The 277,705-nt window shown below is 37.3% G+C and overlaps 35 protein-coding genes, 2 long non-coding RNA genes, 1 other non-coding gene and 5 pseudogenes across 58 annotated transcripts; 25 read left to right on the top strand and 18 right to left on the bottom strand.

The window, feature by feature from the left end:
• The first annotated feature begins 6,011 nt into the window (after positions 1–6,011).
• LOC121765212 (poly(A) polymerase I-like) lies at positions 6,012–10,922 on the top strand. 4 transcript variants are annotated; one of them, XM_042161257.1, is made up of 14 exons: positions 6,012–6,192; positions 6,261–6,318; positions 6,435–6,566; positions 7,181–7,278; positions 8,034–8,117; positions 8,481–8,614; positions 8,694–8,766; positions 8,858–8,903; positions 9,080–9,189; positions 9,340–9,447; positions 9,585–9,644; positions 9,834–9,895; positions 9,977–10,289; positions 10,485–10,922. In XM_042161257.1, exons 1-14 carry the CDS (start codon positions 6,112–6,114, stop codon positions 10,689–10,691), a joined length of 1,566 nt encoding a protein of 521 aa, XP_042017191.1. In that variant the 5' UTR covers positions 6,012–6,111; the 3' UTR covers positions 10,692–10,922. The 4 variants fall into 4 exon arrangements, with proteins under 4 accessions (XP_042017191.1, XP_042017190.1, XP_042017189.1 ...); XM_042161256.1 differs by having other exon boundaries at positions 6,429–6,566; XM_042161255.1 differs by having other exon boundaries at positions 6,261–6,327.
• A 135-nt stretch (positions 10,923–11,057) lies between these two features.
• Positions 11,058–12,843, bottom strand: LOC121765214 (mitochondrial phosphate carrier protein 3, mitochondrial-like). The gene is made up of 5 exons (XM_042161258.1): positions 12,464–12,843; positions 11,934–12,339; positions 11,658–11,872; positions 11,436–11,560; positions 11,058–11,349 (listed from the first exon to the last, which is right to left on the bottom strand). Exons 1-5 carry the CDS (start codon positions 12,743–12,745, stop codon positions 11,310–11,312), a joined length of 1,068 nt encoding a protein of 355 aa, XP_042017192.1. The 5' UTR covers positions 12,746–12,843; the 3' UTR covers positions 11,058–11,309.
• Positions 12,844–14,036: 1,193 nt separating this feature from the next.
• On the top strand, positions 14,037–24,486 carry LOC121765807 (protein transport protein Sec24-like CEF). Of its 3 annotated transcripts, none has more exons than XM_042162051.1 (26): positions 14,037–14,155; positions 14,246–14,321; positions 14,423–15,406; positions 15,774–15,986; positions 16,174–16,248; positions 16,408–16,506; positions 17,131–17,242; positions 17,803–17,930; positions 18,713–18,832; positions 19,687–19,767; positions 20,029–20,106; positions 20,201–20,293; positions 20,399–20,453; positions 20,725–20,801; positions 21,089–21,160; positions 21,286–21,369; positions 21,582–21,701; positions 21,789–21,857; positions 22,213–22,290; positions 22,379–22,517; positions 22,741–22,902; positions 23,248–23,393; positions 23,486–23,665; positions 23,778–23,866; positions 23,957–23,988; positions 24,137–24,486. In XM_042162051.1, the coding sequence occupies exons 3-26, from the start codon at positions 14,504–14,506 to the stop codon at positions 24,241–24,243; spliced, it is 3,312 nt and encodes a 1,103-aa protein (XP_042017985.1). In that variant the 5' UTR covers positions 14,037–14,155; positions 14,246–14,321; positions 14,423–14,503; the 3' UTR covers positions 24,244–24,486. The 3 variants fall into 3 exon arrangements, with proteins under 3 accessions (XP_042017985.1, XP_042017983.1, XP_042017984.1); XM_042162049.1 differs by having other exon boundaries at positions 24,134–24,486; XM_042162050.1 differs by having other exon boundaries at positions 14,043–14,155; positions 14,254–14,321; positions 24,134–24,486.
• Positions 24,487–25,944: 1,458 nt separating this feature from the next.
• LOC121763636 (potassium transporter 10-like) lies at positions 25,945–29,903 on the top strand. 2 transcript variants are annotated; one of them, XM_042159697.1, is made up of 10 exons: positions 25,945–26,600; positions 26,746–26,971; positions 27,043–27,297; positions 27,380–27,430; positions 27,509–27,559; positions 27,651–27,911; positions 27,998–28,050; positions 28,116–28,236; positions 28,316–28,570; positions 28,647–29,903. In XM_042159697.1, exons 1-10 carry the CDS (start codon positions 26,574–26,576, stop codon positions 29,705–29,707), a joined length of 2,361 nt encoding a protein of 786 aa, XP_042015631.1. In that variant the 5' UTR covers positions 25,945–26,573; the 3' UTR covers positions 29,708–29,903. The 2 variants fall into 2 exon arrangements, with proteins under 2 accessions (XP_042015631.1, XP_042015632.1); XM_042159698.1 differs by having other exon boundaries at positions 25,945–26,604.
• A 94-nt stretch (positions 29,904–29,997) lies between these two features.
• LOC121763637 (dihydropyrimidine dehydrogenase (NADP(+)), chloroplastic-like) lies at positions 29,998–32,855 on the bottom strand. The gene is made up of 7 exons (XM_042159699.1): positions 32,376–32,855; positions 31,713–31,976; positions 31,467–31,637; positions 30,983–31,095; positions 30,697–30,883; positions 30,494–30,603; positions 29,998–30,390 (listed from the first exon to the last, which is right to left on the bottom strand). Exons 1-7 carry the CDS (start codon positions 32,637–32,639, stop codon positions 30,234–30,236), a joined length of 1,266 nt encoding a protein of 421 aa, XP_042015633.1. The 5' UTR covers positions 32,640–32,855; the 3' UTR covers positions 29,998–30,233.
• A 9,792-nt stretch (positions 32,856–42,647) lies between these two features.
• LOC121763667 (glucuronoxylan 4-O-methyltransferase 1-like) lies at positions 42,648–44,432 on the bottom strand. Its single transcript, XM_042159728.1, has 2 exons — positions 43,927–44,432; positions 42,648–43,149 (listed from the first exon to the last, which is right to left on the bottom strand). The coding sequence occupies exons 1-2, from the start codon at positions 44,412–44,414 to the stop codon at positions 42,804–42,806; spliced, it is 834 nt and encodes a 277-aa protein (XP_042015662.1). The 5' UTR covers positions 44,415–44,432; the 3' UTR covers positions 42,648–42,803.
• Positions 44,433–48,835: 4,403 nt separating this feature from the next.
• Positions 48,836–49,969, top strand: LOC121764586. The gene is made up of 4 exons (XM_042160599.1): positions 48,836–49,095; positions 49,186–49,268; positions 49,579–49,634; positions 49,730–49,969. The coding sequence occupies exons 1-4, from the start codon at positions 48,924–48,926 to the stop codon at positions 49,806–49,808; spliced, it is 390 nt and encodes a 129-aa protein (XP_042016533.1). The 5' UTR covers positions 48,836–48,923; the 3' UTR covers positions 49,809–49,969.
• A 177-nt stretch (positions 49,970–50,146) lies between these two features.
• Positions 50,147–53,148, bottom strand: LOC121764805 (loganic acid O-methyltransferase-like). 2 transcript variants are annotated; one of them, XM_042160831.1, is made up of 4 exons: positions 53,117–53,148; positions 51,727–52,867; positions 50,679–51,633; positions 50,147–50,491 (listed from the first exon to the last, which is right to left on the bottom strand). In XM_042160831.1, exons 2-3 carry the CDS (start codon positions 51,793–51,795, stop codon positions 50,680–50,682), a joined length of 1,023 nt encoding a protein of 340 aa, XP_042016765.1. In that variant the 5' UTR covers positions 51,796–52,867; positions 53,117–53,148; the 3' UTR covers positions 50,147–50,491; position 50,679. The 2 variants fall into 2 exon arrangements, with proteins under 2 accessions (XP_042016765.1, XP_042016764.1); XM_042160830.1 differs by having other exon boundaries at positions 50,147–51,633.
• A 430-nt stretch (positions 53,149–53,578) lies between these two features.
• On the bottom strand, positions 53,579–63,208 carry LOC121764430 (loganic acid O-methyltransferase-like). Its single transcript, XM_042160445.1, has 4 exons — positions 63,191–63,208; positions 61,813–61,893; positions 60,761–61,091; positions 53,579–54,602 (listed from the first exon to the last, which is right to left on the bottom strand). The coding sequence occupies exons 1-4, from the start codon at positions 63,206–63,208 to the stop codon at positions 53,656–53,658; spliced, it is 1,377 nt and encodes a 458-aa protein (XP_042016379.1). The 3' UTR covers positions 53,579–53,655.
• Positions 63,209–63,222: 14 nt separating this feature from the next.
• Positions 63,223–65,876, bottom strand: LOC121763901 (E3 SUMO-protein ligase MMS21-like). The gene is made up of 7 exons (XM_042159995.1): positions 65,730–65,876; positions 65,572–65,643; positions 64,723–64,833; positions 64,506–64,616; positions 64,162–64,301; positions 63,745–63,830; positions 63,223–63,652 (listed from the first exon to the last, which is right to left on the bottom strand). Exons 1-7 carry the CDS (start codon positions 65,820–65,822, stop codon positions 63,513–63,515), a joined length of 753 nt encoding a protein of 250 aa, XP_042015929.1. The 5' UTR covers positions 65,823–65,876; the 3' UTR covers positions 63,223–63,512.
• A 4,437-nt stretch (positions 65,877–70,313) lies between these two features.
• Positions 70,314–72,995, top strand: LOC121765903 (annotated as a pseudogene).
• Positions 72,996–73,813: 818 nt separating this feature from the next.
• Positions 73,814–75,195, bottom strand: LOC121764429 (purple acid phosphatase 7-like). The gene is made up of 7 exons (XM_042160444.1): positions 75,040–75,195; positions 74,818–74,974; positions 74,630–74,737; positions 74,424–74,551; positions 74,219–74,347; positions 74,079–74,146; positions 73,814–74,015 (listed from the first exon to the last, which is right to left on the bottom strand). Exons 1-7 carry the CDS (start codon positions 75,190–75,192, stop codon positions 73,814–73,816), a joined length of 945 nt encoding a protein of 314 aa, XP_042016378.1. The 5' UTR covers positions 75,193–75,195.
• A 2,730-nt stretch (positions 75,196–77,925) lies between these two features.
• On the top strand, positions 77,926–80,789 carry LOC121765819 (purple acid phosphatase 17-like). The gene is made up of 7 exons (XM_042162067.1): positions 77,926–78,684; positions 78,764–78,920; positions 79,191–79,298; positions 79,452–79,579; positions 79,988–80,116; positions 80,236–80,303; positions 80,533–80,789. The coding sequence occupies exons 1-7, from the start codon at positions 78,502–78,504 to the stop codon at positions 80,747–80,749; spliced, it is 990 nt and encodes a 329-aa protein (XP_042018001.1). The 5' UTR covers positions 77,926–78,501; the 3' UTR covers positions 80,750–80,789.
• Positions 80,790–85,311: 4,522 nt separating this feature from the next.
• On the top strand, positions 85,312–91,597 carry LOC121764812 (monoacylglycerol lipase-like). Its single transcript, XM_042160839.1, has 7 exons — positions 85,312–86,496; positions 88,570–88,608; positions 88,725–88,795; positions 90,317–90,381; positions 90,481–90,570; positions 90,665–90,757; positions 90,930–91,597. The coding sequence occupies exons 1-7, from the start codon at positions 85,880–85,882 to the stop codon at positions 91,329–91,331; spliced, it is 1,377 nt and encodes a 458-aa protein (XP_042016773.1). The 5' UTR covers positions 85,312–85,879; the 3' UTR covers positions 91,332–91,597.
• A 4,445-nt stretch (positions 91,598–96,042) lies between these two features.
• LOC121764814 (type IV inositol polyphosphate 5-phosphatase 9-like) lies at positions 96,043–98,035 on the top strand. Of its 2 annotated transcripts, none has more exons than XM_042160842.1 (7): positions 96,043–96,200; positions 96,282–96,389; positions 96,477–96,819; positions 97,041–97,225; positions 97,297–97,405; positions 97,479–97,630; positions 97,714–98,035. In XM_042160842.1, exons 1-7 carry the CDS (start codon positions 96,130–96,132, stop codon positions 97,850–97,852), a joined length of 1,107 nt encoding a protein of 368 aa, XP_042016776.1. In that variant the 5' UTR covers positions 96,043–96,129; the 3' UTR covers positions 97,853–98,035. The 2 variants fall into 2 exon arrangements, with proteins under 2 accessions (XP_042016776.1, XP_042016777.1); XM_042160843.1 differs by having other exon boundaries at positions 96,063–96,200; positions 96,293–96,389.
• Positions 98,036–99,040: 1,005 nt separating this feature from the next.
• LOC121764813 (cyclin-dependent kinase D-3-like) lies at positions 99,041–102,355 on the top strand. Its single transcript, XM_042160840.1, has 8 exons — positions 99,041–99,343; positions 99,499–99,797; positions 99,869–99,977; positions 100,115–100,240; positions 100,369–100,604; positions 100,666–100,980; positions 101,917–102,049; positions 102,134–102,355. The coding sequence occupies exons 1-7, from the start codon at positions 99,242–99,244 to the stop codon at positions 101,984–101,986; spliced, it is 1,257 nt and encodes a 418-aa protein (XP_042016774.1). The 5' UTR covers positions 99,041–99,241; the 3' UTR covers positions 101,987–102,049; positions 102,134–102,355.
• Positions 102,356–109,297: 6,942 nt separating this feature from the next.
• Positions 109,298–111,685, top strand: LOC121764428 (annotated as a pseudogene).
• Positions 111,686–113,773: 2,088 nt separating this feature from the next.
• Positions 113,774–115,110, top strand: LOC121765981. Its single transcript, XM_042162295.1, has 2 exons — positions 113,774–114,004; positions 114,478–115,110. The coding sequence occupies exons 1-2, from the start codon at positions 113,843–113,845 to the stop codon at positions 115,012–115,014; spliced, it is 699 nt and encodes a 232-aa protein (XP_042018229.1). The 5' UTR covers positions 113,774–113,842; the 3' UTR covers positions 115,015–115,110.
• An 87-nt stretch (positions 115,111–115,197) lies between these two features.
• LOC121765980 (guanine nucleotide-binding protein subunit beta-like protein) lies at positions 115,198–117,313 on the bottom strand. The gene is made up of 2 exons (XM_042162294.1): positions 116,346–117,313; positions 115,198–115,499 (listed from the first exon to the last, which is right to left on the bottom strand). Exons 1-2 carry the CDS (start codon positions 117,231–117,233, stop codon positions 115,395–115,397), a joined length of 993 nt encoding a protein of 330 aa, XP_042018228.1. The 5' UTR covers positions 117,234–117,313; the 3' UTR covers positions 115,198–115,394.
• A 6,519-nt stretch (positions 117,314–123,832) lies between these two features.
• On the top strand, positions 123,833–129,019 carry LOC121763672 (exonuclease 1-like). Its single transcript, XM_042159733.1, has 12 exons — positions 123,833–123,984; positions 124,077–124,113; positions 124,227–124,401; positions 124,489–124,567; positions 125,157–125,201; positions 125,446–125,595; positions 125,676–125,790; positions 125,873–125,973; positions 126,206–126,303; positions 126,395–126,487; positions 126,625–126,845; positions 126,964–129,019. Exons 1-12 carry the CDS (start codon positions 123,907–123,909, stop codon positions 127,398–127,400), a joined length of 1,629 nt encoding a protein of 542 aa, XP_042015667.1. The 5' UTR covers positions 123,833–123,906; the 3' UTR covers positions 127,401–129,019.
• Positions 129,020–130,753: 1,734 nt separating this feature from the next.
• On the bottom strand, positions 130,754–132,564 carry LOC121763296. Its single transcript, XM_042159291.1, has 2 exons — positions 132,449–132,564; positions 130,754–132,206 (listed from the first exon to the last, which is right to left on the bottom strand). Exon 2 carries the CDS (start codon positions 132,193–132,195, stop codon positions 131,200–131,202), a length of 996 nt encoding a protein of 331 aa, XP_042015225.1. The 5' UTR covers positions 132,196–132,206; positions 132,449–132,564; the 3' UTR covers positions 130,754–131,199.
• Positions 132,565–138,853: 6,289 nt separating this feature from the next.
• On the top strand, positions 138,854–141,719 carry LOC121763235 (L-Ala-D/L-amino acid epimerase-like). Of its 2 annotated transcripts, XM_042159191.1 has the most exons (7): positions 138,855–139,516; positions 140,045–140,155; positions 140,378–140,594; positions 140,686–141,019; positions 141,103–141,164; positions 141,281–141,353; positions 141,541–141,719. In XM_042159191.1, coding segments are annotated over exons 1-7 (1,218 nt in total). In that variant the 5' UTR covers positions 138,855–139,096; the 3' UTR covers positions 141,542–141,719. The 2 variants fall into 2 exon arrangements, with proteins under 2 accessions (XP_042015124.1, XP_042015125.1); XM_042159190.1 differs by lacking the exon at positions 141,541–141,719 and having other exon boundaries at positions 138,854–139,516; positions 141,281–141,523.
• A 260-nt stretch (positions 141,720–141,979) lies between these two features.
• Positions 141,980–147,651, bottom strand: LOC121764585 (kinesin-like protein NACK1). Its single transcript, XM_042160598.1, has 15 exons — positions 147,572–147,651; positions 146,484–146,884; positions 146,296–146,385; positions 146,102–146,202; positions 145,758–145,874; positions 145,578–145,659; positions 145,426–145,493; positions 145,271–145,330; positions 145,058–145,182; positions 144,388–144,586; positions 144,159–144,269; positions 143,986–144,072; positions 142,950–143,894; positions 142,541–142,866; positions 141,980–142,441 (listed from the first exon to the last, which is right to left on the bottom strand). The coding sequence occupies exons 2-15, from the start codon at positions 146,728–146,730 to the stop codon at positions 142,099–142,101; spliced, it is 2,901 nt and encodes a 966-aa protein (XP_042016532.1). The 5' UTR covers positions 146,731–146,884; positions 147,572–147,651; the 3' UTR covers positions 141,980–142,098.
• Positions 147,652–149,195: 1,544 nt separating this feature from the next.
• Positions 149,196–153,269, top strand: LOC121765785 (DEAD-box ATP-dependent RNA helicase 10-like). Its single transcript, XM_042162013.1, has 11 exons — positions 149,196–149,630; positions 149,724–149,786; positions 150,255–150,329; positions 150,612–150,731; positions 150,876–150,917; positions 151,000–151,074; positions 151,369–151,515; positions 151,592–151,729; positions 152,134–152,245; positions 152,320–152,408; positions 152,954–153,269. The coding sequence occupies exons 1-11, from the start codon at positions 149,268–149,270 to the stop codon at positions 153,089–153,091; spliced, it is 1,362 nt and encodes a 453-aa protein (XP_042017947.1). The 5' UTR covers positions 149,196–149,267; the 3' UTR covers positions 153,092–153,269.
• A 4,184-nt stretch (positions 153,270–157,453) lies between these two features.
• LOC121764754 lies at positions 157,454–159,335 on the bottom strand. Its single transcript, XR_006042619.1, has 2 exons — positions 158,744–159,335; positions 157,454–157,628 (listed from the first exon to the last, which is right to left on the bottom strand). It is a non-coding gene; the product is annotated as an uncharacterized LOC121764754 (long non-coding RNA).
• Positions 159,336–161,729: 2,394 nt separating this feature from the next.
• LOC121765695 lies at positions 161,730–165,247 on the top strand (annotated as a pseudogene).
• Positions 165,248–166,696: 1,449 nt separating this feature from the next.
• LOC121765593 (probable serine/threonine-protein kinase DDB_G0291350) lies at positions 166,697–170,857 on the top strand. 2 transcript variants are annotated; one of them, XR_006042847.1, is made up of 7 exons: positions 166,697–167,066; positions 167,753–167,895; positions 168,731–168,874; positions 169,250–169,435; positions 169,848–169,972; positions 170,044–170,327; positions 170,724–170,857. XR_006042847.1 is itself a non-coding variant. In XM_042161795.1 (6 exons), the coding sequence occupies exons 1-6, from the start codon at positions 166,856–166,858 to the stop codon at positions 170,267–170,269; spliced, it is 1,035 nt and encodes a 344-aa protein (XP_042017729.1). In that variant the 5' UTR covers positions 166,697–166,855; the 3' UTR covers positions 170,270–170,573. The 2 variants fall into 2 exon arrangements, 1 of the variants encoding a protein (XP_042017729.1); XM_042161795.1 differs by lacking the exon at positions 170,724–170,857 and having other exon boundaries at positions 170,044–170,573.
• A 7-nt stretch (positions 170,858–170,864) lies between these two features.
• On the top strand, positions 170,865–172,621 carry LOC121765594 (annotated as a pseudogene).
• Positions 172,622–177,653: 5,032 nt separating this feature from the next.
• On the top strand, positions 177,654–184,080 carry LOC121765337. 3 transcript variants are annotated; one of them, XM_042161448.1, is made up of 14 exons: positions 177,656–178,266; positions 179,504–179,594; positions 179,741–179,825; positions 180,040–180,124; positions 180,504–180,573; positions 180,925–180,994; positions 181,528–181,573; positions 181,670–181,916; positions 182,005–182,210; positions 182,326–182,400; positions 183,086–183,155; positions 183,267–183,347; positions 183,580–183,659; positions 183,742–184,080. In XM_042161448.1, the coding sequence occupies exons 1-14, from the start codon at positions 178,151–178,153 to the stop codon at positions 183,818–183,820; spliced, it is 1,401 nt and encodes a 466-aa protein (XP_042017382.1). In that variant the 5' UTR covers positions 177,656–178,150; the 3' UTR covers positions 183,821–184,080. The 3 variants fall into 3 exon arrangements, 2 of the variants coding, with proteins under 2 accessions (XP_042017383.1, XP_042017382.1); XR_006042824.1 differs by lacking the exon at positions 183,742–184,080 and having other exon boundaries at positions 177,654–178,266; positions 183,086–183,183; positions 183,580–183,639; XM_042161449.1 differs by lacking the exons at positions 183,580–183,659; positions 183,742–184,080 and having other exon boundaries at positions 177,654–178,266; positions 183,086–183,183; positions 183,267–183,348.
• A 1,319-nt stretch (positions 184,081–185,399) lies between these two features.
• LOC121765487 (protein DENND6A-like) lies at positions 185,400–190,727 on the top strand. 3 transcript variants are annotated; one of them, XR_006042837.1, is made up of 5 exons: positions 185,400–185,669; positions 186,092–187,777; positions 188,069–188,261; positions 189,274–189,559; positions 190,510–190,727. XR_006042837.1 is itself a non-coding variant. In XM_042161664.1 (4 exons), exons 2-4 carry the CDS (start codon positions 186,207–186,209, stop codon positions 189,421–189,423), a joined length of 1,914 nt encoding a protein of 637 aa, XP_042017598.1. In that variant the 5' UTR covers positions 185,400–185,669; positions 186,092–186,206; the 3' UTR covers positions 189,424–190,446. The 3 variants fall into 3 exon arrangements, 1 of the variants encoding a protein (XP_042017598.1); XR_006042836.1 differs by lacking the exon at positions 190,510–190,727 and adding an exon at positions 189,648–190,446; XM_042161664.1 differs by lacking the exon at positions 190,510–190,727 and having other exon boundaries at positions 189,274–190,446.
• A 1,399-nt stretch (positions 190,728–192,126) lies between these two features.
• LOC121765281 (transcription factor MYBS1-like) lies at positions 192,127–193,422 on the top strand. Its single transcript, XM_042161366.1, has 2 exons — positions 192,127–192,781; positions 192,847–193,422. The coding sequence occupies exons 1-2, from the start codon at positions 192,369–192,371 to the stop codon at positions 193,316–193,318; spliced, it is 885 nt and encodes a 294-aa protein (XP_042017300.1). The 5' UTR covers positions 192,127–192,368; the 3' UTR covers positions 193,319–193,422.
• A 188-nt stretch (positions 193,423–193,610) lies between these two features.
• LOC121765280 (dnaJ homolog subfamily C member 2-like) lies at positions 193,611–196,526 on the bottom strand. Its single transcript, XM_042161365.1, has 2 exons — positions 196,379–196,526; positions 193,611–196,089 (listed from the first exon to the last, which is right to left on the bottom strand). Exon 2 carries the CDS (start codon positions 196,085–196,087, stop codon positions 193,844–193,846), a length of 2,244 nt encoding a protein of 747 aa, XP_042017299.1. The 5' UTR covers positions 196,088–196,089; positions 196,379–196,526; the 3' UTR covers positions 193,611–193,843.
• Positions 196,527–197,688: 1,162 nt separating this feature from the next.
• Positions 197,689–204,691, bottom strand: LOC121763818. Of its 2 annotated transcripts, none has more exons than XM_042159902.1 (9): positions 204,419–204,691; positions 203,115–203,288; positions 202,203–202,593; positions 201,412–201,665; positions 200,960–201,028; positions 200,786–200,842; positions 199,312–199,364; positions 199,143–199,218; positions 197,689–198,929 (listed from the first exon to the last, which is right to left on the bottom strand). In XM_042159902.1, the coding sequence occupies exons 1-9, from the start codon at positions 204,457–204,459 to the stop codon at positions 197,975–197,977; spliced, it is 2,070 nt and encodes a 689-aa protein (XP_042015836.1). In that variant the 5' UTR covers positions 204,460–204,691; the 3' UTR covers positions 197,689–197,974. The 2 variants fall into 2 exon arrangements, with proteins under 2 accessions (XP_042015836.1, XP_042015837.1); XM_042159903.1 differs by lacking the exon at positions 204,419–204,691 and adding an exon at positions 203,713–203,791.
• Positions 204,692–211,825: 7,134 nt separating this feature from the next.
• Positions 211,826–213,499, top strand: LOC121763923 (annotated as a pseudogene).
• Positions 213,500–219,673: 6,174 nt separating this feature from the next.
• Positions 219,674–221,330, top strand: LOC121765546 (protein ASPARTIC PROTEASE IN GUARD CELL 1-like). Its single transcript, XM_042161738.1, has 2 exons — positions 219,674–220,353; positions 220,443–221,330. The coding sequence occupies exons 1-2, from the start codon at positions 219,694–219,696 to the stop codon at positions 221,223–221,225; spliced, it is 1,443 nt and encodes a 480-aa protein (XP_042017672.1). The 5' UTR covers positions 219,674–219,693; the 3' UTR covers positions 221,226–221,330.
• Positions 221,331–222,649: 1,319 nt separating this feature from the next.
• Positions 222,650–235,095, bottom strand: LOC121765349 (probable ubiquitin-like-specific protease 2B). Of its 4 annotated transcripts, none has more exons than XM_042161461.1 (18): positions 234,938–235,095; positions 233,996–234,138; positions 233,539–233,729; positions 233,378–233,456; positions 233,191–233,237; positions 232,309–232,497; positions 231,922–232,003; positions 230,109–230,226; positions 228,845–228,910; positions 227,579–227,710; positions 226,977–227,177; positions 226,812–226,867; positions 226,620–226,710; positions 226,261–226,351; positions 225,109–225,228; positions 223,889–224,317; positions 223,327–223,528; positions 222,650–223,221 (listed from the first exon to the last, which is right to left on the bottom strand). In XM_042161461.1, exons 1-18 carry the CDS (start codon positions 235,066–235,068, stop codon positions 222,836–222,838), a joined length of 2,754 nt encoding a protein of 917 aa, XP_042017395.1. In that variant the 5' UTR covers positions 235,069–235,095; the 3' UTR covers positions 222,650–222,835. The 4 variants fall into 4 exon arrangements, with proteins under 4 accessions (XP_042017395.1, XP_042017397.1, XP_042017396.1 ...); XM_042161463.1 differs by having other exon boundaries at positions 223,327–223,513; XM_042161462.1 differs by having other exon boundaries at positions 233,378–233,447.
• A 1,917-nt stretch (positions 235,096–237,012) lies between these two features.
• On the top strand, positions 237,013–237,861 carry LOC121764949 (mavicyanin-like). The gene is made up of 2 exons (XM_042160982.1): positions 237,013–237,213; positions 237,420–237,861. Exons 1-2 carry the CDS (start codon positions 237,039–237,041, stop codon positions 237,803–237,805), a joined length of 561 nt encoding a protein of 186 aa, XP_042016916.1. The 5' UTR covers positions 237,013–237,038; the 3' UTR covers positions 237,806–237,861.
• Positions 237,862–238,162: 301 nt separating this feature from the next.
• Positions 238,163–240,412, bottom strand: LOC121765970 (peptidyl-tRNA hydrolase, mitochondrial-like). 3 transcript variants are annotated; one of them, XM_042162272.1, is made up of 8 exons: positions 240,149–240,412; positions 239,984–240,068; positions 239,673–239,740; positions 239,534–239,584; positions 239,381–239,454; positions 238,771–238,829; positions 238,601–238,677; positions 238,163–238,537 (listed from the first exon to the last, which is right to left on the bottom strand). In XM_042162272.1, the coding sequence occupies exons 1-8, from the start codon at positions 240,380–240,382 to the stop codon at positions 238,385–238,387; spliced, it is 801 nt and encodes a 266-aa protein (XP_042018206.1). In that variant the 5' UTR covers positions 240,383–240,412; the 3' UTR covers positions 238,163–238,384. The 3 variants fall into 3 exon arrangements, with proteins under 3 accessions (XP_042018206.1, XP_042018207.1, XP_042018205.1); XM_042162273.1 differs by having other exon boundaries at positions 238,163–238,498; XM_042162271.1 differs by having other exon boundaries at positions 238,163–238,677.
• Positions 240,413–240,553: 141 nt separating this feature from the next.
• On the bottom strand, positions 240,554–240,625 carry TRNAD-GUC. The gene has a single exon. It is a non-coding gene; the product is annotated as a tRNA-Asp (tRNA).
• A 2,895-nt stretch (positions 240,626–243,520) lies between these two features.
• Positions 243,521–244,212, top strand: LOC121764426 (non-specific lipid transfer protein GPI-anchored 10-like; the record flags this gene model as incomplete). The annotated part of the gene is made up of 2 exons (XM_042160442.1): positions 243,521–243,893; positions 243,960–244,212. Coding segments are annotated over 2 exons (582 nt in total), but the record flags the coding sequence as incomplete, so codon positions are not given.
• A 136-nt stretch (positions 244,213–244,348) lies between these two features.
• LOC121763239 lies at positions 244,349–246,116 on the bottom strand. Its single transcript, XM_042159194.1, has 2 exons — positions 245,654–246,116; positions 244,349–244,661 (listed from the first exon to the last, which is right to left on the bottom strand). The coding sequence occupies exons 1-2, from the start codon at positions 246,029–246,031 to the stop codon at positions 244,488–244,490; spliced, it is 552 nt and encodes a 183-aa protein (XP_042015128.1). The 5' UTR covers positions 246,032–246,116; the 3' UTR covers positions 244,349–244,487.
• Positions 246,117–265,154: 19,038 nt separating this feature from the next.
• LOC121763938 lies at positions 265,155–266,074 on the top strand. Its single transcript, XR_006042525.1, has 2 exons — positions 265,155–265,290; positions 265,440–266,074. It is a non-coding gene; the product is annotated as an uncharacterized LOC121763938 (long non-coding RNA).
• Positions 266,075–273,810: 7,736 nt separating this feature from the next.
• LOC121764757 (putative germin-like protein 2-1) lies at positions 273,811–275,264 on the bottom strand. The gene is made up of 2 exons (XM_042160778.1): positions 274,512–275,264; positions 273,811–274,364 (listed from the first exon to the last, which is right to left on the bottom strand). The coding sequence occupies exons 1-2, from the start codon at positions 274,675–274,677 to the stop codon at positions 273,811–273,813; spliced, it is 720 nt and encodes a 239-aa protein (XP_042016712.1). The 5' UTR covers positions 274,678–275,264.
• Between the last annotated feature and the right edge of the window lie 2,441 nt (positions 275,265–277,705).

The following is a 277,705-nucleotide window of genomic DNA, read 5'->3' as shown; positions in this document are numbered from 1 at the left end:
TTTACATTGCATGCTTAAAGAACCTTTATTGAAACAATGTTTCCGAAAATAAACAAATTAAACCAAATAAAACATGATATTATCAACTACTTTACATAAAAATGGAAGTGGAGTCATTGTCCATTGACGAAGGGGAGCTTCAAGATTTTTGCCACTTATGATGGAGACACCATTATAAAGAAAAGAGACGAATGAACTGCGATAAAAAGTAGTAGTGTTATTACTGTTCTACATATGTCAAATCACACACACACACACACACACATACACATGCAAGAAGAAGGAAGAACACACACACACACATATATATATATATGTATATATGTATGTGGCGTTATTACATAACTAACACAACCCAGAAGGACCTGGAGAAACATGAATAGTGTTGATTGAAAAGAAAAGAAAAGGCACAACTTGTGGCTCCTATCTTGCCATTTAATTCAACAAGTAATAAGAAATTAATTTATGGTTTAATTGGTGATGAATAAACAGTGAAAATTCACTATTTAAGTTTAGCTAGCTAGGTAGTTGCTCTTGTATATATGGACGATCGAGAGCGACGATGAGCCCACTTTTGATTAAGATGAGACATTGAAATTTTAAGAACAAAAGTAAAATGAAAATAATTGTGGAAGACACATGAGGAAGAATCTTGAACGTCTTTGTGATTTTATGCATTAATTCAATCACATGCACAATTTTTTTTTTAATTTAGCAGTATTCATTTACTTTCTCTTCGCATCTTTGTACTATAGTGGTAAATTAATGGCACAAATTAGCACATTTAGATAGTAAAAAATAATACTTGACCACCAACTTTGAACCAAAGAGGCATATATATAAACATGTTTATCTATATGTTTCTCTTATCTCTGTCTTCAACATTGTCTAGCTATCGCCAGCGTCGATATCGAAGTTATACTCTTGTCTCCCTGTAGTCGTTCATTTATTTCACTCCATCGATGAAATTCCGGTCATATGCACCATGCAAACCCTCTTTTTAACGGTTCAAACCACGCAAATTAACCAATCAAGCGTGACCATCCTCGTCATTATGAGCCCTAGGTTTAGTATGCGTGGTTTGAATTCTTTCTTCTATACTTTCATCTTACTCTAAGTGACTTATTTTCCTTTTGAGAAGTCACATTATGGATGACATACTTCTTAAAATAGAAACATCATTGTCTCTACTTTATTTTCTCTCCACTTAACTCATAAAGCAACACTGCATAAAATTATGTCCCGAATAAGAAAATGTTCTACTTAGAGTGAGACAAAAGGGTATATGAATGTTGATTAAGAAATTGTCTAGTCATGCATCCCATGAAAAAACATTTTAAATTCCTTCGCCCCATTAAAAATGAAACTTTTTTTCCTTTTTGGGTTGTCCTATTAAAAAGAAACTATTTTTCTGAAATGCAAATACCATCATCTCTACTTTTTCCTTCCCCCTTATTTTATTCTGTCTTCCTTAACTCACAAAACAACTCTAAATAAAATCACGTGTCGAAAAATAAACGTTTCATATTTAATGTGACGGAGGGAGTATTTTTTACGTTGGAGTTGTATAGCCTTTGTGAAATCAACTCTTGTTTACATGAGTAAATTTACTAACAATGAATTATCTTGCTCTTAAATAGTACTACTACAACTTCATGATTTATTAATGGGATTAATTAATTTCAAGGCCTGGGCTATTATAAATCGACACACATCGACAAAATCAATGGGAGAAAACGAATAGAAAAGAAAAAAAGAGTACTGTATGTGTTGGTGTGTGTAACGTAGCTTTCAAATTGAATGGAATTCTTTTGTAAAGTGTAAAACACATGTATGAGAACTGTCATTGCGTAACCATTTAATTGTGTTTCATTGAAACATCGAAGTCATGCGCCTAGCTTAACCTAGCTAGATCCATAGATTTCTAGGGTTTCTTTTATATATTGGCCCTTTTTTTGGCACACTAGATTTCACAATTATTCCAATGTTTGTATGCCAATATACTCCTTATTTTGTGTGACATAATTAAATAATTTATATGATTCGAAAACGACGAATTGTACTGAATCACCAGCAATACAACGACTGAATGACGATTTTGAGCTTAACATAACGTTTTTAATTCCTATTTACAGTTTGATTGAATTTGCATTGTGTTGTTGTGTGTTTATGTTACATAACTCCATTTCCACAATTTGATGTTAATGACATTTATTTAGTTTTGAAGTAGTTAATGATGATCGATAATTTTGTTAGGATCGTCGACTGCAACATTAGTTTGATATTGTCCGCTTTGGGTCAAGCCCGCACGGATTTGTTTTTGGGTCACTCCCAAAAGGCCTCAAACTAATTGGGGTTGGACAGGAATTATATACACCTTCCAACTTCCCTTACTCATCCGATGTGGGACGGGTTTGTAACCCAACAAACCTCCCCTCAAACCGAGACCACATCGGGAACGCAGTTGACACGAACATGGGTCGTTCCAGCCCTGGCCCCTGGGTCATCCTGGGCCCGACTCTAACCCGAGTCCTTCAGGGCCCGACCTTAACCGGGGCTCATCCAGGCACAACCCATAGCCACCTGGGCTCTGATACCACTTGCTAGTATCGTCGACTGTAACATTAGTTTGATATTGTCCGCTTTGGGTCAAGCCCGCACGGATTTGTTTTTAGGTCACTCTCAAAAGGCCTCAAACTAATTTGGGTTGGACAGGAATTATATACACCTTCCAACTTTCCTCATTCATCCGATGTGGGACGGGTTTGTAACTCAACAAATTTCACTAATGTATTACTATTGTTTTATTACTAAGTGTGCACAATATATGAACGGCGTATAGGGAGTGTTCGGTTTGCAAGATTGTATCCGAGATTAAATATGTAGTGTGTTTGGTTCATGAGATTCAATATCATAACTCAATCTTAGATGGATAATCATGGAATAATTAGTCACAGCTAACCCCCTATGAGTAAAATAATCTCACAACTCTATCATAGATTGTACCTTGTTACTATCTTGTCTAGGAAACCAAAGATCACCTTAGAGGATACGGGTGAGCATAATTAATTATCGCTAGCTAAATAGTTATACAAATACATGACGCACGCACTATCAAACGCTCATTAAAACGACTTTACATTGTATGTAGCGATACGACATTCTATTATCTATGTCAAATAATTTCATTAGTTGTACTTTCTCCTATCCGGGGTCTCATTTTCTTAATTTCATCTCATTTTTTCTTGTTTTCTCCATTCCATCTCATTCTTTCTCGCTACCTTAGTTGTCTGATAGTGGCACGTAGGTACGTCATCAAGCCATGTGCCATATATCAACATCAAATTATATTGATTAGTGGTAAACTAATATAAATTGATAATTCTATGAGTAATTTACAGCCTAATTTTAAAGTTGCTATCCAAAATCATAATTTGGCGACATTTTAGGACTTTACAAGAAAATTATCCAGTAGTTAACGTGTATGTGTGTGTGTCTATATAATGGCGGATTCAGCTTCGTCGACCCATGAGGGTAAAAATATTGCATTAATCTGTCTTTGTATTCGCCGCGGACCCACAGTGTGGCCCATCATTCTCTGTTTTGGGGTTCACTTTCATTTTTCGTCCTTTATTCACTATGGCCACCGAATCTGCCTCCCGACATTGACAACAACCTTTTTCATTATCTAACTATTCTAACCCGGGATTCACGAGTTTCGTTTTGAGTGGTAAAGTAGTGTAGTAGGCCGTATATATTAAATGCAATGAGATTGGGGGTGTGGTTCAAATTTAAAGAGATTAATTGAAACAAATTAAGAGCCATACTATATCAATCCATATTCTAATGGACGTAGCAGTTTTTGTTGCAACCTAAACGACATTTCTCTGATGAAAAATCACCATATATACACGCCATCCCTAATTTATAGGACCCATCTTTTCTCAATTACATGCGATCGGAATATCAGTCTGGTAGCCAAAAATTACACATCGATTACATCGATTTAGTATACAATCAATTTTTAGTTTTGGGCAATGAATGTGTGAATTGGGTAATCGACGTGTAATTTCGATTGTAAATATCTCTGTGACAAAATCGTCCATTTACCCTATATTTTAAGTTTAATCAAGATTTTTAATCCACAAATTCGATTTAGCTAGCGAACAAAAACATATGCTCCACTACATAATTTGTAAACGTGAGATTTGATAAAATTTGATTTGTAAATCTATCTCTTCACGCGTAAATCTTAATTGTTAGAGTGAATCACAATCACGCATGACATTGTCATCTCAAATCATATATGTCAGTTTCAAAAAATAAAATAAAAATCAGAAAATGTGTCGGTTTCGATGTGTCACAAAATTGAGGATAGCAATGTTTCCGTGCTGCAAAGTACCACCGTCGATCCACATTGTACAAGTTCACATCAACCCTATATAGAAACTAGGTCAACAAAAGTGTCCCTATTGCATTAACTCAATGTTTATCTTTTCTCTGTTTTCTTACAAGCCAAGGAGAACTCACAATCACTCTTAATGCAATATCAATGTTTGAAGAATGGTTAAAATGACTAACAATATTGAGAATGATGTATCAGTGTTTAAAGCAAAATAAAAGGACATAGATTAAACATCAAATTAGAGAATCTATTTCGAAATATTAGTAGATCGAGAGAGAACTTATTTTGTGTAACGTCAGTATTAGTCACAGTTAACTCCTTCCCTAGGCTATTATCTCATGGGCTACCGCTCTAAGTCGTCGGGCTCTCAATGAAAATACTAATATTACATGCTGTACTATCAAATAAGTAAATTCAAAAGACTAATCTTTAAAATAAATGAGAGTACTTATTTGGTATATAAACCCATACCTGTTACTTTACATAATAGATGCGGGACAAATTTTCTCGCACTGAAGTTTATAACAAAATGTATGAGAAATATTCCAATTGAAAGTGATAAATATTTATATGTTTCTTATTCAAGGAGAGAGGTGACACACCATTCTAGTACCTTGCCTTAAATATATCTTATAAATTATAAATAAAAGTTGCATATACCATCGATTTTTTCAATGTAAAAAAGGAGATTGACACATTTAGAAATTTGAATTATTCACCATGCATATTTTCATATTTATCTCAACGTTTTCAAAAATTCACAATTATATCCCTATAGAAAATATCGAGCTCTCAAATGATTATGTTTTACTTCAAAATTCACATGTGACATTTCTTAATTATTCACCATGCATACTTTTATATTAGAATCTCACGCGTAAGTTATCAACTGTAAATGATATAAAGTATTTTTGCAAGAACTCCACGTCATATTTGCCGACATATATACGAGAAATTAAATTCACCTGCATGCTACATTATCGCCTGGATGCCAAAGTATTTTTGTTGTGACACAAACGTAAATTTTTTTGTAATTATGCTAGTACTTCAATAATTATCCTATCAGTTTCTTGTCATGAATGATATAAATTTTTGGAGTCCGAATAAATGAAATGAAATGAAAGAACAAGTTGAGCTGCACGGATTTTGAAATTAATTGTCGTTATTTTTTGCAGAACTGCACGAGTCAGTGATTTTTACTCAACGTTAAATGCTCCTTCTCAATTTTCATTTATTATATTTCTCTCAATAAATAAATTTTTTTATTACATGATCCACCACTTTCTAACCACACTAGTATTACGTTAAGGTGAGACCCCTTTCACGCTCATAATGCATCAATATTTCCATTAAAATTTGCGTGATGGGTTTATTGCAAAATAAAAGAATTTTTTTAAATTGGAATAAGTGCAAAATAATCATTGATAGGAGTGGTATTTTAAATGGGCCCATTTTGGCCCTCTTCTTATTGGGCCAATTGAAGCCCATTTTCGTGACACCGCAAAAGTAAGTGATCCAATCTTGCTAAAAAAGGAAAAATTTTAAATCGCTGATCCAAAAAGCGTTCAGCAACTTGAAACGCGCTTTAGTTGAGATGATTGGTCTAATCTCATCTCCTTAAACCCCAGTAATTTTAAGGTCTATATCCTTTCCATGTCAAAAATTTGAAGTGATAAACCCTAATTTCCCATGTGATTCAGCTTCCAATGGCCATCTCAACCGGCCTCGGCATATCTCGACTTCCATCGCTATCTCTCCGTTATCCTCTCCGCCACTGCGCTCTTCAGGTTTGCTCATCTGTTTTCATTTTTTGATTTTGACTCTTAGTTTATTTTCTTCATTTAACTATTTTTAGGTTAGGCTTGGCTTTGCTGCTTCGGTTGAAGCATTTGACGATACGGAGAACGACAAAGGCACTGAAAGTATTCAATCTTTAGTTATCTAATTTGGGGATTCTGGTTTGGTAGTTTAATTTCTTCCATTTTTTGAAATTTTCATTTGTTTTTTCGGTGGTGGGATGAAGATGCAGCATTTGATAATTTGAGTGGCGGTAATGGACGTCGTCAGGATTGGAAGAAGTTGAAGTCTGAAGACCTTGGAGTTAGTACTTCAAAAATTTCGAGGCCCACAAGAGTGGTTCTTAATGGTCTTAGGAAAAGAGGTACTCGATTCACTCTTTATGTATTGCATTTTGCTATTATTGCCGTATTTTTGGGGGGAATGCTATAACAGTTATCTGCAACAATGTCTGTGTTTTTATATGTCTGTTAGTTTCTTTGTGGGCCAAGAAACCATTGTGTAGTTTTCTTGCTAACTGTGGATGCCATTAATTTTTTTTCCAAAAAGTAGCACACATGCAAACCTTAGCTCCAATACCCTCATGTCCTACTGTGACGGCCAACTTCGTGCATATGAGCTTATCAAATGAAATTATTGGTGTTGTCATATACTGATATTCTCCCATTGAGTCAGTTTGGGCAGTTTAAGTACTAGCAACATGAATCCTACTGGTCTGCCCCTTAGTGGCTTTTCAATAAATAATTGTTCATAAAGGGGTTCATTTCTGTTCTGATATCATGTTTTTGCTTATATAATTGCTATCCTTGCTTGAACTTACTATCAACGTCTCACTAAATATTGTACTAGCTTTCTGATTCATAGATCTACCATGCCCCTACAACTTAACTTAATATTGATTCCATGAGATTTCCTGCCTTTTTATTTGAAGCTTTTTTAATCTCTCAAATTTTGGCCACACTCTTTTTTCTTCTGCAGGCTTTGAAGTATATCTTGTTGGAGGATGTGTAAGGGATCTAATATTGAAACGAGTTCCTAAAGATTTTGATGTAATAACTTCAGCTGAACTTAAAGACGTAAGTCTACATTATACCCCCATTTGTTCTAAAGGTATTAAATTTGCAGTTTGGATACCAGTCTGTTGCAACATTACCCACCAAGCTAAATAATTGTTGCCCGTTGCAGTTTGTTATGGTTTACAGCATTGTTGATAGTTAAGAAAAAGAATCCTGGGGGAAAAATATGTTAAAAAACCCTAATTTCCACTGAATTTTAAAGTTTAGCATACCTTGGTATAGCTTGCTAATCAGTTAAATTAATTATTTGTTCAATGTGTTTGCATAAACTATGAACATAGAATGCTTGTGGAGGTAGTTATACTGTTACAAGTAATTACTATTAAGAATACAATCATATCTGATTAGTTTAGAAATCATTCATTTAAACTAAATATAATGTACATTTAATAAGAATAAATACCTTGATACCATATATAAATATGATATATGCAGATATTATTACATGGCTATGATGACATGCTTAGGCAGTGTAATGAGGTTCGTTGATTAATTGCATACATAGACTGTAATAAATTTCCATATTCATGTTTTAATATAATATTTGAACATGCAAACTTTTGGATGTTATTATATTTATATATTATAATATAAATATAATATAAGTGTCCGGTGGACCTCGACATCGAGCTAGGAAAACCCCATGCTCAGAACTTCAAAAGTTACACTCACAAGAGCATCTTTGCTTCTGTATACACCACAATAAGAATCTAAGAATCTCGGCATCACACATCACTGATTATTATAATTTACAGGTGATGAGGACATTTTCTCGATGTGAGATGATTGGGAGGCGGTTTCCTATCTGTCATGTGCACATTGATGATACTATTGTGGAGGTTTGTTAGCTTTATGTCATATTCAAACTTCAAAGATCTCTAGATGATTAGATTCTTATTGTTGTATGTATTGCACTTTAGACCCTAATACTAAGTTTGTATTAGTTTCCGTCTGTCTCTCGGATTAGTTATGGTTTCATAAGTGACGGCTTGATTTCTCTTATGCATGTTCTCTAACGTCTGGAATTTCCTTTTGGTTTGCTGTTGATTAAACACTAGTCATTCCTTTGTTCCCTTCCTTGACTTCTTGTGTCATTTCATTTGTCCACTCCTTGCTTCCTTTTGGTTCATCTTTATTTGCCGAAGTTCAACTGATATGTTGGATTTTGGATACCACTTTGATAAGGTTCTGAAATGTTTTAGGTTTCAAGCTTTAGCACCCGTGCAACAAGGTTTGGGAGGTTCTTGAGTTTGGAACCTGTGAAGCCTGTTGGCTGTGATGAGCAAGACTATATTCGCTGGAGAAACTGCCTTCAGCGTGATTTCACGATAAATGGGTCTCACTTGACCCCATAAGCTTGATATTCATTTTCTTTTTAACTGGTCAAATCTTGATTTGCTTTTTCCTTTTTTCAGATTGATGTTTGACCCTTATGCAAAGTTGATATATGACTACACTGGTGGAGTAAATGACATCCGGAAAGCTAAAGTGAGCATGTATCTCTAAGCAATTAGAACCATTAAATAAATTATTTTTTACTGCTAAATGACACATTTATAGATTTATTTTTTATATGAAGATCCGGACCATCAAACCTGCGAATCTTTCCTTGACCGAGGATTGTGGTAAGTTGTATTTGTTACTTCCTTGCCAGTAACTCTACTTCAAATGGATTATTCCTTTGTTTTTATGTCAGTGATTGCATCCGGTGTCTTTATTTCTGACATAGGCAGTTATTGCCATTTGCCACTGTACTGGTTAATTTATTGCTTACTAATTGTTTCTCCTTTTATTTTTAAAGCACGTATTCTTCGTGGTGTCAGAATTGCGGCTCGGTTGGATTTTAGATTTTCAAGGGAGACTGCTCTAGCAGTGAGAAAGTTATCTGCTACAGTTTTAAGGCTCGATCGGGTATCCAGAAGGCTTTTATCCATTAGGGTTTAGGGTTTAGGGTATCCAAAAGGCTTTTATCTGCTACAGTTTTATCCATTCATGAATATGTTCAACTGTTCTGGATGATGTACTGAGTGTTCTTTTTGCTTCAATCAACTATGGTTTTAGGGAAGGCTTCTCATGGAAGTCAACTACATGCTGGCTTATGGTTCTGCAGAAGCCTCGTTAAGATCGTTGTGGAAGCTTGGTCTTTTGGAAATACTTCTGCCTATTCAGGTAGGCGCCAGCAAACATTCATCTCCTTTTTACATCCTAGTTAAAGAATATCAATAGATTAGGCGTAATATTACTTCAAGACATGCTATGTATTCCTGCCATTTTATGGAAATAAAAGAAGTAGCTTTGTTTTGCAGGCGGCCTATTTTGTCAGAACTGGTTTTTGCAGACGTGACAAGCGCTCTAACATGCTTTTGGTAATTATGGCAGTACTCTGCAGTCTTGTTATTTACTTGATTGATGCTTTGTTCAATGTTTGATTGTTTTCACAGAATTATGAGGTGCTGAGGCATTAGATTTCTCAGATATCTTATCTGTTGTGTTTTCATTAACTTGGAGGTTAAATGTCTTTCAGTATGAAAAGTATCTGACCCTTTATTTTGCAGTCTTTATTCTCCAACCTTGATAAACTTCTTGCCCCTGACAGACCATGTCACAGTAGCTTATGGTAAGATCCCATTTCTGAGAAAAAGACAAATGTGGCCACATAGTTTGATATCTGATGCCATCAGAATCTTGTGGTTATTAGGTTTGCTATTCTAGCATTTCATGAAGCACTCTCCGCACAACCAAGGGACCCTCTTGTGGTTGCTGCATTCAGCCTTGCAGTCCACAACGGCGGAGACCTATCAGAAGCTTTAAGCATTGCAAGACGTATCAGTAAACAACATGAAATAAGTTTTGATGAACTATTGGAACCAAAATACATGAAATCCAGAGAGTTGTTGGGTGAGGTTAAAGATTTAGCAGCTTCTGTTCAAAGTTCCCTTCGCCATATGACAGACGATTACTTTGTCTCCCAGGCAATGGCCAAATATCCAAAAGCTCCGTATTCAGATTTAGTAAGCACTCGGTCCTTATAATTTTTGTGTCCTTTTGTTTTTTCCCCTTTCAGTGAAAGCTACAGTAGACAATTTTCTGTGCTCAACCATGCATTCACAGCGCCCCTCTTAATCTTGTTTCTTCAATTTCATCGTTATTTCTCTTAATCTGGAAAATGGTGTAAATCCTTATTACCTTTGTTTTTGTTTCTGTAGGTATTTTTCCCAGTGGCACTTTACTTGAAGGCTTGCAAGATGTTTGAATGTGTTGGAGGTGGGGCGGAGCAGGGATTTGTACCCAAAAATGGTAGTAAGATCGACTATGAGTTGTTAGCTATGGGAAGTCTAAAGGAAGTTAGACACACATTTGCAAGAGTAGTATTTGATACCATATACCCAATTGATAAGTACATAGATGATTAGCCTAGACCCAAAAATGAGTGCAGAGAAAGCAACAGTAGCACATCAAATAGCCCGACAAAACAAGGAAGTCGCTGAAATTCTGCATTTGAGGATTGTGACGCTACAAAAGGCTATCCTGATCCTGGTTTGGGTGTTCATTAACTGGGTTCCGAGTTCCCTTTATGTATTATTCTTGTTACTTGTAACTCAATTCTTTGCTTCAAAGCATATAAAAGTATTATATTCACCACAGCATGAATTGTTTGTTTTCAATTTTCTAGAATGTTGGTTTGGTTGTATTGTCACGCACGCCCAGAATCAGTCGTCTCTCTCGTGTTTTGAAATGTTGCTTGGGATCTGTCTTGTAATCTTTTTGATCGAGTTTTTGTAGACATGGTTAAGAACAGAGAATTGTAACTCAATACATTAATACTGACAGAAAATTGGCGATTTGTGGTCTTACAGAAGCTGCAAGAATCATGTTTGCCAGCTTGTAAGTGCCAAAATTATTCAGAATCTATCTATCTATCCATCTACTACTACTCGGTTGCTTTAAGAAAGACTGGTAGTGCCTCCGGAAAATAACAAGTCAAGATGAAAAAAATTGTTTTTTTTAGTTCCATCTAACTTAAATTGCCCTCACTTTTTTGCAGGAGCTGGACTGCCACCAGTAGTAGGCCTGAAATGAGAAACCATGTATCCTTTATCGGATGTTTTGAGATAAAAAGGGTATCACTATGGGGAAGGATGGATAGGGAGACTTACAGTCCAACAAAGACTTTGAACGCGTCATAGATGCCCCACTGCGCCCCTGTGAGAGTACCGATCATGACAATACGGAGAGGGAGGCCTCGTGTGCACAGACCCATTATCCCGAGTTTATTCACAGCCTGCAGGCAGGGAATTGAATACCATGCTCAAAACTATTGCAACAGAAGTAATATATGATGATGTGGTTTGGATGGGATAATGAAAGTGGCGTCTCACATCGCCTACTGTTGCTCCTTTGGCATTGTTGAGGAAGGAGACCAAGTTATCAGCAGGGTGTGAAACGATAGCACATAATACTCCTGCAATGTATCCACCTGCGAAGCTGACTCCGAGCTGCAACTTCTTGCTGCACTGGTCCTTGGGCAGTGGAATGGCGTTCTTGTAGATGGCCTCAACGATGTTCTCGAAGGTGGAGAACTTCATCATCGTATCTGCAGTTTGATCGATCAAATGGGAGAGGCTCGACATGTCTAATGATGATGAGACACTTACATGGAATCTGGCGACCCCACAGTGGAACAAGCCCCTTGTAAAGGCCCGAGGCTCCTTCAGCGCGGATGAACTTGGGGAGGCCATCGGAGAGGCCGTTGGCGAAGCCAGGCTGAGTCTGGACGCGGACCTTGACAGCCTCAAAGGGGCAGAGGGCAATGTCGGCGATGACTTCAGCTGAGGCAGAGCCTGCGAGGAATATGAAGGTCTTATACTTGGCAGCGTTTTCCGGGCCAGCAATGTCAGAGTAGTACTTCTTGAAGAATTCGTAGAAGCCGAACTTGCAGGCTCCCTGCGCGCTGTATCCGAGCAGTGTCGGCACCCATCCCCTGAAGAAGCCTTTGACTCCTTGCTCCTTTAGTAGAACTCCAAAGCCTGAGCCTATGCTCTTGTATTTTGCAGGATTTATCTGCAAATGAAATGTCATTAGAGATAACTCCATCTGCCTCATCTAAAGTGACTCGTTTTCCTTTTTAGGACGTCTCACTTAAAATGGCACGTTTTCACAAAATAAGATCGATTGGATGATGGACCTGCATGTTGCACTTGACGAGATCGAGTGGGGTGACGGCCATGTGAGTGAGGCCGCAGCTGAAAATGCCACCGGCTGTGCACGCAGCGTAGTATTGGGGCGAGAACATGGCTATCCTTTTGTCACTGGGCGCCCGGATCATGAAGCCCAGGCTCTTCTCTGGGGTTGGCGCTTTCTTGGTCTCCGCCGAACTTGGCGGTGTCGGCGTGTGTGTGTGCGTGTGCGTGTGGTAGAGGAAACTGGGGATCCATGGTTGCTGAGATGGGATATCTGGGAACACCATTTTTGATTAATCGTAGAGAATTAAGAATGTTAATTGAGGAAAATGTTGGTTAATATATGCATGGATTGGTGGTAATAAATGGTTGCAATATCAAGGGTGATAACTGTTTATCTCCTCCATTTGCGCCTTCGCTCACTAATTCTACCATTCTAACTAATTTACCCTATAATTTGGACTGCTATTTTTGACTTTGAGCTACAAACCGAAAACTAAATTATAATCCTAGAAGTATGATTATTCCGTTATTACATAATAACGGAATGGGTAAACTAAAATGAGCTTTATAATAGAATAAACTAAAAATCATGGTTCGGATCATAAAATTTTACGATGAAATCATAGCTTATTGTATGCTTGAAAATAATTATACACTCATTTAAGTACTCCAAATTCAAGCCTTGTGTTAACATAATCAGATCAATAGTCTCATAACAATTTACATTAAATCTAGTACATATTTAATTATTTAATCAAAAATTGATTCATAATCTATTAATTAAATAATTTTATAATCCTGTTATTCCTTTAAAAGAGAGAATTTGGAAAAGAAACAAATTTAACATAAAATTGTTAAAGTTAGGAAGTAATAAAATGAAAAAAGTGATTTGAATATTGTAGGTAGAAAATGAGGCCCACATACTAAAATGATTAAAAAAATAAACTATTTTCGATTGAGAGAGTATTATTTATAAAATTATGATAATATAATACTCCATTTTTTAAGAAAAAATGTGGTATTTATATAATTTCAAATAAATTTTCAGTCAATGAAAGAGTGTTGCATATACACCGGCATATTTCCTGCTGTGACTTTGGTTATAATTAATTATTGTTCACTATAGTCCATCATCTCACTTTCTATTGGGTCAACACTAGATCTCGAATTTCACGTGAAAAAAATTGTTTAAGCTTGGCTATGCAAATATCTGAAGACAAAAACAAATAAAATACCACTATTGTCTATTGTGAAATATGATTAATTATTTATTACACATTTTGTTATAAAAAATTTGACCAATACAACGCGTCGTTGAGAATAATTAAGAAAATATCTTACAAATCCAATTACTCGTATTACGCAATTTTGGTTTAAAAAGGGAAAGAAGACTTAAATTATTACTACTACTATTTGATTGCAGTTAATACGTAAATCCATATTATTCAAATTTTATTTATAAAATATATTTCGAGGTCAGAGGGCTTTCCTCCACCAATCAGAGACACGCACGTCATCATTTAGTTGAAATACATAGTAGTCATCAATTTCGTTGAAATATTTCTTCATGTATCAGGAAAATATATTACCGCTGTCGCATTTCCGTTGTCTGTCCGTAACGCCGCGGCGATTAATCAATATTCAATCCAAACCCTTCTCCGGCGAAGAGACAACTGCTGCAGTTCACTACTACGGTACCTACTTGATGGAAGCTAATTGCATTGTTTTTTTCAGTTGGATTTTTAGTTGATGCTGCATTCAATCATTCTGTTTTTTTTTTTTAGTTTGGCAGATCGATTTTTTGGGGGAGAAGCTGTTGTTTCTGTTTGCAACGGCTAGAATTTCGGTTTCCTGTCGCAGGTTTGGCTATTTTGGTGGTACATTGTTTGATTTTATTGTGAATTGCTGTGGAGATTGTTTCTTAATTTAGCTAACTTTTGTCGGTTGTTTTTGGTGTGTAGAGCTGGATTGGATTCAGATTCAGTTGGTGTGAGATAGTGTCGTTTTGTTACTGATTAGAGTTTTAGGATATTGCTGAATTGATGGCAACTCCGAGAGGGCCGAGACCGGGGGCTTTTCCTCCCAATCATAACCCTAATGCACTTGCTAATAACCTACAAAACCTACAGATTAATCTGTCTAATCGCCAGGAATTGAGTAATGCCAGTAGTGGTGGTCAACAGCCACCGCCTTTTGCTACTGGCCAACCATGCCCGCCCCCATCTGACGCGTTTCAGAGGGGTTTTGCACCTCCTGTGGCTCCTGGTCAAAGCACATTGCCTCCAGATGCAATGCCTGCTAGACCAGCTGGCCCTACACCGGTATCTCAGCCTCTTCCTTTTGCTTCAAGACCTCCCCCACCTGGGGTGTTACCGATGGGTTCAGCACCTCCTGTGGCTCCTGGACAAAGTACATTGCGTCCGGATGCGATGCCTGCTAGACCAACTGGCCCTACACTAGAATCTCAGCCTCCTTCTTTTGCTTCAAGACCTCCCCCATCTGGGGTGTTGCCATCTTCCATTGGAGGACCTGCTGCTCCTCGTCCCGGACCATTAGGTCCTCCAACTCCTCTCCAAATGTTCTCCAATGGACCGGCTGGTAACGGACCACCTGCATTTGCCCCTGGGATGATGCAAAGTGGGTCAAGGCCTCCTCCTCCAGTGAGTAATCTGCAAAGGCCTCCTCCCCCCACTATGCTGTCATCTCAGGCGCCTTCTCAGCCTCTAAAAACTCGTCCTGGGTTCGGTGGTCCACCCACTTTTGTATCGTCTTCTGTAGGTCAACCAGGTCCCCCGTTTTCAACCCTCCCGCGGGGTCCTATGTTTCCAGGTTCATCAAACATGCCACCTCCTCCAGGTCCATTGACTCCACCACCAGTTCAGGGAACAGTTCAATCTTCAGGCCATCTTCATGGCATGCAGTCGTGGCCGCAGCAACTGCCACAGGTGACCTTTTGAATTATACATTGGTTGTATTTTGATACTCTTGTCCTTTCAAGAAGATTTATTATTTATCATTCTTTCAATATTCTTTATTTTATGTATTATAGCCTGAAGAGTCATACTTTGGTAAACTGATGCTAATTAAATGTGTTGTATGAGCACTTATGTGACTTAATAAAGCTTTTGACAATATATTGTCTCAATGTGACCATTATATCAGTTCTTTATTGTAGGATAAAACTAAAGAAAGGTTTACCATATATAATGTGGTTGTCTATATCAACTAAATTATAGTATTATACTACATACAATGTACATTAAATTATTAAATATTGCTTAAGTTGTCCCTTAAATTAAGTCTTTTTTGTAGGTGGGTCTATCTAGTCCTACCCATGGTGCTATGCAACTGCAGCAGCTAATGTCTGGGATGCCACCAGGCCCACCACCATTTCCAAATCAATCTATGGCCATGGGTCAAACAGATCCATCACAAATTGATGCCAATCACATACCACCCTATAGCTCAAGTTCTGCTGTTATACAGCATGAGACTCATATGGATAATCACGCAAATCCTCCTCCGGTATGTTTTAGTTGTTATCTATGCATACCTAGCAATTTCTTGTTAAATTCTTCTATACTTTTTAGGTCTAGTATTACTGTCCAATCTAGCAATTTGACATCTCTTGATTTAAGTGATAATACTTATTTGTTTACCCATGATATAATTAGTTTTATCTAATTCTATTTTTGATCCTTTCTTTGTCAAGCCCGCAACAAGTACTTACATAGTCAAAGACAATGGGAATTGCAGCCCACGTTACATGAGATGTACTTTAAATCAGGTATTGAAAATGACTTATTAGTTGTTTATCTTATCATTAGTTTCTTCACTACTAGTTTCCCTAAAAATAAGTTTTCTTCATGACTAGTTGTTATAGTTGGTCCTCTATCCTTGTTATTATATTGCACATAAAAAGTTTCCTGTGTTTTCTGCTTATTAGGTTCCATGTACTGTAGATATTCTGTCCAAGTCTAAAATGCAGTTGGCTTTATTGGTCCAGCCCCTAGCTCTTCCACATCCGTCTGAGGAGCCCATCCATGTAAGAAAAATTCTTACTCTATCTAATAATATTTGGCGCTTCATTCTTTTTTTCTTTGTAGTGGATGGTGGCAAAAAGACTAGTTTTCTTGTGTGAGTTGCAACAATCGCATCATGTAATGAACAAAGTATGTTTTACAACTGGCCTGCCATAGGAAACCATCATTAGACATTAACTTTCACCAATATAGCTTTTAACTTATCATCTTACTGAGCTTCCAAAGAGTAACCTTCTCAAAATCTCATATAAAAGGGGCCCAGTAAGATGGTCATTCACACGTTCCATGTGGCCCTTGTGGTTTTAGACTGGAGATCTAAGAACAAATGCATTCACCCTTCCTGCCAACTCCTTTATGTCAATGGCGCTTAAAAACATCCATCTAGTAAACTGAAACTCTTATATTTACCATCCACATCTAGATTTGTACATACCAGTTGGTTTGGAAGTGTGTTGATTATTATCCTCATTGTTTTCAGGCTTATTGATGCTTGAAATTTTCTTTAATCTACCAAACTTCTATCCCCCAAATTTAGTGGTTGTTGGTCTACTTGTAGTAGAACTTCTTGCGCAATTTTCTTGTCCCTACTTATATCCAGAGCTTACCCACTGATTAAGCTTTGCTAGGTTGTTGATTTTGGTGAAAGTGGTCCTGTTAGATGTTCCCGTTGCAAGGGTTACATCAATCCTTTCATGAAGTTTATCGATCAAGGGAAACGCTTCATTTGTAACTTATGTGGTAAGAAACATGGTTGTTGAATGTTTGTTTGATACTCCCTCCTCCCCATAAAAATATGTGCAATTGAAATGGCACGAGAATTCATGCATAATTGGTAAAGTAAGAGAGATGAGAAGAAGGGTAGTTAAAGCAGTGTTAGTGGATACTGGATAGTGGGACCCACATTATTATTATTATTATTATATAATGAGCTGTAATGATGGGCCTTAATGGTATAAGTTGTAAATAAATTGATATATATGGATAATGAGTTGGAGACAACTTTCCATAAATGGAAATGCCCATACTTTTATTGGACGAGCGGAAATGGAAAGTTCACATATTTTATGGGACGAATGGGAGTACTAAGTATGCTATCTTGCTATTTACTCAAAAAAGTAAATTTTCTATTTTGATCGACCCTTATCCTTATGCTATTTTGTTCTATTCTCCATTGTAGGGTTGCATGTAATTAATTGCTGACTGCAGTTATTGACATTTTCACCTTATCATTTGTGAATGGCTGAAATGCGAACTTATAATACTTGGATCTACACTGTTACAATATCTTTTTTTGGCAGGATTCACTGGTGAAGTTCCACATGAGTATCAATGCAACTTGGGTCCAGATGGTCGTCGGAGAGATGCTGACGAAAGACCTGAATTATGCAGGGGAACTGTTGAATTCATTGCTCCTGAGGAATACATGGTTAGGCATATGAGACCTGTACTGTTTTTTAGCAAGATATTTGATATGGATGTGATAATAAAATGTACTCCTACTTAACTAGTTATACATTGGCCATAGAATCATTGGTGTCACCCTTGACAGAGAAATTGTTCTGGACTAAATAAGTAACAATTGGGACACACTGGTGCTGAGAGAGCATTTCTGATCTTGATAATATTCCTGTCAACTACCTTCTGCTTGTGCTACATCAGCAATAGGGCTAGTGTGTAGATCAATTAGTTCTTGGAAAATTGCGAAAATCATTTGGAAGGTCCTTCTCATGGTAGAAGTCATTTTGGAAAAGTATTTCCATTATAATACCTGATGCTTAAAATAACCATTTTGTTGTTCTGTGTGAATATGAATATCCAAGTCAAAAGCTCCTTCAGATGCGCCTGAGTTTTTTGCACATCTTTCTCAAGTTGTAATGAAGCATTAATTTTGGTCATCAAAGAGCTACTTATTTCCATAATGAGATGTGATATGGCAGTGGGCTGGATGTTGTTTCTCAAGTAGAGCACTTTTGAAGAACATGCATATATTAGTTAAAACTTAAAACTATAGAATTTACATTGCCTGGCGGCCTGGCCACCATTTCCATTGCAACTTCAAAATTGTGACATTTTGAACCCTGTAATGCTCCATCTACTTGGTTTTGTGACAGTTACTTCATCATTTATTTAACTTTGCTGAGATCCTGAAAACCACTTCTCTTGAGCCACAAATTTTTTTTGCCATTTGCATTTTTCCGACATATTCAGGTGCGAGATCCAATGCCTGCAGTGTTTTTCTTCCTTGTTGACGTATCAATGCATGCCATACAGACTGGTGCTACTGCAGCGGCTTGCAGTGCAATTAGCCAAGTTATACCCAATCTTCCTGTAAGTTCACTCTTGGACATTCTCTATCTGGCATCTAACATTTGATGAGTCTAATTATGTGTTGTTTCATTCTAACTTGGCATAAGTTTTGCGTTTACGGTTTTATCTGAAATTCATGAAACTGGTATTTACAATTCTAAATGGGAAAAGGAATAGTACTATAGAAATCGGCTGCCCCAACAAAATTACCATGATGCTGTGATCTTGTCTTTTGGATTTATTATGAACTCTGAAACCTCAAATTTTTTTCATGAATTCTGGAATCTCTAAAGTTTTCATTTGATTAATTTTGTTTTGTTTTTCGTTGTCATGAAGGATGTATAAGAAAGTACCAAGACACAAATATTGAATAGTTGTTGCATTACTGATTAAAACTAACATTTAAAGTAACATTGTGCTTCTAAATGTGAAAGTAACTTAAATTTAGCTTAGAACGTCAAATTTTTTTTAACACATTGGCCAAGGGAACAAGGCTCACCCAGTTTGGTGCCTATGTGCTGTTTTAGCCTCCAAGCTGTCTTAATACCTTGCAAATTCTGCAACAGCCTTTTTGCTAGGGACTATTTGGTTAGTTGCTGTTGGTAGTTATCCAAATGTTCCCTTTAGAAATTGAAGTGGTTGCAAGGGAATGACCATGTGAAACTTACAAACTCCCAAGAGCTTTAGGACAATTAAATAGTTTCTTTGCCATCTCACTACATAACTAGTTAACCATCCCAAGATATTGTGGTGGCTAAGATAGAACTTTATTTTGCACTGAGATATAAGAAGACTACTTGGGTTTGTTACATTTTGGCTTCCCTAAGAAAGAGAATAACGAGCATGGTTTGGCATTAATTAGCCTTTTCTTGCAGGAGGGTCCTCGAACCATGGTGGCCATTGCTACATTTGACTCCACAATCCACTTTTACAAATTAAAATGTGCACAACAGCAGGTTTGTTAAGAGTTACCAGCCTTTACCTATCAGTTGAATATACTACTTTTTTTCTTAAAAACCTTCATGCCTTTTTACCTTGGAGGTTTGCTTTATACATAATTGGCAAGTGTTATATGGTCTATCACTTTTCCGGTTTTGAAATCCCCTAGGCTTACTAATTTGGTTTAACCATTGAGCCAGATAAGTGGTTTTATCACTATTGAGTTAATGGCTTCTGCTAAATATGCTAACAGTTTTATCTGTTCTGTTTCCGTGCAGCCATCTATACTCATAGTTCCTGATGTACAAGATGTATATACTCCTCTTACAAGTGATATCGTTGTTCAACTTGATGAGGTTGGTTCCTTTTCAAATTTGTGTGGATTACATGTGGCCAAAAAAGCTGTCCGCACTCCGCTCTCAGCTTCTTATTATCTCTCTTTAAATTCAGTGCCGTGAACATTTGGAGATATTGTTGGATAGCATACCAGGAATGTTTCAGGATAATAGAACTACTGATTCAGCATTTGGGGCTGCAGCGAAGGTATGAGATGGTTATAAATCGTAATTCAGTTTTTGTATGTGGCAAATGATTTCTGTTCAGAAGTGTGGCCACAAAAATGAACCTTGTTGTTTTGTCTTACCATAGGCTGCTTTCCTGGCAATTAAAAGTACTGGAGGCAAACTTCTTGTTTTCCAATCAAGTAAGCTTATATTCGTGAATACAAACATTAGGTGAAGATGTGTGAAATATTGTCTTGTACTCATGTTCTACTTTACTATTGCTTTTATATTGTTAGACTCTTGTATGCATTTTATTATTGTTAATACATAGACATGCGTGTGTCTGTATTTTCATTATTGCATTACTAGTGTTCTGCTCAATTTCTCGTGTCTTGGTTCATTTGAGGGTTCCAATATGTTGTATCAGTAATTTTTTAACTTCGGTTAATATAATTGTTCATTATGCTGCAGTCTTGCCATCAATTGGTATTGGATCCCTTTTTGCAAGAGACGCTGAAGGCAGAAGTAATACACCAGCTGGAGAAAAGGTAATGCCGTAATAAAGTTTTCATTAGCACTCTGTTCTCTCAAGATTCATGTACTGATACATACATCTGCACTTGCGCAGACATCTACACATTAATGTTCACAAGTTTTAGCATTCTGTATCTTGTTTTAGGCAACTCAACTGCTGCTTAATTCATAAGAACATGCATTGGTGTTTTGTTCATATCTGTCGGTTGGCTTTCTATCTGTCTGGGTGCATCGCAAAGTACATATGTGGTGCATCCACTTGCTAATTGATTAATGACTTGCATTCCTCTTCCAATATCAGGAACCTCACAAGTTACTCCAGCCAGTGGACAAAACTCTCCAAACCATGGCCGATGAATTTGCAGAGTACCAGGTAACTTTTAATTATTTGTCAACAACAAAAACGATGTCAGCAAAATACTACCATAGATTTTGTTTGGCAATTGTAACCAATTACATCTTTGTCCTTATCATGCATTTAACACTTAACATTTTCAGGTCTGTGTTGACTTGTTCATCACAACTCAAACATATGTAGATGTTGCTTCTCTCTCTGTTGTTCCAAGAACCACAGGAGGGCAGGTATGTTACTAGATATTTAGATTAAAAACATATTGTATTTGTATAAAAGTACCTTGAGTATCATTCTATAGATAACAATCATATAATCTATAACTCCAGTATAAAACTCATAGGTCCTCACAACCATTTTGTTTGCAATACTGATGATTGAGATGCATTTCTTCAGAAGTTACAGAGATGAAAATATTTAATGGATATTTTTACTTCTCCAGGTGTACTACTATTATCCTTTCTCGGCTCTTTCTGACCTTGCTAAGCTTTCTAATGATCTTCGGTGGAATGTCACAAGGCCTCAAGGATTTGAAGCAGTAATGCGTTTGAGATGCAGTGAGGTTAGTTTCTAGTCAGTTTGAACTTTGATTTACATATTTGTCATACAAAAGTTTCTGAGGAAACGCAAATTTGTATTTTCCGAGTAGGGTATTCAAGTTCAGGAATATTCTGGAAATTACAACAATCGCAACCCAGCTGATGTGGATTTTCCTGCTGTATGTCTCTCTCTCAACATGTAGATAAATTGTGTATATAATATCCATCTCTCTTTCTTTACATCTTTCTTTACTGGTCCTGGTGGTGATTAACAAGTAAGATCAGAAATTCGTTGCATGTCCTGGCTTATCCAACTGAAAATTGAAAAAACATAATATCAACATTCCATCTCCATCTCAATTTCCAGTGTCTGCTTATTCATTCTTCGCATATTGGATGGGATAGGCATGATAAATTGACAATTCTATCATGTATATTTTAGAGGATTGTTTTTTAAGTACATAGAGATTCTGTTTGCTGCTACAGTGTCTCACAAATACTCAACGATTTCGACTCATCAATTTATTTTTGCAGATTGACTGTGACAAAACTATAATGGTGTCCCTAAAATACAATGACAAATTGCGGGAAGAATCAGGGTGTTCTTTTCAGGTATTTTAATCCCCCCTTAGATTTCTCTTTTTGTTCTTGGTTGGAAAAGCTAGGCTCATCTAATCACTATATCATTTTGATTTTTAAGTGTGCTCTTCTTTACACCACCATTTATGGCCAAAGGCGAATTAGAGTTTCAACTTTGTTTCTGCCATGCACCAACAACCTCACTAGTCTGTTCGTAGCTCCCGACTTGGACACCCTATTTTCTTGCATCTTGAAACAAGGTAATTTATTTATTTCTTTATTTATTTCTTTTGTGTTTGCAAGAATCTCGTGTTCTGCTTGTTTGTCTCTTGAGTATCAACTAAGTGCCTGCTCTTTCCTTTCATCCTTCCGTATGGTACATTAAACTACTATGCACTTTGTAAATCTTTGGTTCTCATAGATTATACACAACCATCAATATAGTTTGCTGACTTTTCTATTCTTATTCTTCTAATATGACAGCGGCCAAGGAAATGACTTCAGCTCCTCTGTCTCGAGTTAAAGATAAAGCAACAAAAGTTTGTATCAATATTTTGCATTCCTACAGCATGTTTTGCGCTACCAAATCATCTTCTGCACTACTTATGCCAGAAGCACTTAAATTTCTGCCGCTTTATACCCTAGGTAAGATTCCTGTCATCCGGGACTACAACTAGCATATATTTATCCTAAAATTCTCAGATACGTCTGAGAAAAGGAAGATACTAAAAGAAGATATACTGCTAATTATGGATAATAGTTTATAAAATATAGATAAATGTTATGAATTTGAAGAAGAGAATATGAATGAGGATACCACTGAATACATACCAATCGACGACGGCATAAACATGTGGACAGAATCACTTATTTTTGTTGCTTGCTTAAATTTGACCATATATATGCTATCAAAGTCTTCTCTTCTGACTCCTTTCCCAGCCATTTTGTGTGAGAGTGCGATGTATAATATATTTATTGTGTCTTTTCCAGCTTTACTCAAAAGCCATGGATTGAGCTCTGATGGAAGAATTGATGAGAGATCGTTTTGGTTAAATTATGTTTCACCTCTACCCACTCCCTCTGTCATTCCATTGATTTACCCTAGGATGATAGTCATTCATGACCTTGATGAAAAGGTTTGTATTTACCTTATTTTGTATCATTATGTTTTCACATATATATATGTATGTATAATTTGTTACACTTCTTATTAATGATTGAATGTCAGGAATTGGAGGATTCTATTATTCCTGCTATTATCCCACTCTCCAGCATTCACATATCTGATGAGGGAATATATCTTCTTGAGAATGGGATAGACTGTTTAGTATATGTTGGCGCTTCCGTTCAGCAAAATGTTTTGACACGGCTTTTTGGTATATCATCAGTTGAAGAAATCTCAAACCAGGTATTCTTTACATGCTTGATAGTTGAATATACATTTTTGCATATGTACATTATTATACTGTTAAAATCCCCATTTATTTGCTAGAAATTTATGTCTCTTTTCCCATTTTCAGTTCATGTTACAGCAATATGATAATCAGTTGTCGAAGAAGCTAAATGATGTTCTAAACGAAATCAGGCGTCAGAGGTGTTCCTACCTCCGGTACGAACATATCTTATCCTTGTCTGAGGGAATTGATGCGTTATTTCATTTTGATGCACTTTTTTCACTTTTCTTCTCTCCGACTTGCAGATTGAAGTTCTGCAAAAAGGGAGATTCATCAGGTTAGCGAACGCAATCCCTGCTCCCGAAATGCTCGGCTTCCTTCGTTCAATGACCCTTTTTCTTACCAGAAAACAACACTGCTTATATTTTGGAATTATAAGACGCTTCATCTTTGGAGATTTATATGTTTGTTTTATTTCTTAGCAGAGGCGATGTTTTTGTCGAACATGGTGGAAGATCGTATGCCAAGCGGAGCTGCATATGCGGACTTTGTAGCACTTATTCGCAGCGAAATCCGAAAGAAAAAAGCTTGAAAGTTCTCATCACCTCGGAGTAGAAACACACTGCCGGAAACTGACAAACTATAAAATTTCATTGGTAGAGTCCTTTTTTGGCTGAAAAGAAAATATTCTTTGACTTTTATATAGAGGAGAATGATATAGTTACATATAACTGAGATGAGTATGTTTTGCTGATCTCAACGTCATCCATTTTTTACTGTATAGAGATGCCATTTTTGGTAATTTAATGCTGAAGGTGATTCATATAGCCGTAAATTAAAATTTCAATCTAATTTATATGCGTATAGTCTAATTGATTTGAGTTGGATGTGAGAGAGAGATTGTACAATAAAAGGAAGAGGAATTAGTTATAGTCGAAATGCATGTAGCTCTTATATCTTGTCTTTTAACATCAATTTTTAAGTTGATAATATTAAATTTCAATTGTGGGAAAACCTAAACCAAATTTTTCCTCGATTAATATGATGCTAAATTAAAGTCTCCATCATCACAATGTATCAGTCTACCATTTATAATCTCATTTAAACTCTGTATGAGTTTTAAGAAATTATTTGTCTTTGTGAAAAAAATGTGAAAATGAGTTAGTGGAACATAGACTTTATTTTTATATATTGATTTTATAATAGAATGTAAATGTAATAATTTGCGTGTTCACTTACTTAAAATAGAAAAAAGGTAAATAAGACTTTAAATTGTGGACCCCCAAAATCGGACATTTTTTCACAGATGTAGAGAGTATTAAATTTTGTTTTAAGGTTTTGCCAACAATATAACAAAATTTTTGTTCTTAATATTTAAATGGTACGAATAAAACAATGCCGATCATAAATTAAAAGTGGAAATTCACAATAAACTCAAAGCAAGTGAAATGAATAGAGAAAGAAAACAAAAAAAGGGAAAGAATATAAAGCAAACAAAGCAATCCACGGCATAGATATAGTAGTAATAAATTCTAAATGTAGATAATTTTTTATTTAAATAATCATACTATAGATATAGTAATAAATCCTAAATGTAGATAATTCTTATCAAGAAAATATGCTACACAATTCGAGTTGCTAGTATATTTGAAGGTAGTTAATTGCTACTTTATTCTCCAATAAATATTCGAAACTTATCTCAAATTGTGCAAAATTGCACTACCTCTTGTTCATTAATTTCGTTCCTAATCCTAATTAAATAGTACTACTAATGAACCTAATGAGTAATGACTACGCATCTTCTTCTAAGTCAAAATTTAGTGATTATAGTGAAAATAATAATTCAATTTTCGTCAAACAATTCTTGTATCCCAACATTTTATAGATTTAATGAAATTTAATTTTTAGAATATAAATTAGGTAAAGTACTAGACAGTAATTATTGAATTTTTCCCTCAAATCAATTTTGTCACTTTTAAATAAAAACTATTTGCCGTTCTAATAAAAGCGTGTGACATTGAAGCCCAAATATGTGTATCTACAAGAATAAAAACCAGATATGCACTATCTGGTTACATTTAATGTTCTTCTTTAGTCAACCTTACACTATTGTCATGCATGCACATATAGACACAACAAAAACAATACTAAAAAAACTAAACATAACGCATACATAAATATATATATTCGTCTATATCTTCCTCCCTCCCTCCCTTTAAAAAGCATAAGCATTTTAGCTCAATAAGCAAACATTTGATGTCAGATCAAAAATTCAAAATAGTTGGATGAAGAAAGTTGGCTGAATTGTTTTATGGGCTTTTCTCTTTTGCAATAAAGTTCCAATCTTTATTGTCTATGTGATTAATGGATGCTATGGTGATAAGTTTGCTGAACCCTTTTTTTGTTTTCTTGATTCTATAGTAACTTGTTCTGGGAGTTTCTCTACAAGAATTCTTTCCCATTTTAAAGATTTTATTTTTGCAAGAAATTCCAGATGTGTGTGCATATGCAAGCATAGATTTCCTTTTTATTGTCGATGATTATTGATTATGCATTGCTAAAGTTATTGTATAATAGTTAACTGCTGGGAAAATCAGAGTAGATATAGTGTTAATTTACTTCATTGCTGATTTGTTAGAGACATGAGATTGATATATGTAGTCAATTTAATTTTCTGCCTCAATTAGTACTAAATTTTGGCTCACCTTAGGATCATAGGTTTCATCTCTAGGTATAGAAATTTCGAGTATGCCTATATCCAATCAAATATCTACTGGAGTTGATAAAGGATCTCACCTTAATATACTTGCATATATAGCTGAATGATGAGCATATAAATTTCTTGTTCGTTCTTGAAAATCGTCAGGAAATTACATGATACAGTGTTTCTTATGTTACATATTTGAATGAATCATAAGATAAATGGGAAGGAGCTACCTTCAAGTAACTGTAAGTACGAATTATACGACATATTTTCATATGTGATACTAAGTCTGTTTCCCTTTCTTGTTGTGATTTGTATTTGTTTCTTATGATTTGTGATTTGTATTAGTATTGGAATTTAACTATCTATCTGTTTATCGTGGATATGCAGAAAGAAACATGGATGCAGACATTCATTTTATCGTTTCAGAGCCTTGGTATAATATATGGCCGGTTGAGCACGGCTCCCCTGTATGTATTTGAAACAATTGACGCAGGAGACATTTCCTCGCCAGAAGAGATACACGAACTCTTCTCATTTATTTTCTGGACCCTCACCCTCATTCCCTTGCTGAAGTATTCTTTCATCGTATTGAAGGCTGATGACGATGGAGAAGGTAACGGTCTTGATCTCTTGTTTAGAGTCGGGATAGCGTTTTTGAAACTCAGACTTCATTGATCCTTGCAGGTGGTCCATTTTCGTTATATTCATTGCTCTGTAGGCATGCTAAAGTGGGGTTGATTCCATCCAATAGCGGTTCGAGCAAGATGTTGTATCATGAAGAAGACGAGATCTCTTCGTCACCATCTCAAGAAAAAACAGAAAACAAAGCTAGAAAGGCTATAGAGAAGTATAAAAGCTGCCACTATTTGCTGTTATTCCTTGCTCTGCTCGGTGCTTGCATGATATTAAGCGATGCAGTTCTTCGACCAGCAATTTCTGGTTGGCCTTTGTTCGATAAAGTCATTGAAATAATACTACTGATAAGACTGGAAAGCTAATCTTGAATCGTGTTCAAGTGCAGTGTTATCAGCAACGTCTAGTCTTGGACGTTCGTTGGCGGAAATATCAAAAGGTAAAGAGTTTGGTGCATACAAACGAAGAAGCAAGAAATTAATATTTTGAACTAAAAGTTGTTAGCTGTTTTCACCAGTTTTCTATTCAGACAAATCGAAGGACCATGTGACCAATGCCTTCAAGAAATGTAAGTCGTTGCATGGTTCGATTCGAACATTAGTAGCCTCAACTTTGTAAGATATCCATCCAACATCCTGATTTTCTCCGTATGTATCCAGATTTGCCCGCTCCTGTGGCATGTGCCATATTGGTTGGCCTTTTCACGTTGCAGCATCACGGAACGAAGAGAATTGGGTGCTTCTTTGCCCCAATCATCATCACATGGCTTCTCTTCATCAGCGGGTTCGGCCTCTATAATATTATTCATTATGATGCCCAGATCCTCCGTGCTGTCTCCCCAGTGTACATGCTAAGGTTCTTGAGGAAATTTAATCTCCGACACGGGAAACTCCTAAGCAGCACTGTCTTATGCATTGCAGGTTTGATCAGTCTACTGAAACACCATTCTATTTCCATTCGACAATCCATTTTGAAGTAATTATTCCTTCTGATCACGTGTTATCAGGGTCGGAGGCGATGTTTGCTGACCTAGGCCACTTTTCCAAGAAATCTATCAAGGTAGGTGTAACTTGGATACATACTGGTCTCTTGTAGTTGAACAACGAATTCTTCCACTAATGCAGGTTACGTTCATCTGCTTCGTATATCCTGTCCTTTTGTTAACATATGCTGGACAAGCTGCATTTATCTCGAAGAATCTTCATGCTGATGGTGCATTTCATCTAAGTGAATCCATACCTAATAGTAAGATTTCTTTTTCCTCATATCTCCTTCTGTGATAGCTGGATCGTCGGTTCTTATTATTGAAACGATCGTTTTTCAGGGGATCTTGAGCATATATTTGCTGTGTTGTCGCTGTTTGCTTCGGCTGTCGGAAGCCAAGCTACCATTACAGCTGGTTTCTCAATCATACACCAGTGTCAGGCGCTCGACTGTTTCCCCAGAGTAAAAGTTGTTCACACGTCGAATAAAATCTTCGGGCAAGTCTATGTTGCCGACGCAAACTGGCTGTTTATGGTTTTGAGCATAGCATTCACCATTGGCTTGCATGATACATCAAAGCTTGCAAGAGCAACAGGTATGGGCTCTTGTAGCATTTTTGCATGATACTCGACCTTTTTCTTACTCGTTGTTGTTGTCGTTTCTGATGGCAGGGTTGTCTGTTACTACGTGCTTGTTGGTAACGACTTGCTTGATGTCGCTCGTGATTGCTCTGTACTGGGAGAAGCATCTGTTTGCATCAGTATCTTTTCTGCTCTTCTTTGGCTCCGTTGAGGCGATATATCTTACGTCAACATTGACGAGTTTCTTTCGTGGCGCGTGGTGCTTGTTCATCCTATTCGTATTCTTTATGACGATCATGGCCGCCTGGCACTACGGCACTCTCAAGAAGTATGAATCCGATGTAGAGAACAAGGTATCGATCGAGTGGCTAACGGATTACAGTCCTCGTCTCGGTGTTTCCAGGGTGCCGGGTATTGGCTTTGTCTACTCCGATGTCGACACGGGAATCCCTGCCTTCTTCACTCATTTCATCTCAAATATTGCTGCATTTCATCAAGTTGTGGTGTTTGTGACCTTCAAGGCTTCTCCCGTGCCGTACGTCCACGAGAGCAGGCGGTATCTCATAGGCCGAGTCGGCCCGACAGAGTACAAAATGTACCGCTGCATAGTGCGATATGGATACCACGACAATGTCAGGGACACGGATGACTTCGAGGATGATATAATCCGCTCGATCGGAGAGTTTATCATGAGGGAGGAATACGACCACGAAGCATTAAATTCGCCCGAAGGTAGGATGATCGTTCTAGGTACCCCGTCGAACGACGGGGACGGTCTGATCACCGTCGCAGATATGAGCTCGAGTGAATGCTCTTCGACCGTGGGAGTAGGCGAATCTCAACGTGTTCTCCTGGATGCTCCATCGAGCAGCGGGAACAGGAAACGGGTTCGATTCATGCTGCCCCCGGAGAGCCCTGAAATGCGAGTGTCGGTTTCGCAGGAGCTCGGGGCAATGATCGACGCTCGGGAAAGCGGGACTGCGTATTTCTTGGGGCAGTCCCATTTGATGGCGAGGCAGGGCTCAAATTTGTTCAAGAGGCTGCTGGTAATGACTTATGTTTTTCTTGATAAGAACTGTAGGGAGCCTCCAGTTGCACTCAACATTCCTAATGCTGCTCTCTTGGAAGTTGGAACAGTTTATAAAATATGATACTCTTGTTTTCTCGAAATCCACATGGGCCGGGGCGACCGACTCCACCGGCAGTTCATGACGGTTCAAACCTCAATTTTGTGAAGCTGTCGCTGGCCTCACGGTGCGCCAGCTTTGCCCTAATCCTTTGCGATTGGGGTTCACTTACCGCCTCTGACGCCGTTGACAACCTTCTTTACTATATCTGATCTGAGTTCTATTTTTTGGATCCACAATTGATTTTCATATCCAAATGATAACCACCAACTTGACTTCATGTAACAACTTATCTAAATAAAATACAATAAGGATTTCGAATGTCTTTATCTTTATGTAACAATTCAAATGTTTGAAAACACCAAATCCAATTTCAATGTCCCATTTGGTTGATGTATAGTAGTATGATTTGGAATTGTATTGCAGTAGCATGAAGGCTAAATACAAGACACAACAAAACAAGGAGATTAAAAAACAACTTGAGCTCTCCATTGTTGAATTTTGTGTTGGTACAGATTTGAACAGAGAGATCACATTTGAACAAGAGTCATCAGTTTGATACCATACTCTCCGATTCTTTCACGAAGCCATCACCCGTCCAATCTCTATCAGATTGCAACCCCTTCTTAGTGGCCTTCCTTTCGCGAATCGCCTCTTGCTGCCTTGCCACCAGATCCATGTGGGTCGTGAAATAGTCAAGAGAAGCCCTGATTGTGCGCATAAAGGAGCAAAAGTGAAGAACATCGTCACAGACAAATACCAAGGCTCCTGCATCTATGTGAAGCTGTTGAGAAAGTTTGAAGTTCATACCCCCTGAAATCTTCGATGGATGAAAAGTTGTGCTTTTTCATGAATTCCTGCAGCTCAGAACAAAGCGTCTTCACGAGACTGTATCCATGCATCATCACGCCCGTGCAGACCTTGAAAAAAATCATGAATCGTTTTAGCAGCTGATCTGCTTTCTCTTTATTCCTAGCACCTGATCTCAAATCATAAATCAATTATTGACAAACCTGAACTGTATTGGCTCCAAGAAGTATGAACTCGGCTGCATCATTCCCCGTCTCAACTCCTCCAATAGCAGAAAGCGAGACATCTTTATCAGCAAATTCCTTCTTCATCATCTGTGCAATACTCATCACTTTTGCAAGTGCAATGGGATGGACTGCCTTGGCTGAATAGCCTCCGGGAGTCGAATATCTAAAGTTCACATACAAATTACAATGCGATAATTCAGAAGACGTGGGGAGAGTTTACACTCAGAAAAGGTTGAAACATGTAAAAAAGAGTAGATTTTACCCCTCCACACAAGGCTCAGGGCGCAAGGTGTCAAGATTAATCCCCATGACGCTCATGATTGTGTTGATCGCAGCAACCCCTTCGCATCCGGCTTGCAGAGACACTCTAGCTGGCTGTACAAAGAAAGAAGATTGCAGCAAAAAACGAAGGAAAGTTAACATCACATTACATTATTTAGTTAAGCATAATCTTCCAATGTCAGGAACATGATTCAAGAAATCGCGACACAGATAACCAGCAATTATATATGCAGATTTAGATAACAATCACAATGCTGATACTAGAGCTCATGTATGCAGATCACCCAAAAAATGTTAAAAATTAAGTCTACCAAGAAACTAAAGCTTTTGTTCTTAAATATATTGAGCAACAGGTTCCCAAGAATAAACATTGTGCATATTTGTTTGTTTTCAACAAACCAGCAGAGATCGTTTTCTAAGAAGTACAAAACTGGCCATAATTTGCAGTAGCGAAAACACAAAACCTGCGTGATGTCCGTGATGTTTGGAGTCATCTTTGCCCAAACAGGGACAGTTGCTTTGGCATTAATCCATCCACAAACTTCTTCCAAAAGCGCGCAATCTTGGCCAACAGCCGCACCCATTTTACGCTCTGGCATTCCATGAGGACACGAAAAGTTGATTTCAAAAGCATCCTGCGAAAAGAAACATCACGTTTGAGACCATCAACTTGCTAACAAGATCAAACTGACAGATAAGCAGTGGCTTACAATTCCAGTTTGCTCAACTCGGTCAATGAGCTCCTCCCACGCAGCTTTGTTGTACTCTTCCATGATCGAAGCAATAAGTATCCTGTCCGGATACTCTTCCTTCAACTGCTTGAATTCCTTCAACATAGTCTCTAGAGGCCGGTCGCTTATCAGCTCAATATTTTGCCACCCTATGATTTGCCCTTTAGGAGATCCATTCGCTCCAGCCCGTAATCTAGCATACCGAGGGGTTACATTCACAACTTTTGAAGAATCCAGTGACACCTATACACACATGTCCATGTTCAGGCCTTTTTTCCATCTTCACCAATTCACGATCTACCAGAAACACACATTTTACACACAATATTGGTGCAAATCTAATGATTGACGCAGCAGCCGCGTAGTACTTTTAGAGAACGAAATCTAGATGACCCACTTTCAATCAATTCCAACTACCATCCATAATTGTACACAAAAAATCGAGAAATTGCACTGTCCACTACGAAATAATCCAGATTCAGCTATTTCAACTTGTTATCCCAATCTAATACGAGTACTATCACTTCTCAAAAAAATCATTTACACAGCTCACAAAATCAGCAAAAAAATGAATTTTCACATCACACTTAAAATCGAAAAGCAAAATTTATCAATTAGTAAAACAGAGCTAAAAAACGGTACCGTTTTGGCGATAACAGCGCCCCAGCCTTCGTTGAAGGCGCGCTTCATGACAGTGTAGTTGGTTCCAGGCGGACCCGACCCGATGACGAAGGGATTCGGCATTTTGAGCCCGTTTACCGTCACGCTGAGATCAGGCTCCGCAGCAGCCTCGCTCTGCGCGGATACTCTGAACCCGAACCGGTTCGGAGCGAGCACGGCCCTGCGAGTGACCGCAAAGTACGCCGCTGGAGTGCTGATGTGAGCAGAAAATCTGAGAGATTCCATTTTTGTTTTGGTTGGAATAGTGAAGATGGAGAGATGGCGATCAAGATGAATATCCTGGAATCGGAGTTGCGATTATAGAAAGTTAATTGCTTTGGACTGTATTGAATTGAATAATGTTAAGAGATTAATTTGTGAGAATTTTGATGTGAAGATTACGTGTTGATAATGATTAATGATTTTGTGATAATGTCAACAGCGGAGCTGAAACAGCTTACAACTCACATGATGCTTCTGTTTTCGATTTTTTATGTATATATATATATATATATAGTATTACGTAAAATCTTCGATAAGAGATTATAGGAGACGAGGAGGCGCCCGTTAATCAAATGTTTAACTAAGAGACAGTACATGTAACCCTCCATCTCTTAACCATCTCATTTCTTACTTATTCATTCATTTTTATTTTTATTTCCAACAAATTCAATTAATAAAAACATACTTCATTAAATAAAATAAAATTACAACTTAAAATTCTAAAAAAAATAAAAAACCACATTAATAAAATCCTAAAAAAATAAAAAATACATAATTTAAAATCTTCCGCTCATCCTCTCTAAATTCAAAATCTCAAAACTCAAAGAAGCAGAAGAAAGAGTTGTCTAATGGCGATCATGTGCGTCTACTAGTTGCCAAATTTAGCCCAAATGTACTCCATTAGATCCTCCTGGAGTTGGGCGTGGGCGGTAGAATCACGTGTCCTTGCCCGAACAGACAACCAATCTTGCATAGGCGGATGCACCCCCACTGCAAGGCGGACTACTTGCGGTAGAGCTTCCCGGGATTTCAGAGTCGAACCAATTTCCGCCTCAGGTCCTTCGTCGGCGATAATCATGTTATGCAAGATTATGCACGTATACATGATGTCGATCATATTCTCCATAAACCACGTACAAGTCGGGACTTTGATAATGTTGAAGCGAGCTTGGATAGTACCTTGCGAGCGGCCTCTTGCTTCTGCGCAAAAAGAGCCTATTTTTCGTTCACCGGCCTGTTGAACGTCTTCACGAAGGTTGGCCACTTCGGATAGATGCCGTCGGCAAGATAGTACCTCATTTTATACTGCCAGTTGTTAGCGATGAAGTTGATGGCCGGCGCTTTACCATTCAAAACTTCGGTGAAGAGGTCGGATTGGTTGAGCACGTTGACATCATTGTTCGATCCCGGGACCTCGAAATACGCATGCCAAATCCATAGCCGATAGTCGACAACGGCCTCGAGTATAACGGTGGGGTGGGTGCCTTTGTGGCCGCTCGTGTATGACCCCCTCCACGCCACAGGGCAATTCTTCCATTGCCAATGCATGCAATCGACGCTGCCAAGCATCCCAGGGAATCCTTGCACTTCTTCGTGAAATCGGAGCAGAAACTGACAGTCTGCCGTGCTTGGCTTCCGGAGAAATTCGTCGGTGAAGGCTGCCCGGACGCCTTTGCAGAAGTTTATCAAACACATTCACCCAGTGCTTTCCCTAATGTGCAGGTATTCGTCGAACACATCCACCGTTTGTCCAGTAGCAAGCTGACGGATTGCTGCAGTACATTTCTGCAGCGTCGTGTGAGTGGGACAGCCAACGGCGTCGAACCCTGTTGGAAATATTGCAGCCTTTACACGGGCAACCCTTGCTATTACAAAGAACACAAAAACTGGAAGGTAAATGAAACAAAGTAAATACAATAAAAAGGATCAAGATGCAAACTATAGTCTTCTTCAAGTCGAGTCGAGGTGACCCTCTCTCCGCAAGATGAAATACGCCCCGGCTAGTGCTCACGGATTGGCGTAATGTCCCCAAAGATGAAACGACTTTCCTCCTATCGAGTTGAAGCACCTCAAACTCGTAGGCTCCGGCGAACTTGAATTGGAGGCGAGAACCGAGCAATGCAATGCTCCTAAGATACACTAGAATGCTTGAGCTAGAGAGAATAGAGAATGATTGTTGGTTGTGTCTTCTTCTCCTCAAAACAAGCCTATTTATAGGCTAGGAAACACAAGTGAAAGGTCTTGTAATTAGGGCACCTTATAAAGGTTACACCATGTGAAAAGCCAAAGGCCTAGCCTTTTGAAATTATCACATGTGTTTTCCTACAATCCCCCACATTGGTTAGAGCGCTGCAAGCTCAAACCAACACTAGACATGTATGCATGTATGCAGACTCTTTTGCTCAGTTCTCAGGAAACGATACTGTATTTGGAGAGGTAACTTGTGGTTTTGAACCTTCCATAGTCAACACTATCGGACATACCGGCGGACTAGTGGACGCGATGCCTTGAACTATTCCTCCTTGGTGTATGCCTAGTCAATAGCATTAACACAATATTGTCTCAACTCCATCAGTTCTCACGTTTGTGTCCGTTTCGGCCGTGGAACACCTCTTTGGAATTCATAAGTGACTTACTCACACGAAGCGGCCTCACTTCTCACTTATATAGGTGATTCTTTCATGAGTATCCTGCCATACTGCATCTCCTTGAGATTTCAAGAATCATTAAAAGTCAAAAGACTTAACCTCTTACCACCTGCAGGTTACAACACTCAAAGCTTTCTAAAGAATGGGCGAAGATTAAAATCTTCTGAGTGTTACAGCTAGATTTGTATAGCTTCGTTTTCCCATTGAACCAATCCCATGGGATCTCCAATCGTATGGTTGGGTTACCACTATACTCATCTTTTAAAATGTGGTTTTCAGTCCCATTCCTTTTAGCAATTTATGCATTTGATCACGGTTTAAACCTTTTGTTAACGGATCCGCTAAGTTATCCACTGACCTTACATAGTCAACTGTGATAACACCACTTGTGATCAATTGTCTGACGGTATTATGTCGCCGACGAATATGTCGAGACTTACCATTGTATAAGCCACTGTGTGCTCTACCTATAGCTGCTTGGCTATCACAGTGTATCACTACTGTCGGCACTGGCTTCTTCCAACATGGAATATCTTCTAGGAAGTTTCTAAGCCACTCGGCTTCTTCCCCTGCTTTATCCAAAGCGATAAACTCAGATTCCATGGTGGAACGAGCAATACACGTCTGTTTCGTTGATTTCCACGAGACAGCACCACCCCCCACAGTGAACACATACCCACTTGTAGAAAATGAGTCTTTTGAATCAGAGATCCAATTTGCATCACAGTACCCTTCAAGTACTTGGGGATATTTTGTGTAATGCAACCCAAAGTTAAGAGTATACTTCAAGTATCTCAAAACTCTACTCAGAGCTTTCCAATGTTCCTTACTTGTGTTGCTCGTAAATCGGCTCAACTCGTTTACTGGACAAGCAAGATCAGGTCGAGTACAGTTTGTGATAAACATCAAACTTTCTATGACCTTTGCATACTCTTCTTGAGCAACAGAATCACCCATATTCTTGCTCAGATGGACATTGAGCTCCAAAGGAGTCTTTGCTGGCTTACAATCAAACGAGTTGAATTTCTTAAGCATTTTCTCAACATAATGAGATTGCGTTAAGGCAATTCCCTCATTAGTCCTCAATATTTTGATTCCAAGAATCACATCAGCTAGACCCATATCTTTCATATCGAAATTTCTTTTCAACATGTTTTTTGTCTCGTTAATAATGACACTATTGCTGCCCATTATCAACATATCATCAACATACAGACACACAATAACAAAACCGTTATCTGTGTTCTTAATGTAAACACACTTATCGCACTCATTGATAGTGAATCCATTTGCCAACATCACGTTGTCAAATTTCAAATGCCATTGTAATGGTGCTTGCTTCAACCCATATAATGACTTTACCAGTTTGCATACTTTACGCTCTTGCCCAGGCACAACAAACCCTTCGGGTTGTTCCATATATATTTCTTCTTCCAGATCACCATTCAGAAACGCAGTTTTCACATCCATTTGGTGAATCTCAAGATTGTGCAAAGCAGCAATCGCAAGAAGCACTCGAATGGAAGTGATTCTCGTAACAGGTGAATAGGTATCAAAAAAGTCATGCCCTTCTTTCAGCTTAAAGCCTTGGACAACTAGGCGAGCTTTGTACTTATCTATAGTACCATCGGGCTTATATTTCCTTTTCAGAATCCACTTGCACCCTAAAGGCTTACAGCCTTCAGGCAAGTCTACTAACACCCAAGTGTTATTTCTCATGATGGATTCAATTTCACCGTTGATAGCTTCTTGACACCACGCCGCGTCTGGGCCAGACAGAGCTTCCGCCAATGACTTTGGTTCGTCATCCAACATAAAAGTTATGAAGTCAGGACCAAATGTTTTAGCAACTTTAACTCTTTTACCACGTCTTGGTTCAACATCCTCAGGACTTGACCTCGTCCTTTTTGGAGGATTAGAACTAGTGGATTCATCCATCATTCTTTCACTAGAACTATCCTCTTGCCTCTTGCAAGGGTATACATTCTCAAAGAATATAGCATTCCTTGACTCAATCGTTGTTCCTTCAGCCACGCCAGGCACAGCTGACCTATGGACTAGGAAACGATAGGCACTACTATTAAGTGCATGGCCAATAAAGATGCAATCGACTGTTTTAGGCCCTATTGCAACTTGTTTCGGAGGTGGCACTTCTACCTTCGCTAAACACCCCCACACTTTGAGGTATGAATATGAAGGTTTCTTCCCTTTCCACAACTCATAAGGAGTCACATCCCTATTTTTTAGTGGAATTTTATTCAGGATATGATTCGCTGTTAACACAGCCTCCCCCCACATGTTCTGGGATAAACCAGAATTAATCAACAGAGCATTCATCATCTCTTTAAGTGTTTGATTTTTTCGTTCAGCAACTCCATTTGACTGGGGAGAATATGGAGCCGTTGTTTGGTGAATTATACCACTTGCATGGCATAATTCTGCAAACGGGGCTACATACTCACCACCTCTATCACTTCGAACACACTTAATTCGACAATTAAGTTGATTTTCGGCTTCATTTTTGAAGTCTTTAAACGCTTCAATTGCCTCATCTTTACTTCTTAATAAGTAAAGGTAACAATACCTTGTGCAATCATCTATAAATGTGATGAAGTACTTTTTACCCCCTCTAGTTTGCACAAATTTTAAATCACATACGTCTGTATGGATTAACTCTAGAGGTTTTGTGCTCCGTTCTACCGAGCGAAACGGTAGCTTGGTCATTTTTGCTTCAACACAGACTTCACATTTTTCTTGTGAGTTAAACTTATCTACTTTTAGTAAATTAAGATTTACTAATCTTTTTATAGCATTTAGATTTACATGTCCCAATCTTTTATGCCATAAATCAGAGCACTCAAGCAAATAGGAGGATGCATCATCTTCCTTATTTCTTAATCCTTTTCCACGGTGAATGACCGTAACATTCAGCTCAAAAAGCCCATTCACTAGGTGACCTTCACCTATGAACTTTTCATACTTGGTCAATATAACATTTTCACACTCAAATTCTAGTGAAAATCCATGATTTACTAGAAGTGAGCCTGACACCAAATTATTTCGGATGTCTGGGACATGCAGCACATCCTTGAGGGTAAGAACCTTTCCGGATCCTAATTTTAGGAACACATTACCCACACCAACCACCTCGGAAGAGGCTTGGTTTCTCATACGTACTTTTCTACCTCCAACAGATTTGTAAGTAGAAAAAACGCTTCTCTCGGAGCACACATGACATGTGGCACCCGTATCAACAAACCATTCATTTGGATTATTACCATGGTCCACGTCGGAGACCACTGCGATCACCTCGTGATCTTTGTTGTTTATAACAACACGTTCAAATAGTTTGTACAGTATTGTTTCCAACAATAAGTACACAATTATATTGAACCAAATGTGCATTGGTATATTCATCAACCCATGCATCCCAATTACTACTACCAAATCTAAATTGGTCTTGCTTGTCAAATGACAAACGATAAACATCATTCTCAAGAGAATAGATCTCAAGGAATTAACCACTCCATAGTGCATCGACATTGCGACCGTTCGTTGCTTTATTCCAGCTTTGAATTTCATGTTTCCTCCAGTATCGGTCGACATGATTTCAACAAGAGTACAATATTTCGTCTTGCGATTGTTGGAAATATTGCAGCCTTTACACGGGCAACCCTTGCTATTACAAAGAACACAAAAACTGGAAGGTAAATGAAACAAAGTAAATACAATAAAAAGAATCAAGATGCAAACTATAGTCTTCTTCAAGTCGAGTCGAGGTGACCCTCTCTCCGCAAGACGAAATACGCCCCGGCTAGTGCTCACGGATTGGCGTAATGTCCCCAAAGATGAAACGACTTTCCTCCTATCGAGTTGAAGCACCTCAAACTCGTAGGCTCCGGCGAACTTGAATTGGAGGCGAGAACCGAGCAATGCAATGCTCCTAAGATACACTAGAATGCTTGAGCTAGAGAGAATAGAGAATGATTGTTGGTTGTGTCTTCTTCTCCTCAAAACAAGCCTATTTATAGGCTAGGAAACACAAGTGAAAGGTCTTGTAATTAGGGCACCTCATAAAGGTTACACCATGTGAAAAGCCAAAGGCCTAGCCTTTTGAAATTATCACATGTGTTTTCCTACAAACCCTTCTTGGAAGAACTCTTCCCGGGCTGCCAATGTATTTGCGATGTGCATAAATAGCCGTTTCCGCATGGGGAAACGGCGACGGAAGTAGGTCTCTCCCCATACCGGGTTGTCACAAAAGTAGTCACGTACCAACCTTGCGGCGGCTTCCTCCCGGTTACGATGGATGTAAGTCCGGTATCGCCTTTGAGGCGCCGCGGCTTCCTCCTCCTCCCGGCATCGATCTTCTGCTAGCGATTCTTCCATTATTCGACGCATTTGCTCAAATGGACCCGTGAATGGATTAAATTTGGGAGAAGAATAATGTTTTGAGATTAAGAATGTAGAGTGTTTGAGTGAGAATAGATAGTTTTTTTTGTGGATTAATTTGTGGGAATGATATGATATTTATAGACGTGATTGGGGGCTAAAAAAAATTCAAAAAAAATAAAAAAATTATAAAAAACGGCTATAAACGGCTATTATAATTTTGGGATTTTTTTTTTATTTTTTGAATTTTTTCTGAATTTAAAAAAAATAATAAAAAATACATTTTCAACGGAAATAAATGACGCCCACTCGCGGGCCAGCTAGTGGGCGTCACGGACGAACCGCAGCTCCCCACGTCGCCAACGCGTGTGGCGAGACAGCTCGCCAAATGTCTCTCCGCGACGAGTTACGGGACGGGATGGGGACGGACTGGGGACGAGGCGGAGCCCGCAACGCTGTCTCGCTGCTGGCTCCGTCTTTTTCTTTTTTTTTCCTTCTTTTTTGCTTTTTTTTTAAACTTTTTGCTCTTGCACTATACAGAAAATATTTGGTGATCTTCAGTTATACTTCTGAATTTATTGGTAGTATAATTGTATTCTATTTATGATTAGATCGAAGTTCGGTTTCCAAATCTTTAATTCAATAATAATAATTATATTAGCTGTAATAAATGTGTACATAATAATGAGATGCTTTTAGGCAAAAAAAGTGAGTAAATTTTATGCATCAAACCAGCAAGACAATTCCCAATGTGAAAAAGAGCAAGCAGACAAATAAAGGATCAAAGGCCAAAATATATATGGATTAGCGCAGAATTTTAGAGCTGCTACGCATGACGTGTTCATTTCCAAACAAAACGCTTATGGAAAGTGATGTGGATCCAAACCCTTATTGAACATACTAATATCGCTGATAATTTTTTATACGAATTGAATCCGCACAAAATAAAATATGACCCAAGAACATGATGATTATGGGCTAGATTAGGTTATCTAAGAAATAAGATTATGGGATATTATTTACATTAATTAAAAATATGACTCCATATGTCTATCAAAAATAGTCTCATTTGTGGATGACACAGATTTTAATGAGAAATTGGTAAAATAAGAAGGATAAACTTTCTATTTTTAGAAATGAGACTATTTTATGTGGACATCTCAAAATGACAAAATGAGTCTTTTTCGTGGACGGTGGGAATATTCGGTGGGGAGTTCCTACGAAAGCCCACCCCTGATGAGTGTCAGATACTGCAGGATATGCACGGTTCGATTCACGGGTTCTCAGGAATGTTAGGAAGCATCGATTGCATGCATTGGGAGTGGAGGAACTGCCCGGTGGCCTGGAAAGGCTAGTTCACAACTGGATTCAAAAGCAAACATCCATCGATGATTCTGGAAGCCGTTGCTGACTACTGTTTGCGGATCTGGCATGCGTATTTCGGTGTGGCAGGTTCGAACAACGACATCAATGTTCTTCAGTCATCGCCGCTCTTCAACGATGAGTGCCGGGGGAGGGTCCAGAAATCAGCTTCGTTGCCAACGGCACGCAGTACAGTAGGGGATACTATTTGGCAGATGGGATATATCCTCGGTGGCCCGTATTCGTCAAGACAATTCGCCAACCGGTTGGATCGAAGAAACAATATTTTGCGCGCAAACAAGAGAGTGCTAGGAAGGATGTTGAGTGGGCTTTTGGTGTCCTCCAATCGCGGTGGGCCATTATACGGTGCTCGGCACGAGTTTGGCACGAAGATGATGTCGCGAATATTATGTTAGCATGTATCATATTGCATAATATGATAATAGAAGATGAAGGATTTGCGGCAGAGCGCTGGGCACCGGAAGAGGGCAAGTACAAGTCACGGTGTTGCCTCTGCGCCGATCCAGATGGGCGTACCACAGAGCAATAAATATTTGATCCAACGTTTCACTGATATGCGCAGGACCACAGCACATACCACACTCCAGACCGATTTGATTGAAGAGGTTTGGACACGTAGGGGAGGCGGCGCAGTGTGAACACCTTTGTGATTTTCAATAGATTAAATTTTCGTTGTATAATTTTTCATGTACTTTAATACGACAAAAATTTAGTGTTTAATTTTAATTTCTTCACGTATAGCCGTTTTCTTCTAAGTACGTATAGTCCGATAAATTTAATTATAATTGAATTAACATAAATGAAAAAAAAGCTTGGGGCTATTGAAAGTGTCCACTATAGTGGCGGAAATAAATTTTTGGGGCTGTGGACAAAAAAGGAGGCGGAGCTATTGGAATGTCCGCCTTATAGTGGACACTCTTATTGAACATACTAATATGGCTGATAATTTTTTATACGAATTGAATCCTCACAGAATAAAATATGACCCAATAAAAACATGATGATTATGGGCTAGATTAGGTTATTGATAAGAAATAAAATTATGGGATATTATTTACATTAATTAAAAATATGACTCCAAATGTCTACCAAAAATAGTCTCATTTGTGGATGACACAGATTTTAATGAGAAATTGGTAAAATAAGAGGGATAAAGTTTCTATTTTTAGAAATGAGACTATTTTATGTGGATATCTCAAAATGACAAAATGAGTCTTTTTCGTGGACGGTGGGAGTATATTTTAATTTTATTATTTATATTTAAATCGTAATAGAGTTTTAATTATGTTAGTAACAAGTTTTGATCATGTAATATCATTTGTCTGGTTGTTATCGTGTCGTGTCAAGCTAATTTGTATAGTGACTTATTTACTAATATTAACGGTAAGGCTAAGGCTGACAATTTTCGGATGACACGATAATCCGCACGAGTCTAAGCCAGCAACGAGCCACGTTGTTGGTGCCCTTATACTCCATTCGATCCGAAGTAGAAGTGTTAATACCCAAATTACAGTGTAGAAGTTGTGAAGTCTAATCCGACTTCAATCTACCTAATAGCGAGTTGTAAATGTCGTGAGTTGAAACTGTAAACCCCGAACAGCGAAGTGCTAAAATACATGCATTAATGTCGCAAATTAATAAAAAAATAAAAAATTATTAAATTAATGAAAACGATGCCATATCAAATTTACCTAAACGATAACCTTTTGAAGAACGTCGAAAAATCCGGTTTCCACACTACTACTATTTTCACCGAAAAATGATTTAAGTAATACTAGTATTTTTTTATTTTTAATTAAAACTTTTAATTAACTAGATACAAATTAAATGAACTAGAATTTATACGCAATTCAACCACGTTATGCGTATCTTATGCTTTATTCATCTCCCATTATATATCAAAATTTATCAACAAATTCAATTCTTTCTACATAGACCCACAAAACCCAAAAAAAAATAAAAGAAAGAAAAAAAAATGATAAAATCAAGCGGCTGTTCGAACTAAAGGACAAAACGGTGTATTGGGATGATCCCTGTGGGTGGGTACAAGAAAATGCCTCAACCTCCCCTGTTGTTTCCTCATATACCCCTCACAAAGAAACTCCCGCGAAAATTGATCCTCCACTTCTCTATTCACATCATGCACAAACACATGCGTCTCCGCTCCACCGCCGCGGTTCCTAGCCATCATCCCGGCCGTGTAGATGGCCGACATCCTCCCCGGCGCCTCATCGTAGTACCCTGTGGGCGCGTCGACCATGATCACGTCCCACTCCACGCCGTAGACAATGCTGGGCAGCCCCTTGAGCGCCAACTGGCACATCGAGTACCTGAAAGACGTATGGACTGGATTAAGATATGTGGCTTTAATTAATTATACTTGAACTTTAAATAATTCATCGAGTACCTAAAAAATATATGGACTGAATTGAGATATATGGCTTTAATTAATTATAATTGAAGTTTAATTAATTAGCATAGACAAAAGGATGCATGCTCATAACCCAAAACCTATGATGAAAAGGATGTAAGGTCATAGCCCAAAGCCTATAATGTTGTTATTTGTTAATATATACTCCGTCCCTTTATCTTCCATTATGTGTCTCATTTCCATTTTAGACTAATGGACCATCTTAGATTAATTCATTTTCATTCATATTTTATTATAAAACTAGTAGTTTATAAAAATAGGACTCACATTCTACTAATTTTTTCAAACACACTTTCTATTACATTTCTTAAAACATGTGTCTGGTCGGAACGGGCTACGTATTGAGGGACGGAGGGAGTACTCTAATATAGAGAAATAGAGTACTTAGACCGTTTAGAACTTCATAATTATTCTTTTGTCAAAAAAAAATAATATGTATGTTTAATTAAAGACTTCATAATTTTCTCCAATTGATTTGTGTAGCTGGAATTGTTTAGTATTGAATTCACATGCATGAATCATGATTCATCAATCATAGAAAACAAGCCAAGCAATTGGTAAGTTCCCTAACTCTTGTGTTTAGATGGTCAACATACAATATCTGTTACTCTAAATATAGATGTTTTTTATGTTTGTAATTTCCGCTGCAGACGACAAGAATGTGTATAGAAAGTACCTCGGATCGGCAACGGCCGTGCACTCGCGCCCCCTCCCCGCCTCCATGAGCCCGCGCGCCTCGCTGACCCTGCTCCCGTACGCCACGTGGTACGACTCCAGCATGGGGAATCTCCGCCGGATCTGCTCGATCCACGCCGCGTCCTCCTCCAGGAACACCGTCCGTCCCCCGTGGTTGAGCGAGTGCCACATGAGGCTGTCGTGGCCGAGCCCGAACACCAGGAAGTTGCACGGCGACGCCCGGTCGAGGACCCTCGCCGTCACCGATATCTCCTTCAGCGTCTGCTGCGGGGTGATGCTCGACGTCGTGTAGTGGACCAGCGCCTCCGCCACCGACGTCGGGAGCTTCCCCTGCGAGCAGCCCGCGCCGCCTTTCCTCGACGGGGATGTTGATGATGATGGCAGGGTTGGTTTGAGAATGAAGAGGAGGAGAGATGATATGGTCACTATAATGAGGAGAAGCTTCAGATTTAGAGCTCTTACCCTCATTTTACAAGGAAACTAAATTTGAACAAGGCTAATAATTAAGCCTACAAAATGTGTGGTGTAGATATATATGATTATGGTGAAAAGGGCAGCACAACTACTGGAAATATTTTGTGTGAAGCAATATGGTTTGCTGGTGGATCAGATGTAAGAAAGCCACCCTTCAGTAGGTGATGCGTTACATGGATCACAACTGAAATTAGTTAAAAGGAAGATTGAACCGAATGTAACGTTATGATTCTTTTTTTGTGTGTGTGTGTGTGTGTGTGTGTTAAAATGAGAAGTGATTTTAGACATTGAGTTAAGTCAATACCAAGCAATTTGTTTTGGCTTTCTTTAAGAAATGATTTTTCTTCTCCAACCTTCCATGTGTGAAAAGTTATATTAGAAATTTTTATCAAGATTGTAAGTGTCCCTATTCTAATAGCATCGTGGTTTGGAATCCTTTTTGGCTTGTTTTGTAGTATCTCTATTCTCATAGCATATACTTCTAGGTTTTAAAGTATAAATTTTAGGGTAAATTGCTAAATAAATCATGAGAGATAATGAAAGTCTGGTAAAGCTCACGTTTTTTAAAACTTGAAAAATTAAATCACAAAAGATGTATTTTTTTCAATTATCTCATCCTTCCATTTTCTATCATATTGTGCGTTGATGTGACAACCGGTTTAAAACATGTTGTTTCGAACTTAATTAAACGGTGTCATTGTGTCCAATGTTGTTTCAAACAAGTTGTCATATCAGTGCGTGATCGTCGAAAAAGTGCAGGATGATATAATTGCAAAAATTTCATCTGTCAAAATTTATTTTTCAGATTTTGAACTAAAATTTGACAATTTTTTTTAGAATTTTACAATTTAATTCTAAATAACTTAACATATGATAATTATTCATGACAACTAAACTCGGTTCATGAAGATTATTGGTATTTGAACCGAAAGTGGAGATATGCGCAGCGCTCGAAGAAGGAAGTGGGTGGAATTTGATTCATAGGATTAGGAAGTAAAAGGCTATATAAATAACTTGGAAAATAGATCACCAATCGTTGCTTAGAGAAATATGCAAAATATATGAACTTTACGATAAAGATGTAGGCTATAGTATTATAAATGCCAGTATCTTTGATTATTTCACTTTAGAAAAGGTGATGTAACGTGTGTGATTATTCACTCTTTTTCACTTTTAATGACTAATTCTATGTTCCATGTGGTGTACTTTTCTTAAGTAGCACACGTATGAATTTTGTGCAATTTCAGTTATTTTATAATTTAGGGATTTAAAATGAATTAAGAGTATTTAAATAAATTGAAAATTTAAAGGCAGCGTTTGAGTAGACTCGAACCCAACATATCAATCACATCGGAGGTGCTCAATCGAGTTATAAAATCTTGATTATTTTAACAGTAATATTAGGGCATAATTATGTGTGAATAATTTAGCCTGTAAGCAGAATATTACTGGTGAGAAAACGACGACCACAATATTAATAATGACGCTGACATTGCATGATTATAATGGCGAGGACATTTTTCAGTACAATATCAATAACATGTTTATTAGTATTATTGAATGTTTGTTGACAATTTTTCGTAAAAATTGACCAAATAATTTGTGATATAATCCAATGACTCCCCATTTATTCTTTTTGATAAAGAAGATAATTCATGACACTACAGCAAAATGTCTAGCAGTGACATAATTTTTAGCATCGCGATGAGAAATGTAACAAATTCGCTACACCATCTACAATATTTTGTGACACATAAACGTAAGAAATTGTTACACTAAAACATGTAACAAATTTTGTAACTATATGACAGATTAAAATTGTTCATCTTGAAAATTTAAATCTCCTTAAAAAAATTTAGAACCTTATCCTCTAAATAATTTATGTAATTAATATGGGAGAGTAGGTGGTGCAATTGTATCAAGTATACTACCTCTTTTTTTCTTGTGTGTGACGTGCTAGTCGTCTTGGTACACAGGGACGGATCTAGCTTATTGATAGATGGGGCAAATGCCCATGCTCATATTTAACTACATATATATAAATATAACTTGATATAGCATTTTTTGTATTAATCTTCCATTAATTGCCCCTTCTTGAATGTTTAAATTATTTTCATATATATTTTTGCCTCTCTTACTACAAATTTCTGGCTCCGTCCATGTTGGTACATGACACCTTGATAATTACGCATGCACTGTTTCTCATCGAAAAAAATTAAACTCTCCTATTTAAACTCACTAGGTTAAGACTTCCAAGCTACAAGAAAGATACAATAGTCAAATATAAGTATCTTGTTCGGTTTAGCTCAATGGTGGATTTAGGGTGATGCCCGACCCCTGATCGCCCGAAGAGCTTAATTATCCCATATCATATATCGAGCAAAAAAATACCATGATACCTCTATTTGTAGAAATAACATCAGACAAATAGCAATTTAGTTAGTAGAAAAAGTATAAAATGCAGAATATATAGTTTGGATTTTTTAATATTCCGATTCGATAATTTATATAATAAAATAAAATAAAATGTATTGAGGTTCTTTTTTCTTGGTAAAGAAATATAAGGAATTTTCAGTAGAAAAACTAGAACTATTTTTATATACTCAATTATCCAATAAAGTCTCCCCTCAGCTTAAAGCCCAAAGTTGTATTTGGTAGGCCCCAATGTTATTCCTGGCATTTTTCGGCCCAAAACAATATCTGATAGCGCAATTTGAATTTACCCGTATTTTAGCGTTTTAAAATTTTAAAACCGGAAATAAAACGAATAGAAAGGTCTCATTTACACGAAATCCCAAGCCTACAAACTTTGTGAAGCTTATCCAATTTGTGACTCTGTACCCAATTGTTAAATATAGGTCGAAAAAGATAAATAAGATAAACTCGAGTGGTCAAATTAATATTTAGACTAAAGTCCCAATTTGGTCCTTATTATTTCTTTTTTTTATTTTTGTCCAAAACATTATCTTTTGAATTATTCGGTCCCTCATATTTGAAATCGGATCACATTTAGTCCGAAATGAACGGTTCCGTTAAAATGTAACAGTCAACGAAATTTAAATCAATTTTGACCGGATTAAGAGTTATAATTATGTTTTATGAAAGGCTAATAATATCTAATTAACCTAAAACTTAAAATTTTAAAATATAAAATAATTGAAAATATAAAACATGAAAATAAAAAATAAAATCAAAATGAAAGGTGAAATGCCAATCGACGCAGCGTCCATAGCTCCGCCACCGCGACGACGGGGAGGGGATGGCGGGGGCCAGTGTCTGGGAGCAAGACGGCGGCGATTGGGGAGTGACGACTGCGGCCACCACAGTGAAGCGTGTTTGAGAGGAATGGCAAAGATGACTTACCATTTTGTTCTTGTTTAGGTGTTGTATACATCATCAAAATCATCCATCCCATAACTTACAATTTCATCACCTACATCACCTATTCTTGTTTGTGTGCTGTTATTATCATTTTGCATATTTGGGTATTGTATTTAAAGGCCTTGGCTCACATTCTCTTCATTCCTGATAAGCAAAGCAACGGCGCTCGTCCTATTTCCGGTGACTTTTTCTACCTCTTCGAAGCTTTAGTAAATTGGTTTATGCGATTCATCTCGGAATGCGTAGCTTTGATCCGTTTTTAATGGTTGTGTTTACGTATGAAAATGAAATGATTATAAGAAATGGGGAATGATTGCTTTTGATTCATTTCAACTTCAATTTGATTGTTTTTCTCTCCTTTTCATTTTGTAGGGATTTGTGTTTGAGCTGAGCGCAACTGAAACTTGGGGATTGACGGATTCTGCCCTTTTTTCCTGATTCGAATCAACGAAATTTTTTTTGCTGAAAAATGTTCCTTTTTTTGGTTTATCTTTTTATGGAAAAGGGATTGATTTGATCCTTCCTTTTTGCCTCTCGATTCCTCGTTTGATTTCAATTGAATTATGGTCTTGAAAGTAGCTCCAACAGCTTCACTGCGGTGGCCGCAACCGTCACTCCCCCAGTCGCTGCCGTCTTGCTCCCAGACACTAGCCTCCGCCATCCCCTCCCCGTCGTCGCGGCGGCGGAGCTATGGACGCTGCGTCGATTGGCATTTCACCTTTCATTTTGATTTTATTTTTTTATTTCCATGTTTTATATTTTCAATTATTTTATATTTTAAATTTTTAAGTTTTAGGTTAATTAGATATTAGCCCTTAATAAAACATAATTATAACTCTTAATTCGGTCAAAATTGATTTAAATTTTGTTGACTATTACCTTTTAACGGAACGTCCATTTCGGACTAAATGTGATCTGATTTCAAATGTGAGGGACTGAATAATTTAAAAAATAATGTTTTTGGCCAAAATAAAAAAAACACAATATATTAAGGATCAAATTGAGAATATTTATATCTCACTTCCATTCATAAACATAACCGACTCAACGCACCGAAAAAGCATCGAAGATCGTCGAGAAGTTTGGCTAATACAACACGACGAATTGAATACCAGAGAAGAAATGGCATTGCAGTGGATGATTATGGCGTACCTGGTGGCAGCGGAGGCCGTGCTGGCCGTTGTCCTAACTTTGCCCTCGCCCAAAGCCATACGATCTCGGATTGTGGCGGCCGTCTCGCTAATTCTCAAGCCAGCACTGTTTATCATACCATTTGCCGGATTCCAGCTTCTCGGTATGCTTCTCTTCCCCTTCACCCCGATTGATTGTCGATTTTCGTGATCGAATTCAATTGCGTGTTTATTTTCATTGCAATTTTTGGTAGATATATACTGGAAGAATGAGCATCGGTTGATGTGCACTGGAGAGGTCTGCACCGCCGCGGAGAGGAATCGCTATGAGAAATCGGTATATTGTTTTTGTCGCTGAATTTTTTTGATTGTGCGCTGGATGATCAGTGTTTTTATCAGGAAATTACGGAATTAGTAATTTATTTATGTGAGATTAAGCCGTTGTTATTTGATAATATCTCTCACTTTTCGTCTTCGAATGAATCTATGCTCGTTCTGGAAATTACATTTTGAATACGCTTATTGATGTTCATGTATGTTGATGACTATAGACTATAGTCCTCTGTTGAATCAGGAATTAATTTAAATATGGATGTGGCCAAAAACTCGATGTGTGTAACTGTGTGTTTGTCAATGACTGATTACAGATGTACAAGTCTCAGAGGAATGGAGTGCTGTGCGTTGCGTCCTGCCTCCTTTACTGGTAAACTCCCAACTTCATGGCTCTGAGTTTGTTCGCTTGAGTCTTGCATAGTATTATTGTTACATTTACATCTTGCCTTTGAATTTTTGGTGCAGGTGCATCTTCCGCGTTTGCTGTTATAATAAACAGATTGAACACTTTGAGGGAGTCGAGAAGAGGAACAAGGATCACTAGTACATATCTTTCTCCATCCATTTTTTTTTTCAAATGCCCTTAGATACAAGGCTGCAAATGTCTCTATGCTAGTTTTTCATATATTTGCGTCTGTTGTTTAGTTCTATAGTTTGTCTGACTCGTGGATTCTGCAAATAAATATAGTTGTTATGTTATGCTCATTTATACGTACAGTTTACTTTGCTCTTGGCGTGTAGGTTTCATCTTACTCTCTCTCATGAATTGTGGATTCTGCAAATGCATATAGTTGTTAAGTTATGGTCATTTAGGTGTACAGTTTGTTTTGCTCATGTCGGATAGGTTCCAACTTCCATCTTACTCCGGTATGGATTTAGGAAACTATAGAATAGACATCAGACAGTGCAACACTTTTTGCAGTAAAGAAACTGCACCAAATAGGATTATGAGTTTCTTATTCCCTCGATTTGAAAATGAATTGAATACACATTAGGTAAATGACTTAGCTTCACCTAATCAGAAAATCAAAGCCACAAAATAACAGCAGCTCAAATAGGATTATGAGTTTCTTATTCCCCTGATTTGAAAATGAATTGAATACACATTAGGTGTACAGTTTGTTTTGCTCGTGTCGGATAGGTTCCAACTTCCATCTTACTCCGGTATGGATTTAGGAAACTATAGAATAGACAGCAGACACTGCAACACTTTTTGCAGTAAAAAAACTGCACCAAATAGGATTGTGAGTTTCTTATTCCCCCGATTTGAAAATGAATTGAATACACATTAGGTAAATGACTTAGCTTCACCTAATCAGAAAATCAAAGCCACAAAATAACAGCAGCTCAGATCAAAACTAGTAAGTAGTGCAGAAGATGAACCAAAAGCTGATTCAACATGAACCGAGAATACCTCATTTGCGCTTGAGCACAACAAGCAGTTGAGTAGACTTATTATACCCAGATTCAAAAAAGTGCGACATTTCTTGAGCTTTGTCTGAAACCTTAGCGAACATTTTCTCAACAACAGAATCTCCAAAGTGAGCTGAGAAGACCCCTTCCAGTGCAGCTCTCATGTGCATTATGGAACTAGCTACATCAATGGGTCCATCAACCTTGGACCTTGGATCTGTCAGCTCCATTTTCTCGATGCTAAAACACCCATTACTTTCGATCACCCTCTTCATCTCTCCCATTTCTGGAGCATAGACAAGCAAGTTGAACTTGTCTATTTTATCTTTATCAACAACTCCCTCATTAGCTAACTCCATTAGGCTGTATCCAAAGTAACTGAACAGGAAACCAGTAGGGTGGTTGGAATGGGAGACTCCGTCAGGAGTTCCCGGCACGACCAGAACCAAAAATCCTCCTTTTACAATCTCCTCAGCTCTCGCACTCATAAAACATGATAAATCCTTTTCGTACTGATCAGAGTAGGCCTTGACGACCTCTTCGGGTGCGCCGGGGTAGTGGATTCTGCCCTCGTTAGGCACCCCTTGTGGCTGCTTGGAGAGCCACTGGAGAGCGTAGGAGGAGTGTGCCACGGTGATGGATCTGCGGGGGAAGAGGCGGCCGTGGAACGACCCCGTAACTGCGGCGGCGTAGTACTGCCTCTCCAGTGGGAGGGAGGCAAAGAGGGTGTTGAAATCATTGCCGTGGTGGTCGTTGAAGAATACTTGGAATTCTAGGGTTTTGGAAGGCCATTTCTTCTGCACTGCCTCTATTAGATTTTGAACTGTGAAGAATGTGTTTGGCCCGACGGAACACCCTAAATCTGCTATTGCCACTTTGGTTGGGATTGACTCAGCATCTAGGCTCTCGGCCACTGCTTCTTCTATCATTTCCTTCACTGCATCCGACGCTTGTCTCTGTGCCAGAAATAGAGTGTAATGAGATCAGAGATTCGATATTACTGATTTAGTGCAAATGATATGAAAATTAGTGGCGAAATAAATATTTACCTGGTATTTGGAGTTTTTGGTGTAGCTGTATTCAGAATCACCACCTTTCATTGGAAAAGTTTCCCCCATTTCTGCACTTCTCTTTACTTTGACAATATCTAAACTGTAAGATTATGATATATCTTTCATATGATGAGTAATTAAGAATCAGAGGCAGTTAGTAATGAAGTAGTAGTTATTGTGTGAAGGAACCAAAAGTTAGACTTGTCTGCTTAACATATCTTCCAACTTTGGCAGGTCAGATTCAGTATATCATCAATAGATAATAGACCAGATTTGAAGGTTGCACCATAATTATATAGAAAATAGTAGAATGACATATGCCATGAGGCCCATGACATATAAGTATGTACTTGTAAACAATACTACAATACCTCAGAGCCAATCAACCCAGTTTAATAATATGACTTTTGCATTTGTTTATCTGTCATTAGTCAGTTCTAACTTCTAAATTCATTTATCTAACTCATACAATTGAGCTCCAATCAGCAGCATATCTATTATTCTTTACGTCCCACTTAAGATTTCCATTTTTTATATATGGAAATAAATCTATCTTCTCTCTCCTCATTAAAATGCGCAATCACAATTTCCACTCTACTTTATCACACTTAACAGGGGTCCTTTATCACACTTAACAGGGGTTCCACTCTACTTTAACACACACTTAAAAGGGGTGGATCCTCTGTTGTTCCACAACACACAGCAAATTATGTTGTTCCCAAAACGCATAAAACAAAGAATGAGACAACATATCATACTCATCTCTTTTCCTCTTAATAGTTTATTTATTGTGGTTATGATTTTCCCTTTAAATACTAAATCAATTAAATTTATATATTGGCATACTGCCACATCCCAAGGAAGATGACCCCTTCCTTGGGCGGCATGAGATTTTATGCAGCTTTATTTTGTGTGTTAAGTGAAGAGAGTAAAGTAAGAAAGAGAGAATAAAGTAGAGATAAAAGTGTGTCAAATTTTAGTAATGGGTCTTCTTGGTTGGGACTAACCAAAAAGGAAAGTGAGTCTTCTTTGATGAGACGGAGGGAGTAGTTGCTAATTATGCTCATTTAGACGTATAGTTTGTTTTGCTTGTGTCAAATAGCTTCCATCTTACTCTCTCCCTCATGAATTGTGGATTCTGCAAATAAATATAGATCTTAGTTATGCTCATTTAGACGTACAGATTGTTTTGCTCGTGTTGTATAGGTTCCATCTTACTCTCTCTCTCATGAATTGTGAATTCTGCAGATAAATGTAGTTGTTAAGTTATGCATTTAGACGTACAGTTTTTTTTGCTCATGTAGTATAGGTTCCATCTTACTCTCACTCATGAATTGTGGATTCTGCAAATAAATATAGTTTGTAAGTTATGCTCACTTAGACGTACGTATTGTTTTGCTCGTGTCGTATAGGTTCCATCTTACTCTCTCTCTCTCTCTCTCTCTCTTGAATTGTGGATTCTGCAAATAAATATAGTTGTTATGTTATGCTCATTTAGACGTACTTTTGTTTTGCTCGTGTCGTATAGGTTCCATCTTACTCTATCTCTGTGTCATGAATTGTGATTCTGCAGATAAATAGAGTTGTTGAGTTATGCTCATTTGTTTTGGTCGTGTCGTATAGGTTCCATCTTACTCCGGTACGGAAGTAGGAAACCTCAGAGACTAAGACAGCAGATATGCAACATATTTTTTGACTAGATGAAGGAAACTGCACCAAATAGAATTATGAGTTTCTTGTTCAATGAATTGATTACACATTAGGTAAATGAATTAATTAGCTTTACCTAATCAGAAAATGAAAGCCACAAAATAACAACAGCTCAAATCAAAACTAGGAATTGGTAATATAAAACAACAGCTGAATCCTTATTAATAGGGCAGAAGGTGAACCAAAAGTTGATTACACAAGAACAGAGAATACCCTCTATTTACGCTTGAGTACAACAAGCAGTTGAGTAGACTTACTATACCCAGATTCGAAAAAGTGCGACATATCTTGAGCTTTGTCTGACATCTTGGCGAACATTTTGTCAACAACAGAATCTCCAAAATGAGCTGAGAAGACCCCCTCCATTCCAGCTCTCATGTGCATTATCAGTTTAGCTACATCAATGGGTCCATCCATCTTGGACAGCTCCATTTTCTCAATGCTAAAACACCCATTGTTTTCTATCACCCTCTTCATCTCCCCCATCGTCGGAGTATAGATTGGCAAGTTAAACTTGTCTATTTTATCTTTATCCACAACTCCCTCATTAGCCAACTCCATTAGGCTATATCCAAAGTAATTGAACAGGACACCAGCAGGGTGGTCGGAATGGGAGATTCCGTCAGGGGTTCCCGGCATGACCACAACCAATACTCCTCCTTTCACAATCTCCTCAGCTCTCGCGCTCATGAAACATGACAAATCCTTTTCGTATTGATCCGAGTAGGCCTTGACCACATCTGTGCCCGCGCCGGAGTAGTGGATTCTGCCCTCGTTATGCACCCCTTGAGGCTTCTTGGAGAGCCACTGGAGAGCGTATGAAGAATGCGCCACGGTAATGGAGCTGCGGGGGAAGAGGCGGCCGTGGAACGACCCCGGCACTGCAGCAGCGTGGTATCGCCTCTCCAGTGGGAGGGAGGAGAAGAGGGTGTTGAAATCGTTTCCGAGGTGGTCATTGAAGAATACTTGGAATTCCAGTAGTGTTTCGGATGGCCATTTCTTCTGCACTGCTTCTATCAGGTTTTGAACGGTGAAGAACGTGTTTGGCCCAACCGAACACCCCAAATCTGCTATCGCCACTTTGGTCGACCTTGGTTCTGCGTCTAGGGGCTCCCGATCACTGCTTCTTCTATCATTTCCTTCACTGCATCCGATGCTAGTTTCTGCGGTGCAATTGTAATGAGATCAGAGGAATCCTCAGTACTAATTAAGTGTAAAATGATGTGAAAATCTGTGGTGATACAGCTATTTACCTGGTAATTGGAGTTTTTGGTGTAGCTGTATTCAGAATCACCACCTTTCATTGGAAAAGTTTCCCCCATTTCTGCACTCTTCTCTCTACTTTGACAAGATCTAAAATGTAAGATTATGATATACTAGTAAAGAAGTAGTTATTGTGTGAAGGAACCAAAAAAGTCAGACTTGTCTGCTTAACATATCTTCTAACTTTGAATGGTCAAGTTCATTATATCATCTTCACGTAATAGATAATTGAACAGATCTCAAGACTGCAGCATAATTATTTAGAAAATACTTAAGACGTATGCCATGACAATATAAAGTACACCAATCACTGCAGCATTATTATTTTAAAAATATGCATTGTTTTATTAATTTTGTTATTTTAGTTTGTCAAGTAAACTCATATAGTAGAGCTTCATGCAGCAGCATATCTACTAATATAATTTCCATGGACCGGAAGCCTTGCAACAAAATGGGGCCTTGTTCATGATCATGTGTTGCCGAACATCCGACGACCTCTTGGTTTCGCTCTCTCCGTGTATATATCCCGAGTTTCACAAGTGATCTTTACAATTTTTACTAGTAACGACTCGCCTTCTTGGAACTCCCTTTGCGTCAAAAGCTTGAAGAGTAGCCACCCATCACCATATATTCTTTCTTACAACATATATAACTCCATTTTAAAAGCTTACGAAGATATAATTATATTTGCTTCTGCTTCAAGGTAATCCAGGTGAACCTGTCCCACTATATGCAAGATTATTAAAATTGATGAATTCAAGTTTCCTATCGAAATTCAAGGAAAAAGATGCTCCAACTTGTTATTGTATTCCAAACTACATACTAAATATTTTATAGGGATACACAAACTTTCAACATTTTCTAGTTTTGCCCTTAAAACTTTTTTTAAAAAAATTTTGGATCTAAATGCCTTCTGATCTTTAAATTTCTTTAAATAGAAGCTGACTTGTTCGTCGGAAGTGCAAAAAATCGTCGAGTATTAGAATAAAAATCACTTTTCATGTATTGCGTATGTTGTTTTAGGTCTGTGACTTGTGGATTCTGCAAATAAATATAGTTAAGTTGTGCAGAATTAGACGCAAAGTTTGTTTTCCCAAACACTGCTTCTATCATTTCCTTCACTGCTTCCGACGCTGGAATTGTAATGGGATCAGAGATTCGATATTACTAATTTTGTGAAAATTTATATCATGATATATTAGTTACCTGCTACTTGGGAGTTTTTGGTATAACTCACCACCTTTCATTGGAAATGTTTCCCTCATTTCTGCACTCGTCTCTAATATCATAAATTATTCTGTGTACTTAACATATTATCTATCTTTTAATCTTCATGTTGAAAAAAAATGTCTACGAGGAACGGAGAGACAACATAGTATAGTTATTTTGAAAATAAGACATGTGTCATGATGCCATCACTGCAGCATTATTATTTTAAAAATATGCCATGATAAATATTAAGAAAAAGAAATTCCAACACTTCCATGTACTTTTTAATTGAAAGATACTCAACTTACCCCAGTTTTAAGAATGTGACTTACGCATTTGTTTTATCTGTCATCTATCTATACATATATAAAAGGCGGATTTTAGCCTTAATCTTAAATACTTATTAGTTTTTGGGCATAAATTTAAATATTTAAAACTTTTGGGCAAATCAAAATATTTGTAGTAACTGTAATTAATATGAAATAAATGTCATTAAATAATTTAGGCATAGCAGTTACAAATATTTAATTTTTAGTTTAAATATTAGGAGTATGAATTTTGGGTCACTAATTAAATCATAATATAACTTTTTCTAGGCGTTTCTTCTATAAAGTATCCACGGTTTTTTTTAAACTATAGCCAACTTTGACTAAATAATGATTAATGATATGATTAATGATTTAGGCGTTTTTTCAAAATCAGTTAGGCGTTTCTTGGGGTTGCTAATTAAATTATAAATGAGCATGCGGTAGTGGGGTCGTCGACGACGGTCGATGATGTGGTGGGATTTATGTGTAGCAACATTTTACTGCCAGCTGACGCATGCCCAATTTACATTTTTGGTTTAATCTTTTTCGGTATTTTTATTATTATTAGGTTGATTAATTTTATACTAGATTTATTCTATGTCTGAGATTAAATGTGTAATATGTAAATTGTTGTAAACTACAAAAGTTAATCTTATCTTCTAGAAGATTATTGATAGAGACAACATTTATATGTATTGTAATATGTAAGGTTTTAGTTTATCATTAAGGTTGATTTTAAGTTTAAAGTTAATGTAGTGTATAAAAAAGTTTACTAAAAATAATGAGTAATTATCCATTGTGTTTAATTTTTTATTGTGATAGATTTTTATCTTCCAACTCCATGATTTAATGTTTAAACATTATATTCTGTGATTTGTTTCAAATTTATTATGTTTCAATGTTGTATAGATTTTTAATTCTCTCCGTCCCTAAAAAAATATGCACTTTGGGGTCGGCACGAGTTTAATGTAAAATTGGTAAAGTAAGAGAGATGTAGGGAGAAAAAGTAAATAAAGTATTGTTAGTGGAGAATGAGTTTCACCTCATTAAAGAGAAGACTTTCCAAAATTGGAAAGTGCATATTCTTGTGGGACAGACTAAAAATGAAAGAGTGCATATTCTTGAGAGACGGATGGAGTATAACTAAAACTGTTACTCACATTGTTCATTGTTAATACTAATTCTAATTTTATTTAAAATTAGAAATTAATGCTTTAAAAATATATTTATTTGTTCGTAGCACATGGGTGATACTAGTTTGTCATAAACAACAAGTAAAAACGATTGTATAACAAATACTCCTCAAGAAGACAACCTAGCATTTGAAGATCAGATTGTTTTCTTATTTCTTTGAATTTTATCTAAGTTTAATTAAGGAAAGATGATTGTGGAAGATAACAAGTCCTAGGGTTGAGTATTCAGTTTTCGATTTTTTTTTCAAACTGAACTGAAAAATCAATTTTTTGTGAAAATAAAAATTGAATCGAACCAAATTAAATGTGAATTATAAGAACTGATCCCAAACCAAAAAATCGAATTGCATAGATATATCCAACAAAATACACACAAAAAAAACAACCTGAAAAACCAAAATTGCACAATATATAAAAAACTGTTTAAAAATAAAAAATTATTTTTCAATAATTATCACAAGAATATGGAGTAGTATTGTATCCTATCGACTAAAATAAGAAAGTGAAATTGTTTTGTTTTTGTTAAAAGAGGAAATCAATCACTTGTAGTGGGATAACCCAAAATGGAAAGTTGACCACTTAGGGTTGGATGTAAGGAGTATTAAAAGGTAATTTGATTTTTTTAATTATTTTCGGTTTTATATATCCGAAAACGGAACCGAAAAACCAAAATATGTGTTCGGTTCGGATCAGATACTCAGGCATTTTTCTCATCCCACACAAGTACTTGCCATAATCAAAACGTCTTAGCATGATTAGTGTGTGACTAGAATTACACATTAAATTCACATCACATAGATAAGATCGATAATCATAAAATTTCAAGTTTAATTCAAATCTAAGTCACACAATGTGTGCAAAGATTGGATAAGCCAATTACTACAATTTAGAAAGATGCACAATCATATTCGCATTTACAAACTAATATGCCACCAACTCCATCGGAAGCACAAAATCCTTCCCCTTTGAATTCAGCCAAGCAATTTTCTTCACAATCTGCAAAGCTACAACCTCTGTTGTCAAGTATAGTTGTGCAGTTTTTTTGCCCATTCACTGCAAAAACTGCACCAAACACAACTGCAAAAAACAAATTTTAAATTTTTTCCCAATAAAAAATACTACTATGTTTAAAATTCTGAAAATATATCTATATATATATATATACCTGATAAGACAAGGAAGAGAACTAGAAATAATTTAGCCATTCTACTTAATTCAACCTTTCTTGTTTTTGTATACTAATATTATATTGCTCGCCTCTAATAGTATATTGTAATGGTGTGTCATTGTCTCATTTATATAGGGCCTGTAACGAAGCGATATCCAAAATAGGAAAAGATATCACATTTGTCATCACAATAAATTCTAATTACTCACTATTTTATTTCAAATATTGTTTCCATGTATAGTAGAGTAGCGCCAATTAAGGAAGTACTAATACACCAAAGTCAGATTTGGCTGCTTAATCAACTGTATGTTTCTATATTGGGTGGGGTATGAGTTTCAAATTCATCTCTTTATTGAAGATTTGAAGTTACATGTACATTAATATTATTTTAGAAATGGCATGTGCCGACCTGAATCCTAGCTTATTACAAATCAAATTAATTATATGACATTAATTAGGCAATCAAATTAATTATGAGGAAGAAGAAGAATAAGAAGAATAATTTTTATTTTACTTATCCAATTTATGTAGGCTAATACCAATAAGACAACAAAAATAATACTAATAATAATCACTTTAAATGCCAAACCTTTTTCTTACCATCAATTGTATTATGAATTATAACCAAGAGTCACATTTGACCGTGACCCATGGGCTCTAGACAATTTTTAAAAATTCAGAGGTATTTTTTTTTTTTTTTAATTGCAAATTTTAAATATTAGTATTATTAAATTAGCTAGTGAGAATTTGAAAATTTGTTATCGTTGCAAAAAAAAGGTCTAGTTTGATGTAAGTAGATAAACTTTTTTACTAAAAAAATGAGTACAGTTTGACGTTATTCAAATCTCGCCCAGCTAACATTCAGTTATGTATAATCAATTTAATATTAAAGATATAGTTGAAAAACTTTGGAGTCTTGGTAGTTTTATAATGTTTTCCTAAGTGTTGCATTTCATCGAAAGTGGTCAAAGTAAGAAGTAAATTAAGGAATACCTAATCCAGAATAGTCGAATAAATCAAAGTATAATTACTGTATAAACAAGAGCTTCACATATCTACTACTCCATTCATTAATTCACTATCAATTATTTTGGTAGTGGATGTTTTAATAAAATGGAAGAAATAAAGTGATAGAAGTGATATTGTTGGTAAAAATATATAATCTAATTTATTTGAAAGACAAACTTATTAAAAAATAAAAAAAATAGAGAGGAGTAGTATTATATTAGTTGGTCAAACTTTAACCAATACATAAAATTTGAATAAAAAATAGGAAGTATCAATTTTCTCAATTGTACCATCTTTATAGAAAACATCTCCTGCTGAATCTCAAAATACGGTTATTTCATTAGTAAGATTATGCATAATTAGAAGTATTATACGCTCATGGAAGTAGTCAGAATTTTGTGACATTGAAACATGGTTGGAGCATCACTAAAAAACGTTGTTTTATACGGATGGAACAGCTAATATTAAATAAAGCTCTGTAATTTAAAACTTTAAACTTTATGAATTAAGCATAATTCAATCAAACTTTGTGATTTAAATAACTATTATTTGAATATAAGAAGTGACTAATTTTCATAGATACTCAAAATGAAAAATCTGACCACTGATTGTGAATAAGAGGAATAGTTCATATTGGATCAACACTCTCATTTATTTTATTTTTTTACTATTTTAATAAATAAACTAAATTATTAAATTTATATTCTATTACAAAATTAATACAGTGGAACTATATTTCATTAACAATTTTACTCACATTTTTTATATACATTAATAAAATTCTGCATAAGTCAAAACATGATAGTACTAAAATTTTAAAATCTATATCATGTCAAAACGAGACATTATATCGCATATCACAAAGTATTATTCATGAAGAAATCATAACAAAATAAAAATAAAACCACATAAAATACATAGTAAATAGTAATAGTACTACTATTTACTATGTATCGCGAAAACTCCCTCCATTGCGGATCTCATGTGAGTCACCACATTGGCAGCATTCGACTTAGGGTTCGTCAGCTCCATTTTTCTCTATCACTTCCTCTATCTTACTCTTCTCCACAACCCCCTGCACATATAATACTATTATATAAAACAAATAGAAATAATTTATATATTTTTAAAATGCATTATCAACTCAGGCACATCGATTGGTCCTTCATCACTTCCCCTTGGCACTGTTAGCTCCATTTTCTCAATGGTGAAACACCCATTCTTCTCTATCATTTTCCTCATCTCCCCTACCGATGGAACGTAGATGGGCAAGTTGAAGCCGTCTATTTTAGCTTTTTCGACAACTCCCTCGTTAGCTAAGTCCATCAGGGTTTGTCCGAGATAACTGAAGAGGAAGCCCGTGGGGTAGTTTGCACTAGGAACTCCCTCGCGGGTTGCAGGGAGGAGGAGAAGCAGCACTCCTCCTCTCACTAGCTCTACCACTCTGGAGGCTAGGAAACCTTCAAAATCTTTTTTGAATTGATCCGAGTAGGCCCTTACCACCTAATACAAATGCAAGTGGAAAAGGTTAGTGGAATGTGTCGTGACCTACTTTTATATATTATAGTTTTATAATAAAATATGAGTAAATTGAGTTAATGAGATATGGCTTTGCTTAGTAAAAGTGAAATGAGACAAGTACTAACGATACCCATAGATTACAAGACGAGCTAAGCCCAATATGACAAATAGGGCTCACTTTAATTGGTGCCTACAATAAATGTGACTCCAATTGTGGGATGAATGGAGTATGAACTAATAAACCCCACTTTACACTAGTGCATTTTCACTATATTTTCTCCGTTATCTCATATTTTATCAATTTTGTATTAAAATATGTGCCCCACCAATATATTTTGAATCTAGAAAAATAAGATATTTAAAAGGAGATGGATAAATATTTCTTTTATGCGGATTCTTAGCTAACTTCATGCATAAAATAAATAAATATATCTGTATCGATCACCACCTCATCCTGAGGCTGCTTGGAAAGCCAGTGGAGGGCGTGCGAGGAGTGAGCCACGGTGATGGAGTTACGGGGGGAAGAGTCGGCCGTGGAACAACCCAGCCACTCCGGCGAAGAGGGTGTTGAAATCGTTGCCGGAGTGGTGGTTGAAGAATACATGGAATTCCAGGGTTTTGGAAGGCCATTTCTTCTGCACTGCTTCCATCAGATTTTCAACTGTGAAGAATGTGTTTGGCCCCCCAAATCTGCTATACCAACTGTGCTCCACACTGATTCTCTCTCAAGATTCTCAATCACAGCTTCTTCTATCATTCCTTTCACTGAATCCCATGCTTTTTTCTGTACCCAAATTTGTAATGCTTATATGATAGTACACATAGGCAGAAATCAATTACTAAAGATTCTCAAATTCTTGTTTCATCTCATGCTTTTTCAAAATTTATAAATTAAATCACAAAAGATGAAAATTTAGCAATTATCTCACTCGTCTATTTTCTGGCAAAAACGAGAGATGATGTGGCAGCCGGTCTTGAATACGTGAATCACATGATTGTATACTAAATCAGATGTTGTCGTTTTGTCCACGTATTCAAGATCGGCTGCCACATCATCTCCCAAAAAATGGAAAATTGGCAGGTAGGATAGTTGCAAAATTTCATCTTTTTTTGTTTAGTTTTCCTGTTGTAAAAAGTACGGGACGAACAAGAATTTGACAATCTTTCGTGATTTATTTAACAATTTGTCCTTATAATACTATGTTGAATATCAAAATGTTGGCGTTTACAAAAATATCTACTCTTCAACTATCAATTTAACCTTTTAAAGGCCAAAAAAGCAACAAAAAATTTGCATACAATTTCAGTTTGATTTAATTTAATTTATTAACTTGTGTTATAAATAGGCAAGAATTGATTATGCACGAGTAAAAATGAAATAGTATGATTGAAAATCCAAAATCTGGGGTGAATCTGGGAGTTTTTGGCATAACTGTGTTCACCATCCCCACCTTTCATTGGAAAGGTTTCACCTATTGCCTCTCTCTTCTTTGGGAATTTCTGTAATAGTATGAAATTTTGGTATTTGATAACATTATGAGTTGTGGAGTTTTATCAACCATGAAGTCAGACTTGGGCAGTTATCCGCCTTTTTCTTTAATTGAGAATCTGTTGTCTTTTATTTCAATTACAAGCTGCCAGCTTGTAATTGAATTTGATGTGTATAAACTAGTCAAGAGTTTGGTAATTGGTCCCAAGGGCGTGAAAGCTATCATTATTGACTAATTAAACATAAATTGATTCGGTTGTGACAAAATACAATAGTTGAGTTGAGAGATTGATATATAAATTCGATTTATTAAGTTACCAAATACACTGAAACTCCGATTGACAAATACAGTGATGCCACATTATTACTCCTTACTCATGCAGAAAACTCAACTTACAAACAATCCCAATTAATCATTTGCGCTTCAACACTACATCAAAGTCCAAAAAATGCATAAGTTCTTTCAGCAATATTACATCAAAGATCATAAACGTGTGACATTATTTTTAAAGAATAGAAGTTGCAAACGATGTTATAACAATGTTCATGGACTAAAAATGTAGTTCACTCTATAATCAGTTAGCTGAGTCACCTCATTAGCCAGCTCCATTAATACAATGAAACAAAATCTAATACTTACGCATAATTAATCATTGTATTGTTGCATCTTTTAGATAGTAAGGTACTTTAATAAAGCACAAAAATTTACAAATAAATTCCTACAAAATAGAAACATGCTACTATTAAGTCATTTGATTTAGATATCATCTCATGAATCTTGACCCATTGGAACATTTAACATGTTCTTGTGAATACTACGTTAGCAGTAGAAGGCACGAAGGGGAGAAATCTTTGTGGATTGATGATGTCTCCATGTCTCAAAACGGCTGCCATTGATGCAAACTTTTAACAGATTAATCTTGTTCCAGCTGAGTGAAATCTTCGATCACACCAGCTGTGGCACGTTGTGCATTAAGTGATCGCACTTCATCAATTTCCATCAGTAAAAAGGGGTCGCAATCCACTCTGTCTGCGACCAATTTTTTCGGGCAACCTGAAAGGAGAACATCATCAAGCTCACAAACTATCCAATAGCACTATACTCATAACAGGGTAAATTTCATCAAGAAGAGGTGGCAAATATACCTGTCACCGGGCAACGGATCTGTGCGGTTCTCGTCCTTAAATGTTGCATGATAGCCTTCTTCTCGTATATGTGCTTGCAATCCATGCTATGAAAATTGCAAAATATACAGGAAAAGAATCAGTATGGATGCTCAAAGAAAGTATCCAGTTTGTGCTGAATAAACTTTCTTATTAGTAGGGTAACCATTAAGAAAATAGGTTTATAACATTTTGAGAAGAGAGAAACAAAGGCTTGCAACATTTGTCTCATCAAGAATATCAAAAAGTTATGCCGGAATAATATTTGAGAGAGAATTCTAGAGCCAACTTGACTAACGGAGAAGCATCATTAGGCACAAGCACATAGTTTAGAGAGTATATGCTGAAAGCATCTTGTCGTCAAATGGAGAAATGAAGTGATCAAACGATTAATATTACCTTCTAACAGGTTCTGCTAGTTCAGTGATAGGTTTTCCAGTCAGTGGACAGGTAGCATTTAGAATATTGCACTCTGTGCTGGTCATTATTATGTCCTCTTGCTCTTCACCTGGCATAGGTTGTCCTTCGTGATGAACTTTCTGCAGAAAACAACAAAACCCATCTAAATGGAATGTGCATTAAATCTAAGTTGAAATATCTTGGCAAATCTAAGCATGTTTCAGAGGCAAGATTATTGATTCAGTGAGTGGGGGAGATGCAAACGAGGATTTTGAAGCAAATGCTTAATTTCACTGCCGACACTACAATTAGTGATGGTAGATATTCAGGTCATGTAAACATACCCAGATAGCTTCACGGAACTGCCGTAACCATAACTGGCTCTGTGAGACAGATGACACATCAGCCTTTGATCTTTTGATTTTCTTATCGAAGAGCTTACTGAAGTTAGTTAGCTGGAGCGCCAAAAACAGGTCAAACAACACAAAATCAGCTATAACTTACAGCTAAGATCAAAATTAAAATTAATACCCTCGCGAAGGACTCCATAAGTAATGATACCTCAGCTGCAGGCTGGTAATCTTTTCCTATAGATTGGATGCTGCTCGAAAGATGAATACACTCATCTGCAGCTTTCACTAAGTTAACAACTCCATCTTCAAGCTGCTTCACCTGCAGTGCCAAATTGACAATACATACTACTGTATTTGATAATTTGGATCACATATTACACTTGCTAACATATGATGGTTTCCTCTTCCAAACAAAACACGTGATGGCTTCATGCAATACAAAAAATTCAGACATAATGGGGTAAAATTTGACGAGTTTATGTAGGGATGCTAAAAATTCATCATCACAACCAAATGGCATTTTTCTTATACCAAAGTAGGCTCATAAGCAAAGTAGACTAGACCATTACTAGAAAACATCTTACCCACTTAACCATACACAATATAATTCTCTACCACTGATTAAACAAGCATTCTTGAAAACTCATACCAACATGAATATACAAAGAACACAAAAAAAGCGACTAGTACCGAAAGAAGAAAATCATGGGAGCTCAATAACACAAGACAAATACAAACTTAACTCTAGAAAATTATGAATAATATTATTTTATCCTTTAAAAGGGACAACTTGTCATAACTTTTATTACTGGAGCATAACTTTTCTCACAAAACGAGCTAATCCATCAACAATTGGCTTGAATTGAGCAAGAATGAGCACTTATGTCATGAATTTTCGTGATGTTATACTTCAATTTTAATACTCCATAATCAAACCCACGAAAGAGAGCATGAAATGCTATTAATCCCTTGTAAATGTTCGGTAGTCAATTTACGACTGGAAATCCCAAAAATTCTTAAATACTTCGACATTATAGTAGGGTTTAAGCGAAAATACCATGTCAAATTCGTTGTCCCTCTCGAAATCGACTCCAACTTCTTTCATCATAACTGTAGCCCTTCTAATATCCTAAAGCAATTGAATAAGAGCATAGATGAATAAAACGGATTCGAGAAGTGAAATTGCTAGGATATACCAAAACTGAGCGAACTTACAGCAATAAGAGTCTGGTTCTCGGCGGCAAGCGTTGTTGCCGCCGACGCAATTCTTCCCTGTACACCGCTGCGCGGAGCAGAGGCGGACGCCATTGCAAATTTTCAGTGTCTTCCGATTTTTTTTTGCCTCGATTTGTTGGAGGGAAAAGAAAAGATGGAATCATAAAAAAAAACAAATTTATTTAAAACTTTTGAAAATTTTGATTATGAAATTGGGCTGGTTTGATAAATGGATAATTGGTTGGGCTGAATAAGAATTAATATTGGGCCTGTACTGGCTATATTAAGGGATTACTTTGTGAAGGTGGGATATTTGCCTCAAAAGTATTTTGTGATTTGAGAAATAAGAAATTCAATATGTCATAAAATCAAATTTTAATTCCATATTATTATAAATATTGAAATATTTATATATTAACTGTATCATATTATGAATGAAAAAGTAAAAAAAAATCAATTTAAATATTGGACCACTCCCCTTATTAGTTAATTTGTTTTGGAATAAGACCTGATTAGGACTTAAGGGCATCCGCAATGGGCGGACGATGGCACGCCCCATGGCGCGCATCGTCCGCGGCATCCATCGTCCGCACCCATTGCGGGTGCGCGCCATAGGGCGCGGACGATAGTCGCGCCCTATACTTCGGTCGCGGAGGATAGCGCAGACGATGGCCATCGTCCGCGCCATCGTCCACCCCATTGCGGCTGTCGCGGACGATGGCCGCGGACGATGGCCATCGTCCGCGTCATCGTCCGCCCCATTGTGGAGGTCGCGGACGATCAACCGCGGACGATGGCACGCGGTTTCGTTTTTTTATAAATACCGTTCATTTGTAACATTTCATTTCACTCGATTTCATTTTCAAAACTTACAATTACATAATTACTACGAAATTGATTCAAGCCCCAATAGTCCTACGTTTAGCGCAGGGGCGCATTAGCCGGGTACAGAACCCGGCGATTATCGTTCGTTCGACACCAGCACCCATTACGATCCCGATTTCAGTACGGAATCGTATGGGTTGTCTGACATGGAGCCGTCTCCGCACCGCCCAACCGCAGCGGCCGATCCCGACCCCGCCGCGACCTCTTCCGCCCCAGCCAGAAAGAAGCGGAACCGGCAGCGAGCGCAGAAGTTGCCGCCTTCCGGTGATTGCGATGAGTACGCCCCCGGCCGTACGAACTACAACGACGACGAAACTCTCACCTTGGCCCGGTGTTGGGTAGATATATCTGAAGACCCGATTTTCACGAACAACCAGAGGCAGGTCGCGTACTGGGAGCGCATCGCCGGCCTCTACAATGAGGTCAAGCCGCCGACCGCGTACAAGCGCAAACGTGAGCAACTCCGCAAGCACTGGGATCAAGTGAAGAAGCAAGTGAACTTGTACGCGGCGGAGTTCGAGAAGTTCACGCGGGCACAGGGGAGCGGCGAGAGCTTGAGCGACGTGCGCGCTAAAGCGTTGTTGTCGTACCGGTCGATGTACGGCGACTTCAAGCACGAGGCCATCTGGGCGCTCTTGAGGGACAAGCAGAAGTTCCAAGGTGGAATTCTGCACACTGGTGCGCCGAAGAGGACGAAGACCACTGAAGCTGGTGATTACACGAGCAGCGGCAGCGGCAACCACCCGATTGACCTCAACCGGACGTACGTGGATGAAGGGAGTTCCGACACACCGGTGTCCTTCCGGCATCCTCCCGGCGTCAAGGCTGCGAAGGCCAAGGGGAAGGCGACCGCGACCTCATCGTCGACCGCTGCAACCCAAGCTCCGGTCCCGGTAGAGCTCCCGACCCAGACGGCCACCGCGTTTGAGTCGTTAGCAACAGCGTCGATGGCAAGGACGATGTTGCAGACGCACAGGGCCCTCAAGAAGTGTACCGACCCCGACGAAGCCGAATATCTCCGGGCGTTACTCGATGAGCTGCGTCGGAAGTTGGGAATTGGTCCGACTTAGTTTTTTTTTTATTAGTTCAATGATGTAACTTTTTTTATTAAAACTTCACCATTTGTTATTTAGACCATTTTTTATTTACTCGTTACTTGTTATTTGAAAACAGTTAAATTAATTAAACAAAACAATAAAATGATGATGTGGCGCGCCATAGGGCGTACCTTAGGGCGCCGGCGCCCCACTGTAGGTGGGGAGGTAGGAGGATAAAACTGTTGACGTGGCGCGTCATAGGGCGCGCCTTAGGGCGCCCCATTGCTAATGCTCTTGTTGGTCTCTTATTCACGTATCATATACATTTATTAATAAATGATATAAGAGTATACTTAATGCTGGAGTTAAATGTATTGTCAGAGGTATCATGGTAAGGATAATTCTTTTCGGATATTAACAAATAAGAACTATTCATATGCCATGCCGTATTGAGATATCATATGTGGATTATTTATAAAAATGAATAGGTTCATTTTAACATGTACGACTTGCATGTGAATTGTGAAACATATCATTATCATCATAAATAAATAAAACAAAAAACATATTATAGGGATATTCTGGTAACATTGTTTTGAATCGAGCGAAGCAAAGATAAATCAATTTAATTATACTACATTTTGTCAGTCATCTAGCCTACGTATTTAATTCTGTACAACATTTTCCTCTCCCTTTTGGAAATTCTTGCGGATTGACTTGATTTTGGGGGTGATCAATTTCTTGTCTGGTAGTTGCTGCAGCTATTCAGGATGGAATCCCCTGCTGTGGCTTAAAATGACAAAATTTGTGAACCAAACGCAATAGCTATACTAACTTTTTTAAATTTAATTCACATCATTTTAAACACTATTTTATTCTATTAAAAGGTAAAACACAGTTAAAGTTAAAAAGACGTTAGCATATTAGAGTATTTTTCTATATATGTTGATTTTAACATTTATTCTTATTCATATTTTTTTAATTGATGTTTTAGCAATTACTCCTACTGAATTTAAATGTAAAATTCATAGCTAACTTTTGTTTTTCCTATTCACATCTATTTAAATGCCTCTTAGTATTTTAAATTCTAACATACTTTCCACTTGGAAATATTTGTATATGCTTTTTTTAATAATTATGTACTTTTTAATAAATTTTTAAGATTAATGATTTCAGACGAGCTAGACTTAGTGTTAAAATTTAATTAAATTATTTTGTACCTAATCCTTTTATTTGAGGAATGATGGTCATAATTAGTTATTATTATTAGTAGTTTTACTTATAAATAGAATTCCTATATTTTTATTTAATTTTATAGGTATTTTGAGTGTTTAAAGAAAAAGATGTGCCAACATACTTAACGATCATGATTCAATTATATATATAGGAAATTTGTATAGACTTGTATTCAAATTCAACATGCAAATATTGTCCAAATATTCCACCGAATCTCAGCCCCACGATTTTGTCATCTAACGGTTATATTAATGTCATGTGTCATTTAACAATGTAGATTTTTCGTCAATTAATGTAGCTCGGATAATAATATAGCATTATAGTCTAATAATGTAGATTTTCATTCTAATAATATACACCGACTAATAATGTATAGTTTTCGTTAATTAACTTAGCTCGGCTATTTTGATCACAATCATTCAAGCCAAGGATCCAATGGCTATGATTTGTTTGAAGCTTAATACTAAAGAGCTGTGAGAACCCTAAAACACTACAATCCGTATATAAGTGAAAGTTCTTATAATAATCAATTAATTATTATTCTTAAAATAAAAGGACTATGCAAAAATAATTAAAAGTAAACTATATACTCCTATCAATGGGGAGTGTTATATTGCTAACTCAATACTTAATTGCTAACTATAATTTTATAATAGTCATTAGATATTCAAATATAGGGCCTAAATCATCAGCCCCGGAATGTCAATATGATAAAAAAAAGTCAATAAATGTATTAATGTCAATTTACAACAAATTAATTGTAACTATCTTTTGAAAAATATCTCATAACTTTAAAACGCATATATCTTTCTCGATTTAAATTATTTTTTCGCACAACATATATCAAATTAAAGACAACTTCATCAGGATTCTAACGAGATCTCACTTGCATATGTTCCGATGTCAAAATTTAAAAAAAAAAATCGAAAATTTTCATAAATTTCGTTAACAACTTTATATCAATACACAACACATATTATATCAATACAATGTTTATACAATGTTAATATGAAATTGTATTGACATTGTCATGTCTTTGTGTTGATGTATTTCATACACGGTATTGACATTGTTTTTTTAAACCCTAAATTTAATAGTTGCTATTATCTTTTTAATATTAAAAAAATGAAAAACGATAAATTACACGTAGCTGATTGTAGACCACAAGATTTCTAAAATTCTATGGACTTAAATTAATTGTAATTTGCAATTAAATGATGAGTTAACAATTGATCACTCCTTTAATCCACAGTTACAAATATCAATTAAAACATCAACTAAAAAAATAGTAATAAGAGTAACTGTTAAAGTCAACATATATAATAAAATACTCTAATATGCTAACGTCTTTTTACCTGTGTTTTACCTTTTAATAGAATAAAATAGTATTTAAATGATGTAAATTAAACATAAAAAAAATTAGTATAGCTGTTGCGTTTGGTTCACAAATTTTGGCATTTTAAGCACCGCTCCTTTCGGGCTTCTGTTTGCAGTATCTCCCCCAATTGGGCTTCCCGGTCCTGCCCGACAAGACCCGATGTCAGGGTCGGGCTGAGGCCTGTGCTCTCCAACGCTTGGATTCAGGTAATGATCGGTCGTTTTCATATGCACTGTAAATTTTGATATGGTGAGGCACGATTTAGGGCTGGGATTTGATTAATTTAGGGTGGGCGAGTTAGTATGATTTTCACTTTTATTGGATGAATAATATGAATTGTTTTGAGAAGTAGATTAAAAAAGTTTCAATTTTTTTGTTCATGATAAGGCAATAGCTGATTTGGTATACATTTTTCCCGTCTTCTTTCTTCTCTCTCTCTTTTTTTATGGTTTAGGAATGGGGGAGAGGGGTTTGGATCATTTGATCAGTGTAATTAAGTTGAAATGAGTGAACTTTTTTCTTTTTACATTGGTTCAGAGTGATGTCTTATGGGGAAATTTATGTTTTACCTATATGGTAGACCTATTTGTAAGATCAGAAAACGAGCTTGAAAAATTTACGGGCCGAGCTGAATAGATTTACAAGTGATGCTTTTATCTGGCCTTCTGTATTGGATAATTATATGGATGTAGTTACAGTAGAAGTTTATCTATCTACTGTTAAATCTGGCTTTGTATGAGAACTTGGGGAATTGGGTGTTGTGTTTTAGCTCACCTTTATGTAATAATGCTAAATTGTTTATGGTATCCTCTAACTATAGTAAGAGTAATGTGCAGTCTTGTTATTCTTTTTGCTTGGTTGAGGAACTAGTGTACTCTATGACAAAGTAAAATTTTCGAATTGGGATGGTGAACTGCAGCGAACACCACTTGTTTCCAAATTCAAGATGGGAAACAAAAAAGTGAGCTATTTGAGCAGGAGGAGCACTGCAACCAGAGCATCTATGCAACCTTCCGACTCTAGCAGTTCGGAAGCTCCTATTGCTCCTCTACAGATAGAGTCCCCCATAGGGAAGTTTCTCTCTCAGATATTAGCAAGTCACCCGCATCTTGTTCCTGCTGCAGTAGAACAGCAACTTGAACAACTGCAAACCGACCGTGAGGCAGAGAGAGAAGGAAGAGCCATCTGCGTCTGGAACTGATCTTGTTTTATACAAGTAACAGGATTAACTGATACGACTTAAAATGCTGTCCAGTAAATGATAGAGCCATATCTCTGTGGAGATGTTACCATTTTTAGACGATGCATAATTGTTTATAGTCTAACCAAGCATGAAGAATATGGATTTCTAAGCTATCAAATACTCCCTCCGTCCCATTAAATATGAAACATTTGTGAATCGGCACAGGATTTTGTGTAGTGTTGTTTTGTGAGTTAATGAAGAGAGAGTAAAGTAAAGTAGAGAGAGTTGTTTCCATTTTAGGAAACGTTTCATTTTTAATGGGACAATCCAAAAAGAAAAACGTTTCATTTTTAATGGGAGTAGTTTTTCATGTGTGGAAATTATTGTTACTATGGTATTATCCTTAAGTAAAGACTGAAGTGGAATGTCTATTATGGCATCGCTTCCTTTCGACTGTAGGAGAATTGCGGAGGTTAAAGCTAATGAAAGAAAGAAGGCCCTGGAAGAGATCTTGTATGCATTGGTGGTGCAGAAATTCATGGATGCCAGCGTATCCCTGATTCCTACTATAATTCCATCAACGCCTGGTGGTCCTGCTCATGTTGATAAGTGGCCCGGCGAAGATGATAAATTGGAGCACCTGCACTCTCCTGAGGCGTACGAAATGATTCAGAACCACTTGTCTCTACTTCTGTAGCTCAAATAAGCAGAATTAGGGTTGGGCAGGTTTATGCCGCCTCTGTAATGTATGGATATTTCCTTAAACGTATAGACCAAAGGTTTCAGTTGGAGAAGAGTATGAAAGTCCTTCCCCAGAGTATTGACAATGTTGGCGAACAAGTTGCATTGGAGGGAACAAGACCAAGTGATAGCAACATTAATAAGTCTCGCAGGAAAGCTCAACCTCACCCAGAAATGTCATCATTTCCTGAGGCGCTGGTGTTGGTATTGGTGTTGACGGGTTAAAGCCATCCAGATTGCGAACTTATGTCATGTCATTTGATGGAGAGTCGCTTCAAAAATATGCAACCATCAGATCTAAGGAGGATATTAGCATCATTGAGAAACATGCAGAATCATTATTTGGTAGGCCTGAGATCGCAATCACACCTGAAGGAACCATTCATCCCCAAAAGGATGAAGCCATCAAAATTAGCTTTGGCGGCCTGAGGAGACTTGTTTTGGAAGCTGTGACTTTTGGTTCTTTCCTTTGGGATGTTGAGAGCTATGTGGATTCAAGGTACCATTTTGTTGCAAACTAAGCCTTGTGATGGTGATGCGGCTGATGGTATCGGAAATGGCTTTACTTTGAGTGGAGATGCTGCTGCCTTGCTCTACTTGACTTGTACATAGTAACCTTGCTCCAAATTGATTGAATGTTTGTGGATTCAAAATCCTATTCTCAGCTAGTTCTTTCACATCTCCTGTCACATGCAGAAATGGAGATTGTAATAAGTAGTATGGTTGCTATGTTTCTTGATTGCTTTGTATTTATCAAACTTATGATTATGGAATTGATTGTCTCAATTATTATGTTTCCATTCATATATCTACTCTTATGCATTGTGAGTGTGACAGCAAGTGAATATAACTGAGAGTTGTCTCATTGCAAAATGGAGAGCTAAATATTCTCCAAGGAGTATTATTTTTGCTGTTACTACAGGTGATGGCATGGATACAGGGAAAGTTATCCGTACATCGTCACTGAGATGAGCCTTCAGTTTTAACTCGGCTTACTTTTTAGCTTGAAACTACGCAGTGTTTTGCCAGAAGCGTCATAGAAAGCTACATTTGCTTCGGTTCTTGTAAGTTGAACTGAGACGAACCCTTGCCCATCATAGTAGAATTTCAAGTTTTTCTTGTATCTATTGTAATTACTAGTATTACCCCACAGCCAACAAGCTCACTTGGTTGTCGTTTCCGACCCGGTGTTGAATCTGAACAAGTGTGGCTGAAACATATGCTTGGCTTAGGCACCGCCAAATTATCATCAAAGGTAGCATAAGCAGAGGAATCGAATATCTGTGTGTTTCAGTCATGATGCTGATAAAAGCTTCTTGTGATTTGTCAGCTATATATGCTTCATGTGAAGGATATTAATCACTGGTCCATGCACTATTCTTGCATTTTTCTTTTTTAATGCTTTGGGTCATCAAATTTTGTTTTTATGTACTTTTTCTGTGAATTTCCCTCCCATTTTCTGTTGGTGGAAACATCTGCAATCACATTTTGATATTTGCAAAGAAATTTTTTTTGCCACTTCTGCCAAACAAGACAACAATGTCACATGACATTCACCACAACACATCTATTTTTCAGAAGGTGAAATCTGTTTCAGCACTAGATAAACAGCTTCTTTCTGTTTTTACTTTTCGAGTTTAAAACGATGAATAGTTCTCCCAGAAACGTCGTAAAATTCTAACTTAGCCTTATCACGAGCAATCTCCACAGACAAGAAGCCTTGGCCATCATGATAGAAGTGCATGCTGCTGTCATTGTGCAATCCATAATGGATTTTGTTCTTCCATGCCTTCGAACCACCCCCACTTGTTAGGAACTGCATCGACCTGCATCGTGACAACCATGTCAAAGACGAGAGGGCGTATAAGTAAGAAGTTTCTAAGACATACCCGCGCTCGTTGCTGAGGTGCTGCAAGCAGTGGTCATGCCCATTGATGTACATATCCACCTTGTGAGCCTATAACAAGTTTCAAAAATTAAATTCTAATCTTTGAACATATTTTGTGTGATTGATTGTTAAAGAAAGCACCTCAAGAATTGGTAGAAAGTGATCTATCATTTCTTGAGTGTCACCATGATAACCAATGCTTCTTATTGTGTGGTGTCCAACCACAATTTTCCAAGGTGCCTTGGAATGCTCCAGTGACACATTCATATTCTAAAATTGACATCAACCAAATAAATAAGTTTATTATACATTCCAAGAAAAAAACATCAAGAACTGCCATACTCACTTTTAAGGTGGAAGACATATATCTGTCTCTTGGCAACACATTTCTCCAATCAAACACTTGCTTCTTAGGATTGTCGAAGTACTTCTGTACGAACGGAGTCGTGTCAACAAAGAAGATATCCGCGGATCCTAACACACGAACGAGCTATAAGTACTTTGTAAGGCCAAGATTATGAACCAGAGAGAACCAGCCAGCACTATCTATACCTGCTTCAAGTATGAAGTTTCTCTTACAATTCCATCTTTTGTCACGCTTCTTAAGTGCTGGACTCAACTGAGCCTCGACGTTCCCCTGATAATCGTGGTTCCCCAACACTGTTCTTCGATGCAACGACATTGGTCATAAATACGAAGCAATAGGCCTTAATGCAGCAGATCAAGACAGAATTTTTTACCTGAGAACCATGGCTTTCTAAGGCTTTTAGCAGTGTAGATGTTCGAAAACGATGTTTTAAAAGCTCGATCGTCTTCACCCTTCAATCCATCGTCGTAGAAGTTATCACCGGTTGACACCACAAAATCAATTCCCAGTTTCTTCCCAACATATCCCATCTGCAAAAATAATCAAAATTTAGTTACTATAGACTAAAAAAATTCAAGAATGATATAAAATGGACCTGAGTAGCAACTATAGATTGGTTAAAGTTCCCATTTCTTCCCCAATCTCCGACCGCCAAAAACGAAATTGAATCGTCGTATCTCTTGCTACGATGCTTGATTCTGGAAAGTTCCACTGCATTGTTTGGAAGTCTCAGAGAGAAGCAAGGCATCAACAATAGATGCCATATGAATAAGAAGTTGTAAAACAAATGAGCCATTATGGCATGACTAGTTTATTATTGATGCATTTGTGCAATAATTAATTAAGGGTATATATAGGCACCAAAAGCACATTAAAATGGATGCATTTAGACAAAAAAGTCATAAAGATTCAAACTTTTTTACAATGCAAGCAAACTGAATGAAATACTCGTGATGAAACAATGCATGCATTAATTCATTATGTAATCAGAAAAAATAATCATTACTTTAGTCATCAATTCTGTTTGTCATCAAGTTAAATTTGGGGTGTGGATGAATATATGATTAAAGAAGAGATTACTTCATTTTGCACGCTTGTATGAGGCACTACTCATTAAAAAATAAGAATAGATTAAATATGTGTGCGTGTGCGTGTGTTGGCATAGCGATAGAGTGGTATAAGAACATATTAAGTATGTGTGCGTGTGTAGGTAATGTGGTTAATGCCTGTGACACCTTGGCACGGCCTTTAAGATTTATGTTTATTTGAAAAAAATGACCGATTAAGTATTTAGTAGTAAATGTTACTACTATTAATTTCCTCTTGTTGAAATTATTCTGCTAATTATGTTACGTCCACGGCCGAAGTGATGATACTTCTCTTTAATTTCATCTTATTATTTTGTGTTGTCGATTAGAGATTTAGAGTTCATTTTACCCAAACAGGATTATGTTTTCAGTTTTAAATTTCAATTTTAATATTCTATAATTAATTGATTGTTTCAAATTTGACATTGATTACTGTTTTTTAGTTTCTGATCGTTAATATTAAATGACTATTAGAGCATTAGCAGTGGTGCGGATGTCCCGGCGGACATCCCCGCGGACATTCCAAAAACACCTCCTGCCACGTCATACGGACACCCCACTGCACAGTGGCGAACATCCCCAAGGACATCCCGACGGACTTCCCACCATAAAAATTTACAAATTAAACAATTTACGGAATTAAATTTTGACACAAATACGGGGAAAATGAAACCACTTTATTTAAAAAAAACATACTTAATTAAAAAAAATACATAATTATTAAAAAAAAATTACATTGTTAAAAAATTACATTGTAAATGAAATGAAGTTCAACGATACGTATTTATAGAATTATTAAAAAAAGAAATTAATGCAATAATCGGGACGTCTGTGGGAGTCAACGCAATGGCGGACGTCCGCACGGACGTCGCGGAACGCCACGGAACTCCGGTGTCCGCATCGGATGTCCGTATTCGTGCTTCCCTTGCACAATGACGGACGTCCCGCACAGACTTCCAGCACGCCGGTCAGAATTCCGCCGGGACGGGCGCCATTGTTAATGCTCTTAGTACTAGTTATTTTCTGATTGATAAATAATTCACTAAATTGTTGTGGTATAAAGGAATTTTTATCCCAAAAAATTGAAAACTACCCCAAAACCTACTTTCCACTTTCCGCTTTGACGTCTGTGTTCGGAGTATGATTTGTTATTTCTAATTCTAACATATATCCTCTCAATATCATCAATTCATCACACAGTAAAACACAAACTTATAAGATATTTCTCGTTCAACTAATAGATCAAAGTCTTGAGCATTTTTAGGAACTTTTTTTTGTTCGATGAAAAAATGAAATAAATGCCATAATTTACAAAATCAGAAATCAAATTATAGTGTAAAGTTATATTCTCTTTGTCCCAACTAAGTTTAATTGTATTCCCTTTTGGGATGCCCAACAAAATTAAGTCATTTTATTTTAACAATAAACAAAACATCTAATCAGTGTTACTTTATTCCATCACTCATATCCATTCAACATAATTTTTTAATTTATGTATCCAAAAGAAATGGTTTAGGGTTTAAGGTCATTATTTTGATTGACAAAATGGCTTGGGATATTTGGTAAATCTTTTTTCTTCTTTACCAATTGAAGACTAAATTTTGAGTAAATTTGCAGCCTATCTGCATGAAAGCTGCGTGCAATATACAATGGAGTTGTGTACAATTTTAATTTGAGTCGTGATAGGAATGTACCACAATAATTGGATAATTAACCCATACTGCTCACATGATATAATCACAATATAACAAATTAAATCTGCATTTTTCTCAGTTTAGCACATGTCACATTTTTTCTCAGTTTAGCACATTTCATTCTCTTATAAGAATATAATGCACTATATAATAAAACAGCTATCTATAAGAAAGCAAAAATCCTAATTAATAAGCATAATCTAGTCCATATATGATTCCTCCAAATCAATAAACTCTATCTATAATCTTTCAAGAACTATTGTTTAAATTTTGGTTTAATGAACTCAAGTTTCCGAGTCCATGCTTTAGTAGTATCACACATTTATAAGAAGACAACCAAAGTAAATCACTCATCTATCTATGTTAAATAAAAATTTTCAATAATTCGATCATAACAGAATTCAAACACATAAATATTATTGAAAAGGCTAATGTAGGGAGAGTAAAAATAGGATGTATGCATTGAATTGGATTGAATTGAATTGCTATCCTTGAACAAAATAATAATCCGAATATCCGGAGAATCTTTCCCCGAATTTTGGCAGCATCCAATTGGAGATACCTTCCGCATATTCGCATAACTCTGTCCAATCCAATTCCCGCATTACTCCTAAAACCAATCAAACATTATTTATTTATCCAAAACACACTCTAATTAATAAACAAATAAAACACGATTCTAGTTTATTTTCCTTCAAGATTCCCTTTTGCTTAGAGATTTAACAATAAGCTTTGCTAATCCAATTTTCTCGGGGCTATCTATAGTGGAAGAGTTGTCAGCCCCCGGGGCGGACGAGGAGATGGGGGCGGTAGGCGGCGGATGGGCATGCGCCGACTCCAGGGCGATTTTTTTTAATTCAATTTAATTCACCTATAAATACACCTCATTCCATTCATTATTTTCACATCATTCCAACACTTCATCACTCAAAATTTCTCTCACTAGAATTTATGGTCAGAAATGGACAATTTGTGGAGAGACACTTGGAATGCTCTTATTCAACAGGTGCAACATCAGGCCGCCCAAGAAGATGCGGCCCTTTTGCAATACAACAAATATTTGGCCTCAATTACCTCGTTTTCTAATTATTTACATTGCGAAAACAAAATTTTGGGGCTATGGACAAAAACTGGGGTGGGCTATTGGGGTGTCCGTCTTATCATCGTGGACACCCTAACTAGTATATAAATTCCGAGTGAAGAGAAAACTACCAAAAAGTTACCCTCACTTAATCACTTTCCATATCTCCTCTGTTTTTAAAGAAACACACATCCATGGGGAGTTGCAACAATACCATGGCTGTGTTAATCATGGTGAGTTTATTAATTGTGTGCAGAGTTTCAGCGGATTTGGAGAGATTTGAGCAGACAACAAAACGTGACGGAACGCTCAGATTTCTTGTGGTCGGAGATTGGGGAAGAAGGGGCGAATTCAACCAATCACAGGTTGCTTTTCAGGTATGCAATGTTTTTTTCCTTTTTCTTTTTATAAACATTTTTTAATTAATTTATCTCATGGGGTGTTAAATTTCTGTAGATGGGAAGAATTGGTGAAGAAATGGACATAGATTTTGTGGTGTCAACTGGTGATAATTTCTACGATAATGGATTGAAAGGCGTCGAAGATCCAAACTTTGTTGATTCTTTTACAAATGTTTACACTCCCAAGAGCCTCCAAAAGCAGTGGTTTAGTGGTAATAATTATTACAACTGCAATTTCTATTATTTTACTACTTGAAATTGCGAAATAAATATACACGTTCATGTGATTGGTGATGTTTTTAAATTGATTGGCACATTTTCACAAGTATCACTGAAAATAAGACTATGGGGGGCGATTTAAAAATTTTCATCTTTGGTGATAAGTTTTGATTAGTGTAGAACTATATTTCATGATTTATTTGATAATTTGGCCTTTTTTTATTTTATAGTTTAATAAGAGTAATTGTTTAATTTGTATGCAGTTTTGGGGAACCATGATTATAGAGGCGATGCTGTGGCCCAACTGAGCCCATTGCTTAGAAAAATCGACTCAAGATGGCTTTGCTTGAGGTCTTTTATTGTTAATGCAGGTACATTTTCGTATCTATATCATTATTTCTCGAACATAGTTGAGATGTTTCGTTGGCACCGGAATTAAGAGATACTGGTGTGTAGTAAATCAAGTGAGAATGAAAATAAAATCATTTAACTTGATACATGTTTTCTTCATTTATTTTGGACAGAGGTGGCAGAATTGTTGTTTGTGGACACATCTCCATTTGTGGAAGAGTATTTCACAAATCCAGGTGATCATGTCTATGATTGGCGTGGCGTGTACTCTCCTAAAACCTATACTTCCCACTTACTAAAAGTAAGTTTCATCTTATCTTATCTTATCAACTTTATGTGCTACACCTCATACCACTAAATTATGTATCGATCATAGAATTTTACTCCCTATTATAATGAAATTAGGCATCGCCACAAATCTCAATTGTTGTTGGTGTCATTTTAGCAACAAAGTAAACAAAAGTAGTTAAGAGATTGGTGTATTAAATCGCAACACGTTTAGGATGATGCATTTATTGAATCTAGCTTAATTAAACTTATCCAATTATGGCACACGCAACTCTTAAAAATAGACACGTTTATTGAATCTAGCCCAACATTAGTAAATTTGAAGGCTGGCCTAAAAATGGGGTGAACCTTTAATTGGCTAAATTAGGTGGAGTAATTAAAATGCCCAATGCTAATTTTTATTTGTTGGTGAAAAAAATAGGATCTTGAATTAGCATTGAAGAATTCGAAAGCAAGATGGAAAATTGTGGTGGGTCATCATGCCATTCGAAGTGTGAGCCACCATGGCGACACTCAAGAGCTTGTGGATCAGCTTCTTCCTATTCTTGAGGTAAAAAAAAATAGAAAAAGAATCATAATTGGGTAAATTATTTGCTATTAGTGATTAATGACACACTTGCTTAATTAATTAACCTATCGATGACTCTTAACTTTGGGATTAATCTACAGGCCAACGATGTTGATCTTTATATGAACGGACATGATCATTGTCTTCAGCGCATTAGCCACACCAAAAGGTAACACTCATCATTTCATTTCATTTTAATCATAAATGTTAATCTATATTTAGTTAAAGAAAAATCATTTGTTTCATATAATGTTTTAGTTAGCAAATGTGTGTAACAGGACTCTTGTATCATACCTTGGTTTAAGACCAAATAAGCTAGTATTTCTCTTTTTATACTGATTTTTCGTTATTATTCTTGTTTAGTTTATAACTATGTGTTGCATTGGATTTTGTTGCAGTCCGATCCAATTTTTGACAAGTGGGGCCGGGTCGAAAACATGGAGGGGGGATGTGAATACAACCAACGAGCAAGGTTTGGAATTCTTTTACGACGGGCAAGGATTCATGTCCGTTGAACTATCACCGAGTGATGTTGCAGTTGTATTTTACGACGTTTTTGGTGCGATTTTGCATAGGTGGACTATGTTCAAATCCGTACTCCATTCGATTGTATAAATATCTAATTCAGTTTCTAATTCACTCTTTTTTTCATAAAGTGAATCGCTCTTTTTAACCGTGACTGTTTATTATTTGTCCATAAATTTTGTGCTAGGACAATATTTATAAGCTCTGAAATGTGACAAAAAAGCTTTGTACGATATAACCACAAAAGTTTGAAGTTTGTCTATCCAATTGATGAATTGGGCTCCTCCAACAAACACAAACACACACTATGGTTGATGTGAAATTGGCCCACGTTTCATGTTAAAAGGGAAAATTTATTGCGCACGATTAATTTCATGGTCTACCGTCTACTACACTGCCGACCACTTTCCCATTTTATTAAAAAATGTTTAATTAAATAAATTTTATTCTGAAGTTAACTACTCCATATTCTAATTAATAAGTAATTTGTTGGAAGTAACTTAGTATTTGTTAATTAATATATCCTGCCGACCACACCAAAGTGTTTCCTAACATCAAGACTACTGACCATATAATATTGTCTAGCCGTCTTTCGCAAACCACCACTTGCCATTTTGCCACTTAAGAGCATTTGCAGCAGTGCTCTTAGCTAAGAGCATTCACCGTGCCGTCAGCACGGCGCATACCCTGCTCGCTACCGTACACTTGCTGACAGCACGACCCGGCTCGATAGCAAGAGCACCGCCATGCCGAAGAGTACGCTTACGTGGCATCTCCTGATTGACTCGTTTTTTATTCTGTTAAATATATTATTATTTTTAAAATTTCATAAAAAATCGAAAATAATTCGAAAAAAAGAAGGAAAAAATTCCAGATTCCAAAAAATATAGCCGTTTTTTTATACCATTTTTTCAATTTTTTTATTTAAAAAAATATCTCATAATCATCTATAAATACTCACATTCATCATTCATTCTTGACATCAAAGTATCTCTCATTCATACTTCAATTTTTTTTTTCATTATGAATTTACTTATGTATTTTTTAATTTTTAGGATTTTAATTCTGTAATTTTTAATTTCGTAGTAATTTGTAATAGTATTTCGGGTATTTTTAATGTATTTTAATATTGTGGAAATATTTTTAATAATTGAAGTATTTAAATTGAATAATAGAATGGTGGGACCCTTGAGCATGCTCTTGGTGTTGTGCTCTTGCGAAAGAGTATGGAGTAAAAAATGAATAAATGTGGGTCCGGATCCACGTCCATGTTCTTGCGGAAAAGCATGGATGTGGATGCTCTAATCGAATTACTAGTATTATAGATTAAATAGAAAAGTTCATTAAAAATAGTTTATTGGAAAAGAATTTATTTCTAAGTTGTTTATACAATATTTTGAGATAATCCCTCCGTCCAATTTAAGTAATCAACTTTTCAATTTGAGTTATGAGTTATCATACTTACGTGATTGGTTTTCATTTTTAGTAAAATAAATAATATTTTATTTATTCTCATATTTTATTTTCTCAGCTTAATTTAATAAAGTATCATTTTTATATATCTTGAGTCGAAATAAAGTTGATCATTTGCAGCGGAACGGAGATAGAAAAAAAAGAGAGACATCACTTCTTAAATAAGGAGTGGAGTTTATGGATTCCTTTCCTTTATTTTGTGGATGGGAATCTGGACTTGGACGGCGCCAATTAAAAGAAGTGTTAAAGAATAAGATTGCACATTTGCACTACACGATTGTGAGTACTCTAAAGTCACTCATCAATAAATTTTTCACCCATAAGTGGGAGTAATAGATTATAGGATGAGGATCACGATTCTTCTTATACTACTACTAGTATTTATCTAATCTCATTTTCATTGTCTTTTCATATAGACGGCTTCTAATTTTCATCACCATTTCTTCTCCCTCTTACTTTCATTATTTCTTATTCTTATCCTTTGTTGTTTTAAAATGAATCGTCGATCAATGCTAGATTTATTAAAAGAATCTTTAGTTCCATATCCAAGCAGCTACGAATATATATGACCAAACCGTATGGTGTGAATGGGAAATTTGTAGTTATATTTATGACTTATTTATTTCCAAAAATAAATTGTAATGATTCCAAATTGTGATAAAATCTCCTCTTTTTTATGGCTATCTTGATTATGATGCTACTTTTATAGATGCGTCCTAAATCACACTTTTTTGAGTGGCGAAAAAAATGGAGGTCTATCATGGAGGCCCATAGTCCATTATAAAAATGAGCATCAATTCTTTTTGGACTGTTAATACAAAGGGACAGGTTTTTTTAAAAATATTCCATTACTTACAAACTCAAAATAATCAATATTATTAAAATGCAATTGATAAACAAATTTATGGAACTATCCGTTCATGCTTTAAGCAATTAAACTGGTTTGATCACGGAGCTAACCGGAATCATATAGTGCATAAATAAAAAAAGACATTTTAGAACACAAATCTTATACTTCATCTCTTTACATTAAAGGCCAACAAGTCTACATTTTACAAATAAGTTCAAATAATCACGTAATTAATTCTCATTTCCAACTTAGTTAATGAAGGGGTTGGCTGCAAAAGCGTACATGAAATTGATCACATAATATCTTGAACTATTTAGTAGATTATTTAGACAAAATCTATTCGCGTAATTCTCACATGTATCATGCTCATAACTTGAATTTAATCATGCTTTAGCGTAATTGAAACCTAAAACATGCTTACTACGGAATTAGCCAATTTACCTCGTTGATTCTCCAAAGAATCGAAGATGGCTAGTGCCTTCTCCACGTAAAGATTTTGAGTACTAAACCACAGATTTTCTGACTGGTTCCTGGACTGTACGCTGATATCAGTGTGTGCTGATTTCACCAGAGTACTAGGACTTAAATAAAGAAAACGGAAACTGCTCACAGAGGAAGCTGAAAATCGTCCCTCTTGGATAAAGAGAGGGGAACGAAAATTTTAATGAAAATAATGTGTATTTTCTGTCTCCTTCATTCTCCTATTTATATTAAGTCACATATTGGGCCCAGACAATGATCTATGGAAGAATTTGGATATGGCCTCCCCCAATTAGCTTCTTACTAATTAAATTGAACCCACAATTTAATATAAGCTTATATTGGAATATTACGAGCAACTACTACAGAAGTAATATTGCAATGTCCATCTAAATCTGAAATTACAAGTATTCCGAGTTTCCATTTGTTTGTCGTTCATTTCTCGTGCTTAAGATAGAAACGTCCATTAATTAATTAATGTCTGCTATGAACTTAATAAATTAACATATTATTAACTTCAAGAGTGGACTTAGCAAGAAACTCTTATTTATTATTCATAGAGTGATCAAACTCCAACTAGCTAGGTTCCGAATAATAAAACCTTGTTTCGAGATCCTCTTGTGGATGTTATCAAACGAGACTCACCTCGCGCACGATTCAATATAATAGCAATCCTAGCACCGCTAGATATTAATCACCACTACCCAATATACCAGGATTCTTGGGTTGCGAAAAACTCACATCATTTGGTAAGTCAAAGTAGTGCATAATCAATATCGTATGCTCAATACTAACGTACATTGATTAATAAATTAATTATCAAGACCTCGTCTTTTAGTAGATAGCATAAAGACTTGTCTAGCTGTTAGATCCAATTCAATGATATACCACACCAATGTCATCTTATTTCAGTAAGGCTTAGAAATATGCGGACTGGCATTGCAACCTTTCCCGATAGGTAGTCTAGGCCCATCTAGGTTGTGAAATTCTTATTTTTTGTTGTTCAGAACTGACCGTGTTACCTTAAAGTGGACGACGCTCACAACCGGTCTACTAAAACAAAGACTTAGACTTTGTTACGTTGCTTATACATTTAAATATGCAATAAGCATTCATTAAATTTAAAACATAACAACACTATGATAAAAATAATATGTTGCATCTATTGGAAAATAAAATATAGAGTTTTACAGTATTCAATGTATTCAATCACATGAAAAGTGATTTCTAGTATACAAACTCTAACCGTTAATACTCTAAAGTCACCAAAGTATTGTTGGACAACTAAGAGAAAAAAAACGGTTCAATGCGTCGAACAATTCACATCTAAAATTTGATCATATTTTTATAACAATACCCTTATAAAATAAATTAAATTATTTTTCACATCACTTTCCCGTAGTTCACATCACTTTCCCGTAGTTCATATCTCTCCTAAATTCATATATCTAAAAGAAATGTTTCATAAATAATAGCATCACATTTTCTAAAATTATATTCACTCCGTCCCAATAAATATAAATATTTGTTTTTCCACTAGATTTTATGCAGGGTTATGTTGTAAGTTAATAAAAAGGGAATAAAATTAAGAGATGAGGAAAAATAGAGATGATGTTGTTTACATTTTAAGAAACATTTCATTTTTAATGTGACAATCTAAAAAGAAAATTATTTCATTTTAAATGTGACAAAGGAAATAGTATATTTTATTTGTCCACGGAATAATATTTACATTCGCCATTTTAGATAGTCAACGGTTAAAATTTTCAACGATTAAAATGTTTTGTTTTCAAGTTTGAGTAATTAATACTAGCAATTAATCCGAAAGTTTATGTGTGGTTGAATATTAGTGTGAGGTTAGTTAGCTAGATAATCACTATTCTCTTTTATTTATCAACATGTCTAGACAGTTCCACAGAAATGTACATACAGTATCAGACAATAATGCCCCTAACTATTAATCAAATTTCAATCATGCCCACTCAACCCTCACCACGAGATGATATGACGCACCATCTCCTCAACCCCATAAATCCACTATTCATACGCCACGTGTCCTACAAAAATCCACCCTTCTCCTTTTTCCAATAAAAATAATTAAAAATAAATACCGACCGCCGCATAATTCGTACACGTGGCAGACCGTGGGCCATTGACCGGTATGCTGACCCACATTTCTCTCCCACCTATTTATTCCGCTTCCCAATTTTTTTCGGCCCCAAAAACAGAAATCAATTTACATTTTGATTTCTCCTCTCCATTCATATCCGAATCAATCTCATTTTTTTTCCTCTGCATTTTATCACAGGAGGAATTCGGTTTTTGTGTTTAAATCCGTTGTTTTTACGTCCGCTACCGTTAGAATCTGAAAATTCGTTAAATATCGCGGCAATTTCTCCCCAATTTTCTGATAGTATATGATTTGCTCAGCATTTCCGAAACCTAGAATTTCAATTCCGAATGATCGTGTTTCCCGATCAAGTACCACCGCAATTTTAAATCCGAGATTAAAATTCAACAAAGCTCCATTAATCACGAAAAAGTGTTACCTCAAACGGCCAGAGGTGATTGTGGTTGAAACCAGGATGGTGACAACAGTAACTGACGGAGCCACCGTAATGCTGACCTCGGGCGCGAGCGGGAGAATCAACGCGCTGCTGTCTCTGCGCGCGCTGAGGAGCGTGCTGCGGCTGATCAGCGCGTTTTTCCTGATCCTCCTCCTGCCGTTCCGCGGGAGGAAGCGCTGCGCCGTGGTGGGGGCCTCGCCGGAGTCTCCGGAGAAAGGCGGCGGGAGGGAGGAAAAGGCGGTGGCTACGACGGGTAAGGTGGTGAGGGTGCCGGCGGCGATGGTGCCGATGAAGAGCGCGGCGGCGGTTGTGGACAAGGATGTGGCGGCGCGGAGGGCGCTGGCGATTAAGAGGGTGGAGGAGGATAATGGAGGCGGCGATACGGCGAGGGATTATTCGTTGTTCGTTACGTCGAGAAGTGACACCATTTTTACTCAATCATGGACGCCCATCATGGTTCAAGTCAGGTATATTTAATTGCTGAAATTCTATGTGAATTGTACTTTATATAATGATTTGATTTACGTTTTGCTTGCGTACAGTCATTAATTGTGAATTGTGTTTCTATTTATGCATCATTAAAATTAACCAAATTTAGTTAATAACATATTAATTCTTTATTAAAAACATACTAATAAATGTAATTTAACAATTCAATCAACATAGTGTAATGGGGCACGTTTAGATAGTGAAAGAATATGTTGTTTGTTTCCTTTTCTTTTCTGATACTATTATCAATTCTACTGGATATACTTCATTTTAACGTCTTTGTCTTCCCTGTCTTGGATATTTTTCTTTTTGTCTTGTCTCTTTGAAGTGTGGTCGCATTTGAAGCTGCTAGAAAAAATATCAGCTAATCATGGACCCATTTCAGTTTCACTGTCTATTTTGGAAGCTTAATAACTTAAAGTTACATGACTGTAAAAAAGCATTGATGGCAAATTGGCAATATCAGTTGGTAGTTAAATTTTAACGAACAAAGGAGTGAAAATTGATGCTTATATGGAATAAAATGTTGCAAAATGCACATTTTAGATAGAGCGAAGGCAAAACGATAAACATGTAAACTGATTGAAATAAACAACTCAAATATAAGGGCTCATGTGCCAGGGCCTAACTAATTAAGAAACTAAAATATCAAACTTAATAATTACAAATAACCAACAACTTATTAGTATAAGGAAATAATCTTCTGTTCCAGGTGCCGTTCTTGCGCTGCCGCCTGCTACCATTTTACTAGTTGAATATTATTGCTAGAAGTGAATACAGAATAGGCTTCATTTGTTTTGGTAACTGCAGCATTAAATTTAAGTCCGCCACATATTTTGTCCACACAAAACAGGGTTGATTCTAAAGTCATCGCAAATATCAATGCGTAAAGGTCGTTACTGAAAACAAGAATATTCCCCGAAAAATATTGATACAGACATACTTAAACTGATGTTCATGTTTTTACTTTTTAGACACCTACTAACCGACATGATCCAAGATCCCTAGAGTTTGCATGATTCAAACAGCTTTCATGAGGCTGTCTCTTGTTTCTTCCGCAAGATATTGTACAGCATACTGAAACAGAAATATTTGTATGTATTTAAACACCTATTCCCTAACATATCACAAGGTTGCATAATCTTGAACAGCTTTTACGATGATGTTTCTTGTTTTCTTCATCCAAGTAATTTCATTTGTTTGGAATAATTCCTGGGATTTCACTTTGGGAGCAATTGTTATTGGCATTATGACGTTATCCTGCTTCTAAGAGTCGAGGAAAACAACAAGCTGGTCACAACCCTCCCGTGCTGTTAACATAGTTTTCACTTCCACTGATTTTGGTGGTGTTAATTAATTGATTGTTCTACACGTCTTTTCATGACCGAGTCGTCCTAGTCTATCATTTTTATAAAACGTAACAAGATTGGAAATGTTAACAATGAATTTCCAACATACATTGCACTGTAATTGCATTTGTACTCCTCAGGTCCTAGTTGACTGGTAGAAAGTGATGCTAATATCAAACTGGAAGTTGGACTCCAGTCTTACATCATTGTACTTGTCATGCATTTTTGAATTATTTGGCTCTAATATCTACTTAAAATTGTGAAGATCTTGTAGTTTTAACAGCTTTAGAAAAGTAACATTTGTGTTGTAGATAACTCGAGTTCCCAATGTAATTAGCATCATAGTGTAAGTCTGCACCAATAGAGTATTCAAATTACATATCATATTTCCTCTATTTAGTAATTTGAGGAAAACAAATCGAATGAGCACCACAATTCAGTGCTCTATTAATTGGAGCATGTTGAGGATAGCCAGGGATACATGATTCACGCCATGACTACTAAATGAATTCAAGGGGTAATTGCATGTAATGGTGCACAATTCTAATACTAATAACTTCATGATAAAACTTGCACCTTGTTGGTGCAATACCTTTCTGCCTTTAATCGTGGTTCCATCTGTCACACACATTCTCTTGAATTTGTATCCCTAACATTTTTCTTGGTTTCCAGAATATTTCATGTCTGTTTTCTGATGTGCAGGGGACTGGTTGTTCTCTTGCATGGTCTAAATGAACACAGGTCTGAGCTTTACTCTAGAAGCATAGTAATGGGTCTGATGCAATATTATTTCATTTTGATTTGTCGTTTGTCATCTTCCTTATATGTGTTAAATGTTTGTATGTATTTTCAAACAGTGGAAGATATGATGCTTTCGCCAAGAAACTGAATGCAAATGGTTTCAAAGTTTATGGAATGGACTGGATTGGTGAGTTGAAATTACTGAATTGATTTGATATGATGCAGAAATAATTTCATTGTGAGTAGCACTAAAAAAATTTCTATTTTAATTTGGATTATGAAAAGGAAGAGCAGAGTAATGATTACTATTTTCTATATTTCATACTTTCTGCTATACCATGTGTTTCTACTTCATGCTCATTATTTTTTGGCTATCCAACAAAGGCGCGAGAAGAACATAACAGCAGAGGTAGATGTTGTACTACCTTTAATATGATCTGGTATCTAACTGTGCTAGTAAAATTGATATCTCTTGAGAGCTGTCTCAAATGTGGTGTAACAAGAAACACCATTTTTGGTATGACAAAGGATGCATCTTGCATGTGCCCCTTATACTCAAATAGTTCAGCCAATCTCCTCGAACTCTGTTTTAAATATAACATGTTCATTCTGGGCACTTTCTTCCCAATGTAAGAAAGTAAAACTTGTCGAATAGGGGAAGGGAGACCTTTTCTCTACCTTTTGTAGCCATTGAGGACCTGGTCAAATTGGGTATTTCCTGGTCAGCTATGGACCTTTGTGCATTAACTTAGAGCATATGTGTGTGTTTGTGTTTTGAGTGTTTGTTTATGTGCGTGTGAGATAGAGAGAGCAATGAAGATCGTGAACACAATTATCATCCTCGCTGTTTTACAAATAGAACATTCTGCATATTTTCTGTGAAGATACATGCGATCATTTCAACACTAGGTGGAGTTTAATCTTTTTCCTGAATTTCACAATTTTCACAGTCCTTTTCAACAAGTATTCTTTGCCTTCTTCAACTACTGGATGATCACAGTGAAAGCCCTGTTTGTTTTACTGTTTTATAGTCTAGAATCTAGAAGTAATAGAATTCAACCATGCATATATATTTGGATGATGCAGGGTATGAATAGTTTTCAATGTGGATGCAATTGGTGCCTAAAAGTAACATGCAAAGGCTCCTTCATGAGTAAGCTTGTTATTTGAGTCTTTACATCTACCTTAAATGTAACAATTGGTGGAAGAAGTCGCGCTTCTGACATTTGGACAAGGAAAACTTTACAAGAAAAGGAAAAGCGAAATGAATATCTGCTTAAACATACATAGCTATTACTTATTACCGCACTGGCCAATGCATGTAGCAATGTAACAACTGCTCCTATTAAGTGAATTTATCCAAGTCTGGGAATTGCAATTTACTGGAAGAAATAGGCCAGTCTTTGTTGATGAATAAAATTACCATTACCCAAAAACCACCTTCATGGTAACTCAGTCCACAGCCTTCAGACTTTGGTCTTATGTGTTGTTTGGTTTTTGCTGTGATTCGTTGGCGTAAATGTGTTGAGGTTACTTCCGTTCTTTCATTTATTTGAACAACAATTCATTGACTATTGAGTGAGGCACTTGTATGTGGATAGCTTGCAGCAAATTTTCTGTGTGCGCTCATTTTGCTTGTTTTAAAATACAAGTACTGTATACGTGATAGATCTATGCCTCATTAGCTCAATCCTAAACCTTATTGCAGGACATGGCGGCAGTGATGGATTGCACGCCTATGTTCATTCTCTGGATGATGCAGTTAGTGATATGGTATGATATTCACTTGTACACAAATATCTACTCTGTTTTGCAAATACGTACATCACGTAATAGATTTTACTGATTTTCCCCATCTTCTATGGTCAACAGAAATCGTTCCTCAGCAAGGTTTTAACTGATAATCCAGGACTTCCATGCTTCTGCTTTGGACATTCAACTGGTGGAGCTATAATCTTGAAGGTAATATTTGGATATGATATTGATATTTTATACTGTCAATAGTTATGAATCTCTAAATATTACACCTAATCGACGAATGTTACTACACATGCAGTCATTACTTGATCCAAAAGTGAAACAGCGCGTAGCAGGCATTGTATTGACTTCGCCTGCCATAGGAGTTCAGCCATCGCATCCAATTTTTGCTGTAAGTTCAACTGTTTGACATTTACTCATCGATGAATCAAAGACAACGAATTATCAAACCTAATTCCTAACAGACCTATTCTTGGCCAAATGTGACCACATGTTCCTTCACATATATTTCTGGAAAACTTTATATGTAGCTTTGGCATGAAGCATGTCCTCCATGGTTTCAGGTGCTTGCTCCTGTGTTTTCCTTCTTGTTTCCTCGTTTCCAATTAAGGGCAGCAAACAAGAGGGGCATTGCAGTCTCAAGAGATCCGGAAGCATTAGTGGCAAAGTATTCAGATCCACTAGTATTCACTGGAGCCATTAGAGTAAGAACGGGCTATGAAATTCTCAGGATAACGGCATACTTGCAGCAGAACTTAAGCAGGTTGACAGTGCCGTTTCTTGTCCTCCACGGCAGTGATGATTCAGTAACCGATCCTGAAGCAACCATGAAGCTGTACAAGGAAGCTTCATCGAGCGACAAAAACATTGTGCTGTATGAAGGGCTCCTGCATGATCTACTTTTCGAACGAGAGAAGGAAGAGATCATGGAGAACGTAGTTTCATGGCTAAAAAGCAGAGTGTGAGAGTAGGGATGGAGAAGTGGGCATCGATATGCAAAGAGGCACTTGGGAGTCAAGAAGGCGATGAAACAAACACCGGTCTTGATGAATAACATCCCTCCTCCATATATAAAGCCTTGTTAAATTATGTGTAGAGGAGCAGAGCAATCTTTGCTCCTATTTTTTCCTGGGTATGAATCCCAGGGAATGTAAACTGGATTTATCTTGTATTAGAAAGGTATAGACTAATCGATGTTTTAAATTACAAATTTTATATTTTGTTAGCTGAATTTGCAAAGCCCATGCATGCCTTGCAAGAAGCCAACTCCTCTAAGTTTGTGCATGTGATTTTAGAATAAAGGTTCTGAATAGGATTTTTTTTTTGTATTCTATTAAAGGGAAACACGAAGAGAATACGTACAAAAAAATTTCTCATTCATGGAATTTTTTGCTCTAAAATCACTCCAAATTCAGATTTTGTCGTCTATATAAAGTTCATAGTTTAAAACCGAAAATTGTCTGTCCATCGTTGGGTTCCTTTTTGTACTCCCACGTCCCATCTCAAGTGATTGACGGCATGCGTTAGGGAAAAACAATAATAAATAGTTAAGTGGAGAAAAAGTAGAGTAAAGTAAGTGAATAATATAGATACTAACTCTCTTCTCCATTATTCTTTCTCTTACTTTATTTTAACTATTTATTGTCGTCTTTGCAAAGCAAATGTCAAAAAGAAATCAATTACTTGAGCTGCCACGGAGGGAATATTTTGAAATGGAACTGTGAACATCACTACAAAGCAATAACTGTCTATTCTTTAAAGGGTTGGTTACTGTTTGTATATATTCACAACCCCGCGGTTCCAGAACCATGAACATAACTGCAAAATCGACTATATATAGCTTATGGTTTAAAACCGAAATTGTGTATCCTTTGCTCGACTGTATTTGGAATCGGAACCGGTAGTTTCGGAACTGTGAACATCTACAAAGTAATAACGTTTTGTTCTTTGACAGGCTGGTTATTGTTTGTATATATTCAGAACCGACGATTCTAGAGTCGTGAACATAATGGCAAAACAATAATAAAATGTAGTAGGCACAGCCCAAATTCTAAGAAAACTTATCTTAATATGTAAAAGGAAATGGCCATTGGGATTACTATAATAACAACGGTAGATATGGGTAATGGTAATTGGCTATGGCAAAAGATATCTAATAACACTGCTATTAGTAGAAACCTTAAAAAACTAAATTTAAATTTAAGTTCTATCACTACAATACACTACACTCATCGATGGAACGCACACAATGACTCTATATTACAAATTATGCAATGCCACGTTACTACAATATATAGGACCTTGATCATAGTAATAATATTTTGTTTATAAATACTTTAGAATTCGGCTACATTATTAATATTATCTGAACCATTAAATGGTCCTCACATTGTCATCCCAACCACATATTTTATAACCACTTGACATTTCATATTGTGTTTTATAAAACAGATATTTCATGTTGTGTTCTATTTTAATTTTTACATTTTTTTAACTTAAAATTTATCGATGGTTAGGTAAGCAATGACGTGAAGGCCTTGGCTTGCACCTCTGTTCTTCTAAATGTTGGATTATGTAGTGATTATGTTAATGCTTATTAAAATAATTATAATGTGACATGTTATTTTAATGTGTGTTTTATTTGTTGATAATATTATCCATTATTGGAGTACCAAAGAAAAAATTATGTATATTATATTATAAATTTTTTCATAAAAGAAAGGGATTATGAAACAAAACTTTAAGGGGGGAATTCTCTTATCCTTTATCTGATGATGAATTTACAATTAAAGAGAATGCACTATACTAATATTTTAGTTGGTAGAGAATTATAGTACTCCATATTATTGTTAGGTCACACATTTTTTTGATATAGCTTGTTAGTAAAAGCGAATTATTAACATTCTAAGTTACAACTCATACACATCAGAGAAAAATTGAGTCTTTCGACTTTTTGATAGAGGAGGAAACGTTTGATCAACTAAGTGCAATATTTGAATATAGAAAATTGAAATTTGTTCAGTTAGTAATAGATTGGTGTGATCAGTTGTTAACTCCGATAACCCATCAATGAAGTGTATGTCAACACGATAACATTGAAATGTCAACATAAACTTAGTTGATATTTTAATACACTGTATTGACATTGATATTTAAAATGTCAACACAATATATTAAAATGTCAGCACAAATTTGTACTCCCCTGTCCCAAGGAAGATGACCCCTTCCTTGGGCGAAACGAGATTTTAAGTAGCTTTATTTTGTGTGTTAAGTGGAGAGAGTAAAGTAAGAGAGAAAGAATAAAGTAGAGATAAAAGTGTTTACATTTTTAGTAATGAGTGATCTTGATTGGGACAAATCAAAAAGGAAAGTGAGTCATCTTTAATGGGACGGAGGGAGTATTTGACTTTTTAATGTGATCGTATTGACATTTTTAATGCACTGCGTTGATGAGTGAACAAGTTAGCAATTTAAAAAAATTAACATTATAACGCACTCCCAGCTACTCCATAATGTATAACATGACTATATGAGTGTGATATTTCCTTTCTTTACACGTATATATTTTTAAGACACTAGATATTTGCATGGTCAATGTGAAATTGATGTCTGCATAAGGATATGCACAGGTTTATTCAAAATTTTAATTTTAATAAATATCTTCTTATGCCCTTAAATTATCCGTCATTCCTTCTTCTTCTTTGACGGAGTACTAGTTATATATTGGAGGTGGGCTAAATTATGAAAATTGATTGGTTGAAATCAAGAAAATATTGAAATTTTTGGAAATCCCAAAGTTGATAGCTTGTACCCCATTCGCTTAATGAAATTGTTAGAATGTAACATGCACCGAAAAGAACACATATATACATAGGGAGATGATCAAAGTATAACTAATATTAAGTGTATAACTAGAGAACAAATCTCAATCATTAGATCAAAATGATCTAGTTCACTATATAAGCGATTTAATTCACTATAAGGGTGATTTAATTCACTATAGGAAGGAGTGAACCAAAACACCATTATAGTGAAATATTTACTTCGTTTCACTATAAGACTGATTTAGTTCACTACAGGAAGGAGTGAACTAAATCACTCTTATAGTGAACTAAATTCGTATTCTCTAATTATACATTTAAGTGGTGGTTTCTCTATATCACTACTCTACGTACATATATCTTATTCCATTATTTAAACCTTTTTATTACTTAATATATATTGACTTAACATATGTCGTTATATTCAACTTTATTAAAGTATTTTAAACACGGTCCCCTCTTCATAAACCATCCTATCAAATCGCCTTTTTTGGTCTTACTTCTGTTTTCTAATTTTAAAAAATCATGAACTTTCTCCAAACTTTCTGATCTGTGTGGTGATTGATCAATACAAATAAAGAAAATATTTTCTTAACCAATAGGAAAATTTATTTAGTAAACCAATACATCAACTGTTTCACTAGTGGTGGTGGTGATTGGTTTGATTTGAATTTTAATGCAAATTTTAACGTCAAAAGTTAAATTGATCCCACTATCATAATGTCTAAAGTAATAATATTAAATATTTCTGCACTTTTATGGTTACCGGCCAGCCAATCAGATTGCAATAACTACATCAAATGACAATAATGCTCTCTGCTGCATGAAAATCAAACAGAGTAATCTGATTTGCTGAATACTTGCCAGATTGTCGATTGCTGATTGGTTGTTCATTTTTAACAAGCACAATAACATTCCAAAAAAATTACTATACACTATAATCATTTTTTAAATGGGAAACGGAGGCATAAAATATGGATTGTAATAATATAATTCAAATCCGACAAACTTCACCAGTTGGTACCTAAGACAAGAGAAAGTCAAGAATGATATTTATCAAAAGTTAAAGCTCATAATTATCTTAGGAGGAAAAGTAAGTACATGCTTGGTACGAAAAATAAAATGGAACGAAGATTTATATAAAAAAATGTAGGAAATGAATGACAATTTGGATGAGTTTTTTTGTTTGGAAGGTACTAGAAACACCAATGCAAATGAATGGAAGCAAAATTCATAGAGAGAGTAGTATTGTACGTGTAGGAAAAGATGACTAAAAGTCTAATATCTTATGCATACGCACTATAAGAATGGCGATGGTTTCAGATGGAATGATGATTCTTGCAAAAATACCGTACCAATCAAAGGAATGGAATGGAATGAAATGAAATGATGGTAGAGAAATGATCATTTCATTCTCATCTCAATCCCGTCATGACATAAGGTGTTTGGTATGGCGGAATGTATAGGGGAAGGAATAGAATGAATGTTGAATGAAATGAAGATAGAATAATTTCCATGGACAAGGAAGAAAATGACCATACATAATCTAGTAGGAATGGGGAAAGAGTTCGTACCAAACAAATAAATGAAATAAAGGTAGAATCACCGACGCATTCCCATCTCCATTCCATCGTACCAAGCAACTTTAACTCCAAGTCTCTAATCTAGGTTATTGAGATCTTTGATGCAAGTTAGTCCTTCTCGAATTTTCTTCTACATCACTTTCACTAATAATATATCTTCTATTGCTATAACAACATTAACTTATCCTTTCTGTAGGAGCCCACTGACACAAAAAAATGCCTCTTCCAACAACCCAAATATATCCCTTTCCATCTCTATAAAGAATACTTCTGCACAACACAAATACCCCATCACAGAAGTAGGAGAATGCAGCTTGTCTCTACTTAAAAAAAACACAGCTTTCCCGTTGTCGAACACCATGGTCGCAGAGGCAAGTACCATCCTCACAAAAAGAGTGATAGATGATACTTGTATTCAACAACCTTTCAAGTAGGTTCAACTTCTACTTGCTCAAGGCTAGCTATAACCATTATGCTTCTTATTAGTTCTAACTGTCTCATCTTTGAAAAGACTCTTTGTAGGCTCTTGGAATGTAGGAGGCATCCCACCTCCCCACAACTTCAACCTTGAGAACTTTCTCCACACTCAAGACTCCATGGAAGATATATATGTGTTGGGGTAATCTTTCACTTTACATCAACATGTGAAGGAAGTTACATAAACTATGGTTTATTTTTTTTTTAAACTAATAATAACTCATGGCAGATTTCAAGAAATTGTACCCCTCAATGCTGGAAACATATTGGCAGCAGCAGAACACAGTAACATTTCTATCAAGTGGAACTCTCTAATCAAAGCTGCCCTCAACAAGAGAACACCAACAGAAGATGCATTCCACAAGACAGAAATAGGAGAGTCGCAAAGGGTTTATCCGTTAACAACACAGAGCTCCATCAAGCCCCGTGATACGGATTATAAATGCATAATAAGTAAACAAATGGTGGGAATATATCTCACCATATGGGCAAGAACTGAGATAAGCCAGTACATCAGCAGCCCGAGTGTCTCGTGTGTCGGATGTGGCATCTTGGGACGCCTTGGAAACAAGGTAGAATGTTCATGAAATCTCTTAAAATGATAACTTGAGAACTTATTAGTTGGTAGCATAAAACATACCAGTTGCTGGCAACTGATATGGTTTGTGCCACCAAGTGATATGTTTTGTACTTCCAACTAATAAGTTCTTAAGTTCTCATTTTTAGATAGTTCTCAACTCAACCATTCGTAGGTATAATATAAGTAACTGAAGCTATATATGTGACATGACAGGGTTCAGTCTCCATAAGATTTTGTTTGCATGAAACAAGCTTCTGCTTTGTATGTAGCCATTTGGCTTCAGGTGGTAAAGAAGGCGACGAGAGACACCGGAACGCAGATGCAGCAAATATATTATTGCGCACCCTATTCCCGCCCGAGCCCCTCCAGCATTTGCCCAGAAAAATTCTAGACCATGAGTATGTAGTACATCAGATTAACTCCATGCAAATTCGAAAACATTACTTTAACATCGATCCTCGATTCACAGCAGGGTGATTTGGCTAGGAGACTTAAACTACCGGATTCGACTCCCTGAGGAAACAACAAGGTCATTGGTGAAGAACAAAGAATGGAACCTGTTGTTACAAAATGATCAGGTAAAGAAAAATAAAACCACAGGGATTGATTGTATGCATATCCTAACAATTCAGTTGTGCAAAAATGAAATAGCTGAGAGCTGAGATGAGCAAAGGGCATGTTTTTGAGGAATGGAATGAGGGAATAATTGAGTTTCCACCAACATACAAATATGAGCAGAACTTGGATGACTATTACGGATCCGGTCACAAAGGGAAGGTGAAGAGAATGAGAGCTCCGGCATGGTGATTGTCGTTTCGTTTCGCCCTTTAAATTTTCTACTTAGAGAAGTGTTTGCAAGATGTGATAGAGGGAAAAGTTTTTGCAGGTGTGATAGAATAATTTGGTTTGGGAAAGGGCTGAAGCAGATCCAATACAACAGAGTTGAATCAAGATTGTCTGATCATAGACCTGTTTATGGAAGGTTTATTGCATATGTAGAAGTGTCTACACTCCCAGGAATATAAGTGTGGTCTGAATGACTAATTCTTATGTTTTGTAGCCACCTAGATTATACTTAAATTATGATGTAAAAAGTAGAGAAAGTGCTTTAGTATATCATCTACAAACAAACTTTTGAATTGTTTGAAAGTTCAAGTTGAGCTTTTCCAGAAATGATAAATGAAAGAGTACAAAGTTGTCAATCTTAATGTTATCCTTCGATTCCATTATAAGTCGAGACGTTTCTTTTAAACACGTGATTTAGGAAAATAATTTAATAGTTAAAATAGAGAGTACTAAGTACTAAATAGGATTATCATTTTTTATTTTCAAAACCGAGTGTTTACAACAAGTGTTTTGCTTATGACGTGACGGAAGGAGTATTTCTTATTAGAATCTCAAATATTACTCGATTCAATCAAGTTGATTATCAAATTTTATGTCATACACAGACTGCAACTAAGAATCTTTTTATCCATTTTGATCTGTCCTGGCTGTTCATAAAAAAGTGGATGCATGTTGTATTATCTTTTTCTGCATATTTTAAATTTTTCAAAATCTGTGTCGAAACTCTTAATCGCTGACCGAACTCAACCGAGACTCTAATATCGAAGCTAGTGAGTATTAAAAATTGATCTTGGACGATTTGGTTTCGTTCAATTTTGGTAGTTAAACTTATTTTCTTCTCAATTGAATCAATGCAATAGTCTGTCAATTGTAACGATGGTGCTATCGAAATTCCATATCGAGAATCATCATCAAACCTTATTCGCAGCCGAAATTTGTTTTGCAAAAGTGCAAGAACCCAATTAAAGAAATTGAAAGTTTAAGAGCATCAGCAATGGCGCCCGTCCCGACGGAATTCCGACCGGCGTGCTGGAATACCGTGGCGGACGTCCGTCATTGTGCATGGTATGCACGGACACGTAATTCCACCGAGGACACCGTAGTTCCGCGGCGTTATGCGGAATTCCGTCACGACGGGCGTGTGGACGTCCGCCGTTGCGTTGACTCCCGCGGACGTCCGGGCAGAATTCCCGTTTATTGCATTGAATTTTTTTAATTGTGGGAAGTCCTTGAGGATGCCCGCCACTGTGCAGTGGGAATTTCATGACGTGACAGTACAGTGGGAAGTCTGTATGACGTGACAGGAGGTGTTTTTGGGAATCCGCCGAAAATTCTGCGCCATTGCTGATGCTCTAAGGACAGACCCACACGAAGCCTACACACAGTCACGCATTACGCTCCCTCCCCAATCGCAATTGCATTTGCATACACTGACACGATTGCAGCTCAGCTTCATCGCATGATGAGAACTCGCATTCATTCTGATACATCGAAAACCCCACGAATTTGACTACCAAGTTCCTGAATCTCGAAGAGGGAGGACGGAAATACGGAGAAAAGGGGAGGACATGGATCAGTTGTTGCCGAAGAAAGTAGCCGATCGCTATCTTAAGCGCGAAGTCCTTGGTGAAGGTACATACGGTGTCGTTTACAAAGCCATCGATACTCAGGTACAATCCCTACTGAAGTTCTATCCTGCCAATTTCGAAATTTCTCTTAATCTGTCGACTATTTCTTATTCTAGGGTTTGGGGAATTGAATCATCGGGCAGCTTTAATCCTATTCTCGGTGGGGATTTTAACTTTGGTTGCAATTAACTGTGCAGACTGGGCAAGTAGTTGCTATCAAGAAAATTCGATTGGGGAAGCAGAAGGAAGGTGTCAATTTCACAGCTTTAAGGGAAATTAAGTTGCTCAAAGAGCTTAAGGATCCTAATATCATCGAGTTGATTGATGCATTCCCACACAAGGGGAACTTGAACCTTGTGTTTGAGTTCATGGAGACAGATCTTGAAGCTGTTATTCGTGATAGAAACATTGTTCTCTCCCCAGCTGACATCAAGTCTTACATCCAGATGACACTGAAGGGGCTTTCTTTTGTCCATAGAAAGTGGGTCCTGCACAGGTTAGTTTTTTTTTAAAGCTACTCAAGTTCAAGTTTTCGCTCGTTTGGGTTTCTTATATTAGTTTGAACAGGGACATGAAACCGAACAACCTGCTAATTGAACCTGGTGGGCAACTTAAACTTGCAGATTTTGGGTTAGCTCGTATATTTGGGAGCCCTGATCGAAAGTTCACACATCAGGTATACATAATACATATAAACTTGTCACGTGCAATAATTGTTTTGAAGTGTATCGTTTGTCTTACTCCAACCTATGGGTTAATTGATTATACAAGGTTAATGGCAAAATCGTATTGAACTTTAAAGTATCATGTTAGGTTTTTGCTAGATGGTACAGAGCTCCTGAGCTTCTGTTTGGTGCCAAACAATATGGTCCAGGGGTGGATGTATGGGCTGCTGCATGTATATTTGCTGAGCTGCTTTTACGTCGACCTTTTCTGCAGGTGAAATTCAATATTCTTATACCATCTTCTCATTCATTTTTACTAATCGAGAAATTCTGGAAGGCAAAGTAACTTCTGTAGTCTTCATTGGTGGTTGAGTTATGGGCCTCAAACTAGATTTTCTGCAGGGAAACAGTGATATTGATCAACTGGGAAAGATCTTTGCGACTTTTGGGACGCCAAAGCCATCACAATGGTCTGATATGGTCTATCTTCCAGATTATGTGGAATATCAGCATGTGCCTGGTCAACCACTTCGTACACTGTTTCCCATGGCTAGTGATGATTGTTTGGACCTTTTAGGGAAGATGTTCATGTATGATCCTAAAGCAAGAATCTCAGCACAACAGGCTCTGGAGCATAGGTATTCTTATTCAACTCTATTAAAGTTAATTGAAAAACTTTGAAATTATCTTTTCTTTTAGGTATTTTTCTTCCATACCTCCACCTACAGAACCTGCTTTGCTTCCAAGACCTCCACCGAAGAAGGAACCCTTCAATCCAAATGTCTCGGAATTTAATCCTCTGGTGGGACCAACAGTGTTGTCTCCTCCCAGAAAACAAAGAAGAGTCATGCCTCATCGTGAGGGCTTTCATGCAAATGCTCACAATGTGATCAAGATGGATGACCATGGCAATGAGACAAGGCAAGCAGCTGGGGAGAGAAGTGAGCAAGCTCCAATGTCTTTGGATTTTTCAGTTTTTGGCATGAGGCCACCAAATAGACCAACTATTAACAGGTAGGCTCTTTATATACACTTGATGATTATAATGTAGGTTCCTTGAATTTTAAGTTGCTTATTTGTATGTTTACGATTAAGGAGCAGCTGAGGGACATGCTCAAAAGTCATACAAACTGTTTGTTTGAAACTACAAATTGAGAAATTTAGTGAAATTAGGGATCTCCAGACATGGCATTAAATCATCATAAATATGCATTTGAGGATTGTGTAATCATAGTTTCTGGATTTGCTCGTGCCCCTTGGCCACTTTGTTATGTGTGACTGACTTCATGGTTATCTGGATTCTGGAGAACCAGGGATTCCATGGAACTTGACCTGGTTTGTGAGGAGAGCATAATAGGGCTTTCCTTTTATGTTAGTTAAGGACTGGCCTCTTATTTTTCATTTTCTATTGGGCCCTCTTCTATGAAGACAAATAATACATCCGTCCCTTATAAGTGTGCGCACACTTTCTGGCACAAGTTTTAGTAATTATAGCTAAGCGTGTGAAAAAGGGACCCACAGTTGTTGTAAGTTAAGTCAGAGCTTAGTATCTGTTATAGATTTACCAAGGACTCATAAGGTTAACTCATGCTAAATGTCCCTTTTGTATGTGAAAACAAGCCTGTATCATGGTTTAATTGAAACATTTTGTTTTCTAAATGTAAAGTTCAACTCCGGCCTGGATAAATGAGTTAACTGCATCTTCTTCTGTTTAAAATTTGGATTTGAGAAGAGAGGAGATTGGGTTCTGATCTGTTTTTGTTAGTATTTCATGAAAAGACAGGAAGGGTTGATATTCTGGTGGTCCCTCAGCAGAGAAGTGCAGTTGGTTTCAGATTTTATTGGAGTGGGGTTGTAAAATGGAATAGGAATTAGTTGAGGCCCAAGAACTGATTAATCATCAAATGTTTTCTCTCATGTAATGTTTGGAACTGACATCTTTCCTTTCAGTGCTGACAGATCACATCTAAAGAAGAAACTTGATCTTCAATTTCAACTACCCGAAGAAGAAGAAGAATGACATGTAGACAAGCACGTATGTATCACCTGATTTCAGCACAACGTATAAAGCTTCCTACCTGAGGTATGCACCCCCCCCCACCCCACCATGAATTGCGATTGCATCTTTTAGTTCATTGGTGTTCTTATATTTTTCCCGTCAAATCAGCATTTCCCTCGTAGGCCTGGGAATCGATTATGTCCGAGGGAGTAGGCATGGCTGATAGGAGTTAACAAATGACTGTGTAGCTCTGTACTCTTTAACCGATCACATCATACGTAAGACAGATCATAGTGACAGTATTTTTGCTTTTCTATCCTTCTCCTAATTGATTGATGGTTGGCCTAAGTTCAACATACAAATTATCTATCTATTCTTGTATTTGTGAGAGATTTGGATGTTTTGCGGCAATTTGCATCTATTCTTTTAAAGAAAATGGGATATGATGATCAAAATCAACTATTCTATATTCATATACTCTCTCCGTCCCACAATAGGAGTCACTCTTATTATGGGCACGAGTTTTAAGAATAGTGAGTTGAAAAAGTTAGTGGAATATGGAGCCTATTTTTTTTATATTGGCTGTATAATAAGATGTAAATGAAGTGAGTTAGTAGAATGTGAGACTTACTTACTATTTATGGTAAAAAGGGAAATGTGACTCTTATCGTGTGACAGACCGAAATAGCAAAATGCAACTCTTATTGTGGGACAGATGGATGTAGTACTTACTAAAAAAGTGATAATATTATACAGTATGTATCTATTTTTATAAATATGATCCATGGTTTCTGGTGTGGTGGTCTCTCAGCCCTTTTTATATTTGAAAGTAGAAAATATAATATCCCCTCCATCATCACCTAAAAGTGAGCTATCCATTCTTGATGGTGGAATTAAAAATTTTATGATACGCCTCAAAGAAAAGTTGGGTTTAATTGTTGATAAGGTGACATTGTAAAATATACTAGAATTTCACATTGGTATAGGGATACAAAACAACAAAAGTGGGGTTTAATAATCATGGTTTAATGTAATTTCATATATATACAGTTCAGGTTCAAGATATATAGAATAATTGTGAAGTAGAATATATATACCCGGTGGGAAAGCCACCTAAATTGTAAACCAATGGACATTCTGGTAGGGGTGTGCATTCGGGTTTCGGTTCGGTTTTTTGTCAAAACCGAACCAAAACCGAAAAACCGAATTTAGTTCAAAATCCAAACCGAACCGAACCCGAAAAACCGAAAAACCGAAACCGAACTTAAAAAACCGAAAAACCCGAACAAAACCGAAAAAACCGAAAAAATAAATATAATATTAATATATATATGTGTGTAATTTATTTTATTTTATATATACTAATAGAATATTTATATATAATATAAAATTAATAATACATATAATATATATAATATAGTAGAATTTATTAAAATAATATACTATATATTATATATAATATAATATATTAAATTAATAGAATATATATATAATTCGGTTATTCGGTTTTTCGGTTTTTTTCTTCGCCCGAACCGAACCGAACCGAAAAACCGAAATTTTTGTATTTTCAAAACCGAACCGAACCGAAAAACCGAAATAACCGAACCGAATTTCAAAATTTCGGTTTGGTTCGGTTCGGTTATTCGGTTTCCGGTTTTTTGCTTACCCCTACATTCTGGGTGTTAATTTTAACTTTCAAAAATAAATTACATTTAGACAAAAAAAATCATTTACAAATACGCCAAATTCATTTTTTATCTTTTTATGCGATTCGGAATGCTAATCACTGCCTACTGTTAAACAGTTAGCATCTGATTACTCTACCACACTAATTAAGTTGATTCGATTTAACTAATCTTAACATCGTTTAAAAAATCGGAATGGTAAATCATCAAGTTTAAAAAATTTGCAATCATTCCATCTTTTTTATTTTGGGTGAAATATATATTGATGTGTCGACCGAAATATCTGCCTGAAATAAACAACAAAATTTGATCAAACTTCACGATTTATTTGATAATAATTTGCCATTATATTACTCGACTACTATTTCTTTAGCTACCACTTTCTTACATATTCATACATAGAGATTACAGACTATATCAATGTGACATTTTCGAGAATTGACCTGATCACAAAAATCACTCACTGGTTTTCTAATATCTGTAGTTGAAATCATCATTTCTAATCAATTTAATTACTACCGATTAACAACCATGCAACCTAAACATAATCAATGGAATACTATTTTTAAGATGGCATTAGCAGAAGTGAGAATCCTCCCTAAACTCGGGAGGATCATCTAATTCATCTCCAACTCCAATTTCTAACATATTAATTAATAAAATGTAAATTATAAAATCGTCCCTAAATAATTAATTTTAAATAGACAAAATCTTGGTTATATATATTACTACAATATCTACTCGAAAATACTATTTATTACCATGAATCACGTTTAATTTATCTTCTTATATTCGAAATCTGCAAATGCAGTTATGGATACATAAATATAGACATTTGATTTGACAACTAGACAACTGAACGAGCAATAGTAAATTAACTTTATTCTTAAAAACAATAGTTTGGTGGATGATAATACAAAAGGATGACAACAACATTGCACATATATTACCTACACGGTGTAAAAAGAGACTTTTAGAGCACTAGCAATGGGCCGATCGCAAGGGCTAAAAGAGACTTTTAGAGCACTAACAACGGGGGCCGATCGCAAGGCCCTTGTGATCGGCCCCCCATCAGCTTTCATAGGCCTCCATTGTGGGGAGGGGGCCTATCTCCCATCCCCTTCGGCTCTGTCCCAAAGCATATAGATCGGCCAAGCCGATATCCCTTTTTTCTTTTTAAATTTAATTCAATTTTTAATTCACTAACTATACCTCATTCTCCATCAATTCACATTCATCCATTTCAAATCTCAATTCCAATCTTACTTCTCTCCACGGTGATATGAATACATCAATTCACATTTTATCTATCTTTATCTTGTTTTTTAATATAATGTAGGATGTTTTATTTAATTTATAATAAAATTTGTTTTTTTGACGTATACTACGTTGTCTTTAATTTACACCAACAATTAAAGTGAAACATATAAAAATAGTGATGATTTGTAAATGAGATGGGCTCTGACATAGGCTCTGGGATAGGCTCTCATTGAAGGGAGATAGGCTCTAAGATGAGTCTGCTGACGTGGCAGAAAAAAAATGGAGATAAGCTCTGAGATGGGCTCCAAAGATAGGCTAAGGCCATCCGCAATGCTGTCTCTTATCCGTCTCTTAATCGTCTCATCCCTTAACTATTCATGTGCCCCACTGTACTTTCACTTCATCTCTTAACTAAGAGACAAAACCTGCAACCATGCATCTCTTATCCGTCTCTTAATCATCTCTTAACTTACTATTCATTCAATTTCATTTTTTATTTTTTTTCCAACAAATTCAATTAATAAAAAACACACTTCATTAAATAAAATAAAAATACAACTTAAAATCCTTAAAAAAATTTACATAATTAAATTCGTGGTAAAATTAAAAAATATAATTTAAAATACAATTTTATAGAAATTAAAAAAACTACTCCGCAGGCAAATCATCTCCCGAAGGCGGTGACGGTGCACTCAAGCTACCTGGAGGCGGAATACCAATTTGTCTTGCCATATACTCAATTCCGGCAAGATTGGCTTGGTATTGTGGAGGCGTCATGCGGGAAGTGTCCGCCATCGTGGCGGTCAAGTACATGGACAATAGGGTGTTCGAGCCCGAGCCCGCCTGGCTTGATTCGCCTCGGCCCTTCCTCCTTCTAGCCGCCTTCGCCGCCTTGGTCCCTTGCGGCCGACGGCGCACACGGGAGGACCCCTCGACTTCGTCTGTCGTGCCCTCAACCTCCTGCGATGCAGCCTCTTGTGCGGCGCTGCCCGAACCGCCCCCACTAGACGAGTATTGGCCACCCGTCGTGTGCTTCGTGCGCTTCGAGGTCGAGCCCGAGCCCGAGCTGGACCGCCTGCCCACCTTTCCTCGTCTTTGACGGCCTCCCAGACATCGACATGTCTGAATTCTTTGCCGGTGTCGTCGAAGTAGACTCGCAAAGCCGATCTCAGAATGTAGGCTCCCGTGGCTCCGCTTTGGTAATGAGCCGCTTCGTTCTTGTAGATGCCGCAGAATTATTTGACCTCCATGTCGACTAGGTCAAAGTGAGCGCGGAGCATCTTCAATGTGCGGCGGTGGGACCCTCTTGGCTTGATCTTGTTGTAGGTTTTGATGACCTTTTCCCAAAAGCACTTTCGGGATTGTTGATTCCCGACGATGGGATCGTATGAGACACTGATCCAGGCGTTGTACACAGCCATCGTGTCCTTTCGGCTGTACGGATGCCGACCTACATCCTCATCCTCTTTGGCCGCCTCCGCCTCTTCCTCCACGGCGTCGAATGCCATGGAGCTTCCACCGCCTCGTCCTCCTTCCGGATGGGGTTCATCCGGATAATCCTCCCGAATTTGGGATAATCCCTGCGAATACCTCGGGCGGTGGGACGAGCGTATGCATCCACATCAAAATGGGGTGGTTGGTACTCCCCCGGCGTCGACAAGCCCTGGGTGCCCGGCGTAGACGAACCGAAACCACCCAACACGTTGTACATGCCCCCCCAGTCGCCAAAGGCATTGATGTCAAACCCGCCGGAGCCGCCACCGCCAGAGTTTCAGTCGCCGGACATTTTGTGATGAGGGTTAGATGAAAATTGGAGAGGAAATTGAGATAATTTGGAGGATTTGATGTGTGTTTGTGTGTGAAATGAGGATGAAATAGGAGTATTTATAGAGTAAAAAAATAAAATAAAAAAAGGAAAACGGTCGTAAAATGGTAATATTACCGTTTTTGATTTTTTATATATATATATATATATATATATATAGGGATGTATTCATTTCCTTTTCTTATATTTCCTCCTTTTTCCTTCTTAATATCAGCCATTAGATTAGAGAAATGGACGGTCAAGATCAACATTGGGTAATTAATCTCGTGTTGCATTATTTGTCCTATTTTGTGCATTATGAGGGTACAATAGTAATCTAATAATGGCTGGAAACCGCTACGAATAATGCACCACATGGTCACGAGTAATGCATATAATTGACTATATAATGCACAATATGTTAACTGCAATGCATACGAAAAAGATGTACCATATTATGATGTTTGGACACACGTTTCTTGTTTCCCCTAAGGGTTTAATAAGCTTAGGGGCTAGGGTATAGTACGTAGACACGTATGTAATCTTCATATGGTAACGAGTAATGGATATAATTGACTATATAATGCACAATTTGTGAACTGCAATGCATACGAACAAGATGTGCTGTGTTATGATGTTTGACACACGTTTCTTGTTTCCCCTAAGGGTTTAATAAGCTTAGGGGCTAGGGTATAGTACGTACGCATTAATAACAAATTATAAAACGATACGAATAATTCACCAAATTGTCACGAGTAATGGATGTTATTAACTATATAATGCACAATATGTGAACTGCAATGCATACGAATAAGATGTACCATGTTATGATGTTTGACACACGTTTCTTGTTTCCCCTAAGGGTTTAATAAGCTTAGGGGCTAGGGTATAGTACGTAGACATTACTAAATGCACGTATGTAATTTTCAATCCGTTGATTAACCCATATACACAATACCTCTAATAATGCTTAATATACTGAGATAATGACAATTAACAGCTACATAATGCACTACCTAAACCAAATAATGCACATACGTATATTCCAATAACAACAATTTGTTAGTAATCTAATAATGGCTGGAAACCGCTACGAATAATGCACCACATGGTCACGAGTAATGCATATAATTGACTATATAATGCACAATATGTTAACTGCAATGCATACGAAAAAGATGTACCATGTTATGATGTTTGGACACACGTTTCTTGTTTCCCCTAAGGGTTTAATAAGCTTAGGGGCTAGGGTATAGTACGTAGACACGTATGTAATCTTCACATGGTAACGAGTAATGGATATAATTGACTATAAAATGCACAATTTGTGAACTGCAATGCATACGAACAAGATGTGTTGTGTTATGATGTTTGACACACGTTTCTTGTTTCCCCTAAGGGTTTAATAAGCTTAGGGGCTAGGGTATAGTACATAGACATTACTAATGCGTACTATACCCTAGCCCCTAAGCTTATTAAACCCTTAGGGGAAACAAGAAACGTGTGTCAAACATCATAACACAGCACATCTTGTTCGTATGCATTGCAGTTCACAAATTGTGCATTATATAGTCAATTATATCCATTACTCGTTACCATGTGAAGATTACATACGTGTCTACGTACTATACCCTAGCCCCTAAGCTTATTAAACCCTTAGGGGAAACAAGAAACGTGTGTCCAAACATCATAACATGGTACATCTTATTCGTATGCATTGCAGTTTACATATTGTGCATTATATAGTCAATTATATGCATTACTCGTGACCATGTGGTGCATTATTCGCAGATACCAAAATGTGGCAGTTACTTTTCCATCAAATGTCAATAATAACCCTGTAATGCATACAACCACCTTCTATAATGCAACACGGAACCAGTTTTATAGAATCAATCTGATCCGTTGATGCCTTAGATCTAACGCGTAATGTTAAGAAGGAAAAAGGATCTAAGATGTGAAAAGGAGAATAACGCTCCCCTATGAATACATCCCTATATATATATATATATATATATATATATATATATATATATATATATATATATTAATTAAATTCGAATTTTTAAAAAAATGATTTATTGCGTCAACGTGACGAAGCCCACTCGCGGGCCGGCGAGTGGGCGTCACGCATGGCGCCGGAGCGCGCCACGTCGCGCAAGCGCGTGACGAGACAGCCTGCGAGATGTCTCGGTGGGACGGGCGTCTCGGCGAGACGGGGCGCTGCAACGCGTCTCGCCGCCGTCTCGTCTCGGCGGGACGAGATACGAGCCACCCGCGAGACGCGTTGCGGGTGGCCTAATGCTCTTATATAGAATCTTAGTAAGTCGAATCTGAGATACGATGCTACTGTATATTCTACAAATCAATTATAAGGGATCACGAAGAGAGTAAGTAAGTTGTACGTATATAATCATATACAACTAAGAATTTAGTGGGTCGCCATGTTAAAAGAAAAAAATTAGAGAAGTGATTTATGAAATATTGATTGGTTGTATGTCCAAATCAATGAACTTTCATTCGTATATAAACAGACACACATACATATATATAACACTACTATTGATTTCAAACTCTCCATGAATGACGAAGATAATTTTAGCACAGAGAAAGTAAAGATGAACGATCTCATTTTCGCTGCGAGCTTCAGCAGCTACGATCGCCGCCGCTTTGGATGCTTCGCTCTCACTATCTCTCTCATCGTTGCGCTTACCGTTTTCTCCACTTCCAAGCCTACTTTGCATCCATTAACACTCAGTTTGCACCCTCTCTTTTCCCTCATGATCATTTCAAGGAAAAAAACTCAAATACTGACGAACGAGGAACAGATCTGGCGCGCGGCGGCGGCGCAGAGGAGAATCTGACGGAATTCGCGCAGCTCCTGCGACGAGATGGCGGGGGTGCACGGAGCGGGGCTGACGAACATGGTGTTTGATACGAGTATATCTTCGGAAATATCTCTCATATCTTTATTATTATATTATCTTTTCCATAGTTATCTTATTCACCAAGTTAGGTTATTCATAGGAGTATTATAAATAGGACCTATTGATATTCTCATAATTCAATCAATGAAATCATAATTATTGTCTTTTATCTTTATTTAGTTTTTCCGTTTATAATTTCCGATTGTCGACAGGGCACAGTTTCTCTGCGACTTTCTTTATCTTTTTCACTTGATAAGGGTCTTTCCCTTATCAATTGGTGCTTTCATTCAGTTCTCATCCTCCAAATTACCTCCATCATGTCATCCACTTATGCTGCCTATTACCATCACCAATTCGACTACCGTCAGCCGCAATTCGCCCACCACCCATCGCAACCCATATATCAGCCACCACACCATCCGATTGGATCATTAGATCTGCAACAATCCTATCCACAGGATAGGCACTTCCACCCACAATATCATCCCTACTGGGCCCAACAGCCCACTAGCTGGGACCCGCCATGGGTGCGCACGCAGCAGAGTTCTTCGACCTATGATCAGTCGCCGCCTCACAACCCGTACCTCGCCTATGGTGAAGCGACATACCGGGGTTCTGACCCCAATAATCCTGACCTCATGGCTCGATCATTCTCCCCTGCCCAACTAGCTGCCGTAAACGATTACAACGAGAAGTTACGTGTGTATAGATTGGACCAAGCCGCCCTGCTCGCCCGTGTGACCGCTTGGTTTGAGGAGAACACTGATGATGAGAATATAACTGAGGAGAACATTGATAACACTTTCACGATGGTATTGAGTGCGGATGTTCCTAAAGACATTCACGATGTTCCCCACAACATCACCGATGTTGCCATCAACACTGCTGTCGGGGTAGATGTGAGCGATGAAATTGAACAGAGTGAAGGATCTCAAGACGAGGCATGTGAGATGTCGCTTGCAGAGTCAAGGCCGTGGCCGCTGAACCCCGCTCTACAGACAACTCCACCCTTCCTCAACCAGCAGCCTGTTGCTGCCTCCGATGGGCATCCACCGAGCCTCTACTCAGCACCTAGCAACCCTAAATTCAGTTATGACTCCCTAGAACTAATTGCTGATGTTACTGGTGCATCAAAAAAACCTTGCCCAATAACTACAATTGATCAACTACTTGACCGAGATCACGTTGGAGCGGAAGGGGTATTTTTAGATGATGAAGAGAAGGTTGGAATTTTGACAGTAGCGCTAGAGTGCATGCCAACTGGACCGGATTACTGGGCGACAACCTACATTTCTGATGTCAATGCACTTATGATTTATTGTCCACGACGACTGAGATGCTCAACTGTTTGGTGTGCATTTGATCCAGGAGGGAATAGCCCGCCAAAGCGTATGTTCGCGATGCTTTTCATTGTGTTGTGGGTCCCACCTTGAGGACAAGGTGGATTTTAACCGTGGGGGAGTTGATACGAGTATATCTTCGGAAATATCTCTCATATCTTTATTATTATATTATCTTTTCCATAGTTATCTTATTCACCAAGTTAGGTTATTCATAGGAGTATTATAAATAGGACCTATTGATATTCTCATAATTCAATCAATGAAATCATAATTATTGTCTTTTATCTTTATTTAGTTTTTCCGTTTATAATTTCCGATTGTCGACAGGGCACGGTTTCTCTGCGACTTTCTTTATCTTTTTCACTTGATAAGGGTCTTTCCCTTATCAGTGTTCCTGCCGGAGAAGGCGGTGGTGGTGCAGATAGTGCCGCTGGGAGCCATTGATACGTTAGCGAAGCTCGATTTTGGGAAGCCCGGCGGGGATGAGGCTGAGGTATCTGGATTATAAGATTGGGGTGAAGGAGAGCTCGCTGATTCGGCGATATCCGGCCGATCATGCGGTGATTAGAGATCCGATGTCGATACACCGGCAAGGATGGGGAAAGCTCAGGGAGGTTTATTTGGATAATCAGAATGTCACCATTGATTTACGGAGGTTTCGAGCTACTTTGGCTAAGGCGCTTAAGCTTTTGCGTCATTGATTTTTTTTCTTAAAATTCATTCTTTGTATATGTATTTTTTGGAATAAATGTAATTTAGATTTATGGTTAAAATTTGATTTATTTTTTAAATTTGTTGTGATAGATTTACAAGTTACATGCATGCAAAATGAATCTTCTAGCAACCTACTGTACGTAATTGATTTCATTGTTGAGAATTTTGGGTTGAGAAACATGTTTTCATGGGTAATCCTAGTCAGATTATTTAAATAATACGCTTCCGTCTATGATTAAATGTCTCATATTTGACTGACACGCGTTTTAAAAAAATTGTTTGACTTTATAATGTAAAGTGGGTAAAAAAAAGTTAGTAGAATGATATATTGGTTTTATAATAAAATATGAGTGGAATGAGTTAGTGGAACGTAGGGTCCACTTACCAAATACATCGGAGTCCACCAGGCTGCGGTGGCCGGCCACGAATACGGTGGCGGATTTGTCAATGGTTGTTGGCTCCATGGACTGTGATAGTGATGAGGTCATGAAGTCTGGTTACCACTTATCACTCAGGGATAGAACGAGAAATACAAATTAGCCGGTGCTGAAATTTATTAAAATAATAATATTATTATAATATATATATCTATATATATATTATATTTATTTGTTATTCCGATAAATTTGTAATAGATCATACCAAGCCAAAAATTTATACTCCTATTTTGTTTAAAATATGAAAACAAGCTATCATAAAATGTAGAGAAATCAAAAATTAAGTTCAATGAGGTATTAGATTGAAATACATTTATAAAAAGAGGTATTAGAATAAAAACTAATTTAATTGTTGTAATTTTGTTATTTGGGTTTTAATTTGATGTTGTGCATTTTAAATAGTAAGTTAGTCGAATAATTTTTTTAAATTTGATGTTATATTTTAGTAACATAAATTAGATGAATCCAACTAAATATAATAAGGCATTAATTAAATAGTCATTTAATTATTTTAATAAAATAAAATAATTAATCCCAAAACCAAACTCAGTTCATTAACTTTTCAACTAGTAGTCTAGTAATGAGTTAATGAACCTAATCATTTACTCCATTTAAATTGGGTCATTTGGCCAAATTAATAAAAAAGTCAAAACCCATTTAAAAACAAAAGGTAAAAACGGTGCCGTTCTTCTTCTTCTTCCCACCTGCAATTTTTCCATTTCGCTGATGCAGTTTTGTTCTCTCTCTAATCACAAAATACAACAAAAATATTAAGTCTTGAATATAAATGGGTCTGGCGCCGGCCAAGCCACCGATGCAGCGGTGGCTTGGCCAACGCTATCTCCGTCCCTGTTTATCACCCCATAATTGCGTTGGTTTTGTATTGATTAGTACTCCCTCCATCCCAGAATATATGGGTATACTTGGGAATAATATCGGATTTTAAAAGAAGTTATTTTGTATTTTAGATGAAGAGAGAAAATAATATATTTATATTAAGGTGAGATAGAGAACTTTTCTCGAGAAAAGAAAAATGATACTCCAATTTTTTATGAAACAAAGTAAAAAAGAAATTATAACGTCTATTATGAAATAGAGGAAGTAAAACATTTTTGGAGTGATTGTACCATTATTATAGAATTTAAGAACATAAAATTGTTTCAAAATATTTAAGGAGACTTACCCATGCTCAAAATATACTGGTACTAACAGAAATTAATCGGCGAACAGGCCAGGCCTATTCTCGTGTAGAGACTTTTAAGAAATTAGTGTGGTCCAGTTATTGGGCCCATTTATTTGAATTGGTGTGAAATACTCCATAATCTTAAACTCCCTTAAATATAAAAAGTTATTTGATGTTTTTGTTTTCTTTTTCTTAATTATTTTCAGTTATATATCAATATAAAATTTTATAACTTATTGCTGATTCAATAATTTGGTTTTGAAACTAAAACTTCATTTAATTAACTTAATTTACGGAAACAGAATTATAAATATAAAAAAGAAGATAAATACTATAATTATGAAATGAATTCCACATAATAGTGTATTATAATGGAAATAAAATTAGAATTTCGAAATTGAATTTTTGGACACATAAATAATGACGAGTGTTTCTTTGGACTGCAATTGGCGAGCCCTAAAATGATGCCTTAATTGGCATTTAAGAAATGGTTCCCACTTCCCACCTCACAAAGCAAATAAGAAATGGAGGAGAATCAGCTTGATTCGGTGCTGGTGCCGTTAGGGTTGGCCATATTTGTGGGGTACCATCTTTGGCTTCTGTTCAGCATCATCCGCAACCCTACAACAACTGTCATCGGCATCAATTCTCAGACCCGCCATAAATGGGTCTTCTGCTTGATGGCTGTTAGTATTCTTCCTCTTCCCTTTCATTTCCTCTATTCTATATTTGCTACTACAAAAAAACCTAAACTTAAAAGGTTGATGATATGCAACTATTCTCTGCTATATATGAATTCATAAGCATACGGAGGTCTTTTAGAGTTTGGGAAAGGATGAGAAAAAGGGAAAGTTGGGGAGGAGGGAGGGACTAATTAGGAATTACTACTTCACATTAGTCATGAAAAGATTTGCAAAATGATCACATACTATATAAAGTGATCAAGTCACATGTTTAAGCATTCCAGTCTGTTGTGTTGTGATGGTGTTTTATTTTTTGGTCATTTACAAAGAATTTTAAAACTAAGAATTTGGTGAACGATTAGAAATTTGGTTGCAAATTACCCTTAATTTATATGCTTACAAGCTACGATAATAGACAGCATCCAGTGTTTGGTCATTCTTAGTTTCTTACCACCTTATGTTTGATAATTTGATAGGATCCACTCAAAAATGGAGTCTTGGCAGTTCAAACGATACGGAACAACATAATGGCGTCGACGCTCTTGGCAACCACGGCCATCACCCTGAGCTCGCTGATAAGCGTATACGTCAGCAACAAGTCCAGCTCGCCCTCGTCCAAACTGATCTACGGGAACAAGTCCACCGTCATGTCCTCTATCAAGTTCTTCGCTATCTTGCTCTGCTTCCTCATGGCATTCCTCTGCAACGTGCAGTCCATAAGGTACTATGCACATGTCAGCTTCCTCGCCACCGTGCCCGCGTCCCAGGGCAGAAGGGACGCAATTGAGTACGTGGCGAGGAACTTGAACAGGGGGAGCTTCTTCTGGTCGCTGGGACTGAGGGCTTTCTACTTGTCCTTCCCTCTCTTCCTCTGGGTGTTCGGGCCAATACCAATGTTCGTTTGCTGCTTCATTATGTCGTTCGTTCTCTATTTCTTGGACACTACCACTACCTTCACTAGAGATCTGCACTCTCATTCTATCAAGCAGGAAGCCATTGTTGAAGATCTGTAGCCTGTTCTTGTTCATGGCACATGAACCTTTTTCTTTCTAGACTGGTGTATAAATTCAGAATTTAATAAAACTATTAGTAGTATTTTCTCATTTTAAGCTGTTAATGCCCATTTTCATTGAAGCAGTCTGTTGAAAATGACAAAATGTCAAAATACTTTACCATGTAGGTTGCAAACTAAATAATTTACTCAATGAAGAAATGCAATATAATGGAACTCATGTGAATCTTTCAGAGCACATATTATAAAAACTCAAACATGAGTAGACAGAGAAAAAAATTCAGACATAATTATGTGTATATGAAACTAGAATTGGCAAAATCCCAAATGATCAAAAAAACATAGTGAAAATATTTCCACATAATTATGAGTATCTCATTCCTAGTATCGGCCGCCGATACCCCAAACTCGGATGACACCATCGGTGTAACCACTGAAAAGGGTGCTTCCATCAGCTTTCCAGCCAAGACTGGTGCAGTATATGACCTACAGCAAACGATTACAAATGAGCTTAATTTACAGTCAAAACAATAAATTCATACATTTAATTGACACAACATTTCATGTGGCACATTAAACTACTACACAAATTCAAGCCATATTATTGCCTGTCAACTCTTATACATTGGTTCAAATCAAAGAGCTTCAAAAATCCTAAAGATAAACAAGAAAAGTTCCAACACTTTTCCTGAATGAAACTATAATCATTTGAAAAGTATACACAATAAGCTTGTGGAACATAGTACAAAGGCTTGGCAAAAAACTAAGACACTCTTAACAAAAGGTAGGTTGGATTTGAGGGGGATAAATAAGAACTGAGTGCCTATGGTTGCATGAATACTTGGGGAGTGTATTAGTACATAAATGGTTACACCTTTCCCATTATCCTCGAATTCCAATAGAACCATAAATTCATATGTTTGACGAGACAAATTCTATGATGTAAAAAAGATTGTTTCTAATCTCAGCACAGCATGATTAAATGATCAGGCAGACAAATTGAACAGAACACAAAAATATGATATAACAAGGGATTATACCCTTCATATAAAATTAGCCATCTGTATAAGAACTGAAACTGCTCAAAATTCCATTGTGATGTTCTAAAATACTCTACTAGCCAAATATTAACAACATGATAATCAGCCAACCAACGAATCATCATCAGAAGTACAATGTTAATTATCAAAAAAATATCTCAATCACGCCGCAAATTATCAAAAAACGTGTGAATCTTTGATTATCTAGCCAAATCTCATAAATACAGGCAAACGTATAGATATCAATAATCATGAACAAACGATCACAAAGAAATAAAAACTGCAAATTTACCTTATTTTTGCATGGTTGCCCAGCATCATCTCTGGCCAGCTCACTCTCATGCTTCAAATCCACCTTCAGATCCGCAACAACACTCTTGCTCTCCAAATCCCAAATTTTGATACCCGATTCCGTCGCAGCGCAGAGCCAATACCTATTAGGGCTAAATGTCAGAGCATTAACAATCGAGCCAGCCTCCAACGAGTACAGCATCTTCCCCTCCGACAGATCCCAAAGCAGAATCACACCGTCCTTCCCCCCACTCGCGCACAGAGATCCATCCGGAGACACCACCACCGTGTTCACGTAGCCGGTGTGTCCAGTCAGCGTCGCGCGGAGCTTGCAATTGGTCAAATTCCAGACCTTGACAGACTTATCCCAAGACCCCGAGACGACGGTGGGCTGGCTGTTGTCGGGGGAGAATCGGACGCAGGAGACCCAATCGGAGTGGGATTCGCCCTCCTGGATGGTGTACTTGCACTCCCCGAGGGTGTTCCAGAGCTTGATCGTGCGGTCGCGCGAGGCGGAGACGATCTGGCGGTTGTCCGCGGAGAAGGCGACGGAGAGGACGTCCTTGGCGTGGCCAACGAAGCGGCGGGCGGTTTCGCCGGTCTGGAGGTCCCAGAGGCGGAGCTCGGCGTCCCAGGAGGCGGAGAGGGCGAATTGGCCGTCGGAGGAGAGGACGACGTCCTGGATGAAGTGAGAGTGGCCGGTGAAGCGGCGGGTGGCGACGCCGAAGGAGGAGTCGTCCTTGGTGAGGGTCCAGAGGATTAGGGAATTGTCGCGGGAGGAGGTGACGATGGTGTCGGAGTTGTCGATTGGGGCGGCGATGGCCGTCACCCAGTCGGTGTGGCCGCGCATTGTGCCGCGGAGGACGAGCTGTTCCTGCCCCGTTGCCATGGCTGCTGCTGCTAGGGTTTGGCGAAGGGTTTTGAGAGGGACGAGAAGAGGCAGCCGATGCCAATGGCCGCGGAATTTATATGTTGGGAAAAAATTAGGGTTTTCAAAATCGGTGACGTATTTATAATAACAATTGGAAGACAAAAATGTTAAATTGAAAATACACCCCTCTTATTCCGAATTTTACCGTAAAACCATATAAATTCCATTGAATTGAAAATACACCCCCTAAATCCTAAATATTGGTTTCTCGATTGTAAGTTACTACTACTGCTACTTACGCTATTCATAATGTTTTCCACTCTAGTTCAATATGATTTTTAAAAAGTAAATAAGTAAAAGTGAAAATTGGTAAAAAAAAGTTAATTAAATCTAATAAACATTAATAAAATGAATTAGTGTAGTGTAAAGTTGATTTATAAAAAATAGTTAAAGCAAACTTTAACTTTAATGGAGGTACTATTTTATCACTCTTTCTCATTTACATGTCAATTTACATGTATCCTTTAAATTACTTCGATATTGTTTTCATTTGATTAGGTTAATGATCATATGCGGATGTTTATAAAGAGGACAATATAAAATAAAATCATGAAACTGAATCAAATTATGGTCAATTTTGTCATTTTAAAATTAATTGAAGAAAAACCATTACATTTGGATTTTATTACAGTTTTGCCAGACAAATATGGTCACCTAAGTGCAATATAATATAATGTTAGGGGTTTTGTACAAACAATATAAATTTTTGTATAGATACACATCATCGTTTAACTAGTTGCATATATATGATTTTTTACTCTCGCATAATATACTAAATATGCATTTATCCTCGCACTTCCCACAACATATGAAATCATTTTCATCAATCATATCCTCCCAATTCTTGCACATCTTAACCCAGAAAAAAATCAAATACTATTATGAATTTAGACAATTCCAACTTCCAAGTCTATCATTCAATCCCAATCCAAAATTACACACAAATTCTTGAATTATTGCATACTAAATGGAATCCATCTAAACAATCCAAACACGGTACTTTTGAAATTCTTATTTTTTATTCAGATAGTCCAATATAAGTCCACATTTAAGGTGATAGAAGAGAAACCCTTAAGATGATGGCAACGACAAATAGTGAAATCGAAGATTTGGATCAATATTTATAAGTGACCGAAAATAGATTCAATGAGTGAGGTACAAATGATGGATGTTGTTGGAATATTACGAACGAAGATGATAAACGCAAGAAACTTCCAATTCAAGAAGATGAACACTCTTGTTTTTAAGAAACCGAGAAAGTGGAAAACTCTTATTGATCAAGCTTGTGAATGTACAACTGATTTTTTACACACACACAAAGAGTAAAGAATCTATCTACTTATACTAAGACTTAGGTGAAAGAGTTCTTCACATGAGTCGGTTGAGGTAGTTGATAACCGATTGCAACGGCTAACTCCTCAATTCTTGATCTAGTGAGCTGCACCCTCAGCGTAGATCCGCCGCCTCACCGCATGCACACGTACACCCATGCACAAGCCATGAACAGCCAACTCGTTTTAACAATCTCCACCTTGGCTGTCTATGGCTTCATCTTCCTCAAAACTTCACAGTATACAAGTTTATCAACCTGCAACAATACTCGAACTTTTCCTTGCTCAATGGCTTGGTGAGCATGTCCGCGGGGTTATGCGTTTTATCTATCTTTATCACTCTACCGCGCCACTCTCAACTTCATCTCTAATGAAATGGAGTCGAACGTCGATGTGCTTGCTACGTTCATGAAACATCTGATGTCTAGCTAAGCAAATCGCCCCACTATTGTCACAATGAATAGCCACTGAGTTCTGGTCTATCCCAAATTCTGACACCAAACCAAGCAGCCACTTACTTTCCTTCACAGCCGAGGTAAGTGCCATATACTCGGCCTCTGTTGTTGATAAAGCCACGACGCTCTGAAGGCTCGATTTCCAGCAAACACCCGAGCCAAACAAAGTAAAAACATAACCTGTCTGAGATCTTCTAGTATCAACATTAGCTGCGTAATCAGAGTCACAATGTCCAACTAGAGGATCTCCCTCAGCTCTACCTTCTAAAGTGAACAAAATTCCCAAATGTTTTGCTCCATTGATATATCTCATCATCCATTTCAACGTGCTCCAATGTTGCTTGCCATAGTCCACCATGTATCTACTTGTAGAACTTATGGCATGAGCAATATCTGGGCGCGTACAAATCATCATGTACATCATACTCCCAACAATATTGGAGTAAGGAATGAGCTGCATCACCTTCTTTTCTGCCTCATCTTTGGGTTTCTGGTATTTTGATAACTTGAAATGAACTGCTAGAGGAGTAGCGGCACTTTTCATATTGTCTGCTTTGAACTTCTTTAGAAATCTATTGATGTAATATGCCTGAAACAACCACAGCTTTCCCTTTCTTCTATTTCTAATTATGTCCATCCCAAGTATCCTCTTCGCAGCTCCAAGGTCTTTCATTTCAAAGCGTGAACTAAGCTTGCTCTTCACCTTTCTGATCTCAGCCACATCCTTCCCAGAAATCAGCATATCATCTACATACAATAGAAGATATATTAGCTCCTTGTTGTTATGCCTTTTCACAAAAACGCAACTGTCATATTGTGATCTAACAAAGCCAAGCTGTGACAAATTCTCTCCAAACTTCAAGTACCATTGTCTACTGCTCTGCTTCAGACCATACAAGCTCTTTTTGAGCATGCACACCTTTCCTTCTGATCCAGGGACTTCAAACCCTTGTGGTTGGACCATGTAGATTGTTTCTTCCAAGTCTCCATTCAAGAAGGCTGTCTTCACATCGAGTTGCTCTATCTCCCAATCTTTATGAGCTGCTATAGCCAACAAGACTCTGATGGAGTTGTGCTTGACAACAGGTGAGAAGACCTCATTAAAAGCAATACCTTCTTGTTGGTTGAATCCCTTGGCTACCAACCCTGCCTTGAATCTTATATTATATGCCTGAGCTGCCTCAATTTTCTTCTTGTAAACTGATTTGCAGCCTATCACTTTCCTGAATTCAGCCTGATCAACGAGCACCCATGTCTTATTCTTGAGGAGAGAGTCAATTTCCTCCTTCATGGCTCGAATCCACTACCTTGATTCTGGACCAGAAACAGCTTCTGCATAAGAGGTAGGCTCTGAGTATTCCAGTTGCTCAGCTATGTGAAGAGCATAGAATAACATATCAGTATCTCTGAATCTTGCTGGAAGCCTAATATTAGTTCTTCTTGTCCTATCCCTTGCCAATTGATATCCAGTGAGACCTCACTGATCATCAGAGACAGCATCAGAAGCAGCTTCCCTTTCTGACTGATCAGTGATAGGCTCATTGATAGTATCAGTGATGGGATCAGTGATCTCAGTTTGAACTTCATCAGAATATGAATCCAATAATTCAACTCCAGTAGTAGCATCTTCACCACCATTCTCCACCTCAAAGTGAGGATCACCATCCCTAGTACTAGAGACTGACTCACCAGAAGTCTTTTCTTGCAAAGGCATTTTGTTTTCAATGAAGGCTACATCCATACTCACCAATATCTTTTGTTTATCTGGCTCAAGGCACCAGAGCCTAAATCCCTTCACATTTTTCTGGTATCCAAGCATGATACACCTGAGAGCTCTAGCATTTAACTTCCCTTGCTTTTGATGTGCAAAGGCCAAACAGTAAAAAGGCTTAAGTCTGCTATAATCTGGCTTTCCACCGTGCCATCTCTCATCTGGGATTGCTCCACCTATTCCAGATGCCAGACATATGTTGATCAAATGAGCAGCAGTGCATACTGCTTCTGCCCAGAAGCTCTTACCTGCACCAGATGAACTCAACATGCATCTAACCCTTTCAAGCAGAGTTCGGTTCATCCTCTCAGCAACCCCATTTTGTTGGGAGTTTGCTGGGACGGTCTTGTGCCTCTTGATCCCCTTCTCTTGGCAGAAAAGATCAAATTTCTTAGACAAATACTCCAGTCCATTATCTGTTCTCAAGACCTTTGGTGTGGCAGATTTCTCATTGCTAACCTCTATGCACCAATCTCTAAAGGCTTTAAATGCAGCAGACTTCTCCTTCAATATAAACACCCCGACCTTTCTTGTCCAATCATCAATGATTGATATGTAATATTTCCCTCCACCTAAGCTCTTCACTGGTGCAGGGCCCCAAATATCCGAGTGAATATAATCTAGAGGAGATGATGAGCTATGTTTACCTGCTGGAAAACTTTGTTTCTTGGATTTTCCCAGCAAGCAATCCTCACACACTTCCATATTTTCTGCTGGATTAGCCTCTATAAGCCCCAATCTGACCAACATTTTCAGACTGCCTTCTGTCGGATGTCCCAATCTCTGATGCCATATCTTCAAATCTGGTGTGGAGACTGAGTGTGATTCACCCTCAATGACTGCAGCTTGTAGGTAATATAGGCTACCATTTCTCTTAGCAATCATCTCGACCTGAGAGTCCTTGCAAATATGCATTATTCCATGCTGTGACATAAAGGAGTACCCCTTCTTTTCCATAGTTCCCAGAGATATTAAATTCCTTTTCACCTCAGGAATATACCTGACATTAGACAGCACCTTGATAGATCCATCATCTACCCTTAACATGATGCTTCCAATTCCTCTGATGTAGCAAGTTTGATTGTTTCCAAGAAGCACAGTCCCATGTGCCTCCCTCATGTCGTGAAACCACTCTCTTGTAGGACACATATGGAATGAGCAGCCTGAGTCCAATATCCAGGACCCTCTCTCGCACTTATCAGTCACATTCATCACTTCACGGACCTCATCAACTTCACCATTCACAACATTAGAGTGGGAATTACCTCAATTTGCTTGCCTCTTATTCCATGCATGGCAATCGCGCTTCAAATGGCCAGGCTTCTTGCACCAGTAGCAAGAACGAGCCTCCTTTGCACAAGAGATTTCAGCCTTCAAATTCTCAAATCTCTTCTTAAAATGTTTCTTGCTGAACTTCTTGATGTTGAGGGACTGTGGCGGTTGTAGCTGATCAATCCTTTTAACTGCCCCTTTTTGCAATTCCTTGGCCATTAGAGCAGCATGAACCTCAGCATGCGTGATCTGCTTGTCTCTCCCATATAGAATGGCATCCCTCATTTGATCATATGAATCGGGCAGTGCATCAAGGACTAAGATGGCCTTATCTTCATCAGCTATCTTGATATCTACTGCCTCTAGATTATCGATCGACTTGGAGAAATCTTCCAGCTGCTCAAGAATTGGTTTATCCTCCAAGAAACAATAGGAATACAACCTCCCTTTCATATAGAGACGATTAGCTAAGGATTTGGCCAGATATACCTCATCAAGTTTCTTCAAAATTCCTGCAGCGGTTGTCTTGGCTTTCACCTCTCTCAATACTCTATCTCCGAGGCACAAGACCACAACACTATGCACCTTGAGAAGCATTTCATCGTGCTTGGCCTTTGCCTTTTCATCGAGAGCAGGAGCTTTACCCTTCGCATCTTCATCGGCTGGGGTTAGAGCAGCGACTAAACCCTGCTGCACAAGAATGGCCCGCATCTTCATTTTCCAAAGGCTGTAGTCATTCTTCCCCGTAAACTTTTCAGCATCGAGACGTGTTGCCATTGCTATCCTTCAAGATCGTTGGGTTCGATTCATCTTCCCACAGACGGCGCCAATTGTTGGAATATTACGAACGAAGATGATAAATGCAAGAAACTTCCAATTCAAGAAGATGAACACTCTTGTTTTTGAGAAACCGAGAAAGTGGAAAACTCTTATTGATCAAGCTTGTGAATGTACAACTGATTTTTTAAACACACATAAAGAGTAAAGAATCTATCTACTTATACTAAGACTTAGGTGAAAGAGTTCTTCACATGAGTCGGTTGAGGTAGTTGATAACCGATTGCAACGGCTAACTCCTCAATTCTTGATCCAGTGAGCTGCACCCTCAGCGTAGATCCGCAGCCTCGCCGCATGCACACGTACACCCATGCACAAGCCATGAACAACCAACTCCTTTTAACAGATGTGTATCACAAAGCATTGTCCAAATATAAGGCGAGGATGACCGAGACTCAATGACAAAAGCATAGTCGACCAATTTGGGCTCAAAGTATGATTCATGTGATTTGTAATTTTTTATTTGCAATTATTTAGTAATTTTTTTATTTTAAATATGTAATTTTCTTTTTCAATTATGTTATAATTCAAAACTTGGGTCGTGTATTTTACTTTAAAAAATAAGGAATAAAAAAGTTTAGTGAATAGTATAGAGTTGGACAACTTTTTGACGTAAATTATGAGTATTTGTGGTAAGATATGAACAATTGATCCAACTGAAGGCGGGTATTATACAACCCGCCAAATTTGAAATTGTTTTCGCGGTTTGCATACCATTACATCTCGCCTCACCCGCGTGACAGACCAATAGAAATCAACATATCCTACCACGTGGTTAAATGTGATTGGCAAACAAAATGAAAGCGTCACAGACCTATTTGCGTCTCCACAGCAAGTGAAAACATAAAATCCCTCTTTTCTCTGCATTCAACATTTCTCTGATCCATTTTTCAGCAGATAAGCTGATTCAACAAATTCATTTCATATCATACTAAACTGATCAATAAATCCCGACAAAGCGAGAAATGGGCATAAACAATCTCCTGAAATTCATGAAGCCCTATGTTGAATCCGTCCACATCAAGAAATATGCTGGGAAACGGGTAATGTCTGGCTTCATCTCAATCCATTTAACTATTGTTTTGCATTTTGATAAAATTATCAGTCTTTTTTTTACTTTTGGTTTGTGATTTAGGTGGGTATTGATGCATATTCGTGGCTTCACAAAGGAGGTAGCTTTGCAGTTTCTACATTGTTCCCTTTATTTTCAATTAATCTGCTTAATTGTTTCCCTTTAAGGGATTGGATGGAGTAAATTAGTAATGAGTTTTTGGGGATTTTGTAGCGTATTCATGTAGTATGGAGGTATGCCTGGACATGGAAGGGGATAAGAAAAACCGGTTCTTGCAGTATTTTATGCATCGGATAAGCATGCTTCGACACTACAAGATTACGCCGGTGGTTGTTTTTGATGGGGGCAGCATCCCGTGTAAGGCCGCTACTGAAGATGGGAGGCATAGGCATGTCTAATGAATTTGTTAATGATTCTGCCATTTTTCTTTACTTAATTTAAGTTGAATTTATCTCTTTTGAATTTGTCGATTTAGGAAGAGAAAGGCTAATCGAGATCTGGCTATGGAAAAGCTGAAGGAGGGTGATACTGATGCAGCCTCCGAGCTTTTCCAGGTACTAAACTTCTTGAATATATAGCACTAAAATCACTAGTGGGAAGATGCAATGCATTTTTTTTTCTCATTCTACTTAGGTAGCTTGTGGTGTTGGTGAGAAAGTTATGGTTCTTGCAATGCTGTCTACATCTGAACTCATTGAGGTTGTTAATTCTTTAGAAATGTTAAATGCTTACAGCTACATCGTAGGTTCAGAAAGTTGGGATTTATTGTTAGTGTTTGTGGATTTCTAGTTTGACATATAAAAGGTTTCAAGATTTAAGTCATTTACTATGGAGACATAATCTCTCATTTTTAGGTACTTGATGTGGATATTTTAATCAAACAGCATATAATGCTGAGCTTCTGAATGTAGTCTCTTATTAGTATACAGACTTAAAAACATAATTTTGATTTATGGGATATATGGATAATTTTTCGCTGGAAAACTTGAGCACCATTGTTTCCATCTCTGTATAATATAACATCCATCAGTTTACATATGCCTTGTATAACCTTTTTTTGTCTCCATGAGATGGAAGCTTACCTTTCGTATAAATCATAACAAATTAAAGGCTCCTTTCTCAAATCACTTAATTCATATGCAGAGAGCTGTGAGCATAACCCCTCAGATGGCGCACCAACTGATCCAGGTACCACTTTCATATGCAGAGAGCTTCCATTTTTTTTTACCAAAATGTGGAAATAAACAGGCAGTTGAAAAATATCTAGGACCCAACAGCCAAAATACTGCACTCTGGTTAATGAATAGATTTAAAATTTCTTTGTTTGTCTGTTTCATTTTTAAACCTTTGTGGCTAGCAGAATGGTTTTCAAAGTTATCTATGAAATCAAGACCTTTACTTACAAGTTACTACCAAAAATTGTTAATTTCAGATTTTAAGATCAGAGAATGTTGAATTTGTTGTAGCTCCATATGAGGCAGATGCCCAATTGGCATATCTCACAAGTCTTGAAACTGAAAAAGGCGGCATTGTAGCAATAATTTCAGAGGACAGCGATTTGCTGGCCTACAATTGCCCAGCTGTAAGTTACAGAACTAAGTTGTTGGTTTTTGAGGTCTGTGTGTCATTTGTAATCTCACTCTTCTTCCATGGATCGGGCAGGTAGTATTTAAGATGGACCGATATGGCAAGGGTGAAGAGATAATCCTAAAAAATGCTATTAATGTTGCTGGGCGTAAACCATCCTTCATGAATTTCGATAGAGAATTGTTCACAGGTTGTTCAGACTTTCCAGAACTGGACTTGGTTCACCATCCATTCAATACTAAATATGATTTTGTTTTTTCCAAAATTTTCAGGTATGTGTATATTGGCTGGTTGTGATTTCCTTCCATCCGTGCCTGGAATAGGAATTGTCAAAGCTTACAACTTGGTAGCCAAGTATCGAAATTTAGACCGTGTAAGAAAAATCTCACTTGAACAGTTCAGGATCTCCAAACCATATCAAGTTCTATTCAAATCAATCATGTACTAAAATTCTACAGAGCGTAATACTGGTTAATTCTGTATCTACATTAGAAAACTCAACAGTAGAGGGTTGGCTCTGTGTGTGACAAAGCTAAGCTTGACTTTAATCACATTAAAATACAAGCAATGGTGATAAAACTGATGAATGCTTGAAATTTTTGCAGGTTCTGTCAGTGCTGAAGCTTGAAAAAGGAAAAGTAGTTCCTGAAGATTATCCCACAGCTTTCAGACAAGCGTTGGCTGTTTTCCAACACGCTCGAGTGTATGATACCGAACACGCCTCACCACATACTTTTCTGCTGAGTTGTCAAATAGCATATAACTCCTGCTTCTATGTATACCATTCTTGGCAGTTACGATGCAGCTTCAAAGAAACTCAAGCCTCTCAATCCTCTGACGCCTGAGCTGTTGCAGGGTGACCATGGTGACCTCGATTTCTTGGGGCCGTATCCTTTTATCTCTCGATTCTTTGTGCTGGAATAATGTGTCTTTGCATTTTCTTAAAGTTGAGTTATGCAGCAAACCTTGAAAAGGTGTAGTTATTTCAGTCTGGTTGTTATTCTCTTTCCTTCACTCGAGATAGAGACTTGTACCCTTCCATAGCAGTCGCGATTGCAGAAGGTAACCTGGACCCTTGTACAATGGAGCCGTTTAACCACTTTCCTCAACCTGGATATAAGCACAGTCTCAGTTTCGCAGATTCTGCAAGCCAACTCTCAACTCAAGAAGAAGCTACTGGCTCGATGCAAGAAGGATGTTTCACTGTAGTTTCGTGCCACAAAACTGTCAAAAAGAGAATTAGAGGTCAGTGTTCCTCACCTTTTAAGCATTCAACTCTGCATTATTGTTTTCTTGAAGAAATGGTGTCCCGGTCTTGAAACATTCGAGCTCAAAGTTGCTGATAGCTTCATCGACCTAATAGGTGATATGCCACTTGATGCAACGAAAAGTTCATCAGAAGGGAAGCAAATGACAGTTATCAGCGAGGAAGTACTGAACGAAAGTGAAACATCAGCCCTCAAAAAGCTCGGTTTCCCTTCCAGAAACGAAGCGTTGGCACAAAAAGAACCAGTACCGCTTAGATCCACTCTAAACATGCCATCCAACAACCCCTTCAAGAAACGGAAAAGAGACGATGAAGTGCAGCTGAATGAGGCCATGTCTATTGTAGAACAAGCTTCTGAAGTGACTGAGGTTGAGAAGCCAGAAATTTTTTCTGCAACTCAGAAATCAGAAGAAAGCATAGATTCTAAAGTAATCAAGCCAAAAGGCAAAAGAATAGCTGAAAAGCTATCAAAACAAAGTAATCCCAAACATGTCATAACATCTAAGGTGGAGTACCTTGTCCCTAATACTTAATACAAAGTAATCACTTGTTTAATTTAATAGTTTTTTTTCTATACATTCTTTAAAAAGTAGCAAATCACTTGATTCCTACCAAAAGGGCCATATCATCTTAATTGTGTATATATGCTCAACATTTGTATTAAGTATTAGGGACAAGGTACTCCACCTTCGTGCAAATCATCACATACTCGAGCTCGACTTTCATGAAGGACAGATATACCAGGCCGATCTTTTTGTGATTTCGTATCTTTTGTTATTTTGGTCCATCTCATAAAAATAATACTAACTTCTATTTTAGAAAACCTTTTCTCTCTAATGAGATCCGCCTCATTATCTACTAATAATACTCCAATTATTTTTTTTTCTACCCCTCTCGTACTTCACTAATTGTACATTAAAATCCATAGTGTTCTAAAAATAGTCTATTTTTATGGGTTGGATTGAATGGAGTATAAAATCACTTTTTTCGCAAGTTTGACATAGTTTTGCAGAGTGAGCATTTTTGGATATTTATTACTACTACTACTTATAGTAAAATGTATTTTATCCCTTGTCAGATGTTTTTATTCAGTGTGTTTTTTACATGGGATTTGATCCAATTTCGGTTTATTGTAAAACTTGACGTAGGTGTTGAATGATAGTAGTCCTCATCCATAAAATTAATAATTTTATTTTTAGATAAGTGAAATTTATGTTAAATCTGATTTCCATTAGATAAATGAAGATAAATCGTAATCCTAAATACCATGCATTAACCTTAATTTGGATTTTGGATCCTAGCAAAATCCAATTTATGAAATATTATAGCCAAACCTAATTTTTACTTAGTGTCGACAGAAAACGCTACATCGTCGCCCCGATCTACAAATTTGTTTTTAGAAAAAAAAAAAAAAAGATGTCATTTTTAGATTTTTATTACTTATTTCGTAAATTGACAATTTTATCCCTTGTTAAAGTAAAGAAGTTTTCAATCATTCAATCTTCCAAAATTGATTCACTAATGTAAAATCGTGTGGTATCTATTGCTTTTGAATTTACGAATGTTATAGGAAATAAAATCCAACAACATGAAATATGAAATAGATATAGAAACGATCTATCAACATGCAGGAAAGAAGAAATTGTACATGAATAAAACAGTAGAAGATTAGGTAGGTTTAACTTTTAAGAGATGGATCAAAATCATAAACATGATCCAAACTTTGTTAATATGGTGACATTAAACTCAAACAAAACTAAACCTTGCCATATTATTAATCCAGGACCAAATATCGAGTACCACAAAATGATTGAATCATGCACCGCAGCCACCACCACATGCGGCGGCGCAACCGCTCCCTCCGTAGATATCTGCGGCGTCGGCTTCTTTTTGTTGAACACCTTGTGCACATTTCCATACAACGAGAGACATCATCGAAGCTGAAGCCAAAACTAACCACACCAACCTAAATATGCCTTCAACATCATCTTCACCTATCAACCTTTTCATATGTATCACCATCGATCACTGTGTGTGTTTGTGTGTAATGTGTTTTGTGTGCGTTTTTTTTTTGTTTTTGGGATGAAATCAAACAAATCCTTTCGTTTCCACTTGTAAGAATAGTATCAGATTAAATTTGACTTGTGTAACACTATAAGTGATCATCGACTCCCCACTTCCCCCAAGGGCCATTTGCCTTTCATATTCAATTTTTTTGGTTATACAAATTGTTACATACAAATAGTAATGTTTAATAACAACTTCGTGTATCTTTGTTGTTAATTTAATAGGAAAAAGCAAGGTATTAGATCAAGTTATTTGCATCATTCTCCAAGTGCACTCTCATTTTTAGGTCACACACACACATAAATACATAATCTATGTCATGTAGTATATATCATGTGTGAGAGTTTTTCTTGTAGTCATATATGAATTAGATTACACTTCACATACTACTATAATTTAACATAATTTGTGTATTATGTTAACATATTGATTTCCCTTTGAACTTGATCCACTTATACAATACTATATGCAATATATTGTAAATGAAATGTTTCTAAAAGGGGATCTATGACTAATTAGTGCATTTTTTTTCTTGATATACAATATTGCCTTTTTATTCTGAAAAGGCAAGAACCAAACAAAGGGTAAAATATCACATTGAAATGTTGGACATTAAGACTTGTAACCATTAATATCCACAAATTTATGTTTGAGTGTGATTTCCATTAAAATCCCACTGCTACAGTACTACCACAATATCTATCCACGTAAATACAGTAGTTAATATTTAATGGGTAGAAAACAATTACTAGCAACTATTTAAAATGCGGTAGAGAATAGCCCATTTTCTGCGTCTCATGTAGTATCATTTTTATTTTTTCACATATTATTTGTATAATTTGCTTTAATTTTAATTTTATATGCTTAGGGTGTGTTCGGTTTGCAAAATTATCTCATAATTAAATTTTTAACATATGTTTGGTTTATGAGATGACATCTCATGACTTAATCTTAAATGAATAGTCATGTGATAATTAGTCATAGTCAACCCCTTCCTACTAAATAATCTCACGACTTAATCCTAGATTCTATTTTGCCACTATTTTATATAGGAAATCGAACACCACCTTAATTTAAACTTAATTTGTGTACTTATTATCAATAGTTTATTGTGTCAAAAGTAAGATATGTACAAATAATTAATTATGACGCATTATATATAATACTATTTTATACTTTATAACAAATGTATGGGAGATGATCCAAATAAAAATGCATCTAAATCCAGAAATACAGTCCAAATCTTGACCCTATGATTATGTGATTTAATGGTCAATTAACCAAAAATATGGAAGGTCATTATTAATCCGTTTTATGTCATTTTTAAAAATTTGTGTTTGATGTCATTGTTAAATTATTTTATGTCATCATTTATTAAAATGAATTAAAAATAAATTAACAGCAACCTAAAAGTATCCTTCGTTTAATTTTGTTCTGCTTTTTTTTATTTAGATCTGGTTTTATATGAATCAAAAGCTAATAGAGTATTATACGGAGTACAAATAATTAATTTATTAATGAGATACGGTGCATGAATGAGACGACAAAAAAAATGAAACACTAAATCGCAATATTTTAAGTTGTGAGCAAGAAATGATTAAATTGAAGAACGAGAGAAATTCTGACCCCTATTTGGAATTGTTTGTGGATCTTGAACTATAGTAATTGTTATTGGACCTAATTTTATAGTAGTAACAAAATTTAAAATTTATAGAGAAGCTATAGTATTACTATCGTAGTGGACCTGTGGTGTTGGATCTTCTACTTTTACTATCATCACAAAATTAAGATATACTTGAAGCAAAAAATTCTAGAAATATTTGTACCTAAAGATAATCTCATTCATTTTCTATTAATCAAAATAATATTATTGGTGCAACGAAAGTAACAATTTTCCAAGTGAACTACTTCCAATTACAACTGTCAAACAAAAAATCCTACCTCCGGCCAATAATGGTCGAAAAACTCCATTAAATTCGGTCTTTAGAGCTGCCGCTGACCTCACAATGCACACACGAACTCGGAGAGTGAGATCTAGCAGGCTATTGCCCATCGGGTAGCGGCTGTGGATTTTCCTCGAGCTTCGACATCATTGAGTTCACCTCGATCGGTCGATCATTCTGGAGGTCTTTGATTTTGTCCCAGTTCCCACCACTCACCATTCTTTTCCCTACCTAGAAGAGATTCATCTTCATCAGAACTGAAGCAGCCAATATCCGAATCCGAATCCGAATCCCCACTTTCAATAGCATGGAAATGCATTTGTTAGTCTCTCTCAGGATCATACGTCCACTCCAATTTCTGCAGAACATTTCGATCCTTCCACTTGCCAACGACTAATACCGCCTCTTTCTTCGCCTTCCCAATCATGATCTCCTGCCACGAGAAAGCAGCATCCGCTGTCCTCTTGAGAGCACCATCGCTGATATCACCAACAACCACCGTTTTCAAGCACCTCATCCTCGCCTCCTTCAAGACCTCCACAAAATCTGAATCATCCGACACAAGAACCAAGCATTCAACCATCCTCCTGTCCATCATATCCACCATTCGGTGCCTCAACTCAACATCTGCAGCCTGTGGCTTGTCTGAGACCGTCTTGACCCAGAATCCAGCTCGTTTCAGCTCATCCGCCAAACCATACCCGACCTTTGGGGTCAATATATCCCTTGCCGCATTCCTATACTTCTCCATCTTGACAGCATTCCTAGCCACCAAATTCAGCCTCCTCTTCCCCCTTGCAGACTCAATCTGATTCAACCGTTTCATCTGCTCACGCTCATGAATCTGCCTAAAATGATTAATGAACCTCTCATTGTTGTGAAATCTCCTCCCACAGACTTCGCACACATATGGCTCCTTCGGCATCACAATGCCCTTGTTTTCCAACTGATTCAGTGATTTCCTCTCTTTCCTTTGTTCCCGAATCTCAGGAGGTACGTAGCTGAACGCATGACGATTAGCATATGCAATCATGTACTTAACAAAACCAAATTGCTGAGCAGCCTTCTTTATCCTAAGTGCTGCATCATACGGAGGAAATGATCTCGGTGGCTTGTTATCCAAATCCCAGAAAATTGCAACATTTTTTCCCCCAATATTCTGCTCCAAACCTCGTGGAGTTTCTGAACCATGATTTTGATATGAAATTGAGGCATAACCACCCCATCCAAAAATCGAATAATACGGGGCTAAATATCGAATCTTCTCGTATAAATGTAACTTGTTGGAAGTAGTCTGGTATCTGGTGGGATTCAGCATATTCAGATGCTCTGTTCCGATGCAGAAACAAATCGACAAAGCTAATCATAATCAGAAAGTGGAGTAATTCTTCAAAACTTTCAATTAGAAACATAGATGTGCTCTCCAATTGTGCTTTTATTCAAATCACACAGTAGATAGGAAATTCAGAAACATCTCATAAATCATAATACTCCTAATTAGAATTTCAGTGTTGTGCATAAAGCTCGAGTACAGCTCGATCGATGCAACAAGTATTGAGTTGGAATCTTACCATTTCTATCGAAAATTGGAAGAGGAACTCTCCATCCCTGCGCGTGAATGAGGTTTTACCGCCTGAGACTGAGAGGGGAGGCTACGGGCGGTGGTGGCGCCATGAGTTAAAACAGAGGGGTGGAGAAAATAGCAGTCATGGGCTTGGCCTAATTCAATTTGAATTTTATTTTTTGGGCCAAGATTAATTATTACTACTATTATTATTGAGGCCCAATGTATTGTATTTGGACTTTTAGGGCAAATTGTACTAAAAAATGTCATAGAGTTTGGCTAAATTATACTGTAATCCTATAATTTTAAAAATCAGTATAAAGATCAGTATTTGTTCGTGAAGAAATAATTAGGGATTTGAAGAATGGTGTAATATTATTACTTAATGATATGTGCAGAGATTACAACTCTTATAGGTAAGATTACAATTTACATATGGTAACCAGTATCTCCTAATTTAGGGATATGATCAATTAGAGATCAACTAGGAATCAATTTACATTAATTCCTTGATTTCTTTCCAACACTCCCCCTCAAGTTAAGCAACGGGATTCCCGATACTTAACTTGCTTAGTACTTCTCTGAATGACTTTGCGTTCACAACCTTGGTTAGGATATCTGCCAGTTGATCTTCTGATCTTACATATGGGAAATCAACAATCTTGGCTTCAAGCTTTTCTTTGATGAAGTGTCTGTCGACCTACACATGTTTAGTTCTATCATGCTGAACCGGAGTTTCAGAGATGCTAATTGCAGCCTTGTTATCACAGAACAGCCTGCATGGTTTAGACATATGAAGGTTAAGCTCCGTCATGAGTCTTCTCAGCCATAATATCTCAGTGAGACCACTCTTGATCCCACGGAACTCTGCCTCAGCACTAGATAGTGACACCACCTTCTGCTTCTTGCTCCTCCAAGTAACAAGGTTTCCTCCTACTAGCGTAAAGTATCCTGCCGTGGACTTTCGGTCATTTGGGTTCCCTGCCCAGTCTGCATCAGTAAAACCATTGATCTCTAAGTGCCCATGTTTTTCAAATAATACCCCATACTCCGCAGTGCCTTTCAAGTATCGAACAATGCGTAGAACTGCTTCCTAGTGATCCTCTTGCGGTGAGTGCATAAACTGACTTACAATTCCCACAGCATATGCTATGTCAGGCCTGGTATGGGAAAGGTAAATAAGTTTTCCCACCAATCTCTGGTATCTTCCTCTGTCTTTGAGTTTCGCCCCTTCCACCATCTGCAGTCCATGATTCTGTATCATCGGGGTGTCTGCTGGCTTGCGGTCTACCATGCCCACTTCTGCTAGGAGGTCAAGGACATATTTTCTTTGATTGATGAAGATCTCTTTTTCTGATCTCAAAACCTCAATTCCTAAGAAGTATTTGAGTGAGCCTAGGTCTTTCATTTCAAACTCTTTGAACAGGTTTTTCCTCAATTCGCCGATTTCTTCCTCGTCGTCCCCTGTGATGATCATGCCGTCGACGTAGACAATTAGGCATGTGATTCTTCCATTCTTCTTCTTGAGGAATAACGTGTGATCTGAGTTACTCTGCACGTAGTCGTATTTCTTCATCACTTCAGTGAATCGACTGAACCAAGCTCTGGGGGACTGTTTCAGTCCATATAGCGTTCTCTGGAGCTTGCACACTTCCCCGGGTTGAAACTCATCTGAAAAACCTGCTGGGGGATCCATGTATACAGGCTTAGGTAGTTCTCCATGTAGAAAGGCATTGGTCACATCGAACTGATAGAGTGGCCAATCCTTATTTGCAGCGACCGAGAACAAAACTCTAACCGTGTTGATTTTAGCTACCGATGAGAAAGTCTCAGCATAGTCGACCCCGTATGTCTGAGTGTACCCCTTTGCTACGAGTCTTGCCTTATATCTCTCAATTGACCCATCTGGTCTCCGTTTCATGGTGAACACCCACCTGCATCCTACGGCTTTGACTCCTTCTGGCAGCTTTCCTTTTACCCTGGTATTATTCTTCATCAATGCTTTCATCTCCGTAAGCATAGCCTCTTTCCAGTGCTTATGCTTCATTGCTTCCTCGGCAGTTCGTGGGATCTCTTCTTCCTCATAGAGTGCTGCTTGGAAAGCACGTGCCATCTTACTCAGATTCCCTTGCACGAAGTTTGCAACTCCATATCTGCTCTTAGCTCCAATTCTCTCGGGAGAGTATCTTTTTGGGGGAATCCCTCGAGTACTCCGAGGTGGAAGAACATACCTCCCAGTGTCCCCATCAACGGTGTTGTTTTCTTCTTTTGCAGTGTTAGTGTCAACTACAGAGTTTTCCTCAGAGATAGGTGCGGGACATACCTGGGATATTGGTTGAGGTTGATCGAGAGGTGGTTGAGTAGACTCTGGTGGGGGGCGTGCTCTGCGGCAGTGACCGCAATAGACTCTGTTGGTTCCTCAATTGAAGGACTTGGAGGTGACACAAACCAACTTAGACAGTCCCTATGAGTAGTTTCAGGATCTTTCTCCCCCTGACTGCTAAGGTGGTGCGGGTAGAAGAACTCGGTTTCCAAAAAGTTACAGTTTATAGTGGTGATGATTTTCTTAGTATTCGGGTCAAAGCATCGATAACCCTTCTGGTTTACCCCGTATCCCACAAAGACACATTTGGAAGCGTAAGGTGAGAATTTGGTTCTTTCATGTTTGGGTGTATGGACGTAGACGGTGCAACCAAAGACTTTGGGAGGCATACTAAGGGTTTCAGGTATTTTGGCTTGTTGGGAGAGGACATCAAGAGGGGTTTTTTTGTTGAGGATTTTTGTGGGTAGTCGGTTTATGAGGTAAATTGAGGTTGCCACGGCTTCAGGCCAAAGGAAAGTGGGTACTTTGGATTCGATCATAAGGGCACGGGTGACTTCTAGAATTGTCCTATTTTTTCTTTCTGCAACCCCATTTTGTTCAGGCGTATAGGCACGGGAGGTTTGGTGAACGAGGCCTCGTTTTTTAAAGAACTCAGACATGTCACTGTTGACAAATTCTCTCCCATTATCAGATCGAAGAATTTTTATGGTGGTTTGAAACTGGGTTTGGACCATATGGAAAAACAGGCTAAACTTTTCAATTACTTCAGATTTGTGTTTCAAGAAATAAATCCAAGTCATCCTAGTGCAATCATCAATAAAGGTAACAAAATATCTAAAACCCTTTCCCCCAGTAACAGGTGCAGGGCCCCAAACATCAGCATGCACAAGTTCAAACATAAATTTCATACGAGTATCTGAAGGTTTGAAAGATTGTCTGTGGCTCTTGGCCAAAACACATGTCTCACAGGAAAAATCTCTAGGAATTTTAAAGTTTGGAAATAAAAGCTGAAAATAACCATGGGAAGGATGTCCTAGTCTTCTGTGCCACAACCAAGCCTCCTCTCTCGTGGATCCTTGAGCTAGCATTGCACTGCCATGTTGAGCTACCCCATCCACGTAGTAGAGTCCCTGGTTCTCAGTGCCACGCCCAACGATCTTCCTCGTCCGAATATCCTGTAAGATGCAACAATTTGGATGCATTAGAAGTGTACAGTTCAGCTCTCTTGTGACATGGCTTACTGACATCAATCTTTGAGATAAGCTTGGCACAAACAGACAATTTGACAAACGAAGGTTTGGAGAAATTTCTATGGTTCCGACCCCTGCCACTTTGATTAATTCCCCGTTTGCAGTTCTAATATAAGTCTTAGTGACCTCACTAAAATCAATAAAATCTGTTTTCTCCGGAGTCATAGTATCTGTGGCTCCACAATCAAAAATCCATCCACGGGTATCCCTTTTATCCCTATTTTACACGTTAAATGCAGCGGAAATTTTTAACAGAGGTGCAAAACGATTCCGGGTTTCAATTTGGTCAATATGTGGGTTTATTTCGAATTTTAAGATAGTTGTGGGCGACTTATTGTAATATAAAGAGTTCAGGGGCCTACTTAAAAGAGTGGGGTTGGTTATGTGTTTTTCACAAGACGGAGGACCTAATTGCAATAAAACAGAGTTGTTAGGGTTTGGTCTATGACCAAACCCGTTACCTCCATCCAAGGCGCCGCTGCTCCATTTCTGTGATTCCGTCGTTCCTCCGGCTCTCGCCACAAAATTACCGACCCGAACTTCTCCTCCGCCGCCGCCGCTGTTGCTGCCACCATTGATTTCGGGGCGAGTGGGATTCGCCTGATTTTCCCCTCCATTTGGTTCGCCCCTGTTCTGATTTTGGGGAATCTGTCGCCGCTCCGTCTCGGCGACTCCCATGGCGGCGAATTTCGCCTGAGTCCGTGCCTTTTGCTTCTCATCCCACCACTCCGGATATCCTACACGGAGGAAGCAAGTTTCCCTCGTGTGCTTGTTCTTCCCACAGTGGGAACACCATAGCTTGCTTTTGTCCGGCTTTCCTCCGAAGTGGTGCGCGGCTGCGGCAGGTGGCGGCGCTCCACGGTTGTTCGGTCCTCCTCGGTTCGGTCGATCCCTCTGAGCCCCGAATCCATAGCCTATCTCCCCCGATGATGCATCGGCGCTTCCTACGCCAGTGGAGTCTCCGGTGGGTGAAGAGGATGCCGGTGGCATGATTTTCTGTCGAGCCGCCTCCTTCTTCACCCATCCGTAGGCTTCTTCAACTGAGGGGTAAGGCTGCTCCTTCAAGATCTCCCGACGGATGTGATCATACTCTTGATTCAATCCAGTGAGGAATTTGATGAGTCGTTTCTCGCTCGTGTTGTCGAAACTCCCCGATCCCCTTGTCGCAACATGTTACGGGTTGTTTCTGACTTCGATCAATTGTTACCCACAATCCGTGGATTCGACGGTAATACGTCTCAAGATCAAGATTTCCTTGTCTCATGTATATTATCTTGTCTTCCAGGTCGTAAATTTGATAGGGATCCGCCTTGCTTTCGAAGGTGATCGCGAGATTGTCCCACAAGGCTTTGGTCGTTTGATGGTGAGCAAAATCGGCGATAATATCATTTTCGATATTATTGAAGATCCAAGAGAAAACGATCAAATCGGTTTCCTCCCATTCCCGGTATCCCTTGCTGTTTGGCTCCGGTGGTTTGTCGTAGATGTGGGAGTATCCCCCCTGCTTCCAATCTCGACTTTCATCAGCCGAGCCCACAACGGGTAATTTTTCCCGTTCAATTTGAACGCCACGGTAACGCCCTTGTTTGTCCTCAACTTTGAGGATTCTCCTGTTGGCTTGTTGTCTGTGTCTGTCATATTTGGATTGGTTTTTTTTTTGCTGAATTGATCTATGGTTTGGTTTTGGTATAAGGGCCGAGAGTTTGGGTATCACTCGGCTATGATGAGAATTCTCTGAGCCAGAATTCTTCCTGCTCTGATACCATAAAGAAATAATTAAGGATTTGAAGAATGGTGTAATATTATTACTTAATGATATGTGCAGAGATTACAACTCTTATAGGTAAGATTACAATTTACATATACTAACTAGTATCTCCTAATTTAGGGATATGATCCATTAGAGATCAACTAGGAATCAATTTACATTAATTCTTTGGTTTCTTTCCAACCGTTCGAAAATAGTAATCATAACCATTTTTTCCGCAGTCAGTATAAATATCATAAAGGCCGTATTTCCCAATACATATATGAGCACATACAATATCTTACAGGTCTATTTGAATGATTGTTGGAATTTGAGAAAAAAAAATTTATATAACATTTGCATCACATGATTCACATCACAAATGCAACATTACCATAAAGCTTTTTGTGTCCCAAATTATTAACTACAGTTTTGTTACCAAAAGCATCCGTTGGGGCACCATAGGGGCAATAATATATCAAGTGGTATCTGAGATACATTCGAAGAGACATATTCTGTTTAATTAGTAATTAAATAATAGCAACTTGTTCTTTATTAGCCAAATTAAATGATAATCTCCTGTAACAACCATTATGGTTTTTGGCGTGACCTTTTACTTAATTATTACGGACATAAATATATAAAATTACAATCACCCACCTCAACTTTCTGGTTCTTTTCCACATAACTAAAAGTAATTCTAAATATACTATGGCATTTTTATTTAATGTTTAGAGCGATCATTAGTTAATGTTCACATGTGCGAGTGTTTTTTTTTGTTATAAGATTCTTTTACCGAATAAAATTAAGATATATGTCATCTCCTTCTACTTTTGTTTTCTTGTGTCTGTCAACTACTTCCAATTTAGCTGTCTTTGTTTTTTGTTAATGTTTCTATGTTTATCATTTTCTTTATACATAAAACAAAGTTTAGGTGGAATTTACAACCATTTCACTTTAATTCTTTTTTATTTTATTGTGAATAACAACCGTTAACGAACAACTGTTCATTCATCTTCGGACACGGGACATCCGTTGTAATGATAGTATACTAGTTTTTTCAATTTCCCCCCCTTAAATATAGCATCTATAAATTCAACTCAAGATCCCTCACCAAATTACAAACACGACTAAAACAAGAAGAAAATGGTCGGAAATGGCGTTAGATACATGCAAAAATAAACAATTGCTCGATTCAACTTGTTTCTATTGAATATAGATTTCTCTCACATCAACATAAACAATTAAAAATGGCGGCATCTTCCAATCACCTGAATTGATCGATTCGATTCCCACACTGTTTTTGTTTTTGTTCACTCTCTCTAAAACCAAAAAATGGGACCTTCAGCCGCCTTGCTATCCTTGCAGCCCTGTTTCATGAAGGGCCCCACCGCTTGCATGGCCGCCGCGGCTCCGCCGGCGTGTTTGGGGTTCAAGAATCTGATGGAGACGTACGCGGTGAGCGTGCAGAGGGCGGAGGGTAGGGCGCTGAACGTGCCGCTGATCGCGCCGTTCACGATCGCCTCGTCGCGGCTCGACGGCGTGGAGAATGTGGCCGTGCGGGTCGAGCTCAGCAACGGCTGCGTCGGCTGGGGGGAGTCCCCGATTCTCCCCCACGTCACGGCGGAGGATCAGCCTGCGGCTCTCTCCGCCGTGGCGGAGGCTTGCCGGGCTCTCAAGCAGAGCCCTGGCAAGACCTTGGGAATCGTTCTTGCTGAGATCAATGGGTTGCTTCCTGGCCATTCCTTTGCTTCTGTGAGTTTTTCTTTTCATTGCTTTGTTGAATCTTGTAATGTTGGAATAATTGAGATGGAGAAAGATGATTCGGGACTGAACTGAATTTGACCAAACTTCGTGATTTATTATCCTTTCAAGTGATCATATTTGGGGATTTCTTTAATTAGGGTTTCAAATACTAATTTAGGATACATACAGTCAAATATGGTACACTTTAGATCATCCTTACTTCTCTGTTTTTACTGTGTGTGTGTGTGTGTTTTAATCCTTGAACATTACACTGCAAAAATGGTTTGTATGAAAAGATGATGATCACCTTGAGATGGTTGAAGTGTTTTTGGTCTATGCTTGCTAGTTTTTGAATCACCCTACAAGTTTCAAGTATACAGTGAAAGATCTACGAGTCTTAAGTGATGTTTGTAATGTTTGTAATGTAATGTTTGTGGTTTAATGTGATGAACTTGTCACTTCTGGTGCGACGAGTTGAGACTCTTGAGTGAATCGTAAATTTCGGGTGCTAATTGAATGTGTATACGATTGATGAAGGTTAGAGCAGGAATTGAGATGGCATTGATTGATGCAGTTGCAAACAGCATTGGAGTACCACTGTGGAGACTGTTTGGTGGATTCACAAACATGATAACAACAGATATAACAGTGAGATACTTCTCTCTTCAAAATACTCCTTTATGAGTTAGTTTATTTATTCATGTGATTGTATTACCTAGAAAAGAAGACTGAGAAAATAAGAGAGTGAGTTAGCTCATTCATGTGATTGTATTAACTAGAAAAAGAGATAAGAGAAAATAAGAAAGAATGTGAAAAGGTCAGTTAGTTTATCATGTGAGTGTATTTAAAATGCTACAATCATACATACAGATCCCAATAGTTTCCCCAGCCGAAGCGGCTGAGCTGGCTTCAAAGTATCGCGTTCAAGGTTTCAAGACTTTGAAGCTCAAAGTTGGGAAGACCTTGACTGCTGATATCGAAGTTCTTAAAGCTATACGCACAGTCCATCCCGATTGTTTGTTCATTTTAGATGCTAATGAAGGTTATAGCTGTGAGGAAGCCGTTCAGGTTCTCCAAACATTACATGGTAACCAAGTCATTCTCAGTAGTAAATATTTGTTTCATCTACGTGCATAAATTCTGTGGAAAGATCTCAGTTTCCTTCTCTTTTCTGACAGAGATGGAGGTGACGCCTGTCCTTTTTGAACAACCAGTTCACAGAGACGACTGGAAAGGCCTTGGTCATGTTAGCCACGTTGCAAAAACCAAGTATGGGGTATCTGTTGCTGCTGATGAAAGTTGCCGTAGTTTAGATGATGTGAAGAAAATAGTGAAGGAAGACCTTGCACACGTAGTCAACATAAAGCTCGCAAAAGTGGGGGTGCTTGGGGCTCTCGAGATTATTGATTTAGCAAGGGAGTCGGGATTGGAGTTGATGATTGGTGGTATGGTCGAAACAAGGCTTGCTATGGGCTTTGCTGGTCATTTGGCAGCTGGTCTGGGGTGTTTCAAGTAAGCTATGATAGTGCTTAATTCAAGCAATGTTATGTGTAGAAAGCATATATTCACTCATTTGAGATATAATTTCTATGCAGATTCATTGACCTCGACACTCCCATCTTACTAGCAGAGGATCCAGTTCTCGGGGGTTATGAAGGTGCTTTCTCCCGTCTTTCTCCTTTTCCACATCGGTCTTTTCTAGTCTTTGCTCGTGGTTAGCATCATGGTTCCATTTCTTAACAACTTACTAACTCGATATAATCTCTGGCTCAGTTTCTGGCCCGATTTACAAGTTCACTAATGCTAGAGGTCACGGCGGTTTTCTACACTGGGACAATATTGTCTGGTAAGTTGCTATATTGAACTCAGCTACTTTTACTTATCAAACAGACTGTGCACAGGATTCATTGTGTGATATCTTTGGTCGTAATACAAATGCACAAGCGAGACATGCAGCTCGTTTGAAGTGAGAATGGAATTCGGGGCTGACTTAAAAGCATGACAGAAAATAAACTTATGTGTTTGTGTTGCAGATAAGTTGATAGAGCCCACTCTCTTCACTTGGAAAGCAAGCAGCTATCATCCTATTCAGCCTCTGCTTGGTGATGAATATAGTGTTGTTAAGTTTCACACAGTATAAACATGTAATGTGACATAATTATTGTATGCATTTTTCATTTTAATGAGATGTGTAATCATGGTGTTCGACCCATCTTCTTCTTCTTCTTCTTTTTTGAACGGATTAGATTGGGATGAACATGTGTAGGAGCACGAAATGACTACATTATACTATGACTTGATGAATTTTGGTTGAGATTTCATTCGGCAGTATTTAAAGTTCAAACTGTTAATTTTTTATAGCGATTCATAGATTTTAGCAACCGATCATGTGATGATTCTGATTTTATTGACTTGAACTCGATTGATTCGTATTTAACAACAGTTGTTTGGTTTCAGACAAATAATACAAAATGAATAAGTTAAAAATTTGAATAAATAGCCAAAGGGGGCAAGCAGCAGCTGAGTTCTTACAATTTGCATCACATTGTGAGTGAAGCAAATAAATAAATTAATCAAATTATCAAGTTTACTTACAGAATATTCCTAACAAAAGATGGTGGTTTGAGTATCTGGTTCCAGTCCATCTGCCATTGCCTTCTATCAGATGGAAGTGCAAAATTCAGCTCAAACATCTCCTTTGTCAAGTTTCCTCCTCCACCGAAGCCTACAAGCTTCTCCACTATCGCTGCACTCTCTTGTATATGCATCTCATCGAGGGGATCGGTCCACAACTTGTTCACAAACTGCAACCTCCGTAGCTTCCCCTCCAATGGCACTTCCCATTTTATGAATAATGCTTCTCTTTCTTCAGCTGTCATGCGCGAGTTCATCCTCTTTGCAAGAAACTCGCGCTCATGCTTCAACGCTCTGATACTGAACCACAACAGATTGAATGAGAGTTAGGCATATCTGGAAATGATAACTCAATGAAGTAAAAAAAAAGAACTTGTTTTTTTTGGAGAGAGATCAGACCTTGAGGACAATGAAACTGTGGCCTCGTTTCCTGCCTGAGGGGCCGGACTTGCGTTTCCGTTCTCAGTTAGGTGCTGTTGCAGCCATGTCAATCGTCTGAGCTCTACTTCCATGTATATTTGATCGGCGGGGTCCCCCTTGAACAACAGATAGAATTGGGTCCGGTGGATGATGGAGACATGGCATATGTCCCATAACTCGATGATCTGCTCCTGCTGCTCTTTGAAAACCAAATGCCATGGAACTGGTGACTCCTCGATCTCAGGAATATTATCACAGTCCTCCAAATTATATCCTGCAGCCTCGTTAGCTTCCAGTTCAAGCACCTGAAGAAATAAAGATTCAACTGTGAGGCTGAGGTAAACGGGATAATGTTTCTTTAGAAAACTATATACCAAAGTTACTTTACCTGGCATACAAGAAGCTGTTTTTGATATTGCAGCTTGGCTACGCGTTCTTTAAGTTCAGTGACATATGCTTTTATGCTCCTAACATTCTCTTCTGCTGCATTTTGAAACATTTTCTGCATTTTCCTCATATTAACAGAACTTGAACGTCGATAAGGGGTGTTTTCCTTTGATGAGGCATCTCCACATTCACTTTTAGTAGGAGTGTCTTTGTCAGAAACTGAGTGAGTTTCACCAGACATAGCATCAGAAACGGGAGGTCTGTTTTCAATATCCTGGTCCAATACTTGGCCTGAAACTGTTAAGGGAGAACATGGAGACTTTATGAGGTTTTGCATGTTCAAACCACTATTTGAAGTTAAAGGCAGCAATTTCTTCTTATCAGGATTCTTCATCTTTGGACCGTTATCAGTAGATGGTTGATCTCTCTTGGTTGGAAGAGACATTACTAATTTGTCTATTGACTTCTGGACATTCTCTAGTTTCTCCTCAAGATCAGCTATGGTGCTTCCTTGTGAATGAAGTCTGGTTATCTCTTCTTTCAAGTTTGCACTGATACTCTTGTTGACGGGTAAGACATTTTCAACGTCAGTTACATCCTTAGCAGAAGGCTGGATACAGCGCATGTCCCTTATCTCCGCCTGAAGCTTAGCTATAGTCTCTGCTACATCTTGGTTGCCTAGTCTATGACAAGAAACCTCCTTTTGTAGTACATCAAGGGCGCGAGTAGCCTCTTCACCCAACTGCTCCTGTAGATGTTCAAGTTTCCGGATTTCATACATCAAAGTAAAAGGAGCAGTAGATGATTGCCTCAGTGACTGCCTTCCCAGAGTTCGTACTCTTTCGCAACGGCCTAACTCCTTTGCATTAATTTCGGGTAATAAAGTTCCAGAAAATGATAGGAACTTCTTTACAGATGGGCTATGTGAATCGAATGGTTTTAATCTCTGAAATACACAACAAAAAAGGTGACATGAGCCCCCAGGTACATAAAATTGTTTTGAGGAAATTTAGCATGGGGAAAGAAGAAATGCAGACCTTTTCCTCAAGTTTTCGGCGCAACTCCTCTACTTGAGACCAAGCTAGATCTCTTTGGCGTCTCAGTTCTTCCATCTCCTGCTCCATCTAAGCAAACAGCACCAGCTAAGTATGAGAATTACCATAGTAGACATACAGCAATAAGTACTATACAGCAATAAGTATCAGCTAACCTGCAGAAGTTTTATGTCTCTCTCATTAGATGGGTCTGGTGTGCGTAACTCTGCTTCAAGTCTCGCTACTTCCTTTTGCAAATGCTTAACAAGCTGTTTGTCTGAGATTACCTGATGGAAATCAACCAAAGAAGTTAAAAAGATTCATTTCATGATATTAGAAAAGGAATTATAATGCATCTGCACAGCTATATGTTCACTTGTATAACATACATATAATAGAAATTACCATGTTCACTTGAGCGTTGTTTGTCACTTCCTTTGCCCTGGTAGCAAATAAAAGTGTGTTACGAGATTGTTCCACGTGACTTGTTGCTGGACTCAATGTACAAATGATGGCTGTGCGAGCATTTCCTCCCAGTGAATGCTGCAATATTCTTGTGAGCTTTGAACCTCGGTAGGGAATGTGACCGCTTCTTTTTCCCACGCTGGATGCCAAAAATCCAGAAAATCAGCAGCTTTTCAAAGTATTCCTTGTCAGTCTAGGAAAAGTAATTTAGGCAAAAAAAATCCATAGTACCACACATAAATGGTGTTGATCCCACTTCCTTTTTTGCACTCATTTGGCAAAAATAATAGTAATAGTTAAAGTTGAGAGAGAGTAAAGTAAGAGAAAGAATAACGTAGGTAAGACTATTCTTTACATTATTCTCTCTTTTACTTTACTCTCTCTTCACTTTAACTATTTATTATTATTTTTGCAAAACGAGTGCAAAAAAGGAAGTAGGACGAACTTTCTGGGACGTACTTCCAAAGGAAGTATCCTAGAAACCTATAGAGGGTCAAAAGAGGAAGACAAAGGAACTAGGGACCACTATTTAGAAGGCACCTAGAGGAGCATAACAATGGGTTACTTGCAGTAATCACTATCCCATTAAAGCGGAGATGGTAACACCAACCTTAGCTTCCTGATTACTGTTGTAAGAGTCATCAAGCTTAAATTAATATGACACCCTTCCCTAAGCCTGATACCCTCTGCATTTGTTTGTGAGGCTCTTTCACTGCCAGCTAGATCTACTAAGTTCTGCAAATTGGGAGAAGAAAATCAGACGGTTTGCAGTTTGGTTATAAAACTGATTATAAGATAAGGAAAATCAGATATCTGGTTTTACCAGGGTCGCAACATATGATCTCACACAATTCGAGCTTTCACGAAGAGTACTTTCGATTGTCTGCATTTAATATGAAAAGACTTCAAGTTAATAAAAATAATAGTGCATTATAATCGTCTGTTCTAATCCAATAGATATGTCAAAAGCAAACAGACCAGTCTTATGATTTGGTGTGATCTGGAGCTAGTATCATTCAGTGCAGTTTCACCCACTTGTCTTTGAGCTGAAAGGAGTAGAATATATTCATAAATAAGGTACTTCATCTAATCCACAAAAAATTATATACATGTTGAAAACTTTTTCGCACCATCACAGACATGGATTAGATGTCTCAAGTGCTGATCATCTTTTGCTGTCTCTTCCACCAATTTCTCAACCACTGTTCCTTTCTGCAAATGGATTGACATCAGTAACCAATAGAGGAAGATTTTTTAACTTGGTTCACTATACTTAATATAGTTTGACTGAGAACAGCTGAGAGTTTTACCTCTGGATCATCTAGTAGTTTGAGACTACGACCAGATTCAGAGTTCAGCAGGTCCCTGACATTCTCGTTATAGATTTCAAGACCAGATACCTTTATTCGGAAATCTCTTTCTGGTGTCTGTACAGTAGTTAAAAGGTTAAAATCCAGATTCTCTTTGAACAATTAGCCAAAGCATAAAAAATGATTTGCAACTTGAAGGATAACTTTTTTCAGTGAATTAGTATCTTTCAAAACTAGTTTTTCAGAAAAAAAATTTAATTTGTTTAGTTTCTAATCAATTTCTGTCGAGCTCCAATTTTGGCATGTATGAAATATCAGTAAAAGAAAATATTGTGTAAACTTACATTAATTATATGCATGTAAATATCATTAACAGCCTTCTCCGTGATTCCTCTCATTGTATAAGTTTTCCCGCTGCTAGTTTGTCCGTATGCAAATATTGTTGCTGCAGGAATTTTTCAGGAGAACTTGTGTAAGATATACCATGTTATGGTAAAACACTTTTCTCCTATCTAATCTAATCAGGAAAGAGAATTACCATTGATCCCCATGAGGGCAGATAATGCCACTGTTTTAACTCCATCCTCATAGACATTTTCAGTTGAACAATCAGGACCGAACACTTTATCTGCAAATAAAATGTTGTGTTATCTGTTAAACAACAGGACAGGGGCATCCAAAATCTTGTTCAAGAATGATACTACTACATTTTTGGTTAGTAGTTACCGAATGAGAAAGATGCAGGTAAAGCTGCACGTTCTTGGGGAGTAGGATTGTACACAATAGTATGATCGTCACTGCATTCCCAAGCTATCTGATCTTTAGATGATTGCTCTCTCTTACTCAGAGGCCTTAGTCTTACAGTTACAACAATTTTCTCTTCCCTTGCTCTATTTGTATTTCCACCTGGAGTGACGGCTGTTTGTGTCCTGTCCACTTTTGAGGCTGGTGTGCCTGGTGTTCTAACAGTCATCTTCTCCGAATAAAATTTGTAACACTCTGATAGAACACCAGCTGAAGCACAACCTAAGGCCTCCCACCAGAGGCTATAAGTTAAAAGGTTGTTGTATTCAAACGGCTTGTGGTACTTCGAAAGCCCTTAATTGAAAAGATCCACACACAACAATCTGCAAATTAGGAGGCCGTATTAATGACATATTGATATTCATAAGGTGATGAGTTGGTTGAAACGACAAATGATCCATTTAGTCTGTGAACAGTTAACTGTCACTCAGTCACCATGAAATTTCACGGAGAGGAAGCTGATAAACCCAACAAATATTTGAACAGTGAAAGACAAGCCAGCAACATTTCTCAATATTGACAAAGTTCAGTGTTCACTTATTTCCAATTAATTACCAGATCGGCCTCAATTTGAAGTAAAATTAGCATCATTTAGCTAAAATAGGTGCCTAGTATAATCCACATTGAACAACTTCTCAGAATTTCGGATGTTGATTAAAATTAAACAAGTAATTTCCAAGGAGTAACACTCGGCCATGTTGAAATTTGGATATGCTTAAATGAAACTCAGATAATTAAAGCTGAAAATGTGCCCAACTATTACAAATATCGGATAACTCAAGCAAATCACCCCAAATCGAATGCCACCCGAATCGAAGAACAATCATAAATCGAGAGGTGGAGAGATGCGTCTTACCAAAAATAAAGGACTTCACAAAATCAAGTCCAAATTAATCTAAGCAAATTAAGTCAGCTCAATCGAAGCAAAATCAGCCGCATCGATTTTTTTTACCAAAACGAACATAATTTAACAAAAATAGAGGAACTAAACAAGAGCAAAGTCCGCATACCTGAGTTTATCCAGAAATAAACAAATCAAATTGGAAACCGATGTGAGAGCGAGATAGAGAGAGGGGGAATGGGGAGCAATGAATGTGATTGTATTTGAGTTCAAAACGTACAACGGCTAGTTATATTGTGCAACGGTTACTTAAAAATTTATGCTAAAAAAACCTCAAAGTCAAACTTCAAGCTGGAAATTGCACACTCCAAATTTACCTCTATAATCATTATTATTTGCTATAAAACACACAAAATTTAGTTAAATTCCAATTTGTCACATATTTTTCAAAAATTGAATGACAAATCCCAAAATTTAAATTAAATTTGTTCCATCTATTCTAATTAACGTTAAATTGAAGTCGAGTGATGAAATCAAAAAGGAAAGTATACGTAAATTAAACGACTGATAATTAAACAACATCGTCTAGTGATACTATTGTTCAAATATTTTCATTTGATTTATTTTCTTTTTGAAACCTAAAAAAGGAGCAAAACCTACTCTACATTTTATATCCATTATAGTAGCCTTCTCGTATCTCTTTTTTCCGTATTTTATCCTCAAATTACTCGTCAAGTAGCCTCCTCAATCTTTTACATGTAAAACGTAAAACAAATTCCATATAATCCACACAAAACGTCAATGCAATTAATAAGTGTCACCCATCTTTTCAATCGACGAATTGGATCTTCTTTTTATTATGGTTTAGTATTTCGGAAAAGTCGAAGTTCCTTTTTTTTGTGAGTGTTGAAGAAAGAAGAAATCAGAGAGAGTGTTGAAGATGAAAGACGTGAGTTTAAATGGAAAACCAGTCGCACAAATTTGGCGATGGATCCCTATTGATCAGGAGCCACAATAAAATGTGGTGTTTAGGCTTTACCGAAATCAACCTTGCATTGCCATTTTGTTGATTTCTATTGATACCCTAATTGTTATGATGAGGTTATATATGCTACAATAATTCGATTCGACCAGTGGTCGTACTGATCATAGTGACTACTACATCATGAATCATTTTCATAGTATATAATTTTAAACTTTTGATGTAAAGAGAGTAATCATAGTAGTTTAAAATAAACAACAAAAATAATTTAATTTCCTAAACCGTGCCAAGAATTATAAGTCATAAGCTAATTCGAATACGTTTATAACAGACTAATATCTAAGATTATTTTTAACCATTGTACATGAAACTTAAAATTAGTTTTTATTATTAACTACATAAAAAATAATTTTACTCCAATATTTCACGTACTTATAAATCTGTTTGAATCGTATTTTATGTTTTATCCAAATTGTACGTTAACCTCATAGTACTTTATAAAAATTGATTTCGTATAAACTCAGATATTATAATGATATTTTTTTATTGAAATATAAATAAGAAATATTAATTTATTGAATAAAAAATTACGCAAACTTAAGAAGATTGAATTACAGTATAAAAGATTATTAATCATAATTGAATTTATGAAGCCTATCAAGCCATATACTAGTAAATAAAACTAACCAAATTAATTCATTAAATCAATTAAATTAGATTAATTCAGCTCGGCCCATTATTCCCTAAACTTAACCCGTGGCCTATTTAAGGTCGGCCCATTTAAATCAGTTAAACCCGTTTTGGTGTCGATTGCAGCAGCATTGGAGAGAAATTTTGGTCAGTATTTCATCGCAGCCGCCTTATCTGCAATTCGATTTTGGTAATGGGAGGAGAAACTGCTAAGCTTCCTATTATGGAGGAGGAAGAAGAATCTGTGGAGAAAACCTTCAAAGATTTGGGAGTAAACGATCAATTAATAGAGGCCTGCGAAGCTCTCGGTTGGAAAAACCCTACTAAAATACAGTGTGAGGCTATTCCTCTTGCTTTAGAAGGGAAAGATGTAATCGGGCTCGCCCAAACCGGGTCGGGCAAAACCGGCGCCTTCGCGATTCCAATCATACAATCGCTTCTCGAAGCTCCGCAGGCGTTCTTTGCTTGCGTGCTGTCACCAACTCGCGAGCTAGCCATTCAAATAGCCGAGCAGTTTGAAGCATTGGGTGCTGGAATTGGCCTCAAATGTGCTGTGGTGAGATATTTTGGGAGGATAAATATTTTTTTACAGTATTAGTTTCAGTGTTTATTTATGATGATTGAGTTGTTTTGGGATGTTTCGATGCAGCTAGTCGGAGGTGTGGACCAAGTACAGCAGAGTATTGCCCTTGGAAAGCGGCCGCACATTGTTGTAAGTTGCTGCTGCGGATTGAATTTTGTTGTGCTTTTATTGTACACTAGGCATAGTCCATTCTGTATTTTTTGAACTTGATTGCGTTATGATTACTAGTTCTAAATTAGTAGATTGTGTTATATGGTTTGGTAGAGCTTCCTTTGATCACTGTATATGTTTGGGGTTCTTCATCCATTATCACTAATAGGCAATAGCAATAGTTTCTCAAGGCATGAAGTATGGAAATTTTGGGAGGCTGCACTGATGATTAAATTGTATTGCTAATATAATGTGTGAAGACCTTTTTTTTTCCTGTTGGACAATACAGCTCTGAACTGATATGAGATAATGACTTGTTGTATGATTAACCATGTTTCTTTCTTTGCCACTTGATTTGATTTACGTTGTATGTGGAGATAATGTGATATTTGGTGTTAAATTTGTTATAACACTTCTAAACTCGTGTTTCTGTCAAATATCTTGTAGGCGGCTACGCCTGGACGTTTAATCGATCATCTTTCTAACACAAAAGGATTCTCTCTACGTACACTGAAATACTTGGTAAGAATTTCTTTGATGTTGGTTTGACCTTGAAAATGCTTTTGATTTCTTTGGGCTTGCATGTCTTTGTGTGTCTGTCAGCTGACTGTGTCACATGGTAGAGATAGATCTTGAACAGCTAAAAAGCCACTTAGATACTTAAACAGATGAACTTTATGCATTGAAGAAACGACTTTGCTTCTGTTCCTGTATGTGTGTAGTATGATGTTAATAATGTTGAAGTTTTATGTTATCAACAACTATGCATAATGCAAAGAGATTCTACTCTAAAAAATATCGCAGGTACTAGATGAAGCAGATAGATTGCTCAATGAGGATTTTGAGAAATCGCTCGATCAAATATTGTGTGAAATTCCTCGCGAAAGGAGGACGTTTTTGTTTTCTGCTACAATGACCAATAAGGTACTTGAATTGAGCTCTGATTCACTGTGAATGTAGTATATTAGTAATTCATTATGCATTAATTAATTAATTGTCATACAAGAGTTTTTTCAGATGTAACTAGTAAATGAAAGTTACATGATGTATTGTTCCCTTATTTATCAGGTGAAAAAGCTACAAAGAGCTTGTCTGAAAAATCCTGTAAAGGTATTGCTCTGCAGTTCTTTTTACCTCAATTTAATAGAATTTTCTTTTGTTTTTTATGTAATCATTTTCTGCTTGATCACAGATTGAAGCTGCATCCAAATATTCAACTGTTGATACATTGAAGCAACAGTATTCCTTTGTTCCTGCAAAGTACAAGGTTTGTGATGCAGTGGATCATGCTCTAATATCTAATGATGCACACAATGCTATTGAGTTGTATCATGTGCTTGCTCCTCTGAAATAAAATTAGTACCTCAAATAATATTTGACAATTTTAGTAGGTTAGTTGATTAGGATTTGGAAAAGACCTGGTTGCACCTCAAAAAAGAAAGATTCCACCTAATTGTTGTTTAAATTGGGGGTTTGGCGTTCAATGACGTTACTGTAAATATGTTCTTACTCTACATTTCATGTTGTTCTTTTATTCTGATTTTCCCTTATCTTCTTTTAGGAATGCTATCTTGTATATATATTGACCGAGTTGACGGGAAGCACATCCATGGTTTTTACTCGAACATGTGATGCAACTACACTCTTGGCATATATTCTTCGTAATCTTGGCTTCAAAGCTATCCCGATTAATGGCCACATGACACAGGTAGTATTGTAGATTGTTCAAAATCAGTTATGATACTTGTAACTCATCCTATTTCTGTGATGTTACTTTTCTGTAGTCGAAAAGGCTTGGAGCCTTAAATAAGTTCAAGGCTGGAGAATGCAACATTCTTATCTGCACTGATGTTGCTAGCAGAGGACTGGATATTCCGTCGGTGGATGTGGTTATTAACTATGACATCCCAACAAACTCAAAGGTCAGCTTACCAGTTTTTTCTGTCGATTGTACCACTTCCCTATTTTAATAGACAATAGTACATATTTATTTCAATTTTCAAGGCATTTCTACTTGGTAGTTTGCTAGCAACGATCTCTTTGAATATGAATGAATGTGCATGTAAGCATGTGTAATGATTTATTACCATGAATATTCATTATAGGGGCTGGAGTCCGATGATTGGACTTTTTTTATATGGAAACATATTGAAGTCTTGTTCTTTTCCTCATTTCTCCATCTCTTGACTTTGATTTCGAGTAACCTTGGTGGTGAAATATGGGGAATTTTTGTTGATGATAAGGTCATCTTTGGCTCTTGCTGCATTTCAATAATAATAATAATAATACTAATAGATATCATTTGCTTGCTATGTTATGGTTGCAGGATTACATACATCGGGTAGGAAGAACTGCTCGTGCTGGACGTTCAGGGGTTGCCATATCCATTGTGAATCAATATGAGGTGGAATGGTACTTTCAGATAGAGAAGCTTATAGGTAAGGATCAATTGACATAACTGTGATAAAAGAGGTGGGCCAATAATATCTTGTATAACATATTTCTGCATCAGGTAAAAAACTGCCGGAGTACCCTGCCGAGCAGGAAGAGGTTTTGTTACTATTGGAGCGTGTTGCAGAGGCGAAGAGAATATCTCAAATGGTACTATATTCTTTCCTGAAACATGCCACATTTTAGCCTTAGGTTTTTTGTCAAGTTTAGTATATAGATACAGTGTTTCTATTTGTCTCATGTTCTTTTCTTGATATAATGTTACATTGCACCTCACCATCATATGGGATAAGCCAGTATATTCTATCACCATAGCATTTATATTTTATCAAAGTAGAATTTTTTGGACGAGACAGATCAAACGACGTAACTCATGAGCACTACTATTTTCTATGTTTTCGCAAATACTCCAAAAGAATTGCTTGTTTTTGCCGAAGTTTGTCAATAACCGTAGATGTTATTAGTTGGTGAACTGGTATTACGCAGGCATCTTTTATAGCATATGTTATTTGTCATCAGCTTTTCAAATTTCATCTTTAAACATGTGAACTTTGTTATTGATTAGGATTCTTGTGTCATTGTGAGTTTTGGCCTTGTGCTACTATGTTATGTGAACTTTCTAGTTGACAGAATATCATTTTTTGCTGTTTGATGTGTAATAATCGAAAATTCGGATCTGCTGAGTTATTGTGCAGAAAATGAAGGAAGCTGGGGGCAATAAGCGGAGAAGAGGAGGCGACGATGATGGTGAAGAAGACATGAGTAAATACCTGAACCAAAATAAAGGAAAATCTGGTGGTAAAGGAAAACCAGGAAAGAAAGGCAGAAGATGATAGAGGAATTTGTATTAAATTTTGTATTTTGCGGGGAAATTCATGCGATTTGGCTCATGAGTGTTTTCTTTTTAAAATTAATTTTGTTTTAGGACTATAGTGTTAAGGATTATAACTATGTATGTTAAGTTGTTTCCAAAAGGTAAACGTATTTGTTGAAGAAAAATTTTCATTACCACCTGACCATTTTCACTCAGTAGAGTAGTACACAACTTCTACAACGATGATTACTGCTGGTGGTGAAACTTAAAACCCAAAGAATCGGTTTAATTTGAGAATGGATGTATTTGTATGGTAAAACCGTGCAAGATCAATGGCTACGAGCACAATTCTGCCTATATATATGCCTTCTGACCAAGGGTGGTCCTTTTGCTGTCGGAATTTGCAATGAACAACGAAGCTTATCCTATTCCTTCAAGCAAGCTGTCAACCAGTTCTAACATATGTTAGTCTCATACCAAGTTTTTTTTGTTAATGTTGTCACCTAGTTTCAACATATGTGAGTTTCATACCAAGTGTTCTACTTCATCTCAGGTGTTTAGTTACCAATATGTTTGAAGAGTCTTCATTTTTAGATATGGTTACCTCGTTTTTCTCACACGAGCATTTTTGGCTACATCCATCAATCTTTATTTCTACGTGAAGGTCCTACTTATACACGATGCAACGCTTTCAATCTCAAACCACATCCAACTATAGTTGTTTTGAGTATCTAATTTTCAATTTTTCTGCCAAATTGAATAATGTACTCCCTCTATCCTCTAATGATTGTCCACTTTGGTTCTAACACGAGTTTTAAGAAATGTAAAGAAAAGTTAGTGGAATATGAGTCCTACTTTTATACATTAGTTTTATAATAAAATGTGAGTATAATGATTTAGTGGAATGTGAGACCTACTTACTATTTACGGTAAAAAGTGAAAGTGGACAATCAATGGGAAACAAACGAAAATAGGGAAAAGTGGACAAATAATGGAGGACAGAGAGAGTAATTTTTTTAATGCAATATATATAGAGGAGCATATCGTATGACTATCCCTTCGGGGCATCTGATAAAAGTGGAACAATACAAACAACGATGTAAGTATATAATAATCCACCACTGTAAACAACAAACATATAATAAAAGTAACATAACCAATCCACTCATAAACAAATATTAAAAGCAACCACTAATCCTCTCATATTTTACTTAGTCTTCAAGTGTTAGATCAATGATTGTTGAAGATAAGTATAACTATCGACCCAACAACATATTTGGGAGTTTTTCTTTTGAACTACTAATTAATGGTTCTTGTTCATAACCGACATTTTTAGCCGCTTCTACTATTTTCACCAGTTTTTTCGGAGACATTCAACGATTTTCCATACACATTTTTTATACTCCCTCTGTCCCGCATTAACAGTCACACTTGCATTTTTACACTCGTTTTGTAAAAATGATAATAAATAGTTAAAGTAGAAAAATAGTAAAGTAAGAGAGAGAATAAAGAATAATGTTCTCTACCTTATTCTCTATCTTATTTTACTATTTCTCGACTTTAACTATTTATCATTTTTACAAAACGAGTGTAAAAATGCAAGTGTGACTGTTAATGCAGGACGGGGAGAGTAGTTTTTTAGGATTTTGGCTCAATAGTGTTTTTTGGTTTAAATGTTGAAATCTCAATCGGACTAGTAGAACCGATAAACCTCTCATGCATATTTCTATTTTATAAAGTAACACATCAATCCAATAATAAGCGGATACTTAATGTAATCAATAAATCCAATCAAACTTTATAAGTATGTTTATAGGAGTTAGATTAGTATAAGAGTAATCGACCCGACAATATATTAGAAAGTTTTATTTTTAATTGGTAATCGATGGTTCATGTTCATAACCATCTTTTTAAGCCGGTTTTTACATAGGCATTCAACGATACTCCACATTTGTTTTATCAATTTTTTAGTTTTCCAAGATTTTGGGTCAAAACACCGATTTTGGTTAAAATTGTTGAAATCATAGGTAGAGTCGATAAACCTAATGGATATATTCAATTTATTTCTTGTTAAAACAATAAGACATAATCATATTGCTATTTTTTTGTAATAGTTCAATCGCTTGAGGAAGAATTACAAAATTCACAAAATGACATGGCATATCTGGTTCAGAAAAAAGAAAATGTTGAGGAACAGATGAATTCACTTATAGAATCTTGCATGGTGGAGTTAGATGGCAGTCAAAGTAGCATAGAAGAGTTAGATGACAAACCAAAGTAGCATAACAGATATAAAGATCCAAATTAGGATAAAGTATGAGATGGTAACATGCATCAAAGTTGATCCCGGAGATCCCTAGATTTTGTACTATATGCACATACCCATCTATTCCCCAGTACGTCCCCCAAGAGTTTTTCATGATCCAGTAATCGTAACCGTCTTCAAATTTATGTTACTCGACCGCATGGTTGTAATATAATTCAAGCCTTTTGAATCTATAGCACAACAAATAGGTTGTTTCGCAACAGTCCTTTGTAGCATTATCTCATCGACGCATGCACGTCCGATGTTGTAGTCGTAGTTGTGGCCGATGTTGTAGTTGTAGTTGTGGCGGAGGGTAGACCGTAGACTAACAACCTCATCAATACTATTATTTAGAGCATAACTTGTTTACCTTTTGGCTTGGCCCGATATGGATAATCCTTCTTCAGGTGTATATTGTTCAAAAATATGTAACCAAGTGTTGGGTATGAATCACCAAAATCATTTTTTCGACTCTATTTGCAACTGTCTAAAAGCTCCGGAACAGAGAACCTACCTTTTTTGATCTTATATGCTCCTTCAACAGCTGATATATCCTTCAATCGCACCAGCTGTTGTGATGGCCCAGCATAAACCACAATTCCTTTGATTTCTCACGGGGGTGACGATGCCTTTCTTTTGCCAATCCACGAAAGCTGAGAGGCCCTTGTCGTTGTACTCGTGCAATATCAGAGACACAGTACGTGCAATATCAGAGACACAGCAAAATCCTGCAATCCCATGTGTGCATAGTGTTGTTCGTTGACCACTCGATTTTAGTCGCCTAAGAAAGCATATATAAAGTAACACACCAGTCCAATAATAAGCGGATACTAAATGTAATCAACAAATCCACTCAAATTTGATATGTTTTTAGTTTAGTAACATAAGATAAGTATAGATAAACCGACTTAACAATACATTTAGAAGTTTTTTAGCTAGTAATCTATGGTTCATATCCATATTTGTCTTTTTAGCCGGTTTCTACAATTTTTACCGGTTTTTATAAGGGTATATAACGATTTTCCACATTTTTTTGTTTTCCAATTTTTTGGTCAAAACCACCGATTTGGGTTAAAATTATTAAAGTCGTAAGTAGAGTCGATAAACCTTATGGGCATATTTCAATTTATTTCTCGTTAATATGATAAGATAAAATCATATTGCAATTTTATATATATCCAACAACAAAATTAGAAATATAAGAAAAATGTCCGTGCATAGAAAATAGTGCATGTTATGTGAATGACAAAAATATGAATAATTTTGTTCATTCATTATGAATATTATCTCGAGGAAGGTCAGAATTGTTGGAGATGCTCTTCAATCAAATTAGTCATTCTTTTATCATGCCGTTAATGAATATCATATAAGTGAGCATCCACTTGTTTGTCATGCTCGTAAATTTGGCCAAAGCATTGCTATTGCAATTAGGTTAAGAAATAGTCTGATGAAAGTGACTATATCCTGGAGTTTTCGTGTTAATATGAAGGCAAGTATATAACAACTCTTGTTTAATATACTTCTTCCGTACCAACTAAGTTGAGTCGTATTCCTTTTTAGGATGTCTCAATTAAATAGAGTAATTTTCTTTTTTTAACAAAAAACAAAACATCCAATCATTGTTACTTATTCCACCATCTACTTTATTCTCTTTTTTATCTTTCCTACTCTATTTCTCTCTCATATTTTTCAACACAATTTCTCAATCTCTATGCCCAAAAGTACAGAAACAAGTACCCAATATATAACAGCTGCGTCAGGTCACTAGCGTAAACACAACAAGCTCTTATGTGGCATATAACCATACAAATCAGACCTTGTTTAGTCCTAGAATCGGCTAAACCTAGGCTCTGATACCAAAACATGTAACATCCCTTACCCCATTCAATTTAATAATCGAATAAGTGATGTCATATAAGTCCATAATTTTTTTTTGTTTATAGATAAATTATATTTTTTTTCCTTGGCAAACGGAGAAACTGCTATATAACGTCTAGAATTAAACCATAAACCTGTCTCCAAAAGTCTATATATATATATATATATATATATACATACACACAACCTGGACACTACTCACAAAATATACATGCTTAGCAAAAGTTTATGAAGTAATATAACGTCCAAGGTACATTACACTCCTACTACATGCCACATTTATCAAATCCAAAAGATTTACCCAACGCAAAAGCTTGGCTAGTGACCCGACTTGAGCAGCTGTACAGCAAAAGAGCTAGTCTGATCACCTAATCTGCAGGGGGAAAGAAAAGAATGAGCTTCAACAAGCCCAGTAGTATACTCAACATTAGAGTCTAATTTCCGGAGTTGAGTAAACATTATGCAACCTATTCATTTACACTAATATCTACACACCAACACATATACATATCATCAACCTTCCACATATCCAAAACACGTATAACGAAACCTGATCCCGTGTACCAAATATATCAGAGTTATAACAGAGGTTTTACACAATCACTAATCATAACACATATATCCCCATTAAGTGCTTAGTGACAGAGCGGGGTACTCAGAACAGATCAGAAACATAAGCAGATTTTTGTCCTCAAGGAACTCCGCACAAATCACCTATTCAGGGTGCAGACAGAAGATCGGATCACCCGTTTAGGATGCAGACAGATATTTAGATAACAGAATGATCCCGACAGAAGATCGGATCACCCTTTTAGGGTGCGGACAGATATTTCAGAAAGATATTCAGATCACCCATTTAGGGTGCAGACAGAAGATCAGATCACCCCTTTAGGGTGCAGACATGTATTTCAGACAGATATTCAGATCACCCATTTAGGGTGCAGACAGATATTCAGATCACCCATTTAGGGTGCAGACAGATATTCAGATCACCCATTTAGGATGCAGACAGATATTCATATCACCCATTTAGGGTGCAGACAGAAGATCAGATCACCCCTTTAGGGTGCAGACAGATATTCAGATAACAGAATGATCCCGCTTCGGTTTTCCAGAACGCTAGCGATCTCAGATGATGCAGCACTGCCGTCCTGACATGACAATTGTACTCACAGAACATACTCAAGCACGAGACATAAACACATTCATTCATATTTTTCATATTAAACAATACACTAGCATTTAAAGTCATACCCAAATTGATATCATATAATGCATAATTATTCAACACCATATAATAACTGATTTATTCAGAGTACACATATATCAACACTTATTTCTAACAATTTTAACCATAGTACATTAACAACTTCCACTCATTATCGAACATTTTCCCATATATAAAAATTACATTTAATAAAAACCATATGCAGAGTATAATATCATCTCTATTAAGAGCAATAAGTTAATAGGTTGTGAATACCCTACCTTAAAATCCAAAATGTCGTACTAGATCACTTTACTCATTCGCCTTCTCCTTGCCCGTGCTATCCCTCAGGCCAGGATTACTCAAAGGGAAGACAAGTCTACTCTAATATTGTCGAAAACCGGCGACGGAAACTGCCGAGCAGTCGACAACGACGACAATTCAGCGGAGAGAGATGGTGATGAGTGTAGGTGAGTAGAGAGGTATCCAGACAGGGAGGAGATGAGGGGAGCTTCCTCGCTGTCGCCGGAGGAGCAGCGAATCGTCCGAAGGGAGAGTTCTCACCTTGCGTACTAGAGTGTGTGCCTTTGTGCAAAAGAGAGTGAAAAAAAATGTAGAATGGGGGTGGGAGATGATTTTTTTGTTACGTGGGTTCTAGAAGGGAGTAGAGATAAAAATCTTTCACCCTTCCAACCTCCTCTTTTTCTTATTCTCTATTTCATTTCCTTCTTTTCTTTTATTCTTTCTCTATTTCTGATAATAAACACCACACAAACAAATAATTCACATAATAAGAAACCATCTACACACTTCTAGAATTTAATTTATTTACGACTTCCGACGCATTTGAACTAATTAATTTTTTTAATTTTATTCGGGCCGTTACACTCCCTCCATCCATGAAAAATTGACCTCATTGTGAATGACACATGTTTTAATGTGGAATTGGTAAAGTAAGAAAGAAGGAAAAAAAATAAAAGAGAAGTAGTGTAAGTGGAATGTGGGGTCCATATTATCAGTAGTGTTTTATTGTGTTAGGTAGCAAATGTGGGGTCATTTTCAAACTTGGTCTATTTTTCGTGGACAATAAAAAATGACAAATATAGTCTATTTTTTGTAGACAGATGGAGTATTTAAATACTATTTGGATGGAAAGTCCATAAAATTGTCATACTACACTAGTTTTGGGGTCGAAGTAAAAAAAATGCTCAATCAAAAATGCCCTAAATTGACAATCAAAAAATTGTCATTTAGGGTTATTTTCGTTCAGAAGTACTAAAAATGCTATAAAAATTCTTCATAGACTATTTTGTTTATTTCTGAAAGATCAAAGACTGTTTGTTTAGTTTACTCTTTTTAAAAAGAGTGAACTACGCAATTGATCCATGAACTATGTTTTTCTCACGCAAATTATCCTTGACTTTAAAAATATTACGTGCAGTCACTGAACTAAGGTGTAATTATATTCATTGTACTTTTTCACTATTCATCACAATTTTGCACAAAAAATGCCTCCAAGGCATGAAAGGTATTTTGGACTTTCATATCTAAGCATTATATATGATATTTTCTCTATTTCTCTCTAGTATTGGAAATGATATTTTCTTCCATTATCAATAGGGCGTGAAGAAGTGTGTCGAGACCTGGAACATCGAACTCCTAGCCGAGTGTATTGATCCATGCATTCATGATTAGATAGTGAAGAAGATAAAAGAGGAGGGAATTGAAGAAGATATACTATAAGCAGATTTGGGAAGAGTCAGCCATGTATTATTGTTCATGCATTTGACAAAAGTGTCCTTTTAGGGCTTGAAGGTGTGTTAGTCCGAAAAAATTGTATTCGTGTCAGTGGTATCACAATCCCAAACTTAAGGACTAATAGGCATATCACTTTTTTAAAATGTGAATGAAATAAATTAGTCGAATGTAAGTCTTACTTACTATTTATGATACAAAAATAAAAGTCGATAATTAATAGGCAACAGATGAAAACAAAACTCGTAGTAAGAGCATCCGCAATAGCGGATTTCCCGGCGGACGTCCGCTATTGCGTCGATTGAGGTGGACGCAGGTGTGCGCGGACGTCCGTCGTGACGTCCGCTATTGCGGCGACACGGCGGACGTCCCAAATTTCTGATTTTTTTTAAAAAAAACTCTATATATACGGCTCGTTGTAAATTCTAGATATATAATTTTTTTAAAAACTCTAACGCATGTATTATCTTCAAAAATGAAGGCCTAAAATAAAAACATATCATACTGTCGGGCCGGGCAAGGGGGCGTCGCGACAAACTATACCGATTCAAGGCATAACATGTACTTGTCCAGAGCATTTGTCCTAGCGGCAAGGAGCTTAGACATTATTGCATGAGGTGGTTAGGGATGATTTTTTTTGGTGAACTATGTATTTTTTAAAATTTAAATATGTATGCTTTTTTTTGAAATAAAATGGTTGCATTTTTCCCGTATTCGTGACAAAATTTTAATTCCGTAATTGTTAATTTGTGAATTTGTGAATTTTTATTATTGTGCTTGTCTCTCGGGATGTCGCTATTGTGCAGTGTGATGTCTTTATGACGTGGGAGGAGGTATTTTTGGGATGTTCGTCGGCTTGTCCGCCGGGATATCTGACCCTATTGTGGATGCTCTAAAATTAATGATTCTTTTTAGAGGGAACATCTTTTTTGGTCCATAAACTTTGACAAAGTATCATTTTAGGTTCGTGAACTTTGAAAATATCATTTTAGGTCCGTCAACTATGAGTTAATATAATTCTAAGTACATTTTTATTATTTCCAAGTTTTTCTGGACGAAAATAACCTCAATACATGAGGGTATATATTTTTAATAAACTTATCATATACTCATATTTTTTATGAATATTTTTAATATATATTTTTTATGAATTTCTAAATATAATTTAACCTTTAATATTATCACTTAATTTTGTGACATACAAGAAATGTTTTTTATTCAACTTTTTATAATTAAAGAATTTTAAAATAGGTATACTAGTAAAATTAATATTTCAGTCAATAAACGATACTTGAATATTAATATATTAATATTTTTTTAAAATAATATATTAATATTAAAGTATCGCCTAAATGTCCCAGTCAGCCGGCCTCTTTACCTTGGATGGGATCCCCTGCTGTGCAAAATGCCACGGCAGAGGGTGCTGTGCAGCTGTGGTGATCTACACCACAAATTATATTCCTTTACTTATATTATTATTTTTCATGTAAAAAATCAATGGTTAACCGCACACCCTGCTGTGCAAAAAATGCCACCGCAGGGGATCCCATCCCCCTTACCTTCGCCCCAATTCCAGTTTCACACTTTCCCCCAAATCCACCATTTTCTCTCTCCTAAATTTCACGCGAGTTCATTCGGTTCGTCGCATGAATTTCGACAAATCCAATCGCAGAATCGATCCAATGACGGGTCCTTCACTGATGGACTCCCTCTTCCAGCGCTCAATCGACGACCTAATCAAAGCCCTCCGCCTCTCTCCGCCGGGAACGGAGACCGCCTTCGTCGCCAAAGCGATCGACGAGATCCGCCGCGAGATCAAATCCACCGACCCCCACACCAAGGCCGCCGCCCTCCAGAAACTCACCTACCTCCACTCCCTCCACGGCCTCGACATGTCGTGGGCCGCCTTCCACTCCGTCGAGCTCTCCTCCTCCTCCGCCCACTCCCACAAGCGCACCGCCTACCTCTCCGCCGCCCTCGCCTTCAACCCCGCCACCACCGACGTCCTCCTCCTCCTCACTCACCAGCTGCGCAAGGATCTCTCCTCGCCGAATGTCCACGATGTGAGTCTCGCCCTCTCTACTCTCTCCTCGATTTGTAACACCGATTTGGCGCGTGATTTGACGCCCGAGCTGTTTACTCTGCTAATTAGTAGTAAGGTTACTGTGAGAAAGAAAGCGATCGCTACTGTTTTGAGGGTTTTCGAATGTTATCCTGATGCGGTGCGTGTTTGTTTTAAGAGAGTTGTGGAAAACCTAGAGAATTCGGATTTGGGGATTTTGTCTGCTGTTGTAGGGTTGTTTTGTGAGCTCACTGAAAATGAACCTAGATCATATTTGCCGTTGGCGCCTGAATTTTACAAGATTTTGGTAGACTGCAAGAATAATTGGGTTCTGATCAAAGTGCTAAAGATTTTCACAAAATTGGCTCCTCTGGAGCCGAGGTTGGGTAAGCGAGTGGTGGAGCCTATCTGTGAGATCATGAAGACGATGGGAGCTAAGTCGTTAGTGTTTGAGTGTGTGAGGACAATCTTGACTAGTTTGAGTGAGCATGATTCGGCAGTGAAGCTAGCAGTGAGTAAGGTACGGGAGTTTCTTTCGGAAGATGATCCAAATCTCAAGTATCTAGGCCTTCAAGCGCTTGCTATCGTTGCAAAGAAGGATATTTTGGCAGTTGTGGAGAACAAGGATTTGGTGGTTAAAGCCTTGAGTGATTCCGATTTGAATATTAGGCTTGAGGCCTTGAGGCTTGTCATGTGTATGGTCTCTGAGGATAATGTGATGGAAATTTGTAGGATTTTGATCAGTCATGCACTAAAGTCTGACCCAGAGTTCTGTAACGAGATATTGGGATTCATCTTATTGACTTGTGGTAGGAATTATTATGAGGTGATTTTTTATTTTGATTGGTATGTGTTGTTTCTTGGGGAGATGGCAAGGGTTCCACATTGTCAGAAGGGGGATGAAATAGCAACCCAACTTATTGATATTGGCATGAGAGTTAAAGATGCTAGATCTCAGCTTGTTCACGTTGCTCGTGAGCTGGTTATTGATCCAGCATTACTTGGTAATCCGTTTATGCATGCGGTTCTGTCTGCTGCTGCCTGGGTTTCAGGAGAGTATATCAAGCTTTCAAGAAATCCGTTTGAGATCATGGAAGCACTGTTACAGCCACGGACTAGTCTCCTTAGTCCATCTGTGAGAGCCATATACATACACTCTGCATTCAAGGTGTTGATGTTCTGTGTTCACTCGTATCTGAAGCTAAATGGAGAGGAATCCTTAATTCCCTCTACATTGACAGATTCAGAACTAGTATCTGATGTTGAAGTGGATGATCATAATATGATTGCTACCAATGGGCAGGCACCATCAGCTTCTTCGGTAACACATCATCTTACTCAAGAATCTCTATTGGCTCTAGTCAATCTTGTTGAAATTAATTTGGGACCTTTAGCTGGGAGTAATGAAGTAGAAGTGCTGGAGAGATCTACCAATGTCCTTGGATTGATTAAACTGATAAAACCAATGATCCTTGGTTCTCTCAACGATAGTGAAGGAGATCAAACTAACAGAGAACTAAAAGCTTCTGAAACAGTAAAGCTGATTTTCGATTCATGCTCAGAAGATCTTGGTCCAGTCTCAGTTAATGCACAAGAAAAGGTACCCATACCTAATGGGTTGGTGCTCAAGGAAAATCTTGATGATTTGGAAGAAATCTGTGGCGATATTAAATTGCCAGTATTAACTTCATTTTCGCTCGTCAGACCTCAATTTGCAGAAGTCTCTAATAGCGCAGAATGCCAGGATAAGGAAGAGTCTGAACTATCAACTGAATCAACATCGTTACTTGCAGAGCATAGGAAGAGACACGGTTTATATTACCTTTCTCCGGGAAATGCAGTGACGGTGTCCAATGACTACCCACCTGCTCATGACCCCTATGGTAAGGCTATTGTTGAGGATGAAGATCTTGCGAAGTTAACAGAGAAATCACTTGTCACTGGGAAAAAGCCTATTCAATCCAAGCCTAGGCCCGTGGTTGTGAAGTTTGATGATGGGGAAGTAACTAATGTCGTGACAAATAGAACTAGGATCAAGGCAGATCTAATATCCGATGCTGTCAATGAAGTGCTTCTAGGTGATGAAGCCACAACATCATCATCATCGAGAAGAAAACCACCAAAGTCAAGAAGGGTGACCGAGGATTCAAACATTAGCATAGTAAAGCTGGTTTGGGAGGTAGCAAACACAATGGGCATGGTAAAGAGAGGAGACGTCGAACCTCAGGCAAGGATAAAGAACATGATCGCAAAGACGAGCATAAAAGTGATAGTGGGGTGCATGGTAAGCACAGGTCGCGGCACAGGGCGGATAAAGCAGTGGAAGCTCAAGCACCAGTCATTCCTGATTTTCTTTTATAGCAATGCCTTCCTGACCAAGATCTTAAGGTCAGTTGTTGTGATTAACATCCTTGTTTTTTTTTCACACTGGAATTGGTTGTGTTAAATTAATTCTTTTGATTTACATCACAATGTGTAGCAAAATTTTGATATTGCAATGTATAGAACCTGAAATATTTCACATCTCTACCGGTTTGAATGCTTGGTTTGTGATTGTTTGGATTATTAAGAGTGATAATCAGTTGAAGTTAAAGTCTTTTTCTTAATTTTGCAGTTATTTTATTAACATTTCGACATTATATTCCGAGATATTGACCCAGTGACTTTTATTAATACTGCAAACATTTTCTAAATTAAAGCACATTTATGCACCCAAAAACAGCGGTTTTCTTGCAGATCTAAAAATACAAACCGACATTGTCAGAAGAAATTCAACGTGAGCAGAAAAAGGAAAGGATACATGGAGGTCATCCACGTCCGTCTCTCTTAACCGTCTCATCCCTTCACTATTCATGGGCCCCACGACACTTTTTATCATATCTCTTAATTAAGAGACAACACATGTATCCTTTCATCTCTTAACCATCTCATCCCGTAACTATTTATTCAATTTCATTTTTTATTTTTATTTTCAACAAATTCAATTAATAAAAACACACTTTATTAAATAAAAAAAATTATAATTTAAAATCCTAAAAAACAAAAAAAATACATAATTAAAATCCTAAGAAAATAAAAAAATACATAATTAAAATCCTAAAAAAAATAAAAAATACATAATTTAAAATACTAGAAATTAAAAATTGCACCCTTAAATTATAAAAACTACTCCGTCGGCAAATCATCCCCTGAAGGCGGTGGTGGAGGCGGAATACCAAGTTGATTTGCCAGATACTCATGCGGGAAGTGTCAGCCATCGTGGCAGTGAAGTACATGGACATTAGGGAGGACGGCTGCCCTTGGGAGCTCGTCTGGCTTGATTCGCCTCGGCCCCTCCCCCTCCCTCTAGCCGCCTTCGTCGCCTTGTTCCCTTGCGAGTGAGAGTCATGCTCCAACCGCTGCTCGCCCCATGGCCGACGCTCGTGGCGAGACAGCCCGCTTCCCACCCCTTCCCCACGAGCTACGCTACGAGACAGAGAGGTTGTAGCGGCTTCTCGCTGCTGTCTAGTCCCGGCGGGACGAGACCGAGCTCGCAGCGAGACGCCGCTGCGGATGCTCTGAGTCGCAATCCAAGTCAATTATTATAATTTTTCTTTTCTTTTTCTCTCACAAATCCACCCAATGATCTTTTATTTTTCTCAATATGAAAATCGAGGATTTTGGGTCAGGCTTTTCATACCCTGGAAATGGAATGATAATTGAAAGAGTCTAATTATTCATTACTGTAAGCAATTAATTTAGTTAGGCGATTGGGTAAGACGACTTTGTCCACACGTAATGTTAAAGACAAAACTAATTGTATGCATGCAATGTAATTTTAAAAAATGATTTATATTATACTAGTAATAAAATTAATCTATTACAAACAATAGTATAACAAATAAAGATTGCAAATAATTCCACATTTTATTAAAAAATATTTCAGATATAAATTTAAATTATCAATATTATATTTGCATTCATAATCAATCAAATTATGTTATATATATATATAAATCATAAAAATATTATCTCTATATAATAATTAAGTACTTGTGAAGGAGTAATTAATTTTGTTTAAATAATTTAAGTGTTAAATAATATATTGCCAAATTTGGATACCAAAATTTTTTTTGTAAAACTTTTTACTTTTTTATACATAGAGATATTTGAATAAGTAATAAATTGGTGAGATTGATAATCAAAGTTGCTGTTCTGTGTTAATATAACATCTAATTTATAACGTTAAATTTGATCCATAAACTGAATAAAGTTAAATAATGAAGTGATGTTAATACTAGAAACAAAATTACCGTTAAAATATTAAAAAGAATATTGAATTATAGTCCGTAATTGGAATAATACCTCAACAAGTTCTTCAATATTTAATTAATTATTATTGATTTATTTCCCTAGAAAGTTGAAAGAGGCACATTACAGTAAACGGAAGGCGCGTGCGTGACTCTCAATCTCTTCTTAAATTATTTACACTCTCCGCGCAGATCCATTTGAGAATTGGGGATTCGAGTTCACGAGAGTGAGTGTCAAACCTCTGCATTTCACATCAGATTGGAAAGGAGAGAGATAGAGATCAGAGATGGGGTGCTCGTTCTCCGGTCTAAATGCTCTGTACGACGCCGTCAATGGCGCCGGCGACGTTTGGATCAACGAGAACCGTTTCAGGATTGTGCGCCAGCTCGGAGAGGGCGGCTTTGCCTTCGTCTACCTCGTCAAGGAGCTCATCTCCGATCCTTCCAATCCCGCCGCTGGCATTTCCGCCAAAATTAAGGATTCTTCGCATATCTCCGGTAATTTTTCGCATTCGATCGCCTGATCCGCGGCGATCTGATTTCATTCTAGTTGTTGATTGCATTTACTGTGTATGCTACCACCACGAGTGATATAATAGAATAATGAGACGTATGAGTTCGCTTGTTAGAAATTGATGTTGTTTCAGAATATAATATGTGTAAAATAGTGTAGGGTGTATATATTGTTTGAGTAGGATCGGGAGTATGAAGTTCGCAATTATTCCAGTAAATTAGTGATGAACTAAAGATGGATCTGCTGCTTGAACTTTAGCTAAATTAGTGAAGAAGCGATTAGCTGTCCAATGACTTTAGCTAGTTAATTGTATTTATTTTTGCCTGAGAAAACAGATTAACTGAGAAATTGTTTAGTAAGAACTTTTTGCCTGTAAAGTTGAATTTATTAGTTTCACGTAGGGGAGAAGTGGAGCAGCAGTCCAAAGTGTCACTCAAACTGTAGAAGTTAAATGACAACAATAAAATAATTTAAAAGGTTATGGCAAGTAAAGCTGGAAAAGAAAAACTGTACCATCAAAGCCATGGCCCATGGTTAAGTTCAGCTCCATGAGAAGAAGTTTCTTAGTTCGTACTTATCTGTTTTAGAGAAGGATTGGTTAACTTTAGCTGCATAGGCATAATGATTCGATGATCTGATTTGACTCTACATGGTGTGTTACATTATGCAGGAGATGGAACATATGCAGTGAAGAAAGTGCTGATACAAAACAATGAGCAACTAGAGATGGTGAGGGACGAAATCCGTGTTTCGTCTCAGTTTAACCATCCTAATTTGCTTCCTCTTCTGGACCATGCAATCATTGCAGTCAAGGTGATTGCTGTTCTCACTGGTTTCTTCGGTCTTTGTCATTTTGTAGAAGCAATTATGTATTTGATTCTTGATAGAAAGGTTACAGCATCGAGCTAAAGTGACTATATTCTTATGAAGGAGGATATTACCTTGAAACCTTTCAGTAGTATTATTAGCATACATGCATGCCATATGGGAGAAGCGATGTGAATAGATCCTGCCAGGTGGTCCATTCTTAGTGATTCTGAGTTGCAATTATTTAGAGAGATAAATTTGCTTTTGTATTATCGTTGAAATGTTAATATGTTCACTGTTACCAAGCGGGATACTTAATGAAGCAGGTTCTCAGCAATTGAATTCGTTTTTATTAATTGTAAAACTGATTTTGAAGGGTGCTTCTGCAAGGACTATTAACTTGTGGGTCACTTTTTCTACTTAATGAAAGCCAATCCAAGAATGGGATGCTTGTGCTATCTCTCATCTTAGGTTTTGTTTTTTTGCAAGTATGTTTGGCAATTCTCAGGACTTTAAGATTCAAAAGCCTTACATGTGTGAAACAAATATTTCTAACTAAAACCTGTATATGAAACATGAGAGTGATTGGGACATGACTCGTTACTGTAGACTTACTGGGATCTTTTAAAGATCTTTTTGTGGCATGAAGTGATAAATTCTTATATGTGCATTCCACTGGTCAAGGCAAGATCTTGCTGTGACTTTTATTTAGTTTAGAAAGTGATAGAAGGTGAATGACACATTATTTGTTTCAAGGAAAAGATCCTTGGTGCTCCTTCATTGCATCCTTATATTCTCGCAGGATTAGTTGTCTGAAAAACAATTTGTTTCTGTTGAGTAGGCTTCACAAGATCAGTCCTGGAAGCATGAAGCTTACTTGTTGTTTCCTGTTCATTTGGATGGAACATTATTGGACAACACCATTGCTATGAAAGCTAAGAAAGAGTTCTTTTCCACCTTGGATGTGCTTCAAATACTTCATCAGGTAAATATGAAAGAAGAATAATACCTCCTCTAGTTTGTTGCTTTACGTGTATATTGGTTCTATGCTGAGATACCTATTATAGCTCTTTTTTATTTTCAGATTTTGTTTAAGAGGAACATTGTGTTGATTGTCTGTTTCTCTTTTGCAACAAAACTCATGGATTTCATTCTTTTCACATAGAAACATTCATTCATGCTAACTGTGTTGCAGTTATTGTTGACACACATGCAGTGTGTAGAATTCCAATCTTTTACTGTGTATTAATCTGGGTTTGGAAGTAAAACTTCTTAATTAATACACAGTGACATTTCTATTATAGCTACACTTGAATCAAAGTATGACGAAACAATTTACCAGCAACTTGTTCATCTGCAGCTTTGTGCAGGACTTAAGCATATGCACAGTTTTGACCCTCCCCATGCACATAATGATGTTAAACCTGGAAATGTCCTTGTGACATACAGGAAAGGCAAGCCTCCTGTTGCTATATTGATGGATTTTGGGAGTGCCCGTCCTGCAAGAAAGCAAATCCGTAGTCGTTCAGAAGCATTACAGCTTCAGGTTCCATTTTTACTTTAAAGCTATCATTGCAGTCTTTACTTTGCCATCTCAGTTGCAGCATAAAATCAATCAAATTGTTCATTGAATCATTGAATTACACCCATCATGCAATGCTAGTTGGGTTAATGTTATATATGGCTAATCCTGTTTTGCGTCCCCAACTTTCCCTGTTTCCCGATTTGGGATGTGATTAGTGGTTCCACTAGTTGAATTCTTAATGTGATATGCTTATCTTATACAGACCAACTTGGTGCATTTTCTTATTTTTACCTGCTATATCTCATCTATTTCTTACTTACAAAAGCTGCCATCAGTCATTAAGCTATAAATTGAACTGTCATATGGGTTTGGTTTTGGTTTGCATTTCTGCCTTGCTATATATTCTTACTATCTCTAAATGTTGGTCATGCAGGAGTGGGCTTCCGAACACTGTTCTGCCCCATTCCGAGCTCCTGAATTATGGGATTGCCCAAGTCATGCAGACATAGATGAGAGGACAGATATCTGGTCATTAGGTTGCACCTTGTTTGCCATAATGTAAGAAGTGCTCTTTTCTTATCTGAACATCAAGTTTTCAGTGTTGTTTGTCAACGTATAATTTGTTCTAGGTACGGCGAGTCTCCTTTTGAATATGCACTCGGAGAATCAGGTGGGAGCTTACAGCTTGCTATTGTAAATGCCCAAGTAAAGTGGCCAGCTGGTCCCAACCTGCCTTATCCAGATGCACTTCACCAGTTTGTAAAATGGATGCTGCAGCCCCAAGCCACGGTTCGGCCTTGCATCGATGATATCATCATTCACGTTGAAAAGTTGGTCGCGAAGTTTTCTGACTGAAGAAATTGCAAGGGAGCATTATTGTTGGACTTTTGTTTCAGCATGTCAGGTTATACAGGTATTGTGTAATGTTTTGAGGTGTAGGGAAAGTGATTTTTATCTGTTTTCCTATCTATGATGCATTAATTTTGTTCAATAGCATAAGTTGTGTAATGTTTTGAGGTGTAGGGAAAGTGATTTTTATCTGTTTTCCTATCTATGATGCATTAATTTTGTTCAATAGCATAAGTTATGTAAGTTTTGTCATTGGCATTGTACATTTTACATACTCCCTCTGATTGCCATTAATCGTCTCAATTTGTCATTTTCGTTCATCCGTTATGATCGTCTCATTTACTTTTTACTATTTTTGGTAATGATCTATTCTCACATTGTACTTAGACTACTTTTGGTAATGAACCCTATTTTCTAGTACTAATTTTTTCCATATACTTTTTATTATTGGCTGACGTAGAGAATAATTGATCCATGCAAATTAAATGTGTGCCACAAAAGTAATAAAGGATAAAATGGGGTGTTTGGGCTTTTCCTATCCACATACATCAATCAACACCCAACACTAGTAGTAGCAGATAATCCAACTTCAACAAAAACCATGCATTCTTCCACCGGCCTCTTTTACCACAATCTCATACCACCAAAACCCCTCCTGCCCCCTTCCGCCGCCGCATCTCCTCTCAATCCCAGCCCTAATCCCTTTCTCCGCCGCGATCTCCTCTCCTCCACCTTGCTCCTACTTGCCACCGAGCCACTCCGAGCCGAAACCGTCACCGATGCACCTCCAATCTCCACCTGCGTTCCGCCCGTGCCAACCAAGCAGGCGTTCCTCGACATCTCCATCAACGGAGAGCCAATCGGCAGGATCGTCGTCGGCGCCTCTACGCGGACGACGTCCCTGCTGGCTCGGCCAGATTCGCGCAGCTCGTCAGTGGCACGGCCGGCGTCAGCTACCGCAGGAAGGAGTTCGTGAAGATCATGCCTGGGTACGTGCAGCATGGCGGCCTCAGGTCGTATGGCGTGGATGCAGAGATGGCAAGGAAAACCGGCGGGAAGGCGGGGGCGGACGATCTGGTGCGGGAGTGGGAGGAGCAGAGCGGGAGGTGTGCGGGGACGAGGAACGTGGGGAGGAGCGTGGGGATAATCGTGAGGGACCCATCGAAGCCGGCACCGAAGATGAAGCTGGTGGCAAGGAAGGGGAAGCTGGAGATTGATGAGGAGGATATGGGGAAGGATCCGAACGGGACGGAGTTTGTGATCGCGAGCAAGGACTCGCCGGAGCTGGATGCGGCGGCACTGGTGGTGGGGAGGGTGGTGGAGGGGATGGATGTGGTGGAGAGGATTCAGGGTGTAAAGACTGTGCAGGAGAATACTAGTTCGCCATACTTCAGGTAACATCACTTCTCTCTCTGCTCTGCCTATGCGCATTTACATTCTCTTAAAATTATAATTTTATGCTACCAATTACTTAATTTAAGGAAACAAAGAATATAAATATATAAATTAAATCTAGCAAACACATGCTTACAAAGTTGAAGTGGTGAAATGATATGTATAGGGTGGCAAAGCTAATAGGAGACAAGAGGGCTGTAGTCGCAGAAAGGGGCTTCAACAGACCTTACTCAAAGGTGGTGGTCACAAATTGTGGACTCATTGGATGACTGCAAAATCCACACCAACTGCTCTCTATTCATTTTCTCAATGTGGGAGTTATATTTTTGGGATAATCATAAATGATAATCCAATGCTATCATATCATGCCAACCATTTCCTTCTACTTCTACAGTTGACAACAGTCTATGAGCAAACCAAATTACTGACAATACAAGCTAGCTACGAGGTGATGGTGAAAAATGAAAATCCCACCTAAACTAGCACTCTCATTGATCCCACTTCTTGCTAACAGAAAGCAGGAAACAACAAAGAAATCGGCAGGTCACAAGTTCGAGGAGTTGAAGGGCTCTGATGCTGAGTGTTGACCACTTTGAGACACAATGATGTTAAAAGTGTTAGCAAATCTTGGCTCTCTTATTGTCAGGAGATGTGAATAGTGTCCTCACAAACTCAACTGGATCATCCACCTGCACAGTCAGATAATATCACAACCAAATGAAGATGCATCTATAGAAAGCAAAGCAAAAGTACACTACACTACACACACACACACACCCGTCATTGGGTGTACTTACTTTCTAAGGTTTTTTAGCAGGAAATTAGAAACTAAAACTCAGTTAGCCTTACACTTTTGAAACAAGTTATCCATTGACATGCGCATACATATGAACTCTAAGCAGATTTGGAAGTTGAATAGGTTTAGCTTCAATTTAGAAAGGCCAAAAAGAAGTCTAATAATGAGTGAGGGTGTAGTTCATTTTACCTCTATCAAACTAGATGAGCGCACACCACTGAGCTCCTTGTTTTCTTCCAAAGCTTATAGTGTCTGTAGCCATCCAGGAGTAGATTTTCCAGTAGACACGGGCAAAAGTGCCTGTGCTGTTTGATTGGGTCGAACTTCATCTTTTTATTAAAATCTGCAAGAGTCGGGTTAATTCTTTTGTTGTTCTAGACCACAATTAACATTCCATAATTGTACTGGACTTTTTTTTTGTTCCTGCTTTGGGAGAGACGCATGATGTGTCTCCCTTTAATGAAACGCACGACGGAGATGCGTCTTTCAGTAAGACGCGTGAGTGAGATGCATCGTTTGTTTTTTTTAAATTTTTTTAGGAGACACAGTCTTAGGAGGAGACGCATCTCCATCATGCGTCACTTCCTTTTATTTATTTATTTTATTTTCTCGTTATTTCTCTCATTTTTCTTTTTCATAATAACCGGGAGTATCTCTTAAGCCTTCTCTATTTTCTCTCCCCCCCTCTATACAAATCGGCTATATATTATTAGCCAAATCTGATAACTTCTCCGGCAAAAAAATATAAAATAAAATAATGTTTACATATATTATAGTTGCATGCTTTAGAATATTAAAATAATATAAGGGATGACATTTACTTCACATATGGTGTCTATGTGTATGAAACTTAGTAATGATCCCCTATATTTTTTTACAATTAATACGAGACGGAGATAGTTATTCACAACTTGAAGTACAACAAGTAAGTTTTAGGCATAATTTACAACTTGAGCATAGGAAATGATCACATAATATATTTGGCCATACATTTTATAGTACACAAAAGATACAATTATACACAATGACATTTATATTGGATTTATTTTATATTTTATAGCTGTATAGTACGAGATTTTTCACTGAATATATTAATGTCATATTTTGTGGAAAGCAATATGGTTAGGGTTTGAGAGCATATGCATTTGAGTGCTTAGCAGATCGTAAGCACACATCCACGTGCGTTTTGTTAAGCATGACATAATAAACTAGCTTCTGATTCAAAATGTTCCTCTGAATCAATACGTGATATAGTTGGCATCAGTAAGTTATACTTCTAGTTTAAAAATATGAGCACGTGTCACGTTGATTAAGCCTAAATTTTCAATTGAATTGTGCAATTATTGCATTTTTCGTGGATTAATGAAATAATATGCATTTCAAAAGTTAGTTGTGAATTACTATTTGGATATGATATTTTTTTAAGTATGAAAGCAAAATTGAGATGTGACATTTAACATTTTGGATGAAACATGAGGCTCCACGATCTTATTATTCTCATCCATTAAATTAGTAGGACCAAATTTACATAAGTCATAACAGCTTAATGAATGAGATTCATATTGTCAAAGATCAAATGTTCATATAACTCAATTACAATTATAAACTCTTAATAAAGAAATAATTGTCATTTAAATTATAATATCTGCTTGATTTTTAGTCAATCTTATAGCTTTTAATATTAAAATGAAGTAATTTTTTTTATTTTTCTCAATTATCTCATAGTTAATTAAATTGAAACTGATAAGGTAAAATCAAATACTCCTAATATTACAGCAAAATGATGTTAATTTTTTTCAAAATAACGTTATTATATTTAGAGCATTGTTAAACGATGCTGATATATCCAAAATGGCGTGTTTTTGTTTTCATATTGTATTTAACTTTACCATATTAATTTTAACTGTGATCAATTATGTGATAATTGAGAAAAATTTTAAAAATCATGTTATTATATTCCAGTTTCAAAAGTTTACGGAGTTGATTAGAAGCACCAAAAGACTCTAATAGGTTAATTTTATATCCAAAAGAAACAACTTAACACTAATGAGTATTAATTTAAGAATTTAAGAGAGAACATCTTTTTAGGTCCACAAACTTTGTCAAAGTATCATTTTAGGTTCGTGAACTTTGAAAATATCATTTTAATTCCGTTAACTACAAGTTAATATCATTTGAAGTATTTTGAACTTTTACGGATGAAAATGCCCTTAAGAGCATCCACAACAGTGGACGGCGGCCCCGCGTCCGTCCGTGCCAGCGAGCAGGCGACGTGGCGGCTTACGATTGGGCAACGACATAGCCGTTGTCTTTGAATTATTATTTTTTATTTTAAAATTCAATTTTAATTATATAAAATGATTAAAAAAATAAAATATTTTCCAAATCCCAAAAATATGGCCTTTTTCCCGTTTTTTCTGATTTTTTTTAATTTTTTTTTATTTCCCCCCCCCCAAAATCATCTATAAATACACACATTCATCATCCATTTATCACATCAAATCATCTCTCATTCATCTCTCATTCATAATTCTCATACAAACTATCAACACATTCATCCCTCACTCAAAACCTCAAATGGATTTCACCCATATTATGGCGGAAGTGGAGCGCGAAGAATAAGAATACTACGAACAACATCGTGCCGCTTACGAAGCATACATCGCGGCGAATACCCCCGCTCCTCCTCCTCAACGAACCAGATCAAATCGCCGCTACATCCATCGTGACCGGGAGGGAGCCCACGAAAGGCTCGTTGCCGACTACTTTGCCGACCAGCCGCGGTTTCTGGCAGATTACTTCAGGCGCCGTTTTCATGTCAAAGCGCTTGTTCATGCGAATTGTCAACACATTGTCCGCACGTGTTGAATTCTTCCAAACATGTCCAGATGCAGCCGGCCGACAAAGTATCACGCCGTTGCAGAAGTGTACGTGTGCCATCCGACAACTCGCTACTGGGCAAACGGCCGACATCTTCGATGAGTATTTGCATATCGGTGAGTCCACTGGAATCCTTTGTCTAAAGAATTTTTGCGAGGGCGTTCGTTCAGCTTTTGGAGATGAATTCCTTCGGGCACCCACCACCGATGATTGCCAACGGTTGCTTCGTCTTCACGAATCAGTCCATGGCTTTCCCGAAATGCTTGGCAGCATTGACTGCATGCATTGGAGGTGGAAGAATTGCCCGACTGCTTGGAGGGGGCAACACTTGAGCTGTCACAAAGGCGGCGGCCCAACGCTTATCCTTGAGGCGGTCGTCGACTACCGCCTATGGATTTGGCATGCATATTTCGGCGTTGCTGGATCCAACAACGACTTGAATGTGCTATATTCTTCACCACTATTCAATGATGTGATAAATGGTGTAGCACCGGCAATCGACTTCACCATCAACGGAAATAGATACCACATGGGTTACTATCTCGCCGATGGTATCTACCCACGGTGGTCGACTTTCGTGAAGACGTTCAACAACCCGCACGACCCGAGACAGGTTCTTTTTGCGCAGCGTCAAGAGTCCGCACGGAAAGACGTCGAAAGAGCTTTCGGGGTCCTTCAAGCCCGATTCAATATTGTTAAGTCCCCGGCTCGGCTATGGTACGTGAATAATATCGCCGACATCATGTTCACGTGTATTATCTTACACAACATGATTATAGCCGACGAAGGGCCGATGACGGCTAGCTTCTACGACGAGGACGAAGCCGGAAGCTCAACAGCGAGGTCTCCCCCACGCCGAGGCGAGCATACGACGGTTGGCCAGAGAATCGAGACAAGGCACACAATGCGCGATACCCGAATCCACAATCAACTACAAGAAGACCTAATCAAACACATGTGGGCGAAATTCGACAACGCTTAGTGGTTTTTTAAAATTTTAGTATTTTAATTATGTAATTTTTAATTTTTAGGATTTTAATTATGTCATTTTTATTTTATTTGTCATTTGTAATATTATTTAGGTTTTTTTAATAAATTTTAGTATTATTGAAATTTTTTTGTTTAATTGAATTTTAAATTAATTGTGCTCGTCCTTGCGGAAGAGCACAACTGTGGGTGTTGTGCTCTTGCCAGAGAGCAGACAGAAAAAGTGGGGCTGGGCCCACAACCGTGCCTCTGGCAAGAGCACGGTTGTGGATGCTCTAAGGCCTTCAAAGGACAATTTGAAAAATTCTTTCGCCACTCATCTTGTGTCAAACACCTAGAGTCCAACAATTTTTTTTACTACTATTTAATTCAATTACCATCCAAATTGAATTTAAATATAATTAAAATTTGTTGTAAAAAAATAGTACTATGTGTTAATTTTTCAATTATTAGATGACCAATTATATATGGATAGTGAATTGGGACTTGATACTTTATTTTATTTTTTCAATCTAAACTGCATTTTAAGAACTTACTATTGGTGATTTGTGAATTATATTTAGTTTATTTGTCTTGAAATTAGATAGCTATTAATTTGGATGGTCATTTGAAGTATTATTTATATGAATTTCAGAATGAAGATCAATTACTATCCAAATTGAATTTAAGTATAAAGATTTGCGGTTAAAAATTGTTGGACTGTAGGCTTTTGGCGCAAGATGAGTGGCGAAAGAATTGTCCAAATTGTCATTTGAAGACCTTAAGGGCATTTTGGTTCAGAAAAATTTTAAAATACCTCAAATGATATTAACTTGTAATTGACAGACCTAGAATGGTATTTTCAAAGTTCACGGACCTAAAATGATAATTTGACAAAGTTTGTGGACCTAAAAAAATATTCCCTCTTAATTTAATTATCATATTTTTTTACTTCATTTGTCACACTCACTCAAGATTCATATTTTTGAGTGGCACAAAATTTTAAATAAGGTCGTTGAATGAAATAAAATAGAAAAAATATAAAAATATTTTAACCAGAATGGGAAAATATATTTCAAAAATAGAAAGTAATCATCTTGCTCAGAACAAATAAAAAAGTAAAAGTAGCATTTTGAATGAGACAGAAAAATTACTTCACATCGCATTCAATGACCTTTTAGTATTTTTATAAATTTACACTAAGTATGCATTTTTTTTAAATTGATGAAAATAGAGAGATTTTTTTCTCAAATTAAAAATCACCAGTCCACAACCAAAAGGACAAAATGAAGAAAGATAGAATTGGTTTATAATAAATTAAAGTGTTTATGGTTTGAAAGAAAGTCGAAATTAAGCCAATAAAAATAGAGCGCGTGGGATGGCGGATTAAACCACGTTCGACTTCGAGCAACTCCAGTGGTTTTTAATTCAGCTCACTTTTCCTTTGAATCGTTATCGAAATTGCAAATTTGTTGACGTTTCGATTTTCGATTATAGAATTGCAAATTTGCAACCATCAATGGCGCCCACCGCAACAAAGCTGTTCCACTTAGGTTTTCCCCTCTCCCCATTTTCAGCCCCTTTCCTTTTTGATACCAAAAATTAGCCGCCCCTTTTGCTATTTTGTCCGAATTCATATTTTCAGAAAACTCTGTTTTCTCTGAAAATATCTGCTGCTTTTGACTGTTTCTGTTGGCTACGAGATTTTAATTGATAGATAGATAGATAGATAGATACAAATATAGATACAGTTAATTTTATATACACACGTATACATATATTGATATAGACAAACCTTGTGCTTGATAAATATCTGAATTCGGCACACTCTGGGCTAGAGAGTGGGAGCGATGACCTGGAGAAGAGTGGGGAAGTCGCTGCAGGGAGTGACAGCGCACACTCTGCTTTTCTTCTTCACGGTGCTGCTTGTTCTTAAGATCGATCTCACCGTTTCCTACTCTTGGTGGTATGATTGATTTTCTTTCCCCAATTGTGTTAACCTATTTAATTTAGTTGTCGCACATGTTTTAATTTGGGATAATTTATTTTTTTATGCGCATGTTTGGGAGAATTTGTTTTTTTATGCGCATGTGCTCATTGAGATATACGTATCTGTTGATTATGTTTTGGTTTTAGTTTTTGGGCTTTGTCAAAGAATCGTTGATCATCCGTTTTCTTTATGTGGATAGAGTCTTGGGATGGTAGATTTGGCCGACCAAAACTGAGTCAAAGCCTAATGTCTCTTATATCTTCTACTTTAGTTATGCCTTCTGTCGCATTAGGCAGTGTCAAGGAAAAACTCAATGGAGCACTGTAAGATGGACTATGTATAACTTTTATCATTGTATATCCAGATAAAATCACAGATAGTTAAAATGGATTGATTACGTTAGATAAATCAGTTCTATGTTGGTATTGTTACACAAAAATAGCATTTGAGTTTGAGATGCCACCAGGAAAGTCTAGGGTGATAGTCATTTGAAAAATGTGACTTTGTGTATTAGATTCTGAGAATAATAGTATTAACCAATATGATAAGAAAAGAAGTTACCAAAGTAGTGTTGAATAAGAGCAAACATCTTTGTTTTTCATTATTAGTATTAAATTACTAATGTTTGGCATTGTAAGTACCAGGGCCCTCTAGCTTTAGACCCAATTCATTTGTTTTAGCATAGAGTAATGTATCATACGCAAATAGCTAGTGAATACCCTAACCACAAAATGGCTGCCATGAGTTTAAGCATAAAGTTTGATAATTTGCTTTGATCTTGTCATGTAAGATTAAATCTTGTCCATGATTGAGTGTGTTAGTAAACAAATTACAGGTTGATGGTGATGCCCACAGATGGAAAATCTCTTCTGTGTTTGTTTTGGGGGATGGACAAGTTTTGCAAATCATTGATTGCTGAAAATTTTAATGGTCCGTGGAATTAGTTTTTATCTCTTTAACATGTAAATAAAAACCAAATAGGGACTACATGTTATATGTTTTGTTTGCACTTTCTTAAGGGCTGATTGTGTGGCTACATACCTGTCTATGTATATGCTTGTTAGAATGTAACTGGAAAATTCTTCTTTGTCTTTTCTCATTGACCATTGTACAAGCAAGGCTAATAAGTAGGTGTAGTTTCCAAAGCAGCTTGTTTGATAATCTCTGTTGGTTTTCCTAGTATTGTAGCCGCATTTATGTATTTCATATGCAGGGTTATTTTCTTTCCATTGTGGCTATTTCATGCAGTTGTTGCACGAGGAAGATTTTCTCTTCCTGCGCCATCAGTTCCTCATGATCGCCATGTACGCCCACATCTTATGATCATTCAGTTCTATTTCAATAATTATTTTCTCAGGACATCCGTCGGAAAAATGTAAATTATGCAGCATTGTGCTAGTTTTTTTACATCTCTTTGTTTTGTAGTTGAATATATATTTGTTTTGAATAGTGGGCCCCATGCCATGCTGTGGTTGCTGTGCCGTTGCTCGTTGCTTTTGAACTGCTGCTTTGTATATATCTCGAGAGTGTATATGGTAAGAAAGCAAAACTCTTTCATGATTTTTATCCCTAGTCAGTATTTCATAATAGATTCTCTGAGTTTCCCTGCTAGAAAACTTTCCTTCTAATCTGCCTCCTGCTTCTTCTTCTCACATGGCAGTGGTAAGATGAGCTAACGGAATAATAGAATGCATAATTTTTGCAGTTGGTGGTTGATAATTTATTGATAAATGTTTCTTCACATTGCAGTTAATCATTCTTCTGCTTTGCACCTTAAAATTGTCTTCCTTCCTTTGCTGGCATTCGAGGTTATCATTCTTATTGACAATTTCAGGTACAATGTTTGCTCAAATACCTTTTCTCTCAATCTTCTATTCTCTTCAGTATCTGTAACATCAATCGCTTACAACAGATTACTGATTTCAGAGTTTAAGTACATTGGAATGGAAAGATATCACTCCACAAAAAAAATTTGTTGGCTTGATAGTGGTATCCTTTTTCCATGCTTTCAAACTTTGAACTCTAGAAATGAACCAGAAACTACAGAATAAGTGTTCACTAACAGATGATTTACTAAAGTAATTGAGTCCATGCATAACAATCCTTGTCCAACAAGGTGTGACTTAGAGAGACTTTTTCTTTCCCGAGCTTTACTCAACTTCATTTATCAACCCTTTCAATGCATCATGGTTTATTTTCATGTTTCTTCCCAGAATGTGCAAGGCTTTATTACCAGGAGATGATGAAAGCATGAGTGATGAGGCAATATGGGAAACACTTCCTGTAAGTTTCTTCTTAAAACAGAATAGGTGAAGAGTGTCAGATGCTTTTGTATTCTCAAGAGTCAAGAAGTCAAATTATGGCTCTCATTACTATCTTTCTCTCAAGTCTTAAACTCTTATTGCAGTCTATAATTTAGTTGTGCATTCTTTCACAACTGAACAAATCTTATTTTGTTCTTTCAAGAGCATCCTAAAAGGGATCTGAGTCATTGACCATAATTTATAGAACTGTAAAGTTGAGGTTCCTAGTAGTATAGTTTTCACTTCGTTCATGATATGTATCTTTTGTTCGTCTTTATCTTGTTTTCTAGACATTATAGGGTACTTATAATGACTGCTTTCATGTCCTCAGCATTTCTGGGTAGCAATATCAATGCTTTTCTTTGTTGCCGCCACAGTATTCACTCTCCTGAAGCTATGTCGTAAGTATCATTTCTCTAGACTTCCTGTGACTTTCAGTGTGCTTATTTTGATGTTTGTGATCATGGTTGGGACAAGAACCTTTGTTCTTCAGAAAACAAAAAAAAACATTCTATCCCATTCTTGCTAAATGCTCAGTCATTTTCTTGCATAGGATTTTCTTGCATAGGATTTTCTTTTTATTTTGCAAACATGTACAATACTTCCCTTGGATGGTCATGTTTATGATGTGGGACCAATGGCAATATCAGGGCACTGGTTATTGCTCACGTAGGGTGTTGTTTGACTGGATAACTTGTCTATTATCAGAGAGACCAAAAGAGAGGGAAATTTGTGGGCACTTGTAATTTCTGCAAACAAATAGTGGACAGACACTGTGAAGTTGAGCAGAAATAAGAATATTTAGCTATGCATCTTATAAGTGGCAAAACCTAATTTTTCCTTGCTTCTTTGTTTGCCCGATATGATTTAAATGATTAAATGGTTTCATGTTTGCTATACTCATTTTGATTTATCTTAAATTCTGACATTGCAGGTGATGTCGGTGCCCTTGGCTGGTGGGACCTATTCATAAATTATGGGTATAATCCCACTTGAAATGTTTTTTTACCTCCACAGTTTCATGCTTATGTAGAGTTGTGCATTTTTAAGATTTTGCTCATCTTATATTTCTATAGGATTGCCGAATGTTTTGCTTTTCTTGTTTGCACAAAATGGTCAAATCCAGTAATTCATAGAAACTCGCAAACAAGAGAAGAAAGCTCGTCTTCTAGTGTTATAAGATATCTGGACTGGAATAGCGGTTTGGTGGTATCATCTGATGATCATTTGCAGGATAGAATTTGTGGCCTGCAAGACATCGGTGGTCACTTAATGAAAATTCCAATCATTGTTTTTCAAGTCCTCCTCTGCATGAAGCTGGAGGTACACTCATCTTGGCTCTTTTAGGTTCTATAACTGAATTACTGAATAATTCTCAATTTATTGACTAATTGACTTCATTTCCAATTAGGGAACTCCACCAGGTGCTAAGAATATTCCTCTTCCAGTTGTCTTCTCTCCCATCTTTCTGTTGCAAGGAGTTGGTGTCTTGTTTGCCATATTCAGATTAGTAGAGAAAGTTGTTTTCTTGTTACAAAGTGAGGCTGCTGGAGGAAGATATCTTGTATACTCTTCAAGAATTCGTGACTTGTTTGGTTTCCTGCATCATGGCTCCAGGTGATGTTTACAATCATGGTTTTGCACAGTAGGTTCTGTTGCGATAATAAGCATTGAACAATTTTGTGGAGAATGTTTCTTAAACTGACATTTTTTATTTTTTGTTTTTCCTCAGGCTGCTTGGTTGGTGGTCCATTGATGAAACAAGCAGAGAAGAGCAGGCCCACCTATTCCATGATGGGGCCTCAGGGTAACACTTGTCTTATGTTTTAAATGAAATGGATTATATGCTCATCTGTAAAGTGCCGAGCACTCAGCTTTGATACTTGAGTATCCTTTTATGTTTTGCTCTTACAAGGAAGTCTTAAAAAGTGATAATTGGCTGGTGCCCTGTAAAGTACAAAAATAGAAACTGAGATGGCGTCAAATAAAATTCTCAGATCATGCAGAGTATTGTAACTGTAAAATTGCAATAAATTCATAGAAAAACTCCGAAGTCTGAGTAAAGCTTTAGGAGCATGTTGGACTATGTCTGACAAAGGATAAATATGCAGCCAACAAAAGACCAATTCAGTTTTACAGAAAATAAAATAGTATGGGAAACTCGTTTTGTCATGCATTGCTAGATATAATGGCCATGATATTATGATATCACATAACCATGCAAGAAATTGACTTTTTGACCTAGTTATAGTAATTAGATGGCTACTGTCCTGGTTTTGTCTCTCCTGCTCTGATTTTCTTATTATGATAATTCCATGGCTATTCGTCTTTGCTTCTTATCTTCCTATCTTGTACTCAACTTTATCTGTGATCTGATCGGCCTTTTAAGATTCTATCTGCAAGTTAATGGAATAAGTTGCGTATAGAATCAAATCTCAACTATGCAAGTTTAGGAATGATAACATGCTGATATTTAAAGTAATGAATGACAGATACAACACTTTCTCTGGTTATCCACCTGAAATGGTTAAGAAAATGCCGAAGAGGGATCTTGCCGAGGAGGTGAATTCATCTGCATAATTGCATTCTCGTATTTTCCTTAGCACCCTCACTACAGCTTTAATTATAGGTTCTACCTTTTTCCCTTTTTTTTACTTGGTTGTCTTGTTATAGGTTTGGAGACTTCAAGCAGCGCTTGGTGAGCAAACAGAAATTACGAAATTCAGCCAGCAGGAGTATGAGAGACTTCAACATGTAACTGTCTCAATTTTGTGTTTCTCTGTGATGCTTTTGGAATCAGTGTCTGATGTACGGTTATTTAGTGACCTATAAATTAATTTCCAAAGCTGATGAATGTGCAACATCCTCATAAATTAGCCACGGACAAGATTTTGCACATATGTCTGTACACACTCATGAATGTGTTTGTGCTTACCGTAAAATACCCCTTTTAGCAAACTGAATGCCTTGTCACAATATCATCCAGGAAAAAATCCTGTGTAGAGTTTGCTTCGAGGGAGAGATTTGCATTGTGCTCCTTCCTTGCAGGCATCGCATTTTGTGCAGGTACCACATGTGATTTTCTCAGTTGTGTGATTTGGGTAGCTTGTCTTTGAATGTGATACTAACATATGTTGATGTGTTGCAGCTCCTGCTCCGACAAATGTAGGAAATGTCCAATTTGCCGAGTTTCTATAGAGGAGCGCTTGCCTGTATATGATGTATAGCCTAGGTTGATTTCCCACCTCGCCTCATCTTCCGGGAGTCTTCATTTTTAACGGTAGATACCTAGATGGATGAAGTAAAGGTAGGTTTCTTCCAAAATACAGCAATATGAGGTTGGTTAAGTGTTATTGCTAGACTTCGACAACATCCAACTGGAGTTAGAGATTAACTGTTTTTTGTGCTTTGCTTTTTGCCTGTACATACTTACAAGCGGTTTAAAGTTGGGGTAAATCTGTAATATAATGTTGCTCTTTTTGTATTAGTGTTTGTGCTCATTTTATTCCTGCCAAAAAAGTTGATTTTATTATTCACGAGTAGTTCAAAGTTCTGTTATTGGATTTTATTTTTATTTTTTTTGTATGTATTTTTACTTATCATGAGGTGCACAAATTGGGGCTTAGTTATCATATTCAGCCCTCTCTGTAAAATTGCTCTTATTAGTTAGTATTCTCAATTTAATTCTAAATAGTTCTTAGTATAATTTTTCATCCCACAATTGAGTATTTTTTTTTGCTATCAAAGACAAAACTGTCAAAACAATTCGATCTGGGTTGGCTAAATTTTATAGTTTGAATTTATGAGTTGCGATTAGTTGCAAAAATAATTTGACATTTAAAAATCGCAACAGAGAGTGACAATCATTGAATATTTTGCAAATTTGGTACGAGATAAAAATGCAAAAGTAATAGTAGTACAGTATAATCATATCGTCTGATTCGCATCATCTAAAATGAAAAATTATTAAAATATAGTTTTTGGTACCACTTTATAACGTGCATACTTTTACTGTTTACATATGTCAATATTCAATTGCGGAAAAGTGGCATTAGCATACGACACACTACAGTTGTGCCAAATTAATAGTACTAGTATCTTTTTTTGCGAATAATAGTCAGTTTTTTTTAATAGACTGTTAGAATTAGTTTTTATTTATTTATATATAATTAAAAAATACTAATTAAGTTTTTTTTACACTAATCTATATAATATACAAAAGGGGAGTTTTGGAACAAGATAGCGATTTAATTTAAAAAATTATATTAAATTAAAAATGTATAATTAAAAGTCATTTAAACGTTTGATTAAATAGAGTGATTAAGGGGTTTTACTATGTCATTTAACCGCTCCATTATTCAGAATTGTACTTACAATAATTAGAATAGCTTCTTCATATATTTGGCCTATAAATATGATAGTTTATTTATCATTTCCATATTACCTCCTCCGGTTGCATTATTAAATTTTCAGCAATTTTATAATATTTTATTTACCTAAAATTTTATTGAATAATATTTACTAACTGTTGTTTATTGGTGAATTGAACTATAAAATAAATTAAGGTAGGTGTATCACACAAAGTGTAAAATGACCAAATTGCCAAAACCCTCAAAATGGTATTTTTGTATAAAAAAATGGTAAAATGATCAATTTCGAGATAAACCATTAATTCAGAGATGTCTGACGATATTTTTAAAGTCCAAGGACTATGGACAAGATAAACCCATAATCCAGAGACCAGTTATTTCTTTAATATAATTCTGATTTATGCATAAATATTTATTCACTCACTCTAAAAAGGAATGTCTGAAAAATTACCAAGAACGGCAAGATTGCAGTCCAAAATCCAAAACAACGCAGCGGTAAACAAGCTCGAATTGGTATCCGTTTCAAGTGCTGACAATCAAAGCGCTTTCAGAAACACACAACACGAATAATCTCAACCCACATTTTTCTTGGTTCTATTTAGCAAATCCCAAAACAAAAAGTCAGTTTTTCTCTTCGAATTTTTCTCCTTTTGTCAGATCCGAGCTGCTTCTGCAATTTTAGCTTCTGGGTTTCTGCATAGTTCAGGTAATAGTTATGGAAATGAAGGAACCCCTTTTATTGAAAAGTAAATATTTTTGCTGATTTGATCTAAATCCAGCAGATGTTGTTGGGTTTATATTACTTTATTATACAATGATGTTGTGGGAAAAGTCAAAATTTTACTTGGGTGCAAATAATGAACTTGGCTGAATTTTAGTCAATGAGATGGCGCTAATGGATGTTTTTGCAGCTATTCTTTATCCAAAAGTGAGGATATTGTAACTTAGCTTGTATAGTTTGTAGATTGTAGTAGTGATACTTGTTAGTGTTATGCATTTTTGTAGTAGGGGAGTGGTTTATGTTCTTTTACTGTATCCATGAATTTCACTTCTGCTCGTAGCCATGTTATGTAAATGCTCGGTTCTAAGTTTGGCAGCACTAACCTCCCATCCCTGGAATCTTTCTAGGTTCAATTGGTGCACAGTTCATACAGGGCGACCGCTGTTGCTTTCTTTTTACTGTGTGGATAGGGTATGTGGAGATTATATGATCGGTGCCTATTGATTTTTGAGTGATATTAAGATGAGCCGGTCGCCATCATTTTCTCTGAAGTCGGAGCCTGCACCAGAAGTTGATGAAAGATCTTTGCAGCAATGGGTGGCTGCATTTTGCATCATCAGGTTTGATCTCGAGCAGGGTCAGCTGATTGAAGAGTGTTATCCTCCTGGCTGTCTTACCCAAAGTGAGGAGCTTGAAGTCTCTTTTAATTCATTTCCGGATTCAGTTTCACAGCATCATAATCGCTCAAGCATCCATGATTGTATATTCTTTTTCCGCACCAAAAGAGAGAGAAACCTTCAAGCTTCGAGTGTAGCATCAACAGAGATCGTTGAAGTAGTGGATAATAAATTATCTCCCCAGAAGCCAATAGGTAAAAGTCACATCAGCTATAACTCCCGATTCTTGTATGGCTTTGTGTTTAATAGGCAGAGGCACGACGAGAGACTAAAGCGAGGAGGCGAGCAAAAATCTGTGGTTATTCTTTCATACAGTCCATACACGAGTGTGTTTAGACCTTTATTACAAATTTTGGGGCCGTTGTACTTTGACATTGGAAGCAAGGCACTTAATTACATTGCTGCTTATGTATCAAAGTGGCCTACACCCATGCCGGGTCAACAAATGGAGCTTCCTATTGGGAATGCATCACTAAAAGTGAATCTGCCACCTTCTCATTGTTTGCCGTCAAATAGTGGACTTTTTGAAGACTCTGCTTCCTCACTTGCTCCTCTTCTCCCCTCAAATCTCTCAGTTCCTCAGGGCCTATTTCATGACTCGGATCTTTTTGGTACATTTCGTGGACTTTTATTGCAACTTTGGAAGCTGTGGGAACTCCTGCTTTTGGGGGAACCCATCTTAATAATAGCACCAACACCTCCGCAATGTTCTGAAGCTGTTTCTGGTCTAGTTAGTTTGGTTGCCCCACTTCTTTTGAGTGTTGATTTCAGACCTTACTTTACTATTCACGACCCGGAGTTTGCCAGTTTAAACTCTCTTCCTCAGGGTTCCTCTTTTCCTCCAATGATTTTAGGTGTGACAAACCTTTTCTTCTTAAAGGCACTTCGTAATATGCCTCACATTATCTCAGTTGGAAATCCCGCTTCAAATTCTATCCGCCACCCTTTTGGTTCTAAGACTGCTGCAGGAACTCCGCCTGGTCAAAATGTTGCTTTAAAGAGATTTACTCCTGCAAACTTCTTGAATGCTGTGAAGTTGAAGAGAGATGGTCCTCTGTGTCTAATGACAGAGCATAAAGAAGCTGTATGGACGAATTATGCTGGACTGACAAAGCCGGATACATCTATCCTGAATAGACTTATTGATGCAGGACTGTCTCCCAGGGTTGAGGAGTCGATGTCGGTTGTCAACAATGATATACTTCGTCGCCATTTTTTGGAGTTGACGACTAACTTCTTGGCTCCTTTTGGTCCATATTTTAGACCAAATACACCTTCTGAAACATCGTCTCCATTTTCCGATCCCCCTCCTCTACCCACATTCAATGCTGAGGAGTTCCTAGAGAGTTTGTCTGCAAGAGGTCCAGGAAAGTTTTTGTTGAAGCGGATGAAGTCAAATTGGCTGGATCTCTACAGGTATTACTTAGTTCTTCACTCAAATCTCTTGTTTAATTAGTGCCTTTTCTCTTGCCAACGTGCACATCAGTCCATTGAATGTTTTGAAACCATCTATAAGACAGTGTAAGCGATCAAAATCTGAACTCCACCTATCTAGTAGGGCTTGCTTTAAGTTGCATTGATATTAATATGTTATAATGCTAATTGAATATTCTAGGTTATTGTGTCACCAAACTTAGGTTGCTACTTGCTATGACTATTTTGTTGATATCTCCTGAAGATAATGATATGTTCTGAATATCAATGCAGGCAGTTTCTGAAAGGATACAACTTTCTCCCATGGTTCAGAAGAAAACGTGCTGTTGCTGAGCAAGAACAATATAAATTGTGGAGGCAAGCTAGAGTGAAGACCAATATACACCAGTTGATAAGTAGAATGTCAGAATTGGAAATTGTTGATTCCTTCAATGCAATTGAGAGGCACCTTCACGGAGAAATGCAGGCAAGTTCTCTAAAATTAGTTAGAGTGATTTTTATTATAAAAAATATTGATGCAATAATTCATGACAATTTTGGTTTTGGTGAAATGCATGTGGCATGATTAAGAATTTTCAACATTTACTGAAATTCATTAAACAATATCGTACTTTTCTATTTGCTATTCTAGACAGTTCTATTTAATGAAGATGATGCACAAGAAAATTGTGGACCAAGGGATAAAATTCACTATGAATTGCTCCTTTCTTCTCCTTGTTCTGTTGAATCAACTTTGTTTATGTGGAGAAGATCCAGGGTTATGGTTTGATATCTTATCTAATATCTATTCATTTATGTTTACATAATGGACTAGATTGCTTCTGCTCAAACAATCACAAGAAAGTGCTGATAATCAAAGAGGGCTTTAACTGCCTCAAAATGCTTCTATGTACGTATTCGTATGAGATGTACAGGATAATGTGGATCTTAGTACTAACATGCTTTTTCCTCTTCCTGCATTGGGTAATGTTATATGTTTATATGTGCATTCAATGGACTCTCCTAGCAACTTGGATATAATGGATGCCAAGTGGTTTCTAGTGTAAACTTACCTAAACATTATACTCCCTCTGTCCCAAAAAAATAAGGACATTTGTGACGGCACGGGAATTAATGCATAATTGTCAAAGTAAGAGAGATGAGGAGAAGGATAGTTAAAATAGTGTTAGTACATGACCTTCAAGTCATAACAACATCTCAGGTACTTAACACACTTAGATAGTTAATTCCTTCTTGATTTGCAAGTCAGATGTTGCAAGATTAATCAGTTCAACAACTTCTCTCTCACTGTGAAGATTATATATTTGTAAGTGATAACAACCTATGGGTTAATACTTACTAGCCTGATGGATTGCATCTTGTATCATGCTTCGCTGCTGCTTTTATCTTAACAACGCAAGTTTTTCTGTTATCAGTTACAGTTGTTTGTATATTATCAGTCCATGTGTCTCCATTAACTAAAATTTTCTCCATGGCAGTATGGAAGAGTAAATGAAGATTCTGAAGCAGTCTGTAACAAGTTAAAGAAAGATCTGAAAATAGTGTTCGATATGCTGCCAAAAGACATACAACAGCTTCTGATTATGAACCCAGATAGAGCATCTCTTCTACAAGAAATCCATGAGTAGTATGGGCTTTCCGAACATACTCATCCATCAGACAGTGTTTTGTGCTTGAGGCAGTCTTCTTGCAGAACTTTGGAAATGGCATTCACAAATCTACCACTCTGTTACTGGTATTTCGCAAATTATTGATTCTCCTCTGGTAAGTATCTTCTAAAACTAGTCCCTTTTCTCAAAGCACCAGTTTTTGGATACCTCTCATTGTTTGATTCCTTTATGGAATTGTCTAGATGACAATGAGGCAAAAACCTCAAGAAAGACAGTTCAAGTCTTCAAGACAACAAAATCCTGAAATCTGGTTTTAACAGGTTAGATGGTGATAGAAAGAACGTTGTGAATTCAGATGTCGGATAATTCTCACTAGTCTTTATTAGGTCACAGACATGTAAATACGAGGTCTCGGATATAAGTGAAGTAAGCTGTAAATTCAAAGAGAGTAGCACTCAGGGGAAATATCTATTTTTACCTGCATGTTAATCCCATCAATTGTGATATGAAAACTTATTGCCTTTAACATCATAACTCATTTTTATCCTATGCAAAGGGAAAATATAAAACGTTTGAGGTTGTTCTTCATAGCTACGAGTATACGCTAGACAAGTGCATTTATAATTGATACATTCCCTTTTCTTCACTATTTTAACTCGAAGTCATTTCCCCCTTGAGGCTATTGGCAATTGTATCATATGCGAAAACACTACAGAAGATCAACTGATCAAGTGTTTTACTTGTAAGTTAGGAATAGAACTGTAAAACAGATCTATAGTTTGCTGTTTGTTCGATGTTAGAAATTGATTAGAAATTGCTCTTACTTTTCGAGCTTGCTTGATCTCATCATCGTTTAGCTGGAGCCTATCAAGAAATCTTCTCTGTCTGGTGTTGTTATTAGAAGGAAATATTTATTCAGATCCTTCCTAATTGATCATGGTGTCTATCAAAGCATCTGTTTCTTGTATATGTGTATGCTGTTTGGTTATGGTATTAGTCTTCCAACAAATTGCTGCTAGTAATAGTTTTAGTAGTTTTTACTCTTTCTTCTATGCCCTCCTTCTCGTATCACTTACACACGAATCAATACTATGCGATGTGTAGAGTTAGCACGATATAGCTCTTGGGAATCGATGGTTCACAGCCGTTGATTGAACATGATGATATCTGAAATGGCTGTGGAAAACTGAAGTTGAATGGAGAAAGTAAGGTCTAATATTGTTAGAGTTGGTTCGTGTTTAATTTTCTCATTTCCATGAATGAAATATGACTTGTATTTTCTTCCAACTTTTGATATTAAGTGAGTTTATTGAGTTTTGACAGAGTTGAAGTCGACTAGGATTTCCATATTTAAGCAGGCAAACGAAATGTGTTTCCTCTATTTTAATTGCCTGATTTATTATTATGGAGAAATATTTTATTGGTGTCTTGTGTTTCTTCATACTTTCCAATAATATACGTGGTAGATAAAGAAGAAACTTTGTCTTGAGATAAATTTGTAGCCAAAGGCTTTAATTATATTTTCTTGAATTTTAATTTTTGATAGGATTGCATAGTGTTGAAAATGTTGAAATTTAAAAAGAAACGTTGAAATTTAAAGAGCTCAATTTTCAGGGTTAAAAAGGTCACTTTTGATATTTATATCGAATTAGTACTTTATTTTATTCCGAATCATTAAAATATTTCAAACAACGGTTGAAAGCGACACACACAATTACAAACACGGCGACTTCAATTGAGGCTGAAATTCCTTCAATAAAGAATTATTTATAGTTACTCCAGGTATAGCTTTAGTGAGAGATGATTTCTTGTTTATATATCACTCCAAATTCCATCCCAGTCATACAACGTGTTGCTATCAAAATTTCAAAATCTAATCGAAAAATGCATTTCACCATACATTTACTAACATATAATAGTGGCTGAGAACAGAATGTTAAGCAATTTAACCGAACAAGATATTATAGTCGATATGACTTTAACGTAGCGCGCATTAATTACAATTAGAGCGACGCTTTTGTTAGTTTAGGCAAATTACAAAAACCCAAAATGTATTAATCTCACTAATCACCCAATATATAATATACACCACAATTATCTTACCTTTTTTTTACTCTGAAATATCCCAAAATCACATAAAATGTAACACAAAATCCATAGATTTCAATGTAAGCAATTACCAGTGCATCGACTAGCAATATCATAAGTATTACCTCTTTCTCTTTGTTATAGTGGAAATGGTCCCTAAATTATGTGTTTTGCACGCAAATGGTATCCATAGAGCATTTTTGGACTTTCATATCTATATACTGGATTTGATATTTTCTTTATCTTTCTTTCTAGTACTACTAAATATGATATTTTCTTATAGTTTGAGTACCTAAAATGATAAGTATTATTCATTTTACTTTTTCAATCACTTTATGTTATATTTTCTTTCTCTCTCTTTCTCTAAAAATTTTAGGAAGTGGAGTAAAAAATTAAAATAAAAAATACACTATGAAATTCTTAAATATGGAATAAATTTTAAAATTATAAATTTAATTATCAAAATAAATTTTAGCTAAATTTAATAGGATTCTGATTCAATAATTTTAGCTAAATAATTTCCATCTCATAAAAGGTTATCTATTACATTTAGTCCTACGTCTCCTGCTATACACACTATAAAATGATAGTCATTATAATGTGTATAGAAGAAGAAGATGTAACACCAAATGTAGTAGCCATCATATTAAAAGAAATTGGAGAGTAAAACCAGGATATAGATGAAAGTAGAAATGCAATGATTTTGTAATATATATGACAAATGCACCCCCATCCCTTTGAGTCGCACTAGTGACAGGTGGTCCTTCTCTTCCATTAATTCTTATCTTGCATTCCTTCTCTCCTTATCCCTGCAACCCCCTCTCTCCACCATCTCCAACAATTCTTAAGCTCTCAACATATACATACACACACGCATGCCGGGAGGTTGGTCGGGGGGTGGGTGGAGCCGGGAAGAAGATAAGGCATTCGAGAACGGCATTGCCATGCACTGGAACGAGGAATGCAAGGAACAAAGCTGGACCCAGATTGCTTCAATGGTTCCCACCAAAAGCATTCTGGAATTAAAGCATCACTACATGCTTCTTCTTCAAGATGTAGCTGCCATTGAAGCTGGGAATGTTCCATTACCTAACTACAACACAGCCATTGCAACAGCTTCATCTTCTTTTATGTCCACCACTACATATAAAGATAAGCCTTTTTCCAGCTCTACTTTCTCACCACTGGAGTCCACCTCCGCTCAGCCACCCGGAAAGGGTGGCGGAGCCTCCAGCCGGTCCGACCAAGAGCGACGGAAGGGGATTCCCTGGACCGAAGAGGAGCACAGGTACATACCCTATAAATTCTGTGTCCCAAATATCAAAGGTTTGAACTTTTTTGTGTGATGCACAGGTTGTTTTTACTGGGGTTGGACAAGTTTGGGAAAGGGGATTGGAGGAGCATTTCAAGAAACTACGTGATTTCAAGAACTCCAACGCAGGTGGCAAGCCATGCCCAGAAATACTTCATCCGTTTGAACTCCATGAACAGGGACAGGAGGAGGTCCAGCATCCACGATATCACCAGCATCAACGGCGAGGTTCTGTCATCGGCCCACCTGCCTCTGCTCGTAACCAGCCAACACCCCCATCCCCCCCCAGCCACTCCGCCTGCAATGAAACATCATCAGAGGCCAAATATGCATGGGTTAGGCATGTACAGCGGAGCACCTGTGGGGCAGCCGGTGTCGGTTCCTCCCGCCGGCCACATGGCTCCTGCCGTAGGCACTCCAGTGATGATGCCTCCAGGGCACCACCACCAACCATCTTATGTTCTTCCAGTCGGTTGTCCCATGCCACCGCCACCTCAGCCACCCATCAATTAAATGCTAAGAAAATTAAATTGTTCAGGCCTAACTTGTAAAGCACAATTTTGCCCAAGTTGCTTAAAAAGCAGAGAAACTAACAGGAGTAATGGTTTTTTTTTTCACATTCCTTTCATCTGTAAATAACAGATTTATGAAAGTGCGTTTAGATCAAAGAATATGTCATTTAAAAGGATGATCATTCAATAAGTTTCTCCCCATTGTGTTAAGAGCCCAAAATATGTAACAAAAAACAGATTGATACAATAGAAATAGGCATAGAAATATATGGAATACGTCAAGAACCATCAAGTAGAATAATGCTCTGTAGTAATTAAAAGAAAAATAAAGAATTGAGAACAAAAAAGACATGATTAACTCTCTGCTCGTACAAAACTGCTCCATATGCAAAATGGTAAGTTTCTATTACCCGTAAGAAATGACAACAATAACAGTCGTAGGAATGGTGTTGTAAGAGAAGCTGCTTCCACGAGCCCCCAAGACTGGTTCCATCTCCACAACCAATAATACCATAATTGTGAAAAACTAAGCTGTGGTTTTCTTGCTCCTAAAGTTCTCTTTTAGAGATGCAAACTTTTTCTTACAGTGATTCACTGTTTTCCCTGGAACTGCCGCAGCAATGCGCTCCCACCGCTGGTTAGTGTCTTTCGGGAAGGTTTTCAGCGCTTGGATCAATGCTTTCTCCTGGACATCGGACCACATATCTGCATCAGAACTAGATGAAATGTCGTTTACAGCGGCTTCACTGTCAGCAGAGGCATTGGTCGTTTCCTCATTCTGACTGGACGAGTCCTTCAAATCCTTCAGGTCCTCAGTGCCTCTGTCTTCCATGTTGTTGCTCCTGAAGCTGTCCTTCATCATAGTGATTTTCTTCTTACATTGAGCCACACTTTTTCCGGGAACTGCAGCTGAAACTCGTTCCCAGCGCTGGTTAGTGTCCTTTGGGAAGGTTTTCAGAGCTTGGATTAAAGCTTTTTCCTGGACAACGGACCATGAATCTTGGTCTGAGGAAACTCCATTTGCAGCAGTACTGTCGCCAGAGCTCAGATTGTTTACACTAGGATTTGATGACACTGGCAAATTATCAGGAGCCGAAGATTCATTCTCCTCAATGTTAATGGGTGTGCCCTTAACCTCCTCCCTAGTTGTGAGAGGAGATACTATCATGGGCATAGGCTTTCTTTTCTCAAGGAAGGAGTCAAAAGCTTTAGCAGAATCTGGCTTCTGTAAAAGTACTGTTTTTGTAGCCTTGAGAATCTCTTCCACGGACCGACCAGTACCAATATATTCAGAGATCACTTCCCACCTTCGAGAAGTTCCTTTAGGAAATTTCAGCATTCCCTTCCTCAAAAGATCAATCTCTTCTTTAGTCCAAGGTTTTTCTCTTTTCTCATAGCTGCTGTAAGTAGCATGTCCATTCATAGCTACAGAACCATTCGGTTTAGAATTGTTTTCAACTTCCTTCACATCTTTTGGTTTCTGATCAGTGTTGAGACACTCGGCTAGGAGATTTCCACTCTCAACCAATTCCTTCCCTTCCATCCGATCACATAGACTTTTGAGCTGATCTTTATCATAAGATGAGCAAAGACTTTCCACGTCGTCAGCATTAAGACCATGCAAATGCTGGGACAAAATAGGTGCTGTAAGTGTTCGAAGACGGGTCCGTTCTTTGCGAAGGAGCTTCTTTTCTTTCTCCTTGATCTTTCTCTGATTTGAAGCAGCTTCAGCGGCCCTCTTCTCCTCCTCTTCTTTCCGTTTCTTCTCCTCTTCAATAATTCTAGCTGCTTCTTCTTCCTGCATTTTCTTGGCCAAAACCTTTGCCTCCCTTTTCCTTACCTTCTCAGCTTTGAGATCGTCTTTTCTTCTCAAAATTCTCGGGTCTCGTTTGTAGGCATTATCAACAAGAGTGCGTATACGTGCATATTCTTCTTTCCTTGCCTTCTCCGAAAGTTTAGCATTTTGCCTTTCCATATACCTTTTGTCCTCACGGGACTCAGCTTGCTCCAGATCAAACTCATCAGCATGAGGAAACTCCCTCCAGCTCTTGAACGCATACCAAAAATCATAGAAACTATCCACTTCTTTTATTGGGCTTTTATCATCTCCCAAGGTCGGGACAGCCTGGTTAACAGACCAGCGTCCATTCCTTAAGAAGGCAGGTCCAAAGACCTTGTAGAAGTCCTGTGGTGCGCAGTCAACGGGAATTTCATCATCAAACTCATCTGTGGAATCATAGATTCTTCTCTTGACAGGGTCTATCAGCACCTCATATGACTCCTGAATGGACTTGAACAGACTCTCTATCTCATCCTTCTTTGCCTGCTTCGCAACCTCAGTTTTCTCAAGGAGCAAAAGAGCAGCCTGCTTGTCAGGGTGATGTCTCAGAGCTGCCTCACGATAACTTTTCCTTATCTGATCTTCAGTTGCCAGATACCTCAAATGACTCAACCCCAACAAGGCATAATGATCTTGCTGCTTTGAATCACCAGCAGATTTCTTCTTTCCTTTACTGCTGTATGACTCTGATGATTGAACATAAACATTCTCTTTCTCTTCCAGAACAGTCTTGCCATCATCTTTGTCCTTGTCATCCACCTCCACAAAGTGGCCTGACAGCTTAAGTGCAGCATCATGGAAGGCATGCCCTGCTGGTTCTCGATGCACCTTAATTGGAAGGCTATTTGAGCAAACTAAGATTGGTTTACCATCCACAATTTCCTCAGAGTACGTAATCAGAAGCATGCTTTTTCGAGAAGCAATATCCATCACTATACACATAAAATATATCCAGAATAAGTTACCGATTGCATCAAACTAAAAAAAAAATACAGATAATACACAGGAAAACAAATAAACAATTTACTAACATAAAGCAGAAAAACAACTCAAGAACACGACATACACTACGCACACCGACAAAACAGATCAAACAAGCAAGTTTAAATCAAAGCGTTCAGCTCAATTCGACTATTCAACGATTCAAAAAAAAGGACTCAGAGACATACAAGCAAAATATATCTCTTTGGAGAAAATTAAAGACGCAAAAATTAAACATACGTGCGGTAATCGATAATCCACAACGAGCGCTCCAAGCATGAAGTAATCCGTCTCCGCCGTTTCAACCGTTGCCGCCGCCGGAAGTATGGAAGGAAGGGGAGCTAGGGTTTCTGTGATTGCTATGCTACGTCGCGACGAGGCAAAGCATACAGAGGAGAGAGGTTTAAAATGATAGGCCAACGCCTATTATATATGGCGCCGTCAGTTAGCATTTGTTGGGCCCAATATAGATGGGCTTTTTGTCTATTTACTGTTATTTAAAATTAGTCATTCGCATTATTTTTAATATAATACTCACCTCGTCCCATTTACAAATGATGGATTTCTCTTAGACTGAGAATGAAGAAAATCATATATATTAAATTAAAAATAAGAGAGCAAAGTATGAGAGAGAAAAAGTAAGAGAGAAAAAGAGAATAAGCTAAGAGAGAAGGAATAAAGTAATAGAATGTTGAAATTTTATTTTTAGCTAAAAAAGAAAATTGATCACTTATGATGAGATAACTCAAAATCAAAAGTTGATCATTTATAATGGGACGGAGGGAGTAGTTTTTTTTTTCAATTGGTCGGGCCTTATAAAAAATCTTCTTTTTCAAAAGATTTTGATATGAAGAATGGCAATATAGGCCCATTTTTAGGATTAATTCCAATTTATGAAAAGAGTGCATCTTATTAGTACGAAAAATAGAACTTATGAGAACTAAAAATCATATTAGTTCGCTGATATAATAATATCAGTTGGCATTATAAAACATATCAATTCATGATATTGAGTTATGAACTCTAATACTCCTGAATGAACAAATTGATATTAAGTCGAGAGTTGATATACTTTGTAATGCCAAGTGATGTAATCTATAGGCGAACTGATATAATTATGTGTTAAAAAAATCTGAAGTGAACCATCTCCCGTTCCATATACTCCCTCCATTTTTTAAAAATAATAAACATTTGAAATGACATCAGTTTTAATGCACAATTTGGTAAAGTAAGAGAGAAGGAGAGAAAAAAGTAAGAAAGAGAGAGAGAAAAATTGGTAAAGTAAAAGAGAAAAGAAAAAAGTAATAGAATTAATGTTAGTGGATTATGGAGTCCACTTTATTAGTGGTATAAGTGGTAAATGAATTGATGTATACGGGTGTAAAGATTTCCTAAAATAGAAAGTTTGAAAGTTGTTATTTTTAAGGAACGGACTAAAATGGAAAGAGTTGCTATTTTTAAAAAACGGAGGGAGTATGTACAAATAAGAAAACAAGGAGTAAATTTTGTGGACGAATCAAAATTGAAAAGTGGACCGAAGAAGTATAAAATTAAAGTACAAAAAATAGTTTAAATTTCTATGATAATTGTACAACATATACCATCTCAATAATATTGTGAGGTCTAAAGTTACATACAACACACTTTTGACATAATACACAAACTAGAGGTGCTTGCTATTAGCTCCAGTTTTCTATTCCCAGAAAAAAAAAGGAAACTGAGACCTAGGATGGCTTAAATCTTCACTAACAACACCAAGCCCTCCCAACTCTCTCTCTCTCTATGTATGTACATAGGCTGAACATCTCCTTCAACGAGGAGATAAACAACCAGCTCTCACGTGTTTACTTTGGCTGCTCTCACCTGCAGATCTTTCCTCTTCACCTTGATGGACTTAGTCCTGTTCAACTGCTTCGAGGGCGCGCCCACCAGCAGCAGGCGCGACATCACGTAGGATAAGAGCTCCTCGCGGTGAGAGAACGTGAAGTCCAAGTGCGCGTACTCGAACTCGCTGAAGGACACCTCCACTCCTGCGTCCTTCATCACCGTGTAGTGGTTCCTCACCATGGATGGCTTGATCACCCTGTCCTTCCTCCCAGCCACGAGGTCGACGGGGATGTCGATCAAGCTGTAGAACTCCCCCAGGTTTAACGGCCCCGGGGTACCATACACCTCCGTGTTCGCGGCCCGACTGCCATAGTCAAACATTGCAAACTTCTTGGTGCGCTTCATCTGCGCAAGATGCATTGCCACCCTGAACGCGACGCCTGGCATGTCGTTCATGTTGTAGTGAGGTAGACCTAAGACCCCGACCCAGTTGGAGCTGTCGCCACCGACGACATAACTCATGAGGGTCTGTACCAGTCCCCCAACCGCGGGTAAATTATGGAAGTCGCGAGCCAACTTATTTAGCAGCATACGGAAAAACCTAGTGGGAATATAGAAGGCTGGAAAGAAAGGTGCTAAGAGAGGAGAAATCAGAGAAAATAAGTACTCTGATACAGTGAATACAACGGTAGAATCATGGTGGAAGCCAGCCGGTGAGAGTAGGATCATTCTGGACAGTCTGTGTGGTGTTTCCTCTATCCGACGAGTTATAACGTACATCAAAATGGCAGCTCCTCCCAGGCTGTGACAGATTGCACAGAGCTTGTAAGGTTGATCAGTGTTACTTTCTTCCTTGGGATCAGATTTGCGAGGCTTCAGTTCAGAAATCTTAATTTCGTGTATTTTCTCCACCATTGCTGGTATATCTCGAGTCCCATGCTCATTGATTGAGTATTTCCAATATCTGCATAAACTCAGTTTAATCAGGAATGTTAAGAAAAGGTAAAACCAAATAATAAGGTCATACCTCCAAAAAGGCACTAGTAAACAAGTCCATATAACTGCAATAGAACAATCTTTGCTATCTTTATATTGTTGGAGCTTATTATAAACCTACTTTATATGATTATCTGATAAATAAATTGTGAAGTATGCCACAAAAAAAGGAGTCACTTACTGCCGGGATGAGATTTTCGTGTTGATATGTTCTCTCGAAACTAATCCACGAAAGTTTCCAAGAAAAACATCATAACCTTCATATGATCGGGAAAGAAAATCAGTATCACAAATTATACTTGCTATATATGTTCAAGAACCGAGTTTAGCTTTTAGTATATTGTACAAACCTTGATCAAAGGCTGCAAAAGCAGGAGAACCGACAACACCATTTGACACCCAACTGTAAAAATAAATACTACTGTTAGAATATAGGTAAAATACAACAAAATCATTTGGAGGAATAAAAATAACAACACGATTATCAAATTCACTACATAAGACATGTGAAATAATTAGGAACTATTAAGAGTAAATCCGATACTAATAAATACATTTAGGCTTCAATTTTACCAACTAATTGGTATACTAAGATGGCACAATTACATAAAAAAAACTCAAAGTTCAGTTAATCAAAATGAAATAAATCCTTCCCGTCACACACCTCAAAGAATGGTCAGATGGTAAACTGGGATTAAAATTTTTTTTAGTTTGTTGGTTATCTGGTTTTGTTATGTATTATGTATAACATATATGAAACACAAATGGACATGATACCTTTCAATCTTCTAGAAAATTGATGCTGGTAGCCCTAAGGTTAACTTCATAATCTAAATCTTTTTTGTTCATCTTACATCTGTTTGTAATCCAGAAACTTATCTTTTTTTTGTTCTTTTATTCCCCGGCTAAGAATATTAGGCAGTCACATTATGACAAAGTATATGATATGATGATGCTAGATGATTCAAAAATAAGAAGAAAATTTGAAAACATGCTAATCATTAGAGCAGACACAGTAATTGGTTATTGCCAGAAACATTTTCCGAGGTCCAATACAAAATATGGTAGATAACAAATCAAAATCAACGTGAGCTGTAGCCTTGCATGTAGTGGAGGCCATTGATTTAGATTTGTTAAGAATATTAGTATTCTATCCCATATCGGTGATGTGACATAGCCTAGCTTAGTGCTTTGTACTATATATATGTGGCATGTGTTGAGTAATAAAATACACTCAATACACTACTACTTTCTCTACTATATCTATTTACTTTTCCGCTTATATCTATATTTTACTATTCTACAAGATTAAACTTACCATGTCATATTAAGTACTCCATCCGTTCCATAGTAGTAGTCATTTTGGTACGTTCCATAGTAGTGAAGTCATTTTCCCTTTTAGTAAAAGTCAACACATTTCTTTTTAATTACTTTTCCCCCTCTCTTACTTTTTTCTCTCTACTTTTTCATCCCTCATACTTTATTATCTTTTTATTTAATACTCCCTCCGTCCCGCACTACTCGCACGTATTTCCTTTTTGGGCGTCCCAAGTTACTTGCACTCTTTCCATTTTTAGTAAAAATTTTCACCTATAGCCGTCATTTTTTACTTTCCTATACACTCATTCCTTAATCTCCGTGCCGAAAAGGAAATGAGCGAGTAGCTCGGGACGGAGGGAGTACATTACATATTTTTTTTCTTAATCTCCGTGCCCGAATGAAATGCCTCAACTATTATGGAACGGGGAGAGAGTAGAAGATATTACAGATGATAACAGGTTTTATAAACTACTATCATCATGACTGATCGATGACATAACTCACCCCATAGATGAATCTAATATTCCATGCTGCAGATAGACAACTTTTCGTGAATCTCTCCTGCAATAATCTTACAAACATCAAAATGCAATTTTATTTTTCCTTTTTCAGGAGGTAAAGTGCTACTGATAAAAATTGCATTAAAATAACAACTGATCACGTGTTTTGCTCACGAACCTTGGAATCCTTTCCAGATGAAATACGTATCCATCAGCTGTAACCACACGGATAGCTTCATAAGGATACCTAAAACAGAAAAGACAATTGAAACCTTTTCAAGTTTATAGTTGGGGCCTTAACAAAAAGATATACGGTCGAACGTATAATTCACCGAGGGAAATGACTTGACTTTTGAAAACGACAAAAGATATAGCATAAGGCAGGGGAAGGCGGTTTGTTCTAAAGTGGAAAGCCACTAAAAAGTCAAGTTCCAAACGCCAAAAAGAACTACACATCATGACCTCAATATACAAGCACAAGTAGGCTGAATTGAGCATGATTGACAAAATGTTCAGCATATCCCTACAAAAATGGAGCCTCGACACACAACACCATTTACCCGCCTTATATGAAAGCACAGTAGAGGAAATGACCACAGAAAAGATAACATTAGATCACATTTCTCATACCCAAGCTCTGTTATGACATCTTGACATGTCCTGGCATCTATATTGAGGTTGAAAGACGTTTTCCTTTCAGAAGGAGCTGGATCCTTATCTGATAGAACAGCAGTAGGGCGAATGCCTTTGCGAAAACTGAGTTTGGAGAAGAACCACTGGCATACACTTCTCAAGGTATTTACTGGAGAAAGCACGCAATGGGCTGCCGTGTGAACAACATCAAATGCAGATTCTATGAAAAACTCAATTGCTAGGTGGAGATCCTAAAAACAAAAAAGTATGAATGAAGACATACTTAGTAACTTATGCAAAAGTGCAGGCAGCTCATGATCCAATGATAAGAAATACACCAAATGACCATTCTTGTTATCATTTCTAATTTCAAGCATATAGGTTGAGGACTGGACAAGAAAAGGAAGAGGAATAGAGCTGTAAATATGTCAATCAGCTGGCCCTCTTATATTTCACATTTTCATTGAGTTGTAGTTAGTTAATCATTAAGTTGAGAGCCAGACAAGAAAAAGAAGAGGAATGGATGTACATATGTCGATCAGTCATCAGTCAGGCAACGTCATATATTTCACAATCCCATTGAGTTATAGTTAATGAATAATTCAAGCACCACAGGATTATAATCAATGAAAAGCAGTAAAAGAACAGATATCATAACATCAGTGCTCAAGATAGAGACCATGTTTAAGATTCTTTTGTGGCAATCATATGCCCGGAAGAGAAAATAGTTGTAACATGGTCCCGCATCATTTTGGAAAAATATTATGTAAATGAGCATTGAAGCATACCTCGACAACGCCATGTCTGCGATCAGTGGCCCGTTGAACAAAATGATCCTTGAGAGTTTGCAATCTTCTAGGAGATTGTGTTACTGAAGGATAGTTTCCTGACCTCACGGGGGCTTTAGAAGTAGGAAAAGCTGATCTAATGAAATAAAGTGGTAGGAAGAAAAATAATTTCATAGGATACAAAACCCATGCTATTATAAATCTTATCCACCATATCCAGCTTCTGTTCTGTTTCGTAAAATTACTTTCTCGTGGGACTCGGGAACTTTGTGACAGAGGAGATGGAGGATAAATATCACATTCTTCTCCATCGGATGAATAATCCACAGTTGAGGATGTGTCAGCATCAACAGAAAATTCATGAATGAATTTATTGTAAGACGATACGCCACTGCACACATTCAAATATCATTATTTCCTGCCGATCAAGAAATATAAAACCAAAGGAACAGAGTGGGTACCTAGTTATCAACTCAGACATAAATGACTATCTTCTATATCTTGTAAATTATAAATTCATAAAGTCAAAAGCTGCACCTAAATGCAAGCCTGACAAAGATATATGAAAATCTCAAACTAAGCAGGGTTGTGGTTAATTTCAAAATGGGTCAGCCCCCAAACCCACACAGTCAAATGAGGGGGAAAAATATGCAGCATGTTTCATCAATGTCTTAGTACATCAGACAAAAAATAGATATCCTTCACTTTTAGGTGTCTATTCAGTTGTTGACTGACAATTCAGGTCTATCTTCAGAAACAAATATAACATGCTGTCATCTTCAGAGCGAAGCTCAACATAATAATGAATAAATTTGCTAAACTTGAATGCAATAAGACACGAAAGTTGAATAATCATACACAGTAAATTCTGCAGGTCCTTCAAAAATTTATATCAAAAAAAGTGAAACTTACTTCTCCATCCAACGAGGAAGTCGAGGTCCACGAAAAGTTGGCCTAAGCTCCCAACCATGAATGCCTTCAAGAATAGAAGTCTTTCCAGGCAAAATAGACAATAATAAAGCTGACACTCCATTTATAAATCTTACAATATTGTGCAGAGATTCATATGTGATCGTCTTTACCGACCTAAATCATATCAACAGGGAAAAGAATCACAGTTGTAAGATGGCTGGAGTATTATGATGTCTTTCATACAGAAAAAATATAAAAAGGAGAATAAATGGCTCAGAAAAGAATCATCAAAGCTTGAGAATCACTTCAACAACTTCAAGGTAAGTAAGTAACTACTGACATCTTGTAACGGAGGACAGACCCAGAACTACCAAAATAACTTTTTTCATTAGTTTGTGGTCTGGAACTCATTCACAAACGAATGTGATGAGCTGATGATATACTGTATCACGCAGTATGAAGTATTTCCGAAAAGTAGCATGGTGCAATTCATGTTGTTTTTACATGCCTTACTGCAAAAATGCCCGCCTCTTGATAAAATGATAAATTTGTCCTGAATGTGAATGCTTAATTTGTACATCAAGTGATGTATTACAACTTTATCACAAAGAACATCCCTCAGCAGCTCAACATAAACAATGCTTGCACTCGGTGGATATTGATCATAGCACATGCAAAAATATCATCACGTTTAAACAATAGAAGGCATTATTCTACTTTGCTGGACATATTTCATTCTTCTCGTATTCATGTCTAACCATTCGCTGCCTCCGGTGAACATAAAATCGCTCCATTTTGATTTCCGGACATTCATATACATTGTCAACTTCACATTAAGAGCAAACAAATTCATTTTGTCCTGCCACTCAAAGCAATAAAATATACTAATTCCCCCCAAATATCCAATCCATTCAACAAACAAGACTAATACGTGTTGATTCAGAGACATATGCACTCACAGCAGCTCCTCATCCCATACGTAAATCTGAATCAATTGCTGCAAACCTGTCTCCATATAGACCCCTCTAAACGCCAGCTAATTACCATGAATTCTCAAATTAATCTAATCCTCTGTCTCAAGCCACAGCTTTCCATCAATGAAAAGAAAACATACAATGACAACATAATTCTACAAACAGAAATGAAAATGAACCAAAATTTGCAACTAAATAGAATAGCAAACAGCTCCCTGATAAAACCATATTGATCACCAAAACCCAGCCCCAAATTAATCAAGCAAATTATGAAATACTAAAGCATCAATAATGCGCGCGAAACGAGGAAGGAGAGGATAGAATACTGACTCTTCGGTTACAGCGAGAACATTGTCAACAGCCCTTTGCATCGCAATCGGTATTCTGCTCCTCTGTTTTTGAGTTTTTTTGGTTTGTCTGGAAGAAAATCCCCAAAATAGTGCAGGAAATTATCCAGGAGGATACGAATCAAGGAAATAATAGAGAGAATTGTGGAAGAAGAAGAAGAATAGGGATTGACAGTCGATTGTTGTCGACGGATTAAGGCTTCATTATTCATCCAAACCCAACAATAAAATGTAACCAACTTTGGTTACGTGGTGCTCATGGATGTTATGTGGTCGGTTATCCCAATTCCCCCTTTTTTCTTTATTTTGCAACTCCATAACCAATAGTTTCTTTTTCATTGTGGTTTATTTACCAAAATTAATGAATTTTTATTTTTAATAAATAATTTTCTTTTATGAAATTACCTCATTCTCCATTATCAATATTTCAATCACTTTTTTCTCTATATCTCTCACATTTTATCAATTTTATATTAAAACTCTCCAAAATCTCTATTTTTTATGAGACGGAAAAAGTATACGCTTATATTCAAAAAGGGATTTCCTTCATCCCGTCCTCACCACGACAAATTATGTCAATCTCTGTTTTATAATGACTACCTTGTAGGCCTGTACGGATAAAGAGTCATCACGATGAAGGATTATCTAATACTACCGTTGTTAGGAGTCGAACCTAAGATCTAAGAGCATTAGCAATGGGGCGCCCTAAGGCGCGCCCTATGGCGCGCCACGTCAGCAGTTTTATCCTCCTACCTCTCCACCTACAGTGGGGCGCCCAGTGGTGCGCCCTATGGCGCGCCATATCATCATTTTATTGTTTTGTTTAATTAATTTAACTGTTTTCAAATAACAAGTAACGAGTAAATAAAAAACGGTCTAAATAACAAACGGCGAAGTTTTAATAAAAAAAAGTTACATCATTGAACTAATAAAAAAAAACTAAGTCGGACCAATTCCCAATTTCCGACGCAGCTCAACGAGTAACGCCCGGAGATATTCGGCTTCGTCGGGGTCGGTACACTTCTTGAGGGCCATGTGCGTCTGCAACATCGTCCTTGCCATCGACGCTGTTGCTAACGACTCAAACACGGCGGCCGTCTGGGTCGGGAGCTCTACCGGGACCGGAGCTTGGGTTGCAGCGGTCGACGATGAGGTCGCGGTCGCCTTCCCCTTGGCCTTCGCAGCCTTGACGCCGGAAGGACACCGGTGTGCCGGAACTCCCTTCATCCACGTACGTCCGGTTGAGGTCAACCGGGTGGTTGCCGCTGCCGCTGCTCGTGTAATCACCAGCTTCAGTGGTTTCATCCTCTTCGGCGCACTAGTGTGCAGAATTCCACCTTGGAACTTCTGCTTGTCCCTCAAGAGCGCCCAGATGGCCTCGTGCTTGAAGTCGCCGTACATCGACCGGTACGACAACAGCGCTTTAGCGCGCACGTCGCTCGCGCTCTCGCCGCTCCCCTGTGACCGCGTGAACTTCTCGAACTCCGCCGCGTACAAGTTCACTTGCTTCTTGACTTGATCACAGTGCTTGCGGAGTTGCTCACGCTTGCGCTTGTACGCGGTCGGCGGCTTCACCGAATTGTAGAGGTCCGCGATGCGTTCCCAGTACGCGATCTGTCGCTGGTTGTTCGCGAATATCGGATCTTCCGATATATCTACCCAACACAGGGCCAAGGTGAGAGTTTCGTCGTTGTTGTAGTTCGTACGGCCGGGGGCGTACTCATCGCAATCACCGGGAGGCGGCAACTTCTGCGCCCGCTGCCGGTTCCGCTTCTTTCTGGCTGGGGCGGAAGCAGTCGTGGCGGGGTCGGGATCGGCCGCTGCGGTTGGGCGGTGCGGAGACGGCTCCATGTCAGACAACCCATACGATTCCGTACTGAAATCGGGATCGTAATGGGCGTTGGTGTCGAACGAACGATAATCGCCGGGTTCTGTACCCGGCTAATGCGCCCCTGCGCTAAACGTAGGACTATTGGGGCTTGAATCCATTTCGTAGTAATTATGTAATTGTAAGTTTCGAAAATGAAATCGAGGGAAATGAAATGTTACAAATGAACGGTATTTATAAAAAAACGAAACCTCGTGCCATCGTCCGCGGTTGATCGTCCGCGACAGCCGCAATGGGGCGGATGATGGCGCGGACGATGGCCATCGTCCGCGCTATCCTCCGCGACCGAAGTATAGGGCGCGACTATCGTCCGCGCCCTATGGCGCGCACCCGCAATGGGTGCGGACGATGGATGGCGCGGACGATGTGCGCCATCGGGCGTGCCATCGTCCGCCCATAGCGGATGCCCTAAGACCATATTCAATGGTACACTAAAAGCTAAAATGAGATAGGTAATTAGCTCTAATGATATTTACACTAAACTCAAACTTAAACGAATATTCTATATATTTGCCTTTTTTACTTAAAAAATTTGAAAAAAGTTTTGGGTTTTGGTTTAGTGTAAACCTAAAGATAAATATTTTTCACTCAAAATGAGATTGGTTTTGGAGTACTTTTGGAGCTAATTACCTAGTTCATTTAGATTTTAGTATACCATTGGAGATGATCTTACACTATATCAAAATCAAAAACTTTTCAAATTTTGTGAATTTATTATAAATAATTAGAGTAAAATTATATTTGGCGTGATATTTACGTTAAAATAGATTTGAGTTCAACGTAAATAGTTAAAAATGCGTAGTTATCTCATTCAAGACCAATTGAACTTGAAAAAATGTCCTTAGTGTGAAAGACGGATTAAGACCATCCGCAGCGGTGAGCAGCATGCTCACCGCCGTCCTTGCCGCTGGCAAGGACATAGCTCGTCCGTTGATGCGCCCTGCCGCTGGCAGGGTGGTGCTCTTAGCTAAGAGCACGTCCGTGCCAGCGGCAAGAGCACGAGGTGGCGACGTGGCAGCTTCTGATTGGCCCGTTGATTTATCATTTTTTATTATTATTTTTTTAATAAAATCGAAAAAATCTGAAAAATTCAAAATTAATAAAAAAAATATTTTCTCACTTCCTTATAATATATATCCATTTTTTCCACACTTTTAATTTATTTTTTTTTCATTATTTTTACCCCAAAATTCATACTTTCATCTATAAATACTCTCATTTCAAACACAAAAAATGACACTATACTAAACAACTCTCTAAATCTCAATTTTTATGAGTTTAATTATGTAATTTTTAATTTTTAGGAGTTTAATTATATAATTTTAATTTTTAGGATTTTAATTATGTAATTTTTAATTTTTAGGATTTTAATTATGTAATTTTTAATTTTATTTGTAATTTGTAATATTTATTGTGGTTTTTAAATGAATTTTAATATTATGGAAATGTTTTTGTTTAATTGAATTTTATATTAATTGTGCTCGTCCTTGCGGAAGAGCACAGTTGTGGGTATTGTGCTCTTGCCAGAGAGCAGGCATGAATAGTACCGCCCGGGCCCACAACCGTGACGCTGGCAAGAGCACGGTTGTGGATGCTCTAAGGCATTGCCAGGTTATTAGAGCTAGCCTGCTCCTGAAAGCAGCAACCATACCTGATCAATATTTGAGTGGCTCAATTAGCGGTTATGAAGTTGTAATTAATATTTTATATACATTCATATATAATTCTAAAAAACATTAAGTGACGTAATTAATGTTATGGTTCGTTAGTAACTTAATCAATATTATATATTTTCCGTACATGATTTTAAATGACAAATAAATGACTCAATTCACGCATTGATTCTGTCCCTCTTTAATGTAAATAAATGGATTAACTGTATTGCTCTCAACTAAATATGAAATGTGTAAACACTAATTTCAACTGCCACCAGTATTTTCAACTATTATAAACGTCAATAGGTCGAGCATCCCACGGTCTAGATTTTTACAAGAAAATCGTAATTATAAAGAAAATTATCTCAAAATAAAAATTGCGATATACTATATGTGGACCACTAAATTTTTATTCACTACTTCAACCTACATTTCGTTCCTGTCAAAGGTTGTAAGTCACTATTATATGGTAAATCAACTATATTCATCATAATATTAATATTGGTGCGGCTCCACAATTATATGATATATCACTTATAAAATTGTATTTGTATACAATGATATTAATGAGAGGACCACTTAAGTTCAGTCCACACATTTCCCCCTATTACTAGTGATTTTAAAATTAGTAGCTATAGTTATTGAATGAATGTAGCATATATGACCACTTTAGAAAATATTACTCCCTCCGTCCATAAAAAATAAACAAAGTTGTAGATAGTGCGAGTTTTAATGTATAATTGGTAAGTAAGAAATATGGAAGAAAAATGTGGTCGAAGTAGTGTTAGTGGATTGTGGAGTTCACATTTAGAATGATGTGTATGGTTAGTATTGGTTTAAAACTTTCCATTTTTAGAATTAGTCTAGTTTTGGTGGACGAACCAAAATGGTAAAACTTGTCTATTTTTTGTGGACGAATGGAGTACTATTTTTTACAAATGGTTTAGAGCATCCACATCCGTGCTCTTGCCAACGAGCACGGATGTGGGTCCGGACCCACTTTTACTCCCTGCTTTTAGGCAAGAGCACAACACCCACATCCATGCTCTTCCGCAAGGACAAGCTCAAGGGTCCCACCATTCTATTATTCAATTTAAATAAAAACATTTCCACAATATTAAAATTCATTAAAAATAACCGAAATAATATTACAAATTACAAAAAAATTAAAAATTACATAATTAGAATCCTAAAAAATAAAAATTACATAATTAAAATCCTAAAATTTAAAAAGTACATAATTAAAATCCTAAAAATTAAAAATTTTATAATTAAATTCATAAAATAAAAAAACCCACTACTCGTGGCCGAACTTCACCCAAATGTGCTTGATTAGGTCTTCTTGTAGCTCAACGTGGGTTCGGGTATGCACACCTTGGCGTGGGGGAGACCTCGCGGTTGAGCTTCCGGCTTCATCTTCGTTGTAAAAGCTAGCCGTCCTCGGTCCTTCGTCTGCTATAATCATGTTGTGCAAGATAATACACGTGTACATGATGTCGGCGATATTTTTCACGTACCACAGTCTAGACGGGGCCTTCACAATGATGAATCGGGCTTGAAGGACCCCAAAAGCTCTTTCGACGTCTTTCCGAGCGGATTTTTGACACTGCGCAAAAAGAACCCATCTCGGGTCTTGCGGGTTGCTGAGCGCCTTCACGAAAGTCGACCACCTTGGGTAGATACCATCGGCGAGATAGTAACCCATGTGGTATGCATTTCCGTTGACGGTGAAGTCGATCGTCGGTGCTACACCATTCAACACATCATTGAAGAGTGGTGAAGAATAGAGCACGTTCAAGTCGTTGTTGGATCTGGCAACACCGAAATATGCATGCCAAATCCATAGGCGGTAGTCGGCGACCGCTTCAAGGATAAGTGTTGGGCCGCCGCCTTTGTGGCCGCTTAAGTGTTGCCCCCTCCAAGCAGTCGGACAATTCTTCCACCTTCAATGCATGCAGTCAATGCTGCCAAGCATACCGGGAAAACCATGGACTGTTTTGTGAAGACGAAGCAACAGTTGGCAATCATCGGTGGTGGGTGCCTGAAGGAATTCATCCCCGAAAGCTGAATGAACGCCCTCGCAAAAAATTTTAAGGCAAAGGATTCCAGTGGACTCACCGACATGCAAATACTCGTCGAAGAGGTCAGCCGTTTGCCCAGTAGCAAGTTGTCGGATGACACACATACACTTCTGCAACGCCGAGAGACTTTGCCGACCGGCTGCGTCTGTACTTGTTTGAAAGTATTCAACATGGACGGACAATGTGTTAACAATACGCATAAACAAGCGTTTTGACATGCGAAAACGGCACCGAAAGTAATCTTCCGGAAACCGCGGCTGGTCGGAAAAATAGTCGGCAACGAGCCTTTCGTTGGCTCCCTCCCGGTCACGATGGATGTAGCAGAGAGTTGATCTAGTTGGTTGAGGAGGAGGGGCGGGGGTATTCGCTGCGACATAGGCTTCATAGGCGGCACGATGTTGTTCATAGTATTCTTGTTCTCCGCGCTCCGCTTCCGCAATGAGATGGGTGAAATCCATTTGAGGGTTTGAGTGAGATATGAAGGTGTAGATAAGTTGTATGAAAAATATGAATGAGAGATGAGTGAGAGATGATTTGATGTGAAAAATGGATGATGAATGAATGTATTTATAGATGACTTTGGGGATAAAAAATTTTAAAAAAATAAAAAATATACAGAAAACGGTAAAAAAAACGTTCATTTTTTTGGGATTGTCAAAATATTTTTTTTTTGTATTATTTTCGATTTTAAAAAAAATTGAATTTCCAACGGAAATGTCGTTGGTCAATCAGAACGCGCCACGTCGGTTGCTCGCTGGCACGGACGTGCTCGATGCATCGAGCAGCGCCGCGCCAGCGGCGGACAGCGGTGTTGTGCCGTTGGCACGGACGGACGGACAACATTGTGCTCTCCGCTGTGGATGCTCTTAATACGAATGTAATCAAATGCAAACTCTAAATATTGTACAACCTCCAAACTATAATCTGGACCGTTAAAAAATGTCAATAGATTACAAAATAATAGCAACAGAAAATATCAACACATTATCAACGGTTGACACCGTGATGACATTGTGTTGACATTGTATTGATATTGTGTTGATATCAAAATCTTGAAATTTTACACTGTGTTGACATTGTGTTATCGTTGTGTTGACACTGTATTGAAAGTTTGGAGTTTGTACACATATGAGTTTGCATTTCATCACTACCTTGGTTTAATAAATATAACAAGTTTTTGACCGAGTTGGCTCTGAGATTTAAAACCTACTAAATTTGGGCCTGTACGGGCCCAACAATGAAGACCAATAATAGTCTTATGGACTCGTTCGACCCAGTGTTGGGCCACCTCTATACAGTCTAATCCATCTTAAAATGTGTACAAGATGACAGTAATTTATTTAGTTTTGTTGTATAAGATGATATGAGTGCAGTGTGCTTGATACGAAAAATAAAAAACACTTAGCTTTGTATATATACTGTTTGCATTTCAATTTATTTTGCAATTGGAAAAAGTTAACATTACTGAAAAATAGAGCCGATGTTGTAAAAGGACCAACGAGTTAATTTATTTCGTATACCGATTAACCAAGAAAATTAAATAACACTATTATGCCAAAAAAAAAATGAATCACATGACTCAAATGGAACATGACTCGAATAATTAGAAATAAATGGCGTATTTATTTTCTAGTATATTATGCCAAAAAATAAAAAATCACGTGACTCAAATGGAACACATCTCAAATAATTGAAGATAAATGGAATATTTATACAGTAGCAAAGCGCAGGACGTTTTGCGTGATTAGTGTACTAATGTCAAATAAGAGATAAGTTGGGATGTGCGTGCATTAAGTAAAAGCTTTTTCATGTCACTTTTTGAATAAATTGCATGCTCCAACATCCATTCCTTCATCTCCAAACCCAAATCCAAAGCATGTCTATGAACAACAACCCTACTTCTCTCTCTCTCACCATTTTAATCTTATCTCTCCTCCTAATCTCTCCACCTTCATCATCCAACACCAACTTCCAAATCTTCGACGTCTCTAATTCACTACAACAAACTCGCCACATCTTCTCCCAATCCTCAATCCAACAACAAAACCACCACATCACCACCTCCCCTCCTCCCTCCCTCTCCCTACCCCTCCAGCACTCCCTCTCCTCCTCCGCCGCCAACCACAACAACAACTACACCTCCCTCACCCTCTCCCGCCTCGCCCGCGACCAATCCCGCCTCCGCCACCTCCTCTCCAAAATCAAACCCAAAACCAAATCCAAAAACCCTAATTTAAAATTCCCCGTCACCTCTGGGTTCGGGCAAGGTACCGGCGAGTACCTCGCCCGAATCGGAGTAGGCCGGCCCGCCAAACAATTCTACATGGCAATCGACACTGGAAGCGACGTCAGCTGGCTCCAGTGCCGCCCCTGCGCGATGTGCTACATACAATCCGACCCCATCTTCAACCCCGCCAACTCCGCCACCTACAAACCCCTCCCCTGCACCTCCCGCCAATGCGCCGCCCTCGATTCCTCCGCTTGCTTAAGAGGAAACTGCCTCTACCAAGTCTCCTACGGCGACGGCTCCTCCACCGTCGGCACCTTCGCCACCGAGACAATCTCCGTCGGCGAACAAGCCTTGACTTCCGTAATTGGCTGCGGCCACGACAATCAAGGCTTATTCGCCGGCTCCGCCGGCATATTAGGCCTCGGCGGCGGATCCTTATCTCTTCCTTCCCAAATCAAAGCGGCCTCATTCTCGTACTGTCTAGTCGATCGCGATTCGCAGTCGTCTTCCACTCTCGATTTCAATTCCACCGCGCCAGCGGATTCAATCGTCACGCCGATGCTGAAAAACCCCCAAATCAAAACCTACCTCTACGTCGGACTCACCGGGATCAGCGTCGGCGGGAAATCTCTGAGGATCCGGCGCGGCGCGTTTGCGATTCGTCGGCGAGGGAGGGGAGGGGTGATCGTAGACTCGGGGACGACGGTGACGAGGTTTCCGGCGGCGGTTTATGCGGCGCTGCGCGACGCGTTCAGGAACATGACGGGGGAGCTGCGGCGCGGCGGCGAGTTCTCGATTCTGACACGTGTTACGATCTCTCTGGGTTGAATTCGGTCAAAGTGCCGACGGTGTCGTTTCGGTTCAGCGGCGGGAAGACGCTGGCGCTGCGGGCGGAGAATTACCTGATGCCGGTGGATGGGAGAGGGAAATTCTGCCTGGCGTTTGCGGGGACGGAGGAGTCGCTGTCGATCATCGGGAATATTCAGCAGCAGGGGACACGTGTCACTTTTGACCTTGCTAATGAGAAAATTGGATTTAGCCCTAATAAATGCTAGTTATGGCTACCTGTCTATGAACTAGAGCAAGGAAATCGAACCTAAAACTTAAATTATCAACAAATAAATTCAACTAAGAGCATATATAATGCTAGTACTTGATTATTTCTTTTGCTTTAAGTCAATTTTTAAATGGAAAAGAGGGTTGAATGATAGATTAATTTCTTCTTTCTGTAATCGTAATTATTAGTATTGCATTGTACGCACATGACTTGCAATAGAACAACTACAAAATTTTCAATTACTTGCATTGATTTTTTTAAATGACCAAAATCTTAAGCACAAAGAAAAACATTTTAAAAGACAAAATTTTCACTTTATATCATAATCTTTTTCCATAATGTTTTTCTATTGTACGATTTTGTTTGAAAACATCTAATTTTCTTTAAAAGTTTAATTCATATATTTTATTTTGCCCTTATTTAATGCTCCTTATACTATAATACTCTTGGCATTCAAATTAAGAAAGTAGACACTAAATTGAGACCCTAAAAATAGACTATTTTAGTGGATGGAGGAGCGAGTAAGTAAGTTTTCTGAATTGACCTATGTATTTTGTGTTAAACATTTTGCATTTACGGTATATATTAATTTACAACAAATATACTATAATAAGTACTGTATTATATTATTACCAAACGAATATTTCCATCAAACTTATTTGAAATAAATTGACTCTTAATATTATTCAACAACTAAAACAAGTCATAATTGTGGGGCTGCGCGTCATTATAAGAAAGAGCTTTAATTAATTGAAACAAACTTCATTGGTGCCCGAGAGATTTGTAGGCTTAAGTTAATTTATTGCATACACATTATTTATAGTTGTATATAGATTGTCAAAGTAAACGCCATATTTATTATTATTATGCCAATGGTTAACCAACTTCTGCGCCATGGTGCTAGGTTTAAGTAGCTTTAGGAAAATTTATGTGTAATGTGAAGTTATGGTAGGAAATATTACGCATTAGGTAGCAAACATGTTTCAATTATGTTGTTGGAATAATTGATATTCAAAATTGCATGAGTGAGTAACGGAGAGATATTTTACGTTGGGAACTCAAGAAGACATTTCATAGCTTTTTTCATCTAAATTTATGTTGAGATCAAGATGAGCATGTTAAACTCCAAGTGTTTTTTTTACGAATATCAAAAAGTCATTTTTATGAATCAGTTGCCTATAAATATACAAAGTATGCCCACATTTTGATTTTTAACAAGGTCTACTTTTAGTTGTAATTAATATAAACTTTTAATATTTGTAAGTTGGCACTAGTCTAATTTTGACCAATGCTTAGTTTTAGGTTCCGGTGTGAAATTAAAATGTATTACTATGGAAAACTCTTGATGATGCATTTCTAATGGTATGTGATATATAAATCTGATAGGAATTAATATGAGATTAATTCCTAGTTGGAGAAATTATATGAAAAGAGATTAGAAAGGGTGGAAACTAGCGTGACTTTGAGAGAATTGGAGAGATAGGTGGTTTCTCCAAGAGGGAGAATCGATGGGAGAGAATGATAAATATTAATTTAATTCATTCTGCTTGATAATAATAAAAGGCTCCATACATATTTATAATATATGTGGTAAAAAAAATCTACTATAAACTAGGAAAGCAAATCAAATCATAACCACTATGGAAAGTAAATAAAATCATAACCACTAAATAATACTAAAATATAAATAAACTAAAATAAATATATTTAAGAATATCAGCTCCCTTCCAGAATAAAATAGAATATCAGGTCCCTATCAAAATCCAAGGAAAAGAAAGAGTTTTATATCAACAACTTTCAAATTAGTTTTACCACTTTCGAAAACCAAAAATTCAATACTATGGGTGATATTAGAAAGTTAATTATCATTAAGAGCTTTTTAAGTATACCTTTAACTTGGGAGAACATAAATGTTAGCTATAATAAGGCCGGTAAATTTGAAATATTGTGATATAATCGAAAAGGTAAAAGGTGGTTATAGAATGTGATATTAACTTCTTCTTTTATAATTTTTGAGGCCCATTTACATTAAGCATGGTCCAATCAAATCAGATATTTGTGATAGCTTCAATAGTTGATGGGCCAACTCGGTCCATTTTCGAGCTGATTCAGTATATAGATATTCAACTGAGAATACAAATTCACTTCATGTACAAAAGAATAAGACAAATTAATTATTGGTATTTATTCCGTTTTAGGGAATTGATGATATTCTTTTAGGGTTCCAAAGTAAAGTAAACGTGTTTATAATGTGAAGCTACTTTACCAACCATCATTTTACTTGCATAGTTACATTGGTGAATTAAATAAGTCATTGTCACGGCGGATTATTCGATCGATATGTAATTCACTAATCATTTGTAACATTGGTGTATTCTTTTTTTTTCTTTTTTTTTTAAATTTCAAGCAAACCAAATCTTAAATGACATAAAAAATTATACGTCAGTTAGAATACTAAAAATTAAATTAAAATAGAACTTACTCTCTTCATCTCAGAAAATTTGTTACATTTCATTTTCTATATTCGTTTTGGAAAAATGATACTCCCTCCATCCTTCAAATTTTGTCATATTCTGACCGGGCACAGCTTTTAAGAAATATAATGGAAAGTGGGTTGAAAAGTTGGTAGGATGTGGGTCCTACTTTTAATGTACTCCCTCCGTCTCAAGATAAGCAAGTCGTATTTCTTTTGGGGATGTCCCACTATAAGTGAGTCATTTTCATTTTTAGCAAAAATTTATCTCTCTTACTTTAATCCCCACCTACTTTATTCTCTTTACTCTTCTACTTTTTTCTCTCTCATACTTTACTTGATTCACTTAAACTTATTTAATATCAATTTCTTAAACCTCGTGCCCAAAAGAATTGCTTCACTTATCTTGTGACGAAGGAAGTATTAGTTTTATAATAAAGAGTGAACTACGCAAATGGTCCATGAACTATGTCTTTTGCACATCAATGGTCCCTGAACTTTAAAAATATCGTGGGTAGTCCCTAAACTAAGGTGTAATCACATTTATGGTACTTTTTCACTATTCATCACAATTTTACACCCAAAATGCCCCCAAGGCATGAAGGGCATTTTGGTACTTTCATATCTAGGTACTGAATATGATATTTTCTTTATCTAGTACTAAATATGATATTTTCTTATAGTTTGAGTACCTAAAATGATATTATTCACTTCAAGTACCTAAAATGATATTATTCACTTCACTTTTTCAACATTTCTTCTTTCTCTCTTTCTCTAAAAATAAAAATAAAAATAGTACTATGAAATTATTAAATATATTAATTATAAAAATCAAAATTATAAATTTAATTATAAAATAATTTTCGCAAAATTTAATTTTGATTGTGATTTGATTAATTTTTTAATATTAAAAATTAATTTTTTTAATTAAAACTAAACATTAATTTTTGAAAAATTCTTAATTTTTACGAAAATTCTTAATTTTTGATGATATATTCTCTTAATTTAGCAAAAATTAAGAATTTTTCGAAAATTAATGCTTAGTTTTAATTAAAAAAATAATCAAATCACAATCAAAATTAAATTTTGTGAAAATTATTTTATAATTAAATTTATAATTTTGATTTTTATAATTAATATATTTAATAATTTCATAGTACTATTTTTTATTTTTATTTTTAGAGAAAGAGAGAAAGAAGAAATGTTGAAAAAGTGAAGTGAATAATATCATTTCAGGTACTTGAAGTGAATAATATCATTTTAGGTACTTAAACTATAAGAAAATATCATATTTAGTACTAGATAAAGAAAATATCAAATTCAATACCTAGATATGAAAGTCCCAAAATGCCATTCATGCCTTGAGGGCATTTTGGGTGTAAAATTGTGATGAATAGTGAAAAAGTACCATAAATGTGATTACACCTTAGTCCAGGGACTACCCATGATATTTTTAAAGTTCAGGGACCATTGGTGTGCAAAAAGCATAGTTCAGGGACCATTTGTGTAGTTCACTCTATAATAAAATGTGAGTGAAAGTAAGTTAGTGGAATGTGAGGCTCGTTACCAAAAATGGTAAAAAGTGAAATGTGACAAATTTTATGGGACGAACGGAAATGGAAAAATGTGACAAAATTTCAGGGACGGAGTAAATAATAAATAGTTAAAATGGAAAGATAATAAAATAGGAGATAATAATGTAGAAAATATTCTACTATATTTTGACTCATCATCATCATATAATACTGTGAATATAATTTTAAAATAACGTTATTTTGATACTATACTTTACACATCATCTATCTTTTGTCGTTTTGATCTAGTCGAAATTTGAATTCGTTTTTTTTAGATACACAAAAAATTATGTACTCACAAACCGATTTTATATGCTATGGGAAAATCTTTCACTGATAGCCCAGAATTTACAACCAAATAACCCTATGTTTCAAATGTATTCATGTGAATAAATATCTTTGTATTGCTAATGTATGACATGCGAATTCGAATATGCAAGTAAATATTAATGCTAAATGACATTTAAATGTCTTTGCCTAATACTCCCAATAAAGTTGTGTAATATACTTACTATAAACGAGTGTGTAAAAAATTATCCCGATAAAGTGAAGAATACCAAATATCTTATCTTCATTTTAATTATATGTGAAATGTGAATGTTCACCAACTTTGTTTCCTCATTATAGCTTTCAATGCAATTTCGACACGCACCTATAATTTTATGTCATCGGATTAATATTTTATAAATAAATAATACTGCGTGTATATATATATCTACGAATTTGATATGAGCAGCATAATTGAGATATAATTAAATTGTGTGAACCTTCATTAGAAAATTTACATTTTCGTGAGAATGGATTTTCTTCGTTTTAGTTTCTAATCTTGTTTTAAGGATAAAACAATGAGTAATTTTAGTACAATATTGCATTTAATGTTTTACCAATAAAACATGAAATAAGAAAAATATAGCAAAAATACATGCTAGTAAAATCTGGCCTTGTAAGTAAGTATTACATGTGTTATCAATAGCATATTTGCAGTTTTTGCCATATTAAACTCCAACATATTTGGTGCATATCGTTTTCAATGACAACTTACGACGATAATAAAATGGGACCATCCTTTCATATAGTAATAATTATTTTTGAAATTCTAAAACATTATTTTTGTTGTTACGAAAATGTTTGTCGGTCCATATGTGAAATTTTGCGTGCGTGTGTTATACATAGATCAATTTTGGAACCTTTCCTACATGCATCCAATCATCTACCTGTAATTAATTAATTACCACAAGATCAAAGTAATTCAAAAATTATTCAATTATTTTTACATGAAAATTATTATTTTATGTAGATTATTTTTTTTCTATTTTCGTGACACTAGATTATAGTAGTTTAGAATTTATACCATATTTAGAATTTACATTTGATTACATGTAACCCTATCATATAATAATTCAAACATAATGACCCGTTTATTACCACAAAATAACATACTAGTTTTTTTATTCTTTTGTGAGGTAAAAGATGTACTACTATAATTATTCAAAAGAAATCGTAGTCCCATTTTAAAAATTACCTCCGCAAACGGTGAATAGCAACATTTCATGATATCATAAGAATATACATATCTCAAAACAGAATTCAAAGTTAGAAACCTAATCCATAGAGTCCAAATCTATTAATTCTAATTAATGTGAAAAATGCCGTGATATACTTACATATGTGTAATAAATAAAACTTACTATATTTATAATAACTAATCAAATATCTAGGAAAATTTGTTAAGGGAGTACTATTTTTGGTTAAATTCTAATCCGATATTCAATTTAAAATTATGTTTGTATTATTTGAAAATTATTCCGCAGCGAAAGAATCTGACTATATACATGCTAGTATAATATTCCCCCATTTCGCGAATAAGAGTCTCATTTTTTCATTTTAGTCCGAACATGAATAAGAGTCTTAATTCATTTTTTTTTATTATAAATTATAATAGAATTTCATATTCCTCTAACTCATTTCACTTACATCTTATTTAAAACTTATATAAATAAATATAACCATATTTTACTAACTATTTTCTCTTATTTTTCTTAATATTTCTTAAAATCCGTTATTTTAACTACATCATGTTAGTTAACTCATCATGTAGTATGATTCATACTCCATATGATTTCCGACTATTATATTTAATAGTACAAAATTTCTGTTGTGTGATAATTACAAATAAATTTTAAACTAATTTTGAAAGTTAGGAATGGGCACAATCCCAATCCCAGTCCCAATCCAAGCTGCCGTTGCTCTGCGTTATAAATCCAACTGACATACTCCTTATTACCACCTTAAACAAAAACATGGCCCCTCAGCCTCTCTCTCTTACCCTCACCGCTTTCATTATCTTCTTCTCTCTCATCCTCACCTCCTCCGCCGCCGATGACGACCATCAATTCGAGTTCATGGACGTCGCCGCCGCCCTCAACCAAGCCCGTCAAGTCTTCTCCCCTCCAAACACTCCGTCGACAACCGTACTACCACAGCAACAACTAGACGGCTCCCCCTCTCTCTCCCTAACCATCCACCCCCGCCACTCCCTCCCCTCTGCCCGCCCCACCACCGCCAACTACACCGCCCTCACCCTCTCCCGCCTCGCCCGCGACCAATCCCGCGTCCACTCCCTCCTCCTCCGCCACTCCCTCTCCCTCTCCCGCTCCTCCGCCTCGGAATTCTCGCCTCAGCAGTTCCAGTCCCCCGTCACCTCCGGCATCCGCCTCGGCAGCGGCGAGTACTTCGCCCGCATCGGCGTCGGCCGCCCCTCCAAGGACTTCTACATGGTCGTCGACACCGGCAGCGACATCAGCTGGCTCCAATGCCAGCCCTGCTCCACCTGCTACGACCAAGCCGACCCCATCTTCAACCCCTCCGCCTCCGCCTCCTACCGCCCCCTCCCCTGCGCCGCCCCCCAGTGCTCCGCCCTCGAAGTCTCCGCCTGCCGCACCGACTCCTGCCTCTACCAGGTTTTACTATACTACTATTTCAAATTCACGATAAAGTGATATATTAAATTAGTTTTCGGAAAATATTAATTGAGGGCTTGCATACACAGGTCAGCTATGGCGACGGCTCGTACACAGTCGGCAACTTCGCCACCGAGACCGTCACATTCGGCGCCACCGGCTCTGTCCCCAACGTCGCAATCGGCTGCGGCCACCATAACGAGGGGTTATTCGCCGGCGCGGCCGGGTTACTAGGCCTCGGCGGCGGAACCCTATCCCTAAATTCCCAAATCAAAGCGGCCTCATTCTCGTACTGTCTAGTAAACCGCGACTCCTCTTCTTCCTCCACTCTCGAATTCAACTCCGCCCGCGCCTCCGACGCCGTCCTCGCTCCGCTCCTCACCAATCCCCGAATCAACACCTACCACTTCGTCGCCCTCAACGGAATCAACGTCGGCGGCAGACCGGTGAACTTCTCCCCGGACCTCCTCGATATCGGCGGCGACGGTCGCGGCGGGGTGATCATCGACTCCGGCACGGCGGTGACGCGGCTGAGGTCGGAGGTGTATAACTCGGTGCGAGATGCGTTCGCCGGAATGGCGCGGGATCTGCCGGCGGCGAGCGGGTTCTCGCTTTTCGACACGTGCTACGATCTCTCGAGGATGACAACGGTGAGGGTGCCGACGGTGTCGCTGCAGTTTGCCGGGGGGAAGGCGGTGCCGCTGCGGCCGAGCAATTTCCTTATTCCGGTCGACGACGCCGGAAAATACTGCTTTGCGTTCGCGGCGACGAGCGGGTCGCTGTCAATCATCGGCAACGTGCAGCAGCAGGGGACACGTGTCAGTTATGACTTAGCTAATAAAGTTGTTGGTTTCAGCCCAAATAAATGTTAGTACTCCAATAATTACTATAGTAGATTATTTTTAATTTCAATAATTCTTGAATCTTATTTGTACCTCAATTATAATCAAACACGGCTTCAATTAAATTTTTGTTCATCAGATTGTAATTATATCTTCATAAGCCACATAATAATGTAGGTGGATTTACAGCTTTTAAGTTATGGAATGTTAAAGGTTAAACTGTTGATGTTTCTTTTAGATATTTAATGCATAGGCATGTGTGTTGTTGGTGCGATATGTAATGAATGGCCCATTAGAAATAATTAAAACGCGGCATTTCTCGTGTTGAACCCACAACCATTTAAGATTTTAACCAACTTTTTTTGCTTATTGGTACCAATTAAAATTGTTCTTAAATGATTGATACACTTTATGCACATAACTCTAAATGTGGACATTACAAACAACTAATAACATGTGAGCTTATGGCTAGTTACTTTAGGATCAATTCAATTTTAAATTACTCGAAATTAAACATTCATATAATATGCGTGCGTATATAAAAAAATTTTGATTAGATATATTCACAAATTGTGACATAACCCATAAATCACAATACAAAGGGCAACTTACTTAAGTTATTAATAGTGGGGGGAAAGGTCAAAGGTGTACAAACTCCAATGTAATAAGTAAATGAACGTATTATTATTATTATAAATATAACAACCAAATACTTCCAAAATCTACAACAGAAAATAATTAGTACTAGTATTTAATGGAGAGGAAGTGATGGGTTGTGAAATTAAAAAATTGTTGGTTTGCCTAAAGTAAAAAAGGACTATTGTGTTACCCATCTTGCATGTCAGACACATTAGGACAATGGATAAATATGGGTGGCGTATATTGTTGACTTCACCCTCAAATATTTACTTCGCTCATCATCCAATAATTCAAATCATATGGTTCAGATATATACTAGCTTCCCTGTGAACAAAATTTCATACCGAATATCCAAAGACGTTGATTGAATTTCTTTTTAATTTAAGAAGAAGATGCTTCATCGTTCTTTAAATAAGTTTAATATCAAGAGATGAATATTATCTAATAAAATAAACGTCGTCTAATTTAATAATTAACAATATGCTATACCAAACTTTCAAATGTATTGATCTTTATTTTTACTTCATTCATCATCCCAATAAGAATAAAATTTCGTAGAAGAGTAACCCCATATATTGCCACAAGACTACAGTTTAATTTTGTGTGTAGATATGCACGTGAACACATAGACAACTATTTTTTCGTCTTTACGTGAATAAGTAAATATTTATTCGAATGACTTCATTTGAAAAGGTAGATTCTGTGTCAAATACACGAACTACTCCATGGTAAGTGTGTTTTCTTGCAAATAATTACATTTACAAACCAATGAAAATCGGAGTTCTAGATTAGTTTCAAACACCTGAAATCAACGATTTCCCAAAAGTGTATGTATACTACTTTATGATCCGTGAGAAAGTTTAAGAATGAAATTTCAATCCAATTTTCCCATTTAATAATCTACATATTTCATACAAAAGGACGGCCACAAAAGCTCCCAAAGCATCCATGGGCTGTGGAAGACAAACTAACAGAAAAATATTTGAGTTTAGCATTATACCTTACAAATTAAGGTCCTTCGACAGATTGTCATTAAGCTCTTCTCCATTACCACTGGGGCTGATTCGCATCCTTTTTGCAGCATGCTTCTCTTCCGCAGATACTGAAACCCATTCTCGCCCGACACCATCATTACCCTGCTCAGCTGACCCGGGCGAAGAGTTAGAGTGCGGCAAGGGTGGGTCGACCTGATTGTTGGGGTAGCGAATTAGATCCGGGCTTTCACACTCAACAGCATTCAACCTGTCAACAGACTCAAATACATCTGGGAGGGTGTGATTGTGCGACTGGTTAGCTTCTTGGTGGAGCTCTGAGAAATTCTCCATGAAAAATGAATTGCCGTTTGGGGCACTGATGTCGGCAACACCCTCGCCATTAAGCAGTGCTCCTGTAGACAAGAAAACCAAAATAATCAAGCCATATACTATATACCTCTTTGTATGTCATCTATGTGTATGAGGCTAACTACTTCACTAAAGTCCCGAATATTCACCAGAGTCATGGCATGATGCCACTGGAATTGAGTCGGCATCCACTGGTGCGGGTTGGTATACTGCCTCTGGTCTATAATCTTCAGATTGGTAGGGAAACATAGGTGCTTCTGGGGTGACATCATTTGGATGCTGGAAGATTTGTTTGGCTAACTCTGTGGTCCCAAAACACGTAGCTTTCACTTCTGCCTGTTGATAGACATACTTACGAATGAAATTCATCAGCAAAGGACAAGCAACAAATACAACAGCAGTTACCACAGAAAATAAAGGGGAAAGACACAGGCATGATTCATCTTTTAATTGTCAAACAGGTAGCTATCCCAAGTGTTCGATAAATTACATTTGCTTTCAGACCCATAGTTGCATTCAATCGATGACTGGCCCCAAAGTAAGGGCATTACCATAAAGAATACACACACACACACAATATGCATATAACCCTCACGATTATAAGTAGCATTATGAGATAATAAAGAGCCATATTAATGATACCATCCATTGTCATTAACAGTTGAGTAACAAAACCAAAGGGCATCCGATGAATAAGTATATCTGAAGTACCTCTGGAAAAGAAGCAGGGCTTTTAAGCTCAAACATAGATGCTTTGCTTTCTAAAGCTTCCCATGGTGCATCAGCAAAAGATTCTGGAGTAGATTCTTGCTTAAACAACTCCTTTAAAACCAATCCTGAAGTTTTGGTACATTGGGTGCTTCTTGCAGATGAAGTAGGAAGTAAAGTCAGCTCGATTCCCTGGCCAACCTCACATAGCGAGCTCTCATGGAATCCATCCAAACGCGGGGAAGATTTTACTGCAAACTGAATGGCATTGTCAAAGCCATGAGTGGCGTTCAGATCTTCAGGGGAATGCATACCATTCCCACCAGATGGCAGGCATTCTTCAGATTTGGAGTCAAGCAAACCACTAATTAATGTTTCAATATGAGTTCTTTTGATGGAGGGTTCAGCAGGAGGAAACCAATCTTCCTGGAGCTAAAAACACAGACATAGGGTCACATAGCCATTAAAATTTATGATGTTTTCTAGGTCACAGGCAAGATAACAAAAAAAAAATCCTCATTTCTTAACAAAATGCTGATTGAGAGGCCAAGTTATGTACACCTTCCCTCTCCCAAGTGGTTTTATTAAGTTTTAGGTAGAGTGTATTGTGAGTGGAGAAAAGGTCTCACTTTGTTAGGTAGAGTGTGTTGAGTGGAGAATTGGTGTGCCATGTGGTAAATTTGTAAATTGGTGGAGAAATTGGGGTTTAAAAAATAAGGGATGTGTAGTGAGGTAGTATAAAAATATTTTAGTGTGCATATACTTGGGGGGCACTTCCCAAAATGGTAGTGTGCATATAATTGGGGAACGGAGGGAACATTTCTGATGGAGAGAGGAGACTTCATTTATTCTGAGGTAGTGTAAAAAAATTAGTGTGCATATACTTGGGGGGGGGGGACTTCCCAATGTGTGCATATACTTGGGGAACGGAGTGAACATTTCTGATGGAGTGTGGAGACTTCATTTATTCTGAAAATTTTATTAGTATGGTGCACACTCAAAGCCAGGTACACAACATGCGGTTCAAAGACGCCCCATAGCAGCTGAACAGCACCTAGGTAGCCTCCGAAGCCGCAATTTGCAATATTCATAAAGCTTAATCATATATAGTTGATTTCAGTATATCTCAATATGTGTTTAATTAGGAATATAATCATATCTATTAAACACATCAGGTAAGGTAAGAGTAGTACGTTTGATGTAGGACATAACAGGGTACTTACAAAGTTAAGGGATGGTGTGATCTTGTAGATATTGAAGTTAGCGGGAACTTCCTCGAGAAAGAGCTCTACATAGTGAAGCAAGAAAAGTCCACAATCAAATGAATTTTGTTGCTGCGGTACCTGCAGATTCCAACAACTGGATTGGATGATCATATCTCCCAAAGATAACACGTAAGACCCCATTTCCAAAATAAGATATCTGCAATCCTAAATTACTGATGATCAATCACAGAAACATGGCGAAAGAATCTAGTAAGCCCATCAAAGCATAGGAAACTAGACTTTACAAATTATTTATTCTTGGATTGAGGCTAATAGATGTTCTATGAGGATAAAGCGAATAACAGCATATCTTCAAGCTCTCCAGGCTTCTAATTACACTTGAAACAAGAAGCAGCTTATATTGACGAATATTAAATTAAACAAGTAGAGAATACATAAAGGTGGGGGGGCTAAGGAAGGTCATGAAAGATAGAGTGAAGATTATCATTAGCCATGATCTTATTTTAGTAAGTGAACTAAGAAATGAGATACTCATTCAAAGTATTGAGTATGGAGAAATTTCAATAATTTGGTCATCCTGCAGAGTATGAATTTACCACAGGTTGGAAGGACACTGTAACTAGGACAATGGACCCAAACCTAACTTTTAGATATCTTCAATTTATCCCTATAAGACATTAAGAACACTTGCTAGGGGAAGTACAGTGACAAGTGCTGATTAGCACTCGCACCATGGATTCAATCGAAGAAAGATATGAAGGAAAATGGTAATTTTTCATGCCTTCAAATGAAGATAAGGCAGCTCGCAATCTGCAAACATGATGTCACATATCTTCCCCATTGAGATTAACAAATGATGCATAATGGTTGTGCTCAACTTCCAAACAGAAAATCCATATTAAGTAAAAAAAATATCTGGGGAAGATAAACAACCCCCAGCATGCTCCACTTGACACCACATGAAAGTGGAGAAAAATTGTCTTACATGTTCACTTTGTATTAAGAGGCAAAAAGCAATAATATTCACTAAATCAGTTCCAAATACCCAGACTCAAAGGAGGTCGCCTAATACGTTTGTAGATACTTTATATATGCTACATGCTTGTAAACATTGTGTGCTCGTATGCGCAGGTCATATTTCATTTATACCTCAAGTGGTACGAACTTTAAGTTTTTGAAATTGGAATGAAGATCTTCACATGTTCCTTTTTGTCTTTCTTTCCACTCCTCCCATAAATAACTGCCAATTCAAGTAAAGGATGAAAATCCAAACACATCAGCAAACAATAACACAGGAAGAAAAAGAAAAAGAAAAGATGAAGAAAAGTGAACCAAACAGGGTTAATACTTAATATTCGTTTATTGCCTTATACTGGTAACATTATACAAATTTCAGAATTGTGCATGCTTCAATTGTATATGTTGATTGGGATACTGAAATGAAAACCCACAATCTCTCACACTTTCTGAGAGAAACAAAGGCACATGGAACATAAGTAACAATATACCTTTGCATGAGATCTTTAAGGCCAGAATGAGTTCCTCTCAAAGAATCCATATGCAATATACAAGGCACTCTTCCCGACTCGTCATCCCGGTCTGAATTGCGGCAATACCATAAAAGAAAACAAAAAAGAAAATAATGAAATCAGTAAGTTGAAACTATGTCATGTATGGTGTCCAGGTTGTGAAGAACTTGCCTTTATAGCCCGCAACTTCGCCAAAGTAACAAATTACAATAAGACTCCAATGGAGACTGCCATATCATTGCACTGTAAGTCACCACTCTCAAAGCCTTGATACTAGAGGTTAAGCTAGGACAATCTACCAAAATCTCAACCAAAGGTTTATGTTTAGTTTCTTACTTGTAGTTGACGGGAATCAAAATGAAATCCTTTTCTAGTAAATCTACTTTTCTTGTCCATTTACGAACACGCAGGAAAGCTGCCCTGCCATCAAAAGCACTTGATGGATCTTTGTCCATGTCAGCCAGCTTTCGAAAGAAGAAACTATTGAAGAAATGGAACTTAGTTCTCTCATCCACATTATGTCTAGTTTTCAAATATCTGTCAAATTAAGAGACTTACTGTGAGCAGAGTTCAACTGACATGAGAAGTTATAAAAAACAACCAACAAACAAGAAACAAACTATGACTCAAAAAGATCCATAAGCTATTTTTGAAAGGGCTACATACTTCGGAAAAAGGTGCAAAAGAGGAGTAATATTTTCCTTCTTTTCCTTTTATGTCAACCTCAAGATAATGTAGTTAAACTTTGTATCAAATATGATGTTATATACATCGGTAGGTAGGTATAGTCATAACAAATTATTACCGAAATCCCCTTCTTACTACTTAAAAAAAGAGAATACAAAATGATAAATTCCTCATATCTCCAAAGCCATGTACAGCTTGAGGTGCAGGGGAATGCTAGTGAAAATGAATTTTACATTTGTATACAAACTTACTTAATGTAGAAGTCTATGATGGTATCATTAACAAATGTATCTGGTTGTAGCAGATCTACATCTCTCTTACTTATGGAAACAGCATCAGGGTCACCTTTTGGATAAATCACTTCTTCAAAAGGCCTTTCAAATCTGAAACGTTTGAAAGTAGCTTAGTTCAGATAGCAATCAGGCAAGCAACAATAATAATTTGTTTGAAACACTATATCTTTTGCAGCTTTCTCACATTGCAGCATGATGGATGCTTCTTAAACATACAATTATTCATGCCAATAGAGCGGGCCTAAAACATCTCCTCATCAATCTTTATAATTCACAAGGGATGCTTTAAGAATATTGCTTCCAGGAGAAGAAGAAAGTAATGAAAGATTATATTTATATCATGAGAACTCTCATAGATAACTACCCACAAAATAGAACAACTTATTTGGCTTAACAACAGGTCATTATGGGAAACAAGTTGTCACCCACCTGACATTGCAAAAGATGCAACTGACAGCCTTATTTAGTTTGAATGATTAACTGTAGTATTTACTTAGTATAGAATGATTAACTGTAGAATATTATACTTAGTATAGAAGGCTTGACTTGGGATTAGATTAGTGAAAGTGGGTCTGCTCTCAATATGCTTTTGCGTTAAACTGAGTTGCAAATTTTTGGTGCCTGCATGTAAAATCTACAAAGGTACCCAAACACAGTATCTGGTTGATTCTCATGTAAGAACAAACTGTTCTCAATCTTTCAATCCAATTAAGTAAGATATTATTCAACTGCTTCTTCAACTTAATGCTGAGAGGAACAAATGTGAAAAAGACTGGCATCTAATAGGTCACAGGAATCAGTAGGAATATGATACTTCCATGTCTAATTTTATACTTAACACATTTCCAGTTCGATCCCATACTACGAAAAGGCAACTTTTACAAACTAACATTCACACAGAAATTAGAAGTTGGAAAGTTTTCAGTGATAAACAACATATATACATAGGCATGGCAATATAATAGAATTCAACGATTTCTCTGAAACCAAACAACAAGGCCTCTGACCAAATCATCAGTTGATTATATGACTCAATCAGTGGTTAATGTTTAGACAGTGTCTGTGGGTTAAGGGCCAGATGGCAAAATAATGACCAAAGAGGTCAGTGAAACAATAGTTCGGAAACAGGAGAACAGAAAGCATACAGTTGTAAGTCCTTGGAACAGATAATAGCATTCACAAAAGTACACAACTCAAGCAATTCTCAGGCACAATTACACTCACTTGGGAAAGTAGCTTCTCGTGAGCATCCAATCTTCCCTTCCTCTCAAAGAAGAATCCACTCCAGTGCTTCAAAAGAAACCAAGTACGCACCAATGATCAACAATAGGATAAAAACATTTCAAGAAATGTGGTCGAACCTTAAAGATCTAAAACAGAGGTTCACTGAGTTACCTTTGGTAAAGTTTAACTGCTACAGTTTTTTGTTTTGTCATTCCCATCAAATACAAAACAAAGAAGCTAAACTACATGAAAGGAGGAAAAATCTAGAGATTTGAACTAATGGTAATTTTCATCCTACTTACCAAAGAAATTCATATAAATGTTGATGTCATAGTATATAGAATATAACATAGCCATGCAATACTTTTATAACATTCCAAGCTTTATACCGCTACTAGCATTAGATATTTTCCTGGGACCTTTAGAAACATATATAAAGGACACATATTATGCAAACGAATGCACCTCAAGATCAATCTAAGAAAATTGCTGGCAAGTTTTGCAATGGGAATATGGGATTGTTCATCTTCGTATATTGAAAGCTATTGGTAGAGCTGTGGATGAGGATTTAAATCAAATATAAGTTTGAAGTTGATAATAATGACCATCAAACAGTATTGGTTAATAGATGCATTTTTCACATGTGGTATTCCCACCAAAGTGCAGACCGACACCATGGCAGCAAAATAATCTCCAGCATCACTCTGTTTACCTTGCTTAAAGCCGAACTAATGAAGTTACATGAAAGATTGCAAATTGTTTCATGATATAAATATAAGGCAATAAACTGCATCCATAACACATGGCCTGATTTATTATTCAATTCTCAGACAATTTCAGCCTAAAGCATAACAAGAAAGTAGAAACACGTTATGCCAGATCCTAAGTGCAAGATTCAATTAACAAGAGGACAAAAATCTTATAAGTCGTACCATATCTAATAATGGAATACTAAGTCTACCTAAACTAAATTAGGTTAGGTTCTTTTAGATTCAATTATATATGTATCTTAGCATGTTAGATGAGTTTATCAGTAAACAATACATGCACCCGAAAGCTCCCCCCTCCAGTGAAAATGTCACAGAATCATATAAACCTAATATAACAATAACATCAACCTTGAAATATCAAGCACAGCTCATGACACAAGCAATTTATTTACAGAATCACGTGCGTCAACGGAAGGAAAGGGAATCCCTGGCGTCTGTCATATGCATTACTTTGAAAGTTTTCTTATAGCTAATATAGGTGCTTAAATACTCACTCAAGTAGGACATTCCAAAGTGCCTTATATCTGTCATCCAGAGATTCAATTGCTTCAAGTTTCTGGTACCAGTTAGGATCAACAGCTGGAAACTGCAACTCTTGGACTCTTGATACAGCTGAGAGAAAAAAAGATTTGAGATCCATCAGTAGCAGACAAGCAGCAACACAAAAATTCTCTCGGATCATAATTCTATAACTCTATAATAGTATATAGCAATTAGATAAGAGACCAATAAACTTATAATTCTTGAAGGAGATGGCGAAGCAATTAGCACTTTTTCTACAGGGTAGAAATGCTTCTGTGTATTTTTTCCGCTGCAACTTCAATACTTCACTAAATATTCGTCAGCTAGAAAACTGATTTAGCAGTTAATCAGTTAATATATTAATGCTTGCATGTATGTCTTAACAGTTCATTCTGACACTTCTCACTTGCCTGGTCTGGCCTCCTATGGATATGATATGACCAATATGGTACTCCCTCCATTCCATGTTAATAGAGTCATTTTACTATTTTGGGGAAGTTCCAATTTAATTTTGTCAGTTCTATTTTTGGCAAAAAGTAATCATCTCTCTTCCTTTATTCTCTCTTCATCTCTCTTACTTTATTCACCACCAACTTAACACACTATTCTTAATCTCGGTGCCGAAAAGAAACACCTCAATTAACAAGGAACGAAGGGAGTATATTACAAGCCTTTAGAGCTCACTTTGACCTATACTCAGTCCAGAGCATATTATAAGAAACATCTCAACAACCATGCTTCAGATAAAAAGCATCCAGAATATTTTCCGTACTGCTAAGGGAAAAGCAAAAATTATACACATACACAATGAACAACTATCTGTTGTTGCCCGTAGGGTATATGCAATATGAAGAAAAAACCTGTTTTTCCTAAGTTTCTTCTGGTGTGTATTTAGCATTTGTACAATCTTCCTTTTTTTCTACAACGATAGAGTGTGTGTTTTTTTATTTCCCCCAGTTAACCTAGTTCATTCACAATTCACTTTAATCAGTTTACACACCACACACACCACATTGATCTATAAGAATCAAAACTTTCAGTAGCGATAATCTAACTTTGTAATTTAGGGGAAACTAAAATGTCACCTACTACGACCCTTGTTTCCAATGCAAGCATCTTAAGAGGATATATGTGATGGGCTTTCTTTTCTAAGCATATGAGGTGCCATTTTCCTCAACTCAATGTGTTACATTGTTGATGTTTTCCCTGGACTTGTTATATCCCTGATTTTTGACAGACGGAAAGTTTGTCTGAAGTGGGTCCAAACTCCCGATGAGTATAAATCAACTTTCAGATAAACATGTATAAGACTATAATGTAAGAAACCAACACTGAAATAACTCAAGTTTTCACTTTTCACTGTAGCATCGTACCAAATTCTGATTAACACACAAAAAGAAATGGCTCCATTATGAGCAAGTCTGGATAGCAGTAACAATTTGTTATGACACAAGGTAATGCACCAAGCCATGGATGCTTAAGTCATTTACGTAAGGAAAATTAGCAATGGTAATTAAACTATAGCTTGTAGCCATTTTAACCAAACCTTATAACTTTGTGCCTTCATATAAAATTTGATGCTAGATAAAACAAAAACTTGAAACTAAACAAATCCAAACCTCTGGTTTCCACAGGCTGCTGTATCATACAATATGAGTTAAAAACACATAACACATTCAGCTTAATAAATAGTGTGCTATCAGCATAAAACTGTATATCTCGTAGAACTGCAACAGTAATCTCGTAATATGAGTACAGCAGTAAAAGTAAACTGGGTCAACCAACCTGAAGCGTTGTGGACATCATCAGATTCAACTTGTGCTGCATCTTTTGCAAAGAAATATATATTGATTGTACCAGCCTCAATCTGAATAAAGGTAATTTTTTATGTCAATTTCAACATTGTGATATAGTATTCCCTTCGTTCCAAGGTAGTTGAGGCATTTCTTTTGGACACGGGATTTAAGAAATTGATGTGTTAAAGGTTAAAGTGGAGAGAGTAAAGTAAGAGAGATGAATAGATAGTAAAGTATGAGAGAGGATTAAGGTTTTCCCAAAAGAAGAAATGACTCAACTACCTTGGGACAACCCAAAAAGAAATACGACTCAACTACCTTGGGACAAAGGGAGTATATGAAGAGCATAAAAATAAATCTAGCATGCTTTACTTACCTGAGCACTCCACTGAGACTCTATTTTGACAATATCATCAATTTCCATATGAATATGAAAATCTCCATGGACGGTTCTGCTTCTAGCTTCAACATAACTTTTAGAGAAGCTTACCACAGAATCCATATATTGTGAACCCTGGTAATCCAGATAATCAGCATAGAAATCAATCCCCTCCCTCTCACCATCCTGCCAAATAGAAAGACTAGTTCTTAAGCATGCTACCAAGCTCAATGTAAGAAAGTAAAATTGTATTGAGCTGCACTTAATCAATCAAAATAATCCATCTCCTAAGAATATGGTAGATAGAACTAAATGAAACATTATAATGCAAAACATCACATTGGCGTACCACCTATAATGGAACTACTATTTTTTTTCTTTATAGGAAACAATATAAACTTATTAGACCTTTAGAAATGGTGACAGTCTTCTAGTTAACCATATGATTCCAGTCTCGACCTATACCTAGATTTTATATATTTTTCTTAAAAGGCCTTGAATTATTTATGATGTATCAGTATCACCCTCCAAGAAACTCCAACCATGACCTTATCACAAACCTCTTATAAGGATTCGTCTATCTTCAAAAAATCACTCAATTCCTTTAACACTCTATGGCATAAACTAAGGGAAAAGGAGCAATGTAAAGGGACTTTAACACTACTTATGAAGCTACACTGTGAAGTAGTTTACATTCTACTTTCTTGACAAATAAAGAGAGTTTAAACTCCTCGTTAACTGTTTATCTTTAGCGACTTTATCACACAGGTACATAAAAGGCAAAGGCGGGATGCAAATACAAGATAAATTTTTTATGACCCAGGAAATATAAAGGTATAAAAAGAATACACAGGTGGGTCTATACTGTACAATGCTTACCAAATCCCCACCATCGAAACAGTCAGATGATGGTCCATCAGAAGAAGCTGATGCAATTGAACAAATATGGTAAGTAAAGGCTTTTACAAAATCTCATATTTAAACCAAACTGCGTCATTTCTAAATCAAAAACAAAAGGAAGAGAGTACGTAAAGCAAGAATATAAACAATGTTTGTTAATTCAGACCATTATTATCATATGGTGATCTTTGATCCATGCTGTTAATGGCATCTGAAGCCAAGCAAACAGACTTAACCTGCACATTCTTTGGATAGAGATAATGTGGAGTCAGGAGGCACATTTTTTAGGTCCAAGACAGAGCTAATAAATGGCTAAAACATCAGTACATTGCATGAAGACGCTGGAAATGAATCATTTGAAAGATCCTCTAGAGGGGCACCAGGGCTTGAGCCATATTCCACATTAGAAGAAATAATTCCGGATTCAACTTCTTTAATTGCGGCAGCTTGTCCAAGGCTAACAAAATCATTTTGTAGAACAGGGCTTAGTTCTGGCGTCTTTGCATCATAATTTTCCGCTGCAATAATAGTCATGATCCAAAATATTACCCTGTTAGGATGCATGCATGGGACATTATAAAAGAAAGAAAACCACTCTTTATTGTTAGCCAGGCATTTTCATTCTATGGCCTTGATCATACATAGCAAATTTGGTATCATTTAAACAAGAGTCCTTTCTACAATTTTTGGGAGTTCTACAGTTCTATGAAGTATAATTCTTCCCAGTGGAAGGTTCATCATCCACTCTCATGACAGATGGCCATACTAGTTGATGGTGTCTTACCATTAAGGGCCCGTGGACGCCCAAACTCGGGAGTAAACTTTCTGACCGTCATTTCTGTCAGCTCATCTTCTTCTTTGAAGTCAAACACGTCGAGAGATTTGCTTGGACTCTTCATTCCTTTTGATTCTGTCAAGATCTCATGTCTACAGGTCAAAAGAATTCACTGTGTCAAGCACAAGGTTTTCTGACCATTTACAATATGAGAGATGGTTAGGTTTTAGTTTTAGAAGAGGGAAAGGAATCCGGGGAATTTCAGGGCAAAGAATGATCATGAGACAGAAGTGGCACTTTGGCATTCAATAGTAACCTAATCCAACTAAATTATGGAATTCCAGCAACTGCAGCCTACTTCAGATTTTCTTAAGTAATAATAGCCTCCTCTACCTAAATACTCCATAAGAATCATATACAGTTATTGAAACATATTTGGAGACCTTCGGTGACATCACATTAAAGCTCACAGTCATCCCATATATTTCCACGATTGACAATTCCTAGTCATCGCTGATGCACCTTATAGATTTTATCCATGTTTTGTGAGGTTGTTGCAATTGATTCCGCCATTAACGGCAAAAACAAGTACGGAAGCTATTTGAGCTAATATCCATCAACGCAATTAGAAATTTAGCATGTCATAAAATAGTAACAATAGCTATAATACGAATATACGATGCTGAAACTCCACCAATTAACAAAAGGGGAAAACACCAATTAACAAAAGGGGAAAACACCAAAAAAAAAAGCTGACCGATTCACAATTCTACAACAATTCAAAAAGCTAGTCACTGAAACATCACAAATTCGCGCATGATTCATTCACTAGAACCGGAAACCCTTGCTGGTGTGACTTAAATTAGGGCGGGAGTGGGATAGGTTCGGATCATTGACCCCCCCAAAGCTGAGTAAGGCGCGTCCAATTTGAGAATTACGAGGAGTAAGTACCTTGAGAAAGCGGCGAGAGGTAGGCGGCGACTGTTAGCGCAGCCGATAGGGTTTGGTCGACGGCGATCTCCGGTTTTGCAAATTGAGTTTCTTTGTTTGCCGTTGCAAATTAATTTCCTCCTCTCTCTCATGGTTTGGTGCAGTAAATAGAAATTACTTTTACCGGAACGACACCTCAGTCACGAGAGTCAATATAACAAACACACGGTTACATGTGTTGAGAGGATAATTTCCAGAATAACATTTCATTGTGACAATGAGTTAATAATATTTTCTAATTTTTGACAAAGGCAATCTATAGTAATTACAAAAGATTTCACATTTATTTTATACTATTATTATGCAAAACATTTATTCTTATTTTTTCATTATTTATGTTTAGTCGAGATATTGTATCTCTTTGTCTATATAACGTACAAAAATATTCATCATTATTTTATATTTGTACCAAAAGATAGGGAGTATATTATTATTTTTATATTTGTAACAAATTTATTGTTGTTTCATGTTTTGTACCCCACGTTACTACAAGATTAACAACATACAAACACAATGTATTAAATTAAAATATGGATGCAAATTCAAACATTTTGTATAAATAACAAAAGTAAAATATAAATTGTGTAATTATCCTATACATATTACAACCAGAATTAAAACTTTATGATTTAATATGTGAAATTAAAATTAATACTACTATAGTTTATATCTATTAATAAAGATATTGTTGCTAACATTTTCTCTTTGCGGTTCACAAATTTTATAAAAGGTAGTAAAATAAATAAGATGTAATGGTTATAGCTACAATTACAATAACTCAAACTAATTTCTTAGTTTGATAGCAAGTTAGACATTGAAATTTGATCTTTAAGGGGTTGATGAAGATGTAGTTCAATATTAATTAGCTTTTTTATATATAAATTAGGGTTTTATAAATTTCTTAAATTAGTGTTTGTGTAAAGGCTCCAGTATGATGGACAATTCCATCCACGATTTATCAACATGTTCAGTCATCCCGTTTGTAACATCATTCATCAATTCGTATCAAGTCTTCCGCCACATTCTTCATAAGCATCTCATCATTCATCAACCAAACGACAGGTATCATATCATCTCACATTAAGAACTAGGTTTCAATCAAGATGATTTTTAATCGATTTTTTCTTTTATTGTAATTTTTGAGAAATAAAAAATAACTTTTTCTCTTATTTAGCGATTTTTCCCGCGTGTTTATATTATCTATAGTATTTATTAGAAGAACCTTCGAAAAGCAAAACTGTACACTGGGCATAGAGAGGATGCGTTATTACCTCAAAGTCAGTTCAAAGTGTGATCGACAAAGTTTTGAGATACGTGGCACTTTAAATAAAATGTTTCAAAAAAACATGTCACTCTGAATTGGACATAGAATAAAAAAATATTTAAGTCATGTGATGTGAGTGTAATAATGGGAGTAGAAATAAATAAGAAGATTGGGTTATGTAATTGAAGAAGAAAGAAATAATGAGTACTTCTGCTCACATTTTATTTTTATCATAAATGATAAATAAAAAATATTCTATTATTTCATTTAGGTATATTATTTTATAAAATTAATACATACGTACTATATTTCACTATTTTTCCCTTTTTACATTGCTTCACATTTATTAAGACTCAAACAACTAGAAATAAAGTAGGACGTTTTATTGCAGCAGAGTGTATTTAAATGAGCCGCAATCATGTATCATTAACAAATAAACCGAAATTTTAATGAACATATATATGCCAGGTATATAATCATAAGATATGTGAAAATATCAAAATATGCCACATTAGAAGATATTTTTTGAAAATGTGAGATGGAAAAAAAATTAAAAATGGAAACTAGGTTACGTATTAAGGAGTCAAAATAGATATTTTTGAAATCGTGATTATTTGTAAAATAATGTCTAGAAAAGGTAAGCTAATAATGAGTAAATGAATGGGAGATTTCCAATTCTAAAATCAATCGAATCTCAATAAGTCATTCACTACCTATATATACCTATACACCTAACAATAGTTTTTTCGTTAGGGTTTCATAAGTTCTTGATAATAATTAACTTTGGTATATTTGAAAATGGGTGGAAAAATGAAATATTTTTTGGTGTTGATGGTGATTATTTGTGAAAGTTGTAATGGTGGAGTAGTTCACAAGGTTGGTGAATCTGCTGGTTGGACCAACATCAATCTTACTTCTTCCTATTACAATTCTTGGACTGCTTCAAAGAATTTCCAAGTTGGTGACACCATTTGTAAGTCTCTCTTTCTCTCTAACTCTCACACATTAAAAAAAATTGCTTAATATTCCCATGTATAAGGATTAAGGAACTTGGGTATTATGAACTTCACTATGATGTCCAAATTAAGAGATTTCTAAAGTGAAAATAGGTTAGTAGTATAATCTTCACTAGTATGGATTTATGGAATTGACAATTATGAGCTTGGCAACAAAATCCAGTGTTCGAGTACAACAAGGAATTCCACAACGTAGTGAGAGTGACGCACAAGAACTTCAACGAGTGCAACCCTACCGCTCCGTACGCATCATGGGCTACCGGCAACGACTCATTCCCCATCACGAAGACAGGCCACTACTACTTCATATGCGGTCTGCCGAGCCATTGCCAGGCCGGTCAGAGAGTTGACATTCGGGTCACTCAACGCACACCCACCCAAAGCCCAAGCCCAAGCCCAAAGCCAGCCATAGATACCCCGGATACTGTCGCTCCAACTCCAGCTCCAGCCCCATCTGCTGTCCATCCTAGTAAAAAGAGTGCCTCTTCATCTCTTCAATCACATTTTATGCTGTTGATGTTTGTGGTGGCTACTGCCCTTGCATTTTAGCTAATTTGTGTAATGCACTTTGAATTTAACATTCATTATATTTCTGGTTTGGATCATCCAATTTTTAGTACCTTAATCGATTTTAGCTACCTATGTTTTTGGTGACTGCGTTTGTTGAAATGATATTGTTATGTAATATGCAAACTAGTCAATCTTGATCTTGATATTTGAGCAACTAACTAATATCAATCCAATTTACCTTTTTTTTAATTTCTGAAAATCTCGAAAATAGTGAAAATCTTAAGCAACCCAAATCGCAAAACCAATTGGAAGATAAAAGTTTAGAGTTTCAATTTGGGTGCTAGATCATAAATTGAAAACAAACACTCCCCTAAAAAATTTAACTAACAGAAAACAAATCGAAAAACATAGCAGTTAAAAATCATAAATGAAAAATAAGGTCAATACATGAGAAACGATCCAAAATAATAGTAAATCTGTTCAATATTCCGACAAAAATGACCAAAGAATGGTAATGAGTAATGAGTAATCATCTTGTTTGTAAGATACTCGAATCTGCTCTCTCCATGCAAGTTCCCATCTCAAAATAAGTTCTTCAATCAGAAAAGAATCAACTCACTACGATGTGTTAGTCAGTGATTTGGCGCTGTTTACAAAGGTTGCGCTTCTGTTGAAATCTTGTTGCACAAGTATTCGAACGGCTTCCAAGCCATTTTGGAATGTGAAATCCAGCTGGGAATACGAGGAAAGAATATTGTATGCATCTACTCTCTGTTTTAATAAACTAACTGATAGTAAGTACTTCTCACAACATAAACAAGCAAAGCTGCATACCTCTTCGCGTTCTTGTCTATTAAAAGGGCGGAGAACAAAGTTTGCAGCGTCCATCTTCCCCGGAGGCCTTCCGATGCCTATCAGAATCCAACCAGTGAGTAATATAATTTTTATTGTCAGAAACTAGGAATTCGCAAAAGAGGTACGTAGTATTTAACTGTGGGAATTACCTATCCGTAAGCGAGGAAAATCCTGACTACCTTTGAGGTGAGTTATAATACTTCTCATCCTGCAAAACCAATAGATTCAGAGCAAATTGAGCATATCAATATAATACAAATTCAATCAAAATATAGAAAAGGACTCTATAGAAAGCAAGTTGGATTTGGGTAATCAAATTAGTTAGGGAAAGCTAGATGGATTTGGGCTATCAAATTAGTTAGGGAAAGCTAGTTCAATTTAGGCTTTAATCTGAATGGACTCTAGACAAGGATTGAGCAATCACAATCTGGAGAGCAAGTTACACATATATTGAAAGTTAAAACCGTGTAGAACATAAGGCTTGACAAACTGCCATATCCATGATAGTCAAAGAAACTATATGAATCAAGAAAAAAGATGTCTAAATCTTAATAATTCCATCATAAGAACACATACTTGCTACTGTACATGATAATTAAAGATTGGAGGGAAAATGCTAAGCAAATACTAGAAAAGCAAATTGACTTTTTATTTAAAATGTTTCAGCTGGTGATTCGCTCTTAAATGACAGTTTTCAAGAATTGTAAAAGTGCTACTGTGCACAAAATGTAAACAACTAACTGAGGGATATATGAGTACCCATTATGTCCTCCATGTCCGCCTTTAGGTAGTAGTCTCAACTTCGCAAAAGGCAGATCCATGTCATCGAACATCTGAAATGAGAACATTCATCAGCTTAATGCTCACAAAATTACGAAGGTAACAAATTGTTGCAGTTTGCAGATACTTAACCACGAGGACTTGATCCAACGGGATCTTATGATACGAAACGAGAGCACCAACCTGCAGACAAGAATAAGTAAATCAACCATTCGATCCCTTGGCAAAGATTACGTTTGAATAATTAGCATGACATGTGGAGTGAACTTACAGACTCACCACTAGCATTCATGAAAGTCTGTGGTTTAGCAAGCATAACTGGAACATCACCAATAAAACCTAACCACACAAAAAGCTACCACCTGAGTCATATATACTGAAACTAATCAATGTTTCTCTTCAATTACCAACACCAACTGAATCCTCAAGATACTAATCATCTTTGATTACGAGGAAGATTGTGTCTACTTAGATTCCAACACAAAGTTGTTAAAAATTAGGCTCCCAAACAAATAAACACAATATTCATGAGTTACAGAGATAAAGCTGAAATGTTAATTAAACAAAAGAAAAACTCAAAACCTTTCCCAAAAGCAGATTTGAAGGAGATGGAGCTGGTTGAAATCCCCTCGGCTTCAGCTATATAGTCAATCAACTCAAATCCGACCTGTTCACAACACAAAAAGCCTCAATCAATAAAACTATTATCCATCACTATATGTATGCAACAAGCTATGTTACGCTGACATTGTGGCGAGTGTCGCTGTAGCGCTTCCCGGGGTTTCCGAGGCCGACGAAAAGCCAGGGTTTCCGCGGTTTTTCTACCTCTGTCGAAATTGAGGCCATTGGCTTCAATGTCAATCCACTTTTGTTATTATACCACGACGGAGTGGAGAAGGAGAATTCAGAAAGGAGGCGGCGGCGCCCAATTTGCGCCGCCGATGGAGACCGAGGAAATAGGCCAGCAGATATAACCAACATTATTTCATGGGTATTTCGTATTTTCTTAGAGCCAAAATATATACTCCGTATATCAAAAACTAGAATTTAAGACATAAACAATTTTCAATAAAAATGTACTCAATTACTTAAATTTTTATTAAATTTTAAATAATATTTAATTTAATAAAAATTTAAAATTCAAAAATATATCGCCGTTGCCGGGGATCGAACCCGGGTCACCCGCGTGACAGGCGGGAATACTTACCACTATACTACAACGACTTGATGTTAGTTTTGAAATAGTGATTTATTAAAATAGGAGTCTCGAAAATTTGAACTAAAAAATGTTATACCATGACTCTACAGTTAGCTATTTAAATAGGGATTTATTTAAATAACCAGGATTCTCGGGAATTTGAACTAGAAAAATGTTATACTACTATAAATTCAAATAGATTCACACATTAATGTAATGTAAGAACATCTCGACAAAATGTAAAATGACCTTTTAATTGAAATTAAGCTTATAAACCAAACATTTGTCCTCTTTTGGAGAAGAGATTATATAAGAGAAAATATTCAGTGGTCTTGACATACCAAGGTGGCAATGTGATTTAGTACGTGCAACCATTACATTTTTAACAAGTGAAAATAAATAGGGTGCCATTTCCAACTAGATATATAAATTATGGAAACATAGTTAATTCTCCAAATAAAAAAGTATTATAGTCAACTATGGAAACTATACTAAAATTTTGGCAAGCACATATATACATAATATAAAGCGTGAATTTTAAAAAATTATAATATCATTCTACCCATTTAAAATTTGATGGAATTACTTTTTTTTCTTAATTTATAGTATTATATATAAAATATAATCACAACTTAAGTTTTGTAAAATTTAATTATATTTGACATATGAATGATTGTATAGTATAATTCTTATTTTATAATAAAATATAAATTGCAGTATATAATCATCATATATAAAATTTAATTTAAATTTAACAAAGCACTTTTTATCCATTTAATGCACAATGTATATAATTAGACAAAACTCTTACGCACATGTAATGCACTACATATATAAATTACGTAATTTAAAAAAAAAAAAAAAGCAATTTCATCAAATTTGAAATGAGGTAGAACTATATGATCATTTTTTTTATATTATTCACGATTATTTATATGCATATATCTATCTATATATATATATATATATATATATATATAGGGTTTTGATCTATGCAAAACTGGATTTAAATACAGAAACGCAGAACAATATCATAATTAGGGCACTTTTAGGTCATAATTAGGTAATTTGTAGGTCATGCTAACAAAGCATGATCTAAAACGATCTTAGTATGACATTAAATCCAAATATTATAATATGACCTAAAATTGCTTAATTATGACCTTCCGTGTTTTTGGTTAATTATTGACCATTAGATCATCTAATCCTAGGGCTGAGATTTGGTCTGCATTTCTGGATTTAAACACATACTTATTTTGATCATCTATGTGATTGCTAGTATTTTGGTATAATTTCTAACTTTCTATAGTTGACGTAATGCTTTTTTTAATGGAGAATTAACTATGTTTCCATAATTTATATATCTAGTTGGAAATGACATTCTATCCATTTTCACTTGTTAAAAATGTAATTGTTGGACCTACCAAATCACATTGCCACTACCAATCACATTGCCACCTTGGTATACCATGACCAATGAAATCGACTGTTGAAAATATACATAGTGAAAGTAGGGAGTATATTTTAATGGAAGATACAAGTGTGAAATAAAAAGATACTCATATTAATTGTATTAGGATATCAGGCATTAATTAGTCATGATTTGATCTTTAATTAATAATGATAAAGGATATAGTTATCAGGTAAAGCTTTGACCTGACACTGTCTCTAGTATTGTGTCTTGTTAGCAGAATCTTTTTCACTCTGCGAACATTTTTTTGCGCATACAGCCAATTTCAGTTTAAAGCACTTGTTTTAAGAAAATTAATTAACTAAATTTTTAATAGGTCACATTGTCAGAAAATTTATATATTTAGTCAATTTTTGGTTAGTTATACAATTTTTGTATATGGCTGATCATGCTTATAACTTTGTCATTTTTTTGCCGTTGTCACATAATTCCATATATGGAGAAAATGTTCAGTTGAATGACGTTTAGTACTTCTAGTTAATCTGATCTTAATTTTATTTACATATGCACATATTGTGTTAATGAATTCAGATACATAGTAGGAGTAATACATTAGAACGTTTTGTTATTAAACAATTACAAAAATGTCAAAATTTGATCAAACTGCCATTATTGAAAATGATTATACAAAATTACTCAAACTTTATAATTGTTGTCGCCATTTGCAGCATCAGCAATGACGGACGTCTGCCATTAGGCGTGCGAGAGGCTAACGCGGACGTCGCTTGCGGACACCGCAGATCCGTGGCTTTCCAACGACGTCCGCCATTACGGTGCCACGATAGACGTCCCAGCGGATGTCCCGATTTTTTATTTTTTATTTAAAAAAACTCTATATATAATGCTCGTTGCAAACTCTAGATTCAAGGCATAACATGTAACTTTGTTTGAATCGTTTTTTTTGTTTGAGATGTTTTTTTTGGTGAACTATGTATTTTTTAAAAATTTAAATATATATGTATGTTTTTTTAAAAAATAAAATCGTTGCATTTTACCCATATTCGTGTCGAAATTTTAATTCCGTAAATTGCATATTTCTGAATTTGTGAATTTTTATTATTGTGGATGTCCGTCGGGATGTCCTTGGGGATGTCCGACATTGTGCAGTGGGATGTCCTTATGACGTGGCAGTGCAGTGGGAGGTCCTTATGACGTGGCATGAGGTGTTTTTGGGAAGTCCGTCGGGATGTCCGCCGAGACATCCGTACCACTGTGGATGCTCTTAATAAACTGGATTATTGTCTTTGGCAAACCATCTATTAACATTCTCGACGCAAGTAAATCAAGTTTGTATGACCAACAATTGTAATTCCAAGTGCATGACATTCAGACATAAACTGAAAATGGAATCATCACACACATACACACACACACCATGACTCTGCAGTTGATCTTGATCAGCTCATACAATGCACTCTCACCTATTTATCAATCACCATAACTGCAACTCCCACCATCATCCAGATTTAATTTTGAACACCAAAAAAATAAGAAGCATCCTCCTCACCATCCTCTCCCCATCCTACTCCTCCTTCTGTTCATATCCGCGCCTCCGCCAGCGGCCGCCACCCTCAACACGGTCGCAGACTGTGGGCCGAGCCTGCTGCCTCTATCCCCATGCGCCCCCTTCGTGCAGGGCAGCACCCCTGCCCCAGTCCGCACGTGCTGCAACAGCGTCGAGAAGCTCTACAAGCACAACGTCACGTGCCTCTGCGTGCTGCTCGACAACTCCGGACCCGAGTTGCCTCTGCCAATCAACACCACTCTCGCTCTCCAGCTACCCTTCCTTTGCAAACTCAACATCAGCCCTACTACCTGCCCAGGTACATTCATATTGATATAATTTCATGTTTTTGTTTCCCCCAGCTGACATGTGGGTTGTCATTTAGGAGTTTTGTTGCCTTCTCCGTCTCCTCACACTCATGCTTCTGTTGCGGCCAACCCGAACTCAAGAGCTAGAGGTATGGAACTTACTGTAATAACCACTGGAAATGAATGGTTATCTTCAAGCAGACTTTTGCTGGCTTTAATCACTGAATTACTTGTGTTTGATGACTTGTTCCTGTGGGGGATTTCAGCTTCTCCGATGGGCACGTGATCACCTAGGCCCCGGTTTGTGAGCTTCGCCTATCATAATAATGCTGAGGCGAGGATAGAGGCGGAAACTCAGTTGCTGATGCTGATAATGGCTGCAATTTTTTTTTACAGCAATGATATAGTAGTTTATTTGGTGTGATATTGTCAGACTATTTGTTTGCTTGTGATTGAGAGCAGAGAGTTCAATACAATCTGGTAATATTAATGTAAGAATATGACAGGGAATGCATAAGACATCAGGAGCTTTACATACCTCCAAAATACATATGTTTCTTTGCTCTCTTATCTTGTTACAACTTTTAGTATCAAATGTTTACATACTACTCCAAACTAGGTGCTTGTTCTGTTGGATTAGACTCGAACACGTCTGAGCTTGTTGCATCTGGTTCATCAAGAAGGTCTCTTGATTGAACTGATTCCTTGTATACAGTAGTGTCCTTGAAATCTGTCGCCCCTTCGTTATATGTGGCAACAGCAACACCACATGCGATTAACTGCAATAAAAAAACTACCACAATCAGCATCAAACTCCACAGAGAATATCTTGGAGAATGAGGTTTAAATTCAAAGAAACGCATCAGCAAACAACTTGGATACAGTCTAAATAAAGACAAGCACTTGTTCATCAAGTAGAGATAACTACTCTAAAGTTCGGCACAACATATGTTATGCTGTTCGTCACCAGATTTAATGGGACTAAGCCCATTTAAGCACTAAGAAGGCAATCACTAGACACATTTCACTCCCGCATCAAGGAATCAAAACATGGATCCGACCTTAAAGTGAGTCTCTTTTAATCCAACTGAATGAAAATCAAGTCTGATTCCTGATCCGATACTAGGATCCAAACGGAACACCATACATCCATCACAGTTCACACTACCAAGTTATCCTGCTGTATCCTCAATCCACCTCCTCAAAAGGTTTAGCAATACATATGAGCATCATACCTAAGCCGACATGAGTTTAGTTTCCCCCTTCCAACGCGGACTTAGCATCCAAAAAGGTCTCACAAATGCTCTCAAATTTGCTACAAGTGATAGATAGAGGAACTACAAAACTTAATAAAGTTTGAAACAGTAAGAATGAACGAGAAAAAACTGCTTAAACCGTAAGCGAACAAGGCCAACTACAGCAACTTTCTCCATTAATGTATGCAGTAGTATGAATATCATACTGGTCTAGTTCAAGATCCATGTTTTGCATATCTTATCTATGACGCAAACACCAATTGCAGTAGCTCTCAACACAAAAAATGAAACGTAACAGCATCACATTTAGATCTCAATAGATAACACAACAATCGTCTCAAGCAAGTAGCATGATCCAAAATAACAGAATCAGTTCAATTAAGAAGATAATCAAGGGTTATACAATAAAATTAGCATCAAATCAAAACATGCAATATAACATTAGTGCTTGATTAAATCAATAATAAAAATACGAGAAATCAATGCAAATTAGAGCAACAAAACAAGAGAAGTACCGCGAAAAGGATGCCGAAAGCCCACATATACTGAACGAAGAACCCTAGGCCGTCCCACTGAGGGCCTTCCCAGAAGCTAGGCTTATCCCCGGGGAGCTCCGGCATCACGAATCCATCATCGACGGCGCCAATATCAGGCGTACCTTGGATGAATTCCTCTAGCTGCTCTTGTTCCTTGGTGATGACAGGGCCGCTGCGGCGGTTCTTACTGTCGAATCTCCCGGTTCTGGGGGAGGAATTGGAGCTCTTCTTCGGGCTCGCGGAGACAGTGAAAGGTGATGCTCTGGTACGGTGAGGCAATGAAGGAGATACGCTGTCGTTCCATGGCTTCCTGCTGCACAGGATTCGGCTGCTACTACTAGTAATAGCCATAGCCATGAGAGAAGCAGAGAGAGAGGTTTGGGTGGTGAATTCAACTTCCGATTTCGTGGATAAGAAAGAAGATGATAATTTAAGCTTAGAACAAATATTTAATATATTCATTTATGTTAATATAAATATAGAATCCATTAAAAAAATAGCCATATAGGAAGGTATAATATTTATAAAAATATCGAAAATTTGATTTATTTTTTACTCCATCCGTCCATAAAAAATAGGACACATTGAAAATGACACGTTTTAAGATAAAATTGGTAAAGTAAGAGAGAAGAGAGAAAAATAAGAGATAAGTAGTGTTAGTGGAATGTGGGGTTCATATTAGAGCATCTCCAATAGCAAATAGCTCAACCATAGCCCAGCCATAAACTCATCTGACACATCATCAGCACTAAAATCCCTCCTGCCACATCATCAGGACAAGCAACTGGACAAGCAATAGCCCAGCCATAGCCTAGCCACATCATCAGCACTAAAAACAAATAATTAACAATCACACTAAATATGGAATTCCACTTACGACACAGATACGGGAAAATGCAATAATAATATTAAAATTTAAAAAAATACATAAATTAAAAAAAGTCCATTAAAAAAATTACATTACAAAAAAAACTCTAAAATCACGCACGAGCCCCCCGCCTCCGCCTCAGCCTCACTCCTCGCCGTCGTCGCCGCTATCCGGGACCCCCAAATCTGCGACATCTAAGCCCGCGTCAGAGCCCCCCACCTGTGCCGCGGCGGGATTCAAATCCTCTCGCATACTCACGAGCACTGCGTGGAAAAAACTCTTCTCCTCGGGGTCAGTTGCATTCTTCCATTGATCTATAATCTAGATCATCTGAGCCCGCGCTTGTTGACGCGCCAAGAAGACGAGTTTATCTGTCAAGTTGTCAACAGGGGGGAAGCCGACTGGACCTCCTGGGACCTCGGGCGAGGCCGTTGCGCCTGCCTTTGACCAACCGGGCGAGTGCAGCGAGTAAACGCGGGAGGGGACGGGGTCTCCTGAGCATCTTCGGGGAGGTCGTGGGAACCGCCTCTACTGCCGCCGGCGTAATCACCGGTATAGTTCAGGCGCTGCTTCTTCGGCCAGCCAGCATCGTCACCTGCCCGAAACTTCTCGGAGTCCATTAGCACCTCGTAGCAGTTCCAGTAGGTGAAGTCCTTGTAAAGGTTGGGCTGGGGGAACTGTTTCTCTGCCAGCCTCCTGCAGTCCTCGTCAGTTTGGCCGCTGGACTTCATTCGGAGGGCGTTGGTGTACAAGCCCGAAAATCGGGAGACCCCAGCCCGGATTCGGTCCCACCCCTTCCGGCACTCCTCCCCGCTGCGTGGCCTCCCCTCCGGGCAAAATGTCTTGTAGGCTGCTGCTATTTTAGCCCACAAGTTGAGGATCCTCTGATTGTTCGAGGCGAGGGGGGTCATCGCAAACACTGACCCACGCCTTGGACAGCGCGACGTTCTCCGCGTCTGTGCACTTCCTCCGTACCTCCGGCAGCGACAACTCGCCGACCACCTTCTTCTTCTTTGGTGCGCCCCGACCCCGCCCCACGGGAGTGTCCGGTGCCACGAGATCTATACCCAACTCCTCTAAGAAGAATGTCTCAATCCCCTGGAACTGCGTCTCCGCTAGGGTCGATGTGTGCGAAGAAGCAGTACCAAAATTAAAGCTGGGGCGATAGACGTCAGAGCCCCCCGGCGTCCCCTGCATCCCCGCCCCCCCGGCGTCCCATGCATCCCCGGGTACCCCGGCGTCATCTGCATCCAGGGTGCCCACCCCGGCATCATCGGCATCCCGGGTTGCATCCCCGGTACCCTCTGCATCGCAGGACCCCCCGGCATCCCCTGCCATCCCGGCATACCACCCCCAGATGCCATCTCGGGCATCATCTGCTGCCAAGGGTACAAGTTGTTGTAGTACCCGGGCATCTGACTCCATCCACCTCCCACGGGGACCGTGGGAGTTTGAGACCCGCTCGTCCCTGAAGTTGGCTCGTTGTTGAGATCCATTTCCTATTGTTGCTCTTGTACAGAAATTAAGATAGAGAAAGTACTCGTTAAAACAAGTGGTGCGAATGAAAATGACTTGCAAATCGCGTATATATAGAGTTCCAAAAATTTTAAAAAAAATCAAAAATCCGCTCGCCGATCAGGAGGCTGCAATAGAGGCGAGCGGATCGGCGAGCGCTCGCCGAAATTCTCGCCGATTTGGCGCTCGCCGGCTGCAATAGTTCGGCGAGCGCAAAAAATCGGCGAGCCTGTCGCTCGCCTATTATTGGAGATGCTCTTATTAGTAGGAGAGAACAGAAAAAAGTTAGAGAGAAGTTGTTGAAAACTTTCCTTTTTTGAATGTGCTTTATTTTTCATTGATAATAAAAAATGACAAATATGCTCTATTTGACGGATGAAATATTATTTTATTTCTTCATTCTCCTTTTTATGAGCGTAGAGCTAGTGAATTGTAATTTAAAAAAAAACGATCTTATATTTATTGGGGACCAAAAAGCAAAAACTAAGGAATACAGTATATTTCACAAGAGAAATGATTTATAGACATAATAGCAATGCCATTATGAGGTTAAAATAGTAATTGTACAATAAAAAAATTAGTTAAATTTATATTATGTATATATACTTTATTACCCTTGTATTAAATTTGATATTAAATACAACTATTTATGGAAAGCTCTAAATTAGGCGTACATAATTATTTGACATCATAGGACCCCAAAAATTTATGATGAATCTTTTTTTTATCTTTCCTCTTCTTATTAATTTATTTAAGACTTATCTATAAAATTTTAAAGTACTGTAATTTTATTAATTTTATATATTTGGTGTACATTTCGCGACTCAAATAAATAACGAAATATATTAGCAAATGAATAATGATGAATTTCTTATAAAACTAGTCTTTATAAATTTTAATTTGAATAATTTAATATAAAAATAATTAATTATATGAAGTATTAAAAATTTGTAATAATAATTTAATATAAAAATCTATAGTAAATAATAGTAATATATAATAAAAAATTACTTTATTTGCAATTTTCAATATCCATAAACTTATTCATTTTTTCACTTTTAAATTTTAATCCACAAGAAATTTTATACTCAATTCAATATATCATGCAACAAATAGTACAGTAAGATATAATGAACTGAGCTAAAAACTCTAATATTTTTTAAAAAAACAAAGAGAAAATATTAATTATATAATTTAAAAATATTAAATAGATGAGTTAAGAATATGTACTAATTGTTTTGATCGATGCTCGGTTGTGATGTTCCAAAATTTAAAATAAATTAAAATATCTGATTATAAAGAAATAAAAATCAGTACCACAAACTCAAATCTCAATTAGTGTGAATTGCAGAATCCCGTGAACCATCGAGTCTTTGAACGCAAGTTGCGCCCGAAGCCATTTGGCCGAGGGCACGTCTGCCTGGGCGTCACGCATCGCGTCGAAAAAAAAAAAAAAAAAAACTCAAATCTCAATTAGTAGCATTATATATCAAATTTAATTTGTTGCATGTATAGTTAATAAACAAATAACTTTATTTTTTGTAAAGAAAAAGAGAACATTACCTACTCCATATATTTTTAAAAATAAGATTAATACCACAAACCTATCCAGTATTATTATGATAAATTAATACTAATTCAGTTTATAATTTTAATTTTAGAAATTTCATAATTTTGATTTGAATTCTGTTTATAATTTTAATTTTAATATTTCATAATTTTAATTTTAATTCTTTACTTTCAAAATTTAAATTTCTTTATTTTAAATCTTGTAATGTTATAATCGAATATCTACCGAAAGTAATAAATTTTAAATATATAATTTTTTTAAATAATAGAATTATTTTAAAAAATATTTTAGCTCAATTCGCAATTAAATATCTGAAAGTAATAAATTAAACGTTGATATAGTAATACTATCTAAGTCTACAGTTTTGATTTTGAGAATTTATAATTTTGATTTTAATTATTTACTTTAAAAAATTTAAATTTATTTATTCTTAATTTTCAGAACGTTATTGTCAAATTTTGATTAAAAAATAATTACTTGTAACTCATCTATTTTTAATATTTTAAACTATTTAATTAATTGTAGAATTTTTTATTTTTCTTTATAATACTCCATATTAGTAATTCTTAGCTCAATTAAATATAACATGCTAAATTTATCTATTTGATATACGATATACTATTAATTCAAATTGTGTTTAGAAATTTTAATTTTTATTATTTACTTTCTAAAATTTTAATTTATTTAAATTCTTAATTTTTGTGACGTTATTATCGAACCTTAACAAAGATAAATAATCACATAATCTTAACTCCTTTTTAATGGTATAACAAAGATATGAGTATAAATAAATTTTTCTTAGTTCAATTTGCATTAATGTCCAACAAATAATTAAATTTTGATACATGATAGTATATTAATACTAATTGAATTTATCGAGTTTAAGAATTTCATAAGTTAAATTTCATTCTTTCTTTCCAAATATTAATTTCTGTAAATTCTTAGTTTTTGAGATGTTACTACGAACGTCTATAAAAAAAATAATCACATGTTCTTAACTCATCTATTTAATAAGCATATTAAAACTGCACAGCTAATATTTGCTCTTTTCTATGAAATACTATTAGTCTTAGCTTAATTAACTGACATACATTAAATTAAAATTAGGCATATAATATGTTGATTATAATTGAGTTTATAATTTCAATTTTATTTCTATAGTTATTAAAATTTCAATGTCTTTAAATTCTTAAAATTTGAAAACTTGTACTCCGTAAAATTGAAGAATACGGAGTATATACATTTAAGAAAGGTACTACTAAAAATGTGAAGAAATAGAATGAAAGAGAGAAAAATGGAAAATAAAACTATTACTACTTCACATTCTTATAAATATTTTAATGATATAAATTTGTGACTAGATGATATTGGAGACACAATTTAAATTTACCATATCTAATTGGAATTTTCTTCACGTCAAATCCTCTGAACTAGTTGCACACTACCAAAATATCTACATAAGGATAAATTAGTCGTAAAAATTATAATTATAGCAAAGAAATATAGGGATATTATGGCATGGAGATATTATGTCTCTAAATCACTATCCATTTCACAAATATCGTACTTTGAAAAGTCATTTACGGTTACGGACACCAAAGACTATTAACTTTGTATAGTGACTCACTCCATAAATCCACCCTAATTATGATTGTGATTAATAAATCGTTTTTTATTTGATTTTGACTAATACTTCTTGGGACACAAATCGTTTTCCCATTAATGAATTGTACATCTAATTGAGATATTATACAAGAGCCAAGTAGAGCCGCTCAATTAACCAATGTCATTTCTTTTTAGGCCAATATAGTTTAGGTAGAATCTGTTGATTTTATTCTTTTGCAATCGGAGTTTTCACACATAGCTGTTTATAGAAGTCTACATATTTTAAGTGTTAGAAGCTTCGAAGTTTGCGTTTTGCTTCAAGCTTGAAGAATCCATCCTCGAAAGAAAGGGTCAATGCCCTAATAGTAATACTACTAATCTGCATAGTGCATGCATTAAATAAGTTATTAAAGTTTGTTTCAAAATAAATAATAAAGTTAAACTTTACTACACAAGTTTTGGTTTCAATTCAACTTTTTAATAGTACTCCATGCATACGGCATGGGAACCAACATGTCACATGAGATGAATTAGTTTTATTTCATATGAAATTAAATTATTAAGAAAATTTAAAATGATAATATGATATAAATTTATACTTTGGAACAAATTAAAAAAATAATAATCAATTTAATATAAATACAACATAATCTCTTTAAATACACGTTGAATCGATATGTTATGTAAGAATAATTTTGCATGGTCCCGGCTAAAGCTCAATTTGCGAATCAATAATTTTGATAAATTAGTAGTAAGATAAATAATTTATTCTAGGCTTGGATCTTTGAACATGCTTCAATAGATTGGAAGCCACAATAATTTCGTGTAAATTTTAAAATATTTTCTTTATGCATAGCATAGTTGGTTCTTTCGTCAATATACAACATCGAATCTAATTCTAATTAACACAATGAAAATTTTTAAATATTCAAGCATTGTTTTCCACTTAGTTAAATTCAAGACTTGTTGATTTCCTATGTTATCACTTCTAATAAATAAATTATTAATCTATTAAGTACAGTAACTAATGCCATTGTTTGTAACGACGAATTCAGGGCATGAATAACGCAAGGGGCCGGGCCGCAAATCGCGAGTCCCGGCCCGTCACAAGCGTTGCATGGAGGAGAGTCACGGCCTAGGCCGGTCCCAGGGCCGCATTTGCGGCCCGGTGACGCTCCCGGGGTCCGGCCCGGCCTAGGGTTAGCGTGATACGGGACGGGCCGCAAACCCCCAAAAAAATTGTTTTTCTTTTTTTAATTATTTTTTTTGTCTATTTTTACCCATTTATTCAACATTCTTCCACCAATTTCTCCATTTCTATCCTCTAAATTATTTCACTATTTTTTCTAGGAATTGTAATTTTTATTTTCTAGGGCTTAATAAAAAAAATCTAGGATTTATAATTTTTTTTCTAGGATTTGTAATTTTCTTTTCTAGGATTTGTAATTTTCTTTTTTCGACTGAACAATGTATTTTCCCGACTTGAATTGTTCAACGTATTGCATTTACGAGTAAAATATGTTGAAGTTGTGAATAGTGTCATTTATTAGTTGCGGCCCGGGTTACGGCCTGCAGGGTTAGAGCAGTTGGGCCTGGGCCGCAACTGTAAATGAATAATGAGTGGAGGAGACTTGGGGCAGGAACTGGGACGGGGTTATATTCATGCTCTCAACACATTAGAATCCTAAATGATTGCTTTCGTGGGGAATATTATTGACAGTCTGCCACTGCTGAATACTGCATCTATCGTCACGAAAATTTATCACATTTCATTTTCTGCATTCGTTTTAGAAAAATGCTAATAATAAATAGCTAAAGTGGAGAAAGGATAAAGTTAAAAGAGAATAATGTGGATGAGAGTTTTCTCTACATTATTCTCTCTCTTATTTTATCCTCTCTCCACTTAACTATTTATTACTATCATTTTTCTAAAACGAGAACAAACGATAAAATGTGACAAATTTTCAGGCTCTAACCGAAAATGAAATGCGACAAATTTTCAGGGAGGAGTATATAGAAATTTCAACGAAGACAAAATATTTGACATATCACCAGAAAATGTCAATCAAAACATTTCCGAAAAAAAGTAAATAAAAAAACCATTAATATTGTGAAGCCAAAGATCAGGCAGGCTGTCCATAATTATTAAGCTTAGATAAAAGTTAATTAATCAGAAAAAAATCTAGTAACTAAATTAAGCTACTCTCTGCCTCCGGCTCGGCGTTGAGATCCAATCCAAGTTTCGCCACCGCACTCTTACCGCCGTCTGCCGCCGCCGCCGATGACGTGGAGCTCTGCGGCTCGGTGGCGCCGATTTTACTACCACTATTATTGTTAGAAGCTTCGTTCTCAAAATACTTGACAGCGACTCGCATCCTTCTGACTATGGCGAAGAATTCCTCCACCTCTTCCTCCGTCGGTGGAGGAGAAGCCTCAGCAGCGGCGGAAACCTCCCCCTCCTCAATCGGATCTCTTGATTTGATCTTCATCTCGTCGCCGGCCTTCCTAGCCTCCGATTTGGCCTCTCTTTTCCTCTTCTTCTCCCTCTCCATGATTCTCTCTCTTTCCCTTTCTGTTTTTCTCTCTCTTCTCACCACATGTTATATACATTGATGCACAGACCATAACTATGCTTGTTTGTGTATTTTTAAATGTAAACACTATAAAGAAGGACTTGACTTTTCATTTTCTCCCCTTAATAAATCCTCAATCGAAGTGACACGAATGTTAATACATACTGTAATTGATAAAGTGAAAAAAAAGGAGAAGATAGTTAAAGTTGCGTTAAGTGGATAATAAGATATATTAAGTGTTTAATGAATTATAATAATCAATTATAATATTAGTTGTAAATAAATTAATGTATATGAGTAATGAATTTAGAAAATTATTCCATATATGAAAATGCTCATATTTTTATGGACTAGATAAAAATGGACAGTGTATATATTTTTACGAGAAAGAGAGAGTAGGTACTATGTACTTTTGCTAAAATTGGTGGAATAATTAACACTCATACGCTCTAGCAGCCTGAACCCGATTTGTCATAGTAGAAAAGACGTCAAATACTTTTGAAAATATATCACTTAACTTCCACTATTACTAAATGTTGTCACATCAATTTCTTAAGATGGTGACACAATTTGAGAAAAAAATCAAGGCAATAGTTGAGCCGAGCACAAACTACTTTTCCCTAGTTAAATTATTTTTTACGAGCTAGTAGTTAAGGTTTATTTAAGAAATAATTTATATAATTTTTTATAATCAAATTAATGAGTATTTTTTTGTAAATTTCAATATTTAATATATGTATTTTTTAGCATTTAACTAGTTATTTTAATTTATAAACATTAGTAAAATTTAATAATTACTAGTACTAATTTAGAAATCAACAAAATTTTAAAATTTTATTGTGGAGTAATAATTAATGTGATGAACGAGTTTTAATTTTCTATTTTAAAATTGGAAATGGACTACCGCTGGAATTGATGCTCTTGGCCACCATGACATCAGGCGAATGACGTCACACATTATAGGTGTCATTTCACGCCTCTCTTCACACGTGCCCAGCGCGTGTAAATTCTCTTCATTTGTTTTGAAATAAGGGTACTTTGTTTGCAGCATATGTTAATCTCTCGGGTCACAAGGGTAGTTAGAGCACCTACAACCGTGCTCTTGCCAGCGGCACGGTTATGGGCCCGGACGGTACTATTCATACCTGCTCTCTGGCAATAGCACAACACCCACAACTGTGCTCTTCCGCAAGGACGAGCACAATTAATATAAAATTCAATTACACAAAAACATTTTCATAATACTAAAATTCATTAAAAAAACCACAATAAAAATTACAAATTACAAATAAAATAAAAAGACATAATTAAAATGGTTGCGAACCGAACCATTCGGACTAGGAAACGGTTGCGAACCGAACCATTCGGGGTTCCAACCGTGGGAGCCGCTTGGGTTGTCGTCGTGACCGGACATAGTGGTGTTGTAGGGTGTGAGATGAAGATGAAAATGGATATGAGAGATTGAAGATGAGAATGGAGATGAGAGAATGATGATGAGAATTGTGTAGTGAAAGTGTGAATTTTTGGGAGTGAAATTGAGGGTATTTATAGATGAAAGTGTGTATTTTTGGGGTAAAAAAAATGAAAAAAAAATTAAAAAGGTGTAAAAAACGGTTATAAACGGATATATTTTTTTGGGGAAGTGAAATTTTTTTTTATTTTTTATCGATTTTTTAATTAAAAAACCGATTTTTAAAAAAAAAAATAAAAAAATTTAAACTCAACGGCTATGCCGTTGACGAATGGGAGGGCGACACGTGTGCGTCCGCTGGCACGGACGTGCTCGATACATCGAGCAGCGCCGTGCCAGCGGCGCGGCTGCAGCGGCGGCGGTCCTTCGCCTTGCCAACGGCGCGGACGGCGGTGGCGACTTTCGCCACCGCTGCGGATGCTCTTAGAGCATTTTTTTTAGGTAAATGATTTAAGAAATTGATTGTTAAAAAGTAAAGTGGGGAGGATAGTAAAGTAGAAGAGATGAAAATAGAATGAAATAAGAAGATAAAGTTTTTATAAAAAAAATGATTCAACTGCCTTGTGACAAATAAAAAAATAAATATGACTTAATTACCTTGAGACAAAGGGAGTATAAATCCTTCTATCTACATTTTCCCTCTATCATTAACAAATCATTATTCAGCCTAAATACATGCAACAAAGTCTATAAATGCACCCATCCTTATTTTTCATGTCATCACAATTTTATGTTTTTTTATCAAATTTTTATGTGATTAAATAAATATTATAAAGATAACTCAGTAAACCTATTTACAGGGATACAATAGCGCCAATCTCACGGCCGATTGCATTGGTCAGGAAGGTTGACGCTATTATGAATGACAAAAATATACAGAAGAGTATTTATCTATTCTTACCTAACATTGTTAAATGTTAAATGTGAAATATTATTTAAACCACCCAAAACAATTGTTCGCAAATAAAACATACAATCAACATTTAATTTATAGTACTATTATTCTAAAATACTATTCGTATAAACTTTTATCTAATGACGTTGAGATATTAATCTATACCCAAGATATAATTATATATTTTTAATTACTGTTTTACATGTATGAAGAAAAATGTCATAGAAACTCTGATATATATTTTCATGTACGAAATTTTTGTGTATTTTCTAGGACTTTTGTCAAAGACCAAAAGCAATGGTCAACAAACATAGATTTTTCATTTTATTGAAATTATTACTATACAAAATGACAAAAGAGGACCAACGCTCAGCCGCCTGCTCAATTTTCTTGTGAGACTTACTCCAATGTGAAATTCTTGGACTAACTGCTACAAAAATAAGATTATTGAATCCAAGAAATGAATTTAAAATAATTAACATATCTTAATAGTATTAACTACTACTATGTGAGTCTGTGGCACTAACACCATTATTCTATCTTGACATTGACTCTACACATATTTAACATGAAATTAAATCAATTATGTTTTTCAATTGTCACTTGTCAGTAGTGGATAGTAGGGACAATTTCGACGCATTAATATTGGGCATATTTATTGTTAACGCGTTTTAGCTATTTCTTTCTTAAAAAAAGTAGACTGTATTGTACTCCCTTCATCACAACTTAATTGATTGGGGAAGTTGCCGTATCCCGAGTCTCCATACCCCGGGGAATTACCATCTCCACCTTGCATTTTTTGTAGGGTTTGGAAGTGTAAAATGAAGGGATTGGAAGTGTAGAAACAAGTGAAAAAAATGGAAATAGAAGTGCATATTTATAAAAAAAATTCGAAATTAAAAAAAATAAATTTATTTACGCGGCCCAGCCGCGAAACGCGCCCGCTGCAATGGAGGGCCCCGGCTCGCCCTCGGCTCTCGGCCCTGCGCCCCGGCTCTCGGCTCTCTACAATGGGGGGCCGCGGCCGCGGCTCCCCCATTGTGGACACTCTAAGTGTGATAGTTAAGTTGGACCGGGGGAGTATTTTTTTTATTCTTACTAATTTGCTACCAAATAAGTGAAGGCGTAGAATCAAAGTAACGGTTCTAGTTTTGGACTCTTGATCGTCTCTAATGGCACTTGAATCGACATACCAGTTCTATTGATCTTGGATTCAATTTTAGAACTATAATCAATACTTAATCGTTAATTTAAACCCCAAATCGTGGACAAATGGGCAAAAACCTGAGCAAAAACCTCCCAAAATCGACGGCTAATGATTCCATTTACCATATCGTCAATTTACTTGTCTGGCTGTATGCTGTTTTCGATTCCCTAGGAATCAAATCGGCGATTTTCTAACCAACACCAATCTTATTTATTTTAGATATTAAATAACCTTCTTTTCTTATAAAATCCTTTTAAACAATGACAACCCAAATTATTTTAGTACTAAAATTGTTTCTAGAGTTTGATTTTAAATGCCTAATAATCTCTCGGTACGGCTACAATATTCCGAGAGAGCAATAGCAAGAATTGGTAAACATATTGAATATAAAACTTGATTTTGGCATTATAATTTATTTACATAGACCCCAAGTCGGATAGTCATTTGATATGAGTCTTTGTGGCAACTGGCAACCTAATTCAAACCTCACATGCATGGAATCATGCGAGAGATATAAATAAAATTATTTTAAAGTTTTGTTCAAATAACATAAGAAGACTATAATTTTCTTTTGATCAGGGTGGAAATGTGGTACATGGCCTAATTATTATTAGTAGAAAAGTACATACACGTTGTAAACTGAACCTATTAAAGTCAAGTTGCAACTTTAAATGTGCAATTTGACAACTAATCTTATATAGACACAAAATTAAAATGACTAAAATTTAAAATCTATTTTTTTATATAAGTTAAGGATATAATTTATCCGTCTTTAAAAATACTACTTCCTCCGTCCCCAAAGAATATGCACTTTGAGATCGACGCGAGTTTTAATGTAGAATTGGTAAAGTAAGAGAGATGTAGAGAGAAAACGTAAATAAAATATTGTTAGTGGAGAATGAGTCTCACCTCATTAGAAAGAAAAGACTTTCCAAAATTAGAAAGTGCATATTCTTGTGGAACGGACTAAAAAGGAAATAGTGTGTATTCTTGAGGGACGGAGGCAATATAAATTATTCTTATTTCCGTCTGTCTCTTAAAATTATAACTTTTCATTTTAGAAAAATATTTTTATTTTTTGTTTGTCTCATAAAGTTAGAAACTTTTCATTATAGAAAATATTTTTCTCTATAAAAGGTGAGAGCAATGTTTTAAAAACTGGACCGGACCAGCCGATTCGACCGGTTCAACCGCGAACCGGTAGGTGGTCTGGTCCGGTTAGCACTATAAAACCAGTGACATGTTCAACCACTATGAACCGCTGAAACCGGTCGGTCGAACCGGTCTGGCCGGGAACCGGAAACCGGTTCAAATGCTTTTCAAAATTTTATTCTAAAATTTTGGCCTTGATAGGGGTCGAACTCAAGACCTTCCGGTGAACTTACCAACAATTCTACCACTACACCACAAGGGCTTCTTAGTAGTAATATGAACATAAGTTATTTTCATATGTTAAACACGAAAGATTTTATCTATATAAACTAATAATCCATGTTTAATACGTATATATGTATATTAAGAATATGTGATTAATTATATTAAAAGTTTACTACTATTTGATTATATACTAGGAGTATTTACTAAATATATGTTTTAATTTATGTTTATTCATATATCTTTGTGTATAATATTATTTTGCCGCATTACTTTTTGAAAATAATACTATGAACTTATTTATTTTTATACATAAATATTAAATTTTTTATTTACAATAACTTACTACTAGTATAATTTATATATTTAATTATATTTGTTGATAAAAAGTTAATAAAATTCTATCATTCACTAAAAATATATTCTTTTTAATTTTATATTCTTTTAAGATAATTCATTTTAATTTTATAGTATATTCTTTTAAGAAATTGTTAATTATAATATATTTCTTATATTTTAATTATACTTTTACAATCACTAATGTTTTATAATATAGGAGTTTATAATTATACATAGAGTTTAATACTAGTTTTTAATATTATGTATTATAATTTATTATTGTATTTAAACTTAACGTCATTAAATATTCTAATATACTAGTAAAAGACTTGTTTTCTATAATAATACTATTAAATGTATAATACTATAATATTTATTGATAAAATATTTAATTAACTTTTATTATTTACTACTAAATAAATAAATAAATATATATAAACAGTATTCCGGTTCAACCAATGGTTCGACCAGTGAACCGGTTGAACCAATGAACTAGTAATGACGCCGGTTCGCTTGCCGGTCCGGTTTTTAAAACATTGGGTGAGAGTCATTCTCTACTAGTATTACTTTTTTCTTTTCATCTCTCTCTTCTGTGACTAATTTTACATTAAAAACTCGTGCTGTTTTTAAATATTTTTTAAAAAATGAGTATATTTATTATTTACCTCTTTATATTTTCTTTTTTCTGAGATGTTTGCGTATTTTAATTTAATTGGTTCACCGTCACAATGTCACAAATGCATATCTAGGAAATTTCCAATAAACTCGAAGACCATGTTTTATTATCGCAAATATATGAAGACTAAAAACGTGAAAAACACAAAAGAATTCGTCACTTTTCATTGTTTCAACAGAAATAGCAATGAGGTGTACAACATATAATTTTCTTTACATATTTCACTATGTTAGTTTTATGCTATATATACATCAATTTTAAGTAAAGTAGAGGAAATTCCTCTGCGTGTAATCATTGTCATCAACAAAGGAAATGTCACATGCAATCGCAAGATGATGACTACCCCATTCCTGCTAGATAATTATGTAAGTCCAAAATGAATATGGCAAGATGACATTGACGACTATCCTCGAAAATTGCTTACTGACTTAGTTTAGGTCTATGGTTTAGTTATTGTTTACTTTCACGTGTATTTAGGTTGTTATTTAGCGTATAACGCTATAAACCGTTGCTCCTTTACTTCTGTTTTCTTATGCTCATCCGTTGTTTGTCTTGTAAAATGTTTTGGATAAAGGTTTATTTTTGTCTATTTGTTGATTTCTTGATTTCGTTATTGTTTTTGTTATGAATTGCTTATGGAATAATGGCTTTGTTGCCTGCCATTTCCTTTACTCGAAGATTTGTATCATATCAATAAAAAGAATAAATTGTATGGGGAAAACTTAAATATCCGTGATAATCAATATCAGTCCTCTAGCCATTGACAATAGTGGATACATGGTTTTTAATTTAGGATGCAACAAGTTGGAGCTGTCAGCATGGGTTGTTCGGTCGTTGTCGAGTCTTCTTATTGATCTATTGGTATCTTGACCACCGAAAATATTACTCCCTCCTACACCATTTAAAGAATCATTTTGCCATTTTAATTTGTCTACGATTTATAGAACCATTTACTTTATTCCACTTTTAGTAGGTGGATCCTACATCCCACCATTTTTTTACACTTACAATCTAATACTCCCTCCGTCCCGGACTACTCGCACATTTCCTTTTCGGCACGGAGATTAAGGAATGAGTGCATAGTAAAGTCAACAATTGCGGCTGTAGGTGATAATTTTTACTAAAAATGGAAAGAGTGCAAATAACTTGGGACGCCCAGAAAGGAAATAAGTGCAAGTAGTCCGGGACGGAGGGAGTATAAAACTAATACATTAAATGAGTCTCACATTCCACTCACTTTCTCCCTTTACTTTTCTTCACAAAATCAAACAATTTCTTAAAATTCGTACCGAGTCAAAATGACTCTTTAAATGGTGGATGGAGGGAGTAGAACACTTAGAGTGTCCATAATAGGGAGGACACGGCCGCCGCCGCGAAGTCGGCGGCGCCGCGCCTCCCTATAGTGGTGGACACATGAGGCGCGGCGGGTAGAGGTGCCCACGGTTCGTAAACCGGTGGTTTCGGTTCGGAACCGCCGGTTCCGGTTTTGAGAAAGGCGGAACCGGAACCGAACCATGAGGCTATTTCACGGTTTTGGTTCCAAACCGCCGGTTTTCGGACGGTTCTCACGGTTCCGGTTCGGTTTTGGTGGTTTTTTTTTGCTATGTAATTTGAAATTTAGACTTATACAGTAAATTAGAACAAGACAATGGATAATTTAAATTGAAATAAGATGAATAAGGTGAAAATCATATCAATTTTATTGAATTTGAGTTGTAACGGACAACGATACATTACAATTTACAATACATATACAAGTATACAACAATGTGATATAATTTACAAGTGTCGTCAGAACATAAATTAAAAAACATGAAATGGGGGAGAAAAAGGGAAAATTGAAAAGGGCTTGAGCTCAACTTAAACTTTCAAAGTTAAACTTTTCAAATTTAAGTTGAGTTGTCTACGTATCCACAATTTTATTGAGGAATCAAAGCCCACGTAGTTCTCTTACCTTGCTTACCTTTTTGGTCGGCCGTGCTCGCCATTCACCGCCCCCCATAATTGATATCGTTGAGTGCCCTCACTTCCGACCTCGTCATCGGTGGAAAAGTCTTCACCATCACTCTCTACACGGAAGTCGAAATCCGGCTCTTGTGCTCTCATGTCCGCCTTTGCCCAATCATCAAGTAACATAGTGGCTTCCATGTTTTTGGCGGAGAGATTGCTCCTTTTGTCGTCTAGGACACAACCGCCGACACTAAAAGCGTGCTCAACGGCGACGGTGGAAGCGTGAACGGCGAAAATCTCCTTAGCCATTATCGAGAGTATCAGAAAATCTCGATAGCCGACCAGTTCCCAAGAATAGATACGTCAGGTTGCTTTTACGTTTTACCAGTGTTGTCTTGTCTCATAAATCCAAATCAAATAGTCATATCCAAACCGCCGGTTCCGGTTATAACCGTAGGTTAAATTGTTTTTTTTTTTGTCAATGGTCATTTTAAAAAGGTACATTACCGATTCCCCTCTCATCTCTCTCACCATAAATACAGTCGTTTCATTACTTAAATTCAGCCGATTTTGAACTACACTCACCTTCTTCACTTTTTCAAACCACCATTCCCTTCACAATCCTTTTTTTATTTGCTCAATCTTAGCTATGTCCAGTGTAGGAAGTGAGAAGAGAGAATGCAAGAGGCTGCGGGCGGCGCCACCACCCAAAGGCGACGCTCAATTCGAAAAACAAGTAGATCCGATCGCCGGAGATCTCAAAAATGGAGGAAAATGGATCAATTTGAATTCTAAACCAGAATTAAAAAAATTTGAAAATCGGTCGAAACCGACGGTTTTGGGGTAAAACCGGCGGAACCGCTGGAAAACCGCCGGTTTTTGCCGGTTCCGGTAAAAAAACCGTCTGAAAAAGCTGCCAACGGCTGATGTCTTGGATACCTCGCCGGAACCGTGAAACCGCCGGTTAACCGGAGGTTCGGTGACGGTTTCGATTCGTAAAATCTTGAACCGGAACCGGTCTGCGGTTCCAAATATGACGGTTCCGGTTCGGAACTGGAACCGGCGGTTCCGGTTCGACAGTTAACCACCGGAATCGGAAACCGTGGGCACCTCTAGCGGCGGGTGGCGGCGGACAGCACAAGGCCGACTAGTCTGGCCTGGCGCGGCACGGTGTAGAGAGTCGCGACGGTGCTCGCATCGGTCTATTGCACAGATCCGGCCCACCGGAATCGGAAACCGTGGGCACCTCTAGCGGCAGGTGGCGGCGGACAGCACAAGGCCGACTAGTCTGGCCTGGCGCGGCGCGGTGTAGAGAGTCGCGACGGTGCTCGCAGCGGTCTATTGCACAGATCCGGCGCCGCGGCGCTGGACAACTTTTACATATATATATATATTAATTTTCATTTGTTTTTAATAAATACCCCTTCCATAATTTATTTTCTATTCGATAATTTTTATTCACATTGAATTGAAATATACAAACAATTGAAAATTGAAATGTGTCCAAATAAAAAGTGTCCACTATTACGGTGGACACTTTTTTTGTGGCTAAGGACAAATAAAAGTGGCTTGTCCACCAATGTGGCCTCCCTATTGTAGACAATCTTATGGTAATCGATTAACTTCAATTTTAAGCTTGAGTTTCCACTATATTTTATAAGCATATTATCAAAAATCTTTACTTGTGTTAATTTTATTATCACGCCACGCATATTATTTTTAATTAAATCCAAATAAGCATGTTAATTTATTCTATTTAATTCGAATTCAAAATAGAGAATTGATAAATAAAATCATATTATAGATTCTGATGATTTCAAATCTTAAAACAAGGTACTTAATTAACACTATTGCGACAAATACTATTGCATTAACAGTTACAGTTAGTACTAATTTATTAGAAATTGGATGGAACTCAAAAAAAAAAAAAAATGGCCATGTTCATTAGAGAGGGCCCAGCCTACAATGTAATTATCTTTAAAACTGCGACCCAAGTATAATAGTAGTGATTTAGACCTAAAGCCCAAATCCAGTCTTATTTTCCTTTGTAATTAAATATGTTATCTATAATTGTTTGGATGTTTTATAATAAATGTATTAAGTATAATAATTACTCCTTAATTATTTGAGGCAGTTGTTGTGCATTTAATCAAGTATCATTATACATCCAGAGTCTTTGTCCTAGCAGCAAGGAGCTTAGACATTATTGTATGAGGTGATGTGTAATTTCATCCTTCATATAGGTGTTAATTTAAAAAAAATAAAAAATCAATCGAGTATCATTGTACTAAGTCGTGTTTGGTGCGGCAACAAATTTGAAAAAGGAATTGAATTGTTTTGATAAACATGTTTATAATGTCCTACTATTATTAATGATATCATAGGGCGAGGACATTTTCTGGATTATTGAAAATAGAATATACTTGCAACGTTTTTACCTTTGAATAATCGACGCATAGTAAATTGTTGCAACCAACCACCTGCTCACATAGTAAATTGCAGAAGAAGTTGCAATTGGAAAATATTTTTGTGGTCTCACGCAAAATATTTCTTTTTTGATATGAAATTTTTATTCATTACTATTATTTAATATGTTAAATTAAAAGAGAGTAAAGTTGAGAGAAAGATATTTTATTTTTAGAAATACGTTACAAAAAGAAAAATATGTTATAATAAATGAAATCGAGAAAATATAATTTTAATTTATTATTTTTAATCACTAACTATCTAACTATTTCAGACGTTAAACCACATTAATATTATACTCTACCTAAAAGTAATCATTTTTTTTCTATTTTGGTCGGTGAAACTAAATTAGTTCACTTTTATTGGTTTTCGGAATTTAACTTGAAAAATTGACATGACACGTGAAACTAGTGTGCTTTATGAGTACCCTAAAACAAAGAAATCTAGAGTTGGTGTTAATTGCAATTTCAATAGGCAGGTAATCTACCTATTTCGTAAATTGTTGACACAAAAACAAAATCCTCAAATTTTAAAGCCTCACATCTTCAATTTGAGTCCGTAAACTAGAGGTGGTGGTGCAATGTGAAGTTTGGAGAAACGCGGCGATGTTTTTATCCTCACAATCACCGGCGAGACGGACCACCGCCTCAACCCCGAGCTCCTCGACTCCATCACGGCGGCGGTCGCGCAAGTGAAGTCGGAGCCGACGCCCTCATCACCACTGCTCAGGGAAAATTCTTCTCCAACGGCTACGACCAGGCATGGGCCCTATCCGAACCGGCCCGGCCCAAGATCATCTCCAAGAAGCTCCGCCTCTTGGTGGAGGACTCCCTCCCCATGCCCACAATCGCCGCCGTCAACGGCCACGCCTCCGCCACCGGCTTCATCCTCGCCCTCAGCCACGACTACCTCCTCATGCGCAGGCAAGGGCGGACCCACTTGACGAGCATAACCCACACTCGACATGTTTCATTTATATCATTTTGCTTTCTAATTTTCCAAAACTAAATTTTTTTTTTTGATATATGTCCCACCATAAATTCTTAAAAATTCTTAATATATCTCAAGAAAGGATTTCAACCGAGAAGAAAAGATTTGGGAGAGAAGGTATCATTTTATTTCTGTGTATTTTCTATACAGCCTTTTCATCCTCTTATAGGTAGGAGTATGTGTAAATAAGGCAGAGTATAAATCTATTCCTAATTGAATCAATTACATATACATTATATGCTAATTGTGCAACTTTCCCGGATTAGATTATCCTCTGCAATCTTTCCTTCTTGACACTCCCCCAGTAACGGCATCTCCGATGTTCAAGTTGCCCAGAACTTCCTTGAAGAATTTGGTGTTGACTGCCTTGGTCAAGATGTCTGCCAACTGATGTTCGGACTTACCGAATGGAAGCTCAATAACTCCCTCATCTAGTTTCTCCTTGATGAAGTGACGATCGACTTCTACATGTGTGGTTCGATCATGTTGAACTGGATTTTCGGATATACTGATTGCTGCCTTGTTGTCGCAGTATAGTCGGCTGCTTTGTGTAGGTGTACGCCGCCAATCGGAGAGTCGTGCTTGCTGACGTGTTGGCGGTGCTCGGCTCCGATGAGACTGTCGGGGATTCCGGTGATGATGACGTGGCTTCGAGATTGTGATTTTACATGTGGGCCCCATTAGATATATAGCCGTTTTTACGGTCGTGGAGTCGTGCCTTCTATATTATCGCTTTAATTTTTCTAGAGAATCAAGTTTCAATACATGTACTGTCATTTTCTCTTTAATTTTTACTAGATGTTTCTATTTTATAAAAATGTACTGTTTCAATTAGAGTGAGATACCCGCATAATGAAAATGTGTCAGTTAAAAGTCTGGACGAATAAAGTATTATTCAATATTCCCACTTTGCCAAAAGTTGAATTTGTAGATTTACCTGTAAAAATCATGGATTAAATATGCCCGGTCAATGGATTTTGACTAAATAATAAATGTGACGAGACATTTAATTTTGTGAAATTAAATGACATAGCGTCGATCTACATTTTACGTAGGTAAATGTAGTATATTCACTTCCTCAAATCCGATTTCCGGTGAGTGAGAAATAGTGGATTAAAGTTGGACATAATTAGCTTTTAATTAAAGCTTAGAGATGGAGCTTAGGGAATAATTAACTAGTGTTAATTATCCCATATTGGAGGATTAACACATCTTTAATGTGTATAAATTAAGTGACTTTATGTTACTTAATAATTATAGTGGACCAAGATGGGTGAAAGAGCCCACACGCGCGCACACGCGCGCGCCGCCGCCGCCGCCCGCCCGCCCGAGCCCGAGCCCGAGCCCGTGCCCGTGCACGTGCTCGTGCTCGTGGTCGCGGCCGCGGGCCTCGGGCCTCGGGCCCGGGCCCGATCCCGAGCCCGATCCCGGTCTCGATCTTGATCTTGGCAATTGGTCTTTGGGCTTGGTGCTTGGCCCAAACTATTCTTTTTGGACCACCGCCGAGTCAGCAATCCAAGTGGCTTGACACGTCGTCAAGCGAGGCACAGTCACGGTTGCCACGTGAGAAATCCACACGCTCCACACACGGGTGGCACATTACAGCCACACGCCTGTAACCGACGTCGGTTACGTTTTTGCCATGATGAGCCTTCAATGGCTGGTTGACCCTGCATGGTGGTTGGCCTATAAATAGGCTAGCCATACCACTGCATTAGGACACACACCTACAAGCATTCTCTGCATAAGCTCTCTCCCTCTCCCTGCATTGTCTTTCTGTCGAAGCTCTGCCCTCTCCTCCATCCCGTTCGCCGGAGCTCTGCTGATTGCGGTGCTGCATCAGAAGAGACGTAGCCGTTTTACCTTTGGGGACGACACGCCAAACCGAGAGCACTACCGGGGCGTATCTCGTCTTGCGGGAAGAGGCCTCCTCGACTCGGCTGTCATAGCATACTGGTTTAGTTGTTTCATTTTCGTTGTAACTTCAGTTCATTTTTGTATTCCTTCTTTTGGGTTGTATTACGCCCGGTTTTGTTATCTTGTAATCCCAGAAACCAACAATCGCAAGACGAGATAGCTTGCCTTTGAAGGAATTTGAACTTCTAAACTGAACTAAAACTTCCGAAACATTAACACCTTTTGCTGGAGATGTCGACGGAATCCAACACTGCTGCTGCCAACGCCACCGCCGCCATTCCCTCCACCATGGCGACCACTGGACCGGTCAATACTTCATCGATTCCCTCGATGATGCCAACTCCTGGCTTCCCAGCCGCTTCATCCACCGTCCCTTGGGTTTGGGACAACCCCTTCGGGGCGTCCACTGGTTCCACCTTTGGTGGTTCGGTTGGTTCCACTTTTAGTGGTTCCTTCGGGTCCTTTAACGGATCGAGTGCTGGGGCCTTCGGGTCTCACACGAATGCTGGGACCTTCGGGTCTCATGCGGGTGCTAGTCCCTTCGGGGCTGGTACGACCATGGCGGGCTCTATGCCCAACATGAATGGTGGGGGCTCTATGCCCAACCATGTTGTTGGCTCCTTCGGGGGCAACGGAATTGGTTCCTTCCAAGGACCAACTGCGGCACCTTTGGCACCAAGAATGATGCCACCTGCCGAGAAACCACCAAAGTTTGGAGGATCTGACTTCAAGCGGTGGTATCAAAAGATGTTGTTCTACTTGACAACATTGGGCGTCGCCAACTTCCTCACGGAGAACGAGCCGCCCGCGCCAAGCGACCAAGAGACTAGGCTCGAAGTCATGGCGGACTATGAAGCTTGGAGAAAAGGGGATTATCTATGTAAAAACTTTATTTTAAGTGCATTAGATGATAGCCTCTATAATGTATACTCCAATGTAACCACATCTAAACAAATGTGGGAAAGCCTAGAGAAGAAATATAGCATAGACAATGCTGCAGGGACTGAACAGGTTGTAGCATCCAAGTTTATGGACTACAAGATGGTCGACTCTCGACCCATCATGGAGCAAGTCCAAGAGCTCCAAATGATCATCCACTCCTTAGTGGCTGAAGGGATGACCTTGCCCGATAAGTTCCTAAGGTGCACGATCATTGACAAGCTCCCTCCAAGTTGGAAGGACTTCAAGAGTTATCTCAAGCACAAGCGAAAGCAGATGACCCTTGAAGACTTGATCGTGAAGTTGCGCATTGAGGCCGACGTGCGCAAAAGTGATCAAAAGGCTAAGGGCTTCACCCCAAATGAAGCCAAAGCCAACCTGTTGGAGCGGGGCGGTCCCTCCAACAAACGCCCTCGCCCAAACCGTCCAAACGACAAAGGGAAGGGAAAGCAGCCTTCAAAGAAGTTTGAAGGCGACTGCTACAAGTGTGGCAAACCAGGCCACTTTGCTAAAGACTGCCGCAGCAAGAAGAAGAAGCCGGCAGCCCACGTCGTTGAGAAGGAGTTCAAGGACTGGGATGAGAACGACCTCATTGCAGTGGTCACTGAAGATGTTAACCTTGTTGATAACAAGGGAGGCTGGTACATCGACACCGGCGCTACTGCTCATGTTTGCTCCGACAGGAGCAAGTTTGCCTCCTACACTGCTGTTGAAGGGAGGAAGATCAACATGGGGAATCAAGCATCGTCCGAAGTCCTCGGCGTTGGCAACGTGATTCTCATGATGACGTCTGGCCTAACTATCACTTTGAAGGATGTGCTGCATGTCCCGGACATCCGCAAGAACCTAGTGTCAGGATCAATACTAGTTAATAAAGGGTTTAAACTTGTATTTGAGTCCGATAGGTTTGTCTTGTATAAGTTTGGAAAATCCATCGGAAAAGGTTATGTAACCGATGGGCTTTTCAAGCTTAGTGTAGCAACTCGAAGTGTTGCGAAGCCATTGGCCAATAAGAATAAAGCATCTACTTCCTCTTATTTGATTGAATCTTCAAATTTGTGGCATTGTAGATTGGGACATGTAAATTCAAAAGCCATTAAAAGATTAGTAAATTTAGATTTACTAAAGGCTAATGAATTGGATATCCAAGATAAATGTGAAATTTGTCTTGAAGCAAAAATGACTAAGTTGCCGTTTCACTCGGTTGAACGAAGCACAAAACCCCTTGAATTAATTCACACGGATGTATGTGATTTAAAGATGTTGCAAACTAGAGGTGGTAAAAAGTACTTTATCACTTTCATAGATGATTGCACAAGATATTGCTACATTTATCTTTTAAGAAGCAAAGATGAAGCAATAGAGGCGTTCAAAAATTATAAGAACGAAGTTGAGAATCAACTTGGTTGTAAAATCAAAATGATTCGAAGCGATAGAGGAGGCGAATATGTAGCCCCGTTTGAGGAGTTATGCAACGCAAGTGGTATAATTCATCAAACAACTGCTCAATATTCACCACAATCTAATGGTGTTGCAGAACGCAAGAATCGAACTCTAAAAGAGATGATGAATGCACTGCTACTCAGTTCAGGATTACCACATAACATGTGGGGGGAAGCTGTTTTGACAGCAAACTATATTTTGAATAAAATCCCTCTCAAAGGAAAAGATGTTACTCCTTATGAGTTGTGGAAGGGAAGGAAGCCATCCTACAAATACCTCAAAGTGTGGGGGTGTTTGGCAAAGGTGATGGTTCCTCCGCCCAAAGAAGTTACAATCGGACCTAAGACGGTTGATTGCATCTTCATTGGATATGCACTTAACAGTAGTGCATATCGATTTGTTGTTCACAAGTCTGAAATATCGACTATCACAGTAGGAACAACAATTGAGTCGAGGAATGCTGTATTTCTCGAAAATACCTTTCCTTGCAAAGATAAGGAAAAGGTATCAACCAATTCTGAGACAAGAATTGAAGAAGCCACTAGTTCTAAACAAGTGGAAGAAGAAGCCACTAGTTCTAAATCAACAGATGCGGAACCTGAATCGCGCAAGCGTGCAAGGCCCGATCCAAAAGATACAGTACTAAGACGTGGTAATAGAGTCAGAACACCAAAAACTTTTGGTCCTGACTACATTGCTTTCATGTTGGATGAAGAACCAACATCGATAAAAGTAGCCTTTGCTGGCCCAGACGGGCTGCATTGGAGAGAAGCTGTTCAAAGCGAAATTGATTCAATTTTGCTAAACCACACATGGGTGTTGGTTGATTTGCCCGAAGGTGCTAAACCTTTAGGATGCAAATGGGTTCTTAAAAGAAAGTTTAAGGCCGATGGAACAGTTGATAAGTATAAAGCCCGATTAGTAGTAAAGGGTTTTAAACAAAAAGAAGGACATGACTTCTTCGATACCTATTCACCTGTAACAAGGATTACATCTATCCGGGTGCTTCTCGCTATTGCTGCATTGCACAATCTCGAGATTCATCAAATGGATGTAAAGACCGCGTTTCTGAATGGTGAACTAGAAGACGAAATCTACATGGAACAACCCGAAGGGTTTGTAGTACCTGGACAAGAGAAAAAGGTATGCAAGCTCGTGAAATCCCTATATGGATTGAAACAAGCGCCATTGCAATGGCACTTGAAGTTTGATAATGTGATGTTATCAAATGGGTTTAAAATCAACGAGTGCGACAAATGTGTCTACATCAAGAGCACTAATAACGGTCATGTTATAGTGTGTCTCTACGTTGATGATATGTTAATCTTGGGTAGCAACACTCAAGTAATTAACGATACAAAGGCCATGTTAAAGAGAAACTTTGACATGAAAGACATGGGTCTAGCCGATGTAATTCTTGGAATGAAGATTCTAAGAACGAATGATGGAATCATCTTAACACAATCACATTATGTTGAGAAGATATTGAATAAATTCAAAGCCTATGATGGCGCGCCGGTTAAGACTCCAATTGAACTCGACGTTCACTTGAGCAAAAACAAAGGCGAGCCCGTTGCACAAGAAGAGTATACACGGGTCATCGGGTGCATTATGTACTTGACTAATTGCACTCGACCTGACATTGCTTGTGCCGTGAACAAGTTAAGTCGTTACACGAGCAATCCAAGCAAAGAGCACTGGAGAGCTCTTGTGAGGGTTTTGAGATATTTAAAACACACTCAAAATCTTGGGCTACACTTCTCGAGATACCCCCCGGTGCTTGAAGGGTACTGTGATGCCAATTGGATATCCGATAATAGAGACTCACTTTCAACAAGTGGATATGTCTTTACTATTGGGGGTGGTGCTGTATCGTGGAAATCCACAAAACAGACCTGTATAGCCCGATCAACAATGGAATCGGAGTCATTGCCTTGGATAAGGCTGGTGAGGAAGCCGAGTGGCTTAAGAACTTCCTTGAAGACATTCCATGTTGGTCTAAGCCAGTGCCACCAGTGCTGATTCACTGCGATAGCCAAGCGGCTATTGGAAGGGCAAACAATGGTTTCTATAACGGTAAGTCTCGACATATACGTCGACGACATAACACCGTGAGACATTTGATCACAACAGGGGTGATTACAATTGACTATGTGAAGTCAATAGATAATCTAGCGGATCCGCTAACCAAAGGGTTAAACCGTGATCAAATGAATAAGTTGCTAGATGGAATGGGTTTGAAATCCACAAACTAAAGAATTGTCATAGTGGTAACCCAACCATGATGACTGGAGATCCAAGAACTTGGTTCAAAGGGACAACTAAGCTATGAGAGTTCATGAGAAACACTCAACTATATCTATTCCCTAGAGAGCAATAGAGTGTTGGAGAGCTTGCCTAGTGGTAAAGGCTAAGTCTATGACTTTTAATGGTTCTTAAGGATCTCAAAGAGATGGAATTCTCAAAGAGACCAAGTATGGCAAGGTACTTGACTAAGAATCACCTATGTAAGTGCGAAGTGTGGTCGCTTCATAAAAAAATGCACTTATGAATCCAAAGTGGTGTCCAAGACCGCAATGGACACAAAACGTGAGAACGGATGAGGTTGAGGTGTTTAAGCGTTAACACCATTGTCTCGGTGCACGCCGTGGGGGATTAGTTCAAAGCATCGCGCTACTAAGCCGCCTGTGTATCCGATGGTGTCGACTATGGAGGGTTCAAAGTCAACAACTACCTATCCTTATGCTTATATACCTCGCGAGGGTTGAGCTTGTGTCTGCATGCATATGCATTCGGCTATTTCCACTCATGTGGGGGATTGTAAAAATCATGGATTAAATATGCCCGGTCAATGGATTTTGACCAAATAATAAATGTGACGAGACATTTAATTTTGTGAAATTAAATGACATAGCGTCGATCTACATTTTACGTAGGTAAATGTAGTATATTCACTTCCTCAAATCCGATTTCTGGTGAGTGAGAAATAGTGGATTAAAGTTGGGCATGATTAGCTTTTAATTAAAGCTTGGAGATGGAGCTTAGGGAATAATTAACTAGTGTTAATTATCCCACATTGGAGGATTAACACATCTTTAATGTGTATAAATTAAGTGACTTTATGTTACTTAATAATTATAGTGGACCAAGATGGGTGAAAGAGCCCACACGCGCGCACACGCGCGCGCCGCCGCCGCCGCCCGCCCGCCCGAGCCCGAGCCCGTGCACGTGCTCGTGCTCGTGGTCGCGGCCGCGGGCCTCGGGCCCCGGGCCCGGGCCCGATCCCGAGCCCGAGCCCGATCTCGATCTTGATCTTGGATCTTGGCAATTGGTCTTTGGGTGGTCTTTGGGCTTGGTGCTTGGCCCAAACTATTCTTTTTGGACCACCGCCGAGTCAGCAATCCAAGTGGCTTGACACGTCGTCAAGCGAGGCACAGTCACGGTTGCCACGTGAGAAATCCACACGCTCCACACACGGGTGGCACATTACAGCCACACGCCTGTAACCGACGCCGGTTACGTTTTTGCCATGATGAGCCTTCAATGGCTGGTTGACCCTGCATGGTGGTTGGCCTATAAATAGGCTAGCCATACCACTGCATTAGGACACACACCTACAAGCATTCTCTGCATAAGCTCTCTCCCTCTCCCTGCATTGTCTTTCTGTCGAAGCTCTGCCCTCTCCTCCATCCCGTTCGCCGGAGCTCTGCTGATTGCGGTGCTGCATCAGAAGAGACGTAGCCGTTTTACCTTTGGGGACGACACGCCAAACCGAGAGCACTATCGGGGCGTATCTCGTCTTGCGGGAAGAGGCCTCCTCGACTCGGCTGTCATAGCATACTGGTTTAGTTGTTTCATTTTCGTTGTAACTTCAGTTCATTTTTGTATTCCTTCTTTTGGGTTGTATTACGCCCGGTTTTGTTATCTTGTAATCCCAGAAACCAACATTACCCAATTACAAAATTGTAGAATGTAGATTAACCCAAATTGACTAAAAACCGTGAAATACAAAATGTATATAGTAGCTATAAACTTAATACAGCACTAACATTAAATTAAATTAAACATATTTTTGGGGAAGTAAAGATTGACTCTAACCACGAAAATAATACCCTTTCGTAAAAAGTACATGATCAGAGGCAAAATTATGGGAAAGAAACAGAGAATACATAAAAGAATTATATTTATGCAAACACTTGTAGCATCACATGAAATATAACACTCGGATACACACAATTTTCCAGGTCACGCAGATGCAATAAGTAAAGACTATTCAATTTATTAGATGAATTGGACACAACATATATTGCGTGTCTAGTTTAGGCAGAGGTTTTAGTTTTAGTTGAACTGTGCCTGAATGTAATCGATAATGTTCTTCTCAACCCGGAAAGCCTTGGCCAGCACATCTGGGTTGATCTTGGGGTCCGACCCGAACACCGCATTGGCAATGGTGATGGTACCTGGGTTCTGGCTGCCGAAGCCAGCAAATGCAACGGCGTTGGTCTTTCCAACGTTCAACTGAAAGTGGATGAGACCTTGTGGGAAGACGAAGACATCTCCGGGGTACAAATATTTGGTAAAGAGCTTGTTCTTCTGGGCCGGATCGGCTGGGTTGGAAGTGACGAAGCCCACATAAAGAGTGCCTTCCATCAAGAGGAAGGCTTCGGTTGCACGGGGGTGGGTGTGGGGTGGGTTGATCCCGTATGGGGCGAAGTCGAGGCGAGCCAGGGAAACGCCTAGAGTGTTGAGCCCGGGAAGCTGGTTAACGTTGACTGCGGTCACGGCCGATCCAACCTGATTGGATGTGTTTCCGGCCTTGTTTAGACCCTGTCTGAGGAAATCATCCGCGACCACCATGGTCGGGTTCTTGCAAAACTTCCCGTTCACAAAAACTGCATGCAAACAGTTTAGTATATATGCATGCTGATGAGAACGCACATTTTAGGTCACATTAACTTTTCTTTTCTTTTTTTTGAGTTATTTACCCTATCAAACGGACTCTATACATAGTATCGGTTTGATATAATCGATTGAATTACCTGCAGAGCTGGAATCGGGAACAGCAACGCAGAAATCCTGAAGCTGGCCGGGATCGGAAGCATATGTCATCGAAGCCCATGAAGAAACAAGAACAATGGCGCATAAAAGAAAAGCCATCTTCGTATGTTTGATGATATATTGTTGTTGTGATGGAAAACTTAGCATCGTATCACTGCTTTTTATAGGAGAAATTCATCATATAACTAATACTCTACATTCATATTTTTATAATCTAATTTTATTTAGACTTCTTCAAAATCCACCAATCAAGCACTCCACTAGTTATAATATATATTGCCTGCTGTTAATTTCTCTATCAAAGCATATTTGATTGAGCTTCTATATAATTAGTCTCCATCAAATTAATCAAACCTAGAGGGGAAGTATATAATATAAAGTCAAGGGTGTTGATCTTTCATTTTCAACTTGGCTAAGAAAAATATGAAAATCAATAGAGGATCAAATGAAGAATAAGCGTGCAGTTGTGCACTAGATAATTAGGAATCTCAACAGAAGCATATGCCGTTTTAGAAGATTTAGTAGACAAGAAAACACTAAGATATGCATGATTAATTATATAAGAAAAAGTGGGTGAATTAGTTGTGTAATTTACCGAATTAAAATTGACATATATAAAATCTAGAATACCAGTTATGCATTTGAATCTGTCTGAAACAGCCATATTTTCTTATAAACAAGCTTCATTAAAATATATTGATCTCAATTAAATTGACGTTGTCATGTGCAATAACGAAATCTTCTAATTAAGTAATTACTATCTTATCACAAAAACTCTTGAAGGAACAGTGAAGCTAACTCTAAGAAAAATATAATATTTAAATCATAATTAATTTAATCGCTTCATATAAAAATAAATTGATTCTAGAAAAAGGAACAGTCAATTATCAGAATTATAAGAAAATATTGGATTGAAGTTTTTAAGAAGAAAGTCAAGTACTTAAGCAAAATTAATTCGCTAACGCTAATATATTAATCAGGTCCCTTTTGGATATTCTTGGGCTCATTATATATATCAACTTGTTCGAACACAATCACACTCAAAATCAGCAATAAGGAATATTTGATTTTGACATTGTCACAACATTTTCTATTTATACACCATCAGAAACTTTGTCATCAAAATAGACTAAGTAACATTTTCGTGTGCTGGAGATTCATTCTTGCTGAATTAATTGAAACAGCTTTAATTGGACTTGGTAACCTTTACATATAGAGATTAATTCTAACTGGATATAAATTAAACAATTAGACAAAATGTGGCCCCTCATATACCAATTTACACATCCAATAATTAATTTGCACGACATAAATTATTAACATTTCATAAAGAATAGAAAGTAGAAATATCAACTTCTGTACGTATAGTATTATAAAGAGCAAATATTAATTTTAAAACCTGGTTAATGAATTGAAATAGTGTATGTGGCCCCTCCTATACCAATATTTAAACATCCAATAATTAATTTGCACGACATAATTATTAACATTTCATAAAGAATAGAAAGTAGAAATATCAACTTCTGTACGTATAGTATTATAAAGAGCAAATATTAATTTTAAAATCTGATTAATGAATAGAAATAGTGTATGGCTTGGGAGATTTTGGTGAGTCAATATCTAATCCAAAACCTAACTTTCACCTTCTATATTTAATTAGTTGGAGGACTGATTAGATCTTTTTTGATTATGATAATGATCTTGTGATTTAATTGCATAGGATAAATTAGTAATACCGTAAAAAATAAATCTATAGATTAATAAAGTACGCATTAATTGACTGGTCTAAGATTTTGGATTAACTAATTCCAATTTGAATTATAAGTTGAGATTGAAGGAGTCTTCATATGAGATGAAATATACAAAAAAAAGTTTGATATACTTAGAGCATGCGCAGCGGTGGCGTCCGTCGCCACCGCCGTCCGAGCCGCTGGCACGGACGCCATCCGCCGCCGCTGGCACGGCGCTGCTCGATGTATCGAGCACGTCCGTGCCAGCGGACGCACACGTGGCGCGCTCCCATTCGTCAACGGCATAGCCGTTGTATTTAAACATTTTTTATTTTTATTTTTATTTTTTTTAAAAATCGGTTTTTTATTAAAAAAACAGATAAAAAATAAAAAAAAAATTCACTTCCCCAAAAAAAATATCCGTTTATAACCGTTTTTTACACCTTTTTAATTTTTTTCATTTTTTTTACCCCAAAAATACACACTTTCATCTATAAATACCCCCAATTTCACCCCAAAAATTCACATCAAACTACACAACTCTCATCATCATTCTCCAATATCCATTCTCATCTCCATTCTCTCATATCCATTTTCATCTTCATTCTCTCATACCCTACAACATCACTATGTCCGACGATAACCCTTCGGGCTCCCACGGTTGGAACCCCGAATGGTTCGGTTCACAACCGTTTCCTAGTCCGAAAACGGAATATTCGGCCCCTCCTCTCACCCAAGATTCGGGCGTTCCGGGTGGCTACCGGCCATACCCAATCGACGATCAAGGTGCCTCCGATGGGCGCTACGGGTGTACACCGGAGCCTAGGCCTCGCGCCCCTTCCCAAATGCCGACTCCTCCATCTCGCGCCGGTGTCCGCACACCGTACTCACCGGCGGAGATGGAAAGATTGTTCAAGGCGTACTTGGAAATCTCCGAAGATGCGGTGGTTGGAACGAACCGATCCGGCGATCTTTTTTGGTGGCGCGTCTCTAGCCGGTACAATGCAAACCGGCCGCCGGGAACGATCGAGCGCAACGAGAGTATGGTGCGCAACTACATCGGCCGAGCCAACGAAGAAATTGGCAAGTTCAACGGCTATTTCATCCAGGAGTCTCGGAATGCCGGGAGCGGCCGAAGCGAGGTCGACATCATCACCGCCGCGCTGAGCACCTACCAATCCATGAACGGTAAGTCGTTCAAATATCTTAACGTTTGGCAGGAGACGCGGACGCACCCGAAGTATAAGGGAGGCATAACATCCTCCTCTAGCGGCTCCTCCAAACGATCAAGGTCGGTAGCCCTATCCGACTCCGGCTCGGAAGAAGTGGCTAGCCAACTCGCCGGAGCTAACTTGGGTAGCCCCGACGCCGGACCGAGTTGTTGCTAACGCCGCCCCCGAAGGCGGCGGCCAACCGTCGTCGCGGCTCGACCCCCGAAGCCACTC

Source organism: Salvia splendens, chromosome 14 (genome assembly GCF_004379255.2).
Source record: "Salvia splendens isolate huo1 chromosome 14, SspV2, whole genome shotgun sequence".
Classification (NCBI taxonomy): domain Eukaryota; kingdom Viridiplantae; phylum Streptophyta; class Magnoliopsida; order Lamiales; family Lamiaceae; genus Salvia; species Salvia splendens.
Note: the sequence above shows the minus strand (reverse complement) of the source record. Positions and strands in the feature narration are given on the sequence as shown.

What these genes read in the sequence shown, in the direction of transcription:
- LOC121765593 (XM_042161795.1), top strand. Translation starts at nt 166,856, where the DNA reads ATGGGGTGCTCGTTCTCCGGTCTAAATGCTCTGTACGACGCCGTCAAT. An exon ending in GGATTCTTCGCATATCTCCG is followed by an intron (nt 167,067 to 167,752) that starts GTAATTTTTCGC and finishes TACATTATGCAG; the next exon opens with GAGATGGAACATATGCAGTG. An exon ending in CAGAAGCATTACAGCTTCAG is followed by an intron (nt 169,436 to 169,847) that starts GTTCCATTTTTA and finishes TTGGTCATGCAG; the next exon opens with GAGTGGGCTTCCGAACACTG.
- LOC121764430 (XM_042160445.1), bottom strand. An exon ending in GAGAATCAGTGTGGAGCACA is followed by an intron (nt 61,092 to 61,812) that starts GTTGGTATAGCA and finishes CATTTGTATTAG; the next exon opens with GTGGTAAGGGCCTACTCGGA. An exon ending in GCTAACAGTGCCAAGGGGAA is followed by an intron (nt 54,603 to 60,760) that starts GTGATGAAGGAC and finishes ATTGCACCGCAG; the next exon opens with AAACTAGCATCGGATGCAGT.
- LOC121763636 (XM_042159697.1), top strand. Translation starts at nt 26,574, where the DNA reads ATGGGAAGGAGCTACCTTCAAGTAACT. An exon ending in AAGTGAATCCATACCTAATA is followed by an intron (nt 28,237 to 28,315) that starts GTAAGATTTCTT and finishes ATCGTTTTTCAG; the next exon opens with GGGATCTTGAGCATATATTT. An exon ending in AAAGCTTGCAAGAGCAACAG is followed by an intron (nt 28,571 to 28,646) that starts GTATGGGCTCTT and finishes TTCTGATGGCAG; the next exon opens with GGTTGTCTGTTACTACGTGC.
- LOC121765785 (XM_042162013.1), top strand. Translation starts at nt 149,268, where the DNA reads ATGGGAGGAGAAACTGCTAAGCTTCCTATTATGGAGGAGGAAGAAGAA. An exon ending in TACGTACACTGAAATACTTG is followed by an intron (nt 150,330 to 150,611) that starts GTAAGAATTTCT and finishes AAAATATCGCAG; the next exon opens with GTACTAGATGAAGCAGATAG. An exon ending in TTAATGGCCACATGACACAG is followed by an intron (nt 151,516 to 151,591) that starts GTAGTATTGTAG and finishes ACTTTTCTGTAG; the next exon opens with TCGAAAAGGCTTGGAGCCTT.
- LOC121765487 (XM_042161664.1), top strand. Translation starts at nt 186,207, where the DNA reads ATGAGCCGGTCGCCATCATTTTCTCTGAAGTCGGAGCCTGCACCAGAA. An exon ending in AATTGGCTGGATCTCTACAG is followed by an intron (nt 187,778 to 188,068) that starts GTATTACTTAGT and finishes ATATCAATGCAG; the next exon opens with GCAGTTTCTGAAAGGATACA. An exon ending in ACCTTCACGGAGAAATGCAG is followed by an intron (nt 188,262 to 189,273) that starts GCAAGTTCTCTA and finishes TCTCCATGGCAG; the next exon opens with TATGGAAGAGTAAATGAAGA.
- LOC121764757 (XM_042160778.1), bottom strand. Translation starts at nt 274,677, where the DNA reads ATGCTAAGTTTTCCATCACAACAACAATATATCATCAAACATACGAAG. An exon ending in TCCCGATTCCAGCTCTGCAG is followed by an intron (nt 274,365 to 274,511) that starts GTAATTCAATCG and finishes GTTTGCATGCAG; the next exon opens with TTTTTGTGAACGGGAAGTTT.
- LOC121764949 (XM_042160982.1), top strand. Translation starts at nt 237,039, where the DNA reads ATGGGTGGAAAAATGAAATATTTTTTGGTGTTGATGGTGATTATTTGT. An exon ending in CCAAGTTGGTGACACCATTT is followed by an intron (nt 237,214 to 237,419) that starts GTAAGTCTCTCT and finishes AACAAAATCCAG; the next exon opens with TGTTCGAGTACAACAAGGAA.
- LOC121763672 (XM_042159733.1), top strand. Translation starts at nt 123,907, where the DNA reads ATGGGCATAAACAATCTCCTGAAATTCATGAAGCCCTATGTTGAATCC. An exon ending in AGAAATATGCTGGGAAACGG is followed by an intron (nt 123,985 to 124,076) that starts GTAATGTCTGGC and finishes TTTGTGATTTAG; the next exon opens with GTGGGTATTGATGCATATTC. An exon ending in ACTGAAGATGGGAGGCATAG is followed by an intron (nt 124,402 to 124,488) that starts GCATGTCTAATG and finishes TTGTCGATTTAG; the next exon opens with GAAGAGAAAGGCTAATCGAG.
- LOC121764814 (XM_042160842.1), top strand. Translation starts at nt 96,130, where the DNA reads ATGGTCGCAGAGGCAAGTACCATCCTCACAAAAAGAGTGATAGATGAT. An exon ending in TGTTGTTACAAAATGATCAG is followed by an intron (nt 97,406 to 97,478) that starts GTAAAGAAAAAT and finishes AAAATGAAATAG; the next exon opens with CTGAGAGCTGAGATGAGCAA. An exon ending in AGAATGAGAGCTCCGGCATG is followed by an intron (nt 97,631 to 97,713) that starts GTGATTGTCGTT and finishes AAGTTTTTGCAG; the next exon opens with GTGTGATAGAATAATTTGGT.
- LOC121765980 (XM_042162294.1), bottom strand. Translation starts at nt 117,233, where the DNA reads ATGGCAACGGGGCAGGAACAGCTCGTCCTCCGCGGCACAATGCGCGGC. An exon ending in GGCAACCATGCAAAAATAAG is followed by an intron (nt 115,500 to 116,345) that starts GTAAATTTGCAG and finishes CGTTTGCTGTAG; the next exon opens with GTCATATACTGCACCAGTCT.
- LOC121765212 (XM_042161254.1), top strand. Translation starts at nt 6,112, where the DNA reads ATGGCCATCTCAACCGGCCTCGGCATATCTCGACTTCCATCGCTATCT. An exon ending in CAGTTTTAAGGCTCGATCGG is followed by an intron (nt 9,190 to 9,339) that starts GTATCCAGAAGG and finishes CTATGGTTTTAG; the next exon opens with GGAAGGCTTCTCATGGAAGT. An exon ending in AAATACTTCTGCCTATTCAG is followed by an intron (nt 9,448 to 9,584) that starts GTAGGCGCCAGC and finishes TTTGTTTTGCAG; the next exon opens with GCGGCCTATTTTGTCAGAAC.
- LOC121763667 (XM_042159728.1), bottom strand. Translation starts at nt 44,414, where the DNA reads ATGAGGGTAAGAGCTCTAAATCTGAAGCTTCTCCTCATTATAGTGACC. An exon ending in ACGGCCGTTGCCGATCCGAG is followed by an intron (nt 43,150 to 43,926) that starts GTACTTTCTATA and finishes TACGTCTTTCAG; the next exon opens with GTACTCGATGTGCCAGTTGG.
- LOC121765337 (XM_042161448.1), top strand. Translation starts at nt 178,151, where the DNA reads ATGACCTGGAGAAGAGTGGGGAAGTCGCTGCAGGGAGTGACAGCGCAC. An exon ending in TCCTCTGCATGAAGCTGGAG is followed by an intron (nt 181,917 to 182,004) that starts GTACACTCATCT and finishes ATTTCCAATTAG; the next exon opens with GGAACTCCACCAGGTGCTAA. An exon ending in AGTATGAGAGACTTCAACAT is followed by an intron (nt 183,348 to 183,579) that starts GTAACTGTCTCA and finishes AATATCATCCAG; the next exon opens with GAAAAAATCCTGTGTAGAGT.
- LOC121764585 (XM_042160598.1), bottom strand. Translation starts at nt 146,730, where the DNA reads ATGACTGTTAGAACACCAGGCACACCAGCCTCAAAAGTGGACAGGACA. An exon ending in TGCCCTCATGGGGATCAATG is followed by an intron (nt 146,203 to 146,295) that starts GTAATTCTCTTT and finishes AAATTCCTGCAG; the next exon opens with CAACAATATTTGCATACGGA. An exon ending in ACAGTTTCATTGTCCTCAAG is followed by an intron (nt 142,442 to 142,540) that starts GTCTGATCTCTC and finishes GTTGTGGTTCAG; the next exon opens with TATCAGAGCGTTGAAGCATG.
- LOC121763239 (XM_042159194.1), bottom strand. Translation starts at nt 246,031, where the DNA reads ATGGCTATGGCTATTACTAGTAGTAGCAGCCGAATCCTGTGCAGCAGG. An exon ending in CTTTCGGCATCCTTTTCGCG is followed by an intron (nt 244,662 to 245,653) that starts GTACTTCTCTTG and finishes TTTTTATTGCAG; the next exon opens with TTAATCGCATGTGGTGTTGC.
- LOC121765546 (XM_042161738.1), top strand. Translation starts at nt 219,694, where the DNA reads ATGGCCCCTCAGCCTCTCTCTCTTACCCTCACCGCTTTCATTATCTTC. An exon ending in CCGACTCCTGCCTCTACCAG is followed by an intron (nt 220,354 to 220,442) that starts GTTTTACTATAC and finishes TTGCATACACAG; the next exon opens with GTCAGCTATGGCGACGGCTC.
- LOC121764813 (XM_042160840.1), top strand. Translation starts at nt 99,242, where the DNA reads ATGGATCAGTTGTTGCCGAAGAAAGTAGCCGATCGCTATCTTAAGCGC. An exon ending in ACAAAGCCATCGATACTCAG is followed by an intron (nt 99,344 to 99,498) that starts GTACAATCCCTA and finishes TTAACTGTGCAG; the next exon opens with ACTGGGCAAGTAGTTGCTAT. An exon ending in ATCGAAAGTTCACACATCAG is followed by an intron (nt 99,978 to 100,114) that starts GTATACATAATA and finishes GTATCATGTTAG; the next exon opens with GTTTTTGCTAGATGGTACAG.
- LOC121765807 (XM_042162049.1), top strand. Translation starts at nt 14,504, where the DNA reads ATGGCAACTCCGAGAGGGCCGAGACCGGGGGCTTTTCCTCCCAATCAT. An exon ending in CTGATGTGGATTTTCCTGCT is followed by an intron (nt 21,858 to 22,212) that starts GTATGTCTCTCT and finishes TTATTTTTGCAG; the next exon opens with ATTGACTGTGACAAAACTAT. An exon ending in TTGAAGAAATCTCAAACCAG is followed by an intron (nt 23,666 to 23,777) that starts GTATTCTTTACA and finishes TCCCATTTTCAG; the next exon opens with TTCATGTTACAGCAATATGA.
- LOC121765970 (XM_042162271.1), bottom strand. Translation starts at nt 240,382, where the DNA reads ATGTTGGTTATATCTGCTGGCCTATTTCCTCGGTCTCCATCGGCGGCG. An exon ending in CGTTGGATCAAGTCCTCGTG is followed by an intron (nt 239,455 to 239,533) that starts GTTAAGTATCTG and finishes TTCTCATTTCAG; the next exon opens with ATGTTCGATGACATGGATCT. An exon ending in TTTTCCTCGCTTACGGATAG is followed by an intron (nt 238,678 to 238,770) that starts GTAATTCCCACA and finishes GGATTCTGATAG; the next exon opens with GCATCGGAAGGCCTCCGGGG.
- LOC121765280 (XM_042161365.1), bottom strand. Translation starts at nt 196,087, where the DNA reads ATGGATATTGCTTCTCGAAAAAGCATGCTTCTGATTACGTACTCTGAG.
- LOC121765981 (XM_042162295.1), top strand. Translation starts at nt 113,843, where the DNA reads ATGGAGGAGAATCAGCTTGATTCGGTGCTGGTGCCGTTAGGGTTGGCC. An exon ending in GGGTCTTCTGCTTGATGGCT is followed by an intron (nt 114,005 to 114,477) that starts GTTAGTATTCTT and finishes ATAATTTGATAG; the next exon opens with GATCCACTCAAAAATGGAGT.
- LOC121763296 (XM_042159291.1), bottom strand. Translation starts at nt 132,195, where the DNA reads ATGCTGAATCCCACCAGATACCAGACTACTTCCAACAAGTTACATTTA.
- LOC121764586 (XM_042160599.1), top strand. Translation starts at nt 48,924, where the DNA reads ATGGCATTGCAGTGGATGATTATGGCGTACCTGGTGGCAGCGGAGGCC. An exon ending in GGAATCGCTATGAGAAATCG is followed by an intron (nt 49,269 to 49,578) that starts GTATATTGTTTT and finishes GACTGATTACAG; the next exon opens with ATGTACAAGTCTCAGAGGAA. An exon ending in GCGTCCTGCCTCCTTTACTG is followed by an intron (nt 49,635 to 49,729) that starts GTAAACTCCCAA and finishes TTTTTGGTGCAG; the next exon opens with GTGCATCTTCCGCGTTTGCT.
- LOC121765214 (XM_042161258.1), bottom strand. Translation starts at nt 12,745, where the DNA reads ATGGTGTTCCCAGATATCCCATCTCAGCAACCATGGATCCCCAGTTTC. An exon ending in GTGGGGTCGCCAGATTCCAT is followed by an intron (nt 11,873 to 11,933) that starts GTAAGTGTCTCA and finishes ATCAAACTGCAG; the next exon opens with ATACGATGATGAAGTTCTCC. An exon ending in TTCAAAGTCTTTGTTGGACT is followed by an intron (nt 11,350 to 11,435) that starts GTAAGTCTCCCT and finishes TTCTCATTTCAG; the next exon opens with GCCTACTACTGGTGGCAGTC.
- LOC121763818 (XM_042159902.1), bottom strand. Translation starts at nt 204,459, where the DNA reads ATGCAAAGGGCTGTTGACAATGTTCTCGCTGTAACCGAAGA. An exon ending in TTTTGCAGCCTTTGATCAAG is followed by an intron (nt 199,219 to 199,311) that starts GTTTGTACAATA and finishes GATCATATGAAG; the next exon opens with GTTATGATGTTTTTCTTGGA. An exon ending in ACGAAAATCTCATCCCGGCA is followed by an intron (nt 198,930 to 199,142) that starts GTAAGTGACTCC and finishes GAGTTTATGCAG; the next exon opens with ATATTGGAAATACTCAATCA.
- LOC121763235 (XM_042159190.1), top strand. Translation starts at nt 139,097, where the DNA reads ATGGGACCTTCAGCCGCCTTGCTATCCTTGCAGCCCTGTTTCATGAAG. An exon ending in TGATAACAACAGATATAACA is followed by an intron (nt 140,156 to 140,377) that starts GTGAGATACTTC and finishes TCATACATACAG; the next exon opens with ATCCCAATAGTTTCCCCAGC. An exon ending in AGTTCTCGGGGGTTATGAAG is followed by an intron (nt 141,165 to 141,280) that starts GTGCTTTCTCCC and finishes TCTCTGGCTCAG; the next exon opens with TTTCTGGCCCGATTTACAAG.
- LOC121764812 (XM_042160839.1), top strand. Translation starts at nt 85,880, where the DNA reads ATGATTTGCTCAGCATTTCCGAAACCTAGAATTTCAATTCCGAATGAT. An exon ending in TTATGGAATGGACTGGATTG is followed by an intron (nt 88,796 to 90,316) that starts GTGAGTTGAAAT and finishes ACCTTATTGCAG; the next exon opens with GACATGGCGGCAGTGATGGA. An exon ending in GTGGAGCTATAATCTTGAAG is followed by an intron (nt 90,571 to 90,664) that starts GTAATATTTGGA and finishes CTACACATGCAG; the next exon opens with TCATTACTTGATCCAAAAGT.
- LOC121763901 (XM_042159995.1), bottom strand. Translation starts at nt 65,822, where the DNA reads ATGGCGTCCGCCTCTGCTCCGCGCAGCGGTGTACAGGGAAGAATTGCG. An exon ending in GGGACAACGAATTTGACATG is followed by an intron (nt 64,834 to 65,571) that starts GTATTTTCGCTT and finishes TTGGCACTGCAG; the next exon opens with GTGAAGCAGCTTGAAGATGG. An exon ending in CTAGCAGAACCTGTTAGAAG is followed by an intron (nt 63,831 to 64,161) that starts GTAATATTAATC and finishes CAATTTTCATAG; the next exon opens with CATGGATTGCAAGCACATAT.
- LOC121763637 (XM_042159699.1), bottom strand. Translation starts at nt 32,639, where the DNA reads ATGGAATCTCTCAGATTTTCTGCTCACATCAGCACTCCAGCGGCGTAC. An exon ending in ACATCACGGACATCACGCAG is followed by an intron (nt 31,096 to 31,466) that starts GTTTTGTGTTTT and finishes TTCTTTGTACAG; the next exon opens with CCAGCTAGAGTGTCTCTGCA. An exon ending in TTGGAGCCAATACAGTTCAG is followed by an intron (nt 30,604 to 30,696) that starts GTTTGTCAATAA and finishes ATTTTTTTCAAG; the next exon opens with GTCTGCACGGGCGTGATGAT.
- LOC121765281 (XM_042161366.1), top strand. Translation starts at nt 192,369, where the DNA reads ATGCCGGGAGGTTGGTCGGGGGGTGGGTGGAGCCGGGAAGAAGATAAG. An exon ending in TGGACCGAAGAGGAGCACAG is followed by an intron (nt 192,782 to 192,846) that starts GTACATACCCTA and finishes TGTGATGCACAG; the next exon opens with GTTGTTTTTACTGGGGTTGG.
- LOC121764429 (XM_042160444.1), bottom strand. Translation starts at nt 75,192, where the DNA reads ATGCCTTGCTTCTCTCTGAGACTTCCAAACAATGCAGTGGAACTTTCC. An exon ending in TAGAAAGCCATGGTTCTCAG is followed by an intron (nt 74,738 to 74,817) that starts GTAAAAAATTCT and finishes ATCGAAGAACAG; the next exon opens with TGTTGGGGAACCACGATTAT. An exon ending in ACTTTCTACCAATTCTTGAG is followed by an intron (nt 74,147 to 74,218) that starts GTGCTTTCTTTA and finishes AACTTGTTATAG; the next exon opens with GCTCACAAGGTGGATATGTA.
- LOC121765819 (XM_042162067.1), top strand. Translation starts at nt 78,502, where the DNA reads ATGGGGAGTTGCAACAATACCATGGCTGTGTTAATCATGGTGAGTTTA. An exon ending in CCAAAAGCAGTGGTTTAGTG is followed by an intron (nt 78,921 to 79,190) that starts GTAATAATTATT and finishes ATTTGTATGCAG; the next exon opens with TTTTGGGGAACCATGATTAT. An exon ending in CGCATTAGCCACACCAAAAG is followed by an intron (nt 80,304 to 80,532) that starts GTAACACTCATC and finishes ATTTTGTTGCAG; the next exon opens with TCCGATCCAATTTTTGACAA.
- LOC121764805 (XM_042160830.1), bottom strand. Translation starts at nt 51,795, where the DNA reads ATGGGGGAAACTTTTCCAATGAAAGGTGGTGATTCTGAATACAGCTAC. An exon ending in CCAAAAACTCCAAATACCAG is followed by an intron (nt 51,634 to 51,726) that starts GTAAATATTTAT and finishes TTTCTGGCACAG; the next exon opens with AGACAAGCGTCGGATGCAGT.
- LOC121765349 (XM_042161461.1), bottom strand. Translation starts at nt 235,068, where the DNA reads ATGAGAGAGAGGAGGAAATTAATTTGCAACGGCAAACAAAGAAACTCA. An exon ending in TTCCAGCGTCTTCATGCAAT is followed by an intron (nt 233,457 to 233,538) that starts GTACTGATGTTT and finishes CTCTATCCAAAG; the next exon opens with AATGTGCAGGTTAAGTCTGT. An exon ending in ACGAGAAGCTACTTTCCCAA is followed by an intron (nt 227,711 to 228,844) that starts GTGAGTGTAATT and finishes CAAACGTTTCAG; the next exon opens with ATTTGAAAGGCCTTTTGAAG.